This window comes from Rhinolophus sinicus, chromosome 2, assembly GCF_057876585.1.
Source record: "Rhinolophus sinicus isolate RSI-liver-muscle chromosome 2, RSI-T2T, whole genome shotgun sequence".
NCBI classification, from domain to species: Eukaryota; Metazoa; Chordata; class Mammalia; order Chiroptera; family Rhinolophidae; genus Rhinolophus; species Rhinolophus sinicus.
In genome coordinates, this window is record NC_142502.1 from 169,870,740 (window position 1) to 170,119,176 (window position 248,437).

A 248,437-nucleotide genomic window follows, 5' to 3' on the forward strand; every position below is an offset into this window, starting at 1 on the left:
TTTTTAAAATTGATGCTCTGCTCTTTATTTTATGCAGTGTATTTGTTTCTGAAAAAAGCAAACTGTGTTTAAGTTCTTGCTTCAAATGCGTCTCCTTGAGGGATACAACTGCTCCCGGCCCAGGCTTTCCTGCACCCAGCACCTAGCTTAGTGTCTAGCTCACATGTGGCATTTATTGAATGAATTAATGATGTTTGAAGTAATTCACATGAATCCTGTCATTTGAAAAGTCAGTATCTCCAGGTGTTTGAATTGCCAACTGAAAATATTAATATATAAGATTTGTTTACGGAGACATATGATTTTCCTTTAAAAGGATCCTTCTGATGTTGAATAAGGTACAGTTTCACTCGGCGCCATGCCCTGACCAAAGGGGCAGTTCAAACTGCCATTAAAAATCTCATCAGACTCTATCTGAAGACATACAGGTTTCATCTTGACATTCCAGAGACTGGGACAGCATTTTCTCTTACACAGTCAGAATTCCTCCTCCCGGAAGGATTAACCCAGTGGCTCCAGTTCCAGAGCCTTTCTCTTTCAGGTTGTAACAGCGAAAGCTCTGTGAACAGTGGGAGGCAGCTTATCCTCGTCCTGAACCCAGACCAAGGTGAGGCCTGGTTGTGACGTCCTCATCTCCATCCTAAGCCGCAGCTTTGCCTGCTTGTAGAAGAAAATGAGGCCGGCCGTCCCGCAGCCCAACAACATAGGCCGGGTGGGGTGGTGGAAGGAACAGGCTTCACCGTGTCAGGGAGTCTGGGCATTTCTAGGTCTCCTGGAAAGCTGTCCATTGAGCCTCAGATGAGTTTCCTAACTTCTCAGTTCAACTATTTAAGAAGGTTATGTGTTCAGTTGGAGGAAATTGGACTGTAGAGCTTCTAAGTCTGCCTCTGGTTGGAGGTAACAAATTTGCCAAGAGCACAGGTTGGCCTTACAAGAAGGTGGCTGCTTGAGTCCAACTCCACCAGTAACAAGGGTAAGTCACCATTGGTGAGTTGCTAATGTCAGTGTCTCTGGTCCAGGGGACACGGTATGGGTCACGTGTGATCACATATCAAGGTGCTTAGCTCAGAGTCATGCTGACCCACAGCAGGGCCCGTGTCAGCAATGGCCTGGGACTCCAGCAGGGGAGAAGCCAGGTGCTTTCTGAACCAGGACAAACCAAAGGCCACAGGGCGCTGACGCCTGAAACCAACACCTCAGTTCTGCCTGAAAAACGTCTATCTGAGGGCTTTGGTGCAAAGGATTCATTTCCCAGGTTCATTTTCATTTTGGCTGAATAAAATGAGCAAAATGATCGTTGCCTTTGTTTTGACTTCCCATTGGTCTCACATCGAGTCTCCCCCAAGAGGGAGGTTCACCACGCTTGACATGCCACTCACCCAGCTAGCAGACCGATTTGTTCATCTACAGTGGCTGCGAGAGGCAGCCCTGCTGAGGCTGCGTAGCTTCATGCAGAAGCAGGAGCTCAGGCAGAGCCAGAGGACCAGGCTGTGGGCCCCTGGGACACCCCTTCCATTCTTATACCTTGGTGGGTATTGCACACACTTGGAGAAGTGGGCACGGGTCAGGCGCCACAGAAAGGCTGGTCTGTGTACTAAACCTCACTCTCGTTTTGGGTCATCGGGGGTCCCCTGGGTGCAGCTCAGATGGCTGACTCATGCAGAACATTCTTTTCCTAGTCTTTGGCTTCCTTGAGAAGGAGGAAATCAGAGATTGTTAGAGTGCCTTTGGCTGGGGGCTTAATGCTGAAAGGACCATGGTGTTCTCGGGGTGCAGACACTGCGCTCCTCAAACTGCTGCTGCCTCTGCCTGAGTGGACAAGCTTCTAGAGAGAGTGAGCTGCAGGGCGGCTCCTCCCTTGGGCGGGGCTCATGCACTCAGGTTTGCAGGCATTGCCAGGAAATGGTCCTATGAGGTTGTTGTTTAGGCCTGCTCATTGCATATTCTCTCTCTCTCTCTCTTTCTCTCTCCCCTCCCCCCACACCTGTGTGTGTGTGTGTGTGTGTGTGTGTGTGTGTGTGTGTGTGTGTGTGTGTCTGACACCCAGCCTTCCAGATGTGATGGTTTCTTTAGATCAGGCTGTGCCAGTCTATGAGGCTCAGCAGCTGGGAGAAGAGGTGTGAATTCTGCAAGTTCTGCCATGAAAGTTGGGGGTCTTAAAGGAAGTGAAAATGATCCAGGGGTGGGCTGGTGAAATGGGAGACACACTTGACCAGAAGCCAGATGTCTTGAGCTTACGTCCCCTCTGCGAACTGGGTGTATGACTGTGTGGCCTTAGGAAAGTCACTTAATCTCTCCAATGTCAGTGTACTCATCTTCTGAAATGGGTTGGTAATGCCTGCCTCACAGGATGGTAGCGACGATTAAATAAGATTGTGAATATGAAAGAGCTTTGCAAATTGTAAAGTGGGGTTCACAGTTGAGGGGGGTCACTGTTCTCACAACAGACCTGAGGTCATGTGCATTTGCTGGGTAATTTGAGGATACGTGATTCTGCTTAGAAACGAACAAATAATGAGGGTAGAGAAAACTAGGTGTAGAAGCAAATGGCTTGAAAGACATGCAAAAGGTAGATAGAGAAAGGGAACCACGCGTGTTAACAGATAGAGAGAAATGAAAGAGCTGAGTAGGCACTGAATATTCATGATTCACACTAAATAAACATGAGGTACACGAAGCACCAAATAGTGGAAACATCAAACACACACGAGACCCACGAGACGCTCAATCTTCCATCAGCTGCCCATTGGTGATGCCCAGATGGTCCCGTTCTAGCCTAGAAATGCAGATAAACAGCCATGGCCTTCAGCTGACTAATTGGTAAGTTCCAGCTGTGGCCTCGTGTCTCTCTGATAGAGCACAGCGTTGTTGGGCCCCAGCACCTTCAGTCTCTTGGGTTCCTTGTTCAAGCCTCAGTTTAGCTTGCGACCACACCAGCAGCAGGAAGGGCTGGTGTGACAGAGGGGCAGCACCTAGGAGCACTGCATACCCAGCATTCAGTCACGCGGTGCTTCCACTCCCTCCCACAATATGCTTGGTGTGTTAGCTACCCTGTCCCCCTGCTTCTCTGTGTTTTAAATCAATTGAATCGACCGTGTGATGTGAGCCTCTTGCTTTGGACTGCAAGCTCTTCTGTTTGGGAACTGGAATAACTCACTGCTGGTAGACGTGGAAGTTACCATCACAGCAAGGTAATTTCCCCCAAGGACACCTGGGGCCAGAGCAGGGGCGTGGGGGCTGGGGCAGGAGGTGTGTACTTCAAACCGTTGAGCTCAGATACTGAGTTTGGGTGCTGTGTCCACATGTGTGGTGGGCAGAGGGGGCCCTGTGGCTACCCTGGTGGAGCCCCTAAGACCCCTCCCCACCATCCCTCAGCAGGTAGAGCAGCTCCCAGGCAGAAGGCGTTACTCACCCCCAGGAGGTAGAGGGCAGAGCAGAGCTGAGCATGGTCAGTTATTCTTAAACAAGACAGAGAAGAAACTCAGCCTGAAAACAGGATTCTCAGATGCTTACAGCCCTCGCATTCCACAGGTGAGATGTTGTCCCCCCACCTACCCATCTGTACCCTTAGCCTACCCAGCCAAGGACAGTCTCTGTGGAGCCACTTCCCAGGACTTCTAGCCATTTCTTGGATATGCTCAGCACCCCTCCTAATGCCTTTGCAACTTTGTACATCATAGATTAGAAGTAATCAGATGCTTTCTTAGACAAATGAAGCGTGTTGGAAGTCCCCTTATTAAGAGGCAGTGGGAGGCTAGAGGAACAGGCTATTTTCTGGCCAGACCTCTGAAGGGCTACACCCTGATGGGACCTTCACGGAGAAGGCTCAGCTGGTCAGAAACCCCCAGGCCAGGGCATCCAGAGGTGACCAGTCTCTGGAAAACGAGGTCCCCACCAGTCGTGCTCATGAACTTATAATGTGTCCTGGGAATTCAATCCCTCAGTTGTCAACGAAGGATGGCTCTTTAGAGTGACCAGATGCTCACGTCTGCCCTCCAAGAAGGGCCACCTCTGGGCACCTGAAAAAGCAAACACATCATTAGATGGCTAAGCAGACTTAAGCCCAGGGAGTGAGATGAGCCTGAGCCGCTGCAGCACGAGCCTTCCTAGTGATTAAATATTTGTGCTGCCAGATGCGCACTCCCTTTGTCCCCCTGGATGGCCCTCCCAACAGTGGTGAGCTCTGCTTTCCCACTGTGCCATGATCAGCTGCCAGTGACTTGCATCCATCTGCTTGCACTTGTATCACATCACCGTCTTCATTTGAACACATGGAGCTTTCAGGGCAGGCCACGCTGTCCAAATTTACAGATTATTTTATGTTGATTGCATTTTTGAGAGGTTCCTTCCTTGAGTGTGCAGGGAGGGCTCTTAACTCAGCGGTGGGTGCTCTCTCAGTCACTCCCACAGCCCAGTTTACTCCTGGAAAGATTTCCCTTGAAGACAGTGAATTCCCATCAGGAGTATGTGTTCCCATTAGGCCTGATCAAAGAGACTCTGTGATTTAAAAAGCACCACATGTGTTGGTTTATTTAACTAATAGCTGCTGACTTTAATGTTGCTGGGAGCTCATGGGAGCGTATATAAATATCTTTTAAGCCAAAAAACAATAGAAAATATGCTGGGACCTTAAGCAGAGCCAATCTTCGAGTTGAAGAGTTTGGGATTTCGAAAATGACATCTTTTCTTCCCCTTACAAAGAATTTTTTTTTTTAAGCAAGCAAATACTTAAATGTTGTGAATAGGCATTTCAAAGTGAATTTTTAGAAGAAACGAAACCTTTAAAGATAAACTCCAGGTCTTTATCTTCAAGTGTGAATCCCCCCCACCCTTGGAATCTTCCATTTATGGGGTTTCATTAGGGGATTATCTATTTGTTCCCTGTAGCCTTGGTCTCTTCACTGTTTGCAAGAGCTCTCATTGTTAAAGCCCATTCTTAAGGAAAGTGGTTTTAAAGCACCCAGTTTGCTTCAGAACTGAGGTGCTTAACTTGTTTCATTGGTTTAAAGGAGTTGACTCTAGGGGTTTGGGTTGCGTACATGTTGTAGGGTACCTGGATACCTCCTCAGTGTAGCCAACAAACGGGACCTTAAATCAGAGTCACCTGGAGAGGTTTTACACCCACAGCTTCCAGGGGCCCATCGATCACCATCTTTATTTTAACACATGGCACGTTCTTCAAGTTTACAGATGATTTTTGTTGTTGTTGATTGCATGTGAGAATGGCTGCTTCCCTGGGTATACAGGGAGGAACCTCAGTTCACTACTTAAATCTGAAATTCTGGGGCCAAGACCTGACAGTCCAGGTTTTCACAAAAGCTCACTTTTTCACACACACACACACACACACACACACACACACACACATCACTAAAATGATTCTGATGTATGCAAAGACCAGTGTTTCAGAACTGACCGACTTTTCTCTGTTACATTTCATTTGTTCCATCCCTCCCCAAGATGGGCTCCTGTCACAGGCCTTCAGGACACACTGGACTTGTACATGATATCAGATGAGCACTGGTAACCCTGACCTCTTGGCATAATGGAAAATGCCAGGAGGGTTTGTACATTTCCGCATCCTTCCCCTGTGTCACTCTCTCAGACCCGCACTTTCTCTAGAGCTCCCCAACCTAAAGTGGATCTGAAGATGCTGAATCTGATCTGATGGCAATGTGGGTACCTTGTTGAGAAAAGAGTGAGGTTCGGCTTACAGGTGCTGGCATACACATGTTAATTTTAGGGTCTTCATCTGCTTTGGTAGATAAATCACAAACATTTCCATGAATAACTGTGACTGTTGCGTAAATTGGTTTCCATCTGCTGGTCTGTTGAGAATAACTTTCCATAATTACAACAGTTATTTACTTATGGGCAAATCAGCTTTCTTACCACCTTCTCCGTTTGAGACAGGACTCCAACTGCTGAAGGAGTCCATGTGTCTGGAAGAGCTGAGGCCTGAGTTTGCAGGTCCCAGGACAGAGGAGGATCCAAATACCGTCAGCCAAGGCTTGGGGATTAGATGCCCTCTTGGCTTGGCTTCTCCACACTCAGATGTGTAGGACATTCCTCAAGGGTTTTACAGCTAGTTGAAGAAATAAGTGACATGGAAACAATGGAAGGGAATTAAGCCCTAAATTGTATGGTTCTGCTTAGGGTCAATGCAATGAGTGCTCAGCAAGGAAGAGATTACTGTCGCTTGAAGAATTCTGAGATGGCTTCCTAGAGAGGTACTTGCCCTGGGCTTGGGAAGATGGAAAGGATTCCTGAAGAGGCCTCAGATGGGAAGGCATTCCATGTCCAGAGCAAAGGCTGGAGGAAGGGATTAATTAATGTAACATGGCCTGTCTGGGCACAGCCTGGAAGTCACTGATGTATACCAAGCCCGTACTCTCTGGCCTATGTCGTATCAGATTCGCTTAATTATCTGCTAACAATGGTGAGGTAGGTGGGAGTATCTTCAAATAGGAAAGACGAGGCAGGAAGAAGTTCAAGTCGATTGATTGCCTTAGGTTACTAAACCAGAAAAGACAAGGTTACAAAGAGAGGTGGGATTGGAAGACAACCTAAGTTCAAGAGTAAGTGTAAGGGGTTGTACATGTCCAAGGGTGGTCATAGTCCAAGATCAGGAAAGGTCTCCAGGCAGAGGTGACATCTACTCACCATCCTCCAGCCACACTGGTCTCCTTGAAGTTGCATAGTCCTCCCACTCTGGGGTCTTTTTACTCTCTCTTCCCTCGGCCTCAAATGCTTTTCCTTCTCCTTTTCACTGTCTACTTCCATACGTCTTTAGGTCCTGGCATAAGCACCACTTTCTCAGAGAGGTTTCCTGTGACCTCACTCCCCCCAAATCTAAATGATGATTCCTATTATTTTTATTTCCTACTACCTTCTTCCTTTCCTTTCCAACACAAATATATTTGTATCTATGCGAACCTTTAAACAATTGTTTGTTTTTCCCACTGTCATGTAAACTTCTCAAGGTAGACTTTACTGTGTATGCAACAGTGTTTGCCACACACAGGACACACAATCAATATTGGTGAGACACATGAATGAAATGACCCAACAAAGTCAAGAAAGTCAATTCCAGATTCCTTTGAACCTCAATTTCTTCATCAGCAAAATGGGATTCACATACGTACTTTGTAGGGTTTCAATAGTGTGGTTGGCTGAACAATGTCCCCTCAAAGACTTTCATGTTCTAATCTCCAGAACCTATGACTATGTTATCGAAAATGACAAAGCGGACTTTGCAGATATGATTAAATTAAGGATCTTGAAGTGGGGAGATTGTCCTGGATTATCCAGGTGGGTCTGATAGGGGTCCTGATAAGAGGAGAGGGACAGAAAGCAATGTGGTAACAGAAGTGGAGAGAGACTTGATGATATAATGTGGCTAGCCTTGAATTTGGGGGAAGGAACCACAGGCCCAGGGCTGCAAGTGGGAAGAGTCAAGAAACAGATTTTTCCCCTGGAGCCTTTAGAGCGAACTACCCCGGCCGACACCTTGATTTAGCCCTGTAATACTCATTTTGGACTTCTGACTTCCAGACCTCTAAGAGGAAAGATTGTGCTATCTTAAGCCTCTAAATTTGTAGTCATTTGTTACAGCAGCAATAGAAAACTAATACATATGGGGATCAAATAAGCTAATGTGTGGGAGAGACTCTTGGAAAAACACAAAGCCAGGAATTGTTATTAGTTTATGACAACTCACCCCTTGTTTATTCTATTTCTGTGCGGTGCTATGTAAATTCCAGCTACCATAATGAGGAGAGATGCTTGAATAATAGCCCTGCGCCCCAAGGAAGGGCATTTTATTTCATGGTTTATAATTGCCATAGAGCTTGAAAATCTTCCAGGTCTTATAGTTATTAATTATGCCCTCATGCATATGCAGTAATTACCCACATGTTCCTACCTATATTGTTATGGCAAAGATATTTTAAAAATATGTATTTGGAACCATTTCCTCCGCATGCATCTCCCTCTGAAAATATCCTATGAAATATTTCACCTCCACTGCAATAATCTGCTTGGACATGCTTGCCAGTCTTCCCCTGTACGGTGGAATTAAACCTCCATTCTCATCTGCTGCTTATTCTACCTGGCAATTTTCTCCTTATTAACTCCCAGTGGCTTAACTGCAGATTTGATTCTCTGAGTTTGGGTCTGCTTTGCTGGGTATGGTCTGCAATCTAGGAAGGACCAGTGAGTGCCTGACCCAGGAGGTCACATTTAAATGGCGGTGGATGGGAAAGACAGGGTGTTGATATTTTGGCTTGCTCTTTCTGCCTGTTAGAAGTGACCATGCACTGAGTCTTAGTGCTAGAGAGGCAGTTTTATTTGCAAATCAAGACTTGGCCAAGTGATAGCATGTGAATTCCCCAGGTTGTCAGTCCCTGGCTCAGTTGACCAAGCTGCAAGTCAATTTTCTTCTTCCCAGATCCCCCCTCTTCCTACTATTCCTTCTCTCCCGACTGCTCCCCTTGTCCTAGAGATGCCCATAGGAACTACACCTATTTGTTTCTGTTGAGAAAGTCACACTAGATCTTCATGGGGCATTTTCATCAAATGGACCAATGTCAGTGTGGGGGCAGAGCCCCAGAAAGCAGTTTCCAGGCTCTCGGCCTCACATAGACAGGTGCTGGCTCAGGTAGTAAATGGCCATCAACTGTGATTGCATGGCCATCAGCTGTGGCTAGTTGGCCGTCAGCTGTAACCAGTGAGCCATTGGCCACTAATATAACTGCTGTGGCTACGCTAGGAGAAGGAGAAAAGAGGAGAAGAATGGGGGCTAGCAAGAAGATGGCGGCTGGGCTGGCAAGTGTGGATGGCGGTTTGCGGACAGTGTGAATCCAGCCTCCATTGAGAGTATAGTGCCGCCAGAGAGAATATAGTGGTATGACTCCCCTACCTATGGCTCCATGGGTGTTCCTTTTTGGCCTCACCATATCCTGCGTTATGTGGGGAGTGGGACCAGAGACCCTGCAGGCCTCCCCGCACGACAAATGGCGCAGCGAGCAGGGTCTCCCGCATGACAGTCATTCTGCTGGTGAACTTAAAGGTGGTGGTCTGCCTCAATTTTGGCTTGTTAGACTCAACTTAAAATTTTTTCTTTTGTGAAAGTTGATGTCACCTTTAGAAAATCCATTTTATAACACACGAGTTATATCACTAAGCCAACCCGTTAACCTCTCTGCATCTCAGTTTTGTTATCTATAAAATGGAGATAATATAAACACGGTAGTGTCATTGGGAGGATTAAATGAATTAATGTGTAAAATGCTTGTCGCATATGGAGCACAGTCACTTGGAAAACACTCTATCTTCACGATAGAGTTGCATTCTCACGCTCTGGTGAGTTTGTTTTAAAGGAAGATTCTCAGGTTTTGGTCCAGAGATTCAGTTGTCCTTGGGAGAAATCTGGGGGCCTGCCCTTTGAGTAAGCTGCCCAGGTGACAGTGATTGCAGGTGGCCTTCAGACTCTTTATTTTAGAGACTGCTCCATGGGCTGTGAAGATGGTAAGCTTGGCAATAAAATCTTAAGGGCAGCACCTGAGTGGTGTTCATTTGTGTATATTCACAATGCTTGTCACAGAGGCCCATACACAGAGGCCAATGTTAAATGAATACCTTTGTGCATTTTCAATATTACTTGATTTGTTTTTCAAGTTTTACTCCTCACTGGGCAATTAGAAGACTGTGTATAAAGTACACCAGTGCAAACACTCATCGTCTGAACGCCGAGACATAGTCCTAGGGGCTGTCTGAAGTCCCCATTTCTCTTATTCCAACATTTTCGAATCTAACCATCTTTCAAAAGTTCCAGTTCAATGTCATATTCTACGTGACACCTTCCCCAATTAGAGCTAACACTACCCTCCTCTTCAATCAGTTTCTCTCTCATGTAAAACAGGTGAACTGTATGATTTCTTGTGTATGTGCATTAGCTCTCTCAGCAGATTGCAAGTTCTTGATGGTTTTCCCCCATTATCTTTCAAATCCATCCCCTCTTCCCATGTCGGCCCAGTCCCAGCTCCATCGTCTTGCTTATATTTACTATTTTAGCTTCCTCTTTGGTCTGTCCACACCTTTTTGGCCCCTTCCAAATTGCTCTCGCCTTTGTAGCCAAAGGGAAGCTTTGCCCACAGGAGTCAATTAACAACATACCTCTGCGACACTCATTCACCTACCCTGCCACGTATCCTCCCATGGCACTGCTGCCCTGTTCTCTTGGCGATAAAACCCAAAGTTTTGAACATGACCTCAAAAGTTCTATGGGGCCTGGCTGCCCGCCACCCCTGCCTCTCCAGTCTCCTCTTGTGTTATTATTATCCCCTCATTTGGGTCTTCTTGCAGTTCCTGAAATGCACCATGCTGCATGTGGCTGCTGGGCCTTTGTACATGAAGGTGTCTCTGCCTGCAGTTCTCTTCTCCTCCGCGGCCTCGGTGACTTTGTTTTCAGTACTGAGTCTGAATCTCATTTCTTCATGAAAGCCTTCAGTTGAGCCCTCAGTCTAGGTAAACTTCCTTTGTTATATCACATGAGCTCCTCAAACTGCATTCCTTTTCCTTACTGTCCTCATCTTCATAATTATATATCAGTAATATAGATACTTGATTGTTTGTCTCCACGAAGGAAGGGACTGTCTGCTTTGGCTTACCTCTGTCTCCTTCACCTTAGAAAGTAGGACTTAACACATCCCAAGTGCTCAGTAACTATTTGGTGAATGGAAGAAGGAGTAAATGCAGGGATGAGGGATATTCAGATTTTTCTTTGAATGGGGGCTATGTTTTTCAACTCACCTAGAAAGCACCAGATTTTATTACATCCCAGAAATCAGAATTAAGCAGTTCGCCTCTGAAAAATAAGTCAGAATTGAAAAATTTGTGAAAACTGGTTTATGTCTTAACTTGGACTCAAGGACTATGCTGATTGATTGTGAAATTGACTATATCAAATTCTCTAAAAAAGTAGATTTTGCTGACTTAAATGACTTATGAACAGACTTTGGTTAGACAGATAGCTATAGACTACTATGTCATTGTGAGTTTTGGAGACAGACGTTTTCCAATGAGGTAGAAGGTGACAGCTGTGGTTAGAAAAATGGAGCGTGGGTGGATGAGAGGGGGTAGAAGAAGTAGAATCTCTGGATCGAGATCATATACCATCATATGTCCTCCATCCAAAACTGAATCGAGGAATATCATGCAAGAGTAGATACGGTTGAGGGTAAGTGATGGGAAAGTAAAGATCATGGCCAGGAAAAGAATGCTCAAAATGTATAAAATGTAGAAGAACAAGAAGATATGATGAATGAAGGACAGCAGTGCATGGAAACTATGGGAAATAAAAAGGCTGAGGAGATTTTGATCACAGAAGCTGCAGTCGACATAGCTTGGAATTCCTGCCATCACCCAAATCTCCCTCCCTTCTCAGGCAGTTGCTCCCAGCCCAGATTGGCCAAGGCAGGCATGACTGTAGCACGCAACCTGCTCTCACCCCTTAACTTTTCATAGAATTGTTTGGTCTAGAGCAGTTTTCTGAGCAGAGCTGAGCCAGTCAGATCCCTCTCTTAAATTTGGAAGTGGAATAGTGAGGAACTAAGAGAATTATTTGTCAGAACCTGAGCCCTATGTGTATATAGAGATGGGGTCAGCGTCAGCTCCAATGTAAGCCCAAACTGAAATTGCAGGAGCAGAAACCGAGTGAGAAAGCAGGTGTGCAGAGAGGAGAAGGTCGCACAAGTTGGAGACAGGCAGAGGTGCTATATGTGTGAGAATCAGAATAGTTGCTTGGTCCCTGTTCCTTCCAATTACTTAGATCCTCTTTCCCAGAGGCCCAGCTGGGTCAAGTGACTGCTAGTTCTGTATCTTTTCAATAAACTCTCCTTTAAGTGGGCTAGCTTAAGTGCGTCTCTCTCCATTCTTTATATTCAAAAGAAATGTGAGAAGCCATCAGTGATTGAGTATGTAATAGAGTCAATAGTTTCAACTTGAATTTGATGGGAGGACTCAACGTTCCTAAAGACTGGAGCCATGAATGTAGCCTCGGAAGAAACAAGCTGGAAATATCATGCTTGTCTATGACAAAGCTGAAAGCTAGTTCTTGTGTTTATGTACAAGGATAGCATTCTTTGTTACACTTGAGTGAGAGAGATTTTCCTGACTGGACATCTGACCTAGCATGAGTGGAACCCCTGAGACTGAGACTGAGGTCCAAGGTGGAGAGTCTTCTGTGTTACCTGGGGAGACAGTAGTGGAAATGACAGGCAGAGAAGGAATTGTTCTAGTTTTCCCCTCTTCCCTCTCAGCACTAACCTGGTCTAGCGAAGGGCTTTCAGTCCCTCCCCTGCTCTTCCAGATTATTTCTAAGGTGTTAGCCCCACGCTGATGCTCTTGTAAAATCACACTGTTGCTACTGCTCTTGGACAGTGTCTCTGCCTCCAGCTCTAAGGGCCTTTAGATGTCCAAGTCAGCAGACTAAGCACCCTCCTCACTGCCGAGGCGTTGTCAGCTAGTCAGCAAGTGTTTACTGAGCATCCCCTGCATGCACATCTCTGCACCAGGTGCTCTGTGCACTTGGCTTATATCTGTGAAGAAACCAGTTAATTGTCTGCTGGATGTGCTGTTCTGTTGGAAGGGTTCTGATGCTTTGGTGAGCATTACCAGGGCAACCAGAACAAGAGTCTGTTAATTAATTAATACTGCTGTGACTGCACCCATCTCTAGCAAAGGGAAGAGGAAACTGGTTGGGATGATTTTCTTCTTGGGAAGGGATAATTGAAAGAGAAACATGGAGTCTCACAGAATAGTAGAGATTTTGTCCCATTTTAAAGCTAACTGGAAAAAACAATTGAGAGAACTGGTGTGTGGGGCAGGTTATGGATGACAATTGTTCAGCTCGTAACCAAATGGGTAACCAGCAGGAAAATAACTGAAGGTTTTCTTAGGTGAGAAGGAAACCACTGCATGAAGGATCTATAAAGGGAGAAGCTTAATTGCTGAGTTAGGGTTTCAGATTCTATGTGAAGCGTCATTCACCTTCTGATCGGGGCTCCTGAGACGTTCCACTCAGAAGGGCTTTTATAGAAACAGTTGAGAATTCATGAAGAAAGACACATACACATGTAGTTTATGTAATATTTTCTTTTGATTTAGTTGTGTGTGTGTGTGTGTATGTGTGTGTGTATGTAACAAAAAACAGCTAGTGATTCTCCAAGTTCTGGAACTTGGACAATGATGAATTGTTTTTGGATATTACATACACACACACACACACACACACACACACACACACACACAAAATTAAACAAAATAAAGACTGTGCACATAATGGTTTTTGACTTAGGGATGCAATCCTTTCTTCCTACAGTCCTGACTGCCTTTTTGTGCTTTGGGCCCCATTCTGAAACCAAAGGTCTCTGGCCATACGGCAGACTCCACAGGAATTCATTTTGGGTCTGGACGGAACCAATCAGATGCTTTGTCTCTCAAGAATTTCACTAAGAAACTAAATTAGGAACTTGAATGGGGGAGATCATAGAGACTTGGTTCTAGGCAGCCATTCTCTTCCATGAACAACTAGAAGCAGAGAATGAGACTGGGGAGAGAAAGAGAATTCACTCTCTCATTCTGTACTCATTTGAAACCACTCATTGAGTACCTTCTTTGCATCACACCCTCTTCTGTGCATAGATGATGCAACAGTGTTTAAAACAAAATCCCTCTTCTTATAGAGCGTACATTCTAGTGAGGCAAGACAAGACAGAACATAAATAAATATATACTATATGTTCAGGCAGTAGTAAGTGCTATGAAGGAAAAGAAAGCCACTAAGACCAGAGAGGTTGACAGTCTGCTATTTTAGAAAAGGAGAGCAGGAAAGGTGAAACAAGGGTGCAATCCATGTGTCTATTTAGGGGGAAAGAATGAGGCGGGTCACTGAGAGGATTAGGGTCAAGGCTTTATGTGATCCGAGAACAATGGAGAGAGAGTTTTTTTGTTTGTTTGTCCGGTAGTTTTTTGTTTGTTTGCTTTGTTTTGTTTTGTTTTTTCTTTTGAGATTTGGCTGTCCTTACTGTCCTTGGGTTCTGGGAGACACCTGCTATACATCTAATGAATTACCCCTTTTTGTTTAAGACGATTTGAGTAGTTTTCCTTTACTTGCAGTTAATAGATACTGAAGTCATCTACAAATCCACAAGTAAGTCTAAAGCAGTTATAAGCTATCTAGAATTTCTATCAAGTCTCCCTAGTCAGAGCAAGTGACTCTTTATTAACACCTAATGGCAATATCCTTAAAGTACAGGGACCTTAACAAAGGGACAAAACCCGACCAGCCTGTGAGCAAAATAGATGTCAAAAGATAATAACTGAGCAACTGTTTCTTATTCCAGTTTTAGCAAATTTTGAAAATGGTAAAAATTCTACAAAATATCAAAAGAGTTTTTATTCATATGAAGATTATTCTATTTCACCTGGAGATATTTAGGGAAGCTTGGATGTATGAGTTGTGATGTCTTAGTAATGAGGACCAGAGCTGGCCCTCATACTGGAGTCAGTTCATACAGATCACTCTTGATGACGCTGAGTGATTCTACATGTAAACCTGGGGTATGATTTACTCCTGGCCTTCTGATCCCATACTAAAGAACCAACCAGTAAGATAGGCTCTCTCTAGAATTGTGTGGATCCCTGAGGCACACAAATACTCAAACATCAAACAGAAATGTAAGTAACACAGTAGCTTGAGGCTACGGTTGCGGCTAGACCTGTGTTCGAGGAAAATAATTTTTATTGAGTACTCTGATGCCAGACACCTGACATATATTTTTCCTTTTATCCCTGAGGGATTAACCCCATTCGAAAGATGAGGAAACTGAATTGTAGAGACATTAAGTACCTTGCTGGGTCAGTCAAATTCTGAGTTGCAAACTATGGAAGATGACTTTGGCTGATAAAGCCAAAACAGAATATTAAAGGGATTTGGGGAGCTCACAGTGAACCAGGGCTAAGCTCCCAGCAGTGTGCTTAACTTTGCACTGCAGAACTGGTCTGGCGAGCAAACCACTGCCACTCTTACAGAGTACTAGGTGCCAGTATGTGCACCACTGCCATTTCTGTGCAGGTACTTGGCTAGGCTGACTTCTGATGTTGCTGCCAGTGCCATGTCTCTTTTGTACCAGGAATCCAACCTTTCAGCTGTCACTACTCTCACTGCTCTCTGTCCCTTCTCTCTTGTCTCATCAGTTCCCATGTAAAATCTGGCACAGGGGTTTGATTGAAAGAGCATAAATCTGGGTTCTAGCTGCAAGAGAGGCTAGTAAAGGAAGTAACAAGTGTTTTTAACTTCTTTGTTTTAGTCCCTCATCAAGGGGGAAATTCCCCAAAGACAAGTGGTTCAGCTGTAAGCAGTCAAACAAAAGTCACCTGCCCACCAGAGTTGCCAACACAACATATGCAGTGAGGGGTGGAGTTGGTGCTTTATTTTCAGAGCCCAACACCTCACATTTCCTCTTGTAGGGCTGCCGATCAAGCGGAAGGAGGTGATCATTTTAAAAAGATGCATTGAACATAGTGTTGAGTATTTTCAATACACCCATTATGTCACTAAGTGGTGGAGGTACAAAGGAGCCAAAGACATGGTCCTTGTTCTCAAGGACCATATCTCAACCATCATTACATGGTCATGAGCAGCAATGATGCATAACTAGTATATTGATTACCTTCTGAAGCAGGTGCTTTGTATCCATTGTCTCTAAAACTGACCACAAGTACTCTGCAAGATCATATTCTTAATGCCATTCCCCCCCCCCCCAGGATGATGACACTGAGGATTAGAAAGGCCACAAAACATGCCCAAGTTATACAAGTAACAAGCGTCAAATCCTAGATAGAACCTAACATCTGTCTGGCCAACACCAACCTGGGGAGACAAGGACTCATGATGGCAGAACTGGGATTAGGACACAGGCCTCTACTCCAGCACCCAGGAGATGAAGTACTAAGCTAAGCTGACTCCACGCCAGCTATGCTTACTTCACACTGTGTATAGGCTGACCTGCACCTTTTTGCCTTCATTGTTATGAATGCCTTTTAGTCAGTCCTGAGGTTTTAAAACTTGTCCCTTCCAGTTCCAGCTTTTTGAGGGGTGATGACCACCTCACCTGATTCTGGGGGAGTATATATCACATAAAACCAGACCACCTAGAGACCCTCTGAGGACAGGCTAGAGAGGATCAGGGTATCGGCCACCTGATCTTGAAGGTCACCTCCTGGTCTGACTCTATGAGGAGGGTTTGGTCCTAGAGTATGTAACTCCTGCAGGACAGAAAGCTCTAAACTTTAACTCCTCCATGTGAGACTACTGGGCTGTATGATCTCAGGTGGGTCACCTTGACCACAGGCAAGTCCCTTCTCTAAAGGACAAGGACAGCTGCTGATGATGATTAACTTCCTAACAAGGAAAAGGACTTTTGAAGAAGAAACATGCTCAGACCCTCTGGTGGGGGACGTTGTGAGTGACAATATGAGTACATGCTGCCAAGTACACGGCAGCACTGGGAGTAAAGAAGAGAGGATATTCTGAAAGAGGTTATGAGAGGCCAACAGAGACAGAGAGAATTAGAGGAATTGGTTTTTTACTCCACATCTTTGTCTCCCACCTTTCACCACTGGTCCAGGTTCCACCATGATTACCTAGCCTTAGTTTTCATATTGCCCCTTAATGTGCGTGTGCTCTGTATATAAGTGCTTAAGCATTATTGTTTTGTTGTTGTATTAGCATTATTGGGCCATTTCCTATCAGTTCCTGTAAATGGGAGCCCATACCACCTCCCCACTCCCATCTCTCTCTCTCTCTCTCTCTCTCTCTCTCTCTCTCTCTCTCTCTCTCTCTCTCTCTCTCTCTCTCACACACACACACACACACACACACACACACACACTCACAAAACAGTGAAAACCTCAGAGCCATTTCCTGTACCCTGGAGATTGCTTTGTCTTTGAAAGTCCGAAAAGGAAAACCCATCAAGCTGTCAAAGATTTTAATTATTTATTTTTAATTACACAAGCGATGCACAGATATGTTCAGGTTGTATAATAAAAAATTCACACAATACATATAAGATTAAAGTCTCCCCCAAGTGAAGAATTTTAAGTAGCTCAGGTCCTCACCTGTCAAACTGTATTTCTACTGTGGACTAGCTCAGGGAAAGTGGGTGAACCTGGCAGAGGTTTAAGGAAGCATGGAGCCCTTGTTACATAGGGAAGAATTGGGGAGCTGGGGTCACTTGTAAACTAGAATGGGGGTCTGAGGCTGAACTTCCTCATGTGGCCCCTGTCCCATCTGACTTACTGAAGAAGCTTCTCAGTGTTGGCTCACACACTCCTTGAGTTTAAGGCACCTGGGCACATTTGGCCATAGCAAGTGTGTAGATGTTTGTCAAATTCATTTCTTTCTCAACAACATTCTATTAGTGGGTATATGACTCAATAAACCCTTGTATAAATTTGCTGCTAATTCAAATGGAGATGAATAAAGGGTTTTGGAGGAAGAGTCAGAAATGCCCTGGGTAAAAAAAAAAAAAAAAAAGAAAAAAAAAACTGAAGTGGGAAAGATTTTAGAGACCTTCAGTTTAGTCTTTCACTTCACAAGTGAAAACAGAAGACCAGGGAAGTTTGGTCCAATGCAAGTCACATAGGCCGAGCTATCAGCAGAGCAAGAACCAGCATTCCCATTTGCAGACTCCCAGCTCAGCGCACCATCCATTACACCAGAGTTGGAATCCAAGCCGCCACTGTGACCTACCTCCAGGTCACAGCAATTTTTGGCCCCAGTTGCCTCAGCGCTCCTGTCTACCTTAGAGTTACATTGCTAAAAGCATCCAATGAAATAATGACTGTTAAGTGCTACGCAAATCACCAAGCAATTTCCAAGAACAAAAAGTGAACTGCATTTCAGTTATTGGAAAGACAAGCATTCTTAATTAGTCAGTCATCTACAGTAGCATTTCTCAAAGCACGATCATTACCTAACAACAAACATTTTTGGGAATCTGGCCAGAAAGGTTTGGGTTTGTCTTTTCCTTTGTCTTTTAAAGTTCCCTAGAAACTTGATTATGGGTTGAGAGTTATATGATCTTGGGAAATTGTGTTTTCAGTTCGGTGTGATAATGATGTTGTGGTTATGTCCAGGAGGTCATTAATTTGGGGGAATGTGTGCTGAGGTATTTCTGTGTTACTTAGGGTTATTATTTAGGCATTTTGTATCGTGACGTTCGTAATTTACTTTTTAATGGTTCAGCAATTAAAGCTGCATATGTGCATGCACACTCACACACGGCAAAATATTAAGTTTTGAATCTAGGTGGTAGGTATATAACATGTATGGCTGTTGAATAGATGTCGTTCTATCTTTCTGTGTGTTTATAACAAAATTATTGTGAAAACAAGTTCTCCAGGTGATTCTGAGACTCGGTAATGGTTTGAGAACTACTAATCTGGAGCTGTGAGCCACTGACCAATGACAACATGTGAGTGGGAAATTGTTTTAATCCCCTCTGATACCTTGTAAGAATTGGAGCCTCTTTTTTTTTGCAGTACTGGTGAGATTCTATTTCCCCTTGCTTTGATTTGTCTGTCTAAGTCACCTAGAAGACCAAAATATTGACATAGCAGACTACCGTTCTTGTTTCCAGGCTGGCCTAGAGGTGACACTGACACAACTTTATTAGACTAGTGGTTCCCAAACTTGGGTGCCTAGAAACATCATCCATGGACTTTCAGCAGGCGTAGGGTGACACACAGCCATCTGATGTAACAGGAATCCGAGGTCATTCTCATGTACATCTAGGTTTGAGACCCATTGTTTTCAACCATCATGACCACAAATAGGAGTCCTGGTTAAAAAAAAAAAAAAAAAAAGGGAAAAATGAACCAGGGGAAAGAAGGTATATGGATCAGAGCAATTTACTATTGCATATACATATATGATTTCCCCCTTCTTATGAGAACCTGCTACTTTCTATTGTCAAAGTGGCTGCATTTTATTGACGCGGGAAAAGAGGCCTTTATTTGTTGTTCTCTGATTACGAAATGTATCAACTACCTCAGGAATTTTGGATGCAAAGGTAAAAATGTTTTGTCAGCATCAGTGAATTATGATCAAAGTGAAAGATGCTTTTAATGAAAAACACTTGATGAGCACTTACCGGGCAAGCCTGAAAGGAGAAATTGAAGCTCAGGAAACAGAAAAACGAACCACTCCCCCCTCACTCAACCATCTTTATTATTAACACTTCCTGGAGCTTCTTACTGCAGCAGGAACCAGCAGGGTCCTTCACTGGCAGGCCATAAAGCAGTTTCCCTTATTCTTATGTAATATACATCTTTGCAGCTTAAACCTTTAATTAACCAGAGATGCCATCAAGAAAAGTTTGCCAAGGGAGAGGATGCCTGGTTTAATTAAAAAGATCTTTAATAGTTATTAAGGAAATCAATTTGGAATTCAGGCCTGAGAGCAGTGATGGGGGAAGAAATCACAGAGGGGAACTTTGCCATCTCACCGGTAATGGATTTTAACCCTTTGCTCTACATGGCCTCCAAACCCCTGGGGCAGTGGTACAGGGGACCGAGAGCATGCTTATCACTCATCACTTTGAATCTACATTTCGGATCCCAGAAGCAGGTCTGCCTTACATATGAGAAGCCTAACCTTTCTGGAATGCAGTTATCCTGGCAATCAAAGGAAATAGAAAACCTTTATAAATTGAAAATCTCCTACCTCATGTGTATAAGCTATTTTTTTTTTTTCAAAGAGATGCATTATTTCTCCCTGAGGATTTGTGCTTGGACTGTACATCACGCTTCTTTCCATTACCGCTCAAACCCGCCTCCTTCAGCTCACGCCAGGAAAAGGGATTTGGCTCTTTGGAGCACAAGAGAAATATTATTTTCACTTGTCTCATGAAAATGATGACACAAAAGGTGAAATAGCCAGAGGATGGGCGAAATAAATTGTCTGCATGGGGGGGGGGGGACTGCAAAAGGGAAGGGCTTTTTTTTGTTAAAAAGCAGCATTTTGCCAATGGGCAAGGATATTAATATCACCCTCTGATGCAGCCCAGTTGAGTTCAAATGCTAAAAGGCACCTTTCAAATAATCTATGTTTAATTAATATTTGTACAGCACTTAGAGAGGGAAACGGAAGACAGGTACAGAGAATGGTTACAAGAATGACGTTCCTGTTGCAATGTAGCTTTTCCCTAGGTGGACTGAAGCACCTCCACCTGGGACTCAGCTAATTACTCAATGGAACTTCAACAGAGAAGACGGGCCGGATCAGAGAGTGTTACAAGATCTGGCCCTTCCTCTCTGTTGCGTATAGGAAACAAGCCTTACCTTTATTTACATTCCTCACAGCAAGTTGGCCAGACTCTGTGCTTACAATGAATTGTTGATTGCTTTGCTGAGTCCCTGGAAACTTCTGGGCTTAATAGCCCCCAAAAATGTCTCAGCTCCCATTTCATTTGTCTATTAAACCGAGTGAGGAACGTCGGTTGGAGAAGTCGGGGGTCTGGGTAGATGAATTTTAATAACTGAGTCTTTAATAACTGAGTCTTTGCTAATGAACTTGTTGTATTGCTGGAGGTCGAGCATGTAGTTTCTCTGAGCTCCACGTTCCTCAATTACAAAATAAGGAGGACTGAACTAGGTGGTCTCCAAGGCTCCTTCTGTTCTAATATAGTCCGATCCACCATTTCCCCTTTGTCTTAGTTGGGTATATCTGTTCTAAGTTAGTAGAATGATGGTCCACAGGAAATCTCAGTGCTTATTGAAACATTTATGGCTGAAGTATGGGTTGTCACCTGGCAAGCAGCAGATGTATTTAGCCCACCTGATTTTGGGGGTTGGGGGGTAGGAATAGAATAAGTTAACAGTTAAAATCCAGATGATTTCACATAGTTATCTGGACTTCTGCTTCTGTTGGGAAGTCAGAGAACTCGGGCACCCCTTTATCGACACTGCAATGATCAGCTGGAACTGATCGTCACGAGTCCTCCACGGACTCCCCACTCCTGGCTGTCTACAACAGGAAGGCTGAATGTCAGTTCCATTGTAATCATTGTGCTTCCGCTGTTGGTTCTCTGACCCTATCTCATTTCACTCGCTCATGTGACTTTCATGATCTACATAGGTATGTGGGTGAGGAAGAGATGGTTGGAGAGATCATTACAGTCTGATGTCAGGACACCCCTGGCCTATGAAGAGACATCTGTGCTAGGAGCACGGCTACTTCCTGGGCTGTGTGAGCTGCTGGTGGGTAAAATGCTTCAGTTGGGTGGAATTGACTCAGACAGCAATTGATTGTTGTGGGCAACACAATTACTTAGTATTTAAAGCTAGTTCACTTTATCCATGTGATCTCTTCTTTGAATAAATGTCTTGAATATCATTTACTCAGAATAGTGCCCCACATGAACATGTAGGCTATCCCAAATTCTGCACACTCAAAAGGACTTTTAACAGCAAAGACCCACGTTTTCAGCCACCTCAGAAAACCAGTCTTCCTTTTAGCAACATCGTTGGAAGTCCTCCTGTACATTTGAATGGCCCCTTAATTTATTGTCTAAAATAGAAATTTCTTAAAGTCAAAGGGGGCATTATTAATAATGCTAAGAAAACAGGAATAAATCAAGACTGTCCCAAGCAACCTGGGGCATGTGGTCACCCTGCTCCACATGCGACACCTACTAATGATTTGATTACAAAGGTTGCCTTTGGCCACAGGAGGTTGTCCCTGGACCCAGCTTTGTCCCATTGCCACCCCTAGGGCATGCTTGACTCCTCTCACTGATGAAGTTCCTACCAGATTGAAGAGAACCCATCACAGTTCTGTTCCTTCCAGGATTTGAGCTCTCCTGCCCCTTTCTACCTTTCACCCATGTCACTAAGCTTACGCCTATCAAGAAGGACTGCTTTTGACTCATATGATGCAGGTGGCTGTCAGACATGGCTCTCTGAAATTTGGGACCTAGGGAGTAAATAACATCTGTCTTTGGATCCCTCCATTTCTTCTTATGCGTGTGCTCTCCTCTTTCAGTGAGGCTTCTAGATGATTCAGATTAAAGAATTTTCCTCTATTTTTCTTTAAGCTAATTGGGTCACCCCTACCTGTTACTTAAACATTTGCATTTCCTATGGGTGGGGCATGGCTTAGGTACTGCAGGACACTGCCCCTGAAGATCAAAACACTTTCCACAACCAGCAAAGTCATGTCATTGCAGCAATAATAAGTTTTACACTTGGCACTTGGGGGAAGGACAAAGAAAGTTCGAGGGCATTTTGAATAATGAAAGAAAGAAGCAGTCTTTTGAAATGCAAAGATATGAGTCCCTTTCCAGGAAGCAAATTACACAGTGGTACCTAAGAGAAATAAGGGAGGAGGGTTAGAGGATAGTGGGATGGTGAAAGAAGTTGTTTAATGAAAAGAGAAAGATCCAGAAAGAGCTTTCAGATTCCTTAGATAAAGCCACTCAGCTACTCATCAAAAATAAGAGGAAAAGCTGGCTGGCTTTATTCTTTTGACAAAGATGCACCAATGCGGCAGAGAGAGGAGGTTAGAAGGTTGGTAATAGCACCTTTTCATTTACCACACAGCCTGAACTATTCTATCAGTTACTTTATAAGACCTTGCAGGAGACTCGGGACATGTGGCCTTGACAGACTCTACAGTGTCAAGGAAAGGGGAGAGGAACACAGATGGAAAGGGGGCTGATGTATTATTTACAGCTGGAGAACTTAAACAGAGTAGACCGCAGGGGTTGGTCCAAAGACTCGCGTCTGTATGACTGTGGAATAAAGACAGACATGCCTGAATTCTTGCTGTCACTCCTTTTGCTGCTGGGGACCCCTGGCCGTGCTGGGCCAGCCTGTGTGTGTGTCATCTCATCACTGTGCTACAGCCTGTCCTGCTACTGGTTACCTTTCCCTATGGCCCAGAAGGGTAAAAAGACCTCAACAGAAAGCTGTTTGAACCTCTGTGGGTGAAATCTCCTTAGGTTGGCACATAGGGCATCTTGCTGGTGGTGACAGGTCTAATAAGCAGGCAGACGGCAGACACACACGCACACACACACTCTCACTGAAGTCACCATGCAGTGGGCAGAGAGTCAGGATGTAGGGAATCTGAAAGGAACAAAAGGCTGCAGCCTCTGCAGTGAGCTGAGCGAGAGTGATAGGGCAGCGAAAAGAAACGAGAAGCAAAGTGTGAAAACCCACAGCAAAAGCCGCTGGAGAGCATATGCATTGGACTTCACAGCTTCCTCCCGGTTCCAGCTTACATTTGCTCCATATGCTGCTTTACACAGCTTTCCAAGGCCATAATGGGTTTTATTCCATAGTTTTTATACTAACATGAATGACTCACATCTGCTCCAATACCCATTCGCTCTCTAATGTCTTCGGCTGTGAGGAGAGAACAGCTTACACAGAACTTGCCAATGACAGGAGTGGCAAAAGGAATCCTAATTCATGGACAAGGAAGGTTAGAACCCTGTATGTGTGAGCTGGAAGGGTCTTTGAGAGGGCATTACATGATGGATGGGGAAACTGAGACCCAGAGAAATGAGGCATTTGCTCAAGAATATCAAGACCAGGGAGGTAATACTTTTTACAGCACCCGGATATAGCTAAATCAAAGCGTACTTATTTTTTCTTATTTCCTGCCACGTTAAATCTCTTGCTGGGAGCTTTTCCTCCCCATATAGGCTATGATGAGAAAAAGGTAACTTGGATTAATTGCCAATGATAGCTAATCCCACACTGGGATCAACTGTGCTCTGCATTACTTAAGCTGATTATTAAAGTTTTAAATATCCACCAGCACATGGGGGACCCTTGGGTAGACTGTCTTGGGAGAGACCTACAGTGTTGGGTCCTATGTGGAGCCTTACCTGGCTTCCAGATGTTTGAAGTCCCATCTAAAATCGATTTCAATCTTAATGCCAGTTACCAGTTCGACAACCCAAACTAACATGCCTTTTGGCTGGACAGTTGGCAAAAATGGATTCCCTTGACAGCTTCCAGAGGCCCAGGGAATCTTCTCCACTTGGCTGGAGGACAAAATAGTGATTCAAGAGGCAGCACGTTGGAAGGCAATCCCTGCTCTCCCAGGCATTGTAGGCCCTGCATAGAGCTGCCGTGGGAAACCCAGGGCCTCAGTTTCCCCAGATGCCAAACAGTTCGAGTGAAGTTAGAATGACTCACCTAGCCCCACAGCAGCGGGCAATGTGGTGCTGCTCCATCTCGAAAGCTTGGCGGTGGTGTTGTGTAACTGCCTGCCATCTGTTACTCAGAAGCAGTGTCACAAAGCGCTGAGCAATGGACTATGGTGCTGCAGCTCCTGCCTGGAGCTGACAGCGTCTCAGCGCCTTGCCTTGGGGTCCTCTGCAAAGTCCGCCTCAGAACACCTTGCAGGCCCGAGCCTGCATGCAAGTGCAGGCTGAGGCTCCTGGAACAGATCCAGGCAGCTCAAGATGCTGTAGGAATGGGTTCTCTTGCTTCCCACCCCCATGATGGTGACCTACTTGGTCTTTTGTCTGGCCAAAGTGATGGCTGGAGAGTCTACCCCAACCTTTCAGAGTACAGAGTATTAATGAGGGTGAATCCTGGATCACCCCCAGGATTCTATGTGGTGGTCTGAGAAATCAGCTGAATCTTGAGACAGACTGGCAAGTGTGCTCAGTGTGTCTGGGCTGTTTGAGTTCCACCTCTGTTTCCAACCCAAAATGTCTTATCTACAGCCTGGCCAAGAACTCTTTGGGGGCGTGAGGCAGGGCTGCCCTGTGGCTGAAAGACAAGGTACCAAACACAGTGGCTTTCACCAGATTCCTCCATTTCTGACTCCACTTCTTAAGGGCTCTGTCTCACTAGAGAATGAATTCTGGAGCTCCACTTTCCACAATGTATGAGGGCTTCCCCAATGCTGAGCTCTGTGGGGAGAGGCAGAGAGGATGGTAGCTACAGTAGTAGGTACATCATCCTCACGTCCCCCAAGCTACTTGATGAGATAAGCAGCCCTCTAACTAAGGCTGCAGATATTCAAATGGCACAGTTCTGGCAGCCACTGTTCCCAGGCAGAGCAGGTTTTTTTCTTCCCCTCTTTGAGCTGTCAAATGATCAGATAACACCAGCACCTCACTTTCAGCTTTAAAAACTATCCACTCACCACAGGAGGTACGCGTATTATTGTTCCCATTTACAGATGAGGAATCTAAGGCTGGGGGAAGGTAAACCTGCTACCCAAGATTCACACAACTGAGCCAGGTCAGGTCAGGAGCCCCTAGTCAGTTAAAGCACAATTGTTCCAACCTAGCTGAGGCCTACATGGAAATCCAATTCAGAATTTGCTCTGCCTCTAGACACAAGTAGTTTTAATCTGCAAGACTAAGGGGAGGGCCTTTTGAAAGATAACCCTCTGCACCCAGTATTCCCCTGTCCAGGGTCACATTCCAAGAACCCCATGTGGTTGTCCCAACTTTGGATCCCCTCCCTTTGTTGCAAGCAAAGAGCCCTGATGTGTAAGTATAGGGAGAGAAAACCCTTAAGGGAGATAAGGGCGCCTTAATTTTTAAAAGAATTTCTTGAAAGTTAAATTTTGACCAGCTCAATGTTCCATTAAGTAGAAAAAGTTGCCAGACACCTATGCAGGCAAATACCCTAGGGAGTTGGCTGAATTCAGCCTTGGCACTGAACTGCAAGGGGCATCTCCAACTTCCCACGCTCCCAGTGTCGGCTCCCCGGAAGCTGAGGGGGGTGGGGCAGGCGCATGGAGGGCGGTACCGGGTGTGAGCGCCACGTGCAGCCCCCGCCGTGAGCGATAAAGTCCTCCCTGGCACAGCCCCTCCAGGCGCGGGCTGCCCCTTGGGTCCCAACAAGCAGATGGCGGTGGCTACCTTGCGGACGCACCGTTCCCTCCCCGCCCCGCCCCAACCCAGGATGGCCCCAGAGCTGCGCCCAGGGCTCGGCGCAGGGGGACCCAGAACAGCACCGTGCGCCTTGGTCGGAGGGCGGCGGTAGCACCCCCTCTCAGACCCCTAGTTCCCGCTGGGGCTCCCTCAGAGTCGGCCTGTCTGTCGTGTCTACCCTCCCCCTTCGCTCCCTCCTCCCCTTCCTCCCTCGTGTTCCTCCCGGGGTGCCGGGCACAGACTCGGATTCCTCCCTCCTCGCAGCTCGAGTCAGTTTCCCTCGCAGCGGCTGCGGGCGAGGTGGCGGCGGCGCGGGGAGCATCTAGGCAGCCACCTCGCTTCTCCAGCTTAAGCGGGCATCCAGCTTGGCTGCCCCTCGGCCTTTTCCTGCTGCGCCTCGGGGCGCCCCGCGCCCGGACCCCTGCTCGCTTCTCTTCGAAGCGGGCGGGGCGCCTTGAAAGATCTTGACGCTCCAGCACCGCGATCCCGGGCTAGCACTCCCCGGAGCAAGCGGATCTCCCGGACTCCTGCCCCGCCGACCCTGACCGCCAGGGGGTGCCCTAGGGGCGTAGCTCCGTGGAGAGGAGAAGTCAAAGAGGACCATGCGGCGCTTGTCTCGCCGCCTGGTGCTGCCGATCTTCGGGGTGTTTTGGATCACTGTGCTGCTGTTCTTCTGGGTAACCAAGAAGAACTTGGAGGTGTCGACGGGACCTGAAGTGCAGACCCCCAAGGTACGGGGTTTGGCGACGCGCCGGGAGGGGTACCGGGTTTGGCAACGCGCCGGGCGTGGGGCAGCGGTTTGCAGGAGGGCGCGCAGCTCGCGCGCGGTGGTTGCAGGCTCTCGGGAAGCCAGGGCGGGGGGTCTGGGTGCTGCGAGCAGGTAACCGGGCGCCGGATGCGGCGACAGTGTGATATTTCTGGATTTAAAAAAGCTCGGGGGCATCTCCGGATCCGCAGTGTGGGTAAGTGGGAGTGGGTGTGGGTGTGGGCGCACGCTCGCGGGCAGAGCGGGACTCTCAACTTGGGCAGCGCGCCGCGGTCCCGGGGCGGAGGGGGCGCTGCGGCGAGCCAAACAGAGGGTGGCGGTCTGTGGACTCTTCGAGAGAGTCGTGGGTGTTTGGGTCTGATGGCAGGGCCCACCGGTGCAGGAGCCCGCTAGAAGTCTGGCGGCTGCCCTGACCTCCTTCCATCCCGCAGCTGCCAGGCCCGACCACGGGAGGCCCGAGGCTCCGGGGTGTGCCGCGTGTGTCTGCCTCTGGCGAGCGCCCTACAGCCTCCCCCATCTGGCCTGTCGCCACCCCTGCTTTATAATTGTCCCGAGCCCTTCAACTGCATTGGAAATTGTGACCTGAACACCACTAAAGAGTCTGAAAACAGACGCCTTGGTATTGGTGGGGAGTTGGGGAAATGAGAATCCAAGTGGCTTTTCCAACTTCTGCCCAGTTGGTTCCTCAGAGCAGAGTCAGAAGGTTCTCCTTACAGGCTTACTAGTAACGCTAATTCAGAGCCCGCATTCCTCAGTCTCCTTTTCCACAGACCTCGCAATGGGACACAGAAGGAGGCCTCCGGGTTTCCTGACCAGCCAGGAACGTTTATGAACTGGGTCTAGACTGCGAAAAAGCCCTTGGGGCAGTTTAAGGTCCACAGCAGAATCCTGGAAACGGGGGTGGGGGTGGGGGTGGGGTAGGGGGAAGATGTGCCAGATAACATAGTGGGTGCATGGTCGTAAGTAGTTATGTGAGTTGGGTGGTATTATCCTTATTTCATAGGTTAGGAAACAGGTTCAGTCTTAATTACGTACCTTGCTTTAGGTCACGCTACTGATTTGAACTCAGACTTTGGATCTTCAGAATCTTTCCACTATATCCAGGTACCTCTCAGAGCCCCTTGTAACTAAATCTTCTGGCATGTACATTTTGGAATCCTGACTCAGTTAAGTTCCACAAGCAGTTTTTTTATGGTCACCCATGTGGCAGACACTGTGCTAGGTGCTATGGGTACAGAAATGCGGAAGTTTCTCTGGGGAGGGGGATTTGCTCATCAATGGAGCAGGACCTTATAGTGTGCTGAGGGCCAAATGGGTCTCATTGCACGTGTGTCATGGGAGCCTGGGGACTTCCTGGTGGAGGATGACTTAAAAAACTGAGAAGGATGAGCAGTAGGTTTGCCAGGAGGCAGGGAAGGCATTCCAGGTAGAGGTTAACTGCACCAAACAGGCTCAGAGGAATGACACAGCACGTTGTGTGAGTTTGGCATAACTGGACTGTAAAGCAGGTAGCAGACGTCAGGCATGAGGCTGCAGAGGTGTATTAGTGTCACGTTCGGTAGTGCCTTGTGGGTACTAGGAGGCCTTGGGGGTACTAAGCAGGGGAGTGAAGAGGTCAGACTGGTGACCTCAGACAGCCTTTGTGGCACAGGATCAATTTTCTCACTCACCTCAGACCTGCCCATGGGTCTGGAGAGCTTTTCTTCTTTTTCCCTGGATAGTTCTGTTCTTGGTGATGCAGTTAATGACTCCTGTGGGGACACAGACTCTCTCTGTTTGGCCTTGAACCTCATTACCTGAGGCTTACTTATTCTTGATTTCCATCAGGGATCTGGGACAAGAGATGTTTCCTTCTCTGTGCACTTCGTGCTTCTTCCTTACCTCCCTCTTCTCATCCTGGTGTGCGCTGAACACACATTTATGGAATGAACACAGCTGTATGACAGACTCTGCTAGCTTCAGGGGCTGCCGTGATGAGTACACTTGCACAAGTTCTTGGCTGAGGCAGAATTACAAACAAGTAGTGGGGTGGGCTGTTGGGAGGGGTCTAATATCCGAAGTCCAGACATTGTGCTGTGTGATCACAGAACAGGGGGCTTCTAGTTTTGACGCCTTGCTCTTTGTCTTAATGTTTTATTTTTTTGTCTCCCCCCCTTTTTCTGTATTCTATATAACCACGAACTCCATAGACTTTTAAAATCTTGCACCTTTTATTATTAGCTGCTCTTCTTTTTTGTTAGTATATTTTTCCTTCCTATTTTGCACTTATATGTATGACTGTGCATCTACGTGTATGTGTTGTGTGTGTATTCGTGGATGTGTTTGTGTCTGGTGGATGAGTACCCCTCTGTATCTTAGTGTATCTGTATCTGACAAGAGAGGTGGAGAGACAAAGAGAGAGTCCATCTTAGCACCAGAACAATTTTATTCACATGACCATTCTGTAGTATAGGACATTTGCACGTCCTGTCTGAAGAAGTAGAGTTGGTTCCCAAACCTGACTGCATGTCAGAATCACCTGGAGAGCTGGGTTACATACATGTTTTGGGGTTTATTGCAGAGATTATGATTCTATAGGTTTGGGAGAAGGTCCCAGAATCAGTATCTTTACAAGTATTCCATGTAAGTCTGAAGCAGCCTATTCATGGATGGCATTTGGGAGCTTGGTAAAGAATACCAAGTCTGTTGATTTTTGTTGTTGTTGTTGGCCCCATGTAAATATGCCTGAATGATTTCATTCTTCTTGAATTCCTGGTGGACCACGCTTGTGTGAGAGTGTGCATTCATGTGAAGTAACACTAGCACTTGTATAACGCTTTTCAAATTCACAAACTATTTCACATCTATTAGCTCATTTAATCTCTACAACCACCACGTAAGACAGACAATACTTTTACGCAGATAAGATTGAGTGAAGTTCCACAGTTGGCCCATGAGGACAAGGCTGTTATTAAGTGGCAGCATTAGGACAAGAATGGAATGGGATCATTCTGGGAACTGACCAGCCACGTGCTCCTTCCCTGCCACTGTGCTGCGTGGACTACCCAGGTCTGCACTTGTGGGTGATGGGGTAAGTTTAGGGATGTTTACAGCATGTGCTCCCAACCCATTTGCCCATGGCTCATCCCTAGACACTTACCTTTGGAGAGCTCCAGGGGAGTTGGTATGATTTGTGGGGGAACCACCGTAGAGGGAAATCCCGCTCTGCCCTTGGAGGAGGCCATCTGGCGCACAGGAGGCTTCTCTGGCTGGACAGAGTGCATCCTGATGGGGAGGGTCCCACGTGAGGTTGCACCCAATGGCTGTGGGCAGTTGCAGCACCTTTGGTTTAGAAATCATTTGCCAGGGCAGAGATTGTTCCTTCAACAGTTGGAATTTGGACATTTCCTGGGACATTTGTCTGTTGTAGGGAAAAATCTCAGTTTTCGAGTGAGTTCAGTATCCTACGTTTTTCTAGAAAATGACCATGTATAGTCTTGCAGAGAGCTCTTGCCTCAGACATGTTGAAGCCTCAGGGAAGTTTTCATCCTGCCTAGACCTCTTGTCACTGTGGTGGAGGGGTCAACTTATTTTCCAAAGCAAAAGCGGTGGGCTCCCTTCCCTTAAAAATACTTAGAGAAGTTGAGAGTGGTGGAGGGAATTGGAGAGCAGAGGGCTGTGGCCAGGGCTTCTGGGCTGGGGACCTCCCAGCTCTTAAATCCCATGCAGCAAATTACCTTCACTGGGGTCTGCTACAGGTTCCAGTTCTGGGCTCCCAGGCCCCGTTCTCCTTTCCTCGCAGTGTTAGGAAACATCCTTATTCACCTTGTAATGGGATCTCCAAAGTGGGACTGAGAATAAAATAAAACCTACGCCCAGTCACGATCCAAGTGATACGGAACAGGCACACAGCCCTCTTGGTTGAAGGAAATGAGTTTTTTGTTTTTTTCTTAATTTGAAGAAGGGCTGGTTCTATTAATAGCACAAGTGAGGATTTCTTTAAGTTTGACTTTTTCATGTTGATTCTACTCTTTTACATGGGTCCTTATCCCCAAATTCAGCAAAGCTGTAATTCCTAATTGAAAATCATGTTAACAAATTTGATGTCTTAATTCGAACTGTATTTTGACGATAAATATGATGCCACTAAAAACTACCTGAAAAATGTTTTCGTTTATTCTCTCCTCTGTAATTTGTTTGCCATTTGGAGAATTATACAATAAATGACAGAACTAAAACAAAACAACAGCAGCAGCAGCAACAACAACAACAACAAAAACCCCCAAACCCAGCAAATTTGTCTCTTATTTTCTAGAAACTAAATTTAGTCCTGGAGCTTAGGGTTTAGGAAAAGCAAAAGAATTTGAGGCCTTAGGGTACTTTTTGAGGAAAGTATTGGAAATGTAAAGACTTTGAACAAAGCGCCTTGGGCCCATGTAACCATATTTGTGTTGTACTAGAAATATAGCAAACACCATTAGAAAAGAGCTTGTCTTTCGGTAATATTTGCACGCCACAAAAGCCTTAAGTATGTGACACTGTTATTTTATTCCGCATTTAGTAGATAATTTCTCCCATTAAAAAAAATCATGAATTTTAGAGAGAGACCCTATTAATCTGCTGATGCTTAGTGCATGCATTTTGGACTCTGTCCAGGGAATTTTGACTCCGGCATGATCAGAAGTAGCCCATTATCAGAAGAGTGTTTATCCTTTCATTGGCTCCTGTGTGTGCTGGTGTCTGAGCTGGGCGCTGTGCTGTTTTCCCCTCTAGCAGGTTCCTGGAGCAGGTGGAGAGTGGGGGGTGGGGTGGGGGATGGTTGCCTGGTGGCCCAGCAGCAGCTGCTATGAAAGTCTGGGAAATATGAAAGTAGCAGGTTGGAACCTCAGATATTCAAGAAATAGCATGTCTTTGCTTTCTAGATATCAACAGTTTTTTTTTTTTTTTTAAACAACTTTGAGCTTACCCTCCTCCCCCCTGACTTTCCAATCCTGTCAAGTTGGTGGGAATTTCTCCTCCCTGGGCCACTTTTGGCAACCCTGGGTTGTCCCCATGTCCCAGATCACTTCCCCAGCCAGGACTCTCCCCCAGGTCCCTGTGGGAGGCCCTGTCCCCAGGTCCCTGTCCCAGGAACCCATGGATCTATTTTAGGGCAGTCTCTTTGAGTCAGGCTAGGGAGCTTTTTCTCTCTCTCCCTAAACCCTTGTTCCCCTAAGTGGCCTGGTGTTTTTGGAAACAAAGACCAGGAACCCCTGTCTCAAATGTTTCTGGAGGCACAGAACGATACCCCTCAAATCAGAGAAGACAAAGGGGCAAAACCAGGAAAGAAAGAGAATGAATGTTCCTGTCACAAGCCTCCCTAGCCTGCCTAGGGACTACCTCTTTCCCAGGTTGCTCCTCTGTTTGTATCATTTAAAAGTGTTAATTTCCACTCATCAGAGGTCATTTATAAACTGAACAGGGACCAATGAGACTGTGTTGGCTGATGCCTAAGGCCCAGGATTTCTACACAGCCTGGTTCACATACCATCTCATCTACCTTCTTTTGCCTGTATCCATTCCCACACCTCTCCCATCTTAAATTTCTCAGTCTTATCCATTAGCAGACAGCCAGGAACACATTTTGAAGAAATGTGTCGCTGTGCCCTTGCTTAGTTTCTAATGTTTACAGTTTTGTCACTCTTCCAGAGCATCTCCAAGTCCCCCATGGATTTTTTTTGGAGGAGAATCTGAATTAGAAAGCAGGGACAAATTCCCAGCTCCTCTCTTAGGGGAGAGTCTGTGAACCCTGCCATGGCTTTTGCACATTCCACCCCAGAGACCAGCATTATAGACCTGCCATCTGTTTGAGGAAGTGAGTCCCGCCATGCCCTGCGCCCTCCACAGCTGGCTGCGGACTCTTCTCACTTGCATGCAGTGACCCGGAGCTGGGTGGTCAGCCTTCCTCCTCCTATGGACCTCAGAGACGCACACTGTTCACTAGTCAAGAGGTAGAGAGCCTGACCCTCTCCTGGTGACTCTCATCATGCCCTAATCAAGGGTGCTTTCACCTTCTGGGTTTCTTTTTTTTATATACAGGTGGTAGCCCGGGCGTCTGTGTCTGGCATTGGCAGTGCCAGGGATAATGCAGATCGTCTCTTCTGGGCTCGGTCTCCTCAACTGTGAAATGGAAGCAGCGTGCTACAGCACTGCCTGTCTCCCACTTGCTTTGCCAGCAAGCTGAGTCGTTTCGGGTTACTTGTGAATAACTCTGAAGTGAGACCTCATGGCTATAAATAATTATACCACAGATACTCTGTGTCTATTACTTTTAATTATTTTACCAGAAACGCTAAATTAACCAAAAAATAAATCAATCTCTGAGTCCTCAGATGTTGAACTGATTAAGAATCCCTTTGGGATACTTACACACACACACACACACACACACACACACACACACACGTACACTGATACCCTGGGGAATTCTGCAGAAGCTACTGAAATTTGCTGGCTCTGGTATTTTGGTATTTCAGAATAAATGGCCTGATACGACCTTCTGGGGCAGCAGTCTTTGCATTTGGCAGCAGCTGCTGCCATCACAGGACCTAATGAAAACTAGGAAGCTGATAGGGAGAGAGAGGAAGAGATCTCTATGGTGTGAGGAATTTATGTGCCACCTAAGGAGTCGTCTTTCCTCCTGCTTTTCTTTCCTTCACTACCTTCCTTTCTTCACTACATTCTTCTCTTATTCACATCTCTTGACAACCTAGTAGGGTCTAGGGCCGTTGGTCAGGAGCTCCAGAAGAAGTCTGGAGGAACAGGAGCTTACCCTGCTGGCTTCCACCAAGGCCAGGAGCAGCCTGCCAAAGGCAGTTCTTTCTAAAGAAGGAAGGTAGTCTGTCTAAGCCACCTGGAGCCGTTCTGGGCCACCATGAGCTCAGATGCCTTTAGATCAGCAGGAGCCCTTATTGTAGGCATTAAGGAGCCCTTTGACCCACTGCCTCCAGGGCCACGCCAATTTTCAAGTACAAAGTCTCTTCTGCATAACATTTCTGGGAGAAAAGATGAGGCACTTAAAAAAACAATTAAATTCTCCTCATGTCACTTGTCTTCTTAACTGTAAGCACTACCAAGATCTTTCAAGGAACTGCAGGGGAGAGTGACATACATGTCCGCCTTTGGATTTGAATGCCAGGAAGAAGGGAACACCACCCCACAGCTTCCTGCTTTCTCATGATCCCCTTGTTTAAACCTAAACCCAATTTACATTTCATTCCAGAGGAGGAGAGAGTGGGAAACAGCTCTAGTACTGGTATGACCACCCCATCTTGACCGGCCCTCACCAAAGAGGCAACGATGCCTTTTCTTTGTTCTCACTAAGGTTTAGCAGTGAAGATTTCCTTCCCTATGGTCCGGGCTGAAGATTTATGTGGCTTCTCTTATTCCTCTGAGAACATTCTAATCATTCATCCCCCCCCACCCCCACCAGCCACAGAAACTCATCTAATCAATATTTATGCGCCTAGCACTTGCAGCTGCAACATGCAGACATAATGGATGCCAAATTCCTTGATGGCCATTGAAAAATTAGCTGGTGCCTATATTTCAGGCTCATTGTTTTCTAGGATCTTGGGGAGATCAGACCACGTGGTCCATGGATTAATTAAGCCACCCAGATAATTGGCCGTTAATAGAGGGGCAGTTGATGGCCGCCAGCTGGGTGCTGAATTGACTACGGTCCTTGTGGTCTTCATCAAAGGAAGAACACGCCGAAAAACATGACTGATTAAAGGTGAGTTAGGAACAGGAAGGGGAGAGGTAGTGTCTCTCATCCACCACTTTGTGTGATGTTTTACAGTTTACAAAGCGTTTTTTCTTTACAAATGCCTTATTTGATCCTTCCTGCAACCCTGTGAGGTGGATGCTATTATTATTCTCGTTTTCTGGAATGTGATGAAGTGGAAGTGATAAGGGGAGGAGACTGGCAAGCTCCCCTAACCAACTGGCCTTGAACTCACTCTTGGCTATAAAGCATGTGCTGATGGTATTACATTTTGGCCACGCTCAGTTTCTGTGTAGCTTCCTTTGCCAGGGGAAGTGAAACCTATTTTATCTATGTATATATTACACATATATTTTCATAAGGACAGAAATCTAGTGCTCTTGCTGAGAAATGATTCTTACCTGTGATTTTACACCAGCATTGCTTTTCTTCACACAGAAGGGAACTGAGGGAGTGGATTAAGGGAAATGTAGAGCCTGCTTCTAGAGGGCCGTTGGGGGGTCAGGAGGACTTTCAGTGTTCTTCCAGGATAGGCCAACTTGAAACCACCTGCAGGCCGTGGAGAAATGCTCCACAGGACACTGCCTTCTGCTGTGGGAAGGTGCTAGGCTTGAGTGGCTGACGCAGGGTCGCAGGAAAAGTGGAGACACGCTCTCCCAACCCCTTCGTCCCATAGTCGGCACTGGCTCTGTCCTTATGTGGTGAGCCCTAGCTGGCCAGGTACCGTGTTTCCCCGAAAATAAGACCGGGTCTTATATTAATTTTTGCTCCAAAAGGCGCATTAGGGCTTATGTTCAAGGGATGTCATCCTGAAAAATCATGCCAGGGCTTATTTTCTGGTTAGATCTTATTTTGGGGGGAAACACGGTACATCCCGCCTGGCTGGTAGGGTTTGACAGCAGGAAATAAGGCTCTGCTGTCATTCACGAGGCTGCTCAACTCAGAAGTCAACAGGATTGTGCAGTTAACGCAGAAACTGTTGATTGGAATCCCTTTCGTGATGAATGTGGTCCTTGAAGAATCAGAAGCAAGTCTCCTCTAAGAGGAAAAATGTCATTTGAAAGAACCTAGTGCAGCCTATTTGAAATGCAAGGCAGGTGTGGTAGGGGAATGACTCCAGGGAAGTGCCTTTAGAAGACACACAGCATCACCTGAGATCCTCCCATCTCGACGACAGAGGGCGCTGTGCCTGGTTCTTGCTGTTGAGCCTTGAAGGCCCATTGATGACTACTCAATTCATTTCATTCTGTGCAGAGGGACTGCTGGCTCTGTCAAGTGCAGGGCTCAGCCGCTTTATAGCTACTTTGGAGATTGTGTGTGAGTAATATAGTTGCTGCTCATGTATATGTTTAAACCTACAAAAACATAAAATCAGGAGGCTGCTAATGTCTTCCTGGATATTTTGCCTGCAATTCAGGTAGACTACTGGAGGGCTCCTGGTGTTGCTTTTGTTATAGGGTGGGAATGACAGTTAGTCTCTCCTGGCAGATCCCCAGCAGAAACGTGACTTTTTCACTTCTGATCACTTCTTCTGAGCATGGCCACAGTAAAGGGAACTTTAAAGAGTGTGCTTGAAGTAAGAACGAAAGAAATAGAAACCTCGATAACTCTGATGTTTTCCCTCCATTCAGAGGCCCTGATGGTTTTCTAATCATATGCTTGATTCTGGATCAGAACTCCTTGTAAACCTTCCTGTTTACTGTTGAGTGAATTATGGTTTCTGCTCCAGGTTTTAGCTTTTCTCTTAAACTGAGCATATTTTTGGGAAAACTTCTTGGCAGTGTCTGCTAAAGCTGAACATACATATATACACCTATGACCCTGCAATTCACCCCTAGCTATAAACCCGACAGAAATGCAGATGTGTTTCAGTGAATGTCATTCGCTCAAATTGGAGTCGGCACACTTTTTCTGTAAATGGCCAGATAGTAAGTATTTTGGCGTTTTTAGGTTATACAGTTTCTGTAGATACTCAACTCTGCTGTTGTAGAGTGAAAGACAACATGCAAATGAATGACAGCGGCTGTGTTTCAATAAAGCTTTATTTATGGGCACTGAAATTTGAATTTCATATATTTTTCATGTCTCATGAAATAGTCTTCTTTTGGTATTATTTTCAAATATTTATAAATGTAAAATTCATTCTTAGTTTGCAGGGTGTGCTAAAACAGGTGGCAGGCCAGATTTGGCCTGAGGGCTGTGGGAGTCCATTTATGTAACGAATGAGAACAGACAAAACTAAGCTGTGGTGTTGGAAGTGAGTTTCATGGTGATCTCTGGTTGGGGTTAGTGACTAGAAAGGGGCAGGGGGACATTTTGGGGGAACTGGGACTGTGCAGTTCCTTAATCTGGGTGCTGGTTACTTGGGTGTGCTGGCTTCGTGAACATTCAATGAAGGCATGCTCTTTCCTGTTCGTATATGACACTTTAATAAAAATTTCAAAAAGAAACATATGTGAACTGAGTGTGGCTTGTGACTCCAGGGTTTAGCACCTCGTTTGGGGTTAGAGTGTTGCAGTTTTCATTCTTTTATAGCCACTGGTTTGTTTCCTGAATAAGAGAAACTTTGGAGAAAGGTCTTGATATGTCTTTCTAATGTCCCAAATCTTACTTCCTTTTATAAACAGGGAGACATTTTACAACTGGTGTGGTACAGGCATCAGCCAACCAAAGTACAAGTATGGTGCTGGGTGTTAATCTATTAGTTGCTGGATCATGGGAAAATGGGGGGGGGCAGTGGGGGGGCTGTCAGGACACTGGGAACCATGAGTAGGACTTCGGCTGGTATAGCTGCCCTATAGTGCATCTGGGCTGAAATCTACCTATGTTTATAGGTAAGAGGTGGAGGCTTCATTGCAGAGAATGGAATTATAGGGCACAAGCTACTGGCTCGTAGAAAACCAGCTTCTATTTTTTTTGAAGCTGGGAAAAGAAAAAAGAGTACTTAAAATCTGAGTCCCTAGTGCCAGGGGCTTCATTTATATGTCAGTCATCTATTCTTCATAACGACCCTGGGCAGCAGGCATTATTTACTTCACTTTTCAGGTGAGGAATATGAAGGCCCAGGGAAGTTAAGTGACTTCACTCCCGCGGTCATGCCACTCATGTGCAGAGGAGCCGGATTCCACACCAGATATGTCTGGCTCCAGAGTCACCGTCTCCACTTCACCCTGTTCACCCCACGCGTCCTCCTCTCCCCTCACAGTCACACTGAATCTGGTCTCTTGAAAGTGATGATTTGAATGTATTTCCCCTGAACAACCAGGCTTTATAGGCCTGATTCCCAGAATTGCATACGCTTGTTTAGATGAGAAGCTGTTGAAGGCAATAGTTTTATACCAGAAGCTATCTCTTCCAGGACAAGTCACTTAAACAATCGCCAAAGAGGAAACTTTACAGCATTTTCAAAGAGAAATATATTGGGCTGTCAACACTATTTGACATCCCTTATGAATACTTCCCTCCTACGGATGACTAGGAGTGTATCTGGTCTCGGGTTAAACTTTCAAAAAGCAAGTCTCCATGGTATCATATTCTGGGAAGTGTTAAGGTGCTTTAGGCTCACACACTTCAAGACTGATTAAAGGGGACGGTGAGGAATCAATCAACAGATGCAGAAATGCAAAGGCTATTATAGTAGATAGTAAGCACTCCCTCCCCACGTTACCCTTCGGAGAGGAATAGTCTTGTATCTAGTATAATAGCACCAATTATTTGGTTGTTTGCGCTGAGGAGTTGAAAGCTATCATGTGCCAGGAAAATACTCAGCATGGAGCAGTAATTATGGATCAGCTGATGATAAAGGCAGCATTGGATTGACTGCTAATTAGATTATTAGCACCCAAAACAAATACCTGCTATTAGCCATAAATATGCTGCGTTTATGGTATTTTCTACTTTTTAATGCATATTCCTTTGTATAATGTGCAATTTTCTTCTTTTTCTGTGCTACGACTTGCGCATTTTCTGCAGTCATACTAAGCATATTTGTTTACTGAGTTGTAATCAGGACTTTTTCTTGTTTCCTTCCAGTCTCAAAAGGGGTTGAGAGAGCTGACATGTATTGAGCGCCACATGGCAGGCCTATGTGAACTGTGTTAGGGCTTCTTAGGGAAGAAGGACAATTCCAGAGCAGCATCCAGGTCTTTCCCAGGGACACAGTCTTTGTTAAGGATAAGGGAACTTAGGGTTTTCCTGGGGAAATCGGTGCTGGAGTTAATTGCCAAGGAAATGACCTGGTTGCTTTTTTTTTTTTGGTAGCGCTTTGTGGTTAGGTCCGTATCCTGGATTCAAGGAGGATGGGATGGGGACTTCAGCGCTTCAGGTGTCTGTACCTCCCCTCCTTTCTCACCAGGTCGATCATCTTCCTACAAGTAGGTTGATTATGGGTCCCCAGCAGTGTGAGTCCAGCTGTCTTCCTGCCCAGTGTGACCATGAGTTAGTTCTGTGGGTAGGACCATCTAGATGAGCTCGTGGGCGCTCCCTGGGTTGTCTGGAGAGAGAAGACAGCTCTAGCAGGAGCCAGAGGGCACCTCTGACCATGCCTTTGATAAGTGGTACAAGTGACTGTCAGGTATCCTGCAAGGAAGTGCTAGCAATGCAACGTGTTTGTAGCCACCATTATATACCAGGAGTCTGTGTAGAAAGGAGAGGGGCGTGTGACTGCCTTTTGGGATAAGTGCTAGGTACTTTAAGTGTGTTAAGTCAGTCGTTCTTTATAACCACCCTTCGAGGCAGGCAGGCTGAGATTTAGCTAGTGCTTGCCAGGATAGTCGTACTGGGTGTTTCAGGCTGACACCTTTCTGATTAAAAGCCATACAGGTTGTCAAAATGTTGTCTGATGAATATTATCTCTGGATGATCCTTATTTTACCAATGCGGTACCTGAGGCTCATAAATGTCCAATAATTTGCCCAAGTGTGTTGAGCTAATTAGTGGTGGAACTAAAACTGGTCCGTTTGATGCTGGAGTCCATGCTGGTGCCATGGGGTAGGGGAGGGGGTAGTCATTGGCAAGAGAGAAAGATGGTGAGCTCCTTGAAGGAGTTTCTCCCTTTGAGTGCCTACCCAGTGTGGGGAGATAGAGTGGGCAAATTCCCCTATACCTGGCTGCTGGGTCAAGCTTATTAGTTCATCCAGCAATCTGATATGGGCATTGCCATGTGGAAAGCTCTGTGCAGGGTATGCCCTCCTTGCCCAGGGTGAATTCTGCAGGAGTAGTGGAGCGTGGGGCAGTGGCTTTCTGCTGGCGCCTGGCCACTTCTGTCTCTAGAACTCTGTTTCCCTCTTGGACTTTAAGATGTATTGCTCTATTCTTAGAAAGATGAAACTGTGTCGCTCGGATGGCTGTTTAATGGTGAAAGGGACTGAAGATGGATAGAAGTCTTTTTTCTCTTTTGAGTCATAGTGGAATGTGAGGCTGAGGGGATGGAGGGAATCTTTACGTGGGTTCATGGGATAGAAGTTTGAGACTGATTGCTGTTGAATTTCTTAGGAGCTGTTCTGCAAGGTTGAGTTTCTTCCTCTGATCATGTCACTCTTCTGTTAGCTCAGAAAACTGTGGTTGAAGTTTAATCTCATCCTGTTTCAGTAAAACAGCTTGTTATTCCACAGGGACTCTTATTAGAAGAAGAAGGATTTAGGGTGGTCTTTTAAAATCATTTTACTGACTTTTGAGGAAGTACATTTGCTGGAATCCACTTGTCCCCAAAGTGTCTGGTGTTTGAAAAGCGTAGCGCTAGTAGAAGGATAATGGGAAAGGAAAACCAACTTCAGGATAGAAAATAGGCTGACTGAGCAACTGCCTTTAATTTAATTAGTCAGGAAGGCCTATTGTGGGTTCTGTACTGTTTTGGGCACCTTAGGCCAGCAGGGTACACACATAGGCCAAATCCAGACCCCCTTCCTGCTGTGTATGTATATGGCCTGTGGGCTAAGAATGGTGTTTTACATTTTTTAATGGTTGGAAAAAAACTAGAAAGAAAAATATTTTGTGACACATGAGAATTATATGAAATTCAGATTTCAGTGTCCATAAATAACGTTTTATGAGAACACAGTCGAGCTCATTCTTGATGTACTGTCTGTGGCTGCTTTTACACTACAGTGGCAGAGTTGGATAGTTGTGGTGGGGACTAGCTGGCCTATAAAGCCAAAATTTTAGCTGGCCCTTTGTAGACAATGTTTGCTAACTACTTCCCTAGACCTTTGCCTCTCACAGTTCCTGGGCGAGGGGTATTGGCACCACCTAGAAGTTTGTTAGAAATGCTGACACTCTGGCCACTCCACACCGACTGATCCAAAATCCGCACCTTAACAAGGTGGTTCCTGTGCAATTAAAGTTTGAGAAGTGCTGCAGTCGATGACAGATAACTTCCTCACAAAAAGCTAGTGTGGATTGTACTTCACAAACAGGTATCTACAGTTGGTGCCACATCTCCCTGTTTATCGAATTCCTTTCTGTTCTAAGCTCCCATGCCCCTGGATTGGGGTGGGGATTCCTCTTCTTAGAGCTTCACAAGGATCCAGTAGGCTTCCTCAATGTGGGGGGACAGGGGAAGAGCCTCGAATCTTCTGGGCATGTGGTCATAGCTGAAACATCATTGACTAAGCCCTCATCATTCTGCTGCTCCCAGGCTAGTGGGTTCCTTGTGACGCTGGGAGCCCCTGTGCCCACCTCCCTGGAGGTACCACAGAGAAATACCTCTGGGACCCTGCTACCCCCTGGAGCACCCACCACTCTCAGGACCTGCTGCCTCCATTATCTTTCCAGCTGGAGGAATTGCCTTTTCCCATCACCCTCGGGGCTGTGTATTCTTTCTAGTATACCACTGGGTTTTGCATACTACCTCCCTGGAAACGAGCACATCAGTCCTGGTTATGTACTGAGGTTAGGGGTTGGGGCAGGGCCTGGATGAGAGTGAGTGGGTAGGATGCAGTGAGAACAAATACAGACGGATATCCCAGTACATTATCCTACCACCCCTATAGCATGTTGATGCAGTTGAGGGGACATGACCAACACAATCCAGGCCAGTCGTAAATCTAGGATATCTTCCTGTGGAATAAGAGCAAAGTCTGTAGGAGTTTCAGGAAAGGGAGCTGATGTGGGCGGCAGGGGTGAGGGAGGTGGCAGGACTCAGCAAGAGTGCTAAGAGGTCAGTGGAAACCAGGCGCGGGCCAGATTGTGGGAGAGTCTGAAAATAAAGCCACTTGCTTATTTTTGTTCTAAGATGTGAGTGTGTCTGAAAGTGAACAGATCTCCCCAGTTCAGAATACTGTAGTCTTCTCACTGGGGACATTGTTGAATAAATGTTTTGGGTTTAAGGGTTTTAACGGCTCAGAGTATGCCAGTTGCTTTCTTAAAGAGACAATTCAGTGAAATTTGAACTTGGCATTCCCTTTCTCTTACCCCTCTGGCCTCAATGAGTTGCGGTGTATGTTCTCTCTTTCTCACTAAGGTTAATGCTTGCTTTTTCTTGACCACCTATTTTCATCTTTAATTCATCTGGCTGCTCTTAGAGAAATGCCCTATGGAAAAGTCATCTTGCCTGTCTACATTCCCTTGAGTGAGGGCTAGGCAAGGCCATGGCCAGAAGTCACCTAGTCATGTCCTCTGAGGGATGTGCTGGGCATCGGGGTCCAGGGAGCCTGAGTTCACGCACGTTAGTTGGAAGAATTTAAATGTGAAGACATTCCAGCTGCTGTTATCGGGAGGCTGACTCAGGATAAGGGCTTGGAAGACTCCCTTCTTATATATATATCAGGTAGCCCCAAGGCTGACGACCTGCCACTGTTAACTGAGATGTGTAGTAGTTGAGGGGTGTAGCAGATGTGTAGTTAGACTAGGAAAGGGCCTAACACAGTGGACATGGAAATATACTCCCGGAGAAATTTAAAACAAAATAAGTTAAAAAAAAAAGTGGGATTCAAAATTGTGTCCATCGTAGAATCCTATTTTGTTTAAAACAAGGTATATATTGAAAAAATCTTAGAACATCAAAATAGGTGATTTACATAAATGGGTATTGTTTGTGTTATATTTCTCATTGCTGCTGATTGATTGATTGATTGATTGATTGATTGATTGATTGATTGATTTAGGGTTATCTTTTCCCTACCTCCCTCCGCTCAGCTCTCCCTCCACTTTTAGTTAGGCAACATAACAACCTGGATATGTAAACTTACATATCTTTCTCTGTGGACCCTGTAATCAATACATAAACATATATAAATATTTACAGATCTGTTTTGGTTATTATTACAAAGAAGAGAGGGAGATTGATCATATTCTATATATATCACGTCTTACTCTTCATTTAATCACGATCCTGGAAATCCTCAGGTCAGCTAGCCCATTATTTTTAACGACTGCATAATATTCTACAGTAAGGATGTGACGTATTGTATTCAACCATTTCCTTTTGATCAGTATCCACCTTGTCTCTTATCGCAGCACGTAGTACTGCATTAAGTATCTATGTACACACATTCTTACATGTTGATGCTTTTACTTCTATAGGATAGATTTTGAGGAGTGGGAGTTCTGAGTCAAAGGGAGTCAAACATATATGATAAAGATTGCTTTTAAAACAGTGTAGTAATCCACATTTCCATTAGCGAAGAGTGAGAGTACTCTTTCCCCAGTATCCCCTTTAGTGTAAGTGTCATTTTCATTTTGTCAATCTAGAGTATACAATGGAATGCTAGTGTGATTTTATATTCCTCTGACTACCCTCGAGGTTGAGTATGTTCTCATATGTTTATTGCCCTTAAAGGATTTGCTATTCTGTGAAGTGTCTATTCATAGCTTCTGCCCATTTCCCCCCCCCCCCCACTGGGCTGTTTATCTTTTTATTGTCAATTATAAGAGATCTTTGTATGTTATAGGTAGCTCTTTATTGGTCATATGTATTGTAGATTTTTCTCTAATTAATTGTTGTACTGTCGACTTTGTTTATGGTATATATTGCCATGCAATTTTTTTGCTTGTTTTTGTATAGTTAAAGATTTCTTTTTAAAAATAGCTAATAAGTGTTCTGTCTTATTAAAAAGATCTTCTTAACCCCTAGGTTGTATATACAACATCCTAAATTTCCTCTTCTATATGACTTTAAAAAAAAAACACTTTTAAATCTTAAGACTATCTGGATTTTATTTTTATGTCTAGTTTGAGGTAGGGATTTAATTTATCTGTGTCAATATCATTAATTAAGTAAACCATCTTTTCCTCCACTAACTGAAATACCAACTTTCTAATATATTTGTTGCTCATAAATGTTGGGTTTTAGTTCTGGAAGCTCCATTGTATTCTGTTGACCTATTTCTTCCTATGCCAATATCATACTTTTTACTAGATTTTCTTAATTAAATCCAGTGGTTACGTCTTAATTAGTCCATTGGATTTACTAGGTACAAAATCATATCATTAACAAAATGAGTTAAATTTATCTCTCCTTTTTGAATATTTGTCTTGATTATCTTGTTTTCTCATATTCATAAAAAAGTTCAAAATGAAATACCATGGCAATACAGGACTCTTATTTTCATGAAAATGGCTGTAGTGTTTCACTATTTAATGCTAACTTTTATGAAATGTTATTTATCATATTTTAGTAGTTTCCTTTTCCTGTTTTACTTCATGTTTTTATTAGAAATAATTTTGGATTATCATATTTTGATTGAATTATATAGTTTTTCTTTTTTATTGATATAGTGTATTATTTTGATTTTCTTATTTTGAACCAAACTTACATTCCTAGAATAAACCCTATTCAGTTATAATTTATTTTCCTGCCGTATTTTGTTTGTTGTCATTTGTTTGGAATTTTAACATCTATATTCATAAATTAGATTGATTTATAGGAGTTTTTTTTTTTCGTATTCTATCAGAGATTAGATTTAACAGTATATACTGCTACTGTAATAGGAAGAATGAATGAATTTGGGAGATTTGGGTTTCTTTTTTTTTTAACATATAGGAACAGTTCAAATAACTTTGGCATATCTGTTCTTTAATGGCCACATAAAACTCAGCTCTGAAATTACTTGGTTTTATTGACTTTTCCAATAGTAGCCCTGACTGTCTTGAATATCTATTTTTGTTTTTGTATCCAACCTGATGATTTTTGTATTTTATATATTCAGCATATCATAATTAGTGAAATAATTGATATATTACTATTTATTTCCTTCATTTTTATCTTTCTCCTTTTTATTATTTTCAATGGTTTGGCCAATTACTAATTTACCTCCTCTTTCTTTTTGAAATTTGGACATCTTACTGTAACATCAACACTGACTGTTACCTTCCTTTTCAAGACATTTAAATGGGTATTTCTGTAAATAACAAGATATCAGTGATTTTTCCCTGCCAAGATGTTTTACTTACCCATTCATTATCAACCTAAGAAACTGAGCCTTTTGGGAGTACTTTTACTTCCTTATTCTTTCTCATACTGAAAGCAGGTGGGCCTTTACAAGACTTACTCCACCTTCTACCACTCCTAATTTGTAGGTTTTGCTAAGATAATTGAACACTTCTAGAACTAAATTTGAAGTTTTTCTTTGCTGAATGCCTCTTCTTTTGAAGTATTCTTATGTGTCACTTACATTACATGTTTCCAGCACTTTAATACTATGTATTTGGAGTCAACTGTGCAAATTGCAAGTTTCATCACTCACCACTGTTTTCTCTTCATCTCACTCATCTTGAGATTTCTGTTTGAATTCATTCTCTCTTTTTTTTTTGATCTGAGTATTTTTCTCAGATGGGATATGTGGGTTATATTTTCTTTTTTTTAATTTTTTAAAAAAAATTTCAATTATATAGTTGATTTGTAATATTACAGTAGTTTCAGGTGTGTTATATTTTCTATGAACCCTCGTATGTCCACAAATACTCTGCAAATGGACAGGTGAATAACATCCCGCTTGGATATCTGGCAGTCTGTGGATGGTTTTCTACTGTCTTCTAGATTCCATTTTTGCAGATGGCAGGTATACTTAAAGGCTAATTACTTTCCTTTGTAAATAACTTATTCTTTTTGTTTGGGGGCTTGTGATATTTTCTCCTTATCTTTGGAATTTAGGAACACACCTCAGGCTGTGGCCTTTCACAAGACTCCTGTACAAGGAGCTCAGGTCCATTTGCAAACAATAAATGCCTGTGGCATGTCTTTATGAGCTGATCTGAGGTCTGACTCAGGTAGGATAGTGTTTTGAAAAGCATTGGTTTCTGTCCAGGACTTGCTCAGATGGTGCTCAAAGTAAGAAAGCTACAGTGGTGTGTTTGCTTTCCTGTGCCCTGGTGCCACCTTATTGCTCTCGTGGAGGGCACTCTGCTGAATGGGCAGGGGTGTGACCATTGGCCTTCTCCAAAGGACAGGGGCAACTTTTACAGAATTGGTAACTGAAATGGGAGCTCAGGTCCTCTGTGGAACAAGGAGGGATACAAAGAAGAAAATAGCAGCAAGTACACGGAGCTTCAGAGAGGGAAGGTACCTAGGCCAGTGGTTGGAGGTAACAGCTGTCTGTGGGATTATCCTGTTGGCAATGGGACTTCTGGTGGCCTATTTAAAAAATGAAAAGGTAAATGTGATATGAGAAAGAAGCAAAATATATGTAGTAAAAGGACCAAATTGAAAATTTGCATAGAAAAATTTCCTTCATTGACATGCTATGGTCATAGAAAATTTGCAGATTTTGTCATCTTGCATAGAAAAAGTGACTAAAATCAGAGAAGGACCTTTGTCTGAAAAAAAGTTGTAATTGAGTATTTATTCCCCTCCATCATTGCACTTTATATTAAAGGGCAAAAAGCACTTAGGGCTCACCTGACTCACAGTGATGGAGCCAGGATTCTCCAGAGTTGCGTGTGGGTTCAGGGATGAGCCTTGTACAGTTAGTGGTGTTTGTTATAATTTATTTTCGGTTTGGTAGGTTGTAGTTTGAAGTCCTGAATGAAAGCCACATAGGGAGCTTACACGACAGCTGTCCTAGCCAAACCTACCTGGGAAATAAGCAGATAGGGGCTTGCCTGCTGTCGATTCTGTGAACAAATTAAGTTCTGTAAATGTTTAGCTAGTATCTCCTGTGTGTCCAGCACTGAACTCAGCATCATGAGAATAAGTATAATCCCTGGTCCTATGCCCTGGACACTTGTGAAGTCTTGCAGGGTAGCCACCCCAGGATGCCCCGTCCTGGGGGCTTGCTAATGCAGAACCCTGGGTTAGAGTGCTGGGCAGTTCAGCGGAGGTATTTCTCCTGCCACAGCTTCCATAGCTGGACGGTTCTCTGCTTGCTTTGCTCCAGCTTGCTGTCTTTGAGGCTTGGGAAGTGCCTGCTGTTTTACTTCTACTGGCTCTGAAGGAAGACCACAGGATTGAGGGATGGTTTGTGGGTCTTACAAATGAGGCACGTGAATAAAGGAAGACTAGAGAAGAGTGACACCCAAGTCGTCCAGGGATTTAGAGTTTGAGTCCAAGTTCCACCTGTTCCCTTAAGCCACCTGACTCAGGTTGAGTCACACCTCTGAAAATCTGACTTTACGAATTTTTTTTACATGACTGTTGTGATTATGTGAGAGTTCAAATAAATCTTGCAGAGTCCGTTTTTCCCACTGAGAGAAACAGACCAATCAGCTTGACGTGAATTTCTTCAAGTTTTAGGACAGATTGTTTCCTGAGCAATTAGAAATAAAATGTGGTGATGGCCAGGCTCCCCTAAGAACAAAGCATGTCTTCTTTCCTGTGGGCTCTTCACTGGGAGGTCAAGGGAAGGACATAACAAAGGGTAGCCAATACCTAGTTCATGTGCTGGCCCTCCAAGAAAGGTGTCATGAATTATCCCTTGTGCCAGCATGTCCACAGTTTTCATGGAAGCCAACATGCTTGGTATTTCCTGTTATGCTTTGATTTCGTTTGCTAAAGTTTGCCTTTAGGATAAGAGACAGGGGTCTTTCTTTTTGTGACTTTTAAAATCCTTGACCTGTTCAATTTCCAAGATGCCTAGTGTTTGGAAGATGTGTCCCGTGGTATCACTACAGGTAGGACAACCTTTGACTTGATGAGCCAGTGAATCGAGTGCACAGAAGTGGGGGGCATGAGGAATCTGTGTGCTTCTTGCATTTATAGGGAATGCAGAGATTTAGGAGGTGAGAAAGAGAGAAAGAAGGATCTAGTCTGGCTCTTCAGAGATCTGGAAGATCGCTTCAAAGAAGGGCCATGCAGAAATTAAACCATTTTCTTTGGTAAGATGGTACTCAAAGACAAGGAAAGAATGGATTTGTTTTTAACGATTTCAAGTAGAATTGAGGCTGTTCCTGTGATTGTTGGAAATAAAATTGGTTAGAAAATGATGTCAGCAGAGAGCGGGGATTGTGAACCAGGAAAATAAATGAGCTCTGAAATCGCCTTCTATTTTATAAATATTGTTTCTGGAGCTGAGGAAATTGAGACAGATTATTCCTTTTTCTCTCTCCCAAGTTATGGGTGGAAGAAGCCCTGAGCATCCCATTTGGACCTTGCGAGGAGTATCTCATCTTCTCCGGGTGCGCTAAGTAGCTTTGTCTGCATTTAGACACACTCCATTTCCCTTTCAAGGACCACTATCAGCAGTAGCCAATTACAAACACACCTCATAACACATTATTGAGACACACTGCACGCAAATAAGCTGGAGACATGTTTAATGATTGTACTGCACCACGTCCATTACAATCTGGCCACACTGCCGTAGGACAGAGGGACCAGTTCCTGGGTGTGAGTGTCTCTGGGCATGTGTGTTTATGTGCATTTCATTGTCACTGTGTCCTAATTAGACATAATTCGAGCCAAACCAGTTTACACTTTTCAGGGAAGGAAAAAGTGCATCATTTCACATTCTGGCAGGCTCCTTTTATGCCTGAGATTCCTTGTCTTTGGTTTTCTGAAAGTATCGGAGCTATTAGCAGCCTGAATTTATCTGAGAACAAGGGATGATGCATTTTCCGACTCAATGGGTGGCTTCCTTCTGTTATCTGTTTCTCGTGGAGAGGCAAAAAGGTGGGCAATTTAGAGAAATATTACTTAGGCTGTCACTTCCACTCTTTCATCTGCTTGTTTGGTTTTGCAGTAAGAGTTTGCTGAATTTTATTTTCTCGGCGATTTGCCATTGCCATTGGTTTTGAAGTAATGACTGTATTTTGCCACAGTAACAGCTATGTTCCAGGCCCAGGTGAAGTGGTGGCTGATTTACAAAGCACAAGGCTTTCCCTTACAGTGTTAGGGGTATGGGATCTGGGAATGAGAAAACAACCAGGCTTGGAGGAGCTAAACCAGAATCTTGACTTGTTGAGGCAGGAAGCCTTTGAGTTTCTCAGACCTGCATTCTCTCTCTACATCTGAGGATGCTGAGGCTAGGGAGAGGACGTTACCTTTTCAAGACTATTCGGCTGGTTAGTGACAGAACTTTTCTGGACCCTGGCCTGTTGGCCCCTACTTCAAGCTGTTTGCATTCTGCCCGTTCCAAGCAGGCTGTGTTTGCCTCTAAAAATCAGAACCCACTAGAGAGCTGGGATCTGCCAACAGGGATGCTGGGGGCCTGTAGACCCTCCGCCATGAAAACCATCACAGCACGCAAGTGGTTTACACTTGCGTCATGCTCATGCCCAGGGAAACTTTCCATTCTGCAGAGAGAGCATATCATTTCAAAGGATTATTTAATCAAAGGATTGGTTTTATCTTCATTCTTTTGGAAAAACTGAATGCCCAAAAAATCTACCTGTGCTGTCTTTCTTCAGTGTTGCTCTTGTAATCTGTGCCTTCTTTGAAGGGGGAGCAGAAGGAAGAGAGAACAAACCTTTGTGTTTGCCTTTAAGTCAGCCAGAAATGTTTTTCAGCCGGATGGAAAACTAGGTTTGGTCTTCTAGAGCCTGTTTGTATGGTTGAGTGGGTGATGTGTCCAGCCTCCTAAACTTGGAAAAATGGACTGTTCACACTTAATTCATATGTTCTTTAGTCCTTGGCAAATGAATTGCTTTTGAAGAATTTATGTTCCCATCTGCCACTTCTATTAGTAAGGATGGTATCTGTGACTGATGTGGTGATGGTGGAGTCCTGGGGCCTTGGTGACTTGATGTCGCCCATATGCAGCCTGAAACTTTGTGGTTCGCATGGGGTCAGAGGCAAGACTCTGGGCTTGGTGTTTCCTGAATCACACTGCCTGGCTGAGGGAGCTTGTGTTTGCTTACAGCCAGGCGCTTGGTGCCAAGTAGTGGCACATTCCTACTGCTACTTTGCAGCCAGCAAGAGAAATGAGACAGAGCAGCCAGCAAATTGGTATTTGGAAGAATCTGCTCTGTCTTTGAGTGTCAGTGTGGGTGTTGTTGGGGAGGTGGTGAGCGTTTGAGGCGTAGGGTATGATTTTGTCCCAAAGAACCAGCTGTTTCCTGGCTGGTGGTCTTGAGAAGAGCAGGCGCTAGGGGGAAATAGGATGAGATCAGCACCATGGAAAGCACCGTGTTTCTTGCCTTTTAGGAAAGGCTTCCTAACAGCAATGAGATTTGCCTCATGTCAGTGCCTCCCGTACTCTGCTTTGATCATCTTCAGAAGGACGTAGGAGGACAGAAGTTCCTTCTGTCCATTCTGCTGATGGGGAGACTGAGGCTCAAGGGGTAACTGGTTTGAGATTGTGGTAAACAGGAATCCTGGTGTGATATGGTTGTTTGTGCAAGACAACCTCTTCTGCTTTCTGTTCTTGTATATTATACAAAAGCAACGGAGAGGACAATTAAAAAAATTAAATGTCATTTTCAGTGGAATTGGAGAATAGATACAAACTGTGGAGTTTGAACTATGTTCAGAAGCTGCCCAATCGACTAGGTTTGGGAGAGGCCACTAGGGGGATGTGAAGAGGTTTAGAAGAGTGGCAGAAGGGCATCCAGGCAGCAGATGGCAGAGAGTGGCAGCAAATGTGTGTCCCAGAGGTGCAGGGGCATTTTGAAGAGCCTCAGCTATATCCCTTGTTTGCAAACATTGGGCAGGGGCCTGGCGTGGGTAGAACTGAAGGAAGGTGCCTCCTGGGCTTGTTTTCCTTCAGAGAAGCAGAGGCAGTGGCTTCATACAAAGGATCCTCCAAAGAGACCTGTTTTCAGGAAGTAATGTCTGTGGCAGCAGAGACAAAGTCCCTTCCTCCCTCCCTCTCTTCTTCTTCCTTAACGTTTTTCTTGAGGAATAACATACAGTAAATTACACAGATATTTTTTAGCTTGACAAGCTTACATATGGGTGCACCACCCAGGTCAAGATCTAGAGCATTTTCAACACCTAGAAATCTCCCCGTGCCTGCTCCCAGTCATTACCCCTTTCCACAAAGAGAATGTTTTTAAAATAATGAAAGGCTATCCTGCTCCCCCCCTTCCATCCTACAGGAACTTCCTGGAAAGAGCTGGTCTGAGAAAGTCCATCTCATACAATGATAAGTAATAAAAGAGAAATTCACAGTATTGGTAGAATAAAAGCAAAGATATAGTGAAAAATGTCAACAGTAAATTACCCCCAAATAAGGGACATTCCCAGGAAAATGTTCTAAGAAGCAGGTGAAAACTGTAATCAAGTATTTCATAGTGAATTTAAAGAAGTCAATGAAGCAATAATTTCTATGAAGAAAAACTACAATGCAGAAGAAATGATTCTGAAAGGGATGACAGGATGGCAAGAGGTGGTGAAACCTGAGCTGTCAAAACTCAAGGAGGAAATTGGAGAAAAAAGGCAAATCTTTCTCAGAAATGAAGATAAAGTTGGAAGGATCTCAAGGGAAAATAGACACTAGAAAATACAGTGTGGGACTTAGACAACAGAATTGAGAAAGTAGAATAAGTGTAATTGACATAAGGAAAGCATTCATAAAATTAGAGCGAAAACGATAGATGTAGAAGACAGGCAATGGAAATCCAACATAAATATAATTTTAGTCCTTGAAGGAAAAAACACAAAATAATTGAATATAACAAATACTTAGAATATAAATTAGAAAAGCTTTCATGATGTAAAGAAGACTTAAATCTAAAGGTTGAAAGAACACAATTTGGATGTTGGGGGAACATTACCCAGAACAGTTAGTACGAAGATACAGCCTTGTAAAGTTTTAGACATTGAAGATAGGGAATAATTCTTCTTCTCTCCTCTCTGGTCCTCCATTCCTCTCCTGCCCCCTCCCTTCTTCGCTCCCTTCTCCCCTCTCCTCCCAGCCTCTCCCCTTCCCTCACTTGTTCTCTCTTCCCCTCCCCTCCTCTCCTCTTCCCAGCAGGGTAGAGGGTGGGCATGCAGGCGACAGGCACAGAAAGTGGCTAGAATGACTGGGAGATTAGTTACAGTGGGCAAATAGGTCCATTTATTGAGCAAGTAAATAAATAATATGGAGGATAATAGGAGCCATGTTTTCAGCTATTTGAGAAGAGATTTATAAACATGGCCAGAAGGAAGGCTAGAAAGAACCTGGGCTGTTAGAGTGGCTTAGAAGTATCAGTACACACACACACACACACACACACAAGCACGCAGTTCCTAACTCATCCCGTTGAGATGGTCTGGAAGCAGTGGAACTGCAGAAACAACGAGAACACACTGAATACTGAGATCTTGATTTCTAAATACTATCCTCCACTAAAAGTTACTGGGGCTCCTCAGAGCAATGGCTGACTTAAGCAATGGGGCAGAGCAAGTGTAAAATGAACCTGAGATGTTTTATTTTGCCAGGAAGTCAGGAAAAGATTGGAACAGGTCAAAAGGACACAAAAGCCAACTTGAAGCAGTTCCCTCGTGCTAATATGAGCATCAAAATAAATGATGAGTACCGGGTTACAGCCTATTGAATAACATAAGAATCCATGCTATTATAAATGGATGAATGAATGAATGAATGAATCGATACATATATAAATAAATAAGTAAATAAGTGAGTGAGGGAGAAAGGAAAACTCTTCCTTACAGTGGAGTACCAGCTGGTAAATGTAGAGGGAATGATGGAAATAGACATTCACCACTTACCAACCATCGCATTGGTGGCTGATACAGGGAGGAGCATCCCAATGGATGCTACGAGTGTGTTTTGTGGGTGGAAGTTTCATAAGGATCAGTGTATTGGCACCATATTGGAATAACTTCCCACAAAATTGTAATCAAATACAATAGAGACCTGGTGAATTGTCAGTGGCAAAACCTGGCAAATACCACCGTAATCAGATGATCAAAGTTAACATCACTAGTGGTGGCATGGGCTGACCTAGGGTGCCCCCTGGATGTGCTACACTGAGAACAGGATGTCATTTCATTTGTAGTCCTGCCAAGAATGCATGGTTTGTGTCTGGTCATGAGGAAACATTGGATGGACTCAGGCCCTACAGAATGAAAGGTCTGTAACTCTTTGAGACTTTGAGAAACAGGGAGAAAGACTGAGGTACTGTTTCAGGTTGAAGGAGTCTGATGAGATGTGATAACTAAATGCAACATGTGTTGGTGGATAGTTAGTGGATCGAGACGGGAAAGGAGACATTATTGCGACATTTGGAGAAATTTGAATGGGTCGGCGGCTCAGGTCTGTGCTGTGTCAGTATGGATTTTTTCAACAGGAGGGTTATATGGTAGTTATATAACCACCTATAGGAGAAGGGTGCTTGTCTTCTCCTATAAGTGGTTACATAAGAGAAGGGAGGCATCCACTGGAGTCTCTAGAGATGATAGACATCATGTGAAAAGAAAAATCTCTCTCTAACATCTCAGCAACGTATTATCTAGGCAATCTGTGGGGAGGGAGTATATGAGTTTGTACTATTCTTGCAACTTTGTCTTAGGTTTGAAATTACTTCCAAATTAATAAAAGGGTCACAAGAAAGAACAATAAATAAAAAAGAAAGAAAGAATTCACTGGGAATCCAGTCACTTACGAGGAGAAAAATATCAGGTCAGCCCTGGTTTCCTCTGCAGCAAAATTCAACACCCAGAAGACAGTGAAACATCTACAAGAGAAGCAAGGAGAGAAAGTGTAAACCAAAGATTTATATCCATCCTAGCCATCTTTTAAGTATAAAGAGCTTTGAGCATGCGAAAACTCAGGGAATATTGTTCCCAGGAGCCTTCCTGAGCAAACTAGTAGGGGATGAACTTCAGCTAACAAAGAGAAGACAGACGGTGTACACTGAATAATTCCAACTGTCAAAGTAAACTAAAATTACAAGTAAAACAAATATAAGGATTAGAGCAACAGAGGAGAATGTACATGTTCGGTGCCCTAATGATGTAGAAAGGATACAATCCACAAATACTGAAAGGGGAAGGAGGAAAAAGAGGAAATTCTCTGAACGCCTCCTTCTATAAGAGCAGGAAGTCAAAGGATATAATTCAGAGCTCGAAAATGAAGTCCTATAAGCATAATTATATTTAAAAGTAAATGGTAAACGTTAAGAAAGATAACATTGTTGACTGAAATCAGGTGGTAGAAGAGAGGTGCAGCGTAGCCAGAGTAAGTGGTACCCAGGGGCTGTGTAATGTGTTTGTCATCTCCCTGCGTGCAGCTGCTACTGTGTTAACGTCTCCATGCACTTTCATAACTGGCATCCGGGGACGTGTGTCTCTTTCTCTCCCCGCCCCAATCAAGCCTTTGCTATGTCTCTGCAGTAAAGGAAATAAAGGGAAGAAGAGAAAATATACCAGTTTTATCTTTGCTTGTAGTGTAGGATTAATAACAACGCGTAAAGACATAGGTTAAGATTATTATATAACATTGTGGTTATGAACAGAACCACTAGAATAAAAACATGAACCTTCCTAGAAGAACCACACAGGAGAAACAATTACAGAAAGACTAAAAATAATGCCTTGAAACCAGAAAACATGACATAAAATATGAGAACTAGGAACAAATCCATTTGTCATATTGCTAAATATAAGTGCATTTAACTCACCTTTTAAAAAGGTTTTGAGATTGGATCACAAATTACGACCCCATTCTTTCTTGTTTACAGAAATATCCCTAAAAAGAAAGTGATATAGGAAACTTGAAAATACAGGAAAGGTGAGAAATAGCAGGAAAATGCTTTAAAAAATCCCAAATTTTAAAATGCTAAAGGGTATGTTTCACAATGAAAAAAACAAAAACATAGCAGCAATATAGGAAAAACAAATTTCAGGAGTTGCAAGGAGAAATAGACTGAGGCACAATAGTAACAGGTCACTTTAATTTACATGTTTCAGTCTCCAGAGAACTGGACAAAGAATAAAATTCAATAATGAAGACCAAATTAACATAAGTAATAAAGCAGATCTGATCAGTAAATACCAAACCCTGTAATCTGAATAAAGAAAATGCATCTTTCAAGGTCCCATGAAACAGTCACAAATATTGACCATCTATTAGGGGACAAAGATAACCCCAATAAATCACAAAAGGTAGAAAAAAATGCAAGCAGTATTTTCTGATTACAGTACAATTAAGCTAGAAATTAATACTGAATCAGAAAACCAAAAGACCATTCCATTGAAAGTAAAATCAAATCAAATCAAAACAACAACAACAAAACACTACTCAATGCATGGTTCAAAGAGGAATATAAAAACTGAAATTGCAGATTTTCTGGAAAACAATGATTAATGAAAACACTATTAGAACAGATGTAATATAGCTAAAGCAGTGCTCAGAGGAAAAGTGATGGCTGTAAATATTTACACACAATGATAACACATGAATTAGTCACGTAAAGTCAAGGAGTTATAACAATAAAACAGATTATAATAAAGGGAAAGCAGAAGAAAGAATTAGATAAAAGTAAAACTTAATGAATTAGAAAACAAAGCAGTTAAAATAAATTTCAATCTAATTTTTGGGAAAAAACAATGAAATAGATAAGCTACTAATTAACCAAATCAAGAAATGTGGGAGCAAGTGTTGATACATAAGATAAGAAATTATATGTGGGAAATAGTGATATAAACAGGAAATTAAAGGACTCAGGAGACTACTTTGCTCAGCTCTATGCAAATACATTTGAAATCCTGAATGAACTAGATTATTTTCCAAGAAAATAAAACTCACTCAATTGACCCCAGAAAAGAATCCAAAATTTCCAAGGTGGAAATTTAAAACAGCAACAACAAAAATATTTTCAAACAGGAGTGTTCTGCCCCAAAGAAGAAAACTACAGATGGTTTTACAGGGAAAAGTCTTATCAAACTTCTAAGGAACAGACAATTTTAATATGTTCTAGAACATAGACAAAGAAGAGAAATAGTTACTAAAATCTGACAAAGAAGGCACAAACAGAAAACCAATGCCTAATCATAATTATAAATATCAATTCAAAAATCCTTAGAAAATTAACAAAACAGTTTCAGCAATATGTTTGAAGACTAATACATCATAATCAAGAAGGTTTTGTTCCTGGAATGCAGATATGGTTCTACACTAGTGGATATTAGTAGAAAAAATGATATGGTTCTCTTCATAGATGCTGAAAAGGCCTCTAAGAAAGTTCAGTAATCATGTTTTATTTAAAAAGTACAGGAACAGCTAGGTACTTTCTTAACATACTCAATACTACATTTACCTCAGACTGAAAAGTTCCTCTAAGGGGAAACACTAAAGGAATTCTCACTGAAGTAAAAAACAAGGATCTACACTATTGGTACTATTATTCATCATTCTACTCATGATACTTACCAATGCAATTAGACAAGAGAAAATAATTAGAAGAGAGAAATGGAAAGGATGTAATAGTTACTGTGCAGATACCGTGGTTGTGTGGCTGGAGAACGTAAGAGAAATCACTGGAAAACCCTTTCAAACAAAATAATACCATAAAGTAACAATGTACAAAAATAAGCAAACAGAAATCAATACCTTTCATATACGAGAATACAGACACCAGCAGAATATGCATAGGAAGAAAAGTGCTCAGTTACAATAACAACAAATGTAAAACAATTAATAATAAACTTAGGAAAAATATAGGACCTATAAGAAGATTTAAAAACACTACTGAAGGATAGAAAAGGAGCCTTTAGCAAATGGAGACATACATCACGTTCCTGGATGGAAAAGCAATAGGTGTCATTCTCTTAGTTTAGAAATTTAATACAATCTAAATAAAAGTACCAGTAGGTCCTCTTTTTAAATTAGGTAAGTTTATTTTAAAGTTCACATAAAAATAAATAAGGATAGTCAGGGAAATTCTGAAAAAAGAAAAACAATGGGGGAGACTGACCCTACCTTATTGCAGTGCCTCATTTATTGAAATGTATTGTTACAGGAACATGCACAAATAGTTGAAAGGAATAGAATGGATAGTCCAGAAGTAAACTCGAATGTATATAATCATTTAATATTGATAAAGGTGGAAGCTCACGTTACCGCAGGAAATGTTTAAATATGTGACCTAGGGGAAAAATAAAATTGGATCCATACTTTATACCATATGTACACCAGGATAAACACCAAAATGAAAATAAGAGTTAAATGTAAAAAGAAAACTATAAACGTACCAGAAGAAAACACAGAGGAGGCCTTTCTAACCAAGAGTTAAATCCAGAAGCCGTAAAGGAAAAATCTGATGTACTGGACTAGATAAAAATGAAAAAAGAAACAACAGAATCACCTGAGTAGCAAAAAGAATCTACGTAAAGTAAACTGAAAAGCCAAATGATGAAGGACTAGTCACTTTAATAGATAAAGAGCTCCAAAGAGTCAATAAGATAATTTCAATCCAAAAGAAAAACAATAAATAAAGGATATAACCAGAAAATCCACAGAAAAAGAACTATGAATGGTCCTAAATGTGTTAAAAAGTATGCTCAACCTCACCTCATAAAAAAATCAAATTAAGCCTATATATATATATTATATATATAATATTATATATATAATATTATATATATAATATTTCATCAGATTGCCACATTAAAAAAAACACGAGATGCAGAATAGCATGTGTACGATATTAATTTTATATAAGAGGTGGTGGAGTGGGGGTAGGTGCAGAGTTAGAATGTATACTTATATTTGCATCTATATGCATAAGAAATTCTGGAAGCATACACAACAAACTGACAGTGGTTTGCCTTTAGGGGTCGTGATGTGAACTAGGGATGGACAGGGTAGAAGGGAAAATTTATTATATGCCTTTTTTTTAACCATGTAAATCCATTTGTTTTGTAAAGAGATGATTATACTAACAAGATTATGACATATTCACTGATATATTTATGTCACAAGATGATGCACACCTCTTTATCCCCCACCTACAGAAAAGGGTACAAATGTTCTACCCCAACCAAATGTAATTTGCTCAAAGCCTTTCCCCCCTTAATAAGCCATGAAGGGTAGAGGCAGAGCTTCTCAGCGTCCACTGTGAGTCTTTCAGGTAAAATCAGCATCTTCTCGAATCACTGACTTTTATTAGGCACTGGAGTGTTTGTTTGCAGAACACAGTGCCTTTGCTGAGTATGTGGTTTGCATCTCCCCTGACGATTGGGCATGGATCTGGATCAAGTGTTAGATGCTTGTTTTGCAGCTTTTTAATAGAGACGTACAATGGTGATTGATACCAGCTCGAGATTACTCAGTTGCCTATTATAATGAAAGTCTGAGCAGCTCTGACTATAGAGCATCGGACAGAAAATGATGGGAGTGGAAAGTGTTGTAGGGATTGACTCATGAAACTCCTCCGTTTCACAGGTGAGGAAATAGTACAGCCCAGGTAGAGGGTACTTGGCTGGTCAGTACTGAGCTAGAACTAGACAGAACCTGAGCTTCCGAACTGGAACCTGCCAGTTCTGGGTTCTTTCCCATCACCCATTTCTTACGATCACAAAGGTCTTGGCCGAGTCAGTGTAGTGTGACACTATGGACAGTGCACTACAGTAGTGGGGGGCTTGGTAGTAGGGGGTGAGTGCCACCTGGGGAATGGTTTTCTGATGCAGTATTAATTTCTAGCTTAATTTTACCGTGATCAGAGAATATAGCTTGTATTTTAGGATGCTTGGGTATGAACAACAGGAAACCTGCCCCAAATGGGCTAAAACAAAAGAAGAATTAGCTAACATAATTGAAAGTCCAGATAACACCCTTGGTCTCTCTCTGTAACAGAAACCCTGTTTTATTTTCTCATAGCCCATAACGTTCTTGAAAAGTATCTCCTTGAATGTTTTTCGCCACTTTATTTATTTGGTAGCTCCAGGACAGCAGGGGCCTTGTCTATTCTTGTATCTCCCACGTCTAGAGTACATGTTAGGTGCTCAATAAATACTTGTAGAAGGAGTTAATTCCCCACCCTTGGGGTAGAGAGTGGAGGATGGATCAAGCACATGGCCTGAGAGTAGGGAGACAGATTGTCTCCCAAAGGCATTGATGTGACAGTGGACCCCAGGGGCCAACAAATAACAAATGTCTACTGCACCTCAAAGACTTTCATATAAGCTTCTTCAGCTCCCTCTTTCTTCCTTGTTTCTTAGAAAACAACTTCCCTGTTCCTGTTTTCCCTTGCACTGGATTTGACTCAGGAGAACAGGGAGGCGCTTCCACAGTGGTGATTATTCTGTCTCACCCAGGCCGAGGGTCCTTGAGACCCCCCAGCACTGCACAGAGGACATGAGACTCGCCTCCAATTCCAGCTAGAGGCTCATGATTTCTCTTTGATTTAGAACCAGGACCATGTTGACAGCCTCATAGCAAGAAAGGAAGAATACGATTTTAAGAGGATACTTTCAATGGAACACAGCCTGACAGAGGACAGGAATCCAAAATGGGAGACCCAGGGACCTAAGTTATCTTCAGAAACCACTCCCACTGTTGCTTCCATGACTTCCATTCTGCTGTTGCTACCTCTTTAACTCAGCACATTATTTGCACTGTTAGTGAGAGTTAAAATATGCTCATTGCTTCCACTCCAAACCTGACATTTTCCTCGCTGTTCTTTTGTACCAGCTCCTGGCCTTTTTATCATTTTGATCTTGATACTCCTACCTTGTGGCTCTGACCTGGCTCCCGGTCCAATCTGCACATTGGACAGATGAGCCACTAAGGTCAGAGAGGAGAGATGACCTGCAAAGGGCCCAGTACCACTGTGGCAGCAATGAGACCAGAGTCCAGTTTCCCCTACTCCATTTCTTGCCTTCTACCCAGCACACCCCTTACAGTGAGTTTCTCCAGGGGCATCATTGCTGGACCGGACACAGCCCGTGCCTTCTAATCTTAAGAACAGCCTCGTTCGTGTTCTCTGGGAAAATTACTTAAATATGAGCTTCTATTCTCCATATGCAAAATGGAAAGAGTAGAGAAGATACTGTTTCCCAGGTGTCTCTGCGTAAAATCTGGCATTTGGAATAAATTGGATCAAGGCCATCCTGTTGCCAGAGCAAAGAGAATGTTGGGGGGCATTTGGCCACATATTGCCCATGTCCAGTTTATACGGCTCTCTGATCACAGAAATAGCTTTGGCCTCCAGATGGGGCCAGGTCAAAGCCTGCAGCTGCAGTAGATCTTATTGCACCCAAACAAATGTGAACGACCTGGATTCGGTGGGTTTTCCAGCCAATCAACATGCTTGAGAGGGACTTCTCAAATCCAGCTCAGGGTTATTCAGTCTAGGCCGTGCAAGAACCTGGCAGCTTTACTGCTTTGTGCTCACAGATGTTTTTCTTTACAGGAGGCTGCAAGTCTGCAAAAACGTTTTTCAGTCCATTTGCATTCAACACCTTCTGGATCTTACAGAAATAAAGTGATGTAGACATGATAGATAATAATAAGAAACGTAGCACTTGTCATTTGTTAACAGTGCTATTCATTATTCTTCACAGCAGCATGGTGTGATGGATTCACATTATCCTCTTCCTAAAGAGGAGAAACACAAGCCCGGGTGTGGGAATCCATCTACCATGTCGGTGGTCCCTGCTTGGGATGTGCGGTCGCAGACGTCCCAGGGACTGACTGCTTCTACAGGTGACGTGGCCTCTCCTCTAGGTTGCCTAACAGCATCTTAGATCCCCAGTACTGGATGAAGCTGGCCGGGCTGTCAAGGCTTGAGTCTCCCTTCCCCCTAAACTACATTATTTTTTTTTTGAGCTGTAAGTGAGAGGCTCCCTCTCAAGCTAACTTCTGAAAAATGAGACTCTGGTAGTGACCCTTAGGTGTGGTCAGGGAAGCCAGGTTTCATGAAGAGTTTGGAACCCGTTTCTCCATCTTAGCCCTCTCCTCCTCTCTGTATGCGTATAACTGCTTTATTCTGCTTTCCTAGCAGACCAGCCTTCTCTGCTCCTCCTCCCACGTGGCAGACAGAAAGGTTACCCTCCCAGCCACACAGAGCGTCCTGTCTTCTCTCTCGTCCCCACACTGACCTGCTCTCAGGTTCTAAGGGAAGGGACCCCCATGCGCCCAGCCCCAGACAGCAGCCATTCCTGGTAGCATAAACTGTGGTTGAATCTCAGTGTACAAACATGGCGTTCAGGAGCATCCTCCCTTGTGGATGCTTGTAGTGGCGTTAAGGAGGTCTTTGCCAGAGAAGAAGTCTTCTGAAAGATAAGCAGATGCTGGTCGTTGATCACTACATTTTATCGTCACGACATTGGTACATTCACTACTTTGAATGTATGTAATGACAGGGAACTCATCACTTGAGACAGCTCAGACAGCCAGGGTACTTCTTTATATCGAGCTCTTGCAGCCTCAGAGAATTATTCTTGTCTTCTTTCTTCATGACAGCTCTTTGGATCATTGAAGTCACCCCTTGAGTTATTTTTCTAACCATTCTTCCCATGATATGTCTGAGTCCCAGCACCTTCCTGGTTGCCCTCCTGAATAGGATCCATTTTGTCTCTATCTCTCTTAAAATGGGATTCTCAGAATGAAATCCTGACTCATTCTAGCTCCTTTTCCAGGAGCAGCTTTGAGGCAAGTAGAGAAATGGTCTACACCTGGGGTTGGCAAACTTTTTTCATTAAAGAACCAATTAGTAAATAATTTGGCCTTACAGGCCAGATGGTTTCTGTCGCAGCTACTCAGCTCTGCTGGTATAGCATGAAAGCAGCCGAGACAATATGTAAACAGTGAGCATGGCTGTGTTTCAATAAAACTTTATTTTTGGATACTGTAATTTGAATTTCAGATAATTTTCATGTGTCACAGAATACTCTTCTTTTGACTTTTTTTTTTTTTAACCACTTAGAAACGTTAAATTGTTCTTAGTTCACCTGTCATACAAAGACAAGTGGTGGGTCAGATTTGGGTAGTGGGCCATGGTTTGCTGACCGCTGGTCTAGATGCTGTAATTAGGGCCTTTAGCACCTCCCTCAGTCAAAACAAGTACAATTCCTTTCACTCATGCCCGAAACACCACCACTGCTGAAGGAGGAAAACATTGCCCTCCACAGGAGAGGGGAAAGGAGGTCAGAGGGTCTGTTTTTAAAATGAAAATACTTTGGGAGAAATAATATAGCCTTTATAACTTTGGTATGAATTAGTACTAATAACTTAACATTGTAAAACACCTGCCAGTTTATAAAATATGCATTATGTAATTCTGTCCTGACAGTACCTGTGCAGTAGATATTTTAATATTACCTTCACAAATGCGGAGAAAGTCTCTTAAAGATGAAGTGACTGCCTCGGGCTCCACAGTTCAGGCAGAACGGAGGCTTATCATAGATGGGTCAAGTTCTCTTACCTATGCTGTTGGAATATAACAAACCATCTGTTGGGCACCCCCGTGTGCTTGGCACACTGCTACAGATGGGTAAGATACAGCCCCAGTCCCAGACTGCTCAGTCTCATGGGGGAAATACCTAAGGTTATGTCAGTGCTTGGCTGGAAGGTGAGAGTAGCCATGATTCCGGGGGCTCAGAGGAGGGGGCACTCACCCAGCCCGACCGTAGACTTGATGGCTTTTTGAGGGGCTTTGTGCCAACAGAGCAGAAAGACTGGGCTGACTTGATGATTCTGGTGTCTGGAAATGATGAGAACTTGGGAGAATGGATCAGAGCCCTCGAGAGGAGGGAAGGTGAGTGCCCTCAGCTGCCTCACCAGTTTGCCAGTGGCCACCCTGTTGCCAAGCCAAGTGTTCTCTGGACCAGTCCTGTCTTCACATGTAACTGGTGGGTGTTAAAGATGGTGGTGCGGGACCTTTTGAAAGTGTCAGGTTCCTGGAACTGAGACTTCAGGGTACACTCAGCCACCCCGGCTCAGGCTGGGGAGTCCCTCGAGAGCTCCCTCCACTCTCTTTCAGGTATACGAATAAACAAGATCCCCATAGTTGGAATGGAGAGAGCGTGCTGGCTGCTTGTTATTTCTGGGACCCCTTGCATGAAACACAGGCTCCTTAGCATCACCTGTCAGATCTGGCACTTTCTGTTTCATTAAAAATAAAACAGAAAGCCCTCTAAGCAATGGCGTTAAAGAACATCTGGAAAACAGCCCTTCTGCTTTCCCAGGGAAGATGTCAGTATGTCCAAGGCAGGATTGATGAAAGAATTGTTGAAGCACTCAGAAAGAAAATGAATCAGGCTTCAGGGAAGTTGTCATAAGAAGTAAGAAAAAAACCCTACACCAGAAAACGTGTCTTTCTCCAAAAACAGTAGTTCTGGTGGCTAACTCTTCACAGCTGGTCTGGCCTTATTTGTTTTGGTCCAAGTCAGCTATTCTAGAAGAGGAAACAGCAACAGACAAGTACATTTTCTTGTTGAACCAGTTACCAGATATTTATCAAGCCTCCTCAGCATAACCATCACTATGTCATTGGAAATCTGGGGGATTCAAAAGAAGCAGATGGCATGGTCCCTGTGCCTCATCAGACTCAAGTCCAACAGAGGGAAGGGCTGAGTAAGTCTTGCATCTAACAGTGAGAAGGCTAATCAAGTATTGAGCTGGGATGGAGATTACAGGAGCTAGAGGAAAAAGAGGGATCATGGTAGGTTGGGCTAGTTAGTAAAGGCTTTCAAGGAGAAAGTGAGACTTACCGTGTTTCCCTAAAAATAAGACCTAACTGGAAAATAAGCCTTAGCATGATTTTTCAGGATGACATCCTCTGAACATAAGCCCTAAGGCATCTTTTGGAGCAAAAATTAATACGAGACCTGGTCTTATTTTCGGGGAAACACCATATTAGAATTTAGTTAGGTGGAGAAAATTGGAAAGACATTTAAGGATGGACAAACAGCAGGCAATAAGGTCCCCTTAACCATTGCCAACATTCTCCTGATGATCTTGCTTCACCATTCCTTAAGAAGTTCACGTCCATTCAACCTTTTTTCTACCATGCTTTTAAACTTTCTGGCATCTGCACCCACCTTTTCCCCTCTTATTACAGCGGCGGATGCACCCCTCCTTTCATCTAAGGCCAACTCCTCCATTTGCCCCATACCCTCTTGCTCTTCTCATAGACATTGCCTTTCCAAAACTATCTCACCTCTCCCAGGCATCCTCTTTCACTTCAGTAGATTGTTTTCCCATTAGAATACAAATGTACTCTAGTGTCACCTACCTTAAAAATAGCCCTGACTACACATTTCCCCTTGTATCAGTCAGCCATATCCATAATTGTGTTGCGTAACAAATAACCACAGCATTTCAGGGGCATACAACAAACATTGTGTTTTTTTTTGTTTTTTTTTCCTACTGGTCTGTGGATTGTCTAGGGTTCCACCGATCTAAGCTGGGCTCCAAGTTGTGGGTTGTGTTCTAGTCTGGTACCACACATCATTCATCCTCCTTCATCCAGAGGCTCCCCAAGGTTGGTTCTTCTATGAAGAAAGGCAGGAGCCAAAGAGAGCAAGCTGAGTCAGGCATGAGCATTTGAAGCCTTTGTTCAGGGCCTATCTCCCATTGCATTGTGCATGTCGGGTGTCCAAGCCCACCATCAGTGGGGTGGGAAATACACTCCTCTCATGGAGATTAAGGGAGAGGGACTCAACTTGCTGCACATAGCATACCATATTCTTCCACCTTCAGTGCCTTTTGTTCTGTTTCTCTTGATCACCAGACTTCTAGAAGGGGTTACCTACAAATGATGTCCCCAGTTTCTCACCTCCCACTCTCTTTATCTTTAGTGGCTTCTGCCACAACCACTCCACCTAGGCCACTCTTGGTAAGGTCACCGACATCATCCATATTGTCAAAACCAATGGATGTGTTTCCATCTTCATCGTACCTTCTCCATCTCTCAGCAGCATCCACATGGTGGGGCACTCCCTCTTTCTGGAATTCCTTTCTCTTGGATTTACAACTTCCCTCGGTCCTGGTTTTCCTTCACCCCTCTCTAGCTGCTCCTCCTGTCTCTTCTCATCTTCCTCCACTCAGTGGTGGTGTTTCCAAGGACTTGGTCTAGAGGTCCTCTCCTCTTCTTTCTCTGAACTCCATCACTGTTCACAGAGTTGGAAATATCGTCTCTACGGTGATGCCTCCTGAAAGTGTATCTCTAGCACAGGGATGTGAGTTTTAGTTTCCTTTTCTATTCAGCTCTCTTGACATTGCCATTTGGATATTGTGATAACTCCTAAACTTAGTACAACCAAGTGGAATTGTTTTTCACTCTATAATTTGCCCCCTCAATGTCCCCACGCTCAGCCATAACGGTTCTAAACAGGCCACATTGGCACCTGCCTCAGACCCTTTGGAAAAGTTGTTTCTTCTGCCTGGAATGCTTTTGGCCCTTCTTCTCCTCACCCCACCCCTGTCTATGGCAAGTATCTTGCTATCATCCAGGTCATATGGTCCAATGTTACCAACCCAGAGACTGAGAAGACTTCCTTAACCATTCTCTCTAAAGGAGGCCATTCCCCATGATGTCTCTATTTTTATGTCAGTCATATGTTTTCTACCAGTTACCATAACTGGTCATTCTCTTACTTGTTCTCTTGGATGGTTTCTGTCTCCTTAACTAGAATGTATGCTTCTTAGCAGGCATTCAGTAATGTGTGTTGAATGAATGACCTTGAAAGGCCCTTGGAAATGTCTAGTCCACTGTTTGCCAGCCTGCAGACTGTGGACCCTGGGGGACTGTGGAATTATTACCCTGGGTCCAAGAGTCCACTGGACTTCTCTATTGGAGGACTAAATAAATTGCTTCTCTGTTGGAGAACTAAATAAATCTCATGCATATGTATACCACAATTTTTCAAACGATGTTGTAATGAACAAAAAATACAAATTCATTTGAAGGTATTACTAAATTCAGGGGCCCTTTTATCTCACCTGTTAACATAATTTGTATAACTTCTATCATCATGGTGTAAACACAGCTCCAGAGGGGTGAAAGCACTTACAGTCAGATTCTTCAGCTGAGCAAAGCCTGGAGGGGGATGGGAAGGGAAGGTCAGGTGACCGGGAAGCCATATGGCCTGGTGATTAAGAGCATGGGTGTGAAGCAGACACTGAAATACCTGCTACAGAGGGGCAGTCCCATGGCAGTGGGCCTGAGCTGATTTGTGGGGTTGAACAGCTAAAACTTGGAGGCCAGTAGCAGGTGTAAGGGTGGAAGAGCTAGCAACTCTGTGTGCCTGAAAACCACGGTTTAGCTTGGAGAGTGTGGCCCAGTCCAGACATGTTGGGATATAGTGAAGGCCTGATGGCCAGAGTGGGAGTGACAGTGGCAGAGCAAGTGTCACATGTGGGCAGGAACTGAGCATTTCAATTAGAGAGGCATCGAGAAAGTGTAAGAGAGCTGAGGGGTCATAGCAATGCACAGAAAAGAAATGGAGTGACTTCTAATGAGCCCCCTGGGGCAGAGGAGTGATGACAGGGAGGAGGGGACAATGTGACAAGTGGCAGGAGTCAGTGTGGGACTTGGGTATCTCTGGTGAGCATATCGGTGCCCAGGCCAGGGAGCTGCAGAAGCTGACTTCCCCACCTCATCCAGGGGCCTCCTGCACCCTCCTTGCTGCCTTCCTGTGGTTAAGCCTCCTTACCTCCTGGCTCGGAGTTGAACTCATCTGTGGCTGTTCTTGTGGGAGCATCTTTTTGAGGGCCTGAAGGTCATCCTTAAGCACTGTCTCCTCCCTCTCTGGAAGCCCTTCTCATTTTCCATGATCCTGGCCTACCGTGATGGATGCCTGGAAGACAAAGAGTAAGAAGTGGAGACTTGGAGTCAGGCTCCTAGTTAGACAATTCAGCCTGGCGTGGTTAAGTGCCATTAATGTGGGAGTACACAGGCTTCCGTTAGGCGTGTGGGCCTGGCACCCAGGCAGGTTAGCAAACGTTTGCTCCAAATAACGTGCTCCATGTGTGGACGGCTATAATGCACCCCATGCAGTGCTAAGCGTGTCACTCCTGCAATCTCTCATACTCACCCCAGCTGTGGGTGAGCCAGGTTGTAGACGAAGAGACTGAGGTTCAGGGAGGTGAAAGTGAAATGACTTGCTTAAGGCTGCTGAGTTACCGTCATTCCAGTCCCGATGTGTGCGGTGTCTGAACCCACGCTTCTCTTTCACTGCCTTCCTCAGCAGTGTTTCCAAGGACCCCACCCCCATGACCCAGAAGAGCAGAGCATCGGGTCACGGCGTTGAAGCCCTTAATAAACATGGAGGAGCTGGGCACATCAACCGAGGGCTTCAGATGCCACAGCGGACGGCTCGCCCCAAGGCTCCTCTGGCCTGAGGTCCCCAGTTTCTTGCACCAGCCATCATCATATTGGTGCATGCTGCCAATGCCCATCCTGACCCAGTTCTTCAAGGTCTCAGAATCAGCTGTTTCAGCTCCAACCATCGCATAGAACCACCAATGAAGCAGCTTCGTTGTCTTAACAGCTCTCTTCTCAGCCTCAGATTCCACCCCCTGAGACTGTTTCCTCATCAAAGAAAAGGAGGGAGCAACAGTAATGCTTATTTTTTTGAGGATTAAATGAGGACAAACATTGAGAAGGTGCCTCGTGCGGTGGCTGCTCCCGGTCAGGGCCCGGCCGGCATGTGTTGGCTGAGGCTGAAATTGGAGGGTGCTAAGCACATGGGTTCTGACCGTGAATCCAGAGCATTTTCTGCCCTGCTCCATATGTTCTATATCCGCAGCTTCTAGAAACCACGTTCCTCAAACCATCCCTGAGTCACTCCCCCACCAACGGCCTCTGACCAGGAGGTCTCCGGGCCCTCCTTGGTCCCAGTTTTAAGATTCACCAGCAGCAGGAGAGGGAGTAGGAATCCAAGTTATGTACCTGCACTTTCCTCAGGTCACACATGGAGTTTGGTGACAGGTTATGGGCCTGGCACGTGGAGCAGCACCTTCCCACTGAATCATGGCTCCCTGACAGTAACTCGAGCCAAACGCTTGGCCTTTCCGCAGCGACACTTCTAAGGACGTGGCAGATTGGAATCCCGGCCCTACCACCTGGCTTATTCAGATGCTACGCACATGAGCTGAGTGCGTACCACCTGCCAGGCTCCTGAGTGAGGCCCTGGGGTGGAGGTTAAAACTCGCTGAAGGGTGGGGAGACCAGCTGAAACTCAGTGAGCCCAGGCACAGCCAGACACGGCCTCCTCACCGTCCCCTGCTGCCTCCATGTTCTGTTTTCTTTAACTGGAACCGACGGGAGGAAATGATTAGACTGGGCAGCTCGTTAACGATCATCGATTCACTACATTCCCTTCACTCGGTGCCTTGAGAGAAAAGCCAGAGCACGGTCCTCAAATCAGGAAACAGCTTCCCATCCAAGAGGATGTGGTGCCTGGCTCAGCACTGCTACTGGCTTCTGATCCCCACAGGTACAGGCACGTAGGCCCACCTGCTGGGTCCGTCCGGCCCCCAGGCTCTGGGATCTGTCTGGACACAATGCAGGCAGAGAAGCACCATCCATCCCCATTTGCCTGGCTCTTTCTAGCTTTAGCACTGAGTTTCTGCCTCCTAGAAAACGCGTCAGTCCTGGGCAGACTGGACAGTTGGTTCTGCTAGCAGGGACCATTTCTTCTTCATCACCACCATCTGTAATGACCAATACTGAGCACTGCCCATGTGCCAAGTTAACCTGTGCCACACACTGTAAATCTTTAGAAGGCCGACAGTCCTCTTTGGGAAGCCGAGGCTGAGGTTACGGTTAATTCATCTGGTCAGACTCTGCACAGCTCTATGTCCCTGAACCCCCAACTTATGTTTTCAGGATAGGTCAGCCTCCGGCTGAGGGAGCTCCTCTTATCCTCTGGTTCTAAAAACTTTTCCTCCATGCGTCTGCCTTGCCCTCACCTCTGGCTCTCAGCCTCTCCTATAGCTGGGACCCACTGAGTACGGAAGTACCCCGTGACTGAGGTCAGCCTTATTCCAGAATTCCAGAGCATGGAATGTCACACTTGAACTTCTGTCTCTGAGCCTTGGCCTTTACGCTTGCACTCTGCATCCCTCCTGGCTGCTCAGTCGCTAAGTAATCATAGTTGGTGCTTGGGTGGCCTTACCAGGGTTATCTGCACCTGGTCTAAGTTTGCAGAAGCCTCTGCTCCTTGCTCTGTTGGCACGGCACGGGGGACGCAGTCCTTTTCTTGTCAGCCTGAGCATCCTGTAACTAGGGAGACAGACAGGCCACTGAAAGTAACGTCATGCAGTCAGAAGGCACGTACCCGTGACTTTTGGATAGGGTGGAGTCGATTAAAATCAAATTGATTCAAATCATGATTTGAATCACTAGTCAGGAAGAGTCGATTAAATCGATATTTTCCCTTCAAAACTGCATTCATTTTTTATATAATTTTAATGCACTGGCTTCACAACTCTGACAGAGATAGATGTGGTTTTCATTTTTAGGAGTTACATACCATGCATTTTTAAGCTGTGATTTATTTTGACATTTCGTTGAATCAATTTTGCAGCCATGTCTGAGTCTTGAGTGATGACTTGGTTATTTTATTTACCAAAGCTAATCAAACAAATGTGTATAATTTTCCCAAGAAAATAAGCATGTACACTTTTGAATGCTTAACTATTTTTTTTTTTTTTTTTTTTTTTTTTTTTGCTATCAATGTAAAAATATGTTTTTCCTGCAATGAATTAGACTGTTTTGGGCAGGTCCAGCCCCAAACACTTATATTTTAGAACTAACAAGAGTCTTGACCTTTTCTTTTTGCTTATTTATATATTAGAAGCGAAAGATAAGCTTTTCTACTTTTGTATTCCCAAATGATTTTTAAATTTAGACTGACTTAGTCTTTGGCAGACCCTCTTGTGTGCGTACAGAAGAAATAGAGGTGATCACACAAACTTGATATTCTTCTTCACCGCTGTTGAGCATCTATGCACCAGCCTTTGGTGCTACCTTCAGGAAGCCTCATCAGCATCTTTGGTGATTAATTGCGCTTTAGTATATCTGAAGCAAATTGTCTTCGCAGGGATCAGTGGATTTCGTTTTCAGAAAGTACTTTCACAACAAAACATTTTAAGCCACTCGTTTGGAATCAAGACATACGAGTAGTGTTAGCGAGGGCTGTCTTATGGAAGTGCTGCTTCTCTTCCCTTCTGTCAGTCTCAGAATGTTTGGAATGGACCCCATCTAGCATCAGAGGCCCAAATAACTTACTTGGGTTTATGGGTTTATGTCTCTCTTTTCTGAGCCGGTCTCTGGCTTCAACCCATGACATCGTTTCTTAGAACATAGCCACATACATCCCATGCTTGCTGGGAAGTCAAGTATCTGTCTGTAGATGAATGGATAAAGAAAATGTGGTATATCTATATCTCTCTATATATCTATATCTATCTATCTATCTATCTATCTAGCTAGCTAGCTAGCTAGCTAGCTATCTATCTTTATCTATCTATATGTATAATATTCCATCACACACACACACACACACACACACACACACACACACACACATATACGTGATGGAATATTATTCAGCCTTAGAAAACAAGGAAATCTTGCTATTTGTGACAATGGTAGGACATTATGCTAAGTGAGATAAGCCAGACACAGAAAGAGAAATACTGCATTATCTCACTTGTATGTGGAATCTAAAATCGTCAAACTGAGAAGCAGAGAGTAGAATGGTGGTTGCCAGGGGCTAAGGGGAGGAGACAATGGGCTGATATTGGCTAAAGAGTACAAAGTTTCAATTACAAAGGATGAATAAATTCCGGAGATATAATGTACAGTATAGTGACTTGTTATAATACTGTATTGTATACTTGGAATTTGCTAAGGGAGTAGACCTTTATTGTTCTCATAAACAAAGAGAAAAGAAAAAAGAAAAAAGGAAAGAGAAAAGAAAGAAAAGAGAAAGAAAGAAAGGAAAGGAAAGAAAGAGAGAAAGAAAAGAAAGAAAGAAAGAAAGAAAGAAAGAAAGAAAGAAAGAAAGAAAGAAAGAAAGAAAGAAAGAAAGAAAGAAAGAAAGAGAAAGAAAGAAAGACTGGGAGGTGACGGATACGATAAAAAAATAAAAAAAACACCTGCATCTTAGATGTGCCCTCTAGTTTTGTTTTACTAGGACTTGGAATATAAATACATTTGTTTTCACCCTGATCATATAGTTCTAATTGAATAGAATCATAATATTTTGAGGTTGGAAAGAACACAGCGATTTCCTAGTCCCATCCTTAAACTGACTCTAATGTAAAAAGTGACTTGCACAGGTCAAAGTCTGGGATGAGAAACATGTTATCTGAGCCTCCCAGAACAAGTGGTGCCTGTAATAAGTCATGCCTTGCATTTGGGAATTTTCTCCTCTTCTGGAATGTAATGATTTTTAAAAAACTGTTCTCCATATACAAACATCTAACTTTTATTCCTTTATAACTGTCCTTTGCTGGACTTTCATAACTGTGCTTAGAGTCTAGGTATGGAACACACAACACATGGTTTTCTAGCAGGGATGCCAGATTTAGCAAATAAAACTAGAGTATGCCCAGTTAAATTTGAATTTCAGATCAACAATGAATACCTTTTTAGTATAAATATGTCTCAAATAATGCATGTACACATACTTATACAAAAAAATGTAACCGGGCATTCTGGATTTTATCTGGCGATTTTATTCTCTGTGTTATTCAGGGTAATGCATTTGGTTGTGATCAGCTCTGACTTCACCTGTGCACCATTTTCATTGACGTGCAGCACTGCATCCCTTCAAGAAGGGACCCTGTGCTTGCAGAGCTCATGCCTGCCTAAGCCGACCTGTGCGCCACCAGGTTGCAGGGCACTAGCCAAATCCCATGCTGCTGGAGGTCAGAGCGGTGCGCTGAGTGCCCAGCCTGGTGTTCCCGGGAGCACCCCGAGCGCCCAGTGTCTGGGTGGCCAGCAGAGGGAGCAGCTGTGATGGGAGCTGAGTGACATGAAGCTCACTGTGCCCAGAATGGGAGTTCTATAGACCCTGTGTGACTAAGGGAGCCTATGCAAAGCTCTTGCTGACACAGCCACTTTGCTGGTTAGGGGAACCTCACCCAGAAGCCAATTATCCTGAGGCAAGTGCTTTCTAATTGGTGGAACTGCTCTTCCTGTCCGTTGTCTTCCTTCCTGACATCGAGCCTGGGCTATGGCTCTTGGTTCAGACGAACTGGTTTCCCAAAGGTGTGGTTACCTGAGCCAAATATTGTGGTGTGCATTTCTATTTATTATTTCTTTATGTTTTCTCAAATTGACAATGGTCTGCAGCTGCAGTCTGGGCCCTCCCATCTCACTTGGAATCCAACCCCTGCCCCCCAGTGTAACTCCTCGGCTCTCCCTCGTAGGCCCCGAGATGGGCTTGTGCAGCAGGGGACCTGCGTATGAAGCTTCCTGCCCCAGTGGAACAAAGGTGCCTAGGTTTGCAGTCCTGAGCTCCCCTGGTCTATGAACCAACTGTGCTCTCCACAGCACATTCTCCCAGGCCCGTGTCTTGTTCTATGTCTTGATGTCATGGGCCTGTGTCCCTCCCTGTTGCTTATCTTGGTGGTCTCCCCACTCTGTCCAGCTCCCCACCTTTGCCATGAGTGAACGCTGTCCTCGTGGCCAGCGTGGCCCCCAGGAGCCAGGGCCTGTTATCTCCCTGGTTCTGGCACATCTGTAAGCTCATGCCATCCAGGTGTGGTGCTGGGTGAGTGGCACTGATTGGAATGGAGTCCAAGGAGCGGGAAGAGACATCTTTAGTGGGTCAAATAAGGATTGCTTTGATGACAAATTCAGACTTCTATTCTAAAGTCATTTAATTGGCTTTAACTGGATGCAATTTTCTGGCAACCTTTAAAACAATAAGGTTTTCTTACCAATTTGTGTTCCTTTCACAAGGGAAAGGCTGATTAAGATGGGAGTAGGGCGCAGACCAGGGGAACGTGTGATTGTCTAATGTTATCATACCTAATTACCATTTTCAGAGCCTTGCTGAAACTCTGAAAGTTGTCCAGGAAGATCATGACCATTCAAGTTCTTTCCTCCTAATGAGCCGCAACTTCCCTGCCATAGCTTATGCCCGATACTTTTTGGCGAGTGTCCTTATTGATTAATGAACATGATTGGTCCTGGACTTTTTTCCAGCCTCCTCATTTCAGAACAAGCTTGGTCTCCACTGGAGCCAGTCTTTTCTCAGGATTACCGCTGCCCCTTCACTTTTTCTCCTGTGTTGTCACCCCTGGCATGACAGAGCAAGGTCCTCAACTCCCAACTTGAGCTGTTTCCTTCCAAACTGCCCCAACCTCATGACCCACCCTGGTCTCCCCATACTGCTGAACCCAGAGTTGGGCCCAACTCCATTCGTGGCCCAGTACGCATTTCCCCTTGTGTACAACATGATAAATCTTGGTCATGTTCCTTGGCCAGGCCACCATAGCCTTTCCACCTGGACTGTAACTGAAAGACGATGCATGTGCAGTGGAAAAGAGGCAGTGATGCAGCTACCCTGCTAATTACGGGATGAAAACAAAAGGTGATGAAATTGAGTGAGAAATGTGTGTATTTTGCTGGTTACTCAGGGAAAAGTCGGTTTAATTAAAGACAGATAAGGAGGTAAATAAAGACTTCTGGGGATTGTGAAAGGGGACTGCTGGGTACTTTTAATGTCATTACTGAGTGATATAACTTTATTATTTTAAATTTTATTTTACAACTTAGACTTTCATTTGCCTTCATAAAGGAACTCTTAGACTTATCAAACAGGATTAGCTAGCATCTCTGGAGGTTTGTAACAAGAATGGAGATGAGGAAAGAAATATTTAGAGAGAAGGAAAAAGTGTTTTCTGAGATAACTGAAGGCCAAAGAGGATAGATGTTAAAGAGGGAGACACATGTTAAAATGGAGAGAAGGAAACTGCCTGAGGTGGCAGGAGATGAGCTATGAATGGTAAAAGACAGGGGTGTATATTGGATTTTATGGCCTCCTTGAAAAATCCAGGTGAAAATAAATAATGGGAGAACTTACAGTTTGTAATTAAGATAAGGCCCTTTAAATTCACTCCTAGATTTGAATACTCACTTTTGTGGCCATTGAGCATGTCCCCTAGCCTAAATTCTTTGTACCCTGTTTTACTCATCTGTAAAACAGGTTTAATCATGCCTATCTCTTATCATCCTGAGAATCACATGAGGTGATGTTTTTAATGGCTTACCACAGTATCTGGCATAACCAATCAATAGAAGCTGCAATTAAGGATTGTTACTATGATAATACAAATAACAACCGTAATCATTAGTCCTGATGTCACAGGGGGTAGGGTAACACTGTGCAGAAGGCAGCACTTGAAAGCCGAGTCTGTATAAGTTTGGCTGGGGCTTATGACCATCTAGCTACCTTAGGCGGCCGATTGTCCTGGCTCACCTTGGCCAGTTCCATTTCCATCTATTGTCCCAGCACCGCCTTTCCTTCTTAAGAGTGTTCCAGTTTGGATGACAAATCATACAGTTACCTGACATATGGTTCTCACTGTCTAAATCACTAGGACAGCATTATTGCATTATTTATTGTTTCCTATTTTCTCAAATAGATTGAGTTTCTTGAGGCCACTATATGTATGTGTCTGTGTAACTCTATGTATATGCGTGCACACACACACACACACAGACAGACACACACACACACACACACACAGACACACACACATCTAGTACTTCTTTTGCTTTTGCAAAAGTGCTCATCATAAGAAGATGTGCTGACCTCCTCCTATGTGGTCATCTCTACAGAACCCATCCCTCCCCCTGTTTGCTGCTTGATAGGCTTCTCACAGAAAGGGGACCGTCAGAGGATGGTGGGCCAAGAGGAGACATGAGTATAGGGTATCCACAGGAGCAGAGGTGCTTCTAAAGTGTGGAGCTGCAAATAGACCATGAGTTTGCGACCTCACCTGTCATCTAGGAGTTATATGCTCCTGGCCCAGTCATTGAACTTCTTTGAATCTCCATTTGCTTGTACAGAAAAGTGAGTAACGAAATAGACTTAGAAGGCTTGTTAGAAGGATTGCATTGTGTGGTGCTCAATAAATGGGAGCATTGAGCAGGACAGCCCTCTAAATAGATGTGGACATCGCCACATCCCTGCCTGTCCCTACTCAACTCCTTTCTCCAGTTCTTCCAGCTGTTCTTTACACACTGTGCTTTTCAGGTCCGTTCGTGACCTGGGTTTGCTCGAGTTAAGACAGCTTCTGGCCAGGTATCGATGGATAGGCCAATTCATTCATTCAGTGAGTAGTTATTGAGTGCCAGGCATGTGAATTCCCTGGTGAATGCCAGATGCAGTCCTTGGTCTCATGGGACTCGTGGCTGTTGGAGCTGTTTGTAGGGGGCTTTAGGAAGATTTCTCTCCCCCTCTCATGAAAGCGAGTGTAGAACCTGCCAGAGTCACAGAGCTCAGCATTGTTGGAGAGAGGCCTTCCTGCCATGGGCTTTGAACTTCCTGCCTGCCTTGAAGTTAAATCATGTTATTCAAATGTGATATTTGTGATTCAATAATCAATTCAACAGTGAAAGGCAAAGGAGCAGCCTGCCAGTCCCGGTGGAGTAAATCATCCTGGAAGCATATGAGGAGCAGCAGCCCCTAATGGCTCTTGTAAACATGCTGTCACTCTCCGGGCTGGGCACAGTCCAGCCCAAACCTTTCCCTGATGTTCATCGCTATTTCTCTGAAACACTGCAAGAGCCAGCTCTGACACGCCTTCTGCGTCAGTCAAGAAACACTTTTCAAACCACGTCTCTAGGGCCAGAGATCATTTCTGAAGTTTGCGTATCAATCAATGAGCCTTTTTGGTGCAGCTTTTAGGTGGGTGGAGGGTGGAGGCTCAAGGATTCTGTGAAACCCATTTGCAAGGGAAAGATGTGTGGGGATAGTGGAACCCCTATTACGTGCTGAGCTCTGCCTATGTGCAATCATTAATGCTCACAGCAGCTGTCCCTTGTAGTTTGGGAGGTCAAGTGGCTTCTCCAAGGTCACACAGCTGAGGGTTGGATCCAGGGCTGACTGAGGGCTGTGTTCTCTGCTCAGTATACTAGGAGCTGAAAATCTCTTAGACTGTGTCCTCTCCTGCAGTGACCTATGGCCCTCCCTTGTCTACTTCCCTTGCAGCTCGGTGTCATTCCTCACCCACATTTGCTTCTTCCGAGTCCTCAACTCACAGGAAGCTGTTTGCAAGGTAAAACTCAGTTGATTATTGTGTGACGAGAACTCAGAGCTCACATAATACACAGGTAAGTGAGTAGCCAGCCTGGAATAAGGCAGATCGCCCATAGGACAAAGAAACAGGGGTGCCACCCCAGCTGTTATTCCTCCCTTGCTCTCTAGTCCCCACATTTGCTTTATTTTTCTTCATAGCAGAGGAATTTATCTATGATTTGTCTCTCTCCTCCACTGGAATGCAAAGTCTTTGTCGAGTTTTCTTGACCACTGTTGCCCTTGTGCCTGGATCGACACCTGCACACAGCTGGCATGCAACAGGTGTATTTATTTAAGTCCCATCTTTATAACTAACATGTTTTGAGTGTATGTAATATGCCAGGCATAGAGCAGAGTTGTTTGTGTTATCTAAACCTCATAAAAACCCCATGGATTGAGTCCTATTAATATACCTGTTTGGCAGGTGAGGAGTCTGGAGCACAGAGTGGTTAAGCAGTTTGTCCAAGATCCCACAGCTGGTTAGCGTGGGAGCCGGGGCTGTTTGACTACTGATCAGAAGCTCCTAGATGGCTATTCTTGGGTGAACACTTGTTGCCATCACTCAAGCAATTTGGGGAGGGGCTTTCCCAGCAAGGATTGGCTGGCCCCTGAGGTTCCTGGTATTTCCCCTGAACTTGACTGTTTTCCTTACCCACATCTTCTTCCATGTTCCCAACACTTTGCTGTTTAAGTGCAAAAACCAGTTTGTCCCTGTGTGTCGAGAATTTAGGGCTCAAATAAGGCATGGAGACAATTAGCACGCCCGGTGCAGGGCAGCGGCCATGTGTGGTGGTGGCAGGAGCATTGGGCTCGATGGAGTCTGGTGGCTCGTGCCACCCTGTCCAGCAGGCACCTGTCTGCATGGTGTCCTCGTGTGCCTAGCTTCTCTCGCCCTCTTGCCCCATCTAGAGGCCTAATAAGGAAGTCCTTTTGTTCCCATGTGCTGAGGTGAGGGATCCTGTTGGACGAATGCACACATCGTTTCACAGTGGGACCTGTGTTCTAGGTCTCTTTCAGGTCCGCAAGTTCGAGTCTGTGAGTCCAGTAAGGGAGAAGCAAAGGAAGGCAGAATTTCCCAAAGCAAACCAAAGCAAGGAGTGGTGAAACAGAAAGGAAGAGAGAGAAGGAAAGAAGCAGGGTGGAGCGAGGACAAAGAGAGGCCAGCCCAGGGGACTGGAAGAGGATGAGATTGAAAGAGAGTAAAGCAATGAAGGAACAAAAGGAAAAAAGAATGGGAGCAGGAAGGGGAAAATGTATATATGTATATTTGACATCTATGTAGGACTGTGTGTGAGTGTGTGTGTGCACGCGCACACATGTGAAAAAACATGGTTGAGGAAGGAGACTGGACTGGAAGTGAGGGGAGGGGAATGCCCCCCCACCCCCGCTCCCCTTCTCCCCCGGTCCCTCTGCACAGCACAGGTTGGAGGCCCGCCTTCAGTCCTGGGAACCTAAAGTGTTCCTCTCTGCCCAGGTTCTTCCACGGGTCTCTGTCACATCCGTCTCCCTTTCTGCCTCCTCCCCAATTCCTTCTTCTCCTTTCTCCCACACATGGTGGTCACCATCCTGCAGTCCTTGCTGTCTCCTGCGGGCTCTCTCTGCTGGTGGTGGCTGATCACCTCTAGGCCAGACCTCCGTGTCAGGTCAGCCCCCAGCGCATGGCCGGTTTCCTGGGCAGGCGGCTTCTGCAGTTGCACAGGGCACTCTGCTGGGTCTCATGTCTGCTATTGCTGGCTTGAAATTCTTGGTGAGTTTTGAACACGCACCCACGTTTTCATTTTGCACCGAATCCTATCAGTTATGTAGCCAGTGCTGCCTCAGAGCCCAGAAACCCAGTGAGGGGTCTGAAAGAAGAGGGAGATTCCAAAATTCAGAGGAAGGCAGGGGTGAGAGAGGCAGGGAGGCCCAGACCAGACAGGTCAGGTAAGGAGAAAGTGGACTGGGATGCAGCTCGGAAGCTGTGGGGAAGATTCCTGGGACCAGTGAGCCAGGGATCCTGTGAGGCAGGAGAGGCCAGCTAGGGCTCTGTGGAGCCTTCGAGGTCTCAACCACTGAGGCAGCACTGCTGCTTTGGGTCTGGCTGCATGGACCCCTCTCTGTCTGCGTGGGCAGGGAAAACAACTGGGAACGCTGCAATGAGGGACATAATGTCACCTGACACCAGTTTCTCAACGAAGCTTGTGTGTTCACACTGGATTTCAGATCCAAGTGTCTGTCCTCAGAGCCATTGGCTCTCCATTGTGCTCTGATGTCCTCTGGACTTTGTTCAAGGAATAGCTGTAGAAGGTCAAGTCCAGGGAGAACTCAGAGTCAGGACGGGCATCCTAGGTTGACCCCAGTTCCACCTTTCTCCAAGTCCAATGGTGCCCTGGTATCTCTGCTGATAAAGACAGCGCTGCCCAGCCCGGAGTAGGAACAGCTTCTGTCCATCCCTCAAACATCAAATTGCCCAAACTTCCCAATCTGCATTTTGGCAATTGACAGAGGATCTTGGATTGCCCCACCAACTCAAGTGATTTGGGCAATTGCTACATACTGGGATTTGGATGCACTTGAAAAAACATTCAGACTTTAGAATATAGGATTTCAAATTAAAATTAGAAGCATGGTTCACAACATTGCTTATTTTGGCTGCATTGGCCTGTGCCTGGTAGCCGCCTCCCCTCCAGCATACTGGTAAACCACTGCTTTTTTCAGACTGGTAGAAAATGGATGAATCACAGGGCTTCTGGAGACTAACTGCAAGCTTGTTGAAGTTCAGTGTGAAATGGGCAGGTGGAAGAAGATGGCCTTCGAGCCAGGGGCCCACCAGGTTTACGCAAGCATCTGTTTCTGAGCATAGAGCAGCCTGGGCAGGGCCTTTGTAGTCTTGCCATTTCTAGGATCCTTCCGTCTTCAGAAGAATGTTGGGACCTAAATAGCTCCCTTTATAACACCGAAACTGATCTCTTAGCTTTGTTTAGGGGCTCCTTTCAGGACACTGGACAATGCTGGGTCCAAACTGAATTTACAACAGCCGCTTGGTGAATGAGCGGATATATGTGGAGCAGAAGAAGAACTTAGGGTTGGTTGGACTGTGTGTTCTGCTATGTGGCGGCAAGGCCTTTCTGGGAGTTTACCAGGCGGTGGCTTACAGTTTGTCTCTTTCCTCCCAGAGGTTCTTGGAGGATGCTTTTTGGAACTCAGAGAGGAGGTGTTGCATTTGGAGGTCAGATTGTGGCCTCTTCTTCACCGTGGTTTGGGCCAGCATGGATGGTTTCCTCTCCTCCCTGTCGTATGGCCTGCTTCTCACTGAGCTGAGGCAGTTCATCACCCCATCGGGATGGGGAGACAAATGACAGCAGTAACGGGAACTGAGGAGGATGAGATAAAATCAAAGAGCTATCACACACCACAGTGGACAGTCATTTAAAAGAAAATCCATCTCGTTGTTGCCTGAGGCCTTGTGGAAAGAAACAGACATCTTCCTATTGCAAGTTCAGGTTTTACTGCCAGGGGTCAGCCTCCAGGAAGCCTGGGCACTGCTCCTGCAGGTGGAACGGCCCTGGATTGCCTCAAATGACCTTTCCCAGGGTCAGGGGGAAGAGGGAATGTCCTGGAGACACACTGCCTGGGTCCCATCCCAGCGCCAGCACTCAGGATCTGCTTGTCCTCAGACAACGTATCACATTTCACCTCTTAGTGAGTCATTTCCTCCTTTGTAAAGTGGGGATAATAAAAGCATTTACTTTATAGAGCTATTGTGAAGAATAAATGAGAGGATACAAGCAAAGTGCTCAGAATATAACTAGGATGCAATAAACGCTAAGTGTGGTGATCAGAAGGCAGAAGCCAGCTGTCTGACCTGTCCATAGACAAATGCACACTAATAAACACAGACCTTGCCTTCCTCATGTGGCCTTGTGGTAAATAACAATGAGAATGTTTACTGGTATTTCTGAGATATTGACCTTCTCCCCTGGCCCTCTCCAGAAAGGAAGATGAAGGAGGTGATCCTAGCATCTTCTTATTTTTTTCAAAATAGCTTTATTGAGGTATCATTTACATACCATAAAATCCACCCATATACAGTGTACAGCTCAGTGGTTTTAGTATGTTCACAGGGTTGTACAACTGTCGCCATAACCTGATGTTAGGGTGCCTTCACCCTGCCAGAAGAAGCCCCTTACCCAGTAGCATCTGCGCCCCATGCTCCTCACCCAGCCCTTGGCAACCACTAATCTACTTTCTGTCTCTATGTTTGCCTGTTGTGGACATTTCAGATACGTGGGCTCATACACTGTTGCAGCCTTTTGTGTCTGGCTTCTTTTATAACATAATGTTTTCCAGGCCCTTCCTTGTTATAGCAGACATCAGTACTTCATTCCTTTTATGGTAAATAATATTCCCTCGCCTGGCTGTACCTCATTTTGTCCACCCCTTATCAGCTGGTGGAAGTTTGCGTTGTTTCCACGTTGTCATGAATAATCTAGTGTCATCTTCAACAGCCAGTGGGTCCGGGGCCAGGGGCTGGTGGTGCTGCTGCGTGCTGGGTCACCCTGCTTGCCTCTACTCTAGTTTGGGTCCTGTTGGGATGGACCTAACGGGGGTCGCTCTGCACCTTGTGTTACTATTTGAACTGAGTTTAGCATCAGTTATGGACGTTTCTGGGGCCCCGAGTTCCTAGGCAGAGGTTCCAGCTTGGGGAATGACTTGGGGTCCCTTTCTAGGCAGAGCTGGGGGCAGGATGGGAAGTGGAGGCAGCTTTGCTGCGTGTGTAGACTGGGAGAATCCGCAGCCACAGGCGGGAAGGACGGGCTCGGGGCCTAGGGGCTGCATCCCCAGCCTTTCTGCTTGTGTCTCCCCCAGGTCGTGGCTCATGAGAACAGTAGAAGTCCTTCCTTATTCATAGCTTCACTTGCCACGGTTTCGGTTCCCTGCAGTGAACTGCAGTCCAAAAATATTAAATGGAAAATTCAAGAAATAATTCTGAAGTTTCAAATTATGCATTGTTCTGAGTAGCGTGATGAAATCTTGTGCTGTCCGGCTCCCTCCCACTCGGAGCGTGAATCATCCTTTTGTCCAGCGTATCTACAGTGCATACGCTCCCTGCTCGACAGTCACTTAGTAGCTGGCTCGGTTATCAAATGGGTTTTGAGAGAGGGAGAGAGAGAGAGAGAGAGAGAGAGAGAGAGAGAGAGAGAGAGAGAGAATTCATATGACTTTTATTACGGTATCTGGTTATAATTATTTTATTTTATTATCATTAGTTGATAATCTCTTACTGTGCCTAATTTATATATTAAACTTTATCATAGGTATATATATATATATACATAGGAAAAACCGTAACACATACAGGGTTCGGTACTATCGGCGGTTTAAGGCATCCACTGGGAGTCTTGGAATCTATCCCCACAGATATGCATGTCCAGACTGCTTGGATTTGGCTCAGTCGCAGGATGACATTGAGCAGGTCCCTGAGCACTTCTGAGCCCCAGACCTCATCTGAAAAATGGGATGCGACATGCCCACGTCATAAAATGTTAATGGAAATGTAGTGAGCGGCTGGTACTAGAAACAGAGCCTCAGTACGAAGGGTCGTTTTTATTGCATGAGCAGCCTGGACTCCTGAGTGCTCCGTCTGCAATACAGACAGGCTCTTCTGTCTGTGAAGCTGAGGAAACTGAGGCATAGCAAGCAACCTTAGTCTCAAAGCGAGAAGGGGCAGAGCCGGGGACCCGGCCCCGTTTCCCAACAGATCCAGTCCCCTGAGGACACCCCGCTTTCATGTGCTGCCTGGCTTCTAAAAAACCCACCACTGGAAGGAGGACTCTCGAGGAGAAGCTCTATTGTCTGTAAAGGTGTTAGGATGGGGTGAAGATAGATGGGACCCTGTGATTGTGCGCCTTCTCTGGGGATTTCAGGGTGGGCCTCTGTGCCCTCTTGTTGGTCCAACTGGAGACGTGTGCTCCTCCGGCCTCTGGACTCGCTGTGTGGCTGCAAGGCCTGAGCGTCCCGCTGCTCTTCCTCTCCTTAGCATGGAACAGCTGATCTGGAGGGTATCTCCCTGCTCGCCTCCCCTGCCCTCTCCCCTGTGACAAGTGAGGGACCAAGGCCCGGGACGCCTGGTGACTGGCTGAGGGGCACAGGGTGCATCTGCTGCCTGGGGCCAGAGGGAGGTAGTGTCAGGGCAGATGGAGTCCCTGAGGGAACAGCGATGCTACAACAGCTGGGAGCAGAAAGAGGAGAAGCTTGGCTGAGCGGGAGGCCAGCACCATGCACTGCATCACTGGTGTGGCATCCCCTTCCCTGAGAGGTTAGGGCTGGTGTCCGAGTACCCTGAGCAGGGACGAGGGTGAGGTGGGCCTGCAGTCAGTGCCCCTCTCAACCTCGCCCCTTCTCAGCCTGACTGGGCCTGGGACTCTGGTTTTCCAGAGGCTCAGCAGCTTCCTTCTATGACTTGATTTTTCTTTTCCGCTGCTGGAGAGTGGCTGGGGGGCTGGCGCTGTGTGCCACCAGCAGCAAGGCTGGCCTGCGGAGGGCCAGGTGGTCACGAGCAGGTGTCTGTGGCAGCAACAGGGTGGCTCCCTGCCCCCCGACAGCTGAGCCCTGCAGGCTGCTCTGTGCTCTTCACAGAAACCGATATGATGTTTCCACCGGGATCACTGGAATGACGATGCTTTGGCCAAGATGTGGTTCTTGTGCAGCCCATGTCAGCATTTCTGCGGGGAAGAGCTCTAATTAAAGGCCTCCCTGCACGGCCCCCTCCCTGCTTGCTCAGCCCCAGTGATATAAATAAGCCCCTAGTTTCTCTTTCACAAGCAAACTGAGACCCTTAAAGGTGGCCAGACGCCACCTCCCACCCCCTCCCCCTCGCAGCCACTGGGAGTCCTTGGGCAGAGCAGGTGAATAACCGCTGCTGTCCAAGCCACAGCCTCGCTCCTCTAGCTTCTGACAGGCTCCTGGGTGCTTTATAGCGGGAAAGGGTGTTATGAATTCTTCTTCTGTCTCTCTTTGACAGTGGTGCTCTGGTCCCTGGGTGGCCTAAAAACAGCTCAGCTGAGGAGCCAGTGAAAAGCATCTAACAGTGGGCTCACAGAGAATGGAACCTCCAGATTGATGAGAAAGGGGAAACGGGCTCCTGGGAAGGGGGCGCCTTGCAGGTGGTGGCCTGCTCTGGGCTCAGCACCTTGCAGCTATGACCCTCTTTCTCCCACATATCAATCTTGTAAGCAAGATAAGGAAAGTAAGGCTCAGAGAAGTTGAGCCACTTGCTCTAGGTCACAATGCTCGGGAGACGACGGGGCAGGGATTTGAAACCTGAGCTGAAGGCTTATGCTCTGGTCATTGTGCTCTACTGCCTTCCATGCATTGAGTTTTGGGGAAGTTTGTGAGAATATTTAGTAAGTTGCAAGGCATGAAGGTGTCAAAGCTGCAACTCCAACCCACATCTGCCTCCTGCCTTCTGCCCTGCGGTTCTGCTGTCTCTGGGCACCCGGGGAAGGACTTGTAAGAGTGTTTGCTCTAGTCATTCTCAAAGCAGGAAGCTCCCAGTGCAATTGGAAGGTGATTTCTTTTATGATGCTTCAATTCACATCGTACTTTAAGTCCCGTGTGGTGAGCAGGACCTGTCCATCTAAAACCCTGGAGAGGCCATTACCAGGTTGACGGCACTGGAAGGGGTGCAGCAGCATCCGCTCATCCCAGGGCCTTCCTCCTGACCCCAAACTGGTCTGGCTAACCCCACCCAACGCTATGCTGATTGCCCCCTTGTCTTGTCTCCTGGGATTTTCCAGGCACCGAGCCGTGTGGTTTACCGACAGCATCAACTTTGCCTTAATTCTTATCACTCTCCTGAAACGTATTCTTCCTAGTTTTCCAATGCAGGAAACAGAACTCAGAGGGAGTCGGTGACTTGCCAAAATCTCACAGCTGTGAAATGGAAGGGAGGGATTTGGACTGACTCACAGTGATGCTTTCCTCATGGTCATCCAGCCCTTCCGTGGAGGGAGGAGAGAGGAAATGGGAGGCTGGCTGACAGTGTAACACATCCGATGTCATCACAGCCCTTAAGGTTCTAGGGACTTAGTATATCCACACAATAGTTAAAATAACAAAACAAAAGAGTGGATAAAGGTCGAAGATGGATACATAGACTGAAAGTTCTCTCTGGGAGGTCTTCAGGGCTGACTTCAGGGCTGACTTCAGGGCTGGAAAGGAGAGGTCAGTGTGGGCCTTGCCATCACTTGTCATTCCTCGAGAAGAGTAGCCAGGCTGGAAGTGTGAGCACTTAATCTGCTGGCAACCCAGGAGAAGATGAATCTCTTTAACCGTGCGAACAGTTTTTTACTGCTCTCTCCCTCCTTGTCCCTGTTTATTCTGGCGATCGATACAAAGGAAAAGTTATTCCCAGGAGAGGGCCTGGCTATGTCGTTTTTAAAAATATCCTTAGTCCTTCTTCCCTAGTTCTATATTTATTTAGACCAGAGCCATTTCTGAGAAGTGACACTGGGGAATGGTGTTGAACTGAAGAGGTCTAGCTGCCACAGCCTGGTGCTTGGCAGGGCCAACGGAGGACCCGGCTGCCCAGGCTGCATGGACACCTGGCACGAGAAGCTCATCCCTTTCTTTTAGACAGAAACGTTGGCTTCCTGAGCCAGAAGGCTTTGCAGGAGATGGCTGCCCTCCAGAGGCGAGAGGACCCGCGATAGGTCAGGAAGGAGATATAAGTGTCCTCCTGACTTCAGATCTCAAGGTGTCGGGGTGTCTGGCAAGATCCAATAGGACAATCTAAAGTCTGCCAATCCAGTAGAGATCAGTTTACTCTGAGGTATCTATTTTAACAGGTAAACATACAGTGGTAACTATTCTATAAGCCAGTTGAATGACCTAGGGAGTCAGAATAGACGTTAACTTTCAAACATTTCCCCCAGTGCAATCCTTCCAGTTTGATTGAAATCTATGCCAGGTCCCATATATGAACTGGGTGAAAGTGGGGCTCTGGTTTTGGGGGAGCAGGGTTTGGGGCAGACTTCACTGCCTTAGTCTTCTCTCTGCACCACCATAGGATTGGGGGCCCTGAGGGAGGTCAGAGAAACACTGGAGGAGTTGGCCCTGGGGGTTTCCACATCTAATATTCTAGAAATCTGCTATCTTATATTATTCTCCTCTCAGTTTTGTGCCTGGGTCTAGATTCTCCAGGGAGCCCGTGAAAGCTGTGGTGGCAGAGACATGATCTTACATTTGTGTCCTCAAATATCGTAGGAACATGAAGGCAGATTTGTACACAACTGAGCTTCAATCTCTAGTCCCACTAACATCAAGTGTTAGCAGCAGGTTATCCGAGGGAAAGAGCCGCTTCCCACCTGTCTGCATCTGACATCCATTCTGAGTTCCTGTGGAGTTGGCCTACAGCCTGGCCATTTATCCTCTTGTCCTCAGTGAAGAGAACTCTGCCCAATAGGAATGCAATGAGAAGGAAATCCTCATTTTGGAAGTCCCCTCCCTGTAGAATTGTCTTTTGAGATCTTTTCTTTCTGGGCAAAATTATTCTTACGTACCATCAGTCAGGAATTCAATTCATTTTCAAGGTTTTATTGAAACCACTTGGTTCCAGCACTGCATCGAATGAATGCTGGGGGTCTGAGTAAGTTTAAACTGTGATCCTGTTTTCTAGGGCTGTCCAGTGTGGTTGGTGACAGGGGACAGATGACAGGGTGCTAAAGTGTAGTGACAAGTACTCAGAAAAGAGGCAAGTGTAGAATAAGTTGCAAGACTTTATCCTGAAAGGGCCAGGGCACCTGGCTTAAAGGATAAGAAACAAAGGAAAGAACATTCTAGGCAGGGGTAAAGCATGGGCAAACACTGCAGGCAATGGGATGCCTGTTCTGCTGAGGTTGCATGGTAGTCTGGGCTCGTTGGAGTATCAGGTTTGTTGGGGAAAGTCGCTCAAGGTGAGACTGGCCAGAGAATTTGGATCCCAAGTGGGAATTTCCATATAAGCTACAGAACGAAGATTTGATTTCCAGGAGGGGACATTTATGGTCATTTCTCAGTTTTAGGAAAATTCCTGATGATATTTTAGAGGATACATGTTGGAGTGTGGAGAAGGGGGGCTCAGTTGCCCTTGGGAGTCATGATGGCAGCCCCAACTGAAATAATATGATTTCATTTAAAATGAGAGAGGAAGGAGGTGGATGTCAGAGATATTTGGAAGTAGAATTAATAAGCCCATCAACGGACTGGAGGGTTAAGACAGATGGAAGAGGCCAAATGTTTGGTTTCCAAAAACGGGGTGGAGAAAGGAACTTGCTTTTGAGATTCAAGTTGGGAGGAGAAGGAACACCCTGGCTGTGGAAGGCAGAGATAAGGCCTCAAGCTGTGCTGAGCTTGAAGGGCCTATGGGGCATTCAAGTGGGATGCCCGGTAGGAAGTCCAGAGCTTAGGAACAAGGCTTGGTGGAGTTTGGGACCCTTAGCCTATGGCTGATGGTTGACGGCCTGGGTGTGGATGAGCCATGGGGAACCGCTTGAAGGGTGGGAAGAGAAACACCAACAGTTGAAGGAAAGGGAAAAGAAAATGAGAAGAAATGCAGAAAGGAGAGCCAGAGGAAGGCCTGCCCTCTCTGAAGAAAGTCTGCAATTCCTACAGCGGACACCTGTTTCTCAGAGACCTGTCCTGTGGCAATAGAAGCCCATCATCCTGCTATGCCCTGGGGCTTCCCTGCAAAGGTCCTGGCAGGGTCGAGTGCTGTCAAGACATAGGACACAGCAGCGCCAGTGGCCCTGCAGAATTATCTGTCTTCCGGGCTGCACCGGCTTCCCTTGGAGAGAGGTGACCCGCTGGGCCCAAAGCACTGAAACTAATCGAGAGCGCTGTTTAACTTAAACATATCACCCCGGCTGTGCTGCTGGGGCCCCGGGTGTCACGTTGACAGCCACTGGCCCGTTAAAGGTGCAGCTAGACTGGTGAGGCACAGTTCTGAGGAGCTGCTATTAACGGCATTTAATAGCAGGACTGTAGTTAATGGTTAGCAAATGTTTTATGAACAGGTTCCTCGTGCTCCGAGAAGGCAGATTCAATTTATTCAGAATGGATTTGCTTTCCCCTATTAAGCTCAGGAGTGTATAATCAGCTCCTTTCCTCCAACCGTGGGCTTTCTTTCTGGCAGGAGTGGAACCTGTTTAACATTGGTCCTACTTAGGTTCAGTAGCAGGCCCTGGGTGGTCGGCATGTGTGTCTAGGGGTCTTGTGTGGATTGTTGGCAAAGCAGGGACCTGAGTGACTGGTGCATGGTGGACGAAGAAAGGCATTCTGGAAAAGCTGTGTGATCCTAATAGATTCTTCCCTGACTGTCAGGAAAAACCCCTGACTCGGGACCTCCTTGGTTCTGGTCCTGGCTGGAACACTGGTTTCCTTGTCACCTTTAGACAAGCCGTTTAACCTTTTTCTGCCTCCCGTCTCTTCATCTGTGAAGTGCAGCTAATAACACCTCTGTTCCACTGAGGTGTATTATGGGAATGAATGGCCATGAAGCATTTCAAGGTTGGGGAGGGGAAAGGGCTTGGAATGTGTCCACACTCAGTGAGCATTCGAGGAGAGTTGGGAATTCCCTTTGACGGAAGGGGAAATAATAATCATACATGAAATTGAATTTCTGAAAGTGTTTGTTCAGGACAAGTAACGTTTTCGGATAGGTACATAAAGTGTCGGACTACTTCTGTTCAGAATGGAAGTAAGCTGTGATATCGGTTTTTAATTCAAAGAAGACTTTTTTTTTCATTAAAGCTGGGCAGGTGAGGGGACAGGCAAAGCCACCAAGCTGGCTTTCCTTTTTCAAACAAAGGTTAAGAAAGTGTCCCTTGGGAAATAAAGAGGTTAAGATTTTTCAACTCTTCAACTTTTACTTAAATGTAAGATTCTTCGTTTATCTCTGCTTTTTTCTGAAATTATTTTCACTAGATTATACAATTTAACCAGAAGTGCTCAATGACTAGTAGACAGATGACTTTGTCTCTTGGATGCCATTTTTGCTTCTCAGTAGAAGTGCCTGTGTTTTCAGCCCTAAGACTAATGAAGGGTGAGGGTTTTGTTGAGTCACTTATATCTGCTCTCTTAGGTCATTTTGTTGAGAAAGAATTTGAGGAAATTTGAGAACTAGGCCTGGTTGTGGTGCTTAGTAGATGTACAGCTCTGGATAAGTCTCTTAATATCTCTGAACTTTGTCTCATCCAAAAACTAAGTAGTGTAATAAGGTCCACTTCATAGTGTCGTGAAGATCAAATGGGACATCATCTCTGAAAGCTCTGTGCACCTGTCAGGTGTGGGGATTTATTGCCAAAGTGGGAAAGAGGAGGGAAATGAAAAGAAAATCTAGAGGGCATTGTCCGCTCAAGTAGATGGCTCCCGGGGCCAGCCTGGCCTCCCTGCCCCTTCAGGGTGTGACCCCTGGCTGCTGAGTGCTTCTATAGGGCAAGAGGCCTCTGAGCCTTTGTGGCACCAAAAGACCTCCTCTAGAGTGGTTCTGGCCATTGTGGACAGGATATACTACGGCTGTTCACCAAGAATAGGCTACAGAGCCACAGGCCTGGGAGCTCATTGCCAGCTCTAAAATGAAAGGTGACGCACCGAGAGCTTCCAGGAGACAGGCACCCTGCTAAACCCTCCGTACACACTGTTCTGCTAAATCCTCACAGCCCCCTATGATGAGAGAGGTGTTGTGGTTCCCCTTCCATGGATTAGGAGGCTCAGATTGGTGGGTCACCTTGCTCAAGGTCACATAGCTAGGGAGTGGGGCTCTGGCTAGAAACAGCTGGCACACACAGAGTGTAGCCGAGGGGACCTTAATGGAGGGGATTTTTGAAGATCTGTGGCAGGGGTAAGGGAGCCAGCAGGGGACAGAGAGCCCCTCAGGGGAGTGGAGGGACCAGGGACACATGGTGTTACTGGAGCAAGGAGCCACCTTGCAGCCCTGGCAGAGGACGGCTCTCTGTGGTCAGCTCCTGGAATGCATAATGGGATGAAAAAGGTCAGCGACAGTATATCTGGAGGGCTGGGGTGGGGGTGGGGGGACGGACAAATGGAGAATAACTAGGATGTGAACCCAAGTCTCTGAGCTCAAAATCAGGGCTCGTTAACATTACACGAAGCTGAACTAGTGTTGCTCACAGGCTCTCATGTACAGTAATGTGTCCTGCGGTGACCTAAGGCTCAAGGACAAAAAAGTGAAGCACCTAGTGATTGTTCTTCATGGTGACTGTACAGAGGGCCCTTGCCCTCCTTTGGTGCTAAAACCAGGCCCGTGCCTGCCTCAGCGGCTAAGCTGGCGTCTTAAGCTGGGTTACAGTTATACATGCAGCCTGTAGAGGTATTTTGAAATATTTTTTTTTTATCTTGTTACTACCTTGAAATTACAGCAGTTGTTAGACCACTGCTAGATGTTGTTGTTGAATGTATTAATAAACGTGTATATTATTATGTCAAATTAGAATTTTTTTTTTGAAAATCCGTCTTTGAATTTGTTTTCTTTGTGATACTATGCATTTTATTGTATGCACTTATAAGCATTCTGAGAAGGGCTTTCCTGTGGCACGCACACACACAGAAGGTTCTGAACCCCTACACTGGACGGTCTTGACCCTACCTCTGTTGTTGCAACCACACCTCCAACATGTGGGTCAAAGGGCCTGGCCAGTGGCTGCCCAGGCCCTGAGGTCAGGGTCCCCAGATGAGCCTCCAGGAGTGTCCCTGGGATGCTTCCAGCTTTTTCGGCCTCTGGATTCAGTGATCTAAACACTAATCCTTTCTCAAGATTGCACTTCTGAGAGCAGTCTCCTGGAAAGGACAGTGGGGACAGAGAAACCTGAATCTACCAAGCAGATAAGGATAAACCAGAAACCATCACCTTCCACTCAGTTTCCTCAAAGTGTGATCCGTCCACCCCCTGCCTACCTCAGGATCACTTGGGGAGCTGATTAAAACGTAGACTCCCAGGACCCCATCCCAGACCTACTGAATCAGAATTTTGGGAGCAGGGCCTGGAGATCTGTGTTTTATGAGCTCCTTGGGGACACACTGATATTTGAGACCCAGAACCACTGCTTTAGATTACTTTTGCCTTAGGGCTTTTAATTAGACCTGAAGTTCAAAATTTTGATTGAATTTTCAAGAATACCTCTAATTTTTAAGCCAAGCTACCCTCGGTTTAGATGAAAGCATGCAAACGAGGAGAATCCTGGTTTTTCACATGGTACATATAGGTCTCTTCTCACTCCTGTCCAGCAGCACTAGAGGCTCTCCTCTCTGGCTGGGCCACTTTTCATAAGAGAAATAAGGCAGCCAGTCACTGTCTGAGCAGGGTCTCATCCTCTGCTCCTGGAAGTGAGGAGAAGTAGCAGATCCATCAGAAAGTCCTTTCAGTGGTCACTGTTAGCCACGGCCTGGCCCTTGGGGAGCCTGTCTCCTCTGCCGTGAGCCAGCTCAAAGCCCTCATTACAACAGGAGGCCCTTCCAGGACCCAGCGCACCGCTGAGGTGGCACAGACACTCGGGTGGCAGGGGCAGGCCAGGGCTCAGAGAGCAGATAATGGCATAATGGCCCCTCTGGCCTCCAGCAGCTGGAGTCTCAGCTGCCCTGGACTGTTCTGTTTCGACCCTGAAACTTTGCCAAGCAGTTGATCAAGTGCAATGGCAAGTCTGTGGTTTATCCAGCACCTTTCGTCCCAGCATTTAAAGTGCTATTTAAAGGTCAGTTTCCAAGGGGTAAGTGCCCATGTCATCCATGCTTTTAAAATATTAGGATAATGAAAAAGCAGTGTGCTGGTGCCTTGCTAATGGGTGTACACTTTCCAAATTTTCATTAGCCCTTCTGAAGATTGCCAGTGTTATGCGGACAATCCATTTGATAGCAGTGAGCCTGAAGATACACAGTATCTGTGCTGTGAATAATAATTTCCACTTTCATTTAAATTACTCCTTTTCCAGAGCATGGTTTCTTTCACGAGCAGTATTTTCACGGCTGAGTCTCATCCTCCTTTGCTCAGATACTTTACTAGGCAGAACTCTGGCGCAGTTTCCTGCTTGTGGCTCTATGTGGCCTCAGGTCTCAGTCTCGCCATCCAGAAATTGGAAATCTCCAGTTTCTCCTCCACCATGAGTACCCTCTTGTGCTTTTTATTTTGCTCCATGGTGTCAGTCCTGAAAGATGTTATCCATGAATAAATGGCGCTGATGTTATGATGCTTTTGTTTTCCCACTTTTAATAACCACAATATATTTACTAATTAGAGTTTCTGATTAGCATGGGAGCCAGTAATTCTAACTGAGTTGATATCATTCTAGTCAAAGGCAGAGAAATGTGACAGTTTATTTCTCCTGTGGGGCTTTATCAAGGGTAAGCAAACAGATGAAGTCTGTTAGGCTTTGGAATATATTAGAATAGCTCGCAGCGCCTTGTTATTACCTTCCAGGGCCTCTGGAGGTTGGAAACCAGTGGGTTGTTGTTCTTTCTGTTCATTCATTTGTTCATTCGTTTGTGCAGTGAATGTCAGTGGCGTGGTGCTTTGCTGGATGCTGCAGGTGTAGCATCGAATGCGACAGAGAGGAATCTGCTGTAGGCAGAGGAAGGATGAACAAACAAGAGGCCAGGGAGAGATAAATGCCGTGATAACAATAAAACAGGATGATGGGAGGGAGAGTGACTGGGGCCACTTTAGATAAGGCAGTTGGGGAAAACTTCTCAGAGGAAGGGGCATTTAAAGTGAGACCAGAATGATAAGAAGGAGCCAGCTACACCAAGATTATCTTTGATCACACTGACAGAAAGGCCAGAGTAAGTCCACGCATATGTAAATGTGACTTCAGTCTTAGACCATTAAAAAAAAAAATCTGAATAGTCGTTAAGTTCATTCATTAAGACTGCTCACTCTAGGGGATTGAAGGATTTGTCACACTTCTTTGAAGAGGAAAGTTTACCTGTCTCTCTCCCTAAATAATGTGTGATCTCCTTGAAGGCAGGGACACTGACTTGCTAGTGGGTGAGTTTACACCTACAACCGGCACAGAGTTGGGGGATGTAGTTGTCTTCAGTCACAGATCCAGCAGGGAATGTGGTGGTACCCAAGATAAAGTGGCCAACTGTCCTGGCAGTCAGGTCCCTTCACCCATTATGCTGGGGTTTAGGGACTGGACCTGAGGATGGGCAAAGGGCCTGATATCAGGCAGGTCCCCAAGACTCAAAGTGGGGGTGCCAGGCAGAACACAGCACAGGCATGTGGTATAAGAAGTGGAATGCAAGCCTGGGGCCCGGGGCCAAGTGAGGGCTGCTGGGAGCACCAGGGCTTGGCTTTGGTGTTTGTCGGGAGCTGGTAATACCCTCTTGTCTCAGCTGAGTAAGTGGGTTCAGCTGTGAGGAAAAGGAAGGCGAGGCGCAGACGCTGGTGACTAAGCAGGCACTGGTGGTGTCGCTGTCATGGATTGCCCCCATTGGAAGTGGGGGTGCCAGATAGGATACCGTTATATTTGAATTTCAGAGGAACAATGAATAACTTTTTAAATTATAAGTACGAGGTGTGATAAAACAAATACAGTGAATGTTTAAATTTAAAAATGTATTACAGTAAAAGACACATTGCCATTAATCCCCCTCAAACTACTCCCCCTCACTTCGAACACACTCATCCCATCAGTCTTGCCACTTTCTGAAGCAGTTCTGGAAGTCCTCTTCTGTGTGTGTCTTCGCTTGGCCCATCATGACAACGCTCTGTGTCACACATCACTTCTGGTACTGCAATTTCTTTCAAATAAAAACATTATGGTGTGTCCTCATCCACCTTATTCACTAGATCTGGCACCGTGTGATTTCTGGCTCTTCCCCAAAGTCAAAATGATTCAGGACATCAAGGCATTAAAAGTGGGAAAACAAAAGCATCATGTCCCTTACGACAACGCAACTAAAGACACTCACAAAAGGACTTCCGGAACTGCTTCATAAAGTGGCAAGAACGATGGGATAAATCTGTTCGAAGCAAGGGGAAGTATTTTGAGGTGGGTCAGTGGCAGTATGTCTTTCACTATAATAATTTTTTTATTTAAACATCCACCGTATTTTGTGATCACACCTCGTATGTGCTAAATATTACATGAGCTGTATTTGTAGTTGATCTGAAATTCAAGTGTAATAGGGCATCCTGTATTTTCATTTGCTAAGTCTGGCAAGCCTAATTTGAAGGCAAAAGGCAGGGAAGCTCCAAAAGAGGCCACTGATTTCTAAAGTGTCAGCTGCCCGGCCCATCCTCTGCAGTCGACGCTGATGGAGCTACCATTTCTCTTCCACCTCCCTGAGCACACGCTCCTCTGGGTCGGCTGTTGAGCTGAGGGAAGGAGCCAGAGTGACTGGGGTGGATGCAGACAGAAGAAGTATCTTGGCCGAGTGGAGGAAGGATCTCCTGGGTACCTGTCTCCTAGGGGCCAGGCTTCTAGGAAGAGAAGACTGTTGCTCTTTGCTGCCCCTCCCTGAAAGTGTCCAAAGTGAAAATGCCCAACTTCCCGCTGTGTTATTTGACCTTGAGGATGTCCTCAGTGACACCTAGGGTGTGACCTCTAGTACGTTACCTACCCAACTATATAGATCACCAACATTTCTGTCAGGTGAGGGTTCTCTGCTTCACAGAGCAGGGCCTGAGGCACACAGGAGCACAGGGAGATGGGGGACAGGACACAGTATTGTGTGGGTGCCGAGGATGTAACCCAGATCTGTGGACTCCTGGTCAGTTTAGAGCCCACAGGCCCCGGGCAGCTTCATGGATGCTGTTCCTTTCCTGATGCTGAGAGAATTGTGGGCAGAAGGACAACTTAGAAGGGCTAGCATCCTGTCCTATTGAGGTAGTTTTGTTGTGTTAGATTAACTCGGCACCTTGATGAGTGTATCTCCTTGGCAGGTGGCACATTTGTTCTCTTTACTGAGGAAATTCTTACCAGCCCAGGACACACGTGACTGGGTGGGGGGAGTGGGAAGCCGAGTGATGTGTTGTTACTTTTGAGTTGAAAATGAGAGGCAGTGGGGGGAATGTCCACTAAGCTATTTCTGAAATGTTTGTCACTTACTGTCACTTTTGAGTATAGAGAAAGACATCCTCTTAAGACAATCAATATGAACTCTTTATTTCAGTGACTGAATGGTGAAGCTGTGGACTTACCGGTGATGGGGTGTCACACAGAGGGATGTCAACAGGACAGTAAATTGAGTGGGTGTCTCTGACCCTCTGCTTTCCTTGTATTAGTCAGGGTTCTCCAAGAAAGCAGAGGTGGTATATATGCATGTCTTTGTGTCTGTCTGTCTCAGCTCTATCCATCCATCCATCCATCCATCCATCCATCCATCATCTCTAGCTCTATTATTTCTATCTCACATCTATCTGTCTACGTATTTATCTGTCATCTGGATTAACTTTAAGGCTTTAAGGTATTGGCTCATGTGATTATGGGGGCTGGCGAGTCCAAAATCTGCAGGGCTGGAAATTCAGGCAAGAGCTTATGTTGCAGTCTTGAGTTCAGAATCCACTGGGAAGGCCAGGCAATATGGAAACTCAGGCAGTGTTTCTATGTTGCAGTCTTGAGGAGAATTCCTTTTTTGGAAACCATCACTTTTGTTCGTAAGACCGTCAACCGATTGGATGACGCCCACCCACATTATGGAGGGTAAGTGGCTTGACGCAAAGTCTATTGAGTTAAATGTTAATCTCTGTTCAAAGCCTACTGATTTAAATGTTAATCATATATATATATATATATATATATATATATATATATATATAAAACACCTTCACAGCAATATGTAGGCTGGTGTTAACCAAACCACGGGGCCCCATAGCTTTGCCCGGAGTGAGCTTGTCTGCAGATGTGCCAAGTATATAGAGCTGGCTGGAGACCCAGGAGGAATGTCAGGCGCTTTCAGGAGGATTCGTCTCTCCAGCAAGGGCCTGAGCCACTGGCTTTTCTACAGGAGGTTTGCAAGGTCAGAGTGTCCATCTTGATTTCCCCTTCAACTCTTATTACTATGCCAAATTCCTTCTTGATTGGAGGAGACCAGTCTTTGTTCTCTTAAGACCTTCAACGAGGACGAGACCCACTCACATTATGGAGAGTCATCTGCTTGAGTCAGAGCCTACTGATTGTAAATGTTAATCACATCTAAAACAATACCTTCACAGCAACATCTGTTGTTTGACCACATGGGCACTGTAGCCTAGCCCAGTTGACACATAAAATTAACTGCCAGGCCTTCCCTCTGACCATCCTGACAGTTGGGAAACTGCTGTTGACTTAGATGAGAAGAGAGCCAAGGAACAGTGTGAATACCTGTGTTCAGAGCAGAAATTTGGCACTGGGTGGGAGCAGGCCAGGAGCTCAGGAGAGCAGGAGGGTACCCACCTCAGTGGTTATATTCACCTAACCCACCGCCCCTCTCCTGTAGAGGTGAGGGTGGGGCTTCAGGCAAAGGCGGGGAAGGCTGGCACAAGATAGGAGAGATTAGAAAAGGCCTGTTCAGCTGCGCTGTGATCACCACCAGCTTTCCCTTCCTTGCTCAGGTAGATTACACACCCCCACCTTGGCCTGTGATAATTCCAAACATGCCCAGCTAGGTAGAGGGTCTCACCCACCCCACCTGAGGCAGGTTCAAAAGAATTCCAGCAATGGGCTGCCTGATGCGAACCCGGAGTATTCTGCACGGTGTGAGACTTTCTAACCGAGTTCGTTTCCCTGCCTCTGTCCAGCAGAGTTTTCTGGAAATGAAGGTGGTCTCTGAAGCATCTTCCTGCCTGATTCCTTTAGTTCCATCTCTGTGGGAAGATTGCCGCTCTCCTTTGCCCCTTTGCCCCTTTTCTCCTTAGTTATAACCTGCCTGTGATTGCAGGCTCTCTCTGGGGCAGCTCCCTGTTGGTATAGGGCTACCCCCAGGCCCCACCACCCATGATGGAGAACCCCTCACCTCCAAAAGGGACGCACATTTACTTTTTCAAAAATGAACTTTTTAGTTTAGAATAATTTCGGATTCACAGAAGTTGCAAAGAAGTACAAAGAGTTCCTGTCTACCCTTCACCCAGTTTCCCCTAGCGTTATCATCTTATATTACAAGAAACATTTGTCACAATTAAGAAACCAACATGGGTACCACGTGACTGTTAACTCCAGACTCTATCTGGCTTTCACTAGCTGTTCTGCTCCAGGAGCCAGTCCAGGATGCCACGGTGCATTTAGTGCTCTTCCACGTGTCAGGCAGGCTTTGTCTGCCACTTGCGCCTTCTCCCACACCGCTTGTAGTTCTCCCCTTTCCTCTCCTCAGTCTCATGTCTCTGGTTGAACGGCCACTGACTGGAAGCCCCTGCCCATGTCTGTTGATCTTTGTTCCCAATCCTAACTCAGAGCTTTCTTCCTCTTGCTTGCTGGAAGGAAGAAAGCCACCCTGGCCGCTTGGTAAATATTTTACAACCTCTAATGGAATCAAGTTGTTTACTCTGCAGGAAATAGAAAGGCATTAGTTAAAGAAAGTAACAAGCTGGCTGGTTGCTGACTCTTCAGGTTTTGTGAGAGGCCTGGGAGGCTGAATGATTTCTACTTAAGGAGTTTCAGTGCTAGCTAGCAACTAGAACATCCCAGAAGGGATTGACTTCTGCTGCTTCTTGGGTTGTGGCCCTGGCCACCAGAGCCCCTAGGGGCCAGGACGGGGAGTTAGGCTGCCTGCAGTCTCAGGCTCACTGGGGACCTTGCTTGACTCTCCCAGCCTGTGCCCTCTGGGGATGTCCCAGTGGGTCTGTGGACCACATCCCAAGCCTGTCATGTCTGTGCCCATGGACATGGCCCCTCGCCCGTAGGACCTGGCTTTCTTGTCTGGAATAGGAAGGGTGGAGCTTAAGACACGGCCCCAAGACAGCGTGAACAGCTCGTGATGCTTGAGAGGCCAGGAAATCCCACCGTGCTGCGTGCTGCGTGTATCTGCTCCTGCCCCACCTCCCCATCTCTGGGTCCCATCTCTACTTTTTCATACGTTGCACCCCAAGAGTTTCATTTCACAGAAGAGTGAAATAAAAATGTGTATTATTTAAACCAAGGCAGAAAAAGTTGTAGTAAATTGTTTTGAAGCCATTTACAAGCTGTGTGTTGTAGTACAGTTTAAGGTGAAGTCAGAAGGGAATCAGTGAAGGGGGTCTGCGCAGAATCTTGAGTGAAGAGGAAATGGATTTTATAGCCCCACAGGTCTGCATGCCGGTCCCCTCCTTGCATGCCACCCTCAGGAGAGCGCTGTCTGCCTTGCTTCTCCCTGCTTGCCTCCTCTGCCTCCTTGCAGCCTGCGCACCTACCTCCACCCTGTCATCTGTTTTGTGCCTTCACTCATGCCCCTGTCTCGGCCCCTGCCATATACCCCACAGTTCTGGGATGCTCCACGACCTGAGGGCCGGAGAGGGTGCTGCCTGTGTGGTTCCCTGGCACCTGGGCCCAGAAGCTGCACCGGCCTGGCTGACCCCCAGTAACCTGGGAGCCAAGCAGTGAGGCCAGCTCTGCTCTGGCCTGGAACATTCAGGAGTCTTTGATTGGACTGTGGAGGTTTCTGAGGAAATTTGGCATTCTTGTGTCCCCCAGCCAAAAGCCACAGAGCCAGCAGGGCCCCGGCCCTGTGGTCCCTAATAGAAAGTAAGAGAAATGGACCAGTATGGGTTTTCTGCCCCCTACCCTCTGACCTTAGGTGAGTGGCATGTATACCCAGGAGTCCTACTTGGTGGTGATGCGGTTATCTCTGACTCTAAGTGTGCCCCTCTGGGCCCGGGCAGATGGTTTCATGGCCCATGTGTCAGGGCTGTTTCTCCCAGGCAGCTGGGAGCTGGCTGTCAGGTTTTTGGAGGCATCCCACATGCTCAGCAGCTTTGGATTAAAATGTTCTAAATCCACCTATTATGATCCTTAAGCTGGAGCCCCAAGGGGTTGCTGCTTGGCTGTGAGCCAACTCCCCAGAATAGGTTGGGCACTGGCAGGGAAATGACACCTGGATATGAGGTGGATGAGCAAGCCTCGGCTTCTGCAGCACGTCTCCAGCTGTCAGTGTCCTCTTTCTGGTCGCGGATCGTAAGAAGGCTCTATCACAGCTTTGTCCCTTTATGGCACAAGACTCATCCACAGAGGTAGTTAACATGCCGATTTCAGGGCCTGCTTGCCGAGCTTATGATGTGTTATGTCTGGGGTATGGCCCCGGAATCTGCATTTTGACGCATCTCTCCTGGGTCATCCTGACGTGCAGCCAGATTTGGGAACCCTTGCTTGAGTCCACCTTCCTCTTCTAGGAAGAATCCCTTCAAAGTCCAGGCTCTCGTGGATTTGGAGATGGAAGGGAGACTGTGGAATACCTTGGGTCTCTCTGACCCTTGGTTTTATAATAGTTATACAAAGGTAAGAAATGTTACCTCTAGTGCCCATCAGATCCCAGAGTACAGAGTCCTTGGGAAGAGCCAATTCTGAAGCTATTCACATGGAAGCCTCTTATCATGGAAGTTCCTCCTGGATTCGTGTTTGTTTTTTTTTTTTTTTTCCAAGAAAAGAATTAAAAAAGACTTTCTTCGTTAATGGGCTTTGAGTGTAACTGGAGAACTCAGGTGTGTGGCGTTTGGAAGCTAGTATTTCCTCACTGGCATGTCTGAGCTCAGCGTGGCACGTTGGTGGTCGTTAAACCTCAACTGGCCCTGTATTCTGAGACACAGAATGGTCCCTTCATGGCTATGGCTTCCAAGGTCAAGTTGTGGGCCAATTTTCTCGTCTTCCTGAATGTGCCCGATCACGGGGGCTGCTCAGACATTTCAGGAGTCCCGTCGTTGCCTGCACTGTGTATCTATCCCTCTTCCTGAGCAACCTGGTCATCGTTCTCCTCCCAGGATGCAGAAGGCTCCTGACATCTGCCTCCCCACCTCCCAACAGGAAGCCCTTTTTGAAGGGTTTCTAGATGGTGATTTCCTGTGAACATCGTGATTTAAATTCCCAATGCCTTTGATGGATATGACACCCCATATTTCTGACTAGTGAAATGCCCTTGCGATAGGGTGTAGCCAGTATGTACTTTCTAGAAGAACACTTTCGGGTTTGTGCACTGTTAATAGGAAGTATCAAAGTACATGTTTAGAGAGTGGAGAGACCATACATCTGTTTATCTTGGTCTGAATTACATCTTAGGCACCAAAGGACACTTAATAAATCAATGTCCTGATGAAGATGGTGGTATTGTCAGTAAGTGATAATAATCGGGAATCAAAAGAGGACAACATTACTTGATTTGAATGTGAACCTTGTGTTTTCAGGGAAAGCAAGCTCTGTGCAGTATGTTTATTTTAGGAGGGCAGTGTGTTGAGTTTGCAAGCACAATGCCATTGCAGGATAAAATGAGCAGTGCGTTATTTTATTGCTCAGCCCTTCCAAATATTTCTGGGAACGCTGATGTTTCAGGACAAAAGGCTTGTCTTTTCCCAACAATGTGTGCCTCTAAAAGGCTTCCTAATGGGCACATGAAGAAACAATTACAAGAAAAAAATTGATCTTTGAGTGATTAAATGGTCTTATAATACGTTGCTACTTCTTTGTTGTTAGAGAGGACAGTACATGAAGTTGGCAGTCAGGAAACTTGACAGCACTCAGAGAAAGTGGGTCTGGTACTGTTTTCCAAGATACAGGAAGGCACCTGATAGCCTTGTAGACCCGTTCCCTGGCCATCCCTTACCCTGACCCACTCCCAGCACTGATCTCATCACTGTGGTATCTATGATTCCATGGCATAGACGTCTGATATCGTATTGTTTACAGGTTGATCTCTCTGGGCTGTGGGGAGGGACCAGTGTGGTGTGGTGTCTTATTAACCTTTACATATGCAGGACCTACCATGTGGTCGGCCCTCAATATATATTTGTTGAATTAATTAATTTTGCAGAAGCACTAAAAAAACAAAGTCACCAGGTCCATCCCTTCCTAATAAGTGGAGGATCCCAGAGAGTTTTCCCATGTTGTCTGGAGCCACACAGCCAGATTGTGGCCCCCCGCAAGGACTAGATCCTCTGTTTTCCCGCACCAAGAGCAGCATTTTTGGCTGGAGTTGTTGAGTTGTGGTCCCCCCCCACCCTTGACTGTGTATATCTTTGTTTTCTTCTTCACCTCATTCATTCATTGACTCATCCCTACGTTATTTGTCAAACAGCTACAATGGGCTAGGTACAAAACAAAACAGATACAGAACGCTAATGAAGCTTTTATTTTAGCAGGGGAAGTTAGCCAATAAATAATAAACATAATAGGGGAAGGATTTAGTATGTCCCAAGGAAATAGGTGCTCTGTAAAAAATAAATAGGAGAGTGGGGCGTGGGGATTGGAAGTATTGAAGAGAGGCAGGCAATAGTATTTCACAGAGTGAGAAAGAGAAAGTGAGGTTTGAGCAAAGTCTTGAAGGAAGGGAGGGATTTAGTCTCGCAGGTATCTGGGGAAATGTGTTCCAGGCAGAGGAAAGAACTATAGCAAAGACTCCAAGATGAGAGTGTGTTTGGGGTGCTTGAACAAGAGGCCAGCAGAGTGGAATGGAGTGGGCTGGGTGAGGGTAGTGGGGAGGAGGGGGAGTTGAGGTGAGACCAGTAACCAGCACTGTATCACGCACAGCCTTGTACGCCATAAAAAAGGACTTCGGCTTAGATTCAGAAGGAAGTGGAGAGCTGTTGGAGAGTTTTGAGGAAAGGAATGGCATGATATGACTTGTCCTTTAAAAAGGATCATTCTAGCTGTCGTATTGAAAATAGACTTTGGGAGGGCAAGGGCAGAAGCAGTGAATCTGTGAGGAAGCTACTAAAATAATCCAGGTCAAAGATGATGGTGGCTTGGATCAAGATGGTTGTAGCAGTGGAGGTGTTGAGAAGAGGCAGATACTAGATATGTTTCCAATGAGAGCCACCAGGATTTCCTGGTAGATTGGACACAGGGTATATGAAAGAGGAAGGGAGGGAAGGATACTCGAAGGTTTTCACCTCAACAGAAGGATGGATGGAGTTGCCATCAACAGAGGTGGAGAAGGCTATGGGTGGAACTGGATTCCCCACCACCCAACCAGCCCCACTGGTTCCAGCCCTGGGATGGGAGAGGGGTGAGGAGAATATGGGAGGCTATCCATCCCAGTGAGACTATACCACACCCCTTTGAGCCCTCGATCTTCTTTCTTCACCAAGTATTCCCTTTAAGATTGATCACCTCGTTCACGACATCTAACTTGATTAATTTTACCTAGCTGAGTCTCCCAGTTCATTCCATATTCATACATAGATATGCTTTACTTAACACAATAGATGAGTTTTTGAAAAGAGAGGTATAAGTCACCTTTCAAAAAAAATATTAAAGCCTATTTTTTATTCACCAGGGGAGCTAACTATTTAAAGTACCCTGTTATTAATGCTTTTGTAAGGTGAAGAATCTTTCTGTTAGAGGACTCTGGAGCTCTGCTAATTTATCAGTTTTGTAAGATCAGGTTATAAACATATAAAACTGAGTGCACACTTGTCTAATATGTCTCTCTGCAAGAGATACCTGCTAAGCATCTCACCAGAGGGCCCACTGAGACCTCAGGCTCAGTGTTTTCTCACCTGAGCTTATCATTTCCCTCCTAAAGCCTTGTCCTCCTGTGCTCCCTGTTTCACACATGCCTGGAATCTCAGAGTCAGCTCTTGATATCTGTCCTTCTCATTCGCCCCTCCCCTCCCCCTAGCTTGTCACTTCTTCACATCTGTAAACTCTCTTGCATCTCCCACATTCTTTCCATAACCCTCTGCCTCTGTTATAACCCTCTGCCTCTATTCAAGTGCCCAAGACATTTTAATGGACTTCTTAACCCTTCTCTCTGTAACTACTGTATCCGTGTTCTCTAATTCATTCCACATTCAGCTATTCAAGTAAGCTACCAAGAGCATTTTTATTCTCATGAGCCTTCTCTGCTTGAAGATCTGTAATCTTTCCATCAACTTGTGTAGCTAGAACTTACCATCTAAACACCTGAGCATGGTATCTAACACCCTGTCTGACCGACCTGCATGTACTTTTCTGGCATTTTCACCACCACTTATCCATTCATCCCCATGCACCATGAGGGGCATCCATGATGAAATATTCACCACTCCCCTGTAGCTCTGAGCATGAGCAGGTGTGGGCCTGCACCTTCTTCACCCTTGGCCTGCAGTGCACCTCAGTCTTCCTTATTCTGCTCAAATCCTTTCCATTTTCAGAGACCAGCCCAAGTGTCTCTTCCTCTTTGAAGCCTTCTCTTTTTTTCTGGCAGAAATGACCTTCCTTAACACTTCATGCAAATCATTTTTATAATATGTCTCCCTCTTCTAGTGTCTTGTTATTCTACCACTCATATCTTCCTTACCAGCCTATCCATTTCTTGCCTGCTGTCTTCATCCTCACCTCTCTCTCATGCCTGATGTGTTGTGAGTGTGTGATAAAATTATACTGCACAACTGTATGGCTGTCCTTTTTCTTATTAATGTTTGATTGTTGACATGTGCTGCATACATTAAATTGTAAGTTTTGTGAAGGCTGAAACTATCCTTGGCTTTTTACCTCCGTTCCTTACCATATAGTCCCCACAGATGGTGTTTATTGTGCTAAGTGCTGAGTTCTCCATTAACTCTTGTGTTTCAAGGTTGCACAGCCCTAATGGTAGAAACACAGCAAACTGGGAATTCATCCCAGGCACTGTAGCCTTTGGTTTATTTACTCATTCAATTATTTATATCCCATGTGGCAGGTATGAATTTTAGGCCACCAAAATAGGGTGCAAGAAATGTCACATTTTTTAAATTTCTGTAAAATTTAACCAGTGCCACGCTTCTACCTGCAGAGCTGGCAGGAAATTCAATCTGTCTTTTGAGAACCCCCCCACTCCAACCACTCCCTGAGGATTGTACAAATGCCTCAGGCTTCTCACCAGTTCTGAAGGGCTGGGGAAGGACTCTTTCATTTGGAATCCATACTGGTCACATCGTAGCCCAGATGATCTGTGTAGACCAATGGCTCCTCTGCTTCCTCATTAAGAGAGCTCATGGGTCTGGGCTGGAGGTCCTTTCTGAGATCCTCCATAGTTCCGGGGCACTGCAAGGAGAAGAGATTCCACCTCCACTCCTCACGGTACCTCCAGAAATCAGCCCCCACCTCAGTTTCAGGGAACATTCTCAAACTTCCTCTAGATGAGAGAGAAAATAATTCTTGTTCTCTTAGCCTTTTTCAATATTTCCAAAAAATAATTGATATCAGAATGATTTTCTTGTCACACATCTTAATAAAGGGATTTATGCTAAGTACACATGTCATAAATTCATGACAGTATAGAAATAGAAATAAAGAATTTGGACCAGGAAAAGCACCCGAAGTTGCAGTAACTATAATTGCTATAGTTAAGCTTCACGTTTGACTCTAAGCTTTCTGCTTGTCAAAATGAAAAGGGAGATGTGGTTTCATAACTCTATTATCAGAAAAGTAGACACAATCAGTTTTTTAAGAGAAGCAAAGCTTTTTCTATTACTTGGTTCTAAGATAAATTTTTCATGTGAAGCTTTATGAAGGGAATATCAAGTAAAGTCTTTTAAGTATTCATATGGGTCTCTGTTTCTTGAAGCTTGTGCCTCCTGATAACTACTTAGGAGGCTAGCTCTGCCTGAGGGCCTGCCCCTCAGAGAACTGACCACGGACGTTGGTCCCTTCTTTTGCTACCTTTAGCTGCTGTTCAGACTCCTAACTAGGGCCAGATAGTATTGGTTTTACCACTGCACTATAGTCAAAACAGAACAGAGACTGAAATAAACATCTACTAAAGTGCATAACCTAAGTGACATAAAAGTATGGCCAGTCTGGGCAGGTGGGTTATGCTCCAGATGTTGCCTTTGCTTGTTGATGGTCCTGGCTGTTTCTTTCTCCTACTGAAATCTCTTTTAGTACAGGGTTCTAGGACTCTGTATGTATCATTGAATCACGATGCCAAATGTGGTTCTTGGCATTTAACAGGCAAAGAAATCATTGTTGAATTGATATGCTTGCTTTTCCCTCTATTTCATACCTGAAACGTGATCTTTTCAGTTACCCTCCTGTGTTTCAGGAATAATGTAGAGCTAAATGAGAAGAGTTCCTCTAAGACGGACCCTTCTCCACCTCATATATGACAGGACTAAGGAAATAGGCCTGAGGGTCCATCAGTGAGTTAGGGGACATCTGAGAATTAAAGGAAAGCATGAGAATATTGTTTCTTTAAATAGAGAATATCAATAATGAGTTAGAAATATATATATGAACCAAATAGACATTCTGGAGTTTAAAAGTATAGTCATAACATATTTGGGTTGGCAGAAGAAGGAGTCAACAAACTTAAAAAGAAATCAATTAACATTATCCACTCTGAGGACCAGGATGTAAAAAGAATGAAGAATGGACAAAACATCCGAAACCTATGGGACAACATAAAACATACCAACACATGCATAATAGGAATCCCAGGAAGAGAGAAGAGAAAGTGACAGAAAGACTATTTGAAGAAATAATGTCCCAAATCTCCCCAAATTTATGAAAAATATTAATCTACACATACAAGAAGCTCAATGAATTCCCAGTAGAATTAATTCAAAGAAATCCTCAGACACACCATTGTTAAACGGTCAAAAGTCAAAGACAGAGAATCTTTAAAGCTGCAAGAGAAAAGAGACTTATCACATATAAAGGATACTCAATAAGATTAACAGCTGACTTCTCACCAGAAAGCTTGGAGACCAGAAGTCAGTGGTATGAAATATTTAAAATGCTAAAAGAGAAAGACTGTCAATCAAGCATTTCATATTCAGTAAAAACTATATTTTATGTGAAATCTAAAAAATAAAATCAATGAACAAACAAAACAGAAACAGACTCATAGATACAGAGAACAAACTGATGATTGCTAGATGGAAGAGGGATTGGGGGACTGGTTGAAAAAGAGGAAGGGATTAAGAAGTACAAATTGGTAGGTACAAAATAGTCATGGAGATATAAAGTGCAGCATAGTCAATAGTACTGTAATAACTATATATGGTGCCTAGTGGGTACTAGACTTATCGGAGGGATCACTTCATAAGTTATGTAAATATCTAAGCACTATGCTGTACTCCTGAAACTATTACAACATTGAATGTTGACTGTAATAAAAAAAATAGTGAAGGAGAAATTAAGACATTCTCAGATAAATAGAAACTGAGAGAATTTGTTGGTAGAAGACCTGCCCTACAACAAATACTAAAGAGGGTTCTTTCAGGCTAAAATGAAAGAATACTAGATGTAACTCAAATCCACAAAGAAATAAAGAGCAGTAGTAAAAATTACTACAGTGTAAATGTATTTTTATTTGTTACTCTTTTCTTTTTCTATTTGATTTAAAAAATAACTATACAGAGCAATAATTATAAAACTGTGTCGATAGACTTATAATGCATAAAGATGTAATTTATATGGCGATAATAGCATGAAACGGGGAAAGGATGGAGCTATATTGGAGCAAAGATTTTATATACTGTGGAAAATAAATTAGAATTAATCTGAACTAGATTGTTATAAAATTAAGATGCTAATTGTAATCTCCAGGGAAACCCCCTAAGAAAATAATAATAATAAAAAGAAAGAAAGAAAGAAAGAAAGAAAGAAAGAAAGAAAGAAAGAGTAAGGAATAAAATGGTACACTAGCAAACATCCATTTAACACAAAAGACAGTAGTAGAAAAATAGAGGAACAAAGCAATAAGATGCATAGAAAACAAATAGCAAAATGGCAGACATAAATTCTACCTTATCATTCTACATTCTATTTAAATAGACTAAATACTCCAATCAAAAGGCACAGAGATTGGCAAATGGATTTAAAAAAAACAATCCAACTATATGCTATCTACAAGAGACACATTTTAGATTCAAAGACACAAATAGGGTGGAACTAAAAGAATGGTTAAAGATATAGCATGCAGACAATAACCAAAAGAAGCTTTACGAATACCAGACATAATAGACTTTGAAACAAAATTTTTAGTAGAGACCAAGAACATTTTATAATGATAAAGGGTCAACTTTTCAGGCAGATATAACAAATATAAGCATATAATCACCTAACAGCAGAGCTTCAAAATACATAAAACAGTAACTAACAGAACTGAAGGAAAAAAAATAGGCATTCAACAATAATAGTTGGAGACTTCAGTACCCCACTTTCAATAAAGAATTGAAGCTCTCGGCAGATGACCAACAAGAAAACAAAAGACTTGAACACTATAAACCAACTAGACTGAGCAGACATCCATAGAACACTCTACCCAACTGTAGCAGAACACCCATTTTTCTCAAGTGCACATAGGACTTTCTCCAGGATGGGCCACATGTTAGCTCATAAAAAAATCTCAATACATATGAAAGGATTGGAATTATACCAAGTAGTTTCTCCAACCACAGTGGAGTGAAACTGTAAATCAGTTATAAAGGAAATTTGGGAAATTAACAAATATGTGGAAATTAAACAACATATTCCTTAGTAACCAGTGGATTAGAAGAAGAAATCACAGGGAAACTAGAAAATACTTTGAGAAGCATGAAAGTAAAAACACAACCGAAGCTTATGGGATACTGCTGAATCATTGCTTAGAGAGAAATTTATGGCTGTATATGTCTATTTTTATTTTATTTTTTATTTTATTTTATTTTTAATTAAAGTTTATTGGGGTGACAATGGTTAGTAAAGTTACATAGGTTTCAGATATACAATTCTATAATACATTATCTATATATCACATGGTGTATTCACTACCCAGAGCTAGTTCTCCTTCCATCACCATATATTTGACCCTGGTTACCCTCATGTACCACCTCCCTCCCCACTTACCCTCTGGTAACCACTAAACTATTGTCCGTGTCTATGAGTTTTTGTTTCTTTATTTGATTGTCTTGTTGCTTTGTTATTTTCAGTTTTATATCCCACATATCAGTGAAATAATATGATTTTCAAACTTTTTCTGTCTGACGTATTTCGCTTAGTGTAATAATCTCAAGATCCATCCTATTTTTAAAAAGAAGATGTCAAATCAGTAACCTAAACTTCCACCTTAAGAAATTAGAAAAAGTAGATCAAACGGAAGGAAATTAATATAGATTAGAAGAGAAATAAATAAAATAGAGGATATAAAAACCATCAAAAAACTTAGAAAAAGATCAAAAGTCAGTCACTGGAATAGCCACACAAAGCTCAGGGAACTGGCCCGGCAAGGCTGCAAAGGACATTGGGACCTTTTGTGAAGGGCCTTGGTGCTCGGCCCTGCACTCTGGAAGTGTGGGCTTGGAGGGGTCCTTGAAACTTAGAAGAGTCACAAAATGAAATGTGCACTAAAAGGTTATTTGGTGTTAGTGTGCATTATTTGGAGGCAGTGTTCTATGCATTACTATAAAGACTAAAGAAAAAGTTGGTAGGGTGAAGCGGGCGCCCACTGCAATAACCCAGCCAGCTAGGGACAGAAGTCTAGTCATGGCAATGGAAGGACAGGTTCAGTATAAAAGGGATTAGGAAGCAAAGAAGACTTTGTAGGGTTTGATGGCTGTTTGGATCTTTGATCTAAGAAGTTAGAAAGCATGGAAAAGGACTTTAGTCTTGGCTCCATACTTTACTAGCTATTTGATCTTAGACAGTTCTGAGCCCCCACTTCCCTCATCCATGAAACGAGAATAGCAGTGCTTGCCTGACCTCCATTTCAGGATTTGGAGTATGATTTAAATGGGATAATGGGTGTAAAATAAGCATAAAAGCCCCCTGTGAATACTCAACTGTTGACGAGTATGAGGGTTTGTTTGCTAGTATCATAATGAGCTCAGTTTCTGACATGCATTTTCAACAGTGAGAACGTTTAAATGGAGATGTTGAGCAGATAGTTGGAAACACAGGAGGGAGCACTGGAGAGAAATTAGTGCCAGAACTAACATTTGGGCGTCACCTGCTTGTCTGAGGGAGAGAAGTGGGAAGAGGGTTGGGTGGGCAAGGCCTCAGCCAGTGGAGAAATCAAAATGGTTAGGGGCAGAGGAAGGCCAGGGTGTGAAGGTACCAGGAACTCAGGATAGGGTTTCCCAGAGTTGCACTCATTACCCCTGAAAAGAGAGAGAGAAGATAGCAGGATGGGGGATGAGGGTATATCTGTGAACTGTACACAGGAGTTCCCTTAGAAAATAAAGGAAACAAAACAGCATTATCAGAATTTAACTGGAAATTCATGAGTAAGAAAATGTAGGCAACTCTGTTCATTTTAAACAATTGGCTTTGGAAGAGAGAACTGGGACAATTTCACTCTTGCATTGAGATTTCTTCGTTCTTTATTATGAAATAGAAACTCTGTTGGGCTGCTGCTGTTAGGAGTGTCAGGATCATGAGGGAGGCCACCAGGGAGGATGGGGAACCCATCTTGTCCCGCCTCTGGTACATTGGGTTTTGCAAGTAGGAGCCATGCCACACGTGACAAATTCGTAGGAAGCCCTGTCCAGGAAACATCAGAGGTACCCTAGAGCCTCAAGGGCTCATTTGCTTCTCAGTGACTCAGCCTGAGCACCTGAGGGAGCAGCTCCCTTGAGCCAGCAGAGCTCATTTTGGAGACCTGATTCTTGCACTGCCATCTGTCCCCTTGCCCATGTGCCACTGGCCAGATTATACCCAGTCTGTTCCGCAGCCCAAGGGCGTTCACAGATCACAGTATGGCATACAATTGGGGTGGGATGTGACTCCAGGTCCCCCCCAACTCAGGGCTGCTTTGGGAGCTGATTGATGCAGTGGTCCCCTTAGGGCATGGATGCAGCCTTTCCTGGTGTCTTCTCCCACAGAGCCCAGCTGTTTTTCCAGCAATGAGCAAAGTGCAGCCCGAGGCAGCGCTTCCTGGGTTCTGAGTGTAGGACTCGTCTTCTGCTCTTCACAGCAGGTCTGTGGGAGGTTGATAGGACCTCGGTGGCTCATCAGTGCTGCTAAGCTGTGTTGCGAAGGGGCTTCCTGGGCGGGAAGAGATAATTGGGGGTGGAGGTGGTGCGGGGAATATTCTCACCAGCTTCCCTGGCAGGAAGGTTGCAGAATCGAGTTGTGCACTGGCTTGCAATGACCCTTAGGATGCTGCTTAATATGCTTGACCTTGGAAGGCACTGGAAAAGTAGAAGCAGTCGAAGTCGGGCCCAGCTACACTACACTGCCGACTTCATCTATTTCTTACAGCCCAGAAATGAAAGTTGCCCTGCCTGCTGTCCAGGACATTCTGGAGCCCTGCACTGTGGTCTCCCTGCCACTCTCCCCGCCCCCCCCACCCCCCACCCCCGCTCACTTTCTCATTCCCAATCCTGGGCTCAGGTAGGGATGAAAGTTCTGGGATGTTGGTGGCTGGGAGGTATCTTGAGTAGGTGAGTTCTCATCTAGCCATCCCTACCAGTTTTCTAGGGACCATGGGCACAGAGGACTTTCAGAAGAAAATCCCTCTTTCATAGGTTAAGGCTTTGGGCTCAAACCTGATGGGTCACCTACCTTGGGGAGCCTGCCTCATCACCATGGGCCTCAAGGGCTCCTTCATATCCATGAGTCTGGTTCTTGGGGTTCCTCCCAAAAATCCCACCATGGTTCCTATACGGCCTTCCTGAAGGACAGAGATGCCTCCTTCCAAGTAAAGGAAGGTCTCTGGCAGATTAGTGTGGCAGCTGCAAGGAGTCCCTTGAGGAGAAGGCAGAGGGTGCAGGGCAATGCCAGACACAGAGGCTCCAAACAGGAAGACACTTTTGGAGACAGAACATGTTACCGCAGTATTGTGTGTGCGACCCATGTGTTGTAACACACACACAGGTGTGGAGGGGTGAGGGGGAAGCCTCCACCTCTCCTTACAAGCTGGAATGATCCTGTACCCAAAGCCCATTTCTTTATAGGATTCTAAGGGTGGCAGCTATTTTCAAGGCTTAGGCAGGGGGACTGGATCAAAAGTATGATTCAGTCACTTCGGCAAGTCTAGATGTAATTTCCTCATTACCACTTGTGATACTGTGTTTCATCTCATAGTGATTGTTGAAAATGATGGTCCAATAACCTGAGAGTGAAAATGTGCCCACGTCATGGGTTTTCTTGTATAAATGTTTCTAGTCACCCACCTGAGGTCATGTTAGGCAGAGAGAAATTGCACTTGCTCCACAGCCCTGGGGCTGCTTGTACCCTAGGGTCGCCTGATGGGACTCCAGTGACCATCCAGACATGCACCTGTTAAGTGATCTCATGGTGTCAAGACAGGACTTGAGATGTAAACAGTTCTGAAAAAGGACTTGTAGTCACTTAACGGTTACAACATTAAATTCTCAGAACACTGATTATCTCCATTATAGGAAACTCCATCCTTACATTAGAATTGTACAATTGGAGCTTGCTGGTTTGGGGGGGTGTGTGTACATGCCTTCTCATGATGCTTGAATATTAGTGGCTGTTTTGGTCTAAAAGTGGGACTATCAAGGTCTTTCCGCCTCCAGTGAATCCAAAATACAGTGATAGGCTTCTCAAGAAAAAGAGTTGCTGTTGGATCTGTACCTTAAACTGTATCTAAATCCAGGCTGTGACAGAGACCGACTGTCGGTGATGATGACTGTCTCTCTGTCCTTCTTGGCTCTCTCCTGTAGTTCAGGGGCTAGAAGCCCGCTAACCTCATTTCTCAGACTCTCTTGATATAAGCATTCTACAGAAAAAAGCATTTGCCAGAAATTTGCAAGGTAGGAGAGAGGCAGAAGCCACTGTTGCCTCAGCAGCTAAGTGGGAAGGCACATGGACTTCAGTGGATGGTAGACATGAGATTTGGCCAGCGCTTCTGGGTGCCCTGCTATGATTGGTGATAGAAGTGTCGCCCACCCGGTGCTGTAGGCAGCTGAGACCATCGGTAGCCATCTCCTACAACGCCTGCTGTGCATTTTCTGATTTCCTCAACACTAGTAGTGACTCCCCTAACTTTTGCTCCCTCGGCCTTTTCCACAATTCTACAAGCTTCTCAGTTCCTTCTGTTCAATTCCTCTTGCTAAAAATACCTGGAGTGGAAACACTTTGTGTTTCCCTGATTCTGTCCAACCCTGGTGCCCAGCCCTAGGTTCATCTGATTTCTAGCAGGTGAGTGGACTGATGCTGCCGTGTCAGAGAGCATTTCTTACCCTGGTCACTAGGAATGGCAGGCGTCTTCACCAATCTTGCTGGCTTCATTCTTAGCATGTCAGTTAAGTCCTAGAGGTCCCATGGCCTCCTCTGGTGCTGTTCTGAAAACTCAAAAAAGGTCAGGTCATTCCATACTAAATTGATTCCTGACAAAGTTGTGCAGTAAGTAAGGAAGACCCTTAGAGATGTCATGGGGAAGTCTGATATGGAATTTATTCATTGATTTAACTATAATTTTATGAGCACCTACTACAGTAAGTCCTCCCTTAACTTCATTAGTAGATTCTGTGACTTTAAGTGAAATGACACACAATGATAAAAATAAGATAAATGAGTTCCTATGGCATCTTGTCTACATTATGACCAAATGATGTTATTTGAGGACCTGCTGTGCATGCTAAACACCGTTTTAGGCTCCAGTGATGTCAGAATGAAGATCTAAGCCCTGCTGTCCAGCTGTTCACTGTCTAGAGGACACACATGTAATAACCAAATAAGTTTGTATGGTATGCTTTCACAGAGTGCTACCACTGACATGAAGTTCTTCCTAGAAGGACTCATTCTTCCTAGAAGGACAGTGGGTGGTATACTAGGTAGCATATAGGCTATGCTGCTGTAACAAAGATACCAAAAATTATAGTGGTTTGACCAAGATAGAAACTTCTTCTTTTCTCTTGAAACAGCCCAAAGGTGCTGGGTAGTGCTGTGCAACATGAGGCCACGTGGAAAGTCCAGCTCTGCCTTGTTTCTCCATGTCAGAGAGTGTTGTCCATGTCCACATGGCTGAGACTGGCCATCGGAATAACATCCAGGTCCCAGTCCACAGGAAGGGGGAAAGAGAGGAGTAATTTATTTTTTAAAGGTGACCTGTATGTTGTACACATAACTTCCACTCACCTTCCATTCATTATGTGGTTCCATCTGGCTGCAAGGCCGGCTGGGATATACAGTCACTAGCTGGGTAGTCACGCGCATCTAAAACTCAGGGAGGGGTTCTGTTACCAAATGGGTGACGTGGGGAAAGATCGAAGGAGACAGAGATCAGTCTGTGCCCAGATGGCTTCACCGGGAGGGGACGCAGGAACTGCTGCTGCCCGTGTGAGACTGGCTCTGGGCAAGGCCAGATGATCAGGTATTGGTGGTGAAGACCAGCCATTTCGACATGATGGTGGGGAGGCAGTGGGGGTGATGGTGGTGGCAGAGGTGATACGAGGTCCTCACATCAAGTGACAGTGAATGTGGAGGTGGAATTGGCAAAATGTGTGTGAAGGCCGGCTATTCCTGACTTCCGTTCCATGTGCAAGAGTCACGGAACTCTCTAACCTTTTATTTTACAAGTAACAAAACAGATTCAGAGAGTTGAAGCGACATGCTCAAGCTCACACTGCTAATGAGTGGCTGAATAGAAACTCGGTCCCAGGCCTTCACTCTTCTGGGTCAATGCTCTTCCCTCTACACACATGAGAATTTTGGGGGGGTGGGGCAGTTTGATAAAGGGGAGCCCAAGGAGCACCCAGAGAGCTGACGTTATTAAAAGCATTTGAGAACTGCTAATAAATGCCCTCATTCCTCGCCCTCAGCTTTCATCCTGGAAAGTAGCACCTTTGTTTTTACGTTTTGTTATTTAACGCAGCCAATCCCTTAACTGTAAGCCGCTCTCAGCCACTGCTGCTTAGCTTGTGAGCCATCCTTCCCCTCTTCTCACCTTCCCTTTCCCGCTAGATATGGTAGCAATGAAATACCACCTTGGCTGAGTCGGAGAATTTGTCATTTTTACATCTCCACATTCTAGTGTCTTCTGCTCCCAGTGACAAATAAATCCCCGGGCTGATGGTTGGCCCCGGCCATTCATTAAGCAAATAAAGCCCCAGCGTGAGAGTGGGAGACTCGTAAATAATTCCTGGCATTTTATCCCCATCGCCTGCTGCCTCCCAAGCTTTGCATATTTATAATACAGAAGCAGTATTTCTGCCACAGACCATTATTATGTGTGGGAGACTTTGGGGAGAAGGACAGACAGAGGCGGCCATGACCTGGGTGGAGATGGCCCATTCACGGGACCTGGCTGCGGGCAGCGGCCCTGAAGTCCTGACGTGGACATCGTCATCCAGCAGGGGTGATGTAGGGGCTGTGTGGTGTTCAGCCCAGCACTGGCCCTGGATAGGCTGCGAGTTCTGACCTGGCTCCAAGTCAAGGTGGGGAGGAGGAGGATGACCTGGGGCAAGTGGCAGCTTCAGCCTGTTCTGGCCTGGGGTGAGGGCCACCACCTCAGAGCAGGAAGTGGCTATAGTTGGTGGAGCCCTTGGCAAGATAAGTGCTGGCCAGTAAAGGACACGGTTAATGCTGGGCCCCCCTCGGAGAGGCCAAGCACGCTCACACCTGTCTCCCTGGGCAACCTTAGAGGTGAGAGCATCAGACTTCTGACACTGAGGAATAGGAAGCAAATGAGAGAGAGTTCATGCTGGTAGCAACAAGAATCATTAACAGAAACATTTAACATTGAAGAAGGAGTTAGAGTTTATAAGTGTATTTATATGCATTATGTGCCTTGTTACACATGCTCATAACCAATGAAATCAGCAAACCTTGTTTACCTGAGGAAGCTGCCACTGATGCAGCCTCCAGCCCATGGACACACACACACACACACACACACACACACAGACACACACACCACACACACACACACAGACACACACACACACAGACACACACCAGGGACCTCTTAGCATATCATATACCCCAGGCAGCAATTGTTGCCTAAAGCCTTCTAGAGGCAAACACTGTTGTTTATAGAGGTGTACAGTCCACATAGGTACACGATGGTGCATGTGAATTTCATTTAGATTCCTATGTAACTGTATAGGGTGGGCACATGAAATTGTGGTGAAAAACAGAAGCACAGATACTGGGAAACTAATACTATATACAAGTCCCCAAAGGAATGCTTGGGATATACTACTATCCTACTGATATCCATGTGCCAGTAGGTTTCTTCTTACAGTTGCCAAGGCTGGCTGATTTCACACATGAACCCCATTGTCTGGGATCTGTGTGCACTGTGTTAGGACCCCCAAGGCTGAAGGTTCAATCTTTGAATGGGACCCATGACTTCTCAGAGTAAGATAATGCAGAGCAGAGACTGTCTTTAAGCCCCGGTGAGAGCTTGTGGATATCCCGGTTCTTCGCTATGCCTGGGTAGTATCAGGTAGACCAGAGTGGTTTTTTAATACACATTATGATGCATTAGTTAATTGTATTTTTTAAAGGCATGGGACAGAACGAGAAAGCATTACCAGCAGAAAAGGAGGGTTCCATTCATCGAGTGTTAGTCTGTGTTGTGTTTGTAGGTGTATGTACTGTGTGGGTGCCATATTATGAAATGTATGTCTTACCTTGGGTTGCACTCAAACAAGTGGGCAGGCAGCCTGGGGAAGACCAGACAGAAAAGAGTTCTGGACTTCAAGTTGAAGGTCGTGGGTTTGATTCCCAGCTGTGCCCCTTAAATCCTTGAGCACATGTTTACACAACCTGACTTAGGCCAGGCCCCTTTCTTTGTATGTGAACCTGACAGAAATGACCCACCATGATGGCACAGTAGAAATGTTAGATCTGCAAGACACCTTGGAGATTAGCCAGGTCTGCAGGGAAACTCAAGGCCAGAGAATCAGGAAAGGCTGGTCCATGGTCACCTGGCACATTAGTGGTAGAGGCAGGACTGGAATCATTATAATTCTTGGGGCAACCCCCCTTCTGGTAAGTGATATGCATAAGCCTCAGGAATCTTCTTAGAAGCAGTCATCTCTATGTAGCAGCCAGGTGTCACCCCATTCTAGCCCTTGTTCATCTCTGAGCCCGAGCAGGGCAGCCACTTAAACTATCCCGGGCCACACTCCAGTGTCTGTCTGGGGAAAGAAGACAAGATACTCTGCATCCAATTAAAAGCAACAGGAGTGTGGTAGGGAGACAGAAAGTAATTCTTCTTGGAAGCCAGCCAGGGCATCCTCATGCCAACATTCAGAAGGATAATAACAACAGCCATAATAGTGGGAAGAAAGAAAGCTTCTACAAGGCCTTAGGGACCTGGCAAAGTAATAAGAGGAGAAGGGGAAATCAAGATGGACACTCTGACCTTTGCAAACCTCCTGCAGAAAAGCCAGTGGCCCAGCCCCTGGCTGGAGAGAAATGGCCTCCTGAAAGTGCCGGACAGCCACCTGGATCTCCGGCGGGCTCTGCACACTCAGCACATCTGAGGACAAGCTCACTGTGATATTTCATGATATGTGTCAGCTGGGCGAGGCTATGGGGCCCAGTTACTTGGTCAACACCAATCTAAATGTTGCCATGCAGGTACTTTAAACATGGGATAGACATTTAAATCAGTGGCCTTTAGTCAAGATGAACATTTAATCAGTAGACTTTGAGTCAAGCAGATTACCCTTCGTAATGTGGATGGATCTCATCCCATCAGTTGAAGGCCTTCAGGGCAAAGAGTCAGGTTTCCCAAGGAAGAAGGCATTTTTCTCAAGACTGCAACTTCAATTCTTGCTGGAGCCCATTCCTTAAAATCAGTGATGCTCATACTCTCCCCTATTGGTTCTATTTCTCTGGAAAACCCTGACTGCTACACGCAGCATCTCATCTCCACTTTTCTTCCCTGTAACAGGTACCTTCAGCCTCATCCCCAGCCAAGTTAGGGCTCTCTGAGCTGACCTCAACTCTGCCCTCTTCTTCCTTCCTACACCCAAGTCCACTTGGCCAATAAGCCCGGATGTTTTCTCACTACCGCAGTACTTTACTCCAGGTAAAATTAAAAATTTTACCCTTCCTTCAAACATCCCCTGTTTGTTTTTCCTTTCATACCTTTGTTTGGTCAGACCCTTAGGACACTTTCTCCTGTGTCTCAATCTGTTGAAATTGTATCTATTCTTCAAGGCCTGTCTGAGATGTTCCCCTTCCCCTTCCCCCCACCCTAAGTAGCATTCCCACAGGACCCTTCCTGGAAGTGGTCCCTCTTGACCATCTGTGTCCTTCTCTTGGGCTCTCCAGAGCACTTACGGTCAGTGCTGACTTCTTCAGTAAGTGCATGGGGAGGGCAACAGCATAGCAGGGACACCCATGGCGGGGTGGGGGAGGGAGTCAGAGAAGGAAGTCAGTGTCCATGAACTTACCCAGAATTCTGGGAAAAGCTACAAAGAATCTCTGTTTATCTTAGTGCACTTGCAAATCTTGTGCTTTAATGTGACATCTTGTTTTTATTTAGAAATGTATATGGCCGGGGCTGGGGAGGACACCACAATTTCTTGTACTTAGATCCCAAAGATCCCTAAAGATCCTTACCTGGCCCTGCCTGCCCCCTTCTTCCCTAAGGAGGCCATAGCACCTTGAGCAGACATTGTACCCCACTGGTCTTGGACCCCTGCAGCACCTACTTTGCTCCTAAATACACATTTGCGAAGTGTGATGACACTGCTTTGTAGAAGAGTGACCTGGTTATATGAGGCCCTGTGTGGGCTGTTATTCTGACTTTGATGAAGGTAAGGTGTTGGTAAGAAGTGGCCTTATTCCAGAACTTGGAGGAGAGGGGAACTGCAGGGCTGAGTATGGGGTCAAGATACATAATACTCAGCCCAAGGGGAGGCTGACCTTAAGCCCAGTATTATGATGGGCTCAGCATCCCACCATCCCCCACTGAGGGACTGCATAGCCATATTTTGCGTACGGCAGTGTTCAGATTAAAAAAGAAGACAGGTTTTAATTAGACTGCTTTAGAAATCAGTATTTCTCCTGGGAAAATCAAGTACCGCTCTCCCTTCTTCTCTCCCCTTTCTGACCCACCACTCCCACCCATACATATATTTGCAAAATTCACGCAGGGTCTCTGGAAATATCCCAGCCCATGAAGAGTGGGATATAAAAATATATTTCAGAACCTTTGAGGAAGCAAGAATCTCTGTTCTAATTACTTATTGATACATCTGCCTTGGAGGCCTTCGCTGCACACACAACACGTCTCATTTTCACTAATTGTGACAACAACCCTGTAAAGTTGATATTATATCCCCATTTTACAGATGAGAAAAACTGATGTCTGGAGAAGTGAATTCTATCCAACGTCACACAACTAGGACAGGACAGAGCACATTTAATCTCAAGTCTCCTGACTTCCTGGCTCCAGCTCCAGTGCTGTTTTGACTACGCCAGGGTTGGCAAATGTCTTCTCTAACAGGCCAGGTAGTAAATATTTTAGACTTTGTGGCTGTATGGTCTCAGCTCTGCTGTCGTAGTGAGGAAGCAGCCACAGTGTGTAAATGAGTAGATGTGACTGTTTCCATAAAGCTATTTATCAGAGCTGGTAGCTGAGTGGATTTGGCCCACAGGGTGAGAGACGGACCCCAGACATCCTTTAAAGCCTTAATGCCTTTTTGTGACCACAGCTTCACATGGCCTTCATAATGTCCCTTCCTCACCTGCAAACTGGCCCATTTGTGTAGCTCCTGCTGGCTTTTCCAGCTCTTACGTGAATGTCTCTTGGTTCCAGGATGGGCATTTTTTCTCCTGCCTTCCCTCCAGGCCCATCGGCAGGTGATTAAGAGCCCAGTTATATGTTTCTGACAGCAATGGCTGGCGGAAGGAACCGCATGGCTGAGATAAGCAAGTGCGTGCCGGGGAAGGGGACTGGCCATGTGGGACGTGGGTTTCATTCCTGGAGAGGAATAGTAAGCATGTAATTGGTTTTTCAGAAATGTGCAAGCTGCTGGCAAGCCTATTTCTCCCGCACACCATGCTCTTCGGAGAGGCTGAGCCTGGCTTACCCAGAGCGAGGATGAGCCAGATGAATTCTGGATCAGCAGGTGGCAGCCACCTTGTCCCATATAATCACTATAAGCTGTGTGATGTTTGGCAACCAGGAGGCAGGTTAGGACAAAACAAGTAGGTTGTTCTCACCAGCAGCACATTCCCCCACCCCAAGGGGGCAGAAGTGAGCCTTGTAGGGCCAGTCCCAGACCCAGCATGACTGGTGAGGAGTAGAGAATTAAGTAGCTTCTTCAGGGTAGCAGGAGCCTTGGGCCTAGAGATGAAACCATCCTTATGTGATGCTTGAGACCACCTTGAACTCCAAAGTCTACTCCCAGCTTTGAGCTGCCCAGAGAGGGTGCTCTGACCATCTGTGAAGGGGGAAATCAGGAGCTGCTGGGGTTCCCCTGTTTCTTTCTAAGCCTTTCTGTTCTCTGGGCATCATTGACCTACATGAAGGTATTAAAAACTGAAGCCATGTTTTTGATAGAAGAGTTATAGGAAAACCAGCTTTCCCTTTAGGTTCACTTTAGGTTCAAGCCCCTTTTAATGAACACAATTAAAATGTACGGTTTTCTAGATGGAGTCTATTTTCATGTCCCAGATAATGATCCAACACTGCTTTGCTGTATTATAGCAGCAAAACACATCAACTAACAGGTGTGTTCCCGAATTCCTGATCCATGAGCACTTGTCCGTTCCGCAGAGGTGCTGTTCATAAGGTAGACCTCTTGACCCTACTCTATACAATTATATATTTAAATTCTATACAATTCTATATGTAAATTCTGGCACAATCATAATCTCTTATATTTGTGGAGGGTTCTTAGGTTGTCAAGGCACTTTTACGTGCATCTTTTTACGTAATTCCCACAATGGCCTCATGACCTAGGCAGACCAAGTATCATGATTCCCATTTTACAGAGAGACAAAGGGAGTCTCCAAGTTTGGCCTTTTGGGTCACACAGGGATTAAATGTGGAGATGGAACTAGATTCCTGTACTCTTTCCTCTGCTCCAAGCTGCCATTCTCATGAGGGTCTAGACTCTAGACTGAAGCCCTGGTACCAGCCTCTGGAAAGGGAGCAATAGATACTTAACCTCTGTGCAAAATCCTTGCACCCTCTGGGACTGGCCTGTCAGAACTCTCATGACCTTTCCTTGTCAGCTGCAGGCTCCTGATGTAGGACTGGGTTGTGTGTTTATGTGGTGCACCCCCATGGTCTGCCGCTCAGCCCAGGCCCTGCAGGGCACTGATGATGGATTCTCAGTGAGTGGTCATTAAATGAGTGAATGAACAAGTGACCTTGGGACCCTCCCACATGACAGTGTGATGGCCAGTTGAATTAGGTGTCAGACACTAGGCTCTACAGTTTCAGAAGGAGGGGTTCTTTACGAATGAAAATTAAAGTAAAGCCCGTTCAAAATAAGGTCTGATGTCAACAAATTCTCAACCCAAGTCAAGTCTCAACCCAAGTCTCTAAATCAAGACTACATTATTTGGTATTGACATTGAATTACAGCTGAAGTTCAAGAGAAGGCATGAGAGCGTCCACCCTTTCTAAGAGGGACCTGGCCCTTGGGCTTCCATCCTTCCTGCCGTGGCTGGAAGCACCTGGGGTGGTGATTTAGGATACCTGTATTGGAATCCTCACTGCCTTCTACCAGCCTGTGGCTTTGGGGACATGACTTAATCTTTCCTACCTCATAGAGTTGTTCTCAGGATCGTATGAGATGATGCCCAGTAAAGCATTAAGCATAGTACTGCAGAGGCTAACATGAGCCCCCATCACACCGTCATTCACTCGTTTAATGACCACTCACTGAGAAGCTGTCTGCCCTGTAGGGCCTGGGCTAGGCAGGAGGCCCCCAGCATACACTATACAACCACAGAGCCTGCAGGCCACAGGGAGAGGCCATGAGGTCAATGAGGGCTTCATGCTGAGTAAGGTTTTGTGTTTTCTTGTCACCATCCCTGACATCGTGCTCTCACATCCCAAAAAACTTGCACGAATTTACTTACTATTCACTCTGTCCATCCCCAGAAGCCCTCACTGTTGCGGATGTTGCCTTTAATATGTTATTTTTTTTAAAAAAAAAGGAGTCCACCCTCTAGCCTCTTTAGCAAGAATGAACATTACGTGTAGTTATTCCTTTCAAGTCCTTGGAAGGTGACACTACCTCGTGCCTGAGACAGGTAGCCTCCTTTCCACTGGCAGAGGCAGGCCCAGAGGCCTTGTAGACTTACTTGAGTTAAATCCACAAGCTGCTGGTCTCCTCCTCTTGCCACTTGTTCTCCAAGGCTTTCTTCCTTTCACACTTCTCTAGGTCCCCTTTCTTCTCAGGAAAATTGTGTCTCTTGGGGCGGGGAAGCTGCTGAGTGGTTGGCCCTGACCTTGGGAAATGAGTGGAGGATAATTCAAGGCCGAGGGCCTGTTGGAGGATAATTCTACCCCTGTCGCTATAACTACAGATGCCCTTATTACTCACACAGACAGCTCACCCTTGTTTAACAACATATTAAACCATTAGTCTCCATGCCAGTGGGTTCACTTAGTTCACAGTGGCAAAAGCTGATCATTAAATCCTCCTTTCCCTGCTTAATCTCTTTTAAATTGGTTGCCTTTTCATTTCATCAAGTGCCCTCTTTCTCAACCATTCCATTGTGCCTGGTGCAGCAGCACTGCTGTACGTATTCCCCTAGCTGAGTGGAGCTGGCTTCCTGGGTCTTCCCTGGGTGGTCTCTGTGGACAGCAAGGTCCTCTCCCTGCAGAGTGGGCCCCTCCATGTGCTGTGAAAGGGTGATTTGGTTTTGTTTCCTTTTCACTCACCTGTGAATCAGTACCTGTGGCAGAAGATTCCAGTCTTTAAACCCTTTGCTTCATCAGTCTGTCCAAGAACCTGGGTCTCCTGTAGATAAGAAGTAAAATCTTGAGCTTTCTCAGCAGAAATGGAAATATTTATAAAAAGTGGATAGTGTATTATGTATACCGTGTTTTCCTGAAAATAAGACCTAGCCAGACAATCAGCTCTAATGCATCTTTTGAAGCAAAAGTTAATATAATACTCGGTCTTATTTTATTATAAGACCGGGTTTTTAATATAATACCGGGTCTTATATTAATTTTTGCTCCAAAAGACACATTAGAGCTGATTGTCTGGCTAGGTCTTATTTTCAGGGAAACAGGGTTTTACTTACAGTAAGTTCAAATGTCATTAAGGTTGTAATAGAGTTAGGAGAATTCAAATTGCTGGGACCCATCGGAAATGCTCGTGGTTGGCAGGGGAAAAGGAGATAGGAGGTGGATGCTGGGGGTCCAGTGTCACTCCTGGCAGGTCTTATGGGTTGTGGGAGGATAAATCCCAGCTTGCAAGGTACCAGGGGTCAGGTCATCCCTGCTGAGGGCCATGGGGATGGAGGGAGATGCAAGCCTTTATGAAAATGTGGAGGAAGAATTGACATGTGAAACAGAAATGGCATTAACAAAATGACCATGGGGCCAGATAGCCTGGAGTTCAAATTAGAAGTCTGCTACAGCTAGCTTTGAGGCCTTTGCTCATCTCTGCAACAGTCATTGTTTAGTCACATTGCAGGGTTGCTAGGGGGAGTCAGTGAATGAGGAATATTATGAACCTAGCAAAGAGCCCAGCAGGCGTGATAATGGTGGTGTCCTGTCCCCTCGGCAGCATCTCCATGCTGGTGCCTCAGCAGTGCTCTAATAGGCTGGTGGTTTCTGGACGGCATAGTATGTTTTAGGACCAGTGGTCTGTAGTCTTGAGCCCTCCGCTTTCTCCCCTTTGACACACGGGTCCCTTGGTACAAGATGGTGTTATGGAGAGTCTCCTGCTGAGAGGTCAGACCTTCTGTGAGCCCTCAAATGGTGGTACTAGCTGGGGCTCTGTGGTCAAGAAACCTGAACACGTACCCGGAATATCTTTATCTGGGAAGGATGAATCGCTGCGTTTTCCGTTATGTCAGGGTCCCGTGTAATCCATTGTCACCCAATGGCTGTTTGGTCTCCTCAGTGGGTGGTACTAGATTGGGCTTAGTGTTGGCCCCTGTTGTTGGCAGGTTGGCATGTGATTGTAGCAGTGGCTGGGTCAGACTTGTTGAGCGGGAGGCCATGCCGCAATCACTGTCAGAGGAAGGGTCTGGCCCACCTTTTTGTACAGCCTTCTTGTGCTGTCTGGACCTACGCCAGCCCAATGCTGGATATTCCATTTCTATTTTATGATGGCTTGCTCCCAGGCCTACTCAGCCTTATGACTTAGTAGGTGTGACACTATTCAGTTCATTTTGAGTCGTTCTGGCTACATCGTTGCTGGATGTCCCATGGTTAGATTTGTTTTCAATGCTCCTCTTTTACTTGCTGTCCCAGGTTAGGGGTGTGTGTGTGTGTGTGTGTGTGTGTGTGTGTGTGTGTGTGTGTGTGTGTGTTAATGTATTGTCTCTCCCAGGACCCAGCAACATGCTGTGATGAAGAATTTTCTGCCCCAGATGGCATATATAACCTTGCTATGTAACCCTAAACTACAGACCTACTACCATGTTTCCCCGAAAATAAGACCTAGCCGGACCATCAGCTCTAATGTGTCTTTTGGAGCAAAAGTTAATAGAAGACCTGGTATTATGTTACATTATATTATATTATGTTATATTATTATATTATATTATATTACCCGGTCTTATATTAAAATAAGACTGGGTCTTATATTAATTTTTGCTCCAAAAGATGCATTAGAGCTGATTGTCCAGCTAGGTCTTATTTTCGGGGAAACATGGGATTAACTAAACTACAGTCTAAAACTTCATCAGTTTTCCCATTAATGTCCTTTGTCGCTTTTGGGATCCTGGTCAGCTGTTATGTTCCTTAGTCTCTTCCGATCTGTGACAATTTCTCTGTCTTTCCTTGTCTTTCATGACCTTGACACTTGGAAGAGAACTAATCAGTTATTTTGTAGAATGTTTCTCATTTGGGATTGTCTGATGTTTTCTTCTGATCAGACTGAGGTTATATGCTTTCGGCAAGAACGCTATAGAAGTGATGTTGAGCCCTTCAGTGCATCATTTCAGGGGTTACATGATATCGATATGTCATTACTGTGGTGTTAACCTTGATCATTTGGCTAAGGTGGTGCCTGCCAGCTTTCTCCCCTGTAAAGTTATCATTTTTTCCCCCTTTGGAATTAATAAAAACCTTTGAGACTACGTGAAAGTCCTATTTCTTCTCAAACTTGAGCCCACTGATTGTAGAATGGGCAGAGATGGTTTTTATGCTGTTTGGGGGACCCTTTTATAAGGTGGAGTTCTTGCTGCAGTTCTCCTGTCAGGAGTAGAGTTTGGGGTGCCTGGAGCAGGTTGGAGGCAGCTGACTCTTAGCTCCTGTTGGGCAGGGAGCAAGCTGACCTCCCTTTAAGGCATGGGGTTGTTCTGTCATAGGCTAGGGAGCCTTAACTCTTCCCTGCTTCCTTTTCTCATCCGCTCCCCTGCTAATTTACACTTCAATCTCATGTTTCCTTTGCCTTTCTCCCTCTTTCCTTTGGTTTGCTTGTGGAATTAATTGTAGCCAGAAAGACTTCAAGTTGGGGATGCAACCAGCTCAGAACTTTGCCCTCTACATGGGAGACCCAGAGAACGCCCACCCTCTTATTTCACTAGTGAGTAAATAGACAGAAAGGTTAAGAGGAATGAGTGGGTGCCAATGCCAGGTCTGGAACTCAGCCTTCCTGACCTAAGTGCCGTGTTTCCCATGGTGCTTAGTCCCTCCAGGCCGATCCTAGAGACATCCCAGAGGCCAGCAGGAGGAGGTGCCCTCTGGCAAGCAGGTTGGAGCCTGTGCCACTACTCACGTGAGGGGAAGCCTTGCTTCCCGTTCAGTCTTCAGCTTCAGCATCCCAGTCCTGAGGAATGGGGGCTGCTCTCTGCCTGGCTGGAAACTGGGGCCTCACACTTCTCTGCAGGGGAGGCTTCTCCCTGCTCTGACTCGGAGCCCTGGGACCAGGACCCTGTGAGAGCCCAGAGCCTTCCACACGATATCTGGACCCAGAGCTGTGGTTGTTCCCCTTGCCTTTCTTTTTCCATAATTAAAGAGATTCAGTGCACTGCTGGTTCTTATACTCCATTCCTAGGTTTTCACTTTGAGTCATCTCTCCATTGGCTGGATGTTCTCTAGTAGATTCTTCCAAATGGGCTCATAGGAGCTGTAATCCCTGAGTTCTCCCACAGGAGGATGTTAGTCTCTCGCCTTTCACACTTGAACAACAGCCCAGCAGGTTTAGAAGCTCTGGATCACACTTGGAGTTGGCCTCTAGCTATCTCCTCATTGTCACCTGACAATGAGTGTTGCTTTGGGGAAGTTTGAGGTCAGCAAACATTTTCTCCTTTGTAGGCGAATTGTTAGTTCTGCCTGGATGCTGGATGATTTCTGTCTTGAGTTTCCAAGTACAATACCTAAACCAGGAAATATCTTCGTGTCAATTGTACTGTATTAGTTTTTCTTAGAACACAGCATGTTTTTTTGATGTGCAGATTTAATTCTCATTCATTTCAGAAGCTTTAAAAAAAAAAAAAAGATGAATACCCTTTTGTGTGTTCCACCTGTGTCTCTGCCCCAGGTTCACCATTTTTCTGATGTTGGGTCACCTTTGCTATTTCTACATGTTTTTTTCTCTCCTCCAGGTGCTTTAATAACTTAAGGCTTTCTCCTCTGCAGTCACAGTGTCTCGTCCGAGGATCCATGGATATCGGTGGCAGACCAAGATTGGAACTCTTTAGTTGGTGTTACTAATTAGATTTTCTCCTGTGTCGGATCTGCCTTTTGGGGTATCTACCCTGTTTCCCCGAAAATAAGACCTAGCCGGACCATCAGCTCTAATGCGTCTTTTGGAGCAAAAATTAATATAAGACCCGGTCTTATATTAGTAAAATAAGACCGGGTCTTATATTAATTCCGGGTCTTATATTAATTTTTGCTCCAAAAGACGCATTAGAGCTGATGGTCTGGCTAGGTCTTATTTTCGGGGAAACACAGTCTCTACATTTACTTATTGGTTGTGTAACAGTGTTTTGTGGTTCTCAATTTTATGACCCTTTATTTCATTTCTTTGCTTTACCATCTCATCTTTTAGCTCTTATTTTATTAAATTCATGTTCTTAAGTTGTTCTATAACACGAAGCATGTTTGGGTAATTTCTTCCTGTTCCTTAGTTTATGTTTTCTTTTAAGACTGACATTTTTTGTTTTATGTGTGTGTGTGTGTGTGTGTGTGTGCGCGCGCGCGCGCGCGAATGTATTTTTAATTATTTTTTCATGCTCTGTTTTATTTCTTGGCTTGCTTTTTTTTCTTCCCTCATTGATGTGTTTGCATCATTGCCAGGAAGCATTTTTGCACCTTGCCTGACCTACTGACCCTGATTTATGGTGACTCCTTCCCTGCATGTCTAAGCCTGTTCATGTCCTCCACAGGCATAGTTTTAGGGTTGAGAGTTCTATGTTCTGTCTAATTTTCTGCAGCCTGAGAGCCTTGCCCAGGGTGAGGGTGGAAAAAGAGAGCTGGCCTGAGGCTGTGAGTGGTCCTTCCTTAGGATACCCAGTCTCTAGGAAATCAGAGAGAAAACCCATGCTCCTACCTTTAAGGCATATGCAATTTAGGGAAGGTGGCCCAATAAACAAGTAATTATAATAAGTGCCTCGACAGAAGAGAAGGGGACACTTTTAGATGGCAGGGAACAGATTTTCTCAGCTTACTTCCAGTACGGGTGGTGGCAGTTTATTGTAAGAATACCAGTGTGTGGGGACCAGGATTAAGCTAGATGAGGCTAGAAGTCCAGAGAAGATCTTACAGGCCATGGTAAGGAACTTGGCCTTTATTCTGTCGGTGGGATCCAGCTGTATTTTAGAAAAGACACTCTAGCAGCAGTGTGAAAAAACAAAATGCAGATCTAAAGACTTAAATCCTGGCACCATATCTGTTGCTCAACTCTGCAAAGGGGCCAAGGAAATATCTTTTGTGTGCTCAGAATTAGAGCACCAAGGAATAGAGAGGTTTCTGACACAGGTTGAAAACCCCACCCTTCTTCATCCCTGCCCCATTTCAAACACCCTCAGCCTCTGGGCAGCAGCTGAAGAACACCCAGCTTTTCCTTCAGAACTGTTCCCTGCTGGACCTCTGGACATGTTTTCGAGAGCCACTCAGATGTCTGGACATGTTTTCGAGAGCCACTCAGATGGTATCCAGGGCTGGGGACTGTACATCTGGGTAATATATCTCAAGGTTGTTGTCTTTTTTCAGCACAGCACTGAGCAGGGACCAATTGTGGGGTCACTCTGCACAGCATGCCTCATTACTGTGCTCAGCACGGGCTGGGCAGAGGCTGTCAGAGTTGGGGAACCAGCTTGGGCCTCGAAAGGGTAGCTGAGAGGGGAGGAAGGACATCATTGATCTCCTCCCTGTCGGACAGGTGTGCCTATGTGAACTCACCTTTTCAGAGAGTCACCCGCTCCTCTATACCGGACTTGACAGCCAGGCGCCTCCTGGGCCTCCAGGGTGGGACTGGATCCTTGATACTGTAAGCAGAAATTTGCATCTATTTCCACAAGGACATTTCTCTAGAGAAAAGGGCCATGGCTTCCATCACACTGAAAAGGGGGCCATGTCTTCTCAAAATAGTTAAGAAGGCCTGCTCTATCTAACCCTTCTATTTGATTGGTGAGGACATTAACTAACCACAGACCCAGCGAGCCGAAGTGATTTACTCAGGGATACGAGGTGGAGGCGGAGGCGAATGTGAAAGCCAGATCTCCGGTGGGCTTTCCTTACTGCCTCCCTGCCTCGTAGACACACAGCATTGTCTTTCTTTCACTAACAAATAAACTTATAGCTACTGTTTACTGAGTGCTTGGCACGTACATGGCATAGTGCTCAGTGCATTACTTATATTAGCCCATTAGTTCATCACACAGTATTCTGATTTTATAGAATAGGCAGCTGTGGGGGAGAGGTTAAATCACTGGCCCAAGGTCACAGAGTAACTGGAGGAGAGAGGTGGCAAGTTTTGGGTATCAGTTTTGGGCATCCACTCTACCTACCCATCCCTCCCTCCCTCCCTCCGTTTTGGATTCCTGTCTCAGTCTGATCCATCCCTATCGGCCCAAGTCAAGACTTGCCTCCTCCTAAGCATTCTCTGACCCACTCAGCCCTTGCTGGCTTCGTCTTCTCAGGGTAGATGGGGCCATGGCGAGTCCTTCGTAGGCAGATGGTCCTGGTTCAGCTACCAGTCCTACTGCTTCCTGAGGGCTGCCTTTCTCCTCCGCTAGCTTCTGCTTAGATATGTCATGGAAATAGTCCTACCCAGATCTCTTTGACTTGTGGATGGCTACCTTCTCGCTGTGTCCTCACATGGCCTTTTCTCTGTGCAAGGACACCCCTGCTGTCTCCACCTCTTTTTATAAGGACACCAGTCATATGGGATTCTGGCTCCACCGTGGTGGCCTCAGTTTAACTTAATCACCTCTTTGAGGTTCTTATCTCCAAATACAATCACATAAATTAGGGCCCACCCGTGTGACCTTATTTAACCTTAAGTACTTCTTTAAAGGCCCTATCTTTAACTACAGTTATGTTTTGAGGTACTGGAGACTTCAACTGATGAATCTTGGGGAGACACAACTCAGCCCATAACAGATGGGAAAGAGCTTGTCTTGTGTTATAAGCTGAAGAGAGGCCAGTGTGGCTGGAGCGTAATGAACAAAGAGGAAGGGAGAGTGGGGTGAGGCTGGAGAGTTTGCAGGGCCTGAAAGGCCATGGTGCAGAGTGGGGAGGTATTCTGAGCGCCGTGGGGAGCCACTGCTGGGTTTTTGATTCAGAATGGGAGAGAGAGAGAGAGAGAGAGAGAGCATCACATGCCATTTTAAGAAGGTGCCTCTGGGAAATGAATTGTTGGGTGGTAATACGGAGTTGGAATATGGAGTTGGGGCCTATTATAGTCAGTGTTCCAGAACGGAGTCACAGGTGGTTGGACCTACTTGTACAGATGGGTGTGGGTGGCTGGAGACATGCATTGCAGATAGAATCGACAGGACGTGCTGATGGGTTACATATGTGTGTGGGGTTTGGGTGAAGATGTGGGTGAGAGAGAAAGGCATGTGCAGGATGACTCTGAGATTCCTGGTTGAGTGACTGCATGGGTGGCTGTGCCATTTCCTCACGTGGGAAAGACTGGAGGAGGCGCCATTGTGACAGGCAGGTGACGACTTCCATCTGGAACCTACTCAGGGTGAGATGCTTGTGAGAACACCCAGGTGCACATGTCAAGGAGGAGTGTATTGACTATAGACGTGAAGCACAGAAAAGAGATCCACGCTAGAAAGATATGTTGGGAATTATCCGCCCGCGGGTAAATGGGATCAAATATATGGAGATGGAAGGAGAACTGACTCTGGGTGGTGAACACACAATGTGATATATAGATGATGTATTACAGAATTGTGCACTTGAACCTATGTAGCTTTACTAACCACTGTCACTCCAATAAATTGTAATAAAAGAAAAAAAGAAAGAAGAAGAAGGTTTTGAAGACATAGGAATGGAGGGAGTCACCTGTGGTGAGCATGTCACGAGAAGAGAGGAAGGACCAGGGTGAAATCCAGGAGCAATTACAACATTTAGAAGCCAGGTAGGAGGAGAAACTAGCTGCAGATGGAGAAGAGGCCAGACTTTGTGGGAAAGCCCAACGGAGAGGGCTCATGGAAGCTAAGACACAAGAGCACTTGAAGGGCGTCCCCAGTGGTGCAAATGAGCCACATTGTAGCTCAGTGTTGGGCACTTAGTAGGTGCCTGTCGATTTGGGACCCTTTTCTTTGCCAATGTCTCCTGAATTTGTTCTTATTTCAGAGAATGGCCTTTTCCCTCAGATTACAGTAAGAGCTCAAGCAATAATGAATAAATGAATGAATGCATGCATAAGATGAGTGAAGTTCATGACAAGTGCCGCTGTTACCGGTGGGCCTCCAAGGTGGGATATAACTACCCTCATCTCTCCTTTTGTAGTCCCAGGCATTGATTTTGTCCAAGGCCTAGATTGTGTGCAAATTTCCTGGACGCCGATGGCTCCTGTCTAGCAGAGGGACCTCTGGGGAGCGACTTCTCAGGCCTGTTAGGTGTCCCAGCCTGAGCAGGATGGAGACAGTCCCCTTGGCTGCCTGTGCAGGGAGCCGCCTTTCCCAGCAGGTCATCAGAGACCCTGTCGCCTTTCCTCCCCAAGCGGAGCTGACTACACTGTAATCACACAATTATGATGCCATTAAAATGTCACATTTGGAGAAATCCATATAAACAAAACATTAACAACCGCTTGAAAATTGTAGTCTTTTACCACTAATGACCTACTTTCTCTACACATCGCACCTTCCTGCCAACCCCCTCCACCCCCACCACCCCCACCACCCCACCGCCCCACCTCCGCTGCCTCTTTCTCCAGTCTTACTTTCAGAGACAGACCAGAAGGTGCAGTCGTTTTTGCTGCCTGGAAAGCCTTGATGTTTAATGTGCTGGGAGAGGTTCTTTGACGGGGCCAAAGACATCCAGACCAGGAGGAGCCCAGCACTGAGCCACTTAGTGAATGAGATGAGAGGATGCTACACACAGGCAGATGTAAGGTCCTGATGGCGGAAGAGCCCTCAGAGAGAATCTGGTCCTTGGGAAACTAAAGAAAGAGGAAGGCGTTGAAAAATCTGAGCAGCAGATTCTGGCCACTGGCTTTAGCTCGCCCCTTTTGGGAAGAGATTGAACCTGAGACCTAGTGGTCATTCCCGTGGCATAACACATTGCAGGAGGCTAGTGTCCTGCCCAGGGGCTGTGGGCCAGAGGTGGGATCTCTGTTGCTGTGAGCCCAAGGTGAGAATGTAGATGGGTGGAGAGGCATGAGGCAGTAGAGCTTTTGATTCCCAGCATAGTGCTCTGAAAAGTTCAGATACTGAATTTCCTTTGTCACCAGCATCTAATTTGAATGCACTAAGGAAATGGAGTCCTTAAAGGAATCTTGTAGTGAGGGCTCCTATAAAGTAAAACATAAACCAAAACAGCTCTGGCAAAGTGATTAATCTCCTCCCAATGTATCTGAATTGCAAATCTGGATTCCCCTGTAGTCCCAGCCGTGATGAAAGCGAGAGTACGACTAATTCTGAAGAAGCAAAGAGAAGGCCACCGTGGGTTAAAAGAAGTTGAATGCAAGTGTAGGAGATGTTTGAAACATCACTCTGGCACCCTGTAACAATTCAGGAGTAACCTGCAGAGGGATTATGTCACGGGTGCTTAATGAATAGACAAGAACAGTTGATGACAAGCACGTCATTTGGGGAGGAATTATTGGTGGTTCCTAGGGTGGGGAAACGCCCCCGTAGGTCTTGTTTACAGAGCGAGTGCATTGTAAACCCTTTTTTTATAGTTCATGCAAGACACCCTGGGATAGGTTCCTGCTGTGTTGTAAGATGGCCAGTATCTAGGGCAGGCTCGGAAGGATTGCTCCCAGCTTTTTGGCTCTCTGCCATCATCACTTGCTGTGTCGCCTGCAGCACTGAATTTGCCCTTGCCAAAGGAGGGCGTCCCACCCCCACCCAGATTAAGCCAGCATGACGTCCAGGTACTCTGGGTCTGCTTTTGACATGAAAAGAGCCCCTTTCATTAAAAGCCAGCCCGTGGCCCCCGTGGAGTCCTGTGAGAAAAAGTCATTTCAAAGTCATTCGCTCCCACCCCACACCTCCACATTCAGCAACTGACCTAGTTCTGAGGGAGCTAGAGGGTATGTGGATGTCACCTTATTTACAGAGCGGATAGAAAATGCACTAAGCTGTGGGCCCTCGCTGCACACAGTGTCTGGGGAGATCTCGCCTGTACCTCAGAGGCGTAGGAGAGAAGAGGACAAACGCTCCTCAGCTGAGAGCTCGAGAGGTTTCTTACTGATGTCACCTTGGGGGAATGAATGACAGGTGTAGGGGACCCTTGACTCTGAAACTCTCTCTGTAGCCAGATTGCAGTTTAGCGCCTCTCGGTGTGTGGTTTAGGGGAGATGTTTCAGGATAACTTCAGCAGAAAGTGTACGACTGAGCTGGCCGGTGCCTCCTCCATCCTCCTTCCTTTGTGCTTCTCTAGGCAGGTGCTGGGTGTGGAAACCTCATTCCACCCGTACCCCTCTGCCATTGCAGGTCCTAATTAAGGAGGTGATGGAGCCCAACCGCCTGGGTTTAATCCCAGCATCTGCACTTACAAGTTGTGTAACCTTTGCCAAGTCGCTTTAGGTCCACAAACCTCAGTTTTTTCCTTCAGTAAAATAGGCTTCATAATAGCACCTGCTTCAGGATTGTTCACAGTATTCAATGAGTGACATTTTAGGACAGAGCCTGGCACGCAGTAAACACTACAAAACTATTAGTTGTGGTTGTTGTTCTGCATGATTGTGTCCAGTGGGAGGATTGATCACCTTTTCAAGTTGGTCCTTTCCCTTGGCTTCCCACAGCCCACTCCATCTTGGCTTCCCACAGCCCTCTTTGCTTGAGAAGAATCTAGAGGGAGATTTGGGCAAGCTGCAAACCTTCCTAGCACATTCCTTGAGATCTTAGCTGCAGGAATGGCCACCCCAGCCTTGGAAGCCAAGCCCTAGAGACTTGGAGAAGACCCTCTAGGGCTGGTGTAAAGGTGGAAGAAAGGGGCCAGTGGTCGAACAGGGGGCCCAGACATCCAGGCTCCTTGACCAGATGGGAGACTTGGAGTCTCAAGCAGGTTCAGGCTTCTGACCTCATTTCTGAGATGCCCAGGTCTCTACAGAATCACCTTGCACAGGTACTGGCCCCACCTCCACATGTAAAAAAGAGGGTAGCACAGAGGCTACGTACGCAAAGCTCGATTTCTAGCCTTCTGAGCTGGTGATAACCTTACATATTACACTTATTAAAGTAGTTTCCTTGTCTGATCGTATGCATGGCACTGTGCTCAAACCCACGTGTGAGATGGAACTTTTGGATCAAAAAGCCCTGCCGCGTCCCAGGAAACATCGGTGTTGACAAAGACCTATTGCTTTCATCGCAGCCAGATGGGAAGGTGATGCAGCCAGTTGCCCGTAGATGCTATCGGAGACCCCATTTCTACCACCAGGAAGGAAGAAGCTAAACATAAATTGGCTAACTGTAAATTGCATTTTTTCTCGGTTAGCATTTAGTTCCCAAAATAATGGTAACCACAGCGATGTTGACAGTAACATATTACATATACATTATGATTTGCCAAGCAGTTTTTCATGTCTTAACCCATGTCTGAGATCGAATTCTGTAAAATTGTGTGGGGTGAAAATTAGTATTGTCCTCGGGATGGAGGAAGAAATGGACCACAAGAGGTTGAAAGGATGGACGGAGCAGAGCCAGGCTCGGGACCAGCTTTTCCGACTCCCCTTCTCTTATGGCATCTATAGAAAGGTTGAGAAGAATTACAGGATCACCCTCGTGTTGTACTTTCCCTTCTCTGCCTATCTCCACCTTCCCATACAAAAACACCTTTGTGGCTGCATTAATTCCACGTGAAATTCGGTTGAAATATAGAAGGGACCTCTAGAAAGGGAAAAGAAGTCACAGAAGCATAACACTCAGTATGAGCACTTTCCCTTTGATTTCATTTTTCTGTCCTTTGTCTTTCTTTCCCCGTCACCTCTTACTCCATTATGGTCCCTGGGGTCACAATTTGGTGGCCTGAAGGCCAATGTGGCCTATGGGCATATTTTGTTTCACCCACAGAGGGCTTTAAAGCAGTGTAACTAGGCAGTGAGTGTGCACGCAGTACCTACAAGGTCCTCGCTTCCATTTCAGTTTTCAGTGACCCTGAAGGCATGTTCATTTGTGACCCCTGCTAGACAGGGATCAATAGGGCCCCTTGAAAATTGCTTGCCTCCATAGCTATTTCTTGAGGCTAAAGAGCTTTCTGATGATGCCCGAAGACATTCCCCGGCCCTGTACAGGCAAAGGAGGAGAGAAGAGGCTGACTTGTGGAGGGAGACCGGTCCTGTCCCTTAGAAACCCAAATCTTATTTTTAGTGGGGTTTTTTCTTTTTCCTCCTTCTAGAAGTGGCTTCCAGTGGGATGAGCCTCTGACTACAAGATCCCATGACTGTCCTGCTGGAGGCCACTATGGCCACGTTGTTGGGCCACTGCAGGAGGAGTTGGCCTCCCCTTTTCTTGAAACCCTGCCCTGGGAGATGCGCCAGCATCAACCTTGCAGACCTGGCCTCACTCTGATGAGGTGACCCTGCACCCAGGACGGCTCAGCTGCCCACACCGGAGACAAGGTATTTTAGTGTCCATCTCTGTCTAGCTGGAGGCATCCCTTTCTGAGCCTATTTCTGGTTCTTTCCTTCCTAAGTCCAGCCCTGTCTTCGGTCTCTCCCGGGCCCTGGTTCCATCTCTCAGTGCACCCTCCAGTGTCACCCTCTTGGTTATGAGCAAATACACCCTGCTTTGCCACCATGCAGACCACCAAATCCTCTTTCTCCCGAACTCCCTGTGGGTACCTGGCTCCCTCCCTCCTTGATCTCTTGCAGTCTGGGTTCCAGAGCTGGGAAGGACAGAGGCTGCTCACGGTCCATTGATCAGCTCCATTGTTTGAACACAGAGATGGAAGAGAGTGCAGAAATAAATGGTGTGGGTGGGGCCAGTTCTCGCTCTGCCCTCATGCTCACCAGCAACTGGGAAGTGTTCTTCAATCAAGCAATAAGTGAGCTGCGGTGCCTGTCTCCATAACGGAGCTCTGGGTTTAGCCTCTGATGGTGGGATTTATAGGGTGTTGGGTAGGAAGGGAGCAGACACATCAGCATTAGTGCTCACACACCCTGGCATGTGCAGGGCAGCCAGCCATCTTCCTCAGCCAGGCTGACATACTTCCCTGGCACCTTCCTCTCATGCTAATTAGTAAGCAAATTAATCTCCATATAGGGTCCAAATGGTGTGAGTTTCTTTATATTTCTATTCCAGAAACAAAAGCTAGGCTTCTGTCCATTCTGTTAATCACATTATATTTCACAGTTGGAGCTTGCAGGCAATTACAATTATCAGAACTTTTCTTCTTCCAGAAAGCTTGAAGCATCCCCCAAAGCAGTGTTTGCATGTGGTGTGCAGCTGGGATATAGGTGGTGAGGGTGGACATTGGAGCAGTGGCAGGGAGGAGAGAGCAAGGCAGTGGCGTCTCTTGTCAGAGACTAAATGAGATGGAAACTGGATGGAGAAAGGAGCCGGCATCCTAGAGGGCACCAGATGAGGCATCCAGGTGGTCAGATCTTCCAGGGACGCGGAGAAATCACAGCCAGCTGCTCCCAGGAGACCCATTTTCTAGGCACCTGAGAGGGGGCAGGGGTGAGGTGAGAAGGAAAATGGGGGATAGAGACAAAGGAGGTCGAATAGAAGAGTAAACTCGGCCCCTCTGATTATATGCTATCTCATTTGGTTTGAGAAATGGCCCTTTCTCCCTCTGTTATATGTCCATTCCATCTATCAAACTCTTTAGGGAGTGGCTTTCATATAATTAATACTAACCATTAAATTACAGCATTGAAGGAGCAATTGCCTAATTCTGAGGAAAATTTGAATTTATTAGCAGGACTCGAGATAAAACGAATACTAAAGAGAAGGAGAGCAAACCCTGCAGAAGATAAATAGAAAGCCAAGTGGGATATTGACTTGCTCCTTCTCCAGTGCAGAGTAATTTGGCTTCTAAAGTGAGTTAGATCATAATAAATTAAATTTAGATTTCTGCACGTCAGTTAAATAACTCCCAAGACAGAATTGCAGTGAGAGGAAGAGGTGATAATACACGGTGGAAATATGAAAATGAAGACCTTATCTAATAATCCATAATTGATGTTCTGTCCCCAGAGGAGGGGGTAGGATTTTCCAGCTCTTTCCTTTGTCATGAACCCAGGGGAGCGAAGGGCTGGCTTGCCCGTTCTTCTTTGTTTGGGTTTGTCTTGCACACTGGGGGAGTCTGTTACCAGTGGCCATTCCTTTCCCAAACCCATCAACCTAGGGAGGACTTAGAGAGCAGTGTAAGTGCAATGAAGGGTATGCTGTTCTCTTCACTCTTTTGACTGGGCCTGGGAAAAATAAGGTCACTCCCCAGCTGGGTGGACAATATAACAGTACAGTGATGAGCAGATATTTCTGCATTCTTATGACTGCCCAGCAGGGGAAAATGTGGCCCTGTGGATGACTGAACCATCTGGTGATGTGGAAGGAACTCAGCCTTTGAAGGCAAAAGCCGAAAGTTAGTCTCAGGTGAACTCACTCTCTATGTAGTCTCCAGCAAGCTCTTTGGCTTCCTAGAGCCTCAGTTTTCTTAACTGTGAAATGGGAACAATATAACTGGCCTGCCTCCTTCATGGGGATAATACAAATGAGATATTCCAGGGAAATGCTTTGCAGACTTGATACGTTTCCACTTGGCTGGTTTGATATTGACTTTCAACCATTATCAGACTTTTTCTGTTGTTTCTAAAAGTCATGCTTGGTTCTTTTTCAAAGAACTTTTGTTCTCTGCTAATTTTCTACCCCATGTTTTCACCATTTTTTCTATAGTTATGCTTTATTTTGTGTCTGTAATTCTTGTGTCTGAAGTCCTTGGAGGATCTAAATCTGCTGTTTGTCGTTTCCACTAACTCTCCCTTATAGTGACTTGTTTCCTTGTGTGTCTGACAATTTTTTCCCCCCAGCTTTCTGGGAATGCTGGGGGCCTGAGTTAGAGGTGCTTTCCTCCAGAAAGGCTTTACATTCACTTCTTCTGGGAGCCCTGGGTACAGTTGTTCTGGGACCATTTTGTCCCCCTTCTTGGCCTTCATTATGGAAGACTCAGGTTCAGCTTCTCCATCTTTCTCAATGGCCTTTCTCCTCAGGGCAGCCTCATGTACCTTTATTTACCATTTAACTATCCCAACTCTAGTTTCAGCACCCTGTATTTTTCCCTGGCTTCATCCCGCCTCTCATGTTGAAGATTCTCCTTCTAGAAAACCCAGCAATGCATTAACAAAACACGTTTCTTGTCATTTATGCAGGATCTAGCTGTAGTTTAGGATGAGTTCCCGGAGTATCTGGTCTGCCCTGGTGCTGGAAGCAGAAGCCCCAACAAGTGGAAAACAGGGTCTCTTGGGAAGCCAGAGGCTATGGATGCCTGTGGGTGTGAACTCCAGGGCCGCACAGCTGGCTTAGAAACTGGCTGTGAGACAGACACTTCGCAGCTGTGTGAACTTGAGCAAATCGTTTATCTTTCTGTGCCTCAGTTTCCTCATCTGGAAATTGGGAATGCAATGTTCTGTTGTATGTTAGGCTTGTGAGAATTAGAAATAATTTGAGGCATCCCTCACTCACTACTTCTCTCTGCGGTTCTGACAAGGGGAGCTGTGGTAGTGCATTTGTTTGCCCCATAAACGGCAGGCAATATCATAGGCACAGCATTTTCACATACCAGCTTCCATCTAGGAAACCTGGGTATCAAGTTAGAGTCTATCATGAGCGAGGTCGCCCTTCATACTACATGTATGGAAGGGTTTTCAGGGCGTTTGAATTCCTCGATGAATCCCAGCTAACGTCAGTTGGTCCTATTCTCCTTGAACTTCTGGTATTTGTTTTATACTCCTCTCCGTCACCTTTTTCTGAGTTGTAAGTCTCATCTGACGGTAGACCTGGGAGACAGTTAGTTGCTACTAAATATCTGAAAGGTATGAGAAAGATTAGACTTGTATCAAATAGCCTCAGTGATAAAAACCAGGCCCAAAAGGGAGAGATAACCAGGAGACAGATTTTGGGTCAATATTAGGAGGAAATTTTAGAGGTTGCAGTCCTTTGAATCTTGGAGTGGGCTACTTGGGACCTCTGTGTCCCTTGGCTGGACCCAGAAGGGATGTCTATTAGACAATGAAATGTTGTGCTAGAATTTCAAACATTGAATGGATAGACAAATGATATCATCTCTGAATAATGTTATATCATTTTTTGTTGTTGTTCAATTATGACCTTTCCCCATGTGTTAGCCTAGCATATTCCCACCTTCCTGCAGGAATGTGCCTGCCGAGTTCCATCTTTTCTTGCTCTGGCTGTCAGGAAAAAACCTGCTGCTGGAAGGGAATGACTATCCAGAAAGGAGAGTAAAGAGCAGGTGGGATGATGGTGAAAGGGGATACAGACATCCTTTGTGGAAGGAAGATCCCTAGACAAAGAAAGAACTTGACTGAGGAAAATGATGGGAAACATGCAGTCTTTGAAGATGACCCAAGAAAAGAACAGTGATGCTGTGATAAGGCAGCGTCACCTAATGGTGATAGACCAGTATTACCTAATGGTTGAGCGCATGGGAGCCAGAACCAGGCTACTCTACCTGGGTTCAAATCCTGGCTCTAGCACGTACTTACTAGCTCTGTGACATTGGGCAAGATACTCCATCTCTCTGTGTCTCGGTTTCCCCAGTTGTAAAACGGGAATGGTAACATCAACATCTATTATTGAGGGGATTAAATGTAAATATTTATGACACATGAGAGGTACCCTCCCCAAGGTGCTAGCTGTTTTATTCTAGGGTAAGCTTGAGAAGTTAAATTCAGGTTCCGCATAATTCAGAGTAGGATGGACACCTTATAAAGAGAGAGAGATTTCCTTATTTTAAAAGTAAAAAAGAAGATAATTAGGACAATAAGAGAGAACTAGTAGTTGGGGAAAGAAGGGAGGGAGACAAATGCATTTGTGGAAAATGGAGGCAGCTCCGAAACTGAACAGAAGGGAAGGCTTACACCCGTGGTTTCTGAGCCAAATATCAGCTTGAAACTGGAGTGAGAGGAAACAGGCCAGGAAAGGGAATTCAAGATTTCTCATGGAAGCATGGTGAGGGGAAAGATATTATTCAGGAACTTAACAGATGTGCTTTTGAGCTTTCCTTTTGGGTGCCAAATTATTTAAGCACTGGTTTTTGCCAGGGATTTGGCTGACTTAATCAGATATTTTCTATTTAAAAGATTGTCTTTGTTTTCTGTTTGTGGCGTCGTACTTATCGTTGGAAACACTCCCACTCTAGATTGAATAAATTCTGGTCAGAAAATAAAGTGGGGGCTGTGGGTGGTGGTAAGGGCCAGCCAAGAGTGGGCACCGTCCTGGGGCGGGGTCCGTGTGGGGGCTCCTGGGTGTATATTCTTGTTTCTGAGAGGAGCATCACTTCCTATATATACGAGGACGGTTTGTGAAGGTGAAAGTGTGTGTTCAAAGGCTATCCCAGATGGTCACATGAGCCAGGAAGCGAGGAGTCCAAACCATGGGTACAGTGTACTGCACTCTGGACCGTCAGAGGCTGGACATGGGGACTCCAATTATAGGGCTAGGAAGCCAACCCCACATTAGTACCGGAAGTACCCGTGGAGTCAATGACCCTTCAGAAATCCTGGGAGGCGCATAGCCAGCCTATTCTGGGGGCAAGCAGGGAAAGAGTGGGTGGCCCTTCCTGTGCGCATGCCTCCCACTCCACTCCTCAAGGGGGTCTTTCTCTGCCCACTCTCCCTCAGCAGAGGCGATGCCCCTTGTTTGTCTCCATGAGAAGACAGAGCAGACCGTGGCCTTGGGAGACTCAGGGGAGGATTCAATCAGCAGTCCCTTCACTTCCTAGTTATCAAGCTCAGGCAAGCCACTGAGCCTCTCTAAGCCAGTCCCTCCCTGTACAAATGGGGTTGATGCAGATTCTGTGACAGTTGTGCAAGCTGATTTGTGAAACAGAAATTGCATTTAAATCATACTGCTATCATTTTAAACACATCTTCACCATGATTTAATACATCCAGATATCATGGTAAGAAAGCCAAGCTCCCAATGCAGGACGTTCCCCAGCAGTGGATCTCAGAGCAGAAAAGTGTAGACCAGCTCTGTGCATGTGACCATGTGAGGGAGAAGCCCCCTCTAAGACCATACTAGACTGACTATTTGGACGATTTCTCTCACCAGCTTACCTGCTGCTCTGACTTTAGGCTTTCTAGGGGCCAGAATTCCACTGAGTTCTCATGGCACCATCTCCAAGGAGTCAGATTCTGCCAAAGATGCTTAATTGCCCTTAGGATGGCAATTGCCAGGCTGAGCAGATCACCCAGCTGGGTGCTCTCTTGGCCGTGGGCCCTGTCTGGTGGGAATAGAGAGCAGAGGGTGAGGCGAAGACGTTGGCCACCTGCCTGTCTCCACGGGTGCCTGCCCCTCCACCTGCTTCTCCCACTGGTGCTGGAACCATCCATCTGGGCCCCAGCAGGACCCAGTCCAGGCCGCCCTTCCCACCAGGTTAGACTACTAAGGTCACCTCCCCGTTGGCCTCCTTGCAGTAGTTCCCTTCCCTCCACTCTGTCCTGCTCATATAGCCGGAGACGTTTTCCCCCTGATCTGCTTCATGACAGGCCCAGCTGGGTTCCAGAATTTTCTTTCAGTCATGCTGTCTTTGCAGTCCACACTCTGGCCTCCCCATTCCTGAACTAGCCACTCTCTGAACAGAGTCTCCTCTGGATTTTCACTACACATGTGTATCCTCTCCCCACCGCCCTTTAAGCAAAGTGAAATCCCCACTCATCCTTCAAGCTCTAACCCATTTGACACTTCTTCTAGAAGGTTCCCACTTCCCTCTTGCCTCTGTTAGAGGTGTCTCGTGCATGTCAGCAACACTGCTATCCAACCCCAACTCCTCCCCCCGCCCAGGGCAGAAGCCTCCATCTCTGCATCTTTCCTTCATAGCACAGAACACTGAAGAGCTCATAGCTGATTTAGAGAATTGCAATGAATTAAACTGGGAATGAGTCAGAGAGAGGTGGTGTAGGGCCTCATGGTCCTTCCCCAGAGGAGTTCAGGGTTGCCCTGCAGTGGGTGATGTTCCAAGCACAGGTGACAGCTGTCAGGCTGTGACATTGTACAGCGCAGGCTGGGGGTTTCACACCCCCACTCTAATTCTCCCTGCGTAGCAGCAGTATCACAGGCCAGTAATAAAAATCAATTATTGGATAAAACTCACTGTTGCTAAAGCTCCATTTTGTGCTATTAGCAGGAGAATGCTGTTTCAAAAGGAGATAATAGAGAGAGAAAGAGATCAATTACAAGATAAGATCGAGTGGTGCATGAGGCAAACGTGCACACTGGCGAGCCCCCCCCCCCAACCTGTCCTCTGTGGGCCAAGCACCTACCCTGCTGTCTGCAGGGCCCCCCTGGGCCTTCCTGTTAGGTTCTGTAAGTGTAAAAGGGTATCCTGGTTAGTGATGGGATGGGCGGTCCCCCGGTAGCTTTAGATACTTGCATTGCGACTAAGGTCAGTAACACCTGCATGAGCATCTCATCCTTGTGACAACGCCAGCCAGCCCCGGGGCCCCAACCCTCACCTTCCAGGTCAGAGCCTGGTCAATAGCTTCTTCCCAGAGACCCAGCATTCTTTTGGCTGTGATGAAGCTGCAAGGTCTGAGCTCAGTTGGATACAGACTGGCTCTCCCCTGGGGTGACAGGGCTAGCATCCACCCCGCAGTGGAAGCATCCAGCTGGTGAGGCCCTAAAGCCCACACCTGCTAGCTGTGCGGAGAGGTTCCACTTGCTGTAGTGCTGGTGTGGGCAGGGCAGGGGAGGCAGCCTGGCCTCTGGCAAGAGGCCTCCCCTCTCTGTAGAAATCCTCTCACTTCCTCTGCTGTGTCTGCTTTGTGAATGCACTGGAGGCCCCAGGAAAATGAGCTCTGCTTTGGGCTGCCACTGTCCACCTGCATGACCTCTGATAAACCAGTCACCTTTGTGAAACCTCGATTCCGACTCCGCACAGAGGGCTTTGGGGAGGATGAAATGAGATCATGGAGAAGTCAACTGCCTTATACCTTCTAAAGTGCTGTTGCCACGTGTGGTGAGGGTTATTACCTGCTCCCTCATTGATGCTTAAAAATAATCACAGACTCCTAGGCTGGTGGAAGAAGAACACGCAGGACGTCTGTCTGGTGGGTGGCACGCCATTATAGACAGATCACCCACTTCCCATCGCTGTCTTCCTATGGCAGAGGAGGGAATGCCAGTCATTGTGTACCTACTATGTGCCAGTGAACTGTGCAGGTAGTTTTGGCCACACGTTCTCAAATTACCCTGGAGAGGTCTCTGGGGTTGGGATTCTAGAATCTACTTCCTCATTGTGGGATCTTGAGCAAGTTACTTAGCCTACTGAGGCTGTTTTTTTGTCTGCATAATGGGAATGTGAGCAATATTCATCTCATACAATTACTCCTATGAGTCCTAGCACAGCACTCGGTGGCCTATAGCCCTCAGTCAATGGTAGCTGTCTTTATTGCCGTTGTTCTGTTTGTCATTTTTGTTGCAGGTGGTTTTAGTTACCTCCTACCTCTGGCCCGTCTTTGAGCTAAACCTTGCCAGAACAAGCCTGGTCTCTGTGGTTGAGCACTGATAGACGGACACAGGAGGACCGGGAGCCACTCTCACAGACTTCCCGTTTGTGTCACACAGGTTTTGGATGCTGAGTGGGATGACCTGTGGGACCAGTTTGATGAGCGTCGGTATCTGAACGCCAAAAAGTGGCGCGTGGGTGACGATCCCTATAAGCTGTATGCTTTCAACCAGCGGGAGAGCGAGCGGATCTCCAGCAATCGGGCCATCCCGGACACTCGCCATTTGAGGTACTTTGTCCTCCGACTTTCTGCCTCTCCGCACCTCCCTGCATTCGTGACAGATCAGCAGCAGGCTTGATTTGTTCAGTGCCCAGTGCCAAGAACTGGGGCAGGCAAACCATTTGCTGCCAATTGGATACGGGAGGCTTTACGAGGTGGTAATTTAACTGTCTGTGCTGCTCATTGTTATCAACTTCCCCAGAGCACCTCATGGAGAGGGTGGGAGGCCTCTTTCACTGGCATCTCGCCTCTCTCACCCATGCTCACCCTAGACGATGCTTGCCAGGAAATCATGGAGCACTCAAAACCTTAGAGCAGGGCCCATTTTCCCCTGGCAAGTTCTCATGACCTGGACTGGCTTTCAAGCTGGGGGAGGGCAGGATGGGCAGACTCCTGGGAAGTCAGGATGGTTGTGTCTTCTGTCGCTGGGAGAGGTCCTTTCTCTGATGCCCAGGCACATATTGCCATATGAGAAGAGAAGCCAGAGGGACCTCTTCATGTGCCACTGGGTCTGCTGTCTGCTTTGCTGCAGCTCATCACACAGCCTGTGTCCTGCCGTCCTTTTGGTCAGGACACACTTCAGTTGGGTTGCAGAGACCAGCCCTGGTACAAATGTGGGAAACTTTACGTCGAGCCAAGAGTCTCTGTGAAGGCACTTCGCCCCGTTACCCATCCTTCCTAGAGTCCTACCAGCCCTTCTCTTCTGGGCAAGGTCTGAGTACGCAGATGAGTCTCAGCCCCAGCAACTCCCCTGCCTCCAAGCTGGGAGGCCCAGCTGTGCCAACGGCCCAAGAGGGTGTATTTCCTGTCTGCTGCAGGAAATTGATTTTGCACCAGCCCAGAATAGCAGACTGGCATGCTGGGGTAGAGGGGCTTGAAGGCAAGGCAGTGTTACACGGAGAAGCTGGAGGACTGGTGTTAGCGTCTTAGATTTCTGTATTTATTTGGGTCTGTCGGCACAAATGTGGACACGGGTTTATGAGCAGGGAGATCAGAATTTTCCTGACTAATGAGGCTGGTCCGTCTGGTGGTGCGTATGTTGACAATACATGAGGCTTGTGGACTCAGTTTCCCCAACTAGGCTGTACAACTTGAAACTTCGACTTATACAGCACGTAACCTGTAGAAGGGCGCAACCCATCCTTGTCAATCACCATCATTCCGAAAATGGACGGGAATCCTGGTTTCCCCAGGGGTAAAGCCAGGAGGACGAACTAGATCATATCTATGACTTTTTCTAACTCTGTCAGTCTATGAACTTAACTCTCCCCTCAAGGTACCCATGAGACTCTTCCTTAGCATCACAGCCTGGAAGCCCCTTGCAACTAGAGACCCAGGGGACAGGCTGTACCCAGAACATTCTCTGCTGCTGGCCTGAAAGCTTCTTAAAGTAAGAGTCTTGTATTGTTCCTATTAAAATTCTCCTGCACTGACCCTGGTCCTTGTGTCTGATAGAATTGTATTTAAATATTAGGTTATTTTAGTTCCCTGAGATTACTGCAGGAGAACAATGAAGAGGGAGGAGACAGAGACTGAGAAGCCGAACTGGGTCTCAGCCTGATAGGGCCTCTCTTGCCCCAAGTCCAGATCTGAGCCTCCAAAGGAACAAAGAGATGCTTCTTGGCCAGGAAAGATGCTGGTACACTTGAGTGACAGCTGTCAGAGAGACACCCCTGAATGCTCCTGCCTGCAGTAGGGAGGCTTTGGGAATTCACCAAGAGGCAGGTGGTACACAGGGACCCCCTAAGCAGGATGAGTTTCTGTTTCACCCTGTTTTATGATCTGTGAGGCAGAAATGAAAGACTGACATCTGTGGTGGTTGTGGATGAGGAAGTGAGCCTGTCCGCAAAGATCCAAGTCCACCTGGTCCAGTCCCAGGCTCTGCAACTAACCCTGTGGGATCCTTCTGTTCAGTAAGTGTGATCTGGGATTACAGCAAGAGAGAATTTAGATAACACACAGACAAGCTTTGGGAAACAAAAAGGAAAAGTGCTTTCAGCCTCAGGGCACAAACCTTGCTCTCTCTGAGCTAGGATTGTGTTACTCAGAGCATTTCAGATTTATGGCTCTTAATCCAAAAGAGCAGGAAGGGAAGAGGACAGGGGATTGGGAATGAGGGCAAGAACATAGGACCAGGCAGCTATGGCAGGAGTATTGAGCACCTACTGTGTGCAAAGCCCCAGGCCAGCACCATGAGAGGCCACCAGTTGGAGCAGCCATCTCCAGGCTGAGTCTGGTGTATGTCACTCTTGTGGTGATGAGAGTTCCAGAGACTGCCAGCAAAGCCTGGTGTTCTTCCCTCAGATGGGCCCCATTGCAGCGTGACCTTCCAGCCCTTGCCTCCCAGGGAATCTGTGGCCTCGAGCTTTAAGTCACCAGTTAAGTCCCTTAATCGTTCTGTGATTCCAGCTTTCTGCTGTAGCCTGACTTCATCCTGTTGTAATGCATGGGGCTTGCCTGCCTGTCTGACAGAGCCCTAGGGTCCATGCATGGGCTGGGCCTGCCTTAGCTCCAACCAGCTGTGGCTGCTCGTGACCTACATTCTGTAGACCAGGGATTCTCAACAGAAACTGCCATGTTGGGCTGGATAACACTTTGTTGTGGAACTGTCTTGTGCATTATAGGATGTTTAGCAGCATCTCTGGCCTCTACCCACTAGATGCCAATAGTACCTCCAAATTGGGACAACCAAATATGTCTCCAGACATTGCCAAATGTCCCTTGGGGACCAAATTGCAAGGAGAGCCACTGTGGTAAAGCCAGCCCCACTTGTTATGTGAGTTCTCAAGAATTCAATGTAAACCTGCATTATCAGCCCCCAAAACGGGACGCGGCCATATCTTCCCTGAAAGGCAGAATCAAGCAGAAGGCAGGATAGCCCAGGGCTTAAGGATACACACTCTGTGATCAGATCACCCTGTTTCCCGTCCTGGCTGTGCTGCGGACTGCACTGAGTGACCTCATCATTGTCTGGCTTCTCTGGACTGCAGTTTTCTCTTTTGAAAAGCAGGGATAAAAATAACAATGATTCTACCTACCTAATGCAGTTTTTGTCAGGATCAAAGAAAATACATGTAAAGTACTTACCTGTTCTGTAGTAAACAGTCAAGACATTTCTGTTGTAGTTACTATTACAGGGTAGCAATGTGGTCAGGCTGACGCTGCAGGGCCTGGAACAGAAGAGGAGGGCTCTCCTGAGAAATGTGAAGATGCGCAAGGCAAGGGATGCAACCAAACGCCAGGTAGTAGGAAGGTCCCTAAGTTGTTATGAGCGGTGCTGGGGCAAAGAGGGATAGATGGAGTTTCAAGGTTAAGTTCAATGCTAGAGAATTGGGAGCGGTAGAATTAAACTCATACATGTGGCTGTGGAGTGCAGGCATGAGCATGAACTTCAACAGTTCTCAGTCCAGGACTCGTAGGGGAACCACTTCGGAGCTTTTTAAAAATGGTGATGCCCAGATGCTGACCAGCTGAAATCTTGCTTTTCTAAGCTCCCCAAGTGATTCTAATGAGCAGCCAGGCTTAAGAACTGCTGTTCCAGGTAAGTGTTTCTGAAACTTAAATAAGCAAACAAATAAATTATCTGAGGATCTTGTTAACCTCTGACTTAGCAGGTCTGGGGTGGTGCCCGAGGTTCTGCATTTCTAACAAGCTCCCAGGTAATGCCAGTGCCACTGGTTCATGGATCACATTTTGAATAGCAAGGGCTTAGAACAATGGTTCTCGAAGCTGGTTCCACAACCTGGAAGCCTGGCAGCACTGGGCATCACTTGGGAACTTGTTAGAAATGCAGATTCTTAAGCTTCACCCCAGAACTCCTGAATCGGAAACATTGGGGGTGGAGACTAGCAACTTGTGTCTTGCCGAGCACTGAGGTTATTCTGAGGCCCACTCATGTTTGAAAACCATAGAGCATCAGCTTGCACTTGCCTTGTTTTTGTGGACCAGAGGAAGTCCATGGGTGAGTTGGTTCAGCCAAAAGGATCAGGGTTTGAGTAGAAAGTCAAGGCCTTGGAATGAGGCCGTCTACTTGCCTACATGCTGCGGCATTCTCCCTCAGTCAAGGTGACAGGACTTCTGTCTCAGGCGCTGTGGAAACCATTGGCTTCTCTGGTTCTTCCTGCCCCTCCCTCTTCTAGTTCCTTCAACCACAGAATCCATATGCTACCATCTTCCTGGCAGTCAACATCACCTTTACCAAGAAGCTCCTACTGTGGGGCCATTCCAGGACCCGGTGCCATTGGCCCACACTGGACTCCTGGTTCCTTTGTGGGACCCAACCCCATTGATAGAGACTTCCCTCCCATTGGTCCTTTGTATTCCCATCATGCCTTGCAGCTCAGGTTCTACTAGTTATGACACCAATTGCCCTCTAGGTGGAGCCATCTTTGGCAGCATCGGATACAGGATACAGTTTCTGATAGGTGATAGCAATTCAATAAATGTTCTTGAAAAAATGAATGGGAGAGTAAGATTGGAAAGAAATTGACTACTTTCTCCCATCTGCCTTATGTGCAAACAGGAAAAGAGGAGCTAGAAGAAGTCTCTTCTTGTTGTCCTTCCATCCTTAGGGGCTTCGCATGAGGGATCTGGAGAACAGTTAAAGGAAAAAGGTTTTTTCCCTTAAAGAGTTCTCATTACTGAAAAGAGAAGAGTGAAGAAACAGCCTGTTGGGAGGGGTCCGAGCTTATTAAATTTGCTTCCAATTTTCTTACCACAGTAATTGGATTCTGATTTATAGGACGCGTTTGGACAGTGCCTGAAACAGAAAACTATTAGCTGAGCATTAGAACAATCACTACCGAGAGGGCGGGTGCTGGGGTGAATTGCCTAGGAATCCAGAAATGCAGTTGGTGGGATGAGGACAGGAAGAAAGAAGGAAAGCTGTGGAAATTTTCACCCAACAGGCGGCTGTGCTGATTGAAAAGCCTAGTGCACTGGCAGTGCAGAACCCCTGACAAGCAAATCCTGGCATGGCGTCCTGTGACAGAAGAAGCCCCACGGAGGCCGAGGGCTTAATTTCTCTGTATGGAATAGGACAGAATTGCCATTTCCCTCTTGGTCCTTTACCCCATGGAGCCCACAGTATTTTGGAGGCAGCTGGGTTTCCCTGGAATATGGCATAACTGGAGAGAGGAGTAAGAGGAGATAAGATTGGGAAAGGCTTCAAATGCCACTTTCCCAGAGTCTGTGGGGTCCATGGGGTGAGCAGTGAGTGATGCTCACAGGAGGATAGTTTAGCAAGTGAGCGTCTACCGTTTCCAATGGATCCCCTACTCGTTCACTCTTTGAGTTTAACAACCTTCTTCACCCAACGCACTCCTTACATAACGTTTGATGTTTTCACAATCTTGAGATTGAAACCTGCTATCACCAGCCTTTGCTCCATCTCCACATGTCTTTGCTCCAGCTCCGTCTCCTGGTCCTGGATTTCGGCCTGTAGCAGGAGTGGGGATGAGGTAACTAGCCGTGGTCTTCCGCACATCTCTGCTCCTCTTGTGGCTTTGTTTTCTCATCCATAGTTGCACTCAAAGCTGTATCGTTCTGTAAGTCACCACACAATTGTTCATCAATTCATCCTCCTCTCCTCCCAGATGTGTACACATACTACATACGCTCCGCTCCCCCACCCTGCCTCAGTGTGAACAACATGATTGTGCTAGTATCAGGCCACCATAACCCTAAATTTCTCCCAAAAGCCCACACTTCTAACACTGATGAAAGCTTTAATATCCAGGGCACTGCCTAGGTCCTGTGGAGTCTCAGGGATGAATGTGGCCACCTGTGTCAAGGAGCGGGGGTCGTGTGCCATAAATAACTTTCAATGTGAAGAAGAGGCAGCATCTAGCTGGGGTGAGTCCGAAAAGATTTCCCAGGAGATTTCTGCTCTCTGTAAAGCACTGACTTGCTCCACAAATAGTCCTCATTGTCCAGTTCTGCCCCCACCGCTGTCCACACATCCTGGTGACACCAGCTGGACTTACCATCATCCAAGTAGCACATAAAACATCTGGCAGTCGAGAAGCCCTTAAATAGGGGCATACCCCTTGAGAAGCGGGAAATATTTTGATAAAGCAAATGTATATTTTCATGGTTACCTATCAATACTTATGGAGTTGCTTTGATTGCGGGGGAACTGGTGGCAGGAGGGACTGCGCCCGTGAGCAGTGGACTGGAAGGAGTTAGAGCGGGGAAGCCCCATTAGGTCACCTCCTCCTGGCCCAGCTGGGTTTGATTGTTCCCTTCGGCACATTCTCCCGGCCTGTGTCCAGTGCCGTGCTAAATGGTTCGGACAGTGGGATGCCCACCGCTTGCCTAGAGGGAAGACGCCACACTTCGATACATCTCACCAGGAAGACATTTTTCCTTTGCTCCTTTTCATCCTGGGAAATGAAGGGGCAGTGGCCCAGTTTCGGCTTGCATTTCTCCCTCCTTGTATTTACTCAGCTGGAATGGCTGCCAAAGATCATCATCATTTCTCTCCTTGTACTCGTCACTTAGCTGTAATAGGATAAAAATCTTTATGGCCAGAACGGGTAAGCATAAAAAATGTTCATATTCCCTCAGAGGCAAGGCTATTCCACGAGCTCAGCACAGAGTTGGTGATTGCACATCAAGGTGGCAGGGAGGGGAGGGGAACCCATCACAGACACTTAGCTTTTGCAAACAAGGTCCCCTTCTGCCACATACCAGTCCCTCCTGTGCATCATTTTCCAATACAGGAGTTTGTGAGTCTGTTGGCAGTGGCTCTGAGTGCGCTGGACTCCAGAGCATCTCAGACTTTCAGGGAGCTTTGGAAGGCAGCAGCCAGAGGACTTTCCGGACATGCTGGAAGTGGTTCTGCAAGAGAACTGTGTCTGCTGCCATGGGCGGCTCTTTTGAATATCACCTACAGAGCCTCAGAATGGGTCCTCTCCAGGTAGAAGAAAAACCACAGAGGCTGAGCTAGCAGGTGCCTCTGGGCCAGGATTCCTTCCACTGCCAGTCCCCTGGGTCCTTGCATGCTGCCCCTCACACCACTGGCTGCTCTGTGAGCTTCAGGCATGGGTCCCAAAGAGGCAGCTCAGTCTTTGAAAGGGGACCAGTCAAGAAAACCTGCTTATGGAGGTCATCTGGACAGACTGCTTTAGCTAGTGTTTCTTATCCCTGCTTCCTAGTCAATTCTCACCAACTTTGACATTGCATTGTGCACTTCATTCATTCATTCATTCGTTCATTCGTTCTTTCATTCATTCATTCACTCTCACCATTCATGTGTTTGTTCATTCACCCACGCATCACATTTTCCAAGCACTAACCACAAGCCAAGCTCTGTACTAGGAATTGGCCCCCACACCCCAGGAGCTCATGGTTCAGTGGGAGAAATGCACATGGGACTGATTCTTGATGCTCAACTGTGGGTTGCCGTGAGGCCATGTCCTTGATTCTGGGGTTAATGCCCAGACTTACTGCCCTTGATTCCCAAGCACCTATCTCCTGCCCTGTCCTTGGTTTGGGCGTAGCTATTTCTGCCTTGGCCATGGAGCAAACCACACAGGTTAGGAGCTTTCTTGTAAAAAAGACAGCATCAGGCTAGCCTATGGAGAAGGAATTTGCACGTGGATGGGAGGCAGAGACTTTTTGAAGGAGATGGCATCTGGACAGGAACTGGGGGAGACAGGTAGGATTTTAGCCAGTGGTAGGTGTTCCCAGTTGAGGGAGCAGCATACCAAAGACAAGGAGGTAGAAAGCCACAGTGTTTTGTAAGATTCAGCCCAGTTTCCTTGGAGTGTGGGATGATGGAGCAGAGGGGTGAGGGGAAGATAATTCTGGAAGGGAAACTTGGGGTCATGTTGTGGCAAAGTCTTGAATTCAGCATAAGGAGCTTAGAATCAATTCAGTAGCATTGTAATGCTTTCACTTTCTCACTGTCATTGCCTCATCAGCACGGCAAACCCGGGGGATGCCCTAAGCAACACAGCCATGGCCAGTACCATGTTCTGGGAGCTCCTGCCAGGTTTGGAAGGGGGCCAAGGAAGGACTGAGCAGAACTGTGCCAAGCCACAGTGATGCCACCCCCCGCCCCAAGAGAAGGGTGGGTAACAGTACAAAACCAGCTTAACCTGAGCTGGGTACCAGTTCACGGGGGTAAAGCGTGATGTGGGATCTTGGCTTTAAGGTACACGCGTCCTCCAGGTGGGGATGTTGGGTCTTATACTGGGGAGTTTGTTCTGAGGTGAAGTGGGAGGGATGGGAAGCAAGAACTGGTCCTGAGGGAAAAGGAGCTGGTGGGGACCTAGAAAACACGCCTGTCCTTTACCCCCAAACTAAGTTCTGGGTTGTAGGATGGAGTACTAGTACTGGCTGTGGAGATTTGGGTAGAAGAACGAGACTAGCAGATTAACCACGTACCTGGGAAGGGAGATCCAGGCTCAGAGAGGTTAAGGGACTTGTTAAGGTCACACAGCTAGTCAATGCTTGGCAGAAACTCAAAGTTAAGTTTTCAGATTCCAGGTCTGTATATATTTTTTATTCTGTCACAATTATAATTGTGTTTAATGTGTGTGTGTGTGTGTTTGCGTGTGTGTGTGTGTGTGTGTGTGTGTGTGTGTGTGTGTGTGTTGTGCTTGTGGAGCAAGGAGAAGAGATGATGCATGAGGATCCTGGGTTTTCCAGTTAAGGTAGTTTGATATTTATTTTATCCCTGGTTGGAGGCATAGAAATAACATATTAATTAGCTAATGCGGTCAATTATTTCTTCTGATGTTCTGTCACCAAAGTTAAATTCTAATGGGCAGGTAACCCAAGGAGAACCTGTGTGCCTTTGAAAGGTACTAAATGGCCTTAGTTTGGGGGGCAGACTTCCCTGCCTCTTCCTACCTCTTCCCTGGGTTTGCCTCCTTTATTACACATTGCTTAAGGAAGGAGATGATAGAAAGATGTAGAAAGAGATAGAGAAGTATGTTCAGCACCCAGGATGGGAAACTGATTTGGAATTAAATAATTGCTATGAAAACTTCATTCTGAAAGTTAGTGAGTATAAGGTATTAACGATATATCAGTAAACGAACACTCCAACCATTTGTTCTCATGGAGCTTAGATTCCCCCAGAGAGCAAATCCCCCAGCCTGACGACTGGGACCTGCCTTAGTGCCCTCCATAGGCCACCAGTACCTCCTCACCTGTGGGTCACTCCCCAAGGGGAGAACGTTCCCTAAGCTGGCCTTGAAAATAAGCCTAGGCCCATGCATTCTGGACCAGGAACACCAAGAGGAGGATGGTATCATTTCTCAATTCTCTAAATTATCTTTCTTAAAAAACAAAAATTGTTTGGGGGGGGTGTGTGTGTGTGTGTGTGTGTGTGTGTGTGTACTGTTAAGAACGCAGAAGACCCTGGATTTGCACTCTTCATTGTGGAACATTCTCGTTAGTGCTATGGGGAACCCCAGAAAGGCTGTGGAATTCTCAGAGGAGAAGGCATTGTTGCGCTTGGCTGTGGCCCTTGCCTATTTCATGGGCTCTATTAAATCCTTCTAGTTCCATGGCTTTTGAAATATTGCTGCAAGTCTAAAATATGCCCCAAGACCGGAATCTCTCTTCATCTTTTCTTAAGTAACCTTTGTATCAGAGTATCACATACATACAGGAAAGTTCACACTTCATTCATGTACAACGTGAAGAGATTTTCAGAGAGAACACGGCCATGTTCCTACATCAAGCACCTCAGTCGAGGTTAAGAAAATTCTCGGTGTGCAAGAAGTCACCTTGTCCCCTGCCCCTACTCCCCACTGCGATTAACACTGTGCAGACTTCGAACACCCTAGACTAGCATTGCTTGTTGCTGAACTTCATAGAAATGGAATGACACAGTATATACTCCTGTGTGTCTGGCTTCCCTCAAAATTAGATGTGTGAAATCCAGCCACATTTTGCAAGACACAGTATGTTCATTCTCGTTGCTGTATAGTATTCCTTTGGATCAATATATATCAATTCATATGTCTATTCCACTATTAATACTCCTTTGGGGTTTTTCCAGTGTGGGGCTCTTATGAATAGAGCTTCTATGATCATCCTTTTACTTGTCTTTTGGTGAACATGCTTATGTGTGTGTGTAGCGTGTATCCCTTGAAGCTTTTATAGATCCTGTCAAACATCTAAGAAAGTGGTTTTATCGGTTCCACTCTCCAGGAGTGTAGGGGGTTCCAGCTGCTCCATATCCTTGTTAGTTGTTAGATGCTATTGTCTGTCTTTTTCATTTTAGTCCTTTTAGAGGCTGAGTGGTGGTATCTTACTGTGGTTTAAATTTGCCTTTCCCTCTGATCAGACAAGTGGAGCATCTTTTCATAGGTTTGCTGTCCTCTGGAATACCCAGTCAAGTGTACTGCCCCTTCTCGGTTCAACTTCCTGTGCCCTTTGCCCAAGAACCAAACAGAAAACCTGTCTCTTAGTCTGTCCTCAATGACTCGCTTTTCTTCTGATTATTTTTGGTGTTTGGTCACTCATCTCGGCAGCGTGAGGAAAAGGGAGGCAACATGGACTGCGCGTGAGAAGACCTGCAGCTTATCTAGGATATTGCCTGACTCTGCAGCAATCTGGCATCCGTTTTCCTACCTGTAAGAAGAGAGAAGTAGCTCAGAGATGGTTATTAAGGTCACTTTCATCTCTGGCTGCTGGTTGATAATACTTCTGCCGGTAAGGACATGCAGGAACTGACTTAGGAGCTGAATCGGATTGGAGGCTATTTTCAGATGCGTGACTCCTCCAGCTCAGCAGCAGATCCCTCCCCCACAGCCCTGCATTAATCTTTCCCCTCACGCACTGCCTTTCCCAACAGGACGGAGGACCTGCAGGACCGTTAAAGCTGCCTGTCCACTTCCTTATGCCTTCCCCACCCCCATGTGCCGTCCACGCGATGGAGGTCACCAGACCCCCTCCCAGCGTAAGACACAAATGTAAGCTGGTGTGACACAGTCTTTGCACTTATCTAAAGGCCCCAGGATCTATTAAACACAAAATAGCCAAGCTGTTTGCTCCTGGAGTTGGCATATCACGTGGGTGGCAGCTTAACTGCCCAGGTTTTTCAGCCGAGCATAAGGAGTGGGAATATACAGACATTTTCCCTTTAAAACCCAGAACACTGTCAAGTTCAGTTACCATTTCCCCCCAGTGCTTTAAAGAACCATTGGTGTGATGGGCCACGTGGGCCTCTAAGGCCAGAAAGGAACAGGGCTGGCAGGATTGGCTTGGGACATCCTGAGGCGGCTCAGGGTACCTGGGGCAATGCCTGAGCCAAAGGCGGAACCTTGCAGTGAGTCCTCAGAATAAGAACAGTCACACTTTATGTTAAGATGAGACTTTACGAAGAGCTCTCATATTTCTTTCACATGACATTCTCAGTAGCCTTTGGGGTAAAGGAGTCACTGCCGTTTCACCGGGGGGAAACTGAGGCCCGGGCAAGGGAAGTGGTGAATAGGAGACCTAGTTCTCTGAGCTTTGAGATAAGGCATCTCTGCCAGTTACCAGCTGGTTCTTGGGTGCGTTACTCAAACTCCCTGAGCCTCAGTTTCCTCATCTATTAAATGGAACTAATAATGGCACCCAGGGTTGCTGGGAGGGTGAGCAAATCTGCCGTCCATGTCAAATGCTGAGCACAGTGTGCAACTGCGAGTGACTACTTGGTGACTGTTAGCTGTGGTGACGCGTACTCAGATCAGTTTTAGAATTAGGGTCAGCATTAGCACACCGGCGCTGCGACCTTTTTACTGCTGTGCAGCTGTGGGTAAAAGCAGGTCTGAGAGGCAGGGCAGAGAGGCTGATAGCTTCAAAGGAAAAAGAGGCTGTGTGAGTGAATTTGGAGAGGTCCTGGTTTAGTGCCCTGTCCCCCACCTCTGAGTTGGGGTGTGCTCCGTTAGAAGGGGCACAGACAGAGCTTCAGCCTTGGCCTTGGCTCCCGGCACTGAATGCTTAACTTACTCGAATGTCAAACTTACTTTAAAAACTGGAAGGCAAAATAAGCAGTGAGGCAATTGTGATGCCAGCTCTGGTGAAATTCATACTTTTAAGATACTGAGGATAGGAGCCAAGGCCAGTAGAGAGAGTGATTTAAGGGCCGGGGGCCAGGAAGTAGAAAATGTGTTTGACAAGAGATGAAAAGAGCAGAGAGGAGATGACAGCTGTGGGTGGGAGAAGCTGTGGAAAGGAGGCTGGCTGTGGTGACAGACAGTGGGATAGAGCGATGCGATCAGCAGGGCCCAAGGGCGGGTGGAAAACTGGCGGAGGAATGTGTGAGGCGACAGAAGAAAGGCTCTGCTGCAGGCCCCATGGAGTCACGTAGCCAGCCCAGGGTCCAACTGGGCTAACAAGAGGCAAGGTCAGCAGTGAGCCCTGTGGTTATCCTGGATGTCCCTGCTGTGACAAGAGGAAGCCTTTATATTCTATTGAAGCTTATCATATCCTGACAGCTTTCACCTTCTGCCCTCACCTGCCCCTGACAATGACCCTGAAGTTAGCCAGAGCAGGCATCAGTACCTCGTTCTCCTGCTTCCCAGCTCCTCCCTGTCTCTCCTTCTTGATTCATCACACAGACACATCATTTATTCCTTACCCAAGCCTCGCTGGGCCTGCCTAGACCACCTCTCAAGACAACAAGCACCCACTTTCCTCTCACCTGCCTAATCTCAGGGCAGGACCTGCTAATTACCCTTTGACTTAAGCCCAAGTCCTTGGAGTCCCACTCAGCTCTCACCCTGATTTTGTTGCGTCTGCCTCCTAGGTATCTCTTGGTCCTTGATCTTGCCGCCATGCTCGGCTGCTGTCCTCTTTTGCCTGGGTAAGCGCAGCAGCCTCTGGCCGCCCTCCTCCTTAGTTCTGGCCTCGCACCAATCCGTCTTCCACACCTCCTCCATGAGAGCTTTCCAAATGCAGACACATCGCTCTTCATTAAAAACCCTTCAATGACTTCAGCTCACCCCTCCCCTAAAGCACGTCCACCCCAGCCAGGCCTGGGGCTTGCAGCTGCCTGACTGTGCCCCAGGGTTCACACCTCTTCATCTCGGCTGCTCTCTCTGCTCAGGAAACTCTTTCCTCTTTCAGGAATCTCCTTGGTGGTGGGTGGGGTGGGGTGAGGGCGCTCTCCCCAGGAAGACATCTTGCCTGCTCAGGCTGCGTTTGGTAACTGCTCCTCACTCCCTTACTCACCTCTCAGTAGCACCTGTTCCCCCAAGTTGCAAGCATCAGTTTGACTTCCGTCTCCTCTCCGAGAGCTTGAGCGACTTGGGGCAGGGATGCTGACTTTTCTGTCTCCCTCTGGAACCTCGCACAGTGCCCGGCTCTTCACCACCGTCAGCTCAGTGAATATGGACTCAAAGAGTATCTCCCTGCACTTACTCTCAAACTGTCTTCTGAAAACACCAGGACTTGGGAGTGCAGATGTGGGAATGAATCCTCAGAACAGAGGGAGAAAACCAAATCACGGGAAATTTAAAACTGCCTTCACTCAACAAAGAATTCTCTGTGCTAGCACATAAATTCAGGACCTTAATCAGCCAACATTTATTGATCAAACTATTCCCCTGACATGTGGTAGGCTCCTTATATATGTTCTCTCTGTTAAGCCTCACAACCACTTTGCTGTGATCCTGGTTTTAGAGATGAGGACATTGATTCCAGTAGGTTGAGCAACTTGCCCAGGGGAACATAAAGAAGTAGAAAAGTGGCCCCTGCCCACAGAGAGGAAGGCATCGCTATGCAGAAAGGCCGATCACCCAGGCAGGCCATGAGACGTGCAATGGAGGAAGCCAACTTAGGCCAAGCATTGCACAACAGTTACAATCTAGAATGGAATATGGCTAGACGGGAAATGTGTGGAGCTTGTGGACCAGGGCCGGACTGAGGGAGGTGAGTGGACTGGGTTTGCAGGGCCAGAAGACTCAGGCAAGAGAACTGTGGGGCAGGGCTGGAGGGTTAACACGATGCTGGAGGCCTTGGGATGTGGTCCAGGTTTAGCTTCAGGTAACTACTGAAGGTAGAGAGAGTTATATGTGTGAAGCAGTATGTGTGGAAGATTAACGTGGGAAGAGGGGAGGAATGAGAGGCAGGGGCGGGTCTGCAGGCCGGAAGAATAGTCCGGGGGCTCCTGCAGTCCGGTGGGCCATGGAAGTGAGAGTAAAAGGAAGGGATGGAAGCTGACTTTGGTGCAGGACTGACTCAAGGATGGGTTGACTAACTAGGAGAATGCAGGAAGGTGTGGGAAGCCTTTGCTTTTTACCTTCCCACCTCAGACCTTCCAGAGAGGCCCTGGAGAAGACGAGTGGTGGGACACGGGCCCTCACACAGACCGTTGCTGAGCTCAGTGTGCTGGGGGCTGCCCACATCCTTGAAGTCACGAGGCTGCGAGTCTTATCTCAGCTGCTTCAATTGGAGGAACGTTTCCCCCATTCGGGAAAAGGAGGGAATGGCTCTTCTCTAATCTGTTAGCTGGAAGGTCTGAAAAAATCAGGAAATAGCTCAGGGAATATCAAGGGGAGACAGCGTTTTTTAGCAGGTGAGGGACAGGACAGCCCAGATTTGTGATTGTCCATCTTTCCTGAACCTTCCAGCATGCAGCCTTCAAGACCAAAGACAGAGAGAAAGGCCAGTATGAAAAAAAGGTTTGTGAGCCAGTGAGTTAGACGACCATCAAAGGGCATTCTAGTAGAGCGTGTGAGAGCCACAGAGTTGGAAGCCAGACCATCTGGTTTTACACTGAGGCTCTGCTGCTCACTGACGGGGACCTCACAGTCTTCTCGGTGAGAGGAGGGATCGTGGCACCTACCTCGGAGAATTACTGCAGGTTTAAAGCTCTTGAAGAATATCTGAGGGTTCAGTAAAAGGTATCTATTACTACTACTGTGGTATGTGATTCAAGCAGGGCTAAAACAAGACTGGAAGGAGCCGTAGTCCCAGATCCTGAGGAATCTTTTAAAGGAAACGTTACAAAAATAAACCTTGGCCCAGCCCCATACTTGGGTCCCAGCTAGACCCTGCATTTGCCTTTTGAGAACACTCTCCCCTGCGTGTGTGCTCACACACATGCACACAACTGACATCCAGGTGGCGTGCCTGGGACCACCTAACACAGGTCCTAGCAGTGTCCCCAGAGAAGCCTCCCAAGAGCAGCTGATCTTCCTGGAAAGAAGGCACTGCTGCCTCACCAAACGTCAGTGTCCCACTCACTTTGAAGGGGTTGGTCAATGTAAAAGACTAAAACGAGTGGTCTGGGAAAACAAAAGGGCCCTGGTGTAGAGTGGAACAATGGTCATTTCTAGGAGGTCTCAGTGTAGCCAGAGGCATCTGCATTCTCCAAGTCAGCAGAGACCCCAGATTGCATGTGACAGCGTGGGCCGCAGAAGTTCCTGAGGAGAAATAGGGCCAGACATTGGAAAAACCATACCAACTTGTTAGCACCAGTAGCACCAAGAACCGAACGGGGCTGCTGGTTCCAGAGCAAAGAGTGGAGATGGCCTGTCTTTTGCGTTCAGTATCCATGCTGTCTGCAACAAGTGGTCAGGCAGACTCAGGCTCATCACAGTTTAGTGGAACAGACCCTTGAACTGTACTTTCAGGTGCCAGTTGGTGAATTAGTGCTGACCTGATCCAGGGAGTTGGGGGAGATTTTCTTAAAGCTAAGTTTTACAATTTAAAGGACTGTTAGCTGTTCTGAGATTGCAGCCTGTCCTAGTGTTTAAACACCCTTTCTTTTATGAAATTACGATGATGCTAAATGATAGGATTTTTATAATACAGTCTTTCCTGCACAATAGAATGTTGCAAGCAATGGTCTCCATGATTTTTAAAAATATTTTATTTTACTTATGCAAAAGAACGCCACATCTAGAAACCATTATCTGACACTAATGTTGAAATTTTAAATTGGATTATATACAAGCTAAGGTTCAGTAATGACCCAAGGCAACAATGTCCAATAAAAATGGAGGTGAGCCTCATATGTAATTTCAAATTTTCTAGTAGTCACATTTTTAAAAGTAAAAAGAAATATGTGAAATTAATTTTAATAATATATTTAACCCAATATACCCAAATACTATTTTGACATAAGCAATGTAAAAAACAAAACAAAACTGAGATACTTTACATCTTTTTTATATGAAGTCTTTGAAAGCTTGTGTGTATTTCACATGTACAGTGTATCTGCATTCCAACTAGATACATCTCAAGTGCACAGTTACCATATGTGGCTAGTGACTACCAGATCGGACAGTGCAGGTCTGGGGGAAGTGAGTGTTGAGCCATAATCATCTCCTGAGGACATCCAAGAGAAGATACTCATCAGGATTGGGGTTAGGGTTGAGGTTATTAGCAAGCAAATGGGAAATTGACGCCTTGGAAATAAGTTAGATAATTGGAAGAGAAGAAAGATTGAGAAGAGTATGTCTTAGGAGAGAATTATGCCAGAATTTCAGATGAGGTAACGAAAAGGAAAACCAAGAGGAAACAGCCTAAGAAGACGATAGCCTTGCTAGATTTCATGAAAGCCAAGGAGAAAGAACCAATCATTTAATGAAATGTATGACCCTCAATGTCAAGTGCTGCGGAGACGACAAGAAGGATAACAACTTAAAAGATTCCCTGAGATTTAGCAACATAGAGAAGTAGTAGGGACCTTGGTGGGAGTATCTTGGGGGAGAGAGTGGTCAAAGAGAAAGGTGGCCAGTAACCCTAGGTGGACTGGGGCCTGGGGCCTCTCCGTACCATCTGACAGGGGCCCCCAAGCCTAAATACTTGAAGAAAACAGCAAGTTCAATAGCCAAGAACTAGGAGATCTTAGCTCCATCATTAACTATCATGATGATCTTGGGCAGGTTAATTCACTGTTCTGGGCCTCAGTTTCCTCATCTGTAAAAAAGCAGGGAGCTGGAACCAACATTTTATAAACCTGTGTCCCACAATTCTGTTTAGTAGGATGTTAAATAATAGGCTTGGCTCAGAATATATTGCGTAAGTATTTGAGTCCCCGTTATGTGCAAAGGATTGTGTGCTAGGAAGAAAGAAAATGTGCCAGAGTGGGGATGGGGCAGGTCTTGAGGTCAAAGCTTGGTAAACAGTAGGCTAGCAGAAGTCTCAGAACGTTTATCAAGGTAATGTGCATTGGTGGATCACCAAAAAGGTAATCTGGTATTTTTCCAGTATTTTTTATTTGCAAACTTATTTGACTGTTGTACACTTTATTCACAGAGCATACACAGACTTTTGGAGATACTGTCAGCAGCTCAGAGTGTAGGGACTGCCCAACCAGAGGATCTCTATGGTCCCATCCAATCCAGGATTGCAGCAACCCAGGAGTTTATCTGGATCCAAGGAGAGAAAGGTCTCCGGCTGCTTGGGGCTTCAAAATAAAGTAGAGGTGGAGACTGAGCCTTCAGGAAAGTCTGAACAACATGGCTTCCTATATCATAGTGCCCCTCTTCCCTAGTTAGCCTCCCAGTTTGTCAGCAAAGGCCCCTTTGGGCATTCTTATGTTACCAGGAAAATGGGCTTGCAGGGCTGACTTCTGGGATCACCATTCTGATCTACAGCCTACAATTAATTTGATGGAGAAGTGCCCTAGAATTGTCAAGGTGTATATTTTCTTAGAAATTGGATGCTACTGCAAGTAGGTGGCTAAGAAATCCAGGAGGTTCCTCTGAGGAGCAAGAAGTAAACTGCAGACCCAGAGCTGGCCTGACTTATGGATTCAACTAAGAATATTGCGATGGTTCATATAAGGGAATGCATTTGTTGGTCTAAATAGGCTTACCCTGAGACCAGGTCCCCTGCCAAATGGCCTTGTATTCATGGAATGGAGGAATGTCCGTGATACCATCTAGGTCAGCCATTTTTTTTTTCTTTTCGTTTTAATTTTTTAGACTGGGTTTTTTGTTTTTAACTTTTTAAACATTAATTTATTTTCCAATTACAGTTGACATACGATATTATATCAGTTTCAGGTGTACAATGTAGTAACTAGACATTTATACACCTTATGAAGTGATCACCCCAATAAGTTTGGTACCCATCTGACACCATCCATACATAGTTATTACAATATTATTATAGGTCAGCCTTTTTTACCTGTACTTCTGCAAAAGAATTAAGTCTTAAAGCCTTACAATTTCCATTATCTGAAATGAATTAACTTCTCCTCTATGCATGTGGAAAGGTATTAGTTATGCACCATCCATGGGAGAAGTGAGAAGGGTTACTCAAGTGATTTTTTATGTATCGTGGTTCATGTTGGGAACGTCTAGGAGAGTTGAATAGATGAAGATTCGAATGACTCCCAAAGGTACCACTGGAGAGCTTCCCTCTGTATGTCGGGACTACACAGCATCCCGTACCTAGCATCATCTTGTGGAACGGAGGCCACCAGAGCATGAATAAATGGGTCCCTCTGAGGAATCTGGGAGTACCATTTGGGGAGAATCGTAATGCATTTGCATAGCACGTCCACCAAGTACCCAAGAGAATTTGGCTTTGACCCCAGGGGCATGAGAAACCCTGGTGGACTTGTTTCTTCGGTAGCTAAGGGTGCTGTATTCATTTTTCTGTTGCTGCATAATACATTACAGCAAACTTAGGGGCTTAAAACAGGGTTTATCATCTCACAGTCTCTGTGGGTCAGAAGTTCAGGCATGGCCTCTGGGGTTCTTATTTCAGGGTCTCTCACAGGCAGCAGTCAAGGTATTAACCGGGCCGCAGGCATCTCAGCGTGGCTGGGGTGGACCCTCTTCCAAGTTCCCTCATGTGGTTGTTGGCAGGACTCAGTTCATCACAGGCTGTTGACCAGAGGCCACTCTCAGGTTCTTGCCATGGGGGTGGGGCTCCCCAACATGGCAGCTTGCTTCATTAAAGCATGCCAGCCAAAAAAACAGAAGTCACAGTTTCTTGTAACCTAATCACAAAAGTGACATCCCATCATTTTAGCTGTATTCTGCTCCTTAGAAGTAAGTCACCAGGTTCAGCTCCCACTCAAGGGGAAGAGATTATACAAGGAGGTGGGGTTTGGGGGCCATCAGCTGCCCACCCCAGTGCCCAGCGAAATTCCTCAGCAGTTTCCGTCCCTGCCCTGACCCACTTATCCCCTTCCCAGCATCCTGGAATTCAATCACGTGTTCAGCAGTTCCAAATGTGCCAGTCTCATGCAATAGCAGATCCCACTATTATTTTAGGTGTCTTTTAGGAGATGCAGGATTTCTGCAATGCTAAGTGAGGGTGGCTATTGAGGCAAGAAGTAGGAGCAGTATATGTTTATGTGGACAAACAAATTAATCTGCATCTGAAATCGCAGGGAAATTGACATGAAATAAAAATGTCTTGCCTTATGGTGTATCAGTGTTGCCCATGCAATAAGATTAAAAGGAATTTCTGATTTTACAGTTGTCATATGTCTTAGACTTCTTGTGTTTTTTTTCATTCTAAAAAGTTGAGTTTGAACCTAGAAGCTAGTCACAGATATGGCATTTTATAGTTTCCAGTCATCTTCCTTTTCCTCATAGCTGAAAGCAGGCTTCCTTACACAGAACTGAGCTGGAAATGCCTTAGGTGTTCTCAGCTCTAAATGACTCTAAAAGCTGGCAGCATGTCTGTCCTCAGGGAACTGACATTCTCAAAAGGCCACGCGCTAAGAGCTTTACCCTTTCGTCCTTTCTTCCTCACACATACCAGCGTTGGGGTAGGTGTTGGTGGCAGGGGAAATGAGGGGAGGAGACGGTGGTCTCCATGAGGCATCTAAGGCCTAGAGCAATGACATGGGAGACGGGAAGAAGTGGGGGAGTGAGGGGAGGATGTACCCCACCTCCCTGTATCTGGGAATCCACAGATTGTCACTCCCTTGGGGACAGAAAATGTTCGCCCAGGAAACTAGTCCTACCCCCACTTTATGGCTTATGTCTGTGTTTTTCTTGGCCTTTGTGGACGTAGAGTTCGGGAAATGGAACATAGGAGATAACCCATTTGTCTTCTCTGCCTGGGTCTGACCTCTGTAGTGAGCACTAGAGCTGCAGGAATGGGGGGGGATTACGACAGACCGCAACTTTGTTTAGGAACAGATATTCATTGTTCATTAACTCTCCCTCTCAAGGCCTCTTAGAGATCACACCTCCATTCACCTTTTCTGGCTCTATCTGGGCAATAAGTGGGCTCGGCTTGTTAGCATGTCCCTGTGACAGACAGCTTAGCCAGAAGTTTCCCTGTCTTCCTGTTACTACCCAAGGGTGGCAGCCTGTCCCTCCCTTCTGGGCCGGTCACTGCAACTGCTAGATTCTGAGCTCAATAGAAACTGCTCTTGGGGTGGTGATTCAAGTGTGAATACATGGGTCCACGTGGTGTACAGGGCACAGAGTTGACCTGAGTCACAGCTGGATGCTTGGAACAGTGCTGGCATGGAGATGTGGCTTGGTGGCAGGACGTCCAGCAAGCGTGGGGTCACTAGCTGCAGTGCGTGACCAAGGCCTCTCTGAGCCTCAGTCTTCTCATGAGTGAATCCATTGAACAATCGCCCCTCATGGGGCTCTTATGAGCGTCACATATGCCAGGTGCTGAGTGCAGTGCCTGCTTGGCGGGAACACTAAGTAGTAGTTTAAAAATATTCCCTGAGGTCAGGTCTGTATTTTCATCTGTGTAAACCAGGGAGCTAAGGCGGAAAGAAGTGAAGTCACTGCTGAGCTCCCAGTGACAAAGGCTTGACCCAGTGTGTCCCACCCACCCCAGGCCTGTTGGATTGCCATTACACCACGGTGCGTCATCTTTGTGTGACCTCTCCCCTTTCTCTGACTGCCTTCAGTCTCCCCTCTCGGGCACCAGAGCCCCTTCAAGAATTTGTTTTCTCGGACTCAGAGCCATTGTCAGTTCTGGAGGAGCCAGAGCGGATGCCCTTTACATGGACATTTTAGTAATAATGATTAGTTCTCCTCTCTGCTTCAAAGTTATTGAGGCTGCCTCTCTCCATCACTCGCTCCTGTTTTTATGCTCGAGAATAAAATCCCCAGTGTTCATACTTTATGACCACGTCTTTTCTTCCATAAAGGCAGCATGCTGTAGGAGGAAGACTGTATGTCCGTGAGTTACAGGACCTGGGTCCGTGCTCCAGCAGCCATGCCCCAGGCCACCAGAGGCCCCTGTTGAAATGGGGACGATCATCATCGTAACACTTTCTACGGGCTGCTGTCAGTTTAATGAACTTGTGCAATAAAATGAAAGGCATGTGCACAGCATTACGTTTCTGTGGTAACTGACAGCGATCCTCACTTAGTGAATTGCTGACATGCCTAAGTTGGCACAGGTTCAGGTGCAGGGGGGTACAGGGGTGGGCAGGGGAGCAGTGATTGGCTGGTTGGAGAGATGGAAAGAGACGAAAGAGGGAGAAGCTCCCACCCTGGGCCAGCATCTCAGAACCCTCTCTTGGAAGCAACCTCTGCAAATAAGTGGCACTGAACACTCAAGAAGTTGATGGTTCAGGAAGCATTTTGAGACCCACCTGAATTAAGGAAAATCAAGAGTCTTAGTTGAATCTTTCTTTAAAGGAAAAAAAAAAAGAAACTACACGTGGAAAATCAACTCAGAGGAGCATGCATTATTCAGGAGCTGCTGTGGCAATCAGGCAGCAGCCTGGGGCTGGCATCTGTCTCCCCACACAGCAGCGGTCCCGCCCTTCCTCCTGGTTCCACCCCCACACTGATCTTTCCTGCTCACTTGCTCTTCTCTCCAGTAAAACCCCTGAGTCTTTAATAAATTATAAACATGCTTTCTGGTCCGTCTGCCGGCGCCAGAGCTCAGTGTTGGCAGGCTTTTTCATTCCCCTCGTGTCCCTAATAGATCTCGCTGTTTGATGAGTCTTTTAGATTGCTCTCCCAGAAAGCTGGCTCTCCGCAATGCATCCAGTTTTAAGGATTTTTCACGGCCTTTGGCCTTGTTGCTGCCAGTGCCCAGTGCTTGTCCCTAAGCGGGGCTATTGGTGTCCCCTGGGCCTTGGAGGACAGGTAGCTTGTGCACAAGGTTCAGGTAGCTGGGTATCACTCAGCACCAGCCCCTTGGGCTCCTGGACCTTACTTAACCAGAGTGAGTTCACAGTGGGACACTAGGGACAAATACCAGGTGAGAAGTCACGGGACCTAAGTTCAGCTCTTCACAGTTACTTAGCAGCTGTGTGATGTTGAGAGACTTGGAGCCTCGGCCATGCTCATCTGTGGAGCAAATATTCTCAGAGACTGTCATGAGGGTCATATGAGACAAAGAATGACGCTGGGGACCATGAGCTGTGAGCAGGGCCAGAAGGAAGACACGGAGACATCCTATGAGCCAGGGTACCTGTGCTTTGAGGTGTAAAGCACTGCCCTGCTGCCTGCCCTCCCTGGGCCTGTGCAGGCCAAAGGTCCTTATGGGATATGTGCCCAGCCTCGTGGAAGAGCCTCCTGTCCTCTATCCTGTAGGCACAGGAGGCTGGAGGGGGCGGAGGCCCCGGAACACAAGAACTTAGCCTCCCACTGACGCCTGTTATGTCACCAAGTTCTGCCCAGTTTAGGAGGCTGGACTGAATCATCTCCAAGGCCCCTTCCTTTTCTGAACTATCTTTGTGGTTCTAATCCAGAAGCACCGAGCATCGCGTGGATGCTCGTTCAGCCGCTGCATAGTTGTGATAATAATTCTAGCTACCATTTAGTCAGCGTCTACAAAACACCAGGTGTTTTGCCTGAAGTTATCTATGGTCTTCACAAGCGTGGAAGGGAGGTATGTCTGCATTTTACCGGTGACACAGTGAGGCTCAGAGAAGGTAAATGATGAGCCCAAGGGCACACAGACAGTTTTCAGCAGATCCAGGATTCAAATTGATATCACAGCCCAGGTTCCTTTCTCTGACATCGATGCCCCGTTCTTTGATCTCTCCTCCTCCTCGAGCCACCCAGTGCCCCTCACCTGCTGTGCACGCAGGTCTGTGTCCAAAGATAGGTACGGGCAAGGCTTCGTCTCACTGGGGGCATATTCAAGGCATTTTCCTTCCCGTTTTATAATGGTTATCTAATGTGCAACAAATCATGCCCAGGACTTAGTGGCTTAAAATCATAGGGATCATTGATTATCTTCATAGTCTTTGTGGGTCAGGAATTTGGAGCATCTTAACTGGGTAGTTTCAGCTTGGCACTGTCATCTAAGGGCTTGACTGGAGCTGGTGGCTCAGGGTGGCTCATTCATATGGTGGGCAAGTTGGTGCTGGCTGTGGGCAGGAGCCTCATTTTCTCTGCCCGTGGGCATCTCCCCACAGGGCTGCTTGAGTGTCCTCACTCATGGCAGCTGGCTTCCCTCCAAGTGGCCGAGGCAGAGCCTGCAGTGCTTTTATGACTTAGCCTCGGAAGTCACACACTGTCACTTCCATCATACGCTATTGGTCCTATAAGCCAGCCCTGATTCAGGGATGGACAGAGCTACACAGGCGTGAGGACCAGGAGGTAAGAATCACCGGGAGCCACCTGGGAGGCTGGCTACCACATCTTTTTAAAACCACTAAAGGCGAAGTCATCAGCTGACCTGGGAATGCGTTTCCTGACTTTCTCCCTTTCTCTATGAATGGGCATATGGTATACTTAACTCCCATACTAGGTACATGGAGATGGACAAGGCTTCTTCTCTAGAGGAACTCGTAGTCAAGTTGGGGAGACAGTCCCATCTTGAGGAGTATTGGAAGGTATGTGCAAAATTATGGGAGCATAAAGGACAGGTCATTACCTATCCAGGAGAGTATGGAACACCTTCACAGCAGAAGGGGCATTTGCTCTGGGTCTTGAAAGGTGAGTAGAAGCTCATCAGGTAGAGACAGGAGGAAGGGCATTGCTCCATGCAGAAGTAGTAGTGTGAGCAGTGGCAGGAGTTATAGCAGCATATGAAGCAGCAACTGTGAAAGGTCTTGAAGGTTGTGATAGGGAGTTTGGATTTAGTACATCAATAGCCACTAGATGGCTTCAAGCCAGAGCGAGGCCTGGGCAGAGCTGTGTGGTGGACAGTAGGACATAACTGGCAGGGGCAGAGGCTGGAGGCAGGAAGACTGGTCAGGAGGCTGCCAGAGGAATCCCAAAAAGGAGTAACAGCTCTCTGAGCCAGGGAACGAGAGAGGAGGGTGGATTCAGGGCATTTTTATTAGGAGGTGGAGCTGACAGGATGTGGTGAGAATGAGGGCAGCACAGGAAAGCCTGAAGGTCATCACCTTTTCCACTGTCTCTTCCCTTGGGACCTTTCTTCCCTGATTCTTGGCTCCTTGTAGGTGACCCAAGCCCAGGCTGTGCTCAGGTCCTGAGCAGAACAGCCTAGCTTTCTCGAAATAAGTTCTCTTACTCAGTGTTTGCTTTCATAGAAAAAAGTATTCAGGATTGTCAGGGAGGCCAAAGGTACGTCTGGCCACCTGGCCTAGGATTGAGATTCTGAAGTATTTTAGGCCGTAGTCTTCTTTGAGAATCTAGTAAACAGTATGAATGATGTTCCCCCCCCCTAAAAAAAAAGGGCACATGTGCATATGTGGCTTTGCAGACAATTTCAGAGGGCTCGCGGTCCCCTTGAAGTCCATTCTTGGGTCTCTGGACCCCATTTTAGAAGCCCCAGGCCTAAGAAGAAATTGGAAAATGAAGAGAGGAAGTGCTTGACTCACCAAACGTCTGTTCTTTTCTTCCTCGTTTAATACTCCTCCCGTGATTGGACAGCCCTCAAAAAGAGCATGAAACAGGAGGAAGCATTTACTCAGGGACAGCCCCTGGTGGCACCAGCCTCCCTTGGTGGGTTTATTTTCATTATTATAGTCATTTTCAGGCTGCGGGCTACAATTCTCACTTGCAATAAGGTATTAAATTGAGATGACCCCAGATGTAATTGCCGTACGAGATGATCGTGGACATGTGGAAATGAATGCTTTTTCAAGGTGGGGTTTTATTGTTTATGTCGGGGTTTGGGGGTTCCGCTTCTTTCAACCTGCCAGGTTTCGGTGTGGGGTCAGCGGTCAGGCGTCAGCTTGGTGTGGTGGCCTGGAGCTGCTGGCCCAGAGCACGGTGTGGCCTCCACTAGCTGGCATGGGCACGGATGGGGGAGCAGAGCCCAGGACTCGGGGGCGAGTTTGTGCAGCTGCTAGGAACCACTGCTCTCTAACTGGGCATGCGAGAAATCCCACTTTTATGGTCTGTATCTCAGCTTAATTTGGCTCCAAGCCCACGTTCCCCTGAGGTGGTGGAAAGTTCATCGTCAGTCATTCTTGGAGTTTCCCGGTCCCTCTTAGGACCGGCTGAGGTCCTGGGGTGCTGTCCAGTGCTATGCGGCTGGGGCCGCCCCACTGGACACCAGGCGTCTGTCCTGTCCATAGTGGTAATCACCGTGATGCCTTGCTTCCAGCCCCTGAGGCCTGCTTTGCCCCCAGCGGTCCTCCTTGTCTCCTGTCTTTCCTTCCCCAGATGCACGCTGCTGATGTATTGCAGGGACCTCCCTCCCACCAGCATCATCATCACTTTCCACAACGAAGCCCGCTCCACCCTGCTCAGGACCATCCGCAGGTAAGAGCCTTCCTGGTTGGTCAGCCTCCAGGGCCGGAACTTGGTGTGTCTGCTTGCTGGGGCGGCCAGCCTTGGGATAAGAATATCAGGGTTTCTAACGACCTGCAAGGCACTGTGGGACACTCCATGTGCATCTATCAGTCGCTCCTCACACTCCTGTGAGGGTGGCTATGCTCCCATTTTATGGGGGAAACACAGAGGCCTGAGGTGTTGGGTGACTTGCAGAAGGTCACTGAGAGTCATAGAGGACCTGGTCCCAGAGCCCTTGCCCTTGACCCCTGTGTAGACTGCCTCTAGAACACGAGTCCTAATTTCACAGTTGACAAGGGAGCTGGGGTCCTGAGAGGCTGAGTGCATACCCCTCCCCCAGCATCAGACTGGGATTAAAACTCGGGTCTGCCAAGAGCTGCCTATCCCAGCACCTGCCTCTCCACAGCCTCCCACACCTGCCAGGACCCATGGTGCAAATCAGAGCAACCTGACGCTAACGGCGAACATTTGGTTTCTCAGCCACCACCGTGTTACAGCTCTGTTGCCATTCGGGCCTCTGCATCCGCCCTCAGCTCCGTGTCTAGGCCATGCCCTTGCTCTCATAGGCATGTCCTTAGTTGTATGGCCTGTGGCCTGCGTGGATTTTTGAGAAGCAAAAGTCCCAGCAACAGCTCCCAGCAGAACTTCCCTTAAAACACAGATGACCTCAGAGACTTGGCCAGGAATCCTTGCCCTGGTTGTTTTGGCTCCCCTTCTCGATGCCATGCCCTTCCTCTCCTCTGGAGCCCCTCCCACAGGCTCCCTTTCCCCTAAAACCATCTGGCCCACGCTTCCTCACTAAAGTCTCTAGCCTTATTGTCATCTTGGTAATGGTGGTAACAGCAGCCACTGGTCACTAAGTCCCCTCGTGTGCCGACACCTCAGCTCGTGCTCTCCATTGGGGAGGCAGGAAGCCAGCATTATGCCCATTGTACAGCTGAGGAAATTGAGGCTTGGGGATACTAAATCAAGGCCTGCTGTCACTCAGCTACCACTTCCTAGCCTTATGACCTTGGGCAGGTAACTAACTATATCTATAAAGATGGCGATAAAAGTGTATTCGATGTTTCAAGTCCCATCACATTTCCCACAATAAACTTTCCTCTTAGCAATGTCTCAGACATTAGCCTGGGACATTTGGGGGGCATTGTAATATAACATAATGTGGTGCAGGAGAACAGCAGAATGGGGGCCCGAGAGCCACATGTGAACCGATGGATGTTTACAGCATCAGCAGGCTGGGTGGAAGTGAGTTTTAGGGGCAGAGGCCAGGAAGAATACTTCTAGAAACTTCCATGGCTGGGTATCATTTGCTTTGGGATGATTCTGTACCTCCTTCCACTCCATACCCTGTTGCACAAATAAGTCACTAGCCACGGAGAAGGGACTGAATGAGGAGCACTTCCTACGTCACTTAGCCATCGATGAAAGGATCTTCTCCAAGGATCTTTCGTCTTTCACATTCTAGAATTCTGACGGCCTTGTGCCAGGCTCTCAAAAGGGAAAGATGCTTGAGGAACTGGAGAGGACTGTTTCTCTCCTCCCTCCTGCACAGCACTTGGCCAGGCCTTCACCTCTCTGTCCATATCTGCCCAAGCCCTCTGGCCCCGGGCTCCTGAGTTAGCTGGGGGGCTGCAGGCTGGAAAGGTGCACATGGGGGCACTTAGAGCCCTGCAGAGACATGATGGGGGGAGTGATGGGAGGATGGAGAGAGATTCACAACGTAGATGAATTAGGTGACTCTTCTCACTAAAGGAGAGAGAAAACAAGCCCCAAAGAATGGTTTATCTTTGGTGTTACAGTGGGCCCCTGTGTATGTGTGAGTCCCAGGGCTGTCCCCTTCCTCTTGGGGCGGCTTTTGGCCCTACACCTTCCATGGGGGCTCTAGAGCCTTCACAGTTGGTCGTTTATATCCAGAGTCTCCTTAGTGTTGCTTTTTTGTCAAGTCCGAGACTTAGAGGAGCAGTTCCTCAGGTTAAAGTGGTTCATAAATTGGACTCTGGGGCCAGATTTGCCTTCTCTGCCCTGACTACCTGTGTGACCCTGGGCAAGCTCCTTTACCTCTCTGCCTCAGTTTCCATTTCTGCAAAACAAGGACTAATGGTAATAACCACTTCAACTTCACATGATTGTGGAGAAGAGCACATTAGTTCAGATATGTAGAGGCCTTAAAGCAGTGCCTAGCACCAAGTACGCCTGTACAGGTGACAACAGGTGTATGACGTACCTCCAGCCAGCTAGGCAGCAGTGTTCTAACGTAGTCTCAAACTTGAGGAGGCCTCAGAATCACCCGGATGGCTTGTTAAAAGAGTTTCTTGGGCCTCATCCTCAGATATTCTAACTCAGTGAGTCTGGAGTGGGGCCCCAAAATGTGCATTTCTAACCAGTCCCCTGGTGACATTGATGCTACTGGCTCCAGGATCACACTTTGGGAACCAATGTCATTATTATCAATACCCAGATTCTGAGAGCAGCCGCTGTGTGCCAGGCACGATGCTAACAGCCTTTCATGCTGCTGAGAAAGTTATGGAGCTGAGGACTCAGTACTTCCTGAAGCTGTCCAGCTGGTAAATGGAGGATGAACAGATAGAGAGCCTCAAACCAAGTCAGTCTGGCTGCAAGAATGAGTCAGCTCCTCAACCAAAGTTGGGTCTTCATTCAACTGGTACTTATGGAACGTTTGACAACCCCTGCCTGCATATTGCACCGTGGAGTTCACAAAGCAATTTCAAATACATTTTCTCATTTCACACGCACAAAAGCTTGTGAAGTAGGTCAAGTATTAATATCGTCTGCCTTTACAAGGAAAATGTAATTACAGATGGAAAAGCAGGCGGCCTGGCATCTTGTTCAGGATTGCACAGCTCGTGGGTGGTGGAGGCCCCCTGGCCTCCCTCACTGCCCACAGTGCTATGCTCGCTGGGTGCTCCGTGTGGGCCCCTCGGTTAGGGCAGCAGGTAGAAAGCAGAAGGTGTAGACACTGCCTGCACAATCCTCCTCTGGCAGAGAGGTGAGCTGTGGACAGGAGACTCAGTTCTAGAATAATTCCCAGGCAGAGTGTGGCCTGGATGTGCCACTGAATGGAGCCTTCATTCCCATGCGGAGGCTGTGGAAGGAAACAGCCATGGGGGGGTGTGGGGGCAGAGCCCCAGAAAGAAGTTTCCAGGCTCTCGGCCTCACATAGACAGGTGCTGGCTCAGGTAGTAAATGACCATCAACTGTGATTGGATGGCCATCAGCTGTGGCTAGTTGGCCGTCAGCTGTAACCAGTGAGCCATTGGCCACTAATATAACTGCTGTGGCTATGCTAGCAGAGAGAGAGAAGGGAAGGAGAAGAGAAGAATGGAGGCTAGCAAGAAGATGGCGGCTGGGCTGGCAAGTGTGGATGGCGGTTTGCGGACAGTGTGGATCCAGCCTCTAGTGAGAGTATAGTGCCGCCAGCGAGAATATAGTGGTATGACTCCCCTACCTATGGCTCCGTGGGTGTTCCTTTTTGGCCTCACCATATCCTGCGTTCTTGTATGGGGAGCGGGAGCAGAGACCCTGCAGGCCTCCCTGCACGACAAATGGCGCAGCGAGCAGGGTGTCCCGCATGACAGGGGGAGAGGTGGCGTGGGGAGTGAACCCAGGAAAAAGTATATGCTAAGTTGCGCCCTGGGCAAAGGGAGGGAGGCTTTGCAGTGGAGGGGTTGGTGAGGGGTTGGTGAGGAGGGGAAGAAATGGTTAGAGCAAAGGAGGAACTGGGGTCTGGGTGGGGGGAATGGTGATGGAGAATGCAGAAGGGAGGGCCTGGGAGACAGGCCTCCTGGGCTGGCCTTGACCTTTCTACTACTCTGATCACCCCAGGAGCCCAGAGCACCTGCCCAGCTCAGGCCCTTGCAGCCCAGAGCCACTTTTAAGGAGCCCCCGCCATCACTCCAATTGCTCTGATTAGAGGAGCAAAACAAGCCAGGTGCTACCAGGAAATGGTCTAATTAGCACTTCCTGCTGACGATTTCTTTCTTTCTTTTCTTTTTTAAACCCTGGACATTTTTTATTCGCTAATCATCTCTCAGTTCAACCAGCGCAGAGCCACACGCGATTTACCTTTTGATGTTCGCAGAAGAGAACTCTTGAATTTCAAAAAGCCGGCAGGGATTTGGGGAATGGCAAGCAGAAGCTGCCGCCGTAATCAAACCTCATTAGAGGGTATTCTTCAAGCAGGTTTTCCCCTCTCCTTCTGCCTCCCTCTCCCCGTCCCTTTCTGATTGAAGGGCTGCTTGGTGCGTTTGTGTGTGTTTTCTATGGGAAGATCACGGTGATATGGGAAGATCTCCTCCCACCGCTTCCTGCCCCTCCTGGTCTCTACATCCCAACAACTGGGCTTAGGGCTTGATGTTGGGGCTCCTCTCTCCACCTTACACCCGTTGCCATGGTGAGAATTAAGGCTTCATAAATAAAGGTAGCTCCAGGCAAGGTTTTGCTCCTAGAGAGTCTGCGCAACCTGCTTAGAAAGATGGCCCACCAGAAGTGGCTCAGAATGGTTCACCTGAGAGGAGAGACGCACATAACGTCGCCGTCAGCACCATCTGAACCCCTTCCCCTGTACACGTGGGGCTCTGGGCATCCCAGGGTGGGTAGTGTGGCCCAGGAATGTTTCTGAGGAACCACGTAGTTTGGGGGCATTCAGGAGAAGCGGGATCCAGCCCTCTCAGTCAGGCCTGACACCCAGTGTGAACTCCGAAACCCAGCCTTGCCCTGGGGATATAGATCCAAGGCACAGGAGGGTAAATGAAGTCAATTCAGAAATCATGAATGATGCACAAAATAGTAATACAGTGGTACCTCGGTTTTCAAACGTAATCTGTTCCAAAAGACCGTTCGAGTTCTGCAACGTTCGAAAACCCGAGGCACGGTTTCCCCATAGAAAGTAATGCAAAATGGGTTAATCCGTTCCAGACCTTTTAAAATCAACCCCTAAAACCACAAATTTAGGGTGAATTTTACTATCTAATGATACCCTAGATCCATAAAATTTATGGCGTTTGTAAACCGAAATGTTTGTCAACGGAGACGTTCGAAAACCAAGGTACTACTGTAATTGCTACTACACTCCGTCATTTAGTGCCAGACATCCTACTAAATGCGTTAGATACATTTTCACCTTTAATTCTCCCAACACCCCTGTCAAGTATGTGCTGCGGTTATTATCCCCACGCATGGAGCAGTAAAGTAACTTGCCCAAGATTACAGTTTGTAGTAAGTAGCTGCCAGACCACAAGCTTCTGGAAGGCAGAACTCATATCTTTATCACATACCCAGTGCCAAGCACGTAGTAGGTGTGTACTAAATATCCCTGGAGGGGGTGGTGATGGGCCAGGGTGCTGTGCTGGACTCTGGAAATACAGAGGTAACTTGACAAGGTTATGACCTGCGTCTGGGGATGTGAGCATCTGGAGGAGCCGGCAAGAGCAACCCTTGGAGTCAGGCAGCAGTGAAAGCCGCAGGAAGCTTCGGATACACACTGCTGAGGGATCCCAGAGGAGGAAGCAATTAATTCTCACTAAGTGGATTGGAAAGCTGTTACAGAGAAAGTGACATTTGAACTGGTCCTTGTGGCAGAGGACAGGCATTTTCAGCCGTGGCGGCTGTAGGGGAACAGGCTGTTGGTTATGAATGAACGGGATGTCTCCAGATAATGGCCCTGGGTGTGAAGAGGCTGGGAACGGAGGCTGGCTCCAGGTTGTGAAAAGCCTTGAAGAGCATGCTGAGGTTTGGGGTGTAGGGAGTGGGAAGCCACTGACGGGGGTTTTGTCAAAGTATTTATTTGCATCCGTGAGGAGAGTCACACAATCAGACCAGATCTGTGCTTCTGAAAGCTCACTCTGGAGGCCACAGGAGGTCTGCCTGGGCAGGCTGAGGCTACTGTAATAAACCAAACAAGAGGTTGGAGCAGGTATAAGAGGTGAAAGCGATTTGAGTGACATTTTCGAGTTGAACTACCCAGTCTTGGTTGCTGACTTGGTGTGGGGTTTCAGGGCAAGGGAGGGCCATTGAGGGTGACTCCTGTATTTCTTGAGGGTGCTAGGTGGTCGGTGGTGGCATTCACTAAGAGAAAGCAGAGTCCGATGGCAGTGGCTCACAGGTGGGCAGCATGACTGGACAAGCCCTTGGGCTGCTCAGTTTTCATTCCTCTGATGCAATGGTGTCTATTTAATACTCGATTTAATACCTGTATTTGCCATTAGAAGTCATAATGACCTTTCCTTTTTCTACCTCACAGCGTATTGAACCGCACCCCTATGAACCTGATCCAGGAAATTATATTAGTGGATGACTTCAGCAATGACCGTAAGTAACATCGCTCCCTTGCTCTGTAGACAGAAATGTCTGTTCCAGCTCCTGGGTAACAGGCAGAGGCGAGCCCATGGTTCTCCAGGATGGAGGAAAGCCTAGGTTTGTAGCAGAAATGGAGATTTTGAGTGTCCATGTGGGGCTAAAGAAGGAAATAAACTTTACCTTTTTAAAACAATTTCTTGGGTTCTCTGCTGTGAGTCTTTAAGGCCCTATGCAGGTGAATTTAGTAGATTCTTGACTGGGTTGGTGTGTGTATGTGTGTGTTACTGCCCCCTAACCTAGCTTCTGGGACACGGGAAGGGAACTGAACCTTCAAAGGATTGACCCTGGGACCCAGAGCCCAAAAACAATTGTATCACTAGAGATTCTTGGCTGGGAGGCTGTGATGATCTGCTCACCGAGGCTGAAGATAACCATGGGAGAAGTGGGTAGGCTCTGTCTTTGGGATCCCGGGTGGGACATCTCATCACCTGCCCATGACACAATGAGCAGCTGCCTTCCAACCCTGCCACCCACTCATCTTCATCCTATCAAAGACCCTGGGTCCCACCCCCATTCACACTCCAAATCCACTTTCCCCCAGAAAAGCATGCAAGCATTTTCAGACATCTGTGTGTTCAGTTTGACAAGTACAATAATTGTAGAAGCATTGTTAGACTTCAAGTATTAATAGTGCCGACACCTCTTCTGAGAGCCATCATCCCAGCAACCAGGTGCAGTTCCAGGTAGTCAGCCACACCCAGACAGAGGCGCTGCTTCCCAGTGACGAACCAGGGGAAGCAGGCAAGGGCCACTGGGGACAACTCCAAGTCTGTCCCCACCAGTGCTGATGCTGGAGGCTGGACAGAGGAGCCACTACCACGTTGGGATCTGCTGTAGCAAGACTGGAAACTCACATTTGTGGCACAGCCTCAGAGCCTTGGAAGTAATGCCTGGGTTGTGCCCCAGGTCCAGGATAATAAGATCGGACACTGAGGTCCTGAAACTCAGTGATCTGATCTCTCTTTCCTAGTGAGGAAGGGGTTGGAGGTGGGGAGGCACTTGTCCTGCTGGGAGGTGGCTGGCACTGAGACTGGTGAAGAGAATGCTGCCAGGTTCATTTAGAAGCCGAGTGGCCTGCTGGTTAGAGCAGACTCTGGAGCCAGACTGCTTGGCTTCAAATCCTAGACCTGTCACCTACTCTTACTAGTTAAGTGCCTTGGGCAAATCATTAACCTTGATGTGCTTTGGTTTCCTTGACTATAAAATAGAGATAATAATGATAGATATGGTTTATCTAATATAAGGATTTAACTATGTTAACATATTCAAAATGCTTAGAACAGCATTTGGCCCCGAGAAAGCCTCTGTGAATCTTTTCTGTTACTCTGTAGAGTCCAGAGCCAAGCAGCGAGGCTAAGGTTGGTAAAGTGATAAAGCACAGACAGAATGGTGGGGTCATGATATGGAGTTTAGAGCCAACAGATGGCGAGCCAAAAAAGAGCCGGGGCAGCAGACAAGCTAGAGGACGACCCTGGGCAAAGCTCCAAAATGGCCCCATGTCCATCCTGGAACATTTCCCTGCGTGATGGAGAGCAGGACTAGCTCTGTGTGATGGCAGACACTCTGGATGGAACCTTCACAAATAGGGTTTCCTGTATTAACAGTCCATGGTTGGAAGGGAAACTCCAAAATTCATGTCGTCCACTCTCCGGCCTCCCAGCAGTTTTTACCAGACCCCACTAAAATGGATAAGACTCTTATCTCATGCTTTGAATGTTGTGTAGAAAAGGAGAGCTGTCCCCAGGTGACAATGCCAAGAATTCCCATCTGGAAGTGTTTTCTAGCAAGTACCACTGTGTGACGGACTTGCTCCAAAGAGGCCCCCTTGAGCCATTTTGCACAGACGGGGCCACATTGTATACTGACAGCCATGTTTTGTCTGCCCCTTCCAAAGGTCATAAGCTCCCTGGAGTCAGGACAGGGCTCTGCAGTCAGGGGTGGGGACAAGGCTGCCTTACCTACTCTTCAGGTTCACCTCCATCCCCAGGTGCTCACTTCACATAACCTTTTGTCTTTGCAGCTGGTGACTGCAAAGAGCTCATCAAGTTGCCCAAGGTGAAATGCTTACGCAATAACCAGCGGCAAGGTAGGTCTGTGCAGCTAGGCTGGACCTGGGGGTGTGAGGGGGACTGGTATTGTATGTGTGCATGTTTGGGGGTGTGCAGGAAATGTTGTGTGACTCCACCATGGGCTTCCTAGAGGATGGAGTGACAAGGGCACCCTCTTGCCGTTTGTCCCCACTGCAGGTCTGGTCCGGTCTCGGATCCGGGGTGCTGATGTTGCCCAGGGCACCACTCTGACTTTCCTCGACAGCCACTGTGAGGTGAACAGGGATTGGCTCCAGCCGCTGCTGCACAGGGTCAAAGAGGTGAGCTAGGCTAACCGAGGAGCAGCGGGATTCCATGCCCCCACTTTCTCCAGGCTCTCTCAAACTTAGTACTTCACAGAGGCCCCCAGTTCCTCTGGGAGGTGGATGGGACAGATTGGTATCCCTATCTTATAGATGGGGAAACTGAGGTAGAGCAGCCTTCCCAGGGACACACAGCAGCTGGCAGTTGTGGAGCAAGGCCCAGGGCCTATTCTTTGTATCACACTGTCACCCATAGCAGGCCTGCCGGCAGGGCTGCCAGCAGCTGGGACATGTCACACACAGCTTCCCAGGCAAGAGAACTAACTGTCCAGAACTATTTCTCCCAGACAATAGAAGGTTCCAGAAAGGGAGCCCCAATGTGTGCCTTCTGTGAAAAGAAGGCAGCAGAATTAACCAGGCCTTGTCACCCAATCTGTGGGTCTTACCTCCGCCTACATGTCTCCCTCACCCAATGGCCAAGGCAGGTAGGTTAGATGCTGAGATCCAAATTCTTTGCCTCTGCCCTTAAATTATTCTAGAATTCTGTATGTTTCCTCTCTCCATGTCTCAGTTATTTCTCTTAAAAGTGAAAAAAAAATTTTTTTAATTTCCCGTCATTATTTTATATTCCCAAAAATCCCCTGATCCCCCCCACCCTGATCTACAGAAGGTCCTATATGTTGTTGGTGCCAGCCTCAATGATTAGCATTTGTGCTGTTCATTTTCTCCCTGAGTTCTTGAGTCCTACGGCTGTTCTGTGAAGTATGAGGTTGGGTAGTTTTCACAGACCCATTTCACAGATGAGGACACAGTCTCAGGGGGGAATTATATAACTTGGGCTGATATTCCCTAGCTGGTCCCACCAACACCAGAACCCTCACTGTTGCCTCAACACTGTCTTCTTTGTGCTTGGTTATTTCCTTCCCACTCTTCGTGGTAGCCACCGACCCCTGCCTGAGAAATGATGGTGTTGAGAGGATGAAAGAACTGGAATGTGTAAACTGCCCAGAGAGGGCTAGGAAATCTTTACCAACTGTATTCATTCCCATGAGAGAACCTCGGCGGGTGTACAAAGTTCTCTCATGTGGGCTGAGATGTGAGAACCCATCTCACGACTGCTTTCAGTGAAGTTGGCAAGGCTCATATACTGAGTGCTGTCTAGAAAAATCCCCTCTCCCCTCTTTTTGACATAATCCAGGCATAAGGTCTGGATTGAGGAGTAGGTTATGAACAGACCACTAATTTGAGGGGTTTTGCCTGGCTCTGGAGGCCCTTCCAATCCTCCCCTCCCTCTGGGCTCAGTCTGCAGCCCCAGCCCCACCTCCTCAGTCTCAGCTCTGGCCAAACGGCTGCTCCTTTTCCCTGAATGTGCCCCACATTCCCACTGCTCCACCTCTGACCAAGCGCTTCCCTCCCTGGATGCCCTTTCCCTTCTCTCTGCAAACCCCCCTGCTCTTCAGGGCCTTGCCAACATCTCCCCTCTTCCAGGAAGCCTTTCTGATTGCCTGGATAGCTGGGATCACTCTTGGCAAGAATTGCCCACTTGGCCCTGCAGTTCCCTTTTCTGGGTTTAGTTCTCTGTCTCCCCTAAGAGACTACAATCCATTGGGGGCACCAGTCTCTGTGTGGTCATCCTGCCTGTGGTAGAGAAGGTGCTCGGTGTTCAGAAATGATAATAAGAAACCAGATGCAATGGGGGAGGTGATAAGGTTGCAATAGGAGGAAAGCCAGCTCACTTCCTGGCTGTAAATTAACAGACATTTACTGAGCACCTATTTTGGGTAGCGTTATAAGTGGCGGAGATCCCATCTTAGGCACACACCCTGCTTGGTTCATCAACCTGGAAGCACTCCCCTGTGTTTGGGGTTGTTATAGAGGTGTGACTGCAGGGGTGATTTACTACGTAGGCACAGTTGATTAAACATTGGCCCCTGGTGACTGAATTCTATCTCCAATGTCTCTCTTCTCCCTGCAGTGGGGTTAGGGGAGCTTGTAGGGGGAGGTGAAGGAGGCAGAGGTTGGGGGTTGAAACTTCCAGCCCTCTAATCACTGTTTGGTTCCTTTGACAACCAGCCCCCATCCTCCTAGAGTCCCTCATTAGCATAAACTCAGGTAAGTGAAAGGGGTTTAGGAATAACAAGAAATTGCTGCTCTGACCCCATTCACTCAGGAAACTACAAGGGTTTCAGTAGCTCTGTTCCATGAACCAGGAACAAAAGTTAAATATATATTTCTTAATATATCACAGCCTCACAGTATATACCACATTTTGTTTATCTAGTCATCTGCTGATGGGCATTTGGGTTGTTTCCACCTTTTTACTATTGTGAATAGTGTTGCTACAAACATTCATGTACAAGTTGTTTGAGTGCCTGCTTCCAATTCTTTGGGGTATGTACCAAGGGGTGGAATTGCTGGGTCATGAGGTGATTCAGTGTTTGACCTATAGGAACCTCCAGGCTGATCTATGTGTCCCGGCAGGATGTGTGAAGAGGGCTTTGCTGTCCACAGACAGCCTTAATGAACCTGCCAGGCCCTTTCCATTCCCGGCCTTGGAGTCCATCTCAGAAACCCCCTCCGAAAAAATGTTCTTGTTTCTGCGTCAGTGGCCAGCCTTACCTGCAAGTCAGGGTCAGCCTTCATTTCTTCCTTCCTGCCTGTGAGCACTGCCTGCCGCGCAGCCCAGGGCTCCTTCTCTGGGAGCCATTCATTCCCAAGATTGAGCTCAGCCTCGCAGGCCAAGCTCGCCATCCCCATCACTGTCTGAACTAAAGCTTTCAGAGCAGACGGCTGGTCAGACAGCGCTCCACTCTGCACCTACAGAGGTTGTCACCAGACCCGGACTCTTGGCGACTGAAGGGTTTCACTGAGACATCCCTTTCAGGATAAGGGAGTGTGAGCGAGTGTCCGCCAGTGTTTCCAAGTGTCTTTGTACGTGTCTCATCTCAGAGTAAAACATGATTTGATCTTCTGAGTGGAAGTGGAAATTTTAAGCTGTAATTCGGGTTGGGGATTTTCAAAAATAGAAAGAGATAAAAAAGAGGCTGGGCTTGAGCTGTCAGAAGCTGTCCCCGGCTGATATTTTCCACATGGAAAATCTCCTCAATTTCCCTTCTTTCCCCTTCAATTACATGATGATACTTGAAACAAGCACCACGTTAATTTTTTTTTTTTTTTTTTTTTTTTTTTTACTCAGGCTTCTTTTTTATCTCCCTTATCTACATATTTCTTTACTAGAAAAAAAGATTTTAAGAAATTTCAATCTCTGTAGCATTTGGTAAATTGATATAAATAATGGCTTACATATGCTTCAAAGGCCTTTCATATGCTTTCCTCTCTTGTTTCTTCCAAGAGCCCTGTTAGGAAGGCAGAATAGTTTTGCAAATACTAATTTGTTCTCACTTCATAGATGAAGAAACAGACTTCCTCAGTGTGTGCTGATTTGCTTAAGGTCAACGTATTCTAGATGGCAGAACCAGAATAGAAACCCAGGTCTCCTATTACAGCATCACTTCCTTGAGGACCCCCTCCTGTACCCCCGCCACCTCGCTCCAGGCTAGCTTAGAGTATCCATCATAAAACTCTCCTCACCTGTTTAGCACCTTCCCTAGACTGTGAGGTCTTACTCATCTTTGTAGCTGCCACAATTCCTAAACCACAGTAGGTGCTCAGTAATGCCAGTTGACAAAATGAGTGAATGCTAGTCTCTAGGAGTTTTTTGATTGCCCATTCACAAGTGGTTTTCAGTATATGAATGGGTGGAGAAATGAGAGGTATGACTGCAGGGGTGATTGATGGCCATTGGCTCCCAGTGGGGTGGGGGTGGGGGTGTGCAGCTTGGGCTTGGATTTGTGTGGGGGAGAGGAGAAGAGGAAGTCTGCTAGGGATTCCCCAGCTGCCTGCCAGACCTACCTGCAGACCTAGCCTTAAAGATACAGCCTCCTGGGGCATGTAGTTAGGGACCTGTGACAGGTCTGCCTATCTTTATGGAGAGTCCCCCCAGTCCTGAGCCTACAGGGGGAGAGGCCATCTTGCTGAGCTGTAATTGATCCACCTGTTTTGTTGCCAGCCATTGACACGGTGTCCTCAGGGGCAATTAATAGGTGGCCTCTTAGCCAATGCCGACTGAACACCTGCTGCCCGCTAACTCTGGGCTGAGGGATACAACAATGGAGCAGATACTGACCCCCATTCCCAGGGTCACTCAGAGAGATTGTGTTCTAGCTTTGATGGGTCATTTAGACAGTCTCCTGCAGCCTCTTCTCAAGGTTATGGCTCTACACAGCCCGTAACCCCAAACAGCTCTCACTGCCTATCTGGTCTCCATGACTCCAAGGAGATGCTGTCACTGAGTTGTGACTGAAATAATAGAAGGACAGAAACCCTCAGAACTTATAGGGAAAGTGTACCACAGCCTGTCACAGGCCTGGAGGCAGAGAGCCCATCCGTGGCTTCTGGGGAAACCTATGGATGAGGTAAGCAACCAGCATTTTATTTTTCATTTTGTTTCCAAATATTGAAAATAGATTTTTAAAACACAGGATTGAAGTTTGGGGGTCCCCAAGACCATCCTCAGGTTCAGTAATTAACTAGAAATACTCAAAACTTAAAGTTGTTACACTCATCATTACTGTTTATTATAGCAAAAGAATACGGATTAAAATCAGCAACAGGAAAAAGCGCACAGGGAGAGTTCCAGGCACGAGATTCCAACTGTCCTCTCCCAGTGGTGTTGTATGAATAGCACTTACTTCTTCTAGCAAGGATGTGTGGCAACACACATAGAGTATTGCAAAACAGGGAAGCCCCCCTGAACCTTGGTGTCCAGGATCTTTATTGGGGGTCGGTCACATAGACATGGCTGATCACCTCTGTGATGTCCATACTCCTCCAGAGATCAAGTTGGATTGGCACCACACGGCCAAGGCCCATACCCTAAATTCCATTGTGAGCATAAACTATCTGGTGTAGCCCAAGGTTCCCAGGCAAACAGAGACATTCTTACAGGTGGGACATTCCAAAGGGTTAGCCGTTTACTTCGAAGGAGCTGGGCAAGGGCCAAACATATCTTTGGGTAAGGTTACTCCTTTACTGAACAAGGGTCTGTGTAGGACTCAGTGAAGCTGCAGAGGCCCAAATACTCAGGAAGCAAAGGCAAAACGAGGGCTTTACCAGGTCCACAGAAGGTCAATCTCTGAACTGCTGAGAACATTTCAGAATTCAAGTCATGAGAATGTCTTTGAGGGTGTGTCTATGTGTAGATACCAGTGAGGGTGGCAGTATGTGTGTGTGTGTGTAGCGTGTGTACGCACACAGGTGTATGGTGACAGTGGCCTGATAGGAGCCCCAGAGAACTGTGGCAGCTGGGCAGATGCTGTGTTGACCATGAAGGAAGCATCTGTGCACATCCCAGAGGTGGAAGCAATGCATCGCAAATGAGCATTTCTTTCCACATGGGCCAACTGGCTTTAGAGGCACCTTGTCACTGTCAGCATGAGTCACACATGGAGGCTGAGGGCCAAATTAAATCCATGAACGTAAAAGCAGGCATTCACTGAATCTGAGCTTTAAATAAGAAGACAGCCTCATCTGGGGGAGAGAGTGAACCAGGAAATTACATGGCTACAAGGAGAAACAGGCTCCCGCCTGTGCCAGACGGAGGTGGTGGGTACAAAGGATTGGAGAAGTGGTCTTGCCTGGTTCTCCCTGGCTGCTGGATTCCATTTAGCTATCGAGTCTCCAAGGTCACAGTTCACGCTGCCCACAGGGGCCAGTTACCCTTCCTGCACACCAGGTATAGGGGTGTTTGCTTAGAATTAGAGAACATTTGAAAAATATATACAATGCCTTGGTGGCCCCCAGGAACTAGTAAGTTTGTCTTGCAGATTTTGAAAATGTCCCTGGATTACTTGGATGCCTGTGGACAGGGTGGCCTGGGGGAAGTAGCAAGCAATGAGGCTGGAAAGCTAAATACAGGCCTGTTTTTTTTTATGGTCTTGGATGCCAGGCTAAGGAGTTTGAACCTTATCTTCCAATAATTCAAGTCTTTAGCTGGTAAGCTGCAGGCTGAGATTTGCACATTGGAAAGACAACTTCATCAGCCACCTGTAGAATAAAAGGGAAAGGGTGACCTGAGGGCTGGAGGGGCTAGGAGTCCATTGCAGTAACGCCAGGTGCGAGGGATAAAGGAGATGCAGGATTCATTCACAAGAGCGGTTTTAGAGCTGAAATCAGCAGGATTGATCTGGTTGATGGGCAGTGATAAAGCGTCTTAATTTAGTGCTGGGGAGGAAGGTGGGTATGCGATGGTTCTATTAACAGAAATCGGGAACCAAAGGGAGGGAGCGTTTTGGGGAGATGGTGATAAAGCCACCACTGAAAGGCTGTGTGACATCGCCATAGAGGCGGCTACTGGCATCCTGGATCTGAGGAAAGTCAGGGCTGGAGGTACAGATTTGTGAGTATCACAGGTAACATCTGAAGTTAGGGACAGGCTATTCATCAATGTGCCTATAAAAACATAGGCAGAGAATGAAAGAATTCAGAAATTCCGAGAGGACCCCACTGTGAATGTGTGGCCTTTCAAGGCTTGAGGTCCCCTTCCCATATGACAGTGTCCTCTGCCTCCGAGAGCCCCCTGATGGTGAAGGCCTTCTGAACCCCCTCCTTCCTGTTGTCCCCTTTCACAGTGTGCAGCACGCTCCAGGGAGCCACACCGTATCCCCACCATGCTTAGATGGCCACTGTGGCTGGGAAGGCGCCTGGGAGTCAGGGAAAGGCTCTTAGCATTTTAGGCGTTGGAACTAGAGAGGGCCCAGATTACAGATGAGAAGATTGAGACACAGGGAGGAGAGTGCTTGGCCAAGGCCGCCAAACCAGTGTCTGGCACTCCCAGGGGGAGGCCCTGCTAAGCTCCCGATTCCCTGCCTGGCCTGGGACATGGCTCACTGAGAGCAGGTCTATCGTCTGACAGGACTACACGCGGGTGGTGTGTCCTGTGATTGACATCATCCACCTGGACACCTTCAACTACATCGAGTCTGCCTCGGAGCTCAGAGGGGGTGAGTGGGGCTGACGCCTTCTCCCCGCGAGGACTTCCTTTCCCTCCTACTCATTGATGTCCAGGGAGAAAGGAAGGGAGAGTCTCCTAGTGGTTTGTCTGCATCCCAGAATGTTAGTAGCTCCAGTGGGGCCCTTTACCACTGTGAATGGAAGGGCTGGGGGAGTGGGCAGGTCATTCCCAGCCCCCAGAGCTCTGGCTCCAGCACAGCGTTCACTCCAGGGCCTGAGACTGGGAGGGAAGCGAGGTCCCCTGGCTGCCTGGGTCCTGAATTGTTCTGGAACCTCTGTGAGCGCCACTCTGTCCTGGAGGCCCACCACAGCTCTCTGTCCAGACCTCGTGCTGGACAGTTCCCCACCCCAAGACCAATTTCAGGTCATTCAGCCCCTCACAAACCTGCTTGCACCTTCCACGGCTCCTGGCCAAGGGCCACATTCCATAACTGTCCGTCTCGTCTTCCCTGTCACATACACTTTATCCTCTACCCTTTATTCCTAGTGGCACCCAGCAGAGAGGGCTCAGCCATGCAGTAGAGGGTAGAGAAAAAGAAGGAAGCTGTGAAAGGGTAATTAGGCAAGACATCTCTGTTGCTGACCAGCCTGGGTGAGACTTGTCCTTGGGACAACTTCCCTGGGAAACTTCTAGAAAAGGAACAGAATGAACTTGTCATGAACTTCTAAAAAGGGATAGAATGAGCAAGCTCTGCAGGTACATCTGAGAGGCCAAAGCAACGGAGTGTGTGCTATGTTTTAGGGTTTGACTGGAGCCTCCACTTCCAATGGGAGCAGCTCTCCCCCGATCAGAAAGCTCGGCGCCTGGACCCTGCTGAGCCCATTAGGTAAGTCTGGGCGGGAGTGGGGTGGGCAGCTTTGATCCCACTTGGTCCTTCCCGCTGTCACGTGGTGTAGGGAGGCGTGCCACATTACATGCTCGAAAGGTTGGACCGAGACCAAGAGGGCCCTGTGCCAGGCTCGTGCCACTTTTGTTCTCATTTTAGGAGGTTTCTGTCCTCATGGAGACTTCTCCTGAGGGCTAGGGGTCTGGTGGAGCCCTGCGCTGAGGAATTGCCCAGTGTTGTCCACCCACACACATGCCATGATGTACTTACTCTTTCTGCTAAACATTGGAAGGTCCCGTTGGAACCTCTGACAAGAAAGAAGATGGTCCCTTAGGGCTGGGAGCAGAGCCCCCAGGTCTTGAGTGTCAGGATATAGTCCAGGAAGCTTGAGTCAGCCATTGCAGTAAGTGGAGGTTGATATCAAGGCTAGGCCACGCTACTTAGTAACAAACACACCTGCCCTGTTCTGTGTAAGAACGTGACGGTGGTATCATTTCTGGGCTGCTTTTGCCGGGCTATAGATGGCTTTGTCCTGATCTACATTCTCTCTTTCACTCCTGTTGTGACCACCCTAATGACGTCATTTTAACTTGATTACCTCTGTAAAGACCCTCTGTAAATAAGGTCACATTCTGAGGTCCTGGGGTTAGGACCCCTACATCTTATAACAGAGGGGTAAAGAGAGGAAAAGGGGAGAGAGGGCCCAGTCTCAAAACATGGATGTGCTGTTAGCATGTGCTGCTTCAGCTCTTCTCTCCCCCCACAAAGGTGTGCTAGTGAGTGAATTAGCCTGTCTTCAAGGTCAGGGGATTTACAATCAAAGGGAAAAACCCTGGAGCATATTTGTGTTTTAGGTAAGTTGGAAAATGTATTGGCCTTTCTGAAGAGGAACAGAAGTGGTAAGAAAATAGCCTTGAGTTCTGGACCACCAGGGCTAAAGAATGTGACAGTGCCCCCCCTCCCATAACCCATCCTCCCTCTTCTTCCAAACACGCAGGACTCCAATCATAGCTGGAGGGCTCTTCGTGATGGACAAATCCTGGTTTGATTACCTGGGGAAATATGACGTGGACATGGACATCTGGGGTGGGGAGAACTTCGGTGAGTTACTGTTGCTGCCTCCTGGGGCTGAGGTGGGGATCTCTGTGTCCTTGGACCACAGGTACCTGTGGAGAGGGCCAAGGAGTGGGGACTAAGTCACTGCTTCCAGGTAAGGCTGGGGGGACCCCAGAGGACCGGTTGCTGGGAGGATGGAGGCAACCAGGGAATTGCACCATGGGACCAAGTGGATGCTGAGGACTAGGCCGTCCTCTTAGGGGGAAGTTGGGATATAAAAGCCAGGAAGTCCAAGGGCCAGGACTGAGCTAGGCGTGAGCTAGGCGTGAGCTAGGAGCACTGAACTTGGAAATTTGGAGTTGCAATGAGACGGGATAAGGAGAGTGAGGAGCAGGATTAACTGTGACCCTGGTAACATCTGGATCACATCTGCTGGCTGCTCTGCATATAGCACTCAGCTCTGGGTTAAAGATGGGGGTCTGCGGGTGACTGTTACAGAAACCCTGGGGCGTCTTGCCCTTGTCTTTTAGTGCAGAGAAAAGGGTGGAGGTGGAAGTGGCTGGGTAACAAGTTTTGAAACTGTACAGACAGAGGGGCCAGGTGCGGCCGCCGTGGTGTAAGGCTACAGTTTGCAGGAAGAGCAGTCAGAGACTCATTCCATCTGGCTGACAACAGTGAGTGACCCTCCAGTTTCCTTGTGTATTAAAAGCGTAACGTGGGTCCTAGATACAGAGAACAAACTGATGATTGATAGATGGGAGGGGTGTTGAGGAGATGGGGGAGTCAGGTGAAGGGATTAGGAAGTACAAATTGGTAGTCACAGAATAGTCACGGAAATGTCCAATACAGGATGGGGAATATAACCAATTATGTTGTAAAGAGTATGTAGGCTGTCAGATGGGTACTGGACTCGTAGGGGTATCACTTCATAGATTATATAAATGCCTAACCATTGTGCTGTACATCTGAAACTAATATAAAATAATAGTGAATGCCAAATATATATTTATACACATTTATATATACACATATATATGTGTCATGGGATGTAAAGTACGGCATAGGAAATAGAGTCCATGGTATTATAATAGCTAGTGTGATGTCAGATGGGTAGTAGACTTGGTGGGGTTATCACTTTGTGAAGCATATAAATGTCTAATCGTTATGTGGTTTTGTACCCCTGAAACTAATTTTAAAAAGCGTGATGTGGGGATGCTTCTTGAGGTCGTTGGGAAAATCCATTCAGTTGAGTCTGTTCAAGTCCCGGCATCCTATAAGCACAAAAGATGTTAGCTTTCCTTCCATCCTTCCAGCAGGTGAGACCTCAGAAATGACTAGAGTGTTAGCTGCGGTTTGGGTCTGATTTACTCACATCGGTCTCCTGTGCTTAACATAGTACCTGCCACAAAAGAGGCTTCAGTGAAACTCTGTGGAAGACGCCACAGTTAAGAAAGGGGACGAGTCCCAGAGTGTCGGGGCCCTGTGCCCTCTTGGAACCAGGGAGCGTGTGTGGCCAGAAGAATGATCCATGGGACTCATCCTGGTTTAGCAGTAATCCCATGCATTGTCCTCTGCCATTGTTTTCTCCTGTCCCTGCCTCAGGAGTGTTTTATGGCTTTTTCCTCAGTCACTAAGAGTTATTTCCCGGAAATTTATGGCTGCTGGCCTGACCCACAGCATCTGTTCTCCCAAACTGGACAGTGTAGAGAAATATATCACAGAAGTCTGTCTCCTGACACGTGGGGCTGGAGTAGAAGCTCTGCAAACAAAGCAAAAAACCCCAACACCCACGGACCACACTGACTCCCCCTTCCTGGACCCAGTCCTGGACCGGGAAGGGGTCTTTGGTGGGGGTTTGAGGTCAGGTCTGCCTGCACCACCCCAGGAGGACTTAGCACCAGGTATGTTCTTGGAGTTCTCAATGAGGATAAGATTTCCCTTTTTCCGGGCAGAGACAGTCAGATGTCGCGATGATCACAGCAGCTTTTCATGATCCTTAGTGACGGCTCTACCCTTTCTTTCCAGCCACCGAGTGAATCCTTTCTGCAACACTTTTGGTAGAGAGCAGCCATCCAGTCTCTGCTCAGATGCTACTTATGATGATGAATTTGCTGGTTCACAATTCAGCATGTTCTGTTGTTGAGAATTTTTGTGTTGACGTGTTAGAAAATTCTTCTAGGTCAAAGCCCATCTCCCTCCAGCTTCTGTCTGTCGGGTCTTTGTTGTGCCCTCTTGAACCTTACAAAGTATGTTCCTTCTTCCACGGGGCCGCCACATTGGGACTCAGGCAGCATGTTATTTTTAATGATGGCACATTCTGACCCAAGCTCCCAGTACCTTCTCTTTCTAGCAATGTTGACACACATCTGCTCAAATCAAGTGGCAATCTCATCTAGTCGGCTTCCATCGGAGTCGGTTGGTATCAGCAAGCGCTGATTGAATAGGGAAGTAGGGAGGGGCTTCTGCGGAGTTTTGGTTGAGACATTTTATAGTCCATCACAAAATTTTTTAAACCACACACACACACACACACACACACACACACACAATGCTGCAGACAGCTATCACAGGAAACATATGGTTTTCTCCCATCCCAACACCAGCTCCCAGCACTTTGAAAGCCATGTCTGGATTTTTTTTTTCCTTAGCATTTTATATACCAGAAAATGCAGGCTTTTCCAATGGTGGATATATCACGTGGATAGCCATCGGTTCTGCGGGCGAGGCTAGTTAGGCACCTGAGTACATGAAGGTGGGAATTTGGAAGTCTCCATGTAGGATGGGGTGATCAGAGGTTTGATGGGGTTGGAGAGTGATGGATGCTCCTGCTGCAAAGGAGAGATGATGCAGAGCTGGGGAAGGAAGGTGCATGTCAGAGAGAAGGAGTTTCTACTCCAGGGTGTGGCAAGAGGGGCCTCCCCATGCCCCGACTCACCAAGTCCTAAAGATCTGCAACCTTCAGCATTGCTCACATCCATTCCCCCCCTCTTCGTCTCCAATACTCTCCACCACTATTCTACTTCCCCCAAACCCATCCTCCCACACTCCTGTCAAAGTGCTGTCTCTGAAATGCAGATCTCTCCGTCCCTCCCAGGCCTGCCAGCCACCAGTGGCTCCTCCTTGTTCTAAGGATGAGGCCTACACCCCTCAGCTGGCCCCTTCCTTGGCCTTGCCCACCTCTCCAGCCTTCGGTCTGGAGGCGCTGCCCAGACATGCCCAGACTCCAACGACCTAGCCCCAATTCTCTACCACGCTGAGGAACACAACTCTGAGGCCGACTCCCCCAGGACTTGGACGCCTTCCCTGCCTCCTCTCTCCCTTACCCTTCCCTTACTCTGTGCCCCTCAGCACCCTGCTTCCCTCTTCACTCTGGCCCTGAACCCTCTCACGTATTTGTGTGTTTATTCATCTGTGCCTGCCGCCTGCTTCCTGCTAAACCTGGATCAAGGCAAGAACAGTCATCCAACTTCTCGTCCTCCAGGCCTGGGACGGTGGAAACTGCTCTCTAATTGTGTGTTCAAAAGCAAGGGACTGACTAGGAAGGGGAGTGAGGACGGGAAGGGCAACATCTCTCCAAGCTGTGAGGCTCCACTTAAAGCAGGTCTCGTTGCACGAAATGGAGCCCACGGAGAAAAATAACAACAGCAGTTCTTTCCTTTCCAAGAAATGGGATTTCTGTGTGTTCCAGACATGTTTGTCTATTTTGCATTGATTGTACTTCACAGCATACACATCCATGAGATTATGGGAAAAGGCTCTGGCTAGGGTAATCACGACGGTCCGCAGTGGCTGCTGCCCTTGCCCGCCCCTTCTCACTCTCATCTGCTGGAAGCAGCCTCAGCTGCCTGGTGAAAGCCCACCCCCCACGCACTCCACCACCTGACCCTGGTATCATCATACCTACAAATGTTTCTAACAGGAGCTGAATAGTTTTGATAATTACATCTGCAGTTCAGCAGAGGAATAGGCTTTAGAGAAATGTGGCTTTTAGCCTTTTTTTTTTTTTTAGAAGTGGTTTTGCATTAAAATTGCATACTCCAACTCCAATTTGCATAACACAGGACACCTAATATATCTGATACATCTACTCAACTTCCAGCTGCATCTCACTTTTAGCTTTTGGTCTTTAGAGATAAATGGAAGCTGTTGCCCAGTAAAAAGTGTGCACATGCCCGTGTGTGTGTGTGTGTGTGTGTATGCCCGTGCACACACACGCATGTACACATTTCCAAAAAAGGAGGCTTTATCACATATATGAAGGGTGAGCATGGGAATCCTGGGTTTAGAATGGGGGATTTCTAAAGCATAGCAAATACAAAAAAAGACAGTGCTGAGAAAAGAGATGAGGTGGGGCTCAGACAGCCGCCACCAGCACCAGCCACCATCCCCCATCCCCAGAATGTTACTCAGGGACATCAGGCTATGTCCGGCTTGGCACAGGCACACATGTCTGTGAACGTGGGCTATGGAATCAGGCCCAAGTTTGAATCCTGTACTCATTACTCGTTGTGTGTCCTTGGAATAGTTACTTCATGTCCCTGAACCTGTATCCAAGTTTTTAAAGTGATTCCTGTGGTAGGGAAATGGTTCCCCCATAAGATATCCACTCCTAATCCCTGTGTTAAAGAAAAACATTAATCTGAGACTTGTTAAAATGGTAAGGAAGACTTCATTCATGACTATTGCCATAGGTATCAAGACTACAGCAATAGAGGAGGGAGATGGGGCTCAACTCCAAATATAACAAGAGCAAGTGGGGATTTAGAGTCAAGGAGCAGGGGAGGGTGTGGGTGGATAGAAATTATTAACAGGGAACATCAGGGGTGGAGGGATTCATGCTAATGTGACCTCCGGCTTCTTGCCAAGGTACTTAGATATCAAGGGTGGGGGATTCTCTCTAAAGCGGCTTAGCAGAATTCTTGCTGCCACTGGGTAATGTAGGCCCAACAAGGACAGAAGCCCAGGTCAAGACTTGGTCGAGAAGAGGGAGCCTGACCAACATTTGGTCAGACACCTTCTTGTCACGTAGAACTTGTCAGGGTGATACCTTACATGGCAGAAGGGACTTTGCAGATATAATCCAGGAAGTTGGGAGGTGATTCTGGATTATCTAGGGGCCCAGTCTGGTCACATAGCCCATTTAAAAGCAAGGAACTTTCTCTGGCTGGAGACAGAAGACATGGAAAAGAAGGAGAAGTCAGAGAGATTGGCAGCCAGAGGGACTGGGCTGGCTGCTGCTGGTTTGGAGAGGGCAGCATGGAAGTAGCTGAGGGAGGTTCCTGGCCTACAGCCAGCGAGGAAAAGGGACCCTCAGCCCCAGAACCGTGAGGAGCTCAGTTCTGCAAACAACCTCAGTGAGCTCATAAGCAGATTCTTCTTCAGAGCCCCCAGAAAGGAACAGATCCTGCTCACACGTTGATTTTGGCCTCGGAGGCTCTCAGCTGAGGCCCGACCAAATGCACATACCAGGTTAGTGTGGTAATTTGTTACGGCAGCAATAGAAACAATTATACCGCCCTATCACGGGGCTGCTGTGAAGATTAATTAGATAACGTGCAGTGCCTCTGCTTCCCCTTCAGGCTTCATGGGAGCAACATTTGTTAGAGGAGCATTGTGTCAGACCTGCTAGAATAGTTTATCCCTTCAGCTTTCTCTTTCTGCCTCGCCCTTTCCATGCGTGGTGGCTCAAGATGAGGGAAATGGCCTCGTCTGAGAAGCATCCAAGTCTGAGGAAAAGTCATCTTTTCCCCACGATGGAGAGTAAAGTGAAAGCAGGCCACTGCTCTGTTCCTTGTCTGGGCTGCTTGCTTAAGTCCCCAGCCCAGGTGAGACCCCTAGAGACCATCCTTTTCCATTGGGAATATGCTAAGATAAAGGGTGCCACCATGGTATTCACAATTACATGGCCCTTGGTGGTCACGGTGTGACTGTGGTTACTACTTGTTTAAAAGTTGGGGACCTGGATGTAGCCATGATCGTCCCAGATTCAAGGTTGTCTTTTGTGGGTCGGTAAGATTAGCTCTACTTGAGTCCATGCACTCATTAAAAAATAATAACAGCTTTCTGCCTCGGGAGTCCTTGAGAACGTAAAGACTATCGAAAGGAAAGGTCCCTGTCACCGCATTTATGTGTGGACTTATGAGTGAAAATAGCAAGGTGACTCTGTCTTTCTGCCCACCACTTTCCACTCTATTCCCTTTGTTCTCAATAGATTTCAACCTGACCAAGGGTAAACTGGATAATGTCACTATGTGTACAGTAGACGCCTATAGACAATATATGCGACTTCATTTAAAACAGAGGGCATTGCATTGAGTGGAGCCCATTCTAATGCTCTTTCTGCTTTTGCACAGAATCCAGGCCATAAAATGAAATTAGAACCTTGACCAATGGCCTACCAGTGGTATGTGAATAGCTGTGGGTTTAGTCCCTAGGGAGAAAGCTGTCCCTTTCCCCCTGAATTCCTGTCCACCATCGTGGGCGTGTCAGATAGACGTTGGTTCTGGTGAAGGGTACACAGCTTCTAAGCACTCGTAAAGCAACTGATGGATTGATGGGGAGATAGAAAGAGGTAAAAACGAAGGGTGGAAAGGACAATTTGCTCTCAAATATTAATCTGAAGTTTAAAGAAAATGAGAAGATAATAGTTCCCCTAATAAAGACGGAATAATTACACATCTCCCCACTTGGAATTCAAAGGGCCAGGGAGATTATGTGGGTGCTGATTCGCCCAGAACCCCCTACAAACTCCCTTCATTGTCTTTTTTTTTTTTTTTTTTTCCCTCCTACATTGTCATTTTGCTCCGTCCTCCTTCATGTAAGAAAGTGATGACTTGGCAGGACCTGCAGATTTGGAGAGTGAGGATTAGGTCTGTGCCTGGAGGGCCCCCTGCCTCCCACCTCCATCTGCAGCAATTCTGATGTCTGAGCCCCCACTGCCTGGGGCCACAGAATGACAAGTCTTTCCCAGAGGCTTCAGCGGATATCTGTGAATCACTGGGCCTGGCTTGTAGTCCTGGGAGGATACACATCGTTTTCTTGAAGTCAGTGATGCCGATAAGGGTAGGGCAAATCTTTGTCCTAGGTTTTAAATACTCTACACTACGGAATCATTACGCTAATCTGGACACTCCGAGTTGCATCACCCAGACTGCCCTGACTCGGACAGCAGCGCAGCCATGCACTTTAGGTCACATGTCTTACATCATCTCAGTGACAGCGACCTGGATTCCAGAGGAGAGAACCTATTACACAGCTAATGGCTGTAGAATCCTATTGCGGCATCGGTTGACCTGGAGGAAAACTAAGACACATTCGTCCAGAGTGGAGGAATGACTGCATGAGGCAGAAATGTGACTGCTGATTGTAGATCTGTCTCTCTTGTTAGTTTGTGAGCATGTTAAAGTCAGTATCTTTGTATCCACAACTGTATTGGCTGATGGGGGTGTTCAGTACTGAGGGAGAGTGGAATCAGGGAAGAGCATGAGTTTTGGAGTTGGGGAGATGTGTTTCGGTTCCCAGCTACCTGCTGTCCATTGCCCTGTCAGAACTATTTCTGCATCATGAAAGAAGAATATGCACAACCATGAGTGAGAGTGTTGGGATGACTAATAAGCTGCCACCTGAGGGAGGACCGAACAAAGTCCAGCCCAGAGGTAAAGGAAGGGGTCATTTTCCTCCCATGGCTCATGCCTGCAGAACTCACGTACTCGGAAGCTTTAGGCTAAAGCACCAGACACAGGAAATGAGGAAGAGAAGTGGTGTCCGAGGTGGAAGAGAGGAGGCCGGCTGTGAGAGCGTGCTGACGGGGTAGAAGACACACGGCATCTGGTGGTGTCCTGAGCACCACGACAGAGTGTCAGGCAGCCCTGGACGCTGGTGCTGGAGCCCAGAGTAGAGCTGGGGCTGGCGGGATGGAGGTGAGTCCTCATTGTCGAGGGAACGTTGCATTCAGATGAGGAAGCAGCGTCAGAAAGACACTCGGAGACAGAGCCTTGGAGTGAAGAATGCCAGGAGAGCAGAAGGAATGTCAAGAAGACCCGTGTCAAGTGACAGTATTTTCCAAGGTGTGGACCTATACATGACTGTGGCAGAGGGGAGGGGAGTCGGAAAAGAAACATGCTGGGCAAAAGGAACACAGGAAAAGAAGCAGGTTGCAGGGGTGTCTGGGGGGGAGGGGCGTGAAGGGGGGTTGAGGCATAATTTGGAGGGAGGGGTTCACTTTGCAAATGAAGAGGGGCATATGTCTCATTTGAATACATGGAAAGGATGAGACCATAGCTGAAATGTATGCATATTTTTGGAAGAAAGCTGGCACAAAATTTGTAGGTTATATCTAGTAAGTAAGTCTTCCATCTCTAGTTTTGAGGGATTAGAGTGTGTTCCTTTTTTAGGAACAAGAGCAGACCCTGTCTTGAGATCCTGGAGAGCACAGTAGACCTCAGGCCTGTTAAGAAGAAATCCGGAAACTAAATTCGCACATGTACTAACATAATTCTCTGGACTGACTCCTTCAGCCCCTCAGTGCACTCACTGCAAGGCGAAGAGGTGGTGGTTGGCCATCGGCTAAGCTCACTCATTGCTCCATATCTCCTGCAAACACCAACCTGGGGCACACGGTTCCAGCAGTGCCCCCAGCAAACGCCAGATCGCTGTGAACCGTGGACCTTGATGAAAAATCAAAATCTGAAATGTTAAGTGCATGAATTTCAAGTGCCTCCTGTGGCAGAAGAAGGAAGTCGGAAGTGGGCATAGGTGGGCGATGCCATTGGTGTCCATGTTTTAGAGAGACTGGCTTCCGAGGAACATCTCGTCGTAATTGTCCCTGATCTTTCCATCACACTTCGAGTTTTCAGTTATTCTCAAAATTTGATTTCCTGTCGACAACAATCCTGTGGAGTATTTTTATGATCTTTGTTTGACATATGAGGAGACCCAGCCTTAGCAAGGCCAAGCATGGCTTCCCACGGATACTGCAGACCCGGAGCGGCTGACCCCAGAGCCAAGCTCTTCCCGTTTCTCTCCCACCCCATGTTCTTTCCATCATTTGGTAGCAACCACAAGACGTTCTTTCTTCATCCTGGTAGTCACATTGTTCGCACTCTGAGGAAACTCCTGAGACTGAACTATAGCCTGTCCTGGATAGCACCTGGACAGGTAGAGGGGCAGGTGTGGAGAAGGTGGCAACAGCGGGCTTGGGGTCAAGGAAGCTTTGCCTGCAACTCTGGCTTTTCCAGGGACACATGGCAGAAGACAATGGGGGACAGACAGGTAAAGGGTGGCTGAGGACTGGTGAGTGAGAGCAGGTTAGGATCAGGATGAAAAAGAGGTCCAGGTACCTGCTTAGGGAGTTGGAATGAAGGGAGCTAGAAGGTAGGAAGTGGGAGGGACAGCAGATGAGAGAGAGGACACATGGGGAAGAGACTGAGGGAGGTGGAACCCAACATGCTGGAGAGAGTGAAGGACACATGTGGTGGGAAAGCAGTGGAATACTTGCATCTTCATTCCCGTTCCTGGGCACCCAGCCTGCTGTCACACGGCCCCTCCAGGGGGAGTCACTCACAGGCATGGATTTTTCCTGAGCCAGCCTGTCCTCCTTACACTTGAGCTGGACTGCAGAAGCATGGGCTAGGCAGGAACTCCCAGATGGGAAGCTGGCTTTTCCCACCCATGGCATATACCCCGTGGGGTACAGGAAGGCAGCCTGCCCTGGGTGCCATCAGTAAAGGGCTGCACTGTCTGGAGAAGTTAAAAGCAATAATAAAACTGCCTAACAGTTTTATTATCACTATGCCCTGGCAATTCTGAACAATGGAGCCACCTTGGTGTGCCATTGCTGCCTTCTGGGGCAGAAACACTGCTCCAAGTCTGCTCGCAAGCAGCCCCAGGGAGAAATGCATGCACCAGCCTAATCCCTGGGCCTCTGCTTACCCCACCCCTCCCACCTCCACGGTGTCCCTGCAGCAGCAGCAGCCTCCAACCATGAAGAAATGGGTATGTATGCAAAATCTCCACCCAGGGAGGCACCCCCAGCAACAGCTTTGAAGCTTCTGGCACATTCTATGTCTGCTCCCAGCTGTCTGGGAGGGCTACGTACGATCCAGGTGCCCCTGCAGAGTGATAGAATTGCAGTCTGGGTATTGGGCGGTGCTCTACTGCACACATAGTCCAGGGGCATCCTGGAACTGGTCATCTCTGTTGCATCCCAGCCATGTGGTCTGCTCGCCTGTCAGACTGTGAAACTCACTAACTCCATGACAGCCACTTCCGTCTGGAACTTGACGGTCCGCAAATCCTCCCATATTTTCAAATGGGAATTCTTCTTGGTCCCAGTTCTAAACCTCTGGGCTCCCCCGAGCCACTGTGGTGTCTTCCACACTGAAACCTCCCATGTGTTCAAAAGCAGTGCTCTCGTGGCCCCAAGCCTTCTCCTTTCCAGGCTCAGGCATCGCAGCTGGTCCTCCATATGTTCTATGTGCGGATTCAGATATGTGTTCCTCCTCTGTGCAGGCCCCTCTTCCCATATGAAATCATACCACCCTCTCAAGTGTGAATTATTATCATCCCTGTTTGCAGATGGGGAAACTGAGGTTGCCCAGCCAGTGGCTTGCATAGTCTGGCTGTTGACTCAGCTCTTCACCCCGCACCCAAGGCTGGGTGCAGTGGGCCCTCACTGCTGCCTTGGACCTGGGGTTCCCTGGTGCCTCACAGCTGCCATCCTGTGACCACCTCCTGTCCGGGGGCAGAGCCATGATGGGGCGCATGGCTGTCTTGCAGAAATCTCCTTCAGAGTGTGGATGTGTGGGGGCAGCCTAGAGATTGTCCCCTGCAGCCGAGTGGGCCATGTCTTCCGGAAGAAGCACCCATATGTTTTCCCGGATGGAAACGCCAACACGTATATAAAGTAAGTGCTCGTCCCAGGGGCTCCATGCGGAGGGCAGTGGCAGAGGGCTGCAGCTATCGCTGGTTCTCTGGTAGGTTGCCTGAGTCTTCTGGGTGGACAGGAGCCATGTGTCACACGCTCCAGGCCTCTGCTTAAGCAGGGAGGTCAGGCCTGACCATCCAGCATTAGGCAGGCCCCCAGGCTGGACAAGGCCCTGCATGAGCACTTGGGGGCTTTAAGTCACTGGGCGGTGCCATCCTGCAGGTCTCAAGGCTCTGGCTATTTGGGGTTGTTTGGGATCGGGGAAGGGAAGTTGTTTTATGCCCCTAAGTTCTAGAAGATCCACTGCTCCCACCTTCAGGCTGGGCCACCAGGGAAAAGGTCCTTGGGAAGTTTCAGGAATGGGGAGGCACAGTGCAAAGAGGCACATGCCTGCTCCATGGCCTGGCGGGTGCACAGAAGGAGTCCAGGCTGAAGCAGGCTCGGGGACCTGGGCTCCCCTCCTGCCCAGGGCAAGGACCAAGATTCCAGGGACTCAGTGACCCAGGGGTGCACACGTGCCTGTGCCTCCCCCCTCCAGATACCCTTTGCTCAATCTCTTCTCTTGCAACCTTTCTCTTTTCCTTTAAAAATAATTCATGTACATTCCTTTTTCCCTTTTTGTCACTGTTCCTCTAGCAACTTCTCTCCTTTTCCCGAGTCCTCTTGTCTTTTTCTCATTTGAAAGTTTCACTCACCCATTTATTCCCACCTTTCCTTTTTTTTCTCCTGTTATTTGGTCCATTTGGAGGAGGGAATTGCTAAGCACCTCGTTTGTTTTTTTTCTTCCTTTGGGGTGTCACTTTCCTCCTCTGTGTTCTTCTGTACTCCGTTTTTCACACGTCTAAACAGGTAAGGTCACATCCTGACATAGCAGTCTGGGAGGAGGTGTAGGTTTGAGCCATGGGAAAGTTAACACCTATCCTGGAAAGTGGTGGGCAAGAGTGGGGCAATGAGAGACCCAGCAGGCAGGAACAAAGGGGGAACAAAGGTAGGGCTGCTTCAGCGCTCAGGTTTTTAAAGGGCAAGGTGAGCTGGGGACATCTGGTGTAGGAAAGCTGTGTGGCTGTGCTGTAGAAGGGGGCCAGCCTGGGAATAAGGGGGCAGAGCCTTGGCCTCCAGAACATTCGTTGTCCTTGAGACAGGGCCCTGGCCAGTGGGCATCCCGCATGCCACCAGTGAGTCATTGAATAGTTAGAGAAATGTGGTGCAGCTGTCTCCTACGCAGCTTCCAGTTTGCTGATGGGTCCGCCAGTGGAAGGGCCAGCAAGGTAATAACTGCCATCAGTCCCCCAGGAACTGGGCTGCATATGTATAACTCATTTCAGGTCCACCAGCTTGGAAGGGCTTGCCATGCCCTTCTATCAAATGCCTGGAGGAGCACACCATCTTTAGTGAGACCCCGAGTTCACGTCCAAGGGCCTCAGCATAGTCTGCTCCCACACTGCACCTGGCTCCTGGCTGTTTTCCAATATATTATTTCTCTATTCTGGGGCTCTTCCTGCTGTCTCTGCCTCCCTGACTGCTGAATCAGTGACAATCTCAGTGTCTACCTTTTTTCTGCAACCTTTGGGGTCAGACTCAGAGCAAATACCTGACTGGAAAAAAAAAAAAAAATACAAAACTTAAGTGTGGCTAAACGTCTAACAGAGATGGCTTGATTACTGAATTCTGTCCACCTGCTCCAAGCTAGTTGCTTGGGCTACTGGAAAACCGTGTGTGATTGGCTTTCCTCTTGGAGAGCTGGGACCTCATCCTGTTGCTGTGTAAAGGGGAACCACCTGGAGCAGGAGCCCGTGGACAGCCTGAGGCAAGATGGCGAACGTAGGCCTTGCTCTCTCCTCTTGGTTCCTGGCACCATATGGATGCCCCAGGCTCTCCTGGCACTTTTCTCCCCATGATTTCTTCGTTTCTTTTTTTTTGAGAGTCACAGAAGTTCAATTTCTGGGTAATTTTTCTGGTGCGTACCTTTTGGGGAAGAGTTTGTCATTACTACTAAAATCCTGTGTCTTGGGGAAGGCGTCTTTGGAGATTGGGTGGGATTTAGTGGAGCTCAGCAGTATTACTGGGCCACCTGGTTAATGCTGCCAGCTAGCCCACCGGTGTGTATTTTAACTGGATACATCGCAGGTCCTCTTCGATAGCCCCTCACTGAAACTCCCTTTTCCCCCTAGGAACACCAAGCGGACGGCTGAAGTGTGGATGGATGAATACAAGCAGTACTATTATGCTGCCCGGCCATTCGCCCTGGAGAGGCCCTTTGGAAAGTAAGTGACCCTGCCGGTTGATTTGTGCAGAAAGGCAAGGAAAGCCCCGGCTCATAGGCCCAAGGCAAAACGGTCCTGGCAGGCCTGTCCGCTTAGCTGGTCTCCTGAGCTGCTAAGCCCCGCCAAGCCCCAGGCTACAGCTGTTCTCCTTGCATGTCCCTCTTGCTCCTGCCCAGTTCTGGGCATGAAGGACTTTAGGCAGCTCTTGTGGAATGACGATCTGGCAACCCAGACCACCAGCTCAATGGGTGGGGTTGTCCTTGTTCAAGGGACCAATATTTCCAGTTTTTTACAAAGGTAGGATGTGGAACTAAACAGCCTTAGTGCCTCCAGGTCTGACTGCCCTCCTCCTACTTCTCAGTCACCCGGGTTTAAATTCTCCTTCCTACAAGGAACGTAACCATTTAACTGTCCCATACAGCAATGCTGCAGCTTCATGGGGGTAGAAGAGGACAGGGAAAAGAATTAAGTGCCAGATACCATTACAGAAGATACCTCATTAGTCCTCCCCAAGCTCTAAGATGTGGGTGTAATTACCCCTGTTTTACAGATGAGATGAGTGAGCCTTCTCCAGGTTAAGGTACTTGCCTGGATCATACCACTCTCAGAGGGGGATGAGGCTCAAACCTGTCTGATTCTAAAACTATATGATGCTGCATTCCCCAACCCGAAGCTGATTTGGGAAGGGAAAAACGGGCAACTTCATTTATGTTATCTGTCTTTGGTGGGGGGTGGGGGGTGGCAGTATTGGCTTTTTGCCAACTAATGTCACTCAGTCAGACTAAGGCGGAGGAGCAGATGGGATTTTGCAGCCTACACCTCATAGGCCAAGCCCATCTCTGTTCAGGAGGATTAAATTGGACCCCGCCAAAATGATTTGCACCTCTGAAATTATTAACCCAGGCTGTTCCTCCAGCTCTCTCAGAGCCTCCTAAGGCGTTTGTCTTAGACCTCATCCACCCCTTTCTTCACTTCCTTCCCTCTCCAGCTTGGATTCTATTCTCTTGCTTAAAGAGAGTGCTTAAAAGATGTCCTGAGGTCCTTTGTCCTGCTGTGTATCCATCAACACCCGCAGGCAAAGTTTTCTCAATCCTGGATGAACCTGATTCTGTACTTTTTTCTCCCCTTGCACTCTTGCTGCCGAATGGTCCTAGGACATATAATACGAGCTGGTACTGCCAGCACTCGGTAGCCATCGCTCAGGGAGGCCCTCCGTATGCCTACTGGTCCTGCCACCTTTCCTGGCCAGCGTTCTCCATTTAAACCTTTTCTACTCTCCCCAGCTGCTGAGTCCACCCCCCCTTTCTTTCACTCACAGCAGATGACACCTTCTGTTTTATAGATGAAATAGATGGCCTCAACTTCCCAAGACAAACCAACCTATAAACGTCACTGTATCTGCGCCATCCTTCTCTGTCTCTTTCATCTCGAAGGACGAGGTGTGCCTCCTGCTGTGACAGGCCAGCCCTCCACCTGTACTCTAGCGGCACTTTTTATTTCTGCATTCATTCATAAATCAACATTGATCGAGTTCCCACTGCCTGGATTCATCTCCTGCCTCCTGGCTCAGGGCTTCTCAAACTTTAATGTGCACACAGATCTCGCAGGGAGCTTGTTAAAATGTGCATGCTGGTTCAGTAGGGCTGCATTTCTAACGAGCTCTCAGGTGAGCACATACTGTTGGTCCAAGGGCCTCATTCAAACAGCAAGGTTCCAGGGCGATGGTTCCTCCATCACAGTCACCTCGGGAGCTTCAACACCTACTGGTGCCTCTGTTCCACTCCCAGAGTTGATACAGTTTGGGGTGTGGCCTGGGCTGTAGAATTTTAAAAGACCCCTCCCTCAGGTGATTCTAATGTGCAGACAGTGTGGGAACCAAGGTTCTAGAGGACTTTGCCCTGCCGTGTCTCCACTCTATCCCTGATCACTCGTCTGTCTTCTCTGTGGCGTGGTTCCCATCAGCACTTGAACGTATTCAGTGTCTTACACCTTAAAATAAAAAAAAGGAAGAGGAGGAAAGAAAACGACAAAAACTCCTTCGCTCCAGCTTTGCTCGTTACTCATGTCCTCTCTCCTTCAGAGCCAAGCTTTGGGAAACAGCAGCCTGCATTCGCTGTCTGCAGTTCCTCCTTTGTTATCCGAGGCCGTGTGGCCCCATCCGCTGGGACTGCTTCTACCTGGCTCACCCGTGGCGTTCTCTGTGTCACCCCATCAGTCTAGTCTTCTCCCACCTCTCCCCCGTTACCGTATGCTTCTCATCTCTGGGTTTCCCTAACTACTGTCCTGCTTTTGTCCTGCTGCTCAGGCTCCACCCTTCTTGGTCCGGTGTGCAGCCTCAGTTTCCTCTTTCCACCCATATATGCTGGTCTTCCCCCAGGGTCTGCCGTAAGCCTTCTTCCTGCACATTCTCCCTGGCATCAACCACCGCTTCTGTGCTGCAGATACTCGCGTCTCTGTCTCCAACCTGGGCCTCTCTCCTGAGCTCCAGTCCCTTATAGCCGAGTATCGACTGGACATTTCTGCCTGGATTCTCCCAGGCTCCTCCAACCCCTCCACTTTGCGCCTAAACTTGCTCGTCATCCCATATTCCCCATCTCAGTGAACATTCTTCTTGCATCCTGTTGCCCAAGGCAGAAATATGGGTGTCAACCTTGACTCCTCCCCTCTTCCTCTCCCCTCACTTCCAATCACCACACCCTGATGACACATTCATGCACTGAGGACCCAGGTCCTTAACACTCAGCATTCAGCAGTTACAGCTGCCTCGTAACTGCTCTCCCTGTCTCCACGCTTTGCATAGGTGGAAAAAAAAATGTCATTCCTGTCCCGGGGAGCTTAGAGTTTGGTGAGGAGATGTGGTTAGTGCTCAAGAAGAAGTCTTGGTGCCATGAGAATGCCCGGTACAGTCTTAGGGGATAGAAGGAGGTGTGCTGTCCAGATGGAGAGAAGTGGGGGGACTTGAACCTGTCACTTCTCTCCATTCCCACCCCCATTTTCTACCTGAAAGCATGATCACCTAGGTTTCTACAGCTGCCTCGTAACTGCTCTTCCTGTCTCCAGCTTTTCCCCATCAGACCAATTCACCATCAGTAAGATGCTCTTAAAGTGCAAACATCACCACGGCATGCTCTGCTTAGAAACCATCAATTACACAGAGCCTCGCCTCACAAGACCCTATGTGGTCTATCTTCATCTGTCGTCCCACTCATTTCCCCTCTTCCACCTCCCCACACACATACATTTGCACGTGCTCATGTTAACCTCACACAGTGCTGCTCCTGTCAACAGAACTCTCTCACTTCTTCACGTGTTCTACTCTCTCTATGCTATTCCCCTGCCTCACCCACTTTCTGGTTTGTCTAGATGACATCCACCTTTCCTTCAACATTACCGCCTTGAGCACCACTGACCCGACAAGCATGGGTACCCCTCTGAGTGGCCCCTGCAGCTCCCACGTGCCCATCCCACATCCACATAAGGTTGTGATTGCTTGTTTCATTACTGTTCTCTATTGCTTGAAAGCTCATTATATCCCACATTAGGCACAATGCCTGGCACATAGTAGGTGTTCAATACATATTTGATGAAGAAATTCATGACCAGACCCCAGAACCAGCCAAAGAGGATTCCTTGAGGCTGGGGTGGTCAGGAGTGGTATTTCAACTGCAGAATCCAGAGGGATTTGTGAGTCGGTAGACTCAGAGCCCCGACATGAATTATTAATAGCACACTGGGTGATCTTGGAGCCTTGTTTTCAATGAAAAGTGAAAACACCCCAAAATCCATTTTCAACTAAAAGCCCAAGTCCTGGTGTTATTACCGCACCATTGTGAGATTTGGCTAAGTGTTCCCACAGCTCTGTCTGGAGCTCTAGAAATCTCTCTTGGTTAATTTCTCCAGCACCCTCCAGAGAGATGTGGGCAGAGGTTGTATGTTGTGCTTCCCAGGCTGGTGCGTGTCTCTGACACAGCTATGTTTTGTCCTTGTGTCTGTCCCCAGCATTGAGAGCAGATTGCACCTGAGGAAGAATCTGCATTGCCAGAGCTTCAAGTGGTACCTGGAGAATGTCTATCCAGAACTCAGGTATCTGCCCTCCTATTTGAGCCGTTGGTGGCTGTAGGGAGAGGGGACAGCCTATAGCCAACTAGGTGAGGATTTTTAAGTATATAGAGGTCTGAGAAGACCAGTTGGCTTCCCCTTATCCCTGAAACCTGCAGAAGAGTTACATGAGGGATTGCGGTTAGCCAGTAGCAGTGTTTCTCGATGGCTGGGGCCTGAGCCTCTGGGTGTGACCTGAGGACATGGATGTGTGATCTGACTCCATTCCAGGTTCCATCTACCCTGTGGATCCTGGGTTTTTCTTTGCTGCCTTGTTCCTAGGGATATCGCCTTTCTAGAGCAGAGCAAGTTATTGTAACACAGTCCAGAGAGAAATGCCCCTGCCATTCTCAAAACACTGCCCCACCACACCAGCTGCTCCAAAAGACTAGGGGATTCTCATTTCTCCTATGGCTTTCCTCTAGAATCCCCCAGGATTCCTCCATCCAGAAGGGCAATATCCGACAGAGGCAGAAGTGTCTGGAATCTGAAAGGCAGAAGAACCAAGAGATCTCCAGCCTCAAGTTAAGACCTTGTGTCAAGATCAAAGGCGAGGATACAAAGTCCCAGGTAAGTAACTGGCTGGAGAGTCACAGACGTGTGCATGGGCTCAGCCTCTGTCACCTGGCTTTTATATGACACCAAATCCAGTTATACCCAGATCTCAGCAGCAGAGCAAGAGAAGCATGATTCCCTCACACTGGGACTGGGTTCACTCTGCCGGGTTTCCAAATGCATGGAAATTCTCTGAAAGACGTCTTACCAGGCATCATTGTGCCTATAGGAAATTGCCATTAAATTAGCAGTTTTTGAGTCCAGCATCGGTGTCCATTCGCTGTGAGCTGGGTCAGGCAGGGCAGGTAGGACAGCTACCTCCCAAATATGAAATGCAAAGAGAAGAGCATGCCGCTGGGTGATGCTGCTCCAAAATGAAATTCCTGTTCTGTGAATCTCCCCGCTGGTTTAACCCTGACCTCGAGGTAGTGACATCAGATTGGGTAAAACCATGACATCGTCTGCTGCGCCCATCTCTGGGCAGGGCTCTTATTCCTCCCTGTCCTGCCCTCAGCAGGCTTGTGGGCTCCACCTCTGCACTCTCCTGCTTCCCCCAGGTCTGGAGGAACCATGGCGCCCCTTCTCAGAAAGGTTTCCTTGTGCCTTAGTTGATTTGTCAACATAGCTCCCCCTTGTTCTGTGTTCTCCCCTCTGAGGATAGAACCGTTTGTTTAAGTCACTGACAAATTCCCAGCCAGCCTCAATCTCTATAACGTTTGGCCTGCTGGATGCGTTGTAATACATCCATCTCATAACTTCCCTCCTGGCTCTGGTGGTACTGCATGATGTTGATTCTCCTGCAATTCCATTCTTTCTATTTTCTTCGCTGGTTCCTCTCCCCAACTCTTAGACCCTTACGTTGAGTTTTCACTGAGGTTCTCAGGTCACTGTTCTTTTCCCTATAAATGGTTTCTTAGAGATTTTATCCATGCGTCCAGTTTTGGCAACCTCTTCTGTCTCATTGATTCACAAATTTTGTATCTTCATCCATCCATTCATGAATTCATTCTTTCACTCAACAAATGTCTCTGTTCTCTACTAACTGTGAAGATGCCGAGGTGAAAGGCTAGGTCGCGGGCCTCCATGGTCCCTCAGGGGATCTAATGCAGAAATAAGCAGGCAGCAGCCATTCTGATATAAATTCTGTCCTGGACAGGGTTTTGTCTAGGGCATTATAGAAGCACTGAGAGATGGTATTGAACTTATGCACGAGGATCAGGGACTTCTTCCCAGAGGACCTGAAAATGAGCTGCGTCCTGAGAGATGAGAAGGCTCTGTGATTCCAGCCCTGCACATCTGTTGTGCTCTTCTTTCCCCTGCGCCCCTGTTTCTGCAAGTCCCATCCCTTCTTCCTTCAGGAAAGCTCTTCTTGGACCCTGCGTTCACTTCTTCAGGCCTGGTCAGCCTTCCTGAACATCAGCACTGTTGACATTTTGGGCTGGATAATTCTTTGTGGTCAGCTTGTCCTGTGCTCTGTAGGTTGTTCAGCAGCATCCCACGCCTCTGCCTGACGGGTGCCAGTAGCACCCCATACACACCAGCCATGACAATCAAACTTTGCCCAGGCTTTACCAAATGCCCTTGGGGCACAAAACTGCCCCAGTTGGGAACCATTATGTTAGATTACGGCCATAGCCCTCAGTCGTTGTCCCTCCTCCCTCCCCCCATCTGGCATGTGAACATCAAACCATTGCTCCCCATCTCGAGACAGCCTTCAATGACTCCCTATTGTCTACCACAGAAATCACATTCTTGGCCTCACATTTGAAGTGTCTCACCATCAGCCTCCAGCTGGCCGAGATGTTTCCAAGAACCATCTCTTTGCACCAGCAGGACACAAAGGGGGCATGATGAAATCTCGGGCCACCCCCCCCCCCCAAAGGGGCACGAATCATCCTTTTGTCCAGCATGTATATTCTCCCCACGCGTTAGTCAGAGTTAGTCACTTAGTAGCCTGTCTCGATTATCAGATTGACTGTCCCGCTATGCTAGTGCTTGTGGTCATGTGACCCTTTGTTTACTTAATAACAGGCTCAAAGCACAAGAGTAATGATTCTGGCAATTCGGATATGCCAAAGGGAAGCCTAAGGTGCTTCCTTTAAGTGAAAAGCTGTGTATGTATAGGAAAAAATGTGTATAGGGTTCGGTACTCTCCGCAGTTTCAGGCATCCACCGGGGGTCCTGGGACACATTCTCTGTGGATAAAGGGGACTACTATATTGCTATTATTCTCACTTTACAGATGATGAAAACGAGTCCTGGAGAGATTATCCAAGGTTATAGACTAGTAGGTGATGAAGGCAGGATTTGGAAAATCCGGCTGCCACGCCATAGCTCTGCTATTGCTGCTGCTGCCAGAGTCATGGCTGGTTCTGGGGCCCTTTTATTCAAGTTCAGTCACAGGAGATGTCTCTCCCTCAGATGCTCTTCCAGGCTGTAAATATTAAAACTGTACGTTCACTCCATTTTGACTAGACAGAGCTGGCAAGAGTTCTTCTTCTTGGCCAGTTCCCAGTGGCAACCCCTATGAGGAGGGAAACAAAGGCCACACCCCATGTTGGGAATGGGGACGGAGCAGACCAGAGAGGAGGCCCCTTCCCTAGCATTGATGGGAACGGGGGCAGCAGTAGGAGTGGAGGCCCATACTCGGCGGACTCCACACCAGGCCAGGGGACGCACATGGTGCTGGCTTCTAGCCTGGGCTGCTCTCCTTTTCTTCCCACCCCTGCTCTGTCCTCCACCATGAACTCCAAGCTTAGTCACGCCCCTCTAAACTGTCCGCCTTGGGCCTAAGTGTGTGCTAGGAACACAGACCACCTCGGGAGGACAGACCCAGCGGTGAGCTCCACACACATCTGAAATCAGGCTCGGGCCATTTGGATGGGGGATTCTGGGGTCCTAGGTCACATCTGGAGTGTGATCTAGAAGGTGGGAGCAGATCCTGGGTGTTGGCCCAGAGAATTCCTTGCACTGTTGGGAAAGGAGAGAAGGGCCCAGGACCCACGTCAAGGGCAGGGCTGCCAGGGAGCTATTTGTCCAGGCCCAACCACACTGGCCTCCACTTCAGACTTCTGCCATTGTCTGGAGATGAGGCTAAACATATAGTCACTGATGTGTTCCGTTATATACCATCACACACCTTGCAGTGAACCAGGCCTTCGCATTTTAACAATCAACCCTGCAATTATCTTATGATCACCACGATACACTGGCTTTTTATGTTAAAAGCATTACTGATTCAACATAAAAACTGAAAACACACCATAATTTCTGATAACCCCTTCTGGCATTTCTTTTTTAATTCTTCGGGGCTTCAAAAACTGCAAATGCTACAGATGGCATGCGGGCAGGTGGGAGGAGTGGATTTTTTGATATCGGAGGCACCCCCTCCACAAATGCCTTTTGGGAAGGAATGCACAGGGTACACCCCTGAGGCGGGGGCCTGAGGAAACCACCTCAAGACCCCCCAGGGGAGAATGCGCACAGCAAGGCAAGGATCGAAGCCCTTCCGCTAAGTGGACCCTCTATTAGCTGCTGCTTTACTGGCATCGCAGTAATTCCGCCTCACAATTTCCCAGCGGAACATAGCTCTCTGGCCACATCTGCAGGGGAGGAGAGAGGAGAGGGAAGCAGAAGACAGGAGGGGGCTGCAGGGAGGAAGGAGGGGTTTTCCGATTCCCACTCTGCAGCCTGTCAGACTTCCCAGAATGGCTGGTGATGAATGGGTTTATTAAATGAATCCTGGAGTCAGAAATGGATTCAGGAAGGCAGCAGTGGCTGCTGAGACTGGCCTGGCTTCATTGGTGAACACCGGGGTGTCTGTTGATGAGTCCATTTGGGGACTGGCCAAGTCACAGTCCCTACCCCTAATGCACACAGGCACCCATGGAAGGAAGCCCAGAGGCCATCCTGGAGGTGGTGAGGATGGCCTCACCGCCTTCCCCCATCCACCCCATCCCCCGCCTCGGGACAGGCTGGTTAGGTGCTGAGGAGGAGGGGCTCCTCTCCTGGAAAAGGGGAATTGGTGATAAGGATGAGATGATCCAGGCCGGACAGCCTTGCAGCCGCCTTCTGTGCTGAGAGGAAGTCTCTGTCGACAGCCACTGCAGTGGGAGAAGGGACTGCCTGGCAGTGGGGGCAGCAGACTTCTCTGTAGTAAATGCACATCTGGCCACAGCTGTGAAGGCTGGGATGAAATGAGCCATGGCACCCAGCCGGGGGCTTGCTGTCTTGCACTGCATGGAGAAGCAGAGACAAAGGTTTTCTTAAGAGGAGATAACGGAAGAAGCAACATTCTGAGAGAGGCAGGCATGAAGATGAGTTGGGGGGCACATGGGCTGATCTTGGAATGGTCCAGGGCCACCTCTAGGAGGCAAGAAGCCATCATCAGCCTAGGGCAGCCGTTCTCAACTGGGGGATGGGGGGGATTTTGCCCCCATCCACCTACCCAGGGGTCGTCTATAACAGCAGTGTCTGGAGACATGTTTTGATTATTATGACTAGGTTGAGGGCACGTTACTGGCACCTAGTGGGTGGGCCAGCGAAGCTGCTAAACACCCTACAATGCACAGGACAGTCTCCACAACAAAGAATTATCTGGCACAAAGCATCAATAGTGCTGAGGTTGAGAAACCCTCTCCTCATTTTAAGGGCTTGGTCTCTGGAGGCAGCAGGCCTGTGGCTGAACCCCGCTCGGGCATTACTTGTGTGTGTGACCTGGGTAGCGTTGGTCAACTTCTCTAAGCCTCACCTATGCCATCTGTGAAACGGGGGGTAATAACAGGACATGGTTCATGGGGTTGTTTGAAGATTAAACGAGATGATGCATGTGGAGCCCACAGCCCAGTGCGTAGCCCCTGGCGTAGCGTCTCCATGAATAGTATTTTATGACACGTGAGAAGTGGCTGGGTGAGAATAGAGAAGCACTCACACATGGGAGAAGTTAGGGGGCTGTGCTTTCATTAACACAAGCCCACAGCATTTGCTGATGGTGGTGAATTTCCTGTTCAAAAATTCTTCCGTGTGGGGAATAGTAAACAAGAGAGAAGAAACAGAGTGCAAGGCAGCACTGGGGCTCTGCTGTGGTTAGATGGCCAAAGACCTCATTTATAAGGGATGCTTGGGTTCTAGGTGCATCACATTCGCTGTCTATTTAATCCTCATAGGACCCTGGGAGGTAGGTACAGTTTTATGGAAGGGGAGACTGAGGTCAGTGGTTACTCTGGGCAATGCCAGGAGCAGACCCTGGGCTTGACTGTGAACGTGGAACCTCCTTGGTGAGATGGGGTCTGAGCTGAGGGGCCACCAGCTGGCCTCAAACCTCGGCAGCCACACTGTCTTCCTTCTGCTTTCACATATATTCTTCTAGAGAATCCAGTAAAATTAAGAGGAAACTTGTTAACCTGGAGGTTTCTTGGGCTTCACACGTTTACCAATTGATGATGTGTTTCTCTTGCCTTCCACCCAAGGTATCAGTTTGCTGACATCTTCAATACACACCCAGATTAAACATTTTGCTTCTGAGGTTGACACGCAAGCAGAGACAGGGAGGTAAGGCAGGGTGAAGGACGGATGGGGCTGGAGGTGGAGCAGGGACGAGAGCCAGCATCAGAGCCAGAGGACAGACAGAGTCTGATAGTCTCTTTTCAGTAATGACACCCCTGTGCCTGGCAGCACCTGGACAGTGAGTGGCCTGTTGGAAGCAAAACTCACCTCTTGGCTGCCACCCTCTGCTGCTCTTTCACGCCAGACATCTAAGACCCCAGAATCCCCCACCCAAACGGCCCGAGCCTGATTTCAGATGTGTGTGGATCTCACCATGACTCTGGCAGCCGCAGCAATAGCAGAGCTGATAGAGTTGGCACTTACTAGTACATGACTCTGGATAACGTCTCTGAGCCTTACTTTTACCATCTGAAAAATGGGGATAATATTAATACCTACCTAATAGGATTTTCATGAAGGTTAAATTAATCTATGTAAAGCTCCCAGAGCAGCATCTAGCGCACAATGAGTTCTCCACAAATGTTAGCCATTATTAGCCATATCATCCTGGTTTTGTATCGCCTCTGTGCGTACAGACATCTTGGCCTTTTCAGCTTATTCTGGAGGAAGGCAAACGATCTGTGTAGAACAGCGACATTCACAAAGCCAGAGGAGAACTTGATATGTCCCAGGGAGTACGTCTTACAATTATTCACAGTAAAAAATTTCAAATGTATATAGATATAGACATAGATGGAAGAGTATAAGGAACCCCCATGTACCCATCCCAGGCTTTACGAATTCTCAAGTCCCAACCAGTCTTTTTTCATCTATCTTTCCATCTACTGCTCAGGGAGTACTTTCTGGTCTAAGTATTCTCCTAACACCAGCAATTTGAAAAGGTAAAAAGGGACAAAGGAATCCACAGGCAGGACCCAACCCTTAGAAACAGAGGTTCCCACTGGGCTGGTGGCCCCATCCAGGTGTGAGGGACAGGAAGGTCCCAGATCAGAAAAGGCAGCAGTCAGCATCCAGGTGGTCCAATGGGGACAGCAAAATGACCCGAACCGGTGGGAAAGGAGAAGGAACAGGCCAAGTCGCAGAAAGACATAGACAGACAGTGGAGGTCAGGAGAGGACCAGGCCAGGAGGTGGCTACCAGGAGTTAGAGAAGGTGCAAAGCAAGGGACAGGTGAACACTGTGTCAGTTCACAGAACACATGGGGCTAGAGCAGGGGCTAGGCAGCTAAGGGGCCCTTTTGCCCTTTTGTCATTCTTGGGCCAAGGAGAAGTAGCAGAGGAAGGGCCTGGTCCAGAGGCTGAGGGTCACCTGGTAGGCAGAGGTAAAGTGGAAGAGAAGGGATCCAGACCTTAATGGGGTCCTCTCTGCAGCTTCTCTCAGGGCATCCAATTCGGGAATCATCCTCTTTGTCCCATGATGAAGGCAATGGGCAGATATTCCTATTTTTCAGCCTGGGCAAAACCTCTTGGAGGTTCACAATTTGACATTATTATGTCAGCATTTTCGCCCCCTGATGTAAGAACTGGGAAGTGTGTGGCTTCTTCCGCAGTTAGTTGCTGTCTGATCTCGGGCACATTCCTCATAATGAACCTCACAGAAAGCCCCTTTTCCTTCTGTCACCAGAACTCAGCTTGTCCGTCTGGTTTCTCAGCTTCTCTCCCTTCAGGAGCTCCGGGCCCAAATGATGTATTCTGCTGGAGTGCTGGAGTGCATGCACCCTCTTGGAATAATTTATTTCTCATGACTTTCCTCTTTGCCTCGTCTCTCTTCCACTCCCTGCCTCGGAGCACTCCGTTCCTTTTGTCCTACCATCTGCCTCTTGTCATAACTCTCATGTTCTCAGGACACCAATTTAGACTCCTTTTCAAAGAAGAAGGGACATTCTAAAGATAGCTGGTGGTGGGGAGAAAGAGTGGCCTGCCAGGTAGCTGCTAGAAATGTCAAGTGCAGGGAACAGACATCGATCCAAACAAAAACTGGACACCACGCAGCACGGCTGGGGTGTTGTTTAGGCCTCCCTGAGGCGGCCTGCGGGCCCCAGGACAGTCCCCTCTATGGAGTGTGGGGACTGAGACTGCAGCTGGGGCATGATCTACGAGTCTCTGGCTCTTCAGTAGCAATTTCCAAGGTGACCTTGGTGACAGTGGATTCCTGTAGCACCCCCACACACACCTTTTCCCACACATGGGCACAGTGATATCCCACGTTGGTGACCTCCAAGGATCCTAATAGGACCCTTCCTGGCCTCTTCCTCTCCAGATCTGGGCCTTCACATACACCCAGCAGATCATCCAGGAGGAGCTGTGCCTGTCAGTCACCACCATTTTCCCTGGCGCCCCAGTGGTTCTTGCCCTTTGCAAGAATGGAGATGACAAGCAGGTAAGTGCACAGGGAGTCTGCCCTGGGGAGGGGCCGCCTTTGTAATGTGACTGCCTGTGTCAGTGTAAGTCCTGTGTGCAGGAAAAGGGAGAAACTATAGAAGAGGAAGGGTTGATAAGGAAGAGGTCCTTACGGTCAGGAGAGGGACAGAGTGCTGTCCTTGATACCACTTGTGGTGCCAGCACCAGTGGTCAGCTTGTCACATGAAAACCCATTGACCTCCTAGGACCCCTGCGTGCATGTGCGTCTTGTACTATCCTGTCTTACTCCGATGCCCACCTGGGATCCCAGAGCAGGAGAGGATTGGGACAAAGCCTTCAGGGTCACAAGGATGAGCAAGGCTCAGACCTTTGCCTTTCGGGGCCTTGGGCTCTAGCTGGATGTCCACCAAGTTCCTGGCACTCTGGGTACACCACATGCCCAGTTCCTCTAGCAGCAAGGTGTTGGCTCCACTCAGTTCCTTGCCAGTTGGGTACTGGCACTAGGGGGACTGAGATCCAAATGCCATGTTATGTATTGCTGGCTGTGTGGCTCGTGACAGGTGACTAGATCTCTCTGAGCTTGTTTGCTCTTCTATAAAGTGGAGTTGATCATACCCCCCACATGGGGTAGCTGTTTAGAGAAATGGACTGAGACGGTCCATGGTAGTTGGTCAGTGGTGGTTCCCCAATAGGTGTCCATCCCCTCCCTCCTTGTCATGTGAGGTGATGTCTAGGAAGCAGCGGTATGAGACCCTCCTTTCTGCGTGCGCCCCCCAGAGTGATGATGACAGAAGCAGAGATTTGCATGTTGCCTAGGAGCCCCACCTACCCCCTGAACCCTCCCGCGTAGCCATCCCCCGGCTTGCTCCCGCATCTTCATGACCACGCAGACACCAAGTACGGATCATTTCTTTGGTTGCTCTTGTGACTAACTCGCTTCACATTTTCTGGCCTATTGCTTGGAAGGTTATTCCCTTCTAATGAGTTTTCCGAGCAAACATATTGATTTTGCTTTTACTTTTTTTTATCTGATGGAAAAGAAAAAGAAAACAAAAACAACAATACGTAGCAAAGCAATTAGTTGCAGTTTAATTTCTCTCTGAGACTGTGAAGTCAAGTCTTGAGGTGACCCTAGCCATGTGCTGAAACATTTCTGATTCCACTGGAACTCCTGATATTATTGGTAGAACCCGGGCCTTAGCCAGAGAATCCTGGTTCATCCTGTCTCCTCTCCATGTTCTCAGCAATGGACCAAGACTGGCTCCCGCATCGAGCACATGGCGTCCCACCTCTGCCTAGACACAGACATGTTTGGTGATGGCACTGAGAATAGCAGGGAAGTCGTGGTCAACCCGTGCGAGTCCTCACTCATGAGCCAGCACTGGGACATGGTGAGCTCTTGAGGATCCACGCCGGAACCAACGGGGGCCATGGGTGGCACTTCCCCCTTTGAGAAGCAGACTGGAAATCAGGCTACAAGCAGCCCGTGACTACTGCAGGCGACCTGAGCTGGGAGGTGGAGGCAGAGCCCCCCCAGGGCAGGAGCGGCTGTCTCAGGGAGGATGGAGGAAAAGGTTGCAAGCTGAGTGGGGCTCAGAGACAGATCCCACGTGTTCTCAATGCCGTGAAGCTCCAGTCCTGACCCAGTCTGCCCCTAATGGATGTCTGGAGACAGAGATCTAATGGGAAGTGTTAATGTTGTTCCCTTTCTTACACAAGAGGCCGGAGAGAAAAGCCTTCCTGTCTCTAGGCCAGGACTAAACTGAAGGGTAAAGAAGGGAGGTTGTTTTCGAAACTAATAAAGGAACTTTAGAAATTTTCTCTGTGTATCTCTTGCTTTGTTTCTACTTACGTTAGCTCTGAACTAGGCTGAGATCTCCACTGCATGGGAGCCTGTGGGCTCCTGGGTCTTGTGGCAGAGTGGACAGAAAAGAGGACAGGGAGGTAGGAGACCTGTGCTCTTATCCTGGGCTGCCATCGACAGACTGTGTGACCTTGAAAAGACCTGTAATTTCTCTGGCCCCTCAGTCCCTGTTATGTCAAGTTGGGGAGTAGGAGTTCATCCGTGGTTCTTACCCAGGGATACGCGGGTGATCTCATCCAGGGAAATTGTATCTATTCAAGGGCTCTGGGTTCCACCTGTGGAGATCCCACCTCAGTAGGTCCAGGGTAGTGTCTAGACTCCTCAGCTGATTTTGACGTCCTACCCCTGTTAGAATCGCAGCCCTAGATGGCTCTGTGGGCCCTTATGGCTTTGTAGTCTGTGCCCATTAGTGCAGAGAATTTCTTACTCTAATCAATCCCCAGTGTGCTCTGGGTCCAGTGGTTATCCGTTCTTATTAAGTAGACTTTAATAGAGTAACCAATCTGTAGTGTTTACAATTTCCTAAAACATGCTTATACATTCTCTGCCGAGGTAAGTTTACCATCTGCCGAATAGTTATCTATTGCTGAGTAACAAATTACCCCAAAACTTAGCAGCTTAAAGCAACACTCATTTATTATCTCATGGTTTCTATGGGTCAAGAATCCAAGCACAGCTTCACTGGGTCCCCTGCTTCAGAGTGACTTAAAAAGCTATGATCAAAGAGCTGGCTGGGGCTACAGTCATCTCAAGGTTGAACCTGGGAGGATGTATTCCAGAGCTCACTCAGTGGTTGTTAGCAGGATTTGGTTCCCTGCGGGCTGTCGGCCAGAAGCTTCCCTCAGTTCCTTGCCACGTAGACCTCTCCTACACAGCAGCCTGCCTCACCGAAGCAAGCAAGCCAGGAAGACACAAGTGCCAGGAAAGTGGAGGTCAGTCTTTTATAACCTAATCTCACTAGTTACCTCCCATCACTTTTCCCACATCTCTTCAATAGAAGCAAGTCAGTAGGCCCAGCGCACACTCAAGGGGAGAGGATTACACAGGAGAGGTCATGCTGGGAGGTAGGGATCAATGGAAGCCCTTTTAGAATTCCTCTACCACCATAACTATTATACCTTAGACAGGTCTCCCCTTCATCCAGAAAGCCTCAGTGATGGCAGTTCTTCACGCTCATGGTGAAAAAATGCATGATTATGGATGACTAAAGACGTGGAACGTGAAGGGCTGAGTGTACAGGCCCAGAATCTCCTCTGGTGGTTGTGTTTGTTTACACAATTCTCCTCTTGCCTTTGTTAGTTATGATTTGGCTCTGTAGTGGGGTATTTCACTCCCTGCTGTGAAAATGAGAAGCCATGGGATAAAGACATCTGTAGGAGAAGACGTTCTTACAGCTCCTCAAGTTGTGCGTCCATGGAATTTAAACCAGCCTTGCAAAGGAGAGAGAAAGAGCAGATAGGTCCACCAGCGCCCATTTCCCCAAAGTAGGGGAAACAGGGCACTGCACTATAATAACGGAAGGAGCCGGCGTTGTCCTCTTCTGTTTCCTCGGCTCCCCCTGTGTATGTGCTTGTCCTTGAGTCCCCTGGTGGCAGGAAAGCCGTCCTTTGCCTCGAGTTATTCCCAGCACTGGGCTGGACACATCAAGCTCTCAGTGAATGTTTCACTAAATGAACAGTTGGAAAAACTATTCCTTGTCTAAGAGGAAGTGACTTTAATTACAATTTACTGCCCCTATAAATTCACAGAGCATAGGTGGCCATAGGTGCCTCAAACACCTGAGGAAAAGGGGAAACAGGCGTGGAGGCCTCTGAGACAAACATGTTTTATCTCAGCTGTTTTGGATGTGGCAGAAGAGCTAACACTCAGAGATCCCGCGACCCTCTCTCTCACTAGTGAGGGACCTTGGGGTAATAACGAAGAGGCTCTGGAGGCTCTGGAAGGATGTGGAGGGTAACCTGCTAGTAGAGATATCGGTGGCTGGCATGTGAGCTGCTGGGCATGCGTCTCTTTTGTTTTTTTAAATTGAAGTTCAATTGACAAATAGCATTATATTAGTTCCAGGTCTGGGGGCATGCATCTGAAGGCCTCCTTCGTGGAAAATGCAGGTTAAAAACTCTGATGATGCAAATAACAGTCGCACACGTGTGCAGCTCTCCAAATGCCCACTGTCCACTAAGCCGATGGTGAAGAAGCTGAAACAAAACCAATCTGTGGTTTAAAAGCAACTCCAAACCTCTGCCGATCCAGGACAAAGCGGGTGATGCCCTGATAGGACAACAACCTGCTCCAATCTGGGACACCGTGGCCTGCACATGTGCACAGAAGTGAGAGTGACCTGGTGGTCAGGTTTTTTGGTGGATGCCCAAGTAGAGTCCTTGGTCAACTCTCACCATTGAGTTTGAATGCCAAATTTCAGGAACCTGGAATAAATAGCTCACTTAGTGGGCCACTAGTAGTTGTGGGTAAAAGTGAAAGTCTGTCAAATAACATCAAAGGACCTACACTCTTCATATTTTTAGAGCTCACAATATTTAGACCCCAAACTGAGCTTGAAGAATCACCAACCTGGAACAGTCTCACCACACTGCCAGGTGAGGAGGTGGCCAGGTATGGTAGAAACCCCCTCACCCGGGAGCTCATCTGGCTAGTGGGAACAGACTGAACAATATGGGCTCCTAGTATCTTAAAGGTGTGGTGTGCAAATTAGACGAAAGGGAATTTATACATATACAGAGAGTGCGAAAAAAATGTATACACATTTTAAGAAAGGGAAACTGCACTAAAATTGCAATACTCACTATATACCAATAACAAAAGATGACTACAAGTCACGTTTGACTTCTGCAATTACAAGAGGTGCTCAGAGTGGTTACCATCAGCGTCCAGACACTTCTGATTACGGCGAACTACTGCTTGAGCAACGTTGACCAAGGTGCCCACTTGTATACATTTTTTGGCCCCGTATATGTGAACTGGAAAGAAGCGAGGCAGGGGTTTCAGGAACTCCCTTGTGTCTGGATTAGAGTTGGAGAGATGATGGTATTGAGTGGGTGGGCAGAAATGGGAGTTTTTAGGTAATTCTGCGGTCAGCATAGGTGGCCAAGCCAGGTGCCATATTGAATCCGAGACTCTCTTGGCAGTTTGTTTCCTTATGTGCCATGTAATTTCTCTGTGTGAGCTCATCTTCAGCAGGAGGTGTTTCCTCTGGGCACCCTGGCTATGGACGCATGCCTCAGGGGAGGTTCAAGTTCGCCTCTGTTGGGTTCCATTGATTTCCAACCAATTTGTACATTGATTTCTCCATTTGTGGTTTCCACACTGTGAAAGTGATGCAAATTTGGACCCCACATCTGTGCATGGTACGAGCTTGGATTTTGATCTTTCACAGATGATCTTTTCTCTGCCCAAGTTGTCGTCTTGCTTTCATTGCCATCACCACTCACCCCGTTGGTGAGTGGGGTTTGTCTAGGCCTTCTAAGCACCCCAGCTCTATGTCAGGTCTCATTTCTTACCCCCGCCACCCGTGAGGCTGTGTTCTTCATGTCACATCTGCTTGGGTGTGAAGACCCCAGTCCTGATCACACACATCTGGCTACAATTCCCCTTCAGCTCTCACTCTCACTCTGGCTTTGAATCCTCACTTAGAATCTGGAATTTTTTCCTTCCTGTCTTTCGAATGCCGCTGTGATATCAAGTTGTTTTATTGTATTTTATCCAATATTTATGCGTGTGTGTGGGAGGGGGCTTCCATGTCAGCTCAGACCCAAATTCCTCAGTGCCGTAATTAGCTGTCACCACTGTCTCTCCCACTGACTGTGGGACCATATCTCGGTGTAGACACTCAATACATTTCTGTGAAAAAGAGAGAGAATAAGCCTGTGATTCTTTAGTACCACTTCCTAATTACCCCCTGGCTGCAGCTATCAGACATTCGCGTTTTAAAAAGACAGCAAAGGCAGAAATGGAGGACCAAGAAGACAAATTTATAACAATGAAATCTCGTTATAACACACATAGATTTAGAGATCATGCATATTTTACTTGATAATGACAGAGTTTAATAGTGAAAGTGCTAACTGGAAAGATCTATCAGTAGTGGAAATCTTTAATACTGCAGTAGAGACCAGCAAGAAAGAACCTCTTCTCATAAACTCTGGGGGATGGTGATGGGAGGGTAGATGGGGACCACTCATATCTCATCTGCAAGCATTTCAGGCATATTCACTGGCATCTGGCAACCTGAGTTCTGGCTGGCCTTCAAGGAGAGGCTCACCTATTGCAGTTCACCATAGTTTACCTGCAGTAAGTTAAGCCCCCTCCGCTGTCCACTGTGCCCCTGGAGAGACAGACTTGCGTATTTGTTTCCTTGGCATGTGACAACACCTATGGTAGCATCGGCATGCAGCAAGGTTTGAGGGTTATTTAAGTGGTTTAGGAGCCGTGCACACGTAGTGGCCTCTGGGACATTGCCCGTGGTGGGTGGGAGCTTCCCCCCAGCCTATGGAGTTAACCTCCCAAGTTCCCTGGTGGTCTAAGGTCTCAGGCAGCCCAACATCGATTAACAAAATACAAAGCTCCAAGCGCTTTTTCATTTGCCATGGAGCCGACTCATTTAATGAAGCCGTCACAGTGCAAACCTCGGGGCTTATTGGAAAAGGACTCGAGCACGACATTATTTCACAGCAGTAGATTGCATCATTTTCATTTCACAGCTTTCCAATGGGAAATAATAAAACAAAATTACAAACATAATGAAGAAAAAAAAAGAAAAAAAACCCTTGGGTGAGAGACACATCCTCTGTGCTGTGACAGAGCTGGTTACCTTATTCATTTGAGCCAGTAAATATTACCTGGCTTCACTCTGCAGGAAGGAGCCCAGGATGCCTCCACCTGCTGCTGAAGATAACAGGCTGCAATAACTCAATGTCCAGCAGAGCCAAGAGCTGTGAGTGCCCCTTGCAGAAGGCTCGCTGGATGGCCTTCTGAGAAATTCCATCCTCCAAGAGCATAGCCCTCCCTGGGCCAGCCACGACTCTGGGTGAAGGGCTGCCATTGGTGATGGCAGGGCAAGCTGCTGGGCTGTGGGTGTGCACTGTACATTTCTTCCTTCCAGAGGACAAAGCAGCTTCCCAGTGGGGCTTCACCTGTCTCTGGGATGGAAGAAAGATAATGGGTCCCTGTCCCTATCTGCTTCTGCAGGATACTTTGGTGTGACAAGGTCAGCTGGCAGCCAGAGACTAAATATTAGGTTGGTGCAAAAGTGACTGAGGTTTAAAAGAATAAAGGCAAAACCTGCAATTACTTTTGCACCAACCTACTAGGAGTCGACAGAGAGACAAAGCTCTTTTCCAAAGCTGTTCTCATTCACAGCACTAAGGTGTAAGCTCAGCTGGGCCTTTTATTCTATTCTTCAGGCCTGTCCTTCAGCTCAAGGATGCCCAGGCCTGTTCCCACAGTGAGGAGACTGACCCAAATTCCTCACCTGCTGTATACTGAAAATAACGTTTCTCCTCTGTTAGTGGAGACTGTGAGGCCATCTGTAATGTGCTGTCTCTTTGCCCCATTAGCCTCCTCTGAGGCCAACCCCTCACCTGTATCTGATTCTCCTCCTCCCTTCTCACTCCTGCGGTTTTGCCTCCCCCTCTGCCAAACCCTCCCCATGAACCGAATAGTGTCCCAGTTTCTTCTGCCCTGACCCTTTTTCTTTGATCAGCGTGATGCCCTACAGTAGTGAGTCCCATGGACTTAGGTTCAGATCCCAGCTCCTCCAGTTCCTAGCTGTGTGGCCAGGGGCAAATTACTTCTCTGAACTCAATTTCCTCCTCTGTGAATAGGGCTAAGAGTCATACCTATCTCGTAATTTTAATGTGAGATTGAATAAAATGATCACATGTTTTCAGCACAGAGCCAGGTATGTAATATGTCTAAAAATGTTTGTCATCTCTGTAGTTTTATTGTGAGGATGAAACATCATTTCCAGAGCACAGGGCAGGGCTTGGTGTTGAGGGCTAACCCTCCATCCTCAGAGGTCACGTAGAGGTCAGGCTGGGGCCTGAGACCTCTCTGTGGGGCTGCCCAGCGTTGTGGAGGACCCAAGCACCTGGCAGCACTGCTCTTTGGTTCTGAATTGGTGATGAGCCAGGAGAAAGAGGAAGCAGAAAAGAGTGGTGAGGAGCAGTGAGGGAAACGTCGGTCCCCTGGCTGGTCTTGGTCCTTTGTTGCCGGCAGTTCTCTGCCATTTGCCCACGGAGTGCTTCCTCAGCCTTTGTGTTCATTCCCTGCCTGTTCATTCACACCCTGATCGGGACTGTCACCTGTGTGCCCTGTGGGGAAACCGTGCACAGTGCCACTGGAGTCATCGATGAGAACAGATGACAAGCGTACTAGTAATGGCAACCTGGCAGAGGGCGTCCAGCCTTGCCCCGCACCCCGGAAGCCCCCTCCTCACAGGGCTTGGTCACGCCACACCCTAACACCCAGGAAATGTCTCCAGCTCTGCTTCCTACCCTCTGACTCTTCTGCTTTCATGCCTGAATTGTGCCCCTCTTAGCTCATCCTGGCACCTAATGATTTTCAGTTTTGGAGTCACCCTGAGATACTCTCAGAAAACTGCGTCCAGCTTGGGTGCCAGCACCCAGTGCCCTGGGCTTCCACCTGCCTTCCAATGGGGTCCCCTGCTCAGGGGGTAGGGTCTGCTCTCACCAAACTGGAGGTGGGAGGGAGTTCTAGATCCACTGATGGTTTAACAGGACACTCAGTCCTGAGCAAGGAGGTAGGACCTTAAGGACCCCAAGGAGTTCAGCCAGAGGCTGTATCAGAAGACATGGTCAAATAAAGATCTCTGAGGCTCAAAGGAAGAAAAGGCCCCATGTGCAATGAACTTGCAGCATAAGTGAGACTTCAAAAAGATGGAGATGGGCACACATCATAGGCCATAACAGCCTGAGCAAAGGCACAGAAGCAGGAAAGGATGAGACTTTCAGGGTACGTGAGGTCAACCAGCCTGCAGTGTAGAGGACATGGAAGAGTGTGGGGGTCAGGTAAGGCCAGAGAGGGGGCCTTGAATGCCAGACAGAAGGTTCTGAACTTAATTGAGTAAGTAATAGTGAGCCACTGAAGGTGTGGGAGCGAGGGAGTAATATTGACCAAAGTGTAAGTGGAGGAAGATGGGTTGGATAGTGAGGAGTAGGGAGTGAGATGGTTTGGAGGTGAGATTCTGTGAAGAGGGGCTTGCTAGAGACTCCAGAAACTGTCCAAGACAGATGATGAGACCTGGACTATGTCACTGTCAATCAGAGTGGGAAATAGACAATGGTTATGGGGAAGTTGTGATGGTGGACGTGGGAGGACAGGAGAAAAGGAAGGAGAGGCAGTGGAGCAAGGTGGGAGAATGGCCTTGGTGCCAGATGGATCCTCCTCTGCTTACTGAGCAAGTGCCTTCACAGCCCCACATTTAATTGTTCTATTTGAATATCTGATAACCGGGCTTAATTATTTAATTATAAAACATTTTAGACACACAAAAGAAGAAGAATAGTAGCTTAGCAACCACTTACACTGTGCTTACTCTGTGCTCAGCATTGTTCTAAGAGGTTTAAAGGATTTAACTTCGCCAACCCTCATGAAAATAGTAGCTATGTATTAATAGCTACCGCTGTTATCCCCACCTTACGAGTAACTTGGGGGCTGAGAACATTAAGGATCTTGCCCAGACTCATACGACTGGTAGAAGAAGTGAGGTTCATGCCCCAGAAGTTCACTCCAGAGTTCTGGGTTCATAACCGAGGCTGTGCTTCTTCTCACAGAGGATTCAGTAATGAATCCTCACTTAGTGTTCTCACCAGAAGGAAAATGCTGCAACTACAGGGAAGCACATGGTGCAGAACTCTGTCTTGGGCTGACTTTACAGTTAAGGAGTTCACCATCTTTAACACCTGGTGAGCCCCACTGATGGCTCAGATTGCTTCACTCCTCAGTCATTTATTAGGTGAGGAAGGGAGAAGGGAGTGAGCGTTTAGTGAGCCATTGTGATGTGACAACTACATGCTTACCTGCTTTACATGCACTGTCCTATTGAATGCTAACAGCATTGCTGTGAGGTAGGTCTTATCCTCATGATTTTGCAGATGAGGAACGTGAGTCTCAGAGAAGTTAAATAACTGGCCGAGGTTGCCCACCTTGTAGGTAGCACAGCCTCTTCTCAGTGACCATTCCTTTCAACATACATGGCAGGTCAGCCCCCCAGATACGCATGTAAATCACTAAGCAATAAATATTTACTAGGCACCCGTGACATGACAGGCACTGTGCCGGGAGCTGGCCGCAGCCCTTGTCTTCAAGGACAGCAAGCGGAGGAGAGAGGCATATTTTATGTTAGGAAGAGTCGGGCGAGAGGAGGAGAGCGGGTGGGACGGGGGAGGTGCTGTATGTGATCCCAACTGTAATAGAGGCCACTTGGGTACAAGGGGCACAGAGGAGGGGATGGACACGCTTTGCAGAGAATGGGATGGCTGAGTTGTACGGCTGAGAGGACAAGAGGAAGAGAAGGTGGAATTCCAGACCCTGGAGCCCACGTCTGCTTCCCTACACTGTCTTTGAGTACCTGGCTCAATCCTGGCTGTAATGTAAAGGAGGGATTATTTTTATGGGCTTTCATGTATTTGTTTTGAGGTTAGAGAAGAATGTGGGACTAAAGCAAAGCTGAGCCATCCCCTGGGAAACCCTTTCTGGACTCCCCAGCAGGAGGGGTGCTCGGAGGCTAGGTATTCCCTCTGTATCCTAGTGGTAACCCTGTATCCTCATGGAACACTTTGAGTCTCCTTGGCCTTCGGTAGGAACAGTACCCTCTGCTAAGCCCACAAGCACTCCATGGCCTGCACTTCCTCTATTGATGTGTCTGTCCTCCTACCCACATTTGTTTGTAAGTTTCTCAAAGGATGGGACCCACACTGCGTGTGGTAGGGGCTGGCCCTCAAAGGGGACTGGTTGAGCTGAGCCACCCTCAGTGGACCAAGCCAGGTTATTCAGATTCAGCTGCACCTTCATATGCTCTCATGTCTAACCAGCGAGGCCAGAATCATACACATTTTTCTGTTCAGAACTGGCCCTCGCAACTTGAGCAGCACAAACAGGCCACAGTCCATGCTAACCTCCAATAATTCTTTCTGTTGGATCGTGAAGCAAATGAAAAACTCAAACCTAGCCTCTGTGGATGGATAATTAGGCGCTTCTTGCTGTGCAGCCCTGAGGACTTGATAATACAGAGCTAATAGGAACTTCAGAGCTTTCAGAATTGCCTTGAGGGACCTCCTGCTCTTCTCAGGGTTATTCAGCCTCCCTGAGCAGGACTGGCCCCCTGAGAATGGCAGGGCATAAGTCAAGAGCCCAGACCACTGCCCTCCCCCGTCACAGTTGGCTTTGGGACATCCAGACTAACTCAGCTCTTGGTAACAGCAGAATTGTGAGGCTGTGCTTGGGGAGGGGAACCCTTAGGAAGGCAAAGTGGGTACCGGAAGAGGTATTCCACAGGACGTAGTTCAGATTCCAGAACCAGAAGCTCCAATGTGGGAGCATGGCTTGAAAACAAAGGCCCTGCATCTGCTGGGAATCCAGTGTGGCCCAACATACGAGTATATCCTCCATTATAAAGCAAAATCATTCCTGGGAAAACAGGTTTGATTACCTCTGCCTCTTCTCTGTCCGTTCTTTCTCATTGTAACAGCCCGACTGCATTGCCTTGAATTTTGTATTTCTATGGTAGAAGGAAAGAAAAGTCTGGAATACTGAGCATGAACAGAATCTTGAAAGCATTTCTAGTCCAACCTCAGCTTCTTGGTGGGGTTGCCACTTGCTTCTATTTTAAAACGTCTTTAGAAATCACTCTTAATTTACTTAAATCAAATCAGTACTTAGTCGCTGCCTACTCCATGCAAGTAGCCAGGGTCTACTGAGGCAGCAGGGAAATAAAATGCCCGTGCCCTGCCCGTAACTGCCCTGTAAGAAAGCTGGCATTGTCTTCCTCTACAGTATAGGAAACTGCGTCGCAGAGCAGTGCAGTAACTTGTCTGAGGATACACAGTCAGTACTAATAGGGGCAGGCAGGGCTGGTACCCACTTCTTTCAGCTCCAGATCCCAGGCCCCGATCTCGTTCCTTTTTTTCAAGAAAGTTTAACTTAAAAAAAAAAGTGTAATCAAGAAAAACATGAAACTGTTATTATATGTAGTATGACTAAGAAGTTCCAAGTGTAACACATTTAAACAATTGTCTTTTCTGTTCATAAGGAGAAAAGCTGAGGTTTGAGATGATAATGCTAACTATTCTTATCAAAGTGGTATCCTTGTTTGAAGTAATGTTTACATATAGGAATCCCTCATTCCACATGCACTCCCTCTCCCCAGAGATAACATCCTTCATGCTTCTAGGCTTTCCCCTGGCATTTGCCTCTATCATTTAAAATTATACTGCTGTTTCTTGACATATCAATTTTAGACTATTAACTCTGTGTCATAGTAGATAAGGACTTAGTTTTTCAACACCACTACCCCCATTTCTCTCTTTTTGTCCCTGTTAACATATCTATAAAATAATTTTTTGGCAAAATCAACAGTCAGTGCTGACACAATGAGCCAAATGAATAACATACAACCAAACCTCCTTTCTTGTACAATCTTTTGTTTTTCCTAAAATTATTAATTGCTTCATTGTTTTCATTTCCTTGGTTTTCTGTGGATCTTTCCCACTTTCTCCAAATTTTCCTACACGTCATAATAATACTTTTCATAATCTGAAGTTCTCATTTTCTTTTTTTTTTTTCTTTAAGAGTCCTCACTTATGAGATTATCTGTTCAAATGTCCCAATGTCCCAATGTTGTTGGTTGCTTTCAATGCATGTTGCATAGCAGACGTTCTGGGAATTTCCTTCTCGAACTCTAATTTTGGTTCTCCTCTTTTTTTAGATCATACATTTTCTTATTTCTTGATTTATTTATTGCTAGACAACATCCTAATATTCATTCCTAAGAATGGGTACATTTGTTCCCAGTAAATTATTTGAATTTGTCGAGGCAAAATTTTTGAATTATAAAACTGTCTACTTCACACTGTTTTCTACTTTGGTCATGTATGAAATTCTAAGATGAAAATTATTTGCCTTCAGAATTCTGAAGGCATGGCTGTCAAGAACTGTGAAGAGTAAGGTTTTGCCCTACTTGTGAGCTAAGAAGCTGGCCTGCCCCAGTTTCATGGAGGCTGATAGAAGATACAACGCTCCTGGGTCAGAGACAAAGCACAGCTTAGTACAACAATGGGAGATGCCAGAATATCAGCATTTTTTGCACCCGTTTCTCTAACCCCAATTCTCACAGGGAACATATAGAGAGCCAAGTGACACCTGCACACACACCCAATGGGTTGTGTTACAAGAGAGGGACCCTGGGCTTAGGGAAGCCAAATATTTTATAATGGGCATGTCTGCCTTTGGCTCTGGAGGGAAACACTGTTTCTGTCTTCCAAAGCTGTTCACTACACAAACATGTCTGAAAGGTAGTCCCAGAGGGTAGTCAGTGCCTCTCTCAACAAGACATTCAGGAATGCAAGATACATGTGAAAATTACCCAAATTCGTTTGCTTGCCTTCCAGCTTCCACTGCTGCTCCTGAGCGTCCACTGGTGTCAACGAAGTCATTTCCTTTAGTTTGTCAGTTTCTTTAATCAGCTTATGTAGTTGCCTTTTTCTCTTCCTCGCTGGAAGCCCTTTGACCATCTCCTTTTTCATGGTCTTCTGAAATTTCCAAATAGCAAAGTGGAAACTCTTACATCCTGAATTTCTGGAGATTTTTCTTTGATTGCTAGGTGGTTTCTTTCTCCCTCATACCCGTCTATGAAATTCTCTAGGTTTCTTGGGGTTTGTTTGCTCCGTTCTCTATCATTCAGTTTCGAAGACTTCCCTCAAATTTCCAATTACCTGTGGATGTAAGAGTATATTTACGAATGAGAGACTGGAAATTCTGTGTATGGGCAGGGCATGCCACCTGGTGAGCTGAATCACAGGGTGATCAAAGGTGATATGGCCTTTTCATTGGGGCCTTTCATCCACTTGTCAGTATTGGTGGGTATTTTCTCTTGGTCCCGCTAGTTTTTCTAGAAAACAATATATTGGTTTCCTGCTTGGGAAATGTCAGACTTGGCTTTCTGAACATGAGGCAGGGGAAGAGAGCTGAGACTACCACATTTCAGCAAGCATGTTTCTAATGAAGAAGAAATAAATAATTTGATAAACCAATGCCTTCTGACCTTCATGTTCTCATAGTGGTCCTACCCTCATCCCCAGCCTCTCACCAGGTAAGCCTTAGCTTACAGCCCGAGACTCCTCCTATAATGTAGAGGGAAATACCTACAAATGGATTAAAGCGACAGGATGTGTGATTTGAATACTTACTGATCTACACTGTGGTCTCTGACATTACCATTCTTAGTGGGTCTGTTTGATGGGGGAAATCTGATGCAGGACATCCTGAAAAGAGAACCCGGGGTCTTGGTGATGACATTTCCACATGGAACTTTCTAAAGAAGATGGCTGCTTTCCTTTTTTTCTTTTCTTTTGTAATTTGACCTTGGTTTCTTAGTCGCCAAGGTGGTTTTGCCCTTTTGAAATTTTTTCTTCATAAAGTGTTTGTAAGCTCCTCACACTTTTTGAGCATCTGGTTCACATGCCTTGAAGACCTCCTGCCTCTTGATAAACATTCAAGTCTTTAATTAAGTTTCAAGGTCAATGCTATTATGGGGCCTTTTTCACCCATCACCTGGGAAACATGCTCTCGCAGAGTGGGAAAGCACATAATCTCTTCTGATAGTGCATCCAACTTACTCTATCAGAATCTCAGTGGCTGGAGCATAAGAATCTGTTTTTTGAGGAAATCCCCTAAGTGATTCTAGTGATGCAGTTGACAGCAGTCTGTACACTCTTGCCTCTCATGGCTAATGCCTGAATTTTGGAGCCCTGATGTCCTAGGCCACATGTCCCTGGTGCAGGCTACCCACCCATTTGAACTTCTGCCAACGCACTGCTCTGGCTGGATGGGGTCAGTGCCTAAAACTCAGACCCTAACTTTGCATCACCTCTCAGCTATGGTCTTCCCACACTGGCTCTTCTCTGTCTTCACACTGGCCTCCTGGTCTCAGGCCGGCTTTATGGGCTCACTTACCCTTCCAGGACAAATATCCTGATCCCACACCCATGATGCCACCACCCACTGTTGCCTTGTCCCACTCTGCCCTGACCATCCAGATGTGCTAGTGCCCCAGGTCACATAAATAGAAAGGGAGCTATTGGGTATTACAATATTTGGTCTAATAAGAGATGCAGACAGAGCACTGAGAAGGAAGGGATGACCTCAGACTGGCATCCGAGGGACGTGTCACACTAAAATAGATTTCAGCAGGACTTTTCATGGAAGAGTACTTTTGTGTATTTGTAGAGGAGAATGAAGTCAAATCTAGGAACTACTTACCAAATGCCTCCAGCTGTTACAATACAGCTATTCTACTCTTCCTAGTCCAACTAATAACCATATGTTATCTGAATCCCTACCCTAGGAGAAGCTCTGCATATGTATGTATGTATATACATATAATTTACATATTTGAGACTTTTCAACAGCCCTACTAGGGAGGCATGATTGTCCCCATTTTAGAGATGGAAGATGAGACACAGTGGAGAGAACTGTACTCTCAAGACTAAGTGTTGAAAGGAAGCCTGGCGGCCCGAAAGCCTGACGGGTTTCTTCTCTCCTACGGCAGGCTCCCACTGCTTCCCTGTAATTGAAGAATGCAGCTCGCCCTTCTGGGAGGAGCCGCCTCCTCTCTATCTTCCCATGGAGACCTGTGCAAATAAAACTCAAATCAAATCACCCGGTGTCTCCCCCCAGCATGTAGACCAGCAGGCTCCTCCCTCGTGGGTGTTCATTATTCTGGTGGGTGAAGTGTGGCTAATTGTGATAGTGATAATTTGGTGGCCGTGAGAGTTGTCTGAAAGGCAAGGTGGGATAACAAGGTTGAAAGCCCGTTTCTTCCCGCACCCTTCTTTTTCATTGCTCACAGCCTCCGGAGACATGTGCTGAGAGACTTAAAACATTCATGCTTCTGTACAGCCCCAGATCTGAATTATTTTCTTGTTACATGCCTTCAGAGTTAGGCAAGCCAAAAAATAGTTGACCTTTGTTCTAATGAAAGCTATTTTTAACATTTAAAATATAGAAAACAGCCATACTTTTGCACACCAGACTTTAATATTTGCCAGCACACTGCAGTACACAGCCCTTTAAGTGCATAATGCATGAAACTCTAGGTTTACCAAAACTTAAATTAGAGGAGATTATTTGTTTATAAGGATGCCTTTGTACAGAAATTCCAATAATTCGAAAACGTGAATCCTGGGTCATGCCCTATCACTTACGGGCATAACCTCTCTGCATCTCAGTGTTCATCTGTGTAAAATGGGGAGATGTCGCAGTAAGCTGTTTCACCTGTCCCATGAGGCTGAGAATCTAATGAGATGCATATTGTAAGCTGAGAGGTACTATTGAAAGGCAAGGCACCTTCGATGAGAGAAGTAGAGGGCTAGCACACGGGCAGAAGGAAGTCCCGGTACCCCTGTCCAGGAGTGATGGCCCAGGTTGTTGAGGGACCAGCTGCCCACCTGGATAAGCTTAGTTGCCAAAGCAGAACATGAGCTGTTCCAGTTCCAATATCCTGCAGAGTATCACCCTGCAGCCCTGCTAGTCAGTTAAACACTGCAGGTCCTGAGTACATTTTAATTTCTGATCATTAGTTACACAATTTTCTTGTTAATTCTGATTCAGCAGATTTTGCTGAGACAGCTCTATTTTTTCCATTTTATTTTGGTCTCGCTGCACAGAGCCTATTCAGACAGACCATAAATTTGGGTGGCTCACCTCCCTCAGGGGATGAAATATCTGCATCTCTGAAAAGGACACAACCACAGGGGTGATGGCAGGGAGGGGTCCTCCTCCCAAACTTCTTTACAGGAAATTCTGGGGGAACCTTCATGATTCTGGCTCCAGGACACAAACCTGCTGGTTGTGATTACATCGGGGATAACAAGGTTCCCCCAGAGCTCAGTGGCAGGCAAATCAGGGGGGGAAAAACAGAACACCTCAGCAAAATCATTCCTGCTTTCTGCGGCTTTTATTAGATCACAGGCATCATGCATGTGCTGTAGATTTATCTAACCTGGAGGTATCAAGAGAATTTTGCAACCAGCACGATTAGTTTTTGAGCCCTGTACCCTTCTCCTCCTTTCCTTTCTTCCCTGTGTCTAGTTGCTGGCTTGGCCATTGGAATGAGTAGGTTGTTCTTCTCCTTGGTCTGGTAGGTGAGCCCCTCCCAACCTTGGACCTAGGAAAACAAGCTCATGCATGCTAAAATGTTGTTCTGGTCGGTTGTAATACCCCGCCCGGGGACCAGTGGTATTTTTCGACATTCTTAAGAAGAGCTAATACTCATGGAGGATTTACCACATGTTGGGCATGCCTCTTAAGCTTTTTTATGTATTAACTAACTTTACTGCCGCATCAACCCTGTGAGGTAAGTGTAATAATTTCCCCCATTTTACAGGTGAGGAAACTGAGGCACAAAAAGGTGAAACAATTTATCTGTATTCACCCTGGTAGTAAGTGGCAGACCTGGGATTTGGTCCCCAGTTCCAGAGTCCATGCCCTTAGCAACTGCATTTTATTGATGAAACTTGATTTTGTCACAAGATACTGTTGGAGTGGCCTGATGCAATAGCAAGACAGCTCAGTCTCAGGGGAGAGAAGGTCTGAGTTACATCTACAGTAGAGAGGAATAGACCTTGCTGGTTAGCTGAGAGGAAATTCTGTCTAATGGAGTCCAATCCAGGGCAAGAAGTAGCAGTCCAGACTAGCAATTCATATCATTAAGGCAGGCAGAGGATGGAGGGGGTCCCAGACCAACAGATAATCAGGGCAAGAGACACTCAACAGACCAGGAATCAGGGGCAACTGTCAGCAGGCTATGGGACCCAGGTTGGACCCCAAGCGAGGGTGCACTTCGGAGCGGGAGTTAAGAGTAAATTAAGACTCCCTATCTCACACCATACATCAAAATTAACTGAAAATGAATCAGTGACCTAAATATAAGAGCTAAAAGCATAAAGCTGTTAGAAGAAGACATAGGAGTAAATCTTCCAAACCTCAGATTTGGCAATGGTTTCTTGGATATGACACCAAAAAGCAAAGGCAACACACACACAAAAAAATTGAACTTAATTAGAATTTAAAACTGTTGTGCATCAAAGGACTTCATCAAGAAAGTGAAAACACAACCTATATAATAGGAGAAAATATTTGCAAATCATATATCTAGCAAGAATCTAATATCCAGAATATATAAAGAACTCTTAGAACTGAGCAATAAAAGGACAAACAACCCAATTAAAAAACAGATGAAAGAATTAAATAGACATTGTCCCAAAGAAGACATGCAAATGACCAACAAGCACATGAAAGAATGCTCAACATCATTAGTCATTAGAAAAATGCAAATCAAAACTACCACGAGATGCCACTTAATACCCCCTAGGATGGCTATAATGAAAAAACAAACAAAAAAAACCCCCAGAAAACAAGGATACACAAGGGTGTGGAAATATTGGAACACTAACACATTGCTGGTGGGAATGTAAATGGTTCAGCCACTGTGGAAAACAGCTTGGGGGTTACTCAAAAAATGAAATAGGTATATCTCCAAAACAAATAAAAACTACTCAAACAAATACATGCACACATATATTCATAGCAGCACTGCTCACAATAGCCAAAAGTGAGAACAATATAAGCGTTCACCAAAGGAAGAATGGATAAACAAATTGTGATATATACATACAATGGATTATTATTCTGAAATGAAAAAGAATGAAGTACCAATACGCTACAATGTGGGTGAACCTTGAAAACATTATGCTAAGTGAAAGCCAGACACAAAAGTTCTCATATTGAATAACTCCATTTATGTGAAATATCCAGATTAGGTAAATCCATAGAAACAGAAGATTGGTGGTTGCCAGGGACTGGGGGAAAAGAAAATAGAAAGTAACTGCTTAATGGATATGGGTTTTCTTTTTGGAGTGATGAAAGTGGGAACAAGATAGACTAGTGGTTGCACAACAATGTGAATGTGCTAAATGCCACTGAATTGCTCTCTTTAAAATGGTGAATTTTTTATATTTTTATTGCTTTCAGTTTTATATCGCATGTATTAGTGAAATCATATATTTCTCGACTTTTTCTGTCTGACATATTTTACTTAGCATGATAACAAAAGCAACAAACAAGACAAACACAAAAACTCATAGACACAGACAACAGTTTAGTGGTTACCAGAGAGAAAAGGGGGAGGTGGGGAGGTAGAAGAGGGTAAAGGGGGGTCAAATATAAGGTGACAGAAAGAGATTTGATTTTGGGTGAACCCACAATGCAATGTACAAATGATGTATTATGGAATTTTACACTTGAAACCTATATAATGTTGTTCACCAATGTTATCCCGATATATTTAATTAAAAATGGTGAATTTTATGTTATGTGAATTTCACCTCAATTTAAAAAAAAAAAGAAAGAATAAATTGAGACCTTAGAACAAGCATGGCACCACGCAGGGACCAAGACAGGTTCTCAAGTACATGAATGGAGGTAATATAAATGATTGGGGCCCAAGCACAAGTACGAGGCTGGAGCCTAGTCATTAGCCAGAGGCTGGTGTCCAGCCTCAGCATAGAGGGCCCGGGCGCCCGGAGCAGGTGCAGCCCTGGAGAGGGTCAGGGTCAGAGCCAGAAGGAGAGATGAACTGTGTCCAGCTGGGCACAGAGGGACCTAGGATCCCCTTTCTGGGTGGGAAATTATCAGCAGCAAGGAGAAGCAAAAGCACGTGACCGTGGAACGCAGGGCAGCTTCCTGTGATTTGGATGTTTTTGTCCTCCCTCCCTCAAGTTGTATACGCCTGGAGGTTTAGACAAATGCATTTGGCTGATAATAGATCTGAAACACAAAGGAACGCATGGGAGGGGTGGAACAGGAGGGAATGTTCGGTGGTTGTTTAGAAAATGAACCAAACAGCTGGAGGTAAAGCTGTTGTTACAGGCTGCCATCTCTGATTCATGTGTCTCTAATCTGGACCTCGGTGTGAGTGAACCCGGAAGAGCGATTATTAGCTCTCCGCGCTGCACCCACCAGCATGGGGTTTATTAGAATCAGTTAGCCATGTCAAGGGCATGCTCGTCATTACACACAACAGGCCACTGCCTGAAAGGAGAGCCCCGCTCCTCCTTGGATGCCCAAGGCAGGGTGTCCAGAAAGCCCAAGGCCCAACTGAAGAATGCTGGGGCTCCCAGGGTAGCCCCCAGCTGTTAGCATGAAGCTTGCATGGAGGCCTCTGCCCAAACTGGGCAGAGCCAAGCTTTGGAGGCAGTGAGTTGAGGTCTTTCCAGCCTCCCAGCCTGTCAGCTGGGAGTAGCAGGAAAGGAGAGGAATTTGTGAAAAGGGACAAGAGGCCTTTGACATGTCCACCCCCATGGTCCTGCCCTCCCCCACTTCCTTCCTAGCTACACCTCATTTCCCCTTAGACTGCCTTTTGCCCACCAAGCTCTCCAGACTTGTCAATTTCTTCCCCACCCTACACTCCAAGGCTAAGCTCAGCTTGTTCTTGGATTGAGATCCCTCCACCTCTTCCTGTGACTGCTTCTGGTCCCTCCATGTTGGACACTATCCTCCATCCCTCCCTGTTTCCATGTTATCTTGTCTGGAAGGCCAGTTTGCATGGTCGTCGTTTGGAAGTCTTTCTTGATTGCCCACCCGGATATGCTCTCTCTCCCTCTAAACAACCTGGGACCTGTTTGTGCCTTCCTTGAAGGCTTCTTCTATTCTGTCTCATCTTATGGTTATTTCTGCCACAAATAACCCCCCTTACTAGACTCTATGCATCTCATACCAGTGCAGGGCCTAGCACATGAGAGAGGATATGTGTTCGTTGAATGAATGAATGAATTTATGAATTTTTCAACCTGAGTCAGGCAGAAGAGTCTCTAGGACACTGCTAAGCTATCCAGGAATCCCACAGAAGCACAGGCATGCCCTCCTCCGGCCCTCGCTATTTCTCTCCCTCATTCCTCTCTAGCCAGCCTGGCTGGACTGCCCAAGCTGCCTGCCTTCCTCCCATCCTCCCATCCTCCCACCGATCCCAATTAAAACATCTATTCTCTGTTTCCTGCGTGTGGCACCCTTAATATTAGGCCTGAAAACAATTTGCAATCAGTTGCACTAATTAATCTAATTGAATTTAATTTCCCTTTCTTGGTGTTAGGGGTGAGCGAACTCCATATGCTGACTTATGTAAAGCAATATGCAAATTTGTATCTTAAGCCCAGAGCCCTGCAAATGTTTTTGATTACAAAAAAGGCTCTGCTGAGGCCCTCGGAAACACAAACCACTGCAATTTTTGGCCTGACACCCGCCTCCCTTCCAGCTGTCTGGACACAGTATCCCCTTGCTGTGCCACCTGTGGCTTGGTCACCCTTGTTCCTGCCCCAAACTACACTGTTGGGTCACCCTACGGGGTCCCCAGGAACATGAAGACCATATTGTCTACTTTGAATCTCTGGAATCTGGGTTCCTTCCCTTTGTTTTGCTGCTGCTCCTTCTCCCTCAGCTCCTCATTAAGCTCAGGAATGGATCTAACTTTTGCTGAAATCTGATGAGCACCCTGTTGGTGAGACATTCCACTTGGGGAGGTGGTGGGTAGTGCTTCACTAGCTGCCCCGGATCCCTCCAGCAGAGGGCAGTTGAAGGTCTTGGGTGGGGAACCTGGCCACAGTGCAGGGATACCAAGCCTGTGGTCCCAACTGCTTCACTCCCATGGAGAGGGGTGGTGCCACCTATCGATGACAGTGGAGCAGAGGGTCACAGCTATGATTAGCCATGATTAGCCAGAGCTGAGTCTTAGGGTCCCTCATTGAGCCCTGCCCTCGAGAACTGCCACATTGGGAGGTGATGAGAAGAGATGAACGCAGGCACCAAGGCCGTTAGTGACTGAAGGGCTTGTGCCCCTGGTGCTTCTGCTCTGTTAGAACTTAGTGTCTTCGTTTTGGATTTGCTTCAAAATAACCCAGGGTGCAGAGAGCAGTATTGCCTGGAGTAGAGAAGAAACAAGATTGTCCATTAGTTAAAAATTGATGGCTGAAGCTAAGTGATGGCTCATTGGGATTTATTTTACATTTCTATTTCCATATGTGTTTGAAATTTTCCTACATTAAAAGAAAAGATTTTTTTAAGTCCTAGTTTTGAAGCTGGATCTAAGAGCTGGCTTTTGGCGTCGGGTTGAGTGGGAGCTTAGAGAGGGAATGAGAAAAACCACAGGAGGCTTTACTGTCAGCTCCCGCCAAGCCTAGACCAGTGTGGATGAAGGTGAAGGCTGCACCCTCGTCCCACCTCCCCAAGCAGGGGGAGGGAGGTGCCATCTGCGGTGGGGGTAGTGTTGTCCCAGCCAACTGCCCTTCCTATGCCTCCTCAAGTCCACTCATAGGGTAGGGGAAGACAACTATTTTAGCAGCAGATTCCTGACAATAAAAGAGCAATGACATCAATTAGGGTGTGGAGGACAGATTGGAGAAGAAGGAAGCTGAGGAGAGGACACCTATGTGAGGGTTTTGCAATATTTTTGCAGAAGGGAAAAAAAAAAGATGTGAGGGATAGATCAGAACTAATGGATATGGAAACGAAGGGACAAAGGAGAAACATTCCCAAAGATAAGCCATAGCATTTACATTCATTTACGTGAGAGAGGAGCAGTCAGGAAGCTTCAAAGATTGTTCTAGCATGCCAAAATTGGTGGGGAAGTCTTTCATTGAGATGAGGATTCCAGGGGAGAAGTGAGCAAACGTTTTCTCAGACAAATTTAGTTTCAGGCGCAATAAGAATCCAGGTAGAGTTATCCATGGAGGTTGGGAATTGAACCTGGAGCCCAGGGTGAAGTGAGAGCTGGAGAGAAAGATGTGGAAGTTTTAGGCCATGGAAGTGACAGGCCAGCACAGGAGGACAGTGAGCTCATGCTGGCAGAGAAGCTCAGGGAATTTCAATGCTTAAGGGGCAAGAGGAGGAAATGGAGATAGCAGCAGAGAGAGAAATAAAAGGAGCCCTTCAAGTGGAAGAATCAGTTAATCGTGGAAGAAAGGAGAGGAGAGAATTCCAGGAAGAGCATTTAATGATGTCACATATTGCAGAGAAGATGCATAAAATGAGGAGAGCAAAAGGTTTCACACAAAATACTATGCGCCAGATTTCCCGTAAACAAGTCACCATTGACTGTGGCAAGTGTTTGAGGAGTTTGTGTGAATGCATACCCTTTGTACTCAAAAATTATATAACACTTAAAAAATCTTTTTTTTTTTTTTAAGTAAAAGCAATTTCCAAGCCCAGGTCTGTTATGCATGAAATCCATATTCTTCCCTAAATCCAGTCTTCTCTCCAATATACTAAATATATTTGAAATATTATTCAAAGGTCTACAAGAACAATGAAGAATTTTCCAATTTAGCTTCTGAAAGAAGGAAGAGTTTGTCAGTAAGAATAAATCTAGTTGAGAAGGCAGCGTGTAGAAGACAAGGATTGATGAGTTAAGGACAAGTTAAGGGGCCCCCGGACGCATCCAGTCCGTCCCTCTTTAGCATAGGACTTGATATCACATTTCTGATTTTTTTAAATCTTACACATCAGTCAACATGTCATTCAACTACAATGTATTAAGCGTGTACTATGTACCAGGCACGTATCACGTGCTAGAGATAAGATTCTAAAAATTGATTAAGACATATTTCAGCCATGGAGGAGTCAGTGTCCTGTAGAGAATTAGGGAGTCGCTCTGGGGAATTTATCACAGGAGGGCACAGGTGTGAACTGGTGTGGAGGTTAGAGCTGAGCCCCAACCCTCTGACCTAGGTGAGATTCCTCCCACAAGCCACTCACTGGCTGCCTCACCGGGCCTTTCAAAGGGGGCTCTTATTTCACATGGGTGCCTTACTTGGCCCAGCACCAGGAAGTATCCCAGAGCTTCAGAGGAAGCCAGATAAACATCAAAATGGGCGCCTGGCTAGTGTGCCAGCAGCTATTGTTACCGAACTCAGGTTCAGTGCCACTTGCCGTCCGAAGAGTCCAAAACCCTAGAGTGACAATGGTTGGTGAGGAGAAAAGTGTCCTTTATTCTAGATGCGGGCAGCTAGGGAAAATGGCAGACTCACGTCTGTAAAACCACCTTCCCCGAACCAAAATGATTAAGAGGTTTTATAGGCATGTAAATGGGAAAGAACAAAGGAAAGCTGGCCTCAGGTCTGCTTCAATGTTATCTTAAATCTTATTGTCCATAGCCATCTGCTAGGAGTTGTGAAAAACTGCTACAGAGTTGGGATCTTGGGTCCCCAAGTCCAGGCGCCTCAGGATTAAAGAAGCTGCTCTTTTCAGGTTAGGATGTTTGTTAATTAACAAGGTATGGTAGCCTTGAAAAAGGGAACAGAGTTCTTCAGTTAATCAGTGGGAGGAGAAGCAAAGAAGAAGCAGCTGAATATCAGGATGGATCAAACTGCAAACTCGCTAAGTTTAATTACATTATTGATCACCAGATTTCACCCTGACACAACCTTGCTGGGTTAGAGCTTCCCAAAGTCCCCTTATTAAAATTTCTTTGTTCTCTGCCCTTCTCCAGACTCTGTTGGTTCCCTTAGCTCTTCCAGGTAGAAAGCAAAGCCTCCCTTTAAATCTGCTGTCCCTGCATTAGACAAGGGGCATTTCAGCCAGATCTGTGCTGCCAAGTGTTTGAGAGTCTGGGTTCTCGTTCTTATCTGCTTTGAAGCCCTCCTGGGTTACCAGTTTCTGGGGATGACTGTGGTTATCCAGTGCCTCTGCGTTGCAGAGAGATTAGATGAAGGAGAACAGCCTGTGCTCACATGAGAACGTACCACAAAAGGGTATGGGCTTGGGGAGGAGGCTTCTAACATTGTTGACAGAAAAATAAAAGCTGAGGCATCTCCAAGACCCTACCCTCTGAGCCCCATCTGAAAGAAGAGGGTAAGGACCTGGCAGGCAGCGCTGGAATGACGGTGAGGAGAGTGAAGCTCTCACTTCATGCACAAAATGTAGGGGGTTACCAAGAATTCAATAATGAAGACAAATCCTATTTTAATGCACTATTATTTTAAAAAAATCAAAACTAATATAAAAAGTCATCATGAACCAAAGATGAAAATTGTAAATAAAGACAGGGTCAGAAGGATCATTCAGAGAGGGAGAGTTGCCCTAAATTGGATGGGAAGTACTGAGGTTGTTCCCAGGCCATGCACCTCTTTTTAATGCTAAAATCCAATTGAGTTTCCTTCTCTTGCTTATATACCTCCCCTCTTCCCAAAAGCATCAAGACAGCCATTTGCCCTCCTGGTGCAGCTTCTCCCAGTGCCTAGCAGACTCTAGACACAGCAACCTCCTTCAGTACCCAGGACACATGATCTCTTTCCCACCCCAGGACCTTTGCACTCGCTGATTCCGCCATCGGGAGATTCCACCGGCTCTGCATGTGGAAGAGATTTATTATCATCCCTTAAGTCTCAGCTCAGATGCCCCTCCTAGAACACTTGTCCACCCACTGGATTTAAAATGGGCCTCCCCCACATATGAGCAATCACACTACCCTCTTTACCTCTTCCAGAGCATGTTCCACAATCCATAATTATCTTGTTTACTTGTTCACTATCTCCATGGCTAGAATGTAAGCTCCATGAAGGAAGAAGCTTGACTGTCATTTTTGTGGTACTGCAGACCCAAATACAATGCCTGATACATAGTACGTGCTCACTGAATATTTGTGACCTGAATGGTCAAATGAAACTCCAGTTGAGGTATTGCGTCCTCTGCTAAGGCTCCCAGTATAATGGTCTCACCACCACCACTGCAGAAGTCACAGCTTTGTTCTCCAGCATCTTGGCAAAAAAACAGATACTCAAAAGTCACACAGTTGATTAGAGATGGAGTCTCCTCTTTCCCTCCTTCTTGCCCACTTAGCATCTCCTGCCCCCTGGTCTGGGCACTGAGTGCTAAACTGAGGTTGTTCTTGGTCCCTAGTGACTCAGTTCCCAAAAAGGTGCCTTTGTCCATTAGCAAGGGTGAGTGCTGCAGCAATCCAACAAGGCTACAGTGAGTAATTGTTATTTTCTTGCACAGCATCCATCAGGAGACAAGCCCTGGCATTTATCTAGCAGCAAGTGATTGTTATCTGGTGGCAATGTTCTTCCCACTGACAATATCTTCTAAATAAGGGTTAGCCAGCCAGCAGGCTGCCTGCCACTGATTTCTTCCTGTGGGATAAACCACATTCAAATCAAAGCATCAGAGGCACGGGCGGGCATGGGGAGCATGGAGAGAGAAGGACGGTACAGACGGGGGTTCCACAGTCGAGAAAGAGAAACTCTCCTGAGCTTTGATTCTCACAAATGTTTGCTGTACAAATATTGGGAGAATATGGGAGAGAATACCAGAATGAATCTTCATTTCCACTTCAGCAAACTTCCATGCATATAGCGCATCCAGGAAATTACCTGGATGGTGAAGCTCTGGGTGTGAGGAAGGTGAAAGGATCTTGTGGCTCTTGACCTCTGTTCCTTGTCTTCCTACAATCAGACCAGAATCTGGAATGGGTTTGAGTCAAGCTCAGAATGAACTGCCATCAAACTAGCCCTGGACCTGGCATCAGAAGACCTAGGTTCAAGTCCAGACTCCACCCATTCCTAGTTTTGGACCTTAGGCAACTTAGACTTGTTACATATACATGGCCCAAAAGAACTAAAAGCAGGGACTGAGACAGGTATTTGTATACCCATGTTCGTAATAGTATTATTCACAATAGCCAAAAGGCAGAAACAGCCCAAATGTCCATCGATGGATAAGCGAATAAACAAAATGTGGTATATACACATAATGGAACAGTATTCAGCCTCAAACAGGAAGGAAATTCAGATATGCTACAACAAGCATGAATCTTGAGGTCTGATTCCACTTATATGAGGTACCTAGAGTAGTCACATTCGTAAGACGGAAAGTGGAATGGAGGTTACCAGGGGCTGAGGAGAGGAAGGAATGGGAATTAGTGTGTAATGTGTACGGAGTTTCTGTTTGGAATGATGAGAAAGTTCTGGAAACGGATAGTGGTGATGGCTACACATTTTAAACATGCTTAGTGCCATTGAATTGTACACTAAAAATGGTTAAAATGGTAAATTTTATGTTATGTATATTTTACTACAATTAAAAAAAACAAAACCCTCAGGAAGGAATTCTTCACCAGAAGAAAAGTAATGTTATGCTACCAGAGTTATTTTCACTAGCCAGTCTAGGATGATTATAATGTTTGCTTAAAAATCATTAACTGCTCATCAAAGAAGGGGCAGCCAAAGACACTCAAAACATGACAAGAGAAGAGCAATAGCTCTGCAATGTTAATGTAATTCAATAGGAAATGAGAATGTGATTTACAAAAACTCGGTTTTTATGTAACTTTCTTCAGAGCCTATCTATGGTCCAACTCAAACAAACCTGCATCTGTATTCAAAGGAGCGAAAAGAAAATACGGTGGAATTTGACCATGGGTCCCTTTAAGACATTTAGTGATGAACAGGATGCCACATGTTTCTTGGGCTTTTAAAAGCCAATGTTCTGTGCTGATGGTCCCCCCCGGCTGTATAGATAATTGTAAAACAAACTCCATATTCCACTGACACCCTTTCTAATTACTTCTCACCTTCATTAGGCTATTAAAGTGATGGATGGTGGCAATTACATTGAACCCCACTGAAAATTCTCTATCTGTGACGCGCAGTGACGAGAACATGAGTTATTTACCCAGAAGCCAGGAAGAGCTTGGCTGCCTCGGCCGAGCTGAGGAAAGAGAATCCCCGTGCAACCACTAGCAGCATATGGATTCCCGGACCAATGTCAGGAGGCAGGGTGGCAGAGGACACAGTTGGTGCTCACTTTTCCACTGGTTTCACCAGATGCCTAGATGTGGAACAGAAACTATATTCAGGTGTTAGAAAGCTACTTAAAACAATGTGAATGCAGTCAGAAGACAGCCTGCAAAATACTGAAATACTCCTGACCGTTCTGTGTGAGGACAAGTTGAACAGACCAAAGAAGAGGAACCCAGAGAAGAGAAGACACGGGAGCAGAACGTGGCCATCTCCAGACATTTCAAGATGAATTGGACTTGTTACGTCTACATAGTCCAAGGAGGATGCAGACAACTGAACACCCTCCTCTAATCGGTTTAAATAACTAGGGCATTTATAGTTGGCATAACTGAAGGTGTTGAAGTAGATAGTTTTCAGGCTGGTTGATTCAGGGGCTCAATAATATAATCTAGCTCTCAGTTTCTTTCCATTCCTCCATTCTGCCATCCAGTGTCAGCCTCATCCTACATTTCTTACTCCAGATGGCCGCCAGGAACAATAAGGGCCACACGCTCTCTTGCTCACATCTGGTAGGAATACAAGACCTGACTCCCCATAACTCTCAGAAAAATGAGGAAAGCCCTTAGAAGCCCTCAGGAAACATCTCCTGTCACATCTCACTTGCTGGAATTGGGTCACGTGTTCATTTCTAAATCAATCATTGTGGTGTGGAAGGTAGAATTATTCTAGTTGGTTACGAATAATCATGATTCAATTTGGAGCAACTCCTATACATAAGGACCAATAGGTAGAAGCAGAGTTCATAGAAAGAGCTTCTGACACTGGGGGGCAGACATGCTGCATTCATTTCATAGCCGCCTCGTTTAACAGCAATGGCAGACATAGTTAATTCATCAGTCCCTCTACCACTGAGCCTGGAGAGCCTCAGCATCCTTCTTAACTTGGTCGTCTAGGCAATCACTAACAATAAATTAGACAGCTCTCAAAAAGAACCTTCTTGCATCCTTCTATCCCAGCAGCCAGGACTGCCCAAAGATACAATGGACAGGCTTAAGAGGAGGGGGCTCTTGGTCCCTGGCAGTGTCCAAGCACAGGCTGTGTGATCCACGCACAGAGATGTTGTCATGGAGGTGTGATCACAGGTGAAGGCTGAGACCCGACTGTCCCTGAGATTTGTGTGGTTATAGATGGCGAGGGAAGGGCGCTAGGGCATTAGATCAGGCTTCAATTAGCCATAGCGGTAGGGTTTAAGAGCCTTTGTCCTAGGTCTTTGGTTTTTCTCCATGGTCTTGAAGCTTCACATTCCTTACATGAGATATCACCGCAGGCATCAACAGTTCTCCAGAGTGTCCATCCTAGTCACAGAATACCAACACCTTTGCCTGGGGCTTTGATTTGTGCATACTCTTTCTGTTTAGTTTTCAATTTCTGGTTCTTATTAAAACACACACAAGAGTTAGGTATCATGGTCATTTTACTGACGCATGCTTCTCAGAGGTTGGTTGCCTTGCCTAAGATCACACAGCGAAGTTGATGGTAGGTCTGAGACAGAATCTTGGGTCTGCTCTCTAGCTCAGAACACTCTCCTGGAAGCACCAGGCTGTGGCGCTGAGGTGCCCTCACCTGGACATGCACATGACAGAAACACAGACAGCGCTGATGTGGGCAGGAAGGGCCATGCTGGTGACTGCAGGTGGCCTGAGAACCAACTGCTGTGAATGTGGGCCGGTCTTCTGTCCGACCTGGGCTTAAGTTCTTCCATCTACCTCCTGGTCTGTGTCCTGCAAATAGGAGATGCTAGCATGGCTAAGATGCTGTAGGGCCAAGATGAGATGTGAAGACAGTTCCTCCAGCTACTCCCTCAGGAGAAGACATTCCACATTCACCTGAGAAGGTGGGGGCCTCTGTGGCTGCTTCTTTCCATTGGATCCTGGATCCTGTAACCTTGATGGATGGGTGTGGCAGGGGAGCGGGAGCCTGGGATTATACCTTGCCCAGAAACACGGCTTCTGCTTTAAGCCATTTTCAGTTTGCCAAAATGTGTACAAGACCAGCAAAATGTGAAGGGAGAACCTGAAAGGAGTTCTCTTTTTCCCCAGTGGCTTCTGACAGCACAGTTAGACAGCCTATTGAGCCTCTCCTGTGTGCCAAGCCTGGTGAAATGTACTCAATGCATATTATCTGGGTGGTACTCGCTGGCAGTGCTGTGACACAGTGGTGTGTTTCGATCATCTCTGAGGGATGCTGCTAGAAACTCAATAGAACCTGTCTTCTTTTTCACAGTCTGTAACACAGTGCCTAATCTTACTAGATTTAAAAAAGTTATGATTAGCTGACAGACTGAATGAATGATGAATCCCGTTTTATGGATGAGAAAACCAAAGCATATGATGATCCTTAGTTGACAGACCACCGCAGCATACAAGTTATGGCAGAGCTGGGACTGGAACTAGGTCTTCTGCTTCCTAGTCTCATTTGGAGCAAGATTAGACCATCTCTGATATCTCGCTGTGCTCTCTAATATTTGGAGATCAGATTCGGGATCAGCAAATTCGTCTCTAGGCCAGCGTTGTGCAGTAGAACCTTCCGCTGCAATGATGCAAGTGCTCTCTACCTCCACTAATACAGTAGCCACTGGCCACACATAGCTATGGAGCCCTTGGGGCATGGCCAGTGTGGCTGAGGAACTGAGTTTTCAGTTTTTGTGGTTAGTGGCTGCCATGTTGAACAGCACAGCTCTAGCATTTTCCCTTCCCCAAGGCCCAGCCCCATAACTTCTGCAAACATTGATACAGCAGAATGTGGCAATTGGCAATGAAACTTAGAAAAACTTTCCTATATCCCTTGGCAAAACATACCAGGTCCCCACAAATGCACCAGTCATTCTTCAGTAGTTGTGCTTCATTCTACAGAAGGGAGATGAAAACAAAATTGAAAGAGTTGAAGCAGAAAGACTATTGATTTTTAATCCTTTTTTATCATCTAAGAATTTCAAGGTGTATTCCTCATGTCATTCCAATCCTCTCCTGGGAACGGGGAGAAACTGACCCGTAAGACCTGGACAGCATCAAGTGATGTGAATTAAACACAATTTAAAGAAAACCTCTCTAGTCAACATCATTTTTTTATTTCTCAGCAAAATGTTTAGATCTTCACTGTTATTTTTTTTTGGGGGGGGGGGGGGTGAGGGTTAGCCAGGAGGAAAAAAAAAATTTTAAATAGATTAAGCCATGAATTCATTAGCCAGTGATTTAATTCCCAGACCTTCATTCTTCTAAATTATTTTCTCATCCATATTAGAACCGTGGCACATCTGGGCTGTAAGACAACTTAGGAAACTTCCAGTCCATAAAATTGATGAGGAAGAAACAGTAAGTGCTCATCCAAGCTTGTGCAACCAATGGACTGTGTTCTCTACACCATAATTGTAGCCAATACCACAATCCTCTGGGGTATGTAAAATTCTCCCCATTTTACAGATGGATAAGTAGCTGAGCTAGAATTTACATCAAGGCCTATCTGGATCCGAGGCTGGGACTCTTTCTCTGTACTCTAAGCTTTCCAATCATTTCACGGACAAGGAAATGGAGACACAGAGAGCTGTAATAATTATAGCAGTCAGGGCTTCACTTCATGTCTTCTTGCTCCATTCAATTCTATCCTTTGATCTCAGATTTACACATAGTGCCATCAGCTTGCACATATAACCCTCCCTCCCTCTTAAGCAATACCCGTTTTCTCTCCCAGAAAAGGAGCCAAAATACCTTCACTTGCCTTTCAAGCCCCTCCATAATTTGGTGCCAGCCTTCCCTGCACCATTTCTCATTCCCACTCAGTCAAGGGAAGCCCAATGTTTGCATTTCTTCTGCACTTTCAGAATTGAGCTTTTTTCTTGCTGCGATAGAAAAGATATGTAAAAGCAAATTGCATACCTGTATTCTGACAAAGATGTTTTGGCATTAAACAAAAGATGTTTATTACAGCGATATACAAAATAGTGAAATGTGAAAAGTAGAAACAACGTGCATGGTCAACCATAACAGAAATGTCAAGAATAAAGTATTTATATTCTGTGGATTCATATAAAGCCACTAAAATGGAAGTAGAAGCCCATGACATGGGAGGATTTGGCTCTCCCAATGGGAAAAGCTAAAGGAAAATAGATTCTACCTCTCTGAGGCCTCCTGGGCCTATATAGCATTGAGCAAAACAGGAAATGGCTGAAATGGCCCCATAATCATAATGATAACAACAAAAATAGTGATAATATGGGCTAATTAAGCTTTGTATTTATTTATAAGTTAAAGCTTCAGCACTTGCCAGTGCCTCCTTGAGGTTGTCTTGGGGTGGCTGGGAGAGTAAAAACAACCATGGACTTGCAGTCAGAAACCATTAGTTCTAGGACCTGCTGAGTCTCTGAGACTTCACTGTGCCCGTCTACAGAATGGGACAGATTCTATCCACTGTGTTGAGCACAACTGGTAGCTGGTAGCACCCCCGCTAGTGGGTCTCCCTGTTGCTCCTTCAGTGAGGAAGCACCACCATCCCGGGCTTTGTCCAAGCACAGGGTGAGGGCAGCTTCACCACGGCACCCTGGCAGAACAAGGGGACAACCACCACTCTGTTTGGACTTGCAGGTGCACCAGGCTCTTCCTTAACTTGAACCAAAGTGATTTGCAGCAATCTGTCCACATGGTGGCAGGAGTGGGGAGACAGGAACCTGCGGTGACTCCCCCTGGAGTTCTGCTGTACTTGTCGGTTCTGCAGAACCAGAATATTAGAACTGGGCCTAACCGCAATGATGGCAATAGCCACACTTAACTTGGGGCTTCTCAGGCTTAAGCAACCATTCAGCGGACGTTTCCAGACCCTGGTCAATGCACCATTTCCATAGATTATTGTCACCAGATGTTCTTACAAATTATTTGGTTCAACCAGTTGTGCTAGTGGAAACCATTGTGGAACGATTCTGGCTCTGTACTGTTATCCCTCAGTCTGAAGTGTCCTCCAGGGCGACATATATTGGGAGCTGGATACTTATCTGATTCACTTTTTAATCCCTTAATTCCGAGTTATGTGAGATGGCTAAAAACAGTGGCTTTCAAAATTTTTAAGCAGCAGAATATTTTTCCCCCCAAATGAAATCTCATCTGGAACTTATGTGTTTATTTTATACTTTCTAATTAATAATATTTCCTTTTTACAAAGTCAGTCAGTGGTGATAATGAGGTTGTTTTCATGAACAAATAAGATTAAATGAGGAACCCGGGATGACAGTTGCATTTTTTTATAGCAGCTTCTGCATCTGATTTATATCAGTATCTTATTTTGGTTGTGTTGTATTAATAATACATAACAGCTAATACTTCAGCACTTTTCTGAGTGCTTTCAATATTTTAGCTCAAAAAGCCTCAGAACAGATAATATTATAATTCCCAGGCATGGAAATGGAGGCCCAGAAACCTGAATAAGTGGCCAAAGATCACACAGCTAGGGAGTGGCCGGTGCTGGGGTTCAAACCCAGGCAGACTGGCTCCACAGTCCATGATTAGAATCACTATTTTCTTTTTGCTGCTCCCAATGAAAAGCTTAATGTATAACAATATGTATTTGTAAATAATAACTTTTTAATTGCCTGCCCTGCAAACTCAGACTATTGTGTAATTAAACTTGGAGGGCAAACGAAGTTTTATTCCATGTTCTAACAAAATATAAATAAATAGTCGAACGCCTGAAGCACCCCCATTAGGATTCAGGGAACAGTTTGAAAATTCCTGACCTAGAGCACCAGGGACATATTGAAGGGACAATCCATCTGTCAAAACACACGTGCAGAGGACCCTCGGGGTATAGTAGAGACAAAAGACATTGGTTGGCATTTCACCAAGTGGAAATCTCTAGTCTCTGGCACTACCAATATTCCCCATTACAAATCTTCCAGCTAGTAAACAGAATGATGCCACTGACATTTCATTGAAATGTCAGCACATTTAGAAAAAGCCCTGATGAAACTGCCAAGCTAAAGTTATTGCTGATGACTTAAGCTAAATGGAAACAGAAAATCTCCACTAATACCCACCCCCCAACACACACACACACACACACACACACACACACACACACACACACTATACTATCAGAGAAAAAGCAGAGAGCTTCGGCTGTCCAAGAAAAATTTACAGATAGTTTTTAAATGGAGTTTTATTCTAGCTCTAAGAAAGTAGGGGGCAATTGGAAAAATTTGTGGAAGTAATGAGTCTGAGACAGGGCAGTGCCTGTGTAACTCAATCCAACAAGCATCCACTGATTAAATTGCCTTTGGATAGTATCACTACCTTACATTTTCTTGCATAGCGTACAGTTTACAGAGGCCATGGCAGATGTCAAAAATGGCCCCAATTCTACAGCACTCCCTGCATTCTCATCTTATGCCATTAGAACATTGCAAAGCCCTCCCACTCTGACGCTGGGCTTAACCATGTGATTTGCTTTAGCTAATGGGATGTTAGAAAACGTAACATGAGCAGAGGCTTGAAAAGCACTTGCATGTTTTCACTCATTCTTGTCCTATGCCATTGGCATTAGAAGAACATGCCCATGGAGCAGAGTCAAAGCATCACTCTTGTCCCGAGGCCATTCTAGATTGGCAATAGCTAACCAATTCCCAGGCATGTGCGTGAGCCCAGCCCATATCAGCAGAGCCATTCAGGGGGCCTGCAACTGACCAGTCACATGAGCAGACACAGTCAGGAACAGCTACGTCCAGATTTGCTGGACCCCACAGATTCAGGAGCTTAATTGATTTTTACTGTTGTATGCCATCGTAGTTTTGAGGGTTTTGGTAAGTATCACTAATATGGCAAAAGATATCTGATGAAGAAACTTGTTTGGCATGACCTCCTGTGTCATGGAATGTGGGACAGGGGTTCCATCCCCATTTTAGCGATGAGAATACCGTGACTCACACAGGTTAAATGGATTGCTTTTATTTCCACAGCTGCTTCTTCTGATGCCTGGCTCTCTGCTCATGCTTAAGTTATGCAGCCTCTCTGAAATACTTAGCCAACTGCATTAACCTAGAGGCTGAATCCATTTTTTTCTTTTAGATCAAAGAGGCAGTTTTTATAACTTGAAAGCACAGAGGGAGAGCAGATGTTTCAGAAGTTCTTGGGCTCAAAAGGCAAAAGCTACACAAGCATTTGGCTTTGCAGGCCCCTCCCACTCTCTCACCCTGGGATACTGCTGCTCCCCTTCCCTGGGTTCCACTCTGCTTTGAAGAGATATGTGATTCAGTCCATGTCAGTCAGATATGTTTCTCTTGCCATCTCTTCATGGCTGATTCCACCTATAGGCAGCCTTCAAATGCTTCGCAGAAATCCCTGCCAGGCAGGAAAACCACTAGAGAGTTAGGAAGAAATGATCAAAAATAATTTTTTTGACCTTGCAACACTCACCTTAAACATCTACTCTAGCTCCCAATTTTTCCCAACGAAAGCCCAAACTCATGTACGATCCTTTACAATCTGGACGAACCTACAATTTGAGTATCACCACCACCTCCCACCCCCACCCCCCAAATTTCTCTCTGTTTCAGAATCAGAAATGTCCTGCTCTTTCTGGATAAATGGCCCAAGACCACACATCTAGGAAATGGCAGAGTTGGCAGAGCCGGGGCTCCAAGCGGGGCACTTGAGCTCCATAGTCCATGGTCTATGACTCAAAAAGCATTTTGAACTTTTGCCTCTGCTCATGTGCCTCCATCTTTTTAGAATTCTCTGCCCATCCTTTTTCTTCACCTGGTGAACCTCTCTTCTTTTCTCTAAGATTACACTCACTTCTTTAAATAGTTCAAAGACCCATACCCTTTATGTGTTTGTTCATCATTTGTCTCGTCTGCCTGAGGCTGGGACGGGTAGAAGACTGTGCTGCTATAAACTCATCACAGCCTGGTTCATGCAGAGCCCTCAGAGATCAGAGAAAATAGTAGACTTTGCTCTACTTCGGGTTGCCCCCAAGTTAAATGTGAAACATGATAGGTCGCAAGAAGGTAGGCTTTCCATGTTCAGAGGGGGTCAAGATTACTCCCTTTTAGACATAAATGACAAATGTCTAACTATTACATTGTTTTGTACACCTGAAACTAATAAAAAAAAGTGAAAGAAAAAAGATTACTCCCTTTTAGAAACGGGTAAGTCTAAATAGATCCATTTACTTTAAGTGGGTTTTTGAACACCTGCTTCACAGGTAGGACAGATCCCGAATTCCAGTGGCTTGGGGAGGTAGCCATCACATTGATTGTAAGTGCCTCTTTTCACTCATCTACTCATCCACGTACTGTGAGCTCGTCAAAAGCACAGGCTCTGTTGTGTCCATCTTTTTATTTCCATGTCTCTCCTCTGACTTCTTCATCCCCAAATCCAAGCACCTGCCATAATGCCTGGCACATATTAGAAACGCAATAATTGTTTGCAGAAAAGTGAAAACTAAAATAAGCTCCTGGGCATTAGATTCCCAGGGGTTCTTCTGAGATGTAAAGTCACCTCCTCAGAGCCTTTGGTAAATTTTCCTGTAAAGCTGGGAGTACAATAGAAATAACATGTACTCTGGAGTCAGAAGATCCTAGGAATATCACTTAATCTCATTGGTCCTTAGTCTCATTGTTTCCTAACCTGCAAAGTGCAGATAGTATGTGGTACCATTATAATACTCACAGACACACACACACACACACACACACACACCTTATTTTTCCAGAACCTATGACAGGTGGGGGAGAAGAACAAGATGGAGAGTGGAAGACATGTGTATTTTGAAATGCTTTCTCCATAGGTTTTTGATATACTAACCCACTCCCAACACAAAATCTCTAGTCTAGGTCTGAAGAAAAAAGCGTTGGGTTGGAATGGAAGAATACATGGAATTCTGGGAGAAACTTAGGAGCCCTAGACAGTTTTTGAAGAAAGGAGTGGAGTTGACTCCCAGGGTTAGGAAGAAGACAGAAAACATGCAGAGGACAGGACAGAGGTAAAAGAAGGTCACAGCTATATGTCTTTATTATCCCTATAGACCAATGATAAATATGGGGGAAAAGGCCATTAACAAATCATTTTTAGATATCTTATTGACCCTGTCTATTTTGGGGAGATTTAATGGTCCAAGTTTATGGAGAATATCAGAAGGATATGAGGGCATACTCAGGACAAAAACTGGGGCAAGGGTGGGGTTAGGGAGAAGCTGTGAAGGTGCTTTCGCTCTGCACCGGCCTTGTGGGGAAAAGAGAATCCAAGATGGGGGAATGGGTGTTGGCAGTGGAGCAGGAAACCAGCAGGCCTATCACCAGTCTGGAGGAGAAAAGGCAAGCAGAAACTCTAACATCCAAAAGAAGGTCCCAGAGAGCATGTCCCAGCAGCACTTTTGAGAGAGGCTCAATCCCCTGGGCTCTGATGTTGATTTAGCCAAAGTTTTGTCATTTCTTTCCTGGACTGTTGCAGGGAGCCTCCCAGCTGGTCTCTGTACCATCCATTTTTGCTTCCTTTTATGTATCTTCCCACCTCACACCACCACCAAATGATTTCTTCCCTTATGTTTTTATTGGTATATAAAAGTATAATTATATATAGATTTATGTATTCAATATATGTATGTATACATATACACATATACATATATATATATAGTTTTTTGTAATTATATTATTAAAAGGGGATTGATTATATTACACATACCCTTCTGTATGTTTTTCTTATTCAATAAAATCGATGGAATTCCCTCTAAGTCTTCTGGTGGTTCTCTACTTCATACCTTTTTGTGTCAACATAATATTCCACAGTATAGATGTACCACAGTCTATTCAGTTTGGCACCT

General features: G+C 46.6%; 1 protein-coding gene across 5 annotated transcripts; it reads left to right on the forward strand.

Moving 5' to 3' along the window:
- The first annotated feature begins 26,010 nt into the window (after positions 1-26,010).
- On the forward strand, positions 26,011-212,489 carry GALNT14 (polypeptide N-acetylgalactosaminyltransferase 14). 5 transcript variants are annotated; one of them, XM_019735396.3, is made up of 16 exons: positions 26,581-26,707; positions 133,143-133,365; positions 141,554-141,723; positions 167,154-167,252; positions 173,545-173,612; positions 175,681-175,746; positions 175,907-176,028; positions 182,984-183,071; positions 183,824-183,908; positions 184,906-185,009; positions 195,741-195,867; positions 198,060-198,152; positions 202,152-202,235; positions 202,676-202,820; positions 210,570-210,689; positions 211,915-212,489. In XM_019735396.3, exons 4-16 carry the CDS (start codon positions 167,167-167,169, stop codon positions 212,071-212,073), a joined length of 1,347 nt encoding a protein of 448 aa, XP_019590955.3. In that variant the 5' UTR covers positions 26,581-26,707; positions 133,143-133,365; positions 141,554-141,723; positions 167,154-167,166; the 3' UTR covers positions 212,074-212,489. The 5 variants fall into 5 exon arrangements, with proteins under 5 accessions (XP_019590954.3, XP_019590955.3, XP_088652354.1 ...); XM_088796228.1 differs by lacking the exon at positions 133,143-133,365 and adding an exon at positions 115,908-116,045 and having other exon boundaries at positions 26,592-26,707; XM_019735395.3 differs by lacking the exon at positions 133,143-133,365 and having other exon boundaries at positions 26,011-26,707.
- Positions 212,490-248,437: the final 35,948 nt, after the last annotated feature.

What these genes read in the sequence shown, in the direction of transcription:
- GALNT14 (XM_019735395.3), top strand. Translation starts at nt 26,579, where the DNA reads ATGCGGCGCTTGTCTCGCCGCCTGGTGCTGCCGATCTTCGGGGTGTTT. An exon ending in CTGAAGTGCAGACCCCCAAG is followed by an intron (nt 26,708 to 141,553) that starts GTACGGGGTTTG and finishes TGTGTCACACAG; the next exon opens with GTTTTGGATGCTGAGTGGGA. An exon ending in GCGAGGATACAAAGTCCCAG is followed by an intron (nt 202,821 to 210,569) that starts GTAAGTAACTGG and finishes CTTCCTCTCCAG; the next exon opens with ATCTGGGCCTTCACATACAC.